This window comes from Amblyomma maculatum, chromosome 10 (assembly GCF_055883805.1).
Source record: "Amblyomma maculatum isolate TAMU_Amacu chromosome 10, ASM5588380v1, whole genome shotgun sequence".
In the NCBI taxonomy this organism is placed as follows: Eukaryota; Metazoa; Arthropoda; class Arachnida; order Ixodida; family Ixodidae; genus Amblyomma; species Amblyomma maculatum.
The window spans coordinates 5,718,215-5,943,156 of record NC_139353.1 but is presented as its reverse complement, the minus strand read 5'-3'; the positions used below and the strand labels follow the sequence as shown (position 1 = coordinate 5,943,156).

The following is a 224,942-nucleotide window of genomic DNA, read 5'->3' as shown; positions in this document are numbered from 1 at the left end:
CGCGGAAGCGAAGCGCCGCTTTTCCAATTCCATATGAGTGCCACGGAAGTATGAAATGTTATATCGCGTAAGGTGCATACGAACTATGTGCCTTGGTGATCTAATTCTTTACCACGCCATAAGACATCGTGAACACCCCGTGGTGTCTCTCTTTATTAAGGTAAAACAATATACACCACAAGGCGTGATCAAGGCGTCTGACCACAAGAAACTTTTAGTGGAGTGCTGATACGGTGCCCTGGTACGGTTCTACTGAAGCGTTGACAGCGTAGTCGTAGGCGGTTGGGTGCACGCGCATTCTATAGTATCAATTGTGACGGACGGCGGTCACAGAACCGGAACAATTAGAGCTTTAGCATAGTCTGCAGAGTTAAGTTTGTGGGCTTAAGCGAGATTCCGAAGGGGCGACCAAGGTCAAGGGGCAGCTTGACGCTGGCTGATTTATGACGGTCACGCAGGCGGCCGCTTTTCGGAAGTGATGCCAGAACACATGGCAGCGGGCGACGCTGCCGGTTCTGACCGTCCCGATTCTCGGAAAAGTCGCGCTTTGTCCGTGCCGCGAGGGAGGCAAAACAGAGCAGTTAGAAGGCACAGCGTAAGCGCAGTGTTTGTAGGTTCGGCGCTAACTGCTCTGTCTCTAGGTTTGAGTGGAGAGGGCGCGGAGGCCATAAATCCCGAAACGCGGCGGAGCACGGGCTTGGGAGAATGCGCCGCAGAGGGAGCCGCTGTTCACATGTCTTCTCGGGAAGACGCCTGGACGTCCCTTTGAATCCGCCGCCCGCGCACAACCGACCAAGGGCAGCGATCGGAATGTTTATATATGTATGTGTTTTCGGAAGTGTGACCGTCGACGCCGTTTGTCTTTGAGACTGCTTGGCGTCTCATGCGTGAACTGAGGGAAGACCTCGGGAGAGAGAGTAAATCGCAGATGTATGTGTGCGTGTGTGTGTGTGCGTGCGTGTGTGCGTGCGTGTGTGCGTGCGTGTGTGCGTGCGTGCGTGCGTGCGCGCAACCACGCGCCGCTTAGTGCGTGTTTTGTGTTTGTTTTACTTAACATGTGTAGGAGAGGGGCATATGTGGCACAGTGATTGGCCAGCCCATTTTGAAACATTGCATGTTATTGGCCACATAGTGGCTAGTCGCTGATTGGTCAACGGACGAGAATCGAATTTTGGTAACGCTAAGGAAGCGAGCGTTGAGACAGTTGGGCTCAGACGAGAGTCGAGGGCAGACGGCCGGGTTGTTCGAGGAGGGAGGCTAGGCTGACGGAGGTCTCAAGGGACTCCGGCCTAAAGTGTAGCAGTATGCCAAGTCCTGATTCTAATATCATCTGACCTCTGATCGTTCACCCATTTGCAGTTAGCCCTCCATGTTTGTTGTCGCATCTGACGACATTATTGTATATAAGTTGTAAACAATTGTGTAAATAAATGAGTCTGAGAAGGGAAGTTCTCATCTCCGCACCGCAATGTGTCGCTGAGCCACGGATGCAGCGGTAGTCACCAACACCACTATGTACGAGCGATGGCAGAAGGAGAAAGGAGCAAGAAATACCTGCTGTAAGGGGAAGCCCATATATTCTCCACGCCTTCACACGTTTTGAAAATAACTTGCAGGTACTGTGCTAAAATTCCCTAATATAGAGTTACGTGTCTATACGAACAGGTACCGCATATGTGAACAAATAAACAGTTAATGTTCTTGCTGAATCGTTACAGAACCTGCAAGGAACTGTACACATGAACTGTTAGGCGCGCAATTCACTGTAGATGAGCGATTCTAGGATAAAGCTTCCTAAAAGAGCCAAATCCGGGTTACCTTTTCGCGGGCATGTCCCCGAGGCGGCGCCGCGATGTTAACGACCCGACGGTTTTCTCTGCAGCCTATGTTCAAAGAAGACCGGAAGCACAGCCCGTGTTTCACCGGGACGCTCCGTCACCACTAGCAGCCGCGCGAAACGTATTTCGGAGAAGGCGCTTCGGAATAACGAAAAGTCGGGTTGAGCAAAACGCGCCATCGTCCTCCCATTAGCTGGCCGGAAGACCCGTTTTCGCGAGCGAAGGCCGGCCCCAGCACGCACGCCCGAGACAGACACACAGGCGACACCGAAGTCGTCAGGCGTGCGCTAGATGTGGACACCGATTTCGTTGCAATCAGTGGCACGTCTTCGGGCCTCAGCCGAGGTTGCAGGCAGGCGCAGTGACGATCGGAGGTCAGATACATAAGTATACGTACCCGTGGAAGAGGATCGCGCATCTGTAGCATACCTCTCTATGTATTTTGTTCATGTTCTTTGTTTTCCGAGCCGCCTTTTCGGTGATATTGCGGCAGGCCAGTTGCGTTATGAGGCGGGAGACCCAGGACGGGTATAGACAGCCATTTGTATACAACTCCTCTGCGTCAACAGCAGCGAATTCCACGCGCTCGGGTGGAACAAGCTATTGCATTCGTATGAACGCCATTTTGACTCGAATTACGCAGCCTTTTCTACTTCCCCTTATATTTCGTTTTACACTAAGCTCATGCCCTGTAATTAATTACATTCCGAGAGGGGAAAACTCTGTCCTTCAATACGTTCAACTAAACCCAGGGAGAAGCCGGTGTTCCGCTGAATTCAAGCGCGGTTAGGTTTGGCGCAGCTACTTTTCCTTCCAGTTCTGCACTTAGTTCGATACTCGAAGAAAGCGATGACATGGAAAGTTTACACGGTCAGGCCTGGACTGGTGGCGCATTATGTTCGCGTCCTTGCGGTATTTCGTCAAGGAGAGGTATCCGGATGCAACTGCGCGACGTGTATATGTGGGCGGCAATTGTGTGTGCGGGGGAAGGAAGGAAGGAGGAAGCGATAGAAGGGGAGGGGGCGGCAGAGACGCAAAGAACGCCCCCGGGGGCTACACCGTCATACATACGGGTATACATGGCAGCGAAGCGAGCCTTCAGTCAAGTATGTGCGTGTGCCTAGGCGTCGGTGTGCTTTCTTCGTCGGGCACGACCCTGCCCAAGTCGCCCTTAATCTCGTGAGTACTACTATACGGCGCCTGCGGGCCGAAAAGAAGAGGCCGCGAGCCGGTGTCAGCCGGATTTCTTTCTTGGTGTGTAAGCTGCGCTCAGACACGCGTTCATTCGCCCATCGCTCGCTACTTCCTGGTAAACCGAAAGTAACAGGCCGCGAAGAAAAATAAACACTGGAAACCACGCTCTGTCTCGTTAGAAGGATGCAGTGTTGGCAAGGCTACCTAGCCGTCGCACAGTCCCCAGGCTAACACCAGCCGAATAAAAAACCGAATGCTTTAAGCATGAATTTGTCAGTAAGAAAAGCGCCTCATTTATCAGGCATGGTAAACTGTGTACACACCGTGGATGTGTGAAGTCTTTTTTTTTTTTAACTGAATAGTGCAGCTAAGGAAGGTTGAAGAAAGTGGGAAGGCAATAAGCTTTTTACTAGCAACATGAATATTTCGTAATAACGATAATAAAAAAACGAACTATGTGCGTTCGCAATCAAAGTACAGTCTTTGACAAAAATATACAGCCCAAGGGGTTCGCTTTTAAGCCCTGTAACTAGGCTCCTGGAAGCAATACTGGAATGTATGGGTAAACTAGAGAAGAGCAAGGATGAAATTTGACATCTACGAAGTTTCGAACGCTGCAGATGCTCAACGAGCTCTGTTACGGTGCTTATAATCAAAACCCTTGGGCTGTGTATTTTTGACAAAGGCTGTACATGCGGTTGTATACAAGAAGGAAAATGAAGCACTTTACTGCAATGCTGTAGAGGAGCTTAACCACTATGCAGGACAACAGAAGTGTAGCTTGCCTTCTTTTTGTCTGTCTGCCTCTCGATTATCCTCTTGGTCACATGTACTCAGTTCGATTTTGTATCGCTGTCCTATTTAATTGTGCACCGTCCGCACAGCCAAAATCAGTGTCAAAAAGAGCACACCATTAACCCTTCAAGTATAGGCTAGAGCAGCGTATAGTTTCTAAGTAGCTTTGTCCTTTAATTTCCCTTCAGATGCTACGCAGAAGTAAACAAATGTTCGCTTTGCAAATATGGTTTTTACTGCTGGTATTTGTATCGAACACCAGCGAGTGACAGGCCGTCTCAAATACGCACCCCTCGCCCTTCAATTTGAAGACATTAGCTGCAGCTTATACAAGAGGGAGCAACTACCGTTAGAGACACTCCAGGGCCATTGGGATAACGGCTTTATGTCATCTTTATTCAGACATACTGACACTGTAGCTTAATGGTGTGGAAACCTTTGTGGCATGCTCCAGTGTTGGGCACTTCCACATATATATATATATATATATATATATATATATATATATATGAAGGAAAGAAGCCAACAGTCGGCGAGGCCAAGGAAAGCGTTGGGGATGGTAATTTATGTCTTTTTTTAATGTTTACTTGGATAATCACAGAAATTAGTAATGTAATCTGTTAGGAGAAAGATAATTAGAAACAAAGTAGAAGAAAAAACAACGGGCCGATGGTGGGATCCGAACCCACGACCTCTAATATATATATATATATATATATATATATATATATATATATAGAGAGAGAGAGAGAGAGGGAGAGAGAAAGAGAGAGAGAGGGGGGGGGCAGAGAGAGAAAGAAAGAGATACCAAATAGTCGAGCCGATATCGTGTAACCTTGTAGAGGTTTCACGCGTGCTCATCTGTGGCAACATCTAATACATTCCTGAACCGACACCGGTTGCATACAATATCGATCCTCAGGCACTCCGACGATAAAAAGCAATTGATGTACAGCACTGCCCTGCATCAATGCTGAGCTGAGCCGATTTAGCGATAAATTCATTATTGAGTGCCTGACGTCACAAAATAACCGCCGATGCTAGATTCGCATTGCAATTGAACTGTCGTAACGATCTTCATAATATATAAAGGAAAGCGAAAATAGGGATGAAAAATGAACACGGCAGAATGAGGCTCTAAAGATGACGGGGGCAAGGGAGAAAATGGGAGGGAGGGATATGCGATTTAAAGGCGAGAGGCGAGGAAGGAATGATGCTGTGATAAACGATAAGGTATATCCTGCCACACGAAAGACTGCGTTCGTTCTTGTAACCTCCTCCTCCTGGTAGTTATTCTCTGTGGTCCGTGTTCATCTAATGGTAGCGCACGTCAACAGTACGAGGAGGAGGCTCTCTGACCACTAGCGCCACCCCGCGGCAGTGAGTTCGGCCGTCCTCGACGAGCAAGCGGCGGCGGCGGCAGCGACGTTTCGCAACTGGGAGAGCGACGGCGACGCTCCGGCCCACAAGCACCGCGAACGACGTGCGCCGAACATGCTTTCGCCGAGGAAGGACGGCACTCGCGCCGCTACTTCGCCCAAGGCGCGCCGCCACCCGCCGCCGACTGCGCTCGGGTGAGTCGAGGACGACCTGCCTCTGTAGGTACGACTACATTCGCTCAACGCCCTGTGGCAGCTGCTGTATGTCACTGAACTTGCTTTGCGTTGGTTTATCTTAGTGCGGTGCATGATAGCTCCGGACAGACACGAGCGCACTACTCCTCAGTAATCTTTTGTTGTTAGCAGCCTGCTGCGCCGACGCGAGGAGTTGCGTACAGGAAGCTCGAAAGTTCGCTCGTCAAACCGCCAAGCGTGATTACAGCGCCGTCGGTGACCTTTGACACGAGACGGGCGACAACTGTCCAACGGTGTCCATAATGTGTCACTTGATCGTTGTCGGCCGAATGTTTCCGCTGTGGCTGTCGCTGGTGACCGCACTTCGAATGTCGGTATAAGACAAATTGATCGCATTGTCTTCAGTGTCTGTGCGTTTCGGCGAGCTTTCGATAGGGCCTGTATGATGCCCTGTTCGCAGAATCTCGTACACATGGTACGAGATTGTTTGTCGGAAGACTTAAAATGGTGCCGAGGATGAAAGAACATTTGTGCTTCTACATTTGTTTTCTATATTATTCGAAATCATGCTCACGTGCTCAACGGACACGTACAAAAATAAAAATAAAGATAATAATAAAGCTGATGGTGAAGACGCTTTGTGGCTGCTTGTATGAAGGCAAACAAAAGTCGAGTTGTTCAGCAGAGGGGAAGTCTTGATTTCAACTTTTTCAATGGACCACTTTGCAGCATTTTTTCTTAGCCGTACATGTGTCGCGCGAACAGCAGGAACAGACTTGAGAGTTTTTGGAAATTCAGCGTCACACCGTACAGCCACTCGGTTCAACATACATTCAAAAGACCGCGCATGACCAAGTCGGAAGGAGGCATTCAGCCGGTGCTGTCGACAGATCCTCAGGTCACCGCGATTATTCCGATTAATAATACCAGCAACACCTTGCGTTATGCGGCTAGCAGTTTTAACGAGGTTATTCACGCAATCGGCTGCGAGAGGGCAACAGGCGCTTTTCCCATTAGCTGTATATCCTACTCGTAGTTGCTGTCTCAGTACTCACTGTATCGTGCTGCTACGAACTGAGTTTCCTTTTTTTTTTTTTTTCTCGCATGCGTGATGAAAACTATATTTTTCGTGAGCAGGCCGACGAAGCATCTTTACTGAATTATTTCCTTTTGCAGCCGTGGTACGCGGGCATAAAGCAAATGTACGAAAAAATGCTACAGAATGTCCTTACATATATTAGTGGTACACTGCAAATCCTGGAGAGCGTATTTTCAGTGCGAACATGTTTTTTTACAGTGAGTCACAGTGCGGACGCGTTCAAAAGTTGAAATAGGCCTCTGCATACGTTACTGTAATTAGAAGCAAAGGTAATTCCAAATGCATGTTCGTAAGGGATGTAATAGCGATGGAAGAGTTCTCTTCCGCGCAAAGCACCATTGAGGTTTACATTTCTCTCAGTCGCACGTGTACCGATGAGACTTATGTGAAAAAAAGTTTTTCGTGCTGTTCTCACGCGCTTATTATATATGTACCACCACGAGCCGAAAAAGGTCGCAGTCGTACTAAAAGCAGCGGTATTTTCCCAAAACGATGCTTTACATTGCGTTAAACCAAAGGAAATACAGCGCTAAGTTTTAGACGAACCACACAGAAAGACGGACGGGACAGGCGCTATCCCGTGGATAGCGCCTGTCCCGTCCGTCTTTCTGTGTGGTTCGTCTAAAACTTAGCGCTGTATTTCCTTTGGTTTAACGCAATGTCACACCAACTAGCCCAGCAAGAGATACTGTTGACCGATGCTTTACATTCACTGCAAGGTCAGTCGCACTTCTCTACAAACGACTGTTTCGCTTCTATCTCACCATTATTCATAAGCCGCGCAACGGCGTTCTTCCGCAGTTGCGCTGGGTGTTTCCGACCCGAGTCGAAAACACCAAGTACACGAATCCATATTTTAGCGCCAAAAACACAAGACGAAGAAAAGCGGCAGACGCAGGACGAACGCTGAACTTCAAGACCAACCATAGCCCATCTTTCCAAGAGTACGCGTATCTTTGGCGCACGCTTGAAACCTCTCATATCCGGTATGTGCGACTCGTTTTTTTTCACCTTCACCGCTTACACGAAACCGATTTTCAGCTCTCATTGCGTTAGTGGTGTGAGGAAGACCGGCAACATACCCTGGTTTCGAGACTATAGGGACCCAATTACGTACCGGTCCTATGCTGTTACTTCCGTGTGCCTGCTCGCAGCAACAGTTCGTCCTCTCTTCTCCATTCAGTGGGGTTTAAGATACGCCTCAGCTGTTGCCGATGATTCGAATGACTTCCTCCAGTGAATTCCATCCATAATCCCAGAACTGGCGCTGGAGCTCTAATGAGTGAAAAGTGCAGATCCGTAGCGTCTCTAAAATCAGTACATTTTTTTTTTTTTAACCATTACAGTGAGAATGCGGCTGCTATTACCCGACTCAGCGTTCCGAACCGAGAGGCCCAAAACGGACCGAAGCGTGGCAAAGTAGAAGAAAAAAAAATCTCAAATAGTAAAAAGCGCCTGCGTTGTACTCCAGGCTCTTGTGTGCGTGTGTATACTCTCGGGCCGCCGTGACCGAGCTCTACAGACAGCCGCTTCATAGTCGCCGAAGTGAAAGCGTGGCTACCGGAAGAAGGGAATTTCACGGCTGCTGATGTTTTTATACGCCGTCTCACTCGTGCGTAGGACTGCAATTGCGCGAAACGGATGTGGTGTAAGTGTTGTTGCCACGCCTGAGAAAATAGACACGACTTCCTTAGCGAAGCTAAGAACGTAAATACTGCGCACAGTGTGCTGATAAAGAAAATGCAGTAGTGCCGAGCTTCCAACAACTGTAGCACACAGCGCGCCCGTTACTAGAAGTAAAAATGTGTGGGGCAGTCTTGTAACTATATTCATTTCATTTCACGTGGTGGTGACGTCAGCTGTGACGAAAGCAAGAAGACGTCGGGAAGCCAACGACTGATCTCAAGCACAGCCGGTCTGATCGCGATATCGCGGCCATGCAGCTATCTATACACTAATGTTTCTGCATCGAGAACATACTGCAGTTTGGTTTGGTTTGGTTTTTTGGGGTTTAATGTCCCAAAGCTACTCAGGCTATGAGAGACGCCGTAGTGGAGGACTCCGGAAATTTCGACCACTTGGGGTTCTTTAACGTGCACTGACATCGCACAGTACACGGGCGCCTAGCTTTTCGCCTCCACCGAAATGCTGCCGCCGAGACCGGGATTCGATCCCGCGTCCTTGGGGACAGTAGTCGAACGCCCTAACCAATGCGCCACCCCGGCGGGGGTACTGCAGTTTCTTTCCCGAAACTTACCGAAACTGGATCAGCGTCGATAAAGTTCATCGCGCGTGTGAAAATCCTCGTTCTGCGTAAATCGTCGCCACCGGTCCGTCACTGAGGTGTGCGCTGTGCAAAGTGAAGTCATAGGTATATGTTTCTGCCTCAGCAGCGTTACGTCAGCCCACGCGGTTTATATCAGCGGGAGCAGCGACAAGGTGGCAGTGGACCAAATGAAATGAAATCAAGATGAATAGTAACAAAATTCGGTCACCGGTGTCCTCCTGAGATGTTTTGCACGTCTGCTACAGATCGCTGGAAATATGCAGGCTCAATGCGAACTGCATGGTACGTGGCAAGTTGAGTTACTTTGTGGCGTCGTCTGATTGTGAAATGGCTGGCTGACAATGCGCAACACTACGGAATAGACATTATCAGGATGAGCAGACGAGCATGCTCTGTGGCATCGTCTGCTACGGATCATGAGCTGAACATGTGCAACAATACGGAAGGAACAGTATCACCTTGGAAAAAGTAGCGCAAATAAACGGGACGAAGTAAGAGATAAACACAGAGCAACGCACTTTGAACACTATCATGAAGGGCAGATGAGCATGCTCTGTGACATCGCCTGCTTGTGTTATGGTTCATCCGCTTATACTGCGCAACAAGACGGAAAGAACAAAGTCACGATGAGCATGCTCTGTGGCGTCGTCTGCAAGTGTCACGCATAGCTGACAATATGCAGTCTCAAGGAATAAGGAAAGGATGGTGCCACGCTCAGCTAATTTGTGGCACCACATGCGCTCGTACGTGTTACAGGTGGAGGAGGACGAAAGGGTTAGTGTCACACTTTCTTGCTGCGAGGCGTCGTGTGTTTTGCGTAGCTGACGCCGGATATGAACGCAGTATGCAAGGGTGATCCCAAGCGGCAAACCTATGGTTGGCCCGCGCTCGGCCCTTGGCAATATGGCCGACTGAAACTCACCGGGCCAACCTAGGCGACCAACCTCAGCCCGAGGTCGGGGATTGACAATGGCCTAAGAATGGCCAATCATCGGCAATCGACCTCGGGCCAACGAGTATGGCCGACTTGGCCAGCCTACCGCCGCGCTAGGGTCATGCATGGGCCATGGCTTGCAGACTTGGCCAACCTACTGCCGCACTTGGGTCATGCATGGGCCATGGCTTACCCACACATGGCCCAACCTTGTTGGTGGTACCCGCTGGCAGGTGGTTTATCCACCATCGGCAGTAGACCTCGGGCCAATGAGTATTGCCGACTTGACCAGCCTACTGCCACGCTAGGGTCATGCATGGGCGCTGGCTTACCCACATGGCCCAACTACTTCGGCACTACACGCTGCCCAGTGGCCTATCCATGTGTAATTAGTGATCTACTCATCCATGGCCTATCGTTTACCCATTAAAGCGTGCACAGTGCTATTGTTGCTGAAAATTAGCGCTGCGGCAGCATTTTGAGATGCGCATCTTCTCCTCCAAGCGGGCTCTAACTTTGTGGCATCAGCAGTGCTGTTCTCCGGGCAGGTGAAAAGCAACCCATACGTATGTAGCTTAAAAAAGCCTGTGCATCGACAAATGTAGGTTTAAACAGCACTTTTTATTGGTCTTTCTTAAATATTCGAAAGGCTCAAAGCCCTCCGAATAAAAAAATGGCGCTTACAGCTTACTAAGTTTGTGAGGCTTCACAGCAATTTATTCTGGCATTCAGCTTCTAGGCTGAGTTGAAGATGTCACGTTTCCCTGCTCATTGTGCCTGCAGTCCCATTACTTCACTGTTACGAGCCATCGCTTGACTGCTGCCGCGGTCTTCCTGGAGAGGACGTCACTCAGGTACACGCTGCCTCTCCTCAGGCATCCTAGAAAATATACGAAAGAAAATATCAGCCTTCATTCCGTATTCATGTGAATTTTCTAGCCTGTTAAAGTGATAAAAGGCTGTCACAAGCAAATATAAGGACCTTCAGTGGGACCAGTGGTGATGTAGTCATCGGATGATATATTTTTACACATATACTGCTTGTGTAAGCAAATTTGATCCAAGGGGGAAAAAAGACATTTCTGAGGCAGGGGAAGGAAACCAGATACATATCGCTGGAAGCTACCTTGAGCGCCACAGAAAAGGTTTTCTTTGGAATCCTTAATTGACATTATTTACCTAAGTTACTGATTAATGACTTACACATTAAATGGTGTTGCTACTTTGAAGAGTACCGGCACAAACCACGTTTCATTATTTGCGATAAAGAACCCTCACGTCTGTATTTTGTTCCCCAGTACAATAGGAAACCCCGAAAATACATCCCTCGTTCCCCATCGTCCTGACGCTTCCCCTCCTTTGGTTCCAAAGTTGCAGCAGGTCATCCGCGAACAGGTCACAGTACTTCCCACGCTTCCTGAAGCTCCTGCTGTCGCTCCCTTGACATACGTCGGAGCACCACTACAATATAGCCAACCTTCTGTCCCAGCCCCTTTGACCTACGCGGCCTCCGCCTGAGCCGTTACCACCCGTGCAGCCTGTCCTACGCTATACACCGCTTCATCCTGCGACTCCGCGCTATTACAACCCGTAGCACACTTCGGACAATCGCCCAAGTTACTACTGTGGTTGCCCTGGACACGTGGCCCGTCGGCGCCGTCGCCGCATGGCTGCGCGTCCCGAGCCTGCGTCTTCGAAGTACTCCCCACCGCTGCTTCATTCTGCTCCGTCTTCACCTGCATACGCCGCCGAACAGCGTTCGTACACGACCCATCGTTCTCCTTCTCCACGTCGCAGGTCACTGTCACCAATGTGCCGGCGACCACCCCCTGCTGATAAGGGAAACTAAGTTCCGCGGTTCTTGAGGCGAGAACTGCTTGCTCTGCGAAAAGCTCAAGGCCTCATATTTCGCCCCCGAACGTTATAGTCATCTCTAGCGATGGTCTGCCTGTACATGCGCTGGTCGATACAGGTGCTGCAGTGTCTGTGATTCATGAGCGACTTTGCCGACGATTACGAAAAGTTACAACGCCATTTAACGGTTTTTCGCTCCGCACTGCCAGCGAAGAGAGGATTGCACCTTTAGCAGCATGTACAGCGCGTGTCGTCATTGAAGGTCTTTTATACAGTGTCGAGTTCGCAGTTTTGTCGTCTTGTTCTCACGATGTGATCCTTAGATGGGACTTCGTCTAAAAATAACGCCGTGATCGATTGCGCCCGAGCTGAAGTGGAATTTTCTGCACTGTGCGACGTACTGCACGACGACAACCGTTCAGTGTGTCCTCAAAAGCTTACCATCGCTGAAGATGTCGACATAGCTCCAGAAGCTTGTGCCCTTGTGCCTCTTTCGTGTCCTGCCGTGTCAGCCGTTAGTGTTCTATTTACGCCGTCTGCATCCTTCATCCACCGCAAGCACCTGCCGCTGTCGTCTGCTGTTCTCAATGTTCACGGTGGCTTCACGAAGCTACTCATCTACAATCCGTCTCCGCACCTGATTACTTTGCTACGGGGGAATCTCCCAGTTCCATTGAACCAGCCCACCTTCTGTCTGACCTGGATGCCTCCAAGACCAAATGTGGTAACTACATCGATGCTCTGCAGTCTGATCGACGCCTGATTCGTTGCCAGACGACTTCTTCCGAACCGCCATCGATGACGCCCTTCCTTCCACCTACCGAACGCAGCTTGCGGCCCTTTTACAGACGGTTTGCTCCGCGTTCGACGCCGCCCACACACCTCTCGGCCGCACTTCCACAGTCGCACATCATATTTAGACTGGCTCTAACGCCTTTTCGACAGCGCCCCTATCGTGTGTCAGCGGCAGAGCGTCGCGTGATCAATGAGCAAGTTGAGGACATGCTACAACGTGGTGTGATCCGTCCATCTCAAAGCCCCTGGTCTTCACCAGTGGTGCTAGTAAAGAAGAAAGATGGCTCAGTTCGCTTTTGTGTTGACTACCGGTGCCTGAACAAAATTACCCACAAGGACAATTACCCCCTGCCGCGTATAGACGAGCTCTTGATTCCCTCCAAGGTGCCGAGTACTTTTCACCCCTTGATTTACGTTCCGGTTACTGGCAAGTACCGATGGCCGCCTGTGACAGAGATTAAGACCGCATTTGTGATGCTGGATGGCCTTTATGAATTTAATGTGATGCCCTACGGCCTGTGCAATGTGCCCGCCACATTCGAGAGAATGATGGATAACATCTTGCGGAAGTTCAAGTGGCACATCTGCCTCTGCTACTTGGACGACATTGTTGTCTTTTCCACTGACTTCGCTACGCACCTAGAGCGCTTGCGGCAAGTTTTGGTTTGTCTTACTGACGCTGGCCTACAATTGAATCTTAAGAAGTGGCACTTCGGTGCCCAGCAGTTGACAATTTCGGGTCACATCGTCTCTAAGGAAGGTGTTCGTCCTGATCCGGCCAAGCTGCGCGCAGTCGCAGAGTTTCCTAAACCGTTCTTATTCAAGCAACTTCGAAGCTTCATAGGTCTGTGCTCGTATTTTCGACGCTTCATACGGAACTTTGCTTCTATTATTGCACCCCTGACGAAGCTACTCGGGAGAAACAGTGAGTTAAGTGATTCGTCAGCCAAGTGCGACGAAGCGTTCACCGCATTGCGCCATCTTTTGACATCGCCACCAATCCTTCGCCACTACGACCCGACAGCACCCACTGAGGTCCATAGTGATGCGAGTGGCATTGGCCTCGGAGCTGTCTTGGCTCAACGAAAAAACGGCTTTCACAAATACGTCGTCGCCTACGCGAGTCGTGTTCTCTCTAAAGCTGAATGCAACTACTCAGTTACAGAAAAAGAGTGTTTGGCAATTGTGTGGGCACTAATGAAATTCAGACCCTACCTGTACGGTCGCCAGTTTGAGTCGTCACGGACCACCACGCGTTATGTTGGCTGTCCTCTCTTAAAGACCCGTCCGGCCGCCTCGCAAGATGGGCCCTCCGCCTTCAGGAATTTGACATTCGAGTTGTATATCGTTCTGGCCGTAAACACATGGACGCCGACACTCTGTCTCGTTCTCCCCTATCCAACGAACCTGCTTGCTCCACGGCGGCTGATCCCGTCCTCTCGACTCTAACCATCGCCGATATGCCTGTGGAGCAGCGCAAAGACCCGTGGCTCGCATCTCTTATCGACATCGTGTCCACTTCTCCCAATGCTGCGCCTTCTCGGACTTTACGCCGTCAAGCACCACACTTTGCCCTACGAGACGGTCTTCTCTACCGCCGCAATGATATGACTGATGGTCGACGGTGGGTTCTCGTCATTCCCCGCCATTTACGACATGAAATTTGCGCCTCTTTCCATGCCGACCCTCAGTGTGCCCATCCTGGTGTAGTCACGACGTTTCAAAGAATTTCTCAACGCTACTATTGGCGCGGAATGTACGGTTATATTCGCGAATACGTCCGCTCCTGCATCGCCTGTCAGCGCCGCAAGCCATCCACACCTCGTGCTTCTGGCCTCTTACAACCCCTTCCATGCCCGGCCCGTCCATTTGATCGCATTGGCGTTGATCTTTACGGGCCACTTCCCCGCACGGTCTCTGGGAACCGCTGGATTATGGTCGGCATCGACCACCTCACCCGATATGCGGAGACCGCTGCCCTTCCTGCCGCTACTGCCCGTGAGGTTGCCCTGTTCTTGCTTCATCATTTTATCCTTTGCCACGGCGTGCCGCGTGAGCTGCTTAGTGACAGAGGCCGAGTCTTCCTTTCCAATGTCGTTGAAGCTCTACTGGCCGAATGTCGCATCATACATCGAACCACCACAGCCTATCACCCTCAAACTAACGGGCTGACAGCGCTTCAATCGTACTCTCGGAAATATGCTCACGATGTACGTTGCTGCCGATCAGACTAACTAGGACGCTGTTCTTCCTTTAGTGACGTACGCTTACAACACCGCCACGCAGTCAACCACTGGATTTAGCCCTTTCTTCCTCCTTTATGGGCGTGAGGCTTTGTCCACGATGGACACTATATTACCATATCGACCAGACTCCTCCGAGTGGACTCCACTTTCTGACGCTGCAAAGTATGCGGGGGAATGTCGCCAGCTGGCCCGCAGTTTAACATTGGAATCTCAAGACCACCAAAAGCATCGTCACGACAAAGATCAGACGCCACATGTTTTCCCTACAGGGTCCCTCGTTTGGCTCTGGGTTCCTGGCACCCCACCGGGATTGTCATCGAAATTTCGAACTGAATACCACGGCCCCTACCGCATCGTTCACCAAACCTCCCCTGTAAATTATATCGTGGAGCCACTCACTCCCTCTTCGGACATGCGTCATTGCGGCCGCGAAACTGTGCACGTGAGTCGCCTCAAAACATACTACGACCCGCTCGTCTTGCCCTCGCCATAGGTCGCCAGGGTGGCTCCTCTTCGCTCCCGGGGAAATTGTAGTAAACGAAGAGCAGATGTCACGAAGCACGAGGAAGAGAACAACGACGTGCCGCTGCGCTGCTCGAGCTCGCTGGTTTGTGCCTAGACGGACTGTGTTCCTGTGCTATCGCCGTGCAGCTTACAGAGGACTATATTCCGTTGAACCCTCAGTAAAACCCATTTCACACTCATTTATATCCTTACCGCTTTGTAGTCATTATCCGCATTGCAAAGTTCAGCGCGCTCACTGTAACTCGCACCTTCATGTGTGCCAAAGGGCCGACGTGAAGCGACCATTGCCAGCATATCGCCCTTACTCATGCATGGGGCCAGCCATCATAGCGGCAGGTTGTTTCGTCCGCTCAAAATCATGTTGAGAGCAGCGCAATTGAGGTGCGCGAATGGGCTGGTAACGGTTTCGGTATCTACATAACCCGGAATTTTTCTGCAGACGGAAAAAAAGGTACACATGAGGTTTCTAACCGCAAATATCAAAACGGGTTTCCGAATGTGCTCACCGACTCTAAGTCCTATTTATTGTCTAAAGTGAATATTTAGTACTTGGAGCAAATAACCTCACTTTCCTATGCAGAAAATAAAAATGTACTGCGCTGTGCAAAGTGGCTGCCAGCAATGCACCCCCGGTTTCCATCGCCTGTTTCCAATGGTTTATTTCTAACCCTTGTCTCAAGCTATCGGGCACAGCAGGTGTAATGTACTGTGCATAAAACCTGCATGAGAGCATATTAATGGGTAGATTTGTAAGCTTTACAGATTTCACTTACAAATACTACGAGAATCGCGTCACTGCAGCCTATCTTAAAATTGACATGCAACAGCGCAATATACGTGGCTAAAATAAAGTACTCAACGTATTAATTCAGCTTCGCAAGTGCAGCTGTAACAGAAAGTGAGGGCTGGAGACACCGAAGGTGCGCCTAGCTTTCAAATTTTCTTAGATGGCACAACCGTTCGAAATATGTAATTTTAAAAATAAGCCCTTGATAGCGGCTTTCCCACAGCGTATATATGGGTGCCTTAGATAAGAATTATAATCGAGGTCCCATGACCATCTTTAGTTTCCAATTAAATTTTTGTATGTGATGGGCAAATATCAGAAACAAAGGAATTAACCTTAGCTTTGCAAGATATGGCGTAGTTTCCTTGAAAACAAAAAAATTGTACGGTATATCTTTAGAGGTAGAAAATAAACGCTGTTTTTGCCATTTCAAAATGTTGCAAGTTTGGATACCACGATTTTGTCATCTACTATGTTTTACTCACTAAATATATGCAGGTTTTACATTTACAAACACTATTAGAAACCAGTCTTGTTTTTGAAGTTGAGTTATTAAAAAATCGCAAACTTTGCTTCAAGAGCAATGGGCTGCAAAAATATTCATTTTGAATCTTATATACTGGAATATGATGCTTAGGTTGGTTGCACTAAATGTTTTCACTTCCTAACACATGTTCTTAATTCCAAGCAATTTTTGGAGCTCCAGACCGCTAGGTGTGTTCTCCACAACTTATCAAAATTGCCCAAAATTCGAAAACAGCAGTAAAGTGTAAATTTGCTGCAAATAAAAAAAGGATCATATTCGATTTTCATTCAAATCTCGGTCAAGAATCTTCAGTGCCTCAAAAATATCACGGACTAAAATGTGTTGCGTTATATTGTTTAAAAATATAACGTTGAATACTAAACCGAGTGCTTGTCCTGATAATGGCCAAATTCAGTCTGCATTCTTGCAAGATCCAATAATATTGTGGCACTGAAACTATCTCTAGATTATCTAGGTTCCATTCTTTATTTCTAAAAAAATTTTAAGCTCTAGATTTGTTTTTTTCTGCATATTATATTAAAATCGGGCAAAATTTTAAAAAATGGTAAAATAAGGAAAACTGATTAGAATTGAAGAAACTGCCGCAACATCGATTTGTATCAAAATCTCTGGAAACAATGCAAACTACTTTGTTAATACGAGTCAGTAAATATATTCAATTCTGCAAAATGAATTATTAGAAACATAAAAATGCCTGTTTTTATTCTATAAATGTGCTTATATGGCTCCCTCATGGAGTAGGCATCAAATCTTCAATTTAGTATTTGCTGAATTTAGTTACATTTTACCTTAAGTAAAATTTAAAGCCTTGTCAGAGCTTATAAACCCTTTTTCTGCTTGTCGGCAAAGACTTAATATAGCTTAAAATTGAATTATTCGCTATTTCTGTCAAATTCATGACAGAACGCAAGTGAAGGCTGAACTTTTTCTCTGTCCTGCACTCTTTTTTTATTGCTAGGTGCAGTAGTATTCAATCAAGTTTATTAATATTGTATTCCATTCCTCTGCTTTGACCATAACTAACAATACTATAATCTTGAAGGGGAAATGAGGGTGCTCGTTATAATACATGAAGGAAAGAAGCCAACAGTCGGCGAGGCCGAGGAAAGCGTTGGGGATGGTACTTTTATGTATTTTTTTTTTAATGTTTACTCGGATAATCACAGAAATTATTAATGTAATCTGATTAGGGGAAAGATAATTAAACACGAAGTAGAAGAAAAAACAACGTGCCGATGGTGCGAACTGAACCCAACACCTCCAAATATTGCGTCCGGTGCTCTTCCAACTGAGCTACATCGGCCGCTGTCCCCCCTGCTACTTTCTTGGGTATTTATGTTGTCTGTATACGAACCTTGAGAGTGTTCACCAGCGCCACCCTCAACCATAGCGGCGGACGTGGAACGTCCTTTGTTACCGCCAGCGTCACATAGAACGTGATCAAGAGCGAGGGCGAAAGCTGTGCTAGAACCCTCTTACGCTACCTATGGCTTCAAGACTGCCAGAACCGAGACCCCTGTACGCTACAAGCAGATCAATTAAAGGGGAATGAGGGTGCTCGTTATAATACATGAAGGAAAGAAGCCAACAGTCGGCGAGGCCGAGGAAAGCGTTGGGGATGGTACTTTTATGTCTTCTATTTTTTTAATGTTTACTTGGATAATTGCGATATTCGGAGGTCGTGGGTTCGGTTCCCACCATCGGCACATTGTTTTTTCTTCTACTTTGTGTTTAATTATCTTTCCCCTAATCAGATTACATTAATAATTTCTGTGATTATCCAAGTAAGCATTAAAAAAAAAAAAAGACATAAAAGTACCATCCCCAACGCTTTCCTCGGCCTCGCCGACTGTTGGCTTCTTTCCTTCATGTATTATAATGAGCACCCTCATTTCCCCTTAATTGATCTGCTTGTAGCGTACGGGGGTCTCGGTTCTGGCAGTCTTGAAGCCATAGGTAACGTAACAGGGTTCTAGCACAGCTTTCGCCCTTGCTCTTGATCACGTTCTATGTGACGCTGGCGGTAACAAAGGATGTTCCACGTCCACCGCTATGGTTGAGGTTGGCGCCGGTGAACACTCTCAAGGTTCGCATACAGAAAACATAAATACCCAAGAAAGTAGCAGGGGGGACAGCGGCCGATGTAGCTCAGTTGGAAGAGCACCGGACGCGATATTCGGAGGTCGTGGGTTCGGTTCCCACCATCGGCACGTTGTTTTTTCTTCTACTTTGTGTTTAATTATCTTTCCCCTAATCAGATTACATTAATAATTTCTGTGATTATCCAAGTAAACATAAAAAAAAAAAGACATAAAAGTACCAGCCCCAACGCTTTCCTCGGCCTCGCCGACTGTTGGCTTCTTTCCTTCATATAATTTTGAAGGTCATTTTTCAATGTGTAATTTTTTATAATTATAATCATAAGCAAATCTCTTTCCAGCATAATAATTTTGGAGGCGTTACAAAGAACACACATACCAGCATAGAGCTCCAGATTCTGCCTTAAATTAACAATATAACCTGCGTAATAAACACAGAATGTTTTAGTGCAAATAACGTAACGCATTACGCCAGTATGTAAGGCCGAAAATTAACATTTTTGTAGCGCGTTAGTCCTGAAGCAAAGTTTGCAATTTTTTACTAAATCAACTGAATCAATGAAACAAGCTTTTAATACTTCTTATACAAATAAAAGTTATGTTGATTTGGTGAGTAAAAAAACAATGGATGACAAAATTTTAGTGCGCAAGCAGGAGGCCTCCAAATGTGCAACTTTTTGAGATGACAAAAAACGGTGTTTTCTTTAGTGATAGGCGTTTTTTTTTTTTCTTTTTTCAGGAAAACTACGCCGCATCTTGCAAACCTAAGGGCCTTTCCTTTATGTCGAGAGATTAGCCCACGACATAGGAAAACTTAATTAAAATAAAATGGTGATGGCACCACGATTACTGTTCGTGTCCGAAGACATGCATATTTGTTTTCATTTTGTCTCTTTAAACAGGCTCGTTTAGGCAATGCGGTGAATAAAAATATCATCGCATATATTAAAGATTTCTGCGCTACACGTTATACCTAAAGCCACCTATATTGTCACAACTGTTATTTGTTATTTGTAGCTGAAACAACATCATAAAAGGAATTCGATCGCAAATTGTTCGCGAGTTAAATAGATGTACAAGATGACACACGTATACTTTGTAGAATGCAATTTAAGAAAGAGCAGTTACAAACTATAGGCAAATAATGCTATGATATGGAGCATATGTATTACTCCGGTTAACAGTAAAAAAGGCGACTTTTAATATATTAATATATTCGACAAACTATTGCATGAACACAATTATGGGGTCATCCACGTATGTAATGTCTATGGGCATTAGATGTGCGGATGACTTCGTTTTAATCCAATTTGTGCGTCACTCAAAATAATTGAACAAGGAAAAATTTAGTGTCTACACAATTTTCAGCGAGTATACCACAAAATATACTAAGGTGCTTCATATACAGTCACATCACATAGCAAGTGAAGTGGGATACCAGAAGTAATCACTCACTCTGATCAGCATTTCGCTTTTGCGTCATCTTTGTAACTTTTTAGGCAGGCTTTTTCACTGATTAACCTCTTCTTTATTCCCCTTCCAACCCCAGGACACAGATCTTTTGGGGGTGCCAAACTGTCTGTTTTCGCGCCAGTCATACAACTCAATCGATTCATTTCTATGTAGAAAACACTCCCGATGCGCATCTAAAAAAAAAAAAAGCATCTATGTATAGGCTAAATCCTTCACATGTGATAAAACAATACGATTTGAACAATGAAATCACATGATCACACCCGGAGCAACAAGAAAGTGGTGGAGATAGAAATTGAAGCAATGAAAGACGATTGCTTACTGAACAAAGCAATAGCAAGAGGTCATGTGTCCATAAGAATAGGCAATAAAATTAAGGCACGTTTAAAGGTGCATGCAGCAGTTACAGTGATGCAGTGTTACCTTTTTTTTTTTCACTGCAGTAGTTGGTATAAATATTACAGCAATCGCTAGGTATCAGAGGTAACCCCATTGAAAACCTCATCCAAGGTACCAAGCAGCAGTGGCACGTTTGTACCTTAAATGAAAGCGACTGAACAGTGGGTGTTGTAAGAGGTGCAGCGTCCCTAGGAATAGGGACCAAAATTAAGTTTGCTTGTAATAACCAAGTACAAAAAGGAGCAAATATGCTTGCAATAATATCATGATGGCCTATGTTTTCATGAACAGCTGTAAGCAACCTGTCACTACCAGTCGGTTCTTTGGATAGAGTTGTCAATGCCAGAGCTTAAAGCTAAGAGCAATATGAGTAATATTTATTGCGGTCACGGCTGTAAAGAATTCTAGCACAACACTTTATTACTGTAACTATTCAACCGTCCATTTGTATACATATTGTTCATTTAAGAACCATGCACATCTTATTAAGTTGCTCTTTTCTACTCCCAAATGGTTTCCTACAGAATTAGAATACGTAGATCGCTGCTTCGGTTTCAAAATTTTTGTACGATGGCTATGATGTGCACTTCATGCATACAGTACGTTCATTATTTCCTATTCTTCTCCCATACTCATTCTATCCTTCTCGGCCGCTCAACTCTCCGCAGCTTTCTTTTTTTTTTTTTCCCGCAACCACCCTAGCTAGGGACGTTCTAGGTTGGCCTTTGTGAAGCTGTGCCACACTTGAGAGGAAGGGTGTTCGCCACAAATGTTTTTTGTATTTATCTTCATTTTTACCATGTCTTTTACGGCTCGGCTGCCATCGTCTATCGACTTTCGCCAGAGCTAACAAAGGTTCCACACGTGGCTGCACTACAATAGACGCTATCTCCCTTGGTTCATTCGGGGACACGGTGCCCGATTCCCTGCCTTCTAAGTCCTCTCTGTCACTGACCTGAGCCACTCCACCAGAATCTGACACTACCTTGGTTTGCCACTGCCTGGCCCATCGCGAGAGAAAGCTCATTCTTCTTTCGGCTGAGTTCAGCTGCAATTTCGCGGGCTTTCAATCAAGTGAGCGCTTGGACGGCTCGGTCACCGAAGCTACGACCTTCCTCCTGCAGCATCTGCTCTGACCTGTTCGAAAAGAGGTACGGAAACTGCTCTGGCAGGTTCCGTGATACCGCTGCCTCTATTTCCAGAATGCCAAATGGGCCTATTCACGTGCGACCGGCACACATGGGCTATTCTTTACGGGAACCTGTTTAATACATGCACAATCCCCCGTTAAGTCAGCTGCCTTCACGTATGCTGGGTGGATTACGTCCATGATGGCCGCGGAATCTCTCAGAACCCGACAATGCTTCCCATTAACCTGCATCTTTTAGGTATGGCTCTAGCAGGCGCATACTTTTTTCATCTGCATCTGCCAAAGAGAACAAAACCAACTTCCTATGTGTTGGCAAAGTGAACGGGTTCGTTGCATCAGAAACAGACTGATTTTTCTCTCTGTTTCCTTCCCTTTGTCGGCTGTCACTTTAGGGTAGTTACTCGATACTGCCCTGTGGCTTTCGTCTCGCTCCAAGGTGCCGCTTGCTAGGTTTCCAGTCTGGGTTCGCGGAAACTTTTAGTTTGCTTTAGGGTTTCCCCGAGAACGCGATCACTCTGTTTCCCACCTAGCACGAAATTCTTCGGCCAGCTCTGCTGCACGTTCTAAGCTTTTATTTCCCAGCCTGTCTTGCACCCACACACACGTTTCTGCTCCTAGACAGCTATAGAATTGTTCCAGGAAGATCACTTCTATTAAGGAATTGAACGGCGGCACAACACGGAAACGGACACAGACAAGAAGGGGACACCACATGCGCACACTACCAACTATTTATTAAACGGAAAGGTGGCATATTTATACGTCCATCTCAAGCATCAGACTCATCGCCACAGTCCGCTCCAAACCCAACACGTGAATGCCGAGCACCACCAACAGGAAATCAGACAAGATATTTCTGACCTCAGTAGATAAACTATCAAAAACGGGGAAAAAAAAAAAACTTTTTTTTTTTTTTTAAACGGAAGGCAGGCCATATCTCATAGCAAATGCAGTGTGGACCGAAAACAGCATAGTAAGACATAAGAAGCGACCAGCCCGAACCCTAACAAATAAAAAATAAAACGATAAAACAATCGTAGCAAAAGCAGAGTCAAAACAGTTAAGCAAAAGCAGTCAGAACCCTAAGCCAACAACAAAAGACGATCGTAGCAAAAGCAGAGTCAAAACAAAAGAAGCAAAAGCAGTAAAAAAAAAAAAAAACTAGGCCAACAACAACAAAAGACGATCATAGCAAAAGCCGAGTCAAACAAAGGAAGCAAAAGCAGTCAAAAACCTCAACCAACACCAACATTCGTAGCTCAAGGAGAGTCAAAGAAATGAAGCAATTCTATACCAAAGGCATAGTCAAAAAAAGGGGGAGCAAGAACAGCCAGGAACCTAAAAGCAAATAAAACGATAGTAGCAAAAGCAGAGTCAAAACAAAAGAAACAACAGCGGTCAAACCTAAAACAACAGCCTAAAACAACAATTTCCTGACTGTTTTTGCTCCCCCTTTTTTTGACTTTGGTATACGATTGTGTTTGACTGCTTTTGCTTCATTTCTTTGACTCAGCTTGAGCTACGAATGTTGGTGTTGGTTGAGGATTTTGACCGCTTTTGCTTCCTTTGTTTGACTCGGCTTTTGCTATGATCGTCTTTTGTTGTTGTTGGCCTAGTTTTTTTTTTTGACTGCTTTTGCTTCTTTTGTTTTGACTCTGCTTTTGCTACGATCGTCTTTTGTTGTTGGCTTAGGGTTCTGACTGCTTTTGCTTAACTGCTTTGACTGCTTTTGCTACGATTGTTTTATTGTTTTATTTTTTATTTGTTAAGGTTCGGGCTGGTCGCTTCTCATGTCTTACTCTGCTGTTTTCGGTCCACACTGCATTTGCTATGAGATATGGCCTGCCTTCTGTTTAAAAAAAAAAAATGTTTTTTTTTTTTTTTTTTTTTCCCCGTTTTTGATAGTTTATCTACTGAGGTTAGAAATATCTTGTCTGATTTCCTGTTGGTGGTGCTCGGCGTTCACGTGTTGGGTTTGGAGCGGACTGTGGCGATGAGTCTGATGCTTGAGATGGACGTATAAATATGCCACCTTTCCGTTTAATAAATAGTTGGTAGTGTGCGCATGTGGTGTCCCCTTCTTGTCTGTGTCCGTTTCCGTGCTGCGCCGCCGTTCAATTCCATCATGCACCAACTCGCCCCCCAGGCCGTTATTCATTTCTATTACTTTGTCATGAGTTCCGAAAGCCTGTTCTCCTCTTTTACCATTCTGTCAGGTCTGCCTTTAGATTGTAAGCGAAATGCGGAAACAACTGATTACGTTGTTACCTGGTTTCCCTGAAACGGCGGCAAAACGCATCTGAGGGATAGGCGGTACTTTTTGAGAAGCGCTGCCTTTGCTTTATAATAGTCGGCTGCTCCTTCTTTTGTCAGCCGAGCAGGCACTTGGGCTGCCTCACATGGGATGGTCAGCAGTTTCTGGGGCCAAAACTCGGATGATAACTCAACATTTTCACACGCCCACTCGAACTTTCCGAGAAAAAGCCCTATGTCTTCTCCTAGTTTGTACGGTAGCAAGAGGTTTTTTGTTTTAACACTTGATGCTTCCTGACTCACAACGGAGTTTGGTGTGTATCTCCCAGTGTATTTTGCCTCTGCTAACTGCAGATCGAGCTGTTTTTTTCTCGATCCCCCTTTCATTCTACTCGTCTTCAAGATCCTTTTTGAGTTTCTCCTGTTCCTCAGCCTTCTTTAACTCTTCTTGAATAAGCTACCAACATTCTGCTATCTCCTCCGCGTCCGCACCGATGTCCTCAATTGCCCTAATCAGTTCTGGTTTTCTGCGGATGGGCCCACAGTCAATGCCCAATTCCCCAAAGATTAAAACCAGCTCCGGTTTGTGCAACTTTTTTCAGTCCATGACTACTGCAGCAATGGCAAGTCCCTGCACTATGTGGTTAGAGGAAACCAATCTGCCTCTAAAACCACCCTTCATTTGCCGAAGCTTACAAATATCTACAAGTTGTAAAACCTGGCAATGTTCCAAGAGAAGGACCGTGCACTTACTGTACCAGAGTCAGGACTGGAGGTGCAGACCATTACACCGCAGCCATCCACTTGATACGATCAGGTTCGGGGCCAAGGTTCTGGGTAGCGTGATCAGGCGGACAAGACATCGGACGGGGAGCAGCAGGTAGAGCTGGCAAAGAAGTTTTATATACATTATTTACATGTCAAAACAGGAAGAAAAACTCAGACGAGGAGAGCAGAGCCGAGCTGAACTCCTTAGCTACCGTGGATAGCTCCACACATTAATAAAGCGTCCGCAATCTCCAGTTCCCTAGCTGGGGAAATGAAGGTCAATTGGGCCAGTCAGGGGGAGTACAATTATGCTATATCCAGCTTTTAACACTAAACAGCATGACGTATGGTAAAACGGTGATGAATGTTTTTGTAACGCATCGCGTGTAAAAAAAAAAAAAAAAAAAAAAGGTCACAGCTCAGCGGTGCGCTACTACACTGCGATGGAAGCAATGACTTCCTCTTGCTCCTTTAGAAAATTAATGTGCTATTCTTTAGAACATTAATATCTACCCACACTAGCATATTTATTTTCCTTTACTACCCTACCAAGCTTTTACTGAATTGTCTCGATGCGCTCATATATGCACGGATCAGACGAAGTGAGCGTCTGCAGGTTCTTCACTCAAATCGGACTAGGAAAACCAACTTCGCTCACAAAAAAGAAAAAAGAACTAGGACGGAAATTGAGTAGCCCAAAGCCTTCTGCAATTGGCTGCCTAGCGAGCTGCTTCTGGGTGATACGCGAAATTTTCTACAAACCCAGAACCTGAGCGCGACAGCGCGGAGCGGAATGCTTTGGCGGCCCTCGGCCTGTCACGCCTGTCAACGCTCCACTGCACTAAGGGAGCTTTTGTAATAAACGGAAAAGAACTCTCAGGAAAAACTTAACTTTATGATTTTTGAAGGAAGAACTGGGTAATGCTTGCCCGCTTCGCGTTGGCATTCTGCCCGACAAAAGCGTCCTCTAGCTGCTAAACGCATCGCATAAGCCGTTGGTTGCCGCCGCTGCATTCAACTTTGTTGCGGACACCACATATACAACAAAAATCAGTCAACGCTTCGTGAATATGGCGCAACAAAACAGAACCACACAATCACTAAATTGCTCTTGCCGGTATGCACATGCGGAGGGCAGCTGAACGAACCACGCCCAATAAGACCCATCAGCCCCCGTGTGCGATCGGTGCTTACGTGACTGCTCCCAAGGTGAAAAACGGCTGCGTCTGCGGGAATTTCGTATTCGCTCTTTAAACGTGACTGCGTTCAGCACTTAATATAAGAACAAAGCACTCGCTTGGAGCCCCTATCACTTTTCGGTAATGACCTCTGTCTTCGATCTTTGCGGTCGAAATTTCGACATATTCGCATTATGCCCGAAAAATGCTTCGATATAAACTTTTTACTCACATACCTCACAGGCTCCAACTGGAGTATTATGTGAGGGGGGTTACATAAAAACCTGGGGTGCGAAAAGAAGCAAATAGAACACAGTTACTAGAAGATTATTATACAAATAGTTAAAAGCCAACCAGAAAGTTGAATGCAGTTAGAAAAGCTTCAGATCAAGAAATGAGCACCCCAAAAATCAGCCACTCAAATAACACACTAAGCAATGCATCTTTAGCAAATAGAGTCACTAGCCGCTATTTACAACACTGAAATTAAGAAGTGAAGCTCTCATTTCCTATTTCTGTTGATTTATTTGGCCGTGCAATGCAAAAGAAAATACTCTTGGTAATGATATTTTTACTTCCATGACCACAAGCTATATAAACAGGTAATAAAAGGAAGTGAAGGAAAAGCCCTATGCTTATGTGTAGCAGACTGCACAAAATATCATGCAGTGGAATGTTTACTTCATGTGCCTACACTATGTACAAAGGTACTGTCCATGTCTACCTTCTGGCTTGTTAAGTGTTACGGACAGAAGTCTGCCATCAAGGACAAAATTTACTGGACCACTCCACAGCAGCATATCATGCACACACTCATGGTAACACACCAGGTGACGAGACTGGCTCTAGGACCATGCGTGTCCTTCGTTACCAACAAGCATGCTATTTTTCTGTCACTGAGTAGCTGCTTATTGATTGCCAGGGGCATGCTGCAAGGCACTGTTGCAGCAGTGGCATTCTGCTGACTCACCAGTGCGAGCAGGTGCCTATTGTTCCCTTGCTCGGCCACTTGCACACCATTGTGATAATGCACATCTTCGGTACTGTGCATTAGCATAAATACACTGTCCCATGCAACGCATTCATTACAAAAAGTTCCAGTCTGCACGTCGCTGCTTCTTTATATTTGCACAGGCAGACAAGATGTTGCAAACTTGAGCATGCACTGGGGAGCACCTATACACAATAGCAATGAATCAGTAATATTGTAGATGAAAACAAAATATAGAAAACTAGCTGTGTGGGTATTGCTCATACTTGCTAGAGATATCAATTGCATATGTCCATGAGTTATCACTTATGCAAACACCTGGTGCCGAATTCTCTAAGGTGCTGTATGTTTGGTGACGACCCCTTAACTGATGCAATAAATATACCAACCATTTTCCTTGTTGGTAGATCATTTAATATGTAGCTCTATTGCAAAACTACATTCATGAGAACTGTGGCAGTGTCCATTCATATTGATATGCATGGAGTGTGGTGGCTCATAAAGGCACAACTGCTTTTTGCGACATTTGAATCAAATTAGCAGATAAGGAAGCTTGGGCAAGTTGGTGACAGTATTCTTGGTACCAGTGGCCTAGCCAGAAATATTTTTCGGGGGTGTTATACAACAGAATACAACAGACAAAACAGACCAACCGGAAGGGGAGAGCGGGGAAAGGAATGTGGGTGCAATGTTCAGAGAATTTCTCTATTGTTCTCCTCAACGTTACACTAACTTATGGTTTCTGCTTGTATATAGATCCCAAGTACTAAATCGAGACCACAGTTCTCACCTGGCCCTTAAAATGTAAGGAGACAGTAAATTACCATTTTAGAAATGCGCTGTTTACAGCACTGCATTTGTTGTTTTATTTCCTAATATGGCCTTTTAATAAGATGCGGTTAAAAGTGCTAAAGGCAGCATAATCATAATTGCATAAAAGCTCCCGGGTAAGTGCATGAGACGCGCCTGACCATGCCAATTAGTCAGCGGGGTGCCAGTAGTGCAACAAGAACCTAGAAGCACATTCTTGACGACCAATAAGAAGCAACCCGAAGCATGAAAATTGGCATGCTTTAAGGGAAGGATTGGGCATGCTCCCAACATTGGCCTTGTCACAAGGCGTCTCACTGTTAGAGTATGTGCAGACATCTAATTAATGAGCAGCAAGTCAAGTTTAGGAAAGTAACCAACATCTTCAATTTCTTTTCGACACTGAATATTGCTAAGGACAATGAAGATGAAGCGAGCAGTGGCACAGGCATGAGCACTTGCTCCAGGCCTGCTCCCATTATTAAAAACCATCCCATCCCATCATCGGTCATGCTCTTTCTTCACTAGCTTTCCATCCTGTAACAATGTTTTTCTAATCTTTAGAGACAGGTAAAACTCAACACTGGGGCCCCAAAAGCCCTTCAAAAGAGGTATCCCAGCTGTACAACATCATGGCTTAGCCAGCTGCCAAGCAGCTCATCTTTGGGACTGCTGCAGGTACCACTTCTTACATAACAGCAAAAGCAGAAGGCAATATTCAGATAAACACAGGGGTTTCAATCCTCAGTGCCTTTACCTCTTGCTTCTCCCTGCCCTTCCGCCATGTGCAAGGTGGGTATCCAATTCCATTTCAATATTCTCTGCGAACACATGCAAACAGAAACAAGTCAAGTAGAGTTTGCAACCTCGTTATAGGTAATTAACAAGAAGCTGATGTTTGCCAGCTTACTTCATGCACTGCACTGCATCAATGCCAAACACTTTTTACAAGTGACCAACATTTGACAACTCCTTGCATGTAAGCTACAATGAAAAACATTGTTTACAGCAAAGAGAACGCCTTAAAAGAGCTTCGAAATGCTTGTTAAGCACATTGTTCTGCCTTTTGGTTACGTAGATAGTGACACAATAACTGCTGGTTGTTTTGTGTATTATCCAGCATTTAATGCTTTAAGTTGCTCGCGAAAAATGAGTTAGGGCCACTGAGGGTGCTGGCACACAATGGCCGTTTTTGGCAGCGGATGTGTTATCACTGGGTAGGGGTTTGATGATTGGACAAACAATAAATTCACAGCTAAAAGGGCTCATAAGTAGATATATGTTCTGTCATATTTTTGTATTTTCTACAGTATCTACAAAACCAGCATGTTTGCTTTCGTCAAAGTACTCCAAAGTATTACAAAAAAGTAATTATTGCTACAGGCTCTGGCTATTGTTCTGCCTCGGGGAACTCTGCGTCTCTCTACATAAATGGCTTTGGCAAGTATAGCTACGTTCTATGCACATGCAAACTCTTGCCTAAACAGCTGGTTTCTTGTAGGTGATATCTCGTTGAATTCTGCGCTGCCATGAGAACGAAAACTAGGCAGCACCATGCTACTCGAGCAGCGAAGGCAGTGGAAAAATGTCTTTTTATATATTTCCCTCTCAGAATGAGCGAAAAAAATATGGATGGAAGCTCTTGGCATTCACGAGCCTGACGCGGCGGGTGTGCTCGGCACATTTCACTCGAGCACGCATTCGAAACTCCTGTGAAGGTTCACCAATTCGGCATTCGCTGGCTACAAGCAACGGCAGCAACGATGCGACGCGGTGCTGGCGGTGGCAGGCACTCACACAAAACAATTGAAAAAAGTAACTATCGTGCCCATTAGTTGAGCAGTGAAGGCTCGTTCCGATCGAAGCCTATCCATGTTCATACATAATAGAGTTTGCAATGTTTTCACTGCTGTTCTTTTCTCAAAAACTCACCATCACGAGTAACGTCCCTGGCAGCAGCTCACTGTGCTCTCGCCTGTCGGCTTAGTTTTCAGTCAGATTAACGCGCGTGACCACACTTATTGAGAGCTTACATCCCTTTGAATTATTTATAATATTGCGTTACCATCGGATGCATGGATTGTCAGCGCCAGGTTACAGTGGAACACAGGAAGGTCAGCGAAATTTACCGCAAGTGCACCATTCCTTTTTTTTTTTTTTTTTGCTTCATTGTCACTAGGAAAAAATGCTGACGTATTTACATCTATGGGACATGCGTTTCCTTTTTTCTTGCCAAAGCGTCTGTTGACGCAACACAGATAAAATGTATTTTCAGCCAATCTTGCTGCTGTTTTTTTTCAATGACTTGAACTAATGCATACCAAATGGAATTGATCAAAAACTAAAATGGGAATTTATCACCTGCGTGCTGGGTGCTTTTTTTTTTTTTTTTGGAATGTGAACCTTTTGATTTTCCCTCGCAGGACGCAAATTCGGAACGCATTCACAGGAGTGAACCAGGCTGTATTCTATTTGAAGCAAGAAGTCTTTTGAATGCATCTTTGCAATAGTTTGATACCTTGCTTGAATTTGAGCAACTGATTTAAGCGTCATCCTCAGCATTACTGGAAATGTCTCACTGCCCTTTGAGGTGTGCAGGCAATTTAAATATTAAGGCCATGAAAGATGAATGTACACAGACAAAGCCTCTATTCACTGAAGATGGCCGCATCAAATGCAAAGCTGGTGGCACATCTGATGATGCCGTGGGCTGTAAATTGTTGGAGACTCCATCCTCCCTCCTTCCCTCCCCCCCCCCCCCCCCCTTTACTGCTGCCTTAGCACAAACCCCGATAGGACATACAGCTGGGCGCCGTGCGCACCGCTCTGAAAAAGTCGCCACAAGCCACCAGCTGACGGCCACTTACCCCCCAGTGCTACGTAACGTACGTCTCGATACATACAACTAGGCGCCGTAAACAGCGAGCCACCAGCTGACGGCTACTTGGCTCTTCCACTAGGGTACCCCGTAACTCAGCTTCCGACAATAAAGTTTTGTTTCTCTAGTGACGCGCAACTGCCGATACTGCTACTGCTAGCCCTACTGCCATTGCAATGAGAAACAGGAATAGGGAAAAGGTACGCCCGTGTAAACATAGTTACAGCACTTACCTGCCAATTCTTCACCATTTCCATGATAAAATTTCTTCTCTTGCGGTCATCTCCTGGCATGCCAACACCAGTAAGCCTGCCTTTCGCAACATTCTTTGTAGTCTGTGGCTTGTATGCTTTCACAAGCGATACGTTCACGAAAGCTTTCCCCCGTCGTCGTATACCGCATAGGCTATTGTGGAGCTTCCATGCCACGCGACAGACTGCTTGCAGGCAGCGACTGGCAGATATGAAACAATGAATACTTGCGTACAACAAGAGCACCGCACACCGTGACCGCGCACAAACACCGCCATTAACGCAGCCTCCCAGACTCCCTTGGCTAGAGGAATGCCTAAAGCTTTGGATGGCTCTGGCTTCGTTCGTTTTGCGACGTGATATCGTCTGCTAGTAAATTATCGTCTTCAGACAGGAAAACCGGTTAGGTCAGATATTTGTCACGTAGTTTTAACAGATAGGAAGCACTTGCTGCTATTTAAAGTAAAGAAAATTACCATTTTATTACTGATGTCCACCGTGGTCATATGGCTAAAGGAAACAAATATACACTCTCATAATCAAGGAGGTTAACATGACCGCGCGTTCACATTACCCCATTTTCTATGCGCTTTGGTGGAGCAGCATAGCAGCATACATACTACCGCGGTATTGTTATATCACGTGATGCAAGTTTTGGGCTATTGGAGATTTTTTTCTTTTTTTTTTTTTTTGTGACCACCACATTACTGCGAAAGGCGCGGTCGCGATTCTACTGTACATTATACCATATATAGTGTATATATCTCTATTTTCTTATTTTTGCCTACCCTGTCCTTTCTCTCTGTCGCTCTTCTTTGATTTCCTCTACCGCTTCCTTACTATCCTTTTATTTTCGCCGCCTCAGCCAGGTGCTGCCGCGGGGATAACAAACATCTTTTCCTTCTTTTTTGAGATCTAATGATAAATAACCACATACTACTGTTTAATTTTTGTGGCACAGTACGTCGATCTAACGTCGTTACCAGCGTAATTTTGCAGTAAATCTAAGTGCCCCAGCATATGTTAAGTTCAGTATCCCTGCATTAAATATACAGTCCAATACCATCACAGCTAAAATCGAAGGGTTGGTCCCCAGCATGGTCTTCAGAATGGCGCAAACTGTAACGAGGCCCGGAGACGAAGTGTTGTCGCGTTTCATGCCTTTAATATATAGCTTTATTTGCATGCAATGCTGCTATGTTCAAGTCCGACTTGCAGACTGCCACTTGATATACGACTTGATTCATACAGCTGCACAAAAATGAAAGTTTGAAGCCATATCAAGCCCTGTATGCCCGATTATATTAGCACACATTTTTTACCATAGGTTTCCTCTGCAATTATAATGACCATCACATTAAATGCTCCTACTTCAATTTTGTCTCATTGCATTAACTCAGGAAAACAAAGTATGCAGTTACTATACGTCCTGTTACTATACTTAATCCCTCCCTCATAACATAACGAGAGAGGTGTCCCTCACAAGGATTAGGGCCCTTACCCCGTCGGTGACGTGCCGACGAGGCTCTGAAGAGGATGCAGTGCACAGCACATGCCCTAATAAGTGTACAAGGCCAACTGCCGAGGTGGATCTTCGCCAGCTTTTATGGACATGCCCAGGAATGCAGCCGTCAAGAATAAGACAACTACAAGAAGTTGGACTGTCGGCTACAAGGGAGGAACATTTACACGCGTGGCTAATGGACAATATTAAGAGCCGGAGCTTGCTCCGGTTTCTTGAAGAAAATAGACTGCATGACTTCCTTTAAAAAACAGCCTCATTCTATACCACATGGCAAGTCTTTGAATAAAAAAAAAATGAGTGCACTTCTGGGAGACCATTTTCCTACTAGTGAAATGCAGGACATGATTGGGGGGGGGGGGGGGGGGCATGGTCAAAAATTGTCAAATTTACAACAATTTCTCAACTTTTGGTGTGAAATTTTCTCTTGCAATATTTTCACATCTGTCTTAAACAAGGCAAGGGAGCAAATAATACAAGTTGAAGTTCATATACATATATGTAAACAACACTGTTTTATACAACTCTGTTATCATTATAGTATATACTCCGACACATTATTGACCTGAGATGTACATGCCACTGCCAACCGGTGGCGAGATGTGGCTCTTATTTTACACTGTGCTGTGCTATTCAGGCATCCTTCCCTAACCGAATTTAAAGCATTTCATGCTGTTTGTTGATGCAGTATTCATACTACTTTTAGGAGAGTTGAGTGAAGAACAGCTACAGCATACTGGTAAGTTGAAAAATTTTATTCAGCTATGTTGTTTCAATATTTTAATAGTTCATTCTTTTCTAACAATTATGCATGACATAACAGAGATTAATAAGAAAGATACATATGACATATTTCGAAATGTACAAGGATTGCAATCACTGGCTTCAATTAAACTAAGTGAGAGCTGTAAGTATTGCCATTTACACATTCCTCAGACAAAGCAGTTGCTGGATGTCACAACATAATATGTCAGAACATACGATGTCACAAAATAATAGTAGCTGTTCAAATACTATATAACAGTTGAGCTTGCACTCTTGGTGGATTTGCCCCTCTGCAAAGGATCAGTGGTTAGGGCACTTGATTGCTGTGCCCAAGGATGCAAGTTCAAACACAGGACATGACTGCTGCTTTTCATTGGAGATGAAAAGCAAGGCACCCGTGTACTGCATGACACCAGTGCGCTTTGAAGAACCCCAGGGGGTTGAAATGACCCGGAGCTGTTAACTGGTATATGTCTACCATTGTGGATATTGCGCATTAAATAATGCAGTGCATTTTACAAGGCGTGATTTCAGTTAACAAGGTATCACTTCATTTTAATAGGGATAAAAAATTTGTTAAGCCATGCAGCGTATCAAATTTGATATCTGTCGGACAATTGAACTAACCAGAATCCATGTGAGATTGTGCATGAAGATGCTGATGTATGCTTTATAGTCATATTTTAGCATATAGCTAAAATGAATAATATTTCCCAGGAAAATAAAATGGGCACCCAGTCAAATTCAGCAGATCCTATCACAACAGGCTGAACAAACCCAACTTTCCTGCCTTTGCAATTGTTTTGCTTATTGTACAGAATGTTTTGCCAGTGCTAATACATGCTTTATTTGTTCTTTTCTGTGGTGCAGGTCACTTCCTACAGGAGTTTGTTGGATGAAGACTCTATAACTGGCAAATGATGATATTCAATCTGCATCAATTGCTTCACCTTGTAACAGCTATTAGAAACTTTGGATATCTGTGGGGACATAGTGTTTTTGTTTTTGAGAATGGGAGTGGCAGGCTCGTTAAAATGATAACTGGTGCAAAATGGGTGCCAAATAAGGTGGTGGAGAAGCTAGTAATGCTGCAACAGCTGTAGCTCAACACTTCATTCCTTTGAGAGATAAGTGAAAGACCACATTAATGCCATGCTGGCTAATCCACTGACTGCTACAGCTACACACATATTGATGGAGCATGTCTTCTTGGTCATGCCAACTGCACACCTAGCCTGTCAGCAGAGGCCATCATTTTTATGGTACTAGTACTATATTTTTCTTTGTAAGAAACTGGTTTGCATTGATAGTACACACAGGCTGCCAGGACACATTACTGAGTACTTTTTGTCTCTTGTGACGGCTCTGTCAATATTGAAATTGAATGATTTGCAGCATCATGCCTTCTCATTGAATTTCCAGCTGATGACACAGCATATATGTATGCGATTTTCCAAACCTTATTGAGCGGGATTAAGATATAATACTTTGCTTGTACTTTCAGTTTGGCTTATAGGGTTTAACATCCCAAAGTGACTTAGTCTATGAGAGATGCTGCCATGATGGGTTATGGCAATGTTCAAACATCGTTGCTCTTAAGAAAAACTGACATAAAGAATGACACGAAACACAAGAGCGCAAACTATCAACTGAAATTTTATTGCGATGAACACACATATATAGCATTACACATACTAACATCACAAAAATCGACAAGTCAGCAAAGTAGCTATCGTCTCAAGGGTGACCGTGATATCTCCATCTCAAAAAAAAAAAAAATATGCACGCTCTCATGCGGTCGTGCATTTGTGGGGCAAACAGGAAGATGCCTTTACGAAAGGCTCAGAGAGCATAGGTACAGCGGTAACCAAATTAGTGTATCTGGAAATCTGGTGCCACACTGCGCTAGATGCAAAGATTGTGCACCATTTTTCAATGAGACGGCGGTTCTTCTGAAATCTAAAGACAAGCTAACAAGAGAACTGTGGGAGGCCCACTGTATCGAATCCGGGAATGGGACATGTGTAAGCGACCCTTCGGTCCCCCTATCGAAAGAAGAAAGGGAATTCTTGGAAAATAAAGAAAAGGAGAGAAATGTTTTTTTTTTCCTTTTTTTTTGTGAAGGAGATATCACATTCACCCTTGAGACAATAGCTACTTTGCTGACTTGTCGATTTTTGTGATGTTGTTATGTGTAATGCTATATATGTATGTTCATCGCAATAAAATTTCAGTTGATAGTTTGCACTTTTGTGTTTCATGTCGTTCTTTACGTCAGTTGTTCTTAAGCGCAACGATGTTTGAACATGTCAGTCACCAACTAGCCCAACTAGAAACCCTCTCGATGGTTATGGCAATTTCAATCGCCTGTGTTTTTTATTTAAATGTGCAGTGGAATTGTACAGTAGACAGGCACCATGCTTTTCACCTCCATTGAAATGCAACCACCGTGGCTAAGATTGAATTCGTCTTTGGGTTTATATCAAGCCCCATAAGAACTGAGCAACCATAGTGAGCATGTGCTTTGTACAGTGCACTCTGACTAGATTATGGTGAAATGTCACTCAGTATGGCCCACAATTTTTAAGACGCAGCTACTGTTAATAAACGTGGGAGTGCAGTGATGGCAAAACTTTGCTGCTAGCGGCTAACAGAATATTTTCAGTGTCTTGCTGTTTTGTATTTAGGTGCATTCAACTACTCTACCGTTCAAGCTGGTTACTGTTTTCTTGAGCATGTTGTAAATCACATTATTGTCATTATACTCTACAGGGTACAGGGTGCTTCTCACTGTGGCTAAATACCAGCTGCTGCTTTCTCTTTAGTTGTACCCAGCAATAAATATGCCATAGATATTTTGAAGTGCCTGCAAAATGAAGCTTATACACTTAGCTAAACAAAACTACACTTAAGCAACTAAATTAGGTCTACTAGAAGAAATAGGGGGCGTGAGGGATTGGCAGGATGCTGGTACACAATGCTATTGCCTTGTGGGATTAGCAAAGATTCACATTGCTTTCCTATTTATGAAGTTATTGTCTGATATCAATGCTATAACTCAAAAAGCAGATGCCTCCAGGTCAATAATAAGCTTTCAAAGGAAGTCATGCAGCACCTTAGCATCAAGTTGTGCCACAGGTAGGATGTATACGTCTGTTTGAAGAACCCCTGGAGCAGGAATATGTGGACGGCTTTCGCAGGGCTTCACAACTAAATAGCAGCCAAGCCAGCTTTGCGATCAAAATATGCTTAAAGTTGCATTTCATCTATCATTAAAGTTGCTGTTTATTCATTGCTCTGTATGTGTTCAGAACCCCCTTCACTTAAGAAAGTTACATTCCTGTTTTATGTAGCCGGACTTGTGTTTTGTGATAACATGCAGAGCCATTCTGACTGTATCAGTGTGAGACAACCTGCCTTCAAACGAGCTTTTCAGAAACTTATGAGCGAGAGATGAAACTGTGAATTGACTTGCAAAAGCTAAAGAACCTGGGGGGCATCAGAGTATTGTTTAAAACAAGATTGACTTTGTTTTTGAAGAATTTTAGCACCTCCAAAATGCAAAATGCTCATCACTCACTTAATCCAGTAAGTTCAGTTCAGTCGTGTCCGACTCTTCGTGACCCTATGGACCATGTCACGCCACGCTTTCCGGTCTCTCACTATCTTCCTAACATCACGTAACTTCATCTGCAGTGCCTCGAGGATGCCATCTAACCATCGCGTTCGCTGCCTACCCCTTCTCCGGCGACCCTCAACATTTCCCAACATCAAATCTTTATCCAGCGACTCCTCTCTTCTCATCAGATGACCAAAGTAGCTGAGCTTTGACTTTAGAATTTTACCCTCCAATGAGCAGTCAGGGTTTATGGTCGACAATATTGACTGATTTGATCTTCTGGCAGTCCAAGGAACTCTCAAGAGTCTTCGCCAGCACCACAATTCAAACGCGTCAATTCTTCGGCGGTCAGCCTTTTTCACAGTCCAACTCTCGCATCCATACATCACAACTGGAAAGACCATAGCACGAGTTATACGGATCTTGGTTGGCAGACTAATGTCTCTGCTCTTTACTAGGCGGTCAAGGCTAACCATTGCTCTCTTCCCCAGAAGCAGGTGTCTCCTAATTTCATGGCTGCAGTCTCCTTCCGAAGTAATCTTGGAGCCCAAGAAGAGAAAATCTGTCAAAGCTTCAACTTCTTGTCCATTGATGCTCCAGGACTTGATAGGGCAAGTTGCCATGATCTTTGTCTTTTTAATGTTCAGTTTAAGCCCAAACTTCTCACTCTCTTCTTGTACGTGCATCAGAAGTCTTTTGAGTTCCACTTCACTTTCTGCCATTAAAGTGGTATCATCCGCATATCTAAGGTTGTTGATACGTTTTCAGCAGTCTTCACTCCAGCTGAAGACTCGTCCAGACCGGCCTTCCTCATGATGCACACTGCATATAGGTTAAATAGGCAGGGCGACAGTATGCAGCCTTGCCTCACTCCTTTCTCAATTGGAAACCAATCAGTAAGACCATGCCCAGTTCTGACTGTGGCCTCTTGTCCTTCATACAGGTTCCTGAGGAGACAGATGAGGTGAATTGGAACTCCCATCTCTTGGAGAGCTTTCCACAATCTGCTGTGATCTACGCAGTCAAACGCTTTCGCATAATCAATAAAGCAGAAGTAGATGGGTTTCTGGAACTCTCTTGCTTTTTCCATGATCCAGCGAAGGTTGGCAATTTGGTCTCTAGTTCCTCTGCCCTTGCAAAACCCAGCTTGCACGTCCGGAAGCTCCCGATCCACGTACTGCTGCAGCCTACCTTGGAGGATTTTCAACATCACTTTGCTAGCATGCGAAATAAGCGCGGTCGTGCGGTAGTTGGAACAATCTTTGGCACTGCCTTTCTTTGGAATGGGGACGTAAACTGACCTCCTCCAATCCTGTGGCCACTGCAGGGTTGCCCAAATCTTCTGACATAATGTATGCAGAATGTTAACAGCGTCATCATGGTTGAGGTTTTGGAGCAACTCAGCTGGAATGCCATCAGTTCCGCTAGCTTTGTTCTTAGCAAGGCTGGCTAAGGCCCATTCAACTTCACTCTTCAGGATGCCCGGCTCGAGATCAGTAATCACAACCGTCTTATGTTGGGTTTGCACATTCGGGTCCTTCTTGTATACAGTTCTTCTGTTATTCCTGCCACCTCTTCTTTATCTCTGAGGCTTCAGTGAGGTCCTTACCTCCAGTAAAGTTGCTACCAAATCATAGCATTGCACGTATTAACGGTTGTACCTTATTAGCACTAAATTCTTCATTTTTCCAGACGCAATATGTGGAACGCCGTGCCAAACACCATCGTATCATGTACTGATTGTAAATCATTCAGGGTAAAACTGAACGACCAACTTTTGTGAAGGCATCGATGGTGACGTCGGCGGAATTGTGGGCGCGGGAGGGACAAGGGACAGCGCTTACATTGTCTTGCCTTTTTTCGCGTGTTTAATACTTCATGCATATAACATAGATTTGTATAACAGTTTCGGCATCATTTACTTATGGTATGTTGTTATTTTTATTTTTCATATTGTTCCGTTTAACCCGGCCATGCACTATTTCTCTAGTTTCTGTTTTCTTGTTGTTCCAATGTTTTCCCCTTCTTATTCGCATTGCATATTGAGTTTGCTCCCCCTTATGTAATGCCCTCGGGGGAAAATAAATGAAATTAAATTGCAGAAGACGAACCCTTTCAGAAGGCTCATATGCATGCCGATATTCTTGTGAATCTCCTAATAAAACACATGTAGCACTGCTTTCAAATCGCTTCGGTCACTCAGCTTTTCAGGTACAAGCACTCATCACAATTGCGCAGTGTCACCAAAAAAAACGCTTCTAAGCGAAGATCGGCAATGACACAATCACCCGCGAGCGGATTGCGGAGAAGAATGAGTATATGAACATGCTATTTTTTTCTTCCGAAGTTCGCGGTAGTTTTCGGTACATATCTGTGCGTTCAATGAACGCTGATAACATGCAAAGTGATAGCGGCCAAGGCGTGGCGATCGTTCATGTTACCCTAGTAGCACAATATGTTTCTGTAACATTGCAGCAACATTGTCAATGTTGTACAATGTTGCGATAACATTGGACTACATTTATCCAACATAATGCGAAAACTTTCAACATTCGATAACGTTGCTGCAATGTTAACAAGTAACATACTGGCAATGTTGCTCTAAAGTGGTCTTTCCACATTGCAGCAATATTGTCAAATGATGTATAAATGTTGAACCACATACGATGACATTGCTATAACATTTACTTTATTGGCTAACTGTCGTTCTTTCAGACTATTTCTGCAGCCCAAACAGAAAAGCCGGTATTAGGTCACTCCAATGACCTTGTCACTTCCCCGCATGGCAATGTTTGTTTATTTTTTAGTTTGAGTGCAACCTTGCATGTCATGTGCATGCGATGAACAGTACAAGTGTACTGAACTTTGTTACACTTAGATAGAAATATATATATATATATATATATATATATATATTTATATGCAATATATTTAGACTGCTGAAATTGCATTATCTTTTAATTAAACATGCGGACTAAAATTATAACTGCTGAAGAAATTTAGTTTTGTTTTCATTAATGCCCCGCAGTCTAATGGTCATGAAGATCGTCGCGAATCCAAGTCAAGTCGAAATCGCGGCCGCACCGAGAGCCATTCCTGCCAAACCGCGTGTAAGCGGCGATCGCGGCAAATTCTTCATGTGCATGGAGCATTTTCCTTCCTTCATGGCTCACGTGTGTTTCCCTTATTCTAGCATAGTTTTCTTGTGGTCGCCGTGTTCTTGCTGCTGTGTTGCATTGCGGCTTCATAAGAATTCAGCTGAAATGACGGAGGCCTGCACAGAGGATAACATCAGTGGTGAGTGGTTCCTAACCTACGTTGTTGAGCTGTGACACGTGTTGCCTGGCACAAAGCCAGTAGCGCATATATGCATGTGTTACCCATGCCCTTCGTGATAGTTTGGTAAAGTGCTACATTCATTGTATCATGAAGAGAGTGAAGTGTTCGCTAAGCGAAGTGTCGATCCGGCAATGACGCCGAAGAATAGCAGAGGCTGTTAACGACGACTAGAAAACTGTTCGGCAGATGTCAGTCCTGATAATGGTCGTGACAGCAGATCATGAAGAGAGTAAAGTGTTCGCTAAGCGAAGTGTCGATCCGGCAACGACGAAGAATAGCAGAGGCTGTTAACGACGAACTAGAAAACTGTTCGGCAGAAGTCAGTCCTGATAATGGTCGTGACAGCTGTCCATGTCTGTATTCATAGAGCAGCGTAAAAATTTTGTAATTAGAGATGTGCCCACCAAGATGCTTAGCTTAGCAATTCGATCTTTTTTTTTTTTTCAGGGAGGCAGCTTTACTTGTGACAACATCATGATTTGGAAGAGACCCTCATCGTGACCAGCTGGAGGCTACCAGGGCACAAGCATTTTTAGACCTGCTAAATTGTTCCGTCAAATGCTGACAATACTTGTTTGTAGTTTTCCAGTGCAATGGCGCATGTCCAAAGAAGGAAGGATTAAACTAGTCGTAATGACTCTACTGTTCATAATACGTCTGCTTGTTTCTAAATACCGAACTAGGTTGTACTCCTACTTTGTATATTTGTGTCAAGTTTCTGCACAAAATAGTGCTACACTGTGCTTGCGTAAATAGTGTTTGCGTAAATAGTTTACTGAAGTGTTTTATATTTGTAAGCGCAAGTTGGGGGTGAGGGGTGGTGGGTGCATTTTCATGCTATGCTATTGTGCCCAGTAACTGTTCAAAACATTATCTCTGGTTCTTGTTCCTGAGTAGCCTGTGTGTTGTTTTGTAGCTTTGTTGCAAGTTACTTTATAAAGTAATTAAATAAAATAAATCTTGTCTGTGAAATATAGGCCCATGTGGCACATTTTTCAATCTATGCCAATGTGCCTGTGTAAATGTTCAGTATGTTATATATCTGCTTCCTTTTTCTGAATAGGCAGTACTGCTGTTTTATATTTTGTTGCAAGTTTCTGCAATTAATAATTTACTAAAGTGTCATGTTTGTAAAACTCAAGTTGAGGGACATGCACATTTTAAAGCTATGCTGGTGTGCTTAGTAACTGTTGACATTATTTGTGCTTCCTGTCCTTGAGTAGCCAAATCGACTGTGTGCTATGTATGATTGTTGCAAGTTTCTGCATAAAACGATTGTCTTGAAGTAAATGTCTTACATTTGTGAGACTAGCTGCTGTATGTCAAGCTAATGAGTATACTGGAATCAAGCTTGCTGTTAGGTTAATTGAATAAATTCTTGACGTATAAAATACCGCTAAAAAACAAATGATGGTTATTTGTAATGCACATGCATATATATAAATCATTCTAATTGCCAGAATAACCACTTTCAGTGCCATTTTCAGGTCACAGCAGCTTATAGCATCTAAATGAGCACTGGTGCAGAGCTGATGAATATTACATTTAAGGTCTCATTCAGAGCAAGCGGCTTGAAAAGTGGGGAAAAGCTGTGTTGTCCCGTGCAGCCTTTTAGGTATTCATACTCCTCCGCACCGCACTGCCGTGCGGCAACGAGTAATGTTCAGTTGCTCAGTCTTGCGACCTTAAGCTACCATAACCATTGTGGTACGACAATACCATTGCACATGGTTTAGCCTTTCACAAGATAAATTTATTGAACAGCAAGCATCGATAGCTAGTGGCCATCAATGCGGCAGAATATTTCAGTAGCTTGGAATGCTGCCTGAAAGTTTCTGAAACATTACAGTAGCTTTGCAGCAATATTGTACTAACGTTGTCATGGGAATGTTGCATGTGTGCGAATAAAATGTTGTACCAATATTAAGAAAATGTTGCAGCCATGTTGCATTAATATTGTCTTCAGAAGTGGCTTAAACATTGACTAAAGGATGTTGTAACATTGGTGCAATGTTGCTTCAATGTTGTCTTATGTATGTTGCATCAACATGGCAAAAAGAGGACACTAGCCACGTTAAGGCAATGTTGAAAGCAAACATTGCGGCCACATTGAGGCAACAAAGTGTGCTACTAGGGATACCGCCGCGCGAGCCATTTTTTGGTGCGTCTTAATTGTCACCGCGAGCCATAGTCTTTACATGGCATATACATACGTATGATTCTCTCAATAGATATATAAAAAGTGAGCGAAACACCCTCATTAATTATTTGCAACAACTGCGTTCGGGACGTACGTGGCTCAAGCGAGTAGCTGTGGTGAAGTCCGTTTCTTCCGAATTTGCCGGCCTGTACCGCGAGGTTTCCGCTTACGCGGAACGGAGTATCCGCATTAACCGTACGCACTCCGTAGTTACCGCATCATATCAGTGAGGAATCCGAATGCTCCGCACACATCCGTCCGCAATCGCCGTACAGGCTCCGTACACTCCAAATTAGGACATCCGTATCAATCGCATGACGTCTAAATGTTCTCCGCACACGACCATCCGCATCCGCAGCATGAAATCCGTAAGTTCCGCAAGGACTTCCGGAACGAACGTATGAAATCCGCTCGTTTTCTGTAAGTGTGATGCGGAAAACGTACGGAATCCGTACATTTTCTGTACTGCTGCATACGGAGTCATTTCAATAGGGGCGCTTGTCATGCTCGCAGTCTGCGCGAAAAACTGCCATTTTTTCTTTACGACCGTGTGAAACTAAAATGGCAAACTCGACAGTCTTCCGGCTTTTCATTTTTCAGGGATTGCGTCTAGAAAGTACACACATCGTATTTGGTCCTTTCCCCAGGTAAACATACGATGCTGCGCGTAGTTCCTGCGCGCAGAAAACGGTCATTTATTCGATCAACTTGCGGCAACGTTTTCTTTCTCGGCAATGAAAAAGCTGTCTTCTAATCACTAATTTAATGTCACATGCTCGTGCTATGACCTCGCGGTTTTGTTTTGTGTGCGCGTTCTCACTGACAACTGGATTTGTACAAGAGGTTAAGTAGATCCAGGGAGGTAATCGGCGTCTACTACAGGCATATTGGGTCGTGAGTGCTAGCCGGCTTTCTGGCCAACGTGGCACGCGGCCGACCGTGAGCAGCCAAATGCCCGAGCAACCGTTGCCAAACAGGTCGGCGTTAAGTCGGGGTTACAAGCTCGGGCCATGGATGCTGGCCGACTTCTGCCCTACCTAGTACATGGCCGACCATGGGCCGCCCATTGGCCGAGCTACCGTGGCCGAATCGGTCGGCGTTCAGTCGGGTGCCCGAGCTTGGGCCTTGGTTGATGGCCGACTTCCGTCCTACCTGGTACATGGCCAACCATGGGCCGTCATTCGACCGAGCACCGAATGCCGGCAGGTCGGCTGCCGACCAGCTGCCGCTGACCGGCCATAGGTCGGCAGTCGGCCAATGCTGCCTGGGATGTTAACCTGAGCGGCCTTGTAATGTCGCGTGCGTGTGTTTCAAATATCATACGTACAGATCACTATCGTTGTGGAAATATATGCGAAGAGCAGAGCGCGTGGTGTCACCCGCAGTCAGAATAGTCCAGCTTTGGACCACTTGTCCGAGGATCCGTACCCAAACGCCGTCATGCCTCTCTAAGCGAATCGGCACTTTGAGCGCTCTCTGCATGCGGTGGTTCTGAAATCTTATCCTGCGCTACGAAGACATTCAGTTATGGCCGGCACTATCGCATCTCGCGCATGTCGCTCTCTAATTCTGGACAGCGCAAGAAAGTCATTTGGAACCTACTCAGTGCATTCAGGAACGAAAGCGTCAAGTGCGCGTTCAGTTTTATCAAGTTTGTAGATCTGCGCAATAAAAGAAAAGAATACATTCAAGAAACAATAGGAATGTTTGGAAAAGACGCTCAACGTGTGCATTCTGTTCGCCCACGGTTTAAGAAATAAGCGACCGGCTGCAGTGTTTTTTTAGTTCGTAGTGAAAATCGTGCCTCTCGCGCTCAGAACTTGCACGTGGTGCAGCTACTGCTAACCAGAACAAGATCTCGGGCCAAGGGCGATCGGAGTTGGACGCGCATCATCGAACTGTCGGCGAATGCACTGATTGTGCAGAATGCCGCGCGCTCCGTTGTTTACATCCCTTCTCATCACGATAGAGCAAAAGTGAAAGTACACCTTCCATGTATTGTCACGTGCCTAGCACCGCGCGGGCCCGGCGCTGGGCCGCAACGACGACGAAGGGGTTGTTGGCGCGTGGAGAGCGCTCGCCCGGACCTTGTTTGAAGCAAGACCGACTGAAATACAGACCTGCACAGAAAACGGGGTCCTATGGGACCTTGGGACCTCGTGTGCCAACTTTCGTTACCTTTCTCGCCGTTGAGGGCACTCGGTTGACCTGTTCGTCTGTCATTTTCATCATCATCAAATCACAAATTAATATAAACAAACTGTATCTAAATTGAAAAAAAAAAAAAGATCTTTGACCGAGTTATACTTCGAAAATTTTGCCTTTTTGTATTTTAGCGGAGAGTGTTTATTTTTATAACATTTTTCTCTCGCCAGAAGACATACCAGGACATACCGCGATTCCGCTATATTCCGCTTTGTGCGACAGCACTGCAGTTACTCGCTGCACATGCGCAGAACAGGTGTTTGTGCATTACAGCGAAGAAAAATGACAAAACTAATAGACCCTTCTTATTAACAGGTGTACAGTAGCGTTAGGCTACCCGTAGTGTTCGCTCCCTAGCGGCAAAGGCTATGAACTAGAAGGTGCGCGCTGGAGCAGTGCTATCTGTGCAGGTCTGTATTTCAGTCGGTCTTGGTTTGAAGAACGCTTCGTGAACGCTTGGAGAACGTTTCGTGGAAATGGGTCTGCCTGCATGTCGCTCTGCGTCCGCTCGTCTGAGGGTCTTTGGGTCGTGACAATATTTTTAATGATATCATGCATTACCGCAACATGTAAAATGCTTATCTAGGCGCTGCAGCAACTCAAGCATGACGTGGTAATTATTCATCATCATCATTTATTTATTTACCCTTAAGGGCCCCTGGGGCATTGCATAAGGGAGGAGGGAACAAACAGTAATCGCAGAAAAAAGAGCATGTTAGGATAGAGTACTTTCTTGACTCCGTTAGACATCTGTTCAGCAACAAAGAGCAAAATCAGGCAGAATGTAAGCAGCACATAGTTCTGATCCATCTCGGTACATGACCACATGTGAAGCAAAAGTGGACTTCACTTAGGGTTCTTTTATGACAGATGCGTCAAAAATCCTTCCTTCGCCGCTGCGCTGGTAATGTTTCCGAAGATGTACCAACTCGCTCTGAAATTGCATTACATGATGCTTTCTTGGCCTTTGTTGCAGAGATGACGCGCATTTCCAGTATTGATCATGCAAGTAGCATGTTATCGCAGGAAAGAGACCATTAAACGTAGAGAGAGAGACTAACATTCATTCGGAGCAGGCGTGAAATATTCAGCCCTAGGTGGGCAGCCTCCTCAGTCCAGGAAGCCGTGGACCCGAGCCATCTCCCGAGTCCGGTTGACTAGACTACGCCGATCATCCAGGATGGGGCTTGACAGCTGTCTCCCACTGCTCTTCGGTTAAGGCCATGGTGGTTATAGTACCAGTTGGTCCATGCATCCCCACACCATATGTTGTAGGGTGTTTGGTACGTTGCAAAATGCGCATTCATATCTGTAGGTGGTGGGCGAGATTCTGTGTAGTAAGGTGCCGTGGACGTGGCTGTTGGTTTGGAGTTTTCGGAGGGTGACTGCTTCTTCTCTGGTTAGTTTCTTGTGGGGTGGGGAATATTTTCTTCTGTCAAGTCTGTAACGCAGGAGGATGTCAGTATATTTCTTGGGTACATCATGCGTTCACCGAAATCCCTCTGGAAGTGGTGGCCGGTTAGCATATCCTCGGGCTGAGGAGTTGGCGGCCTCATTTCCTTCCAAGTGAGTATGTCCCGGAGTCCATATGATGTAGCTGTCTGGGAGGTGGTGAGCTATGGTGCGACGGAGGATTTGAAGTGCTATGCTGGAAATTCTTCCCTTTTGGTAGTTTCTGCATGCAGACTGTGAATCAGTGAGAATGACGACATGTTTTTTGCTCGTCGAGATTGCTAAGGCAATTGCGGCCTCTTCGGCTGCGTCAGTGTCATTTGGTGGAATAGTTGCAGAGGTCTATTCTGTAAATGTGGAATCCATGACGCTAATGGAGTGGGCTTGTCTTCCCGGGTATTTTGCTGCATCAGTGTATCTCGTTTCCTGATTTGTTCCGTGAACTTTGCTTCGGACCATTAAACGTAGGAACATACATTAAATTAGAGCATAAATGAGCAAGAGGTGTAAAAGGAAGGAGCATTTTACACGTTGTAGTCAGTAATGTAACGCCCGTCATTAATAAATTTTTTAAAGGTATGTACACTTTATTTAGCATGCTGGCCAACGATTTTTCTCCATCTACAATCGAGGAAGGAAACCTTATCGAAAATAAAAAGATATATAAGCCTTGCTGTTCTTGCCAGGAATTCCAACGATCAGGATCGATCCTGCGTGGCGTGGACAGAAACGCAGTCCACCCAAGCCATAGTATTCCCAATATTTCCCAGAGAAAACAAAGTACGGTTTCTCCGCATGCGGGAACGAGTATCTAGAATGTCAACCGTGCATTAATCAACTCGTGCTCTTCACGTATACGAAAAAACTCATTGCCAGAAAAAGTGAAAAAGCAAATCCCTCTTCGCCTTCAGACCTGGTGCCTGAGCCTGCAGATTCAACTTATCAGTTACTCCTTTTTCTTTTTTTTTTTTTTTTTTAGAAACATCAATGAAAAGCCTAGGTCTCTGAGTATTTCTGCGAACGTGTGATTCCTTTGATGTCTTCGCAGATTATACGAAAAATTAAATATAAATTTGCCTCTTTAGTAGTAACTATAGGGCAGTTTCGCTTCAATATTTACATTGGCCTGTTGACTCCTCTACGTAATACCCTCAAAATAAGAGCACTATGAAGGAAGAAATAGTAATAAACACATCCATATACTTGTATACCTGCCACGAAGCGGTGAAACACGCCATAGAGCGTTGGTCTGTGACGAGCTATATATAGCGCTCCCGATGAGCTGCCACGCAAAGCTTTCAGTGAGCCAGGATATGTAACGTGTATTTTCCCATGGCCTTAAAATGTCAGGCGGCCAGACCGAGAGCGAAGCTGGACACGTCGGGCCGCGTACCGGTCGTTAAACGGGAAAATTAGCGTAACTCACCGGCGCTAATGGCGTGTCCACGCTAGCGTTTCCGGCCGCAAATTGTTTTTTTGACGCGGCCACCTCGCGAATAGCTTGCCAAAGGAGACGCGCGCGTATATAATCTAGGCGAAAGTTGGACAAGTGTGAAGAAAGCGTCGGCGCAAGGTCACGTAACAATCGAGTGCTTTGAGGAAGCCGGCAGCATTCCTTCAAACTGATTTATTGTTCGCATATATCTCAAGGTTGCCGCCGCTGCCGGGACCCAGCCTGACACTTTTGGTCCAGCACCCCAACTCCGCAGACGACATTTATAGCGTATATTTCATGGTTCCCTCAAAACAGCCAGGACGAACGTGTGTTCGGTCTAATTGCTGAGATATACACGTTACGGGAAGGATGACGGAACGACAGATAACGCCTTTAATGTCCCAGTATTTCGCTGCTTGGCAACGAATTTCCCCAAATTACAAGAGCGACATTGATCTGTTATTCCCATTAGCGATGACGGGTGCAATAAATTGGAAGCCGTACAACGGACGCCTGAATTTTTAAATGTAAAAGTGATGATTTATAGCCAAAAGAGTGCACACAGTATACTTTCAGTGAAATTTGTTCGGATTTCAATAACAGTCGGATAAACTGGCCAAGAAGTTGGAAATTGATCTGTTTTGTATTCCGTTCATTTATCAGTACTTGCACAGATATCACCCCGTTTATTGTCTCCCATGTTTTTTTCCAGTTGTTTCAACTTCACTCCGAGGACTCTGGTTTTACCCTCCGAAAAGCAGGCCTAGGAATGCAGTTGTTTCGGTCATTGAACTATCGCAGAGTTCGTGGCTGAATTTATTCCAGTTATGTTTCCTTGTCGAGCCTCAGTTGGACAACGCTCGCGTTGAAATTTATTCCGATCCTACTCCCGTCCGATCGCCGTCGGCGCACCCTATTTCGGCGTCGCTTCTATCGCCAATGTATTCCGTGTCACAACAAGCAATTATGCATACCGTCGGTGGTCGCATTCATTACGATGGCGAGCATTCTTCGCACACGTGTATTAGCGCTCTAATTCGCATTTCCAGATAAACGCAGTCAGGCGTCTTTCGATATCCAAGCTGATGTGTTCTCAAAGCACGCGTACACTGCGAAGGAAGGACTTGAAACAACAAGCAAATCTTTGGAATGCGGTTAAAAGGTTTGCAAGGTTTGCAAGGTTGGATCTCTCTGACCTTGCTTTGCTAAGCTTTAAACTAAATTGCGCGGTTGTTAATTGGACGAAAAATGCGCAGGTAGGCGTAGGCCCAAGTCGAGGAGATCAACGATCCCGTCTGGCTGAGCTACGTGGTGCTGAAAAAAAAAAAAAATAATCAGCTCTTCTCCAGACACGTGCCGGGGCACCGCGGCAACTTTTCTCGACCACTGCGCTTTCTGTTTGTGGCATCCACTCCCGCAACTCGAGTCAGGCAGGCGTTCGTTCACCGCTGCAGTGCGAACAGCTTTTTACACTGCGCCGGCGATGGATCTCTTCTCCCCTGCGAGGTGTGTGCGGCCTTGACCCAAGGGAGACCGCGTCGTCGGCCCTTCGCTCGAGTTGTTTGGTATCCAAAAGGCGCTCGGCGAGCACCGGTTCCCGGTGCTGGAAAGGCGACATTGCGAGCTCTCCCCTCCTCACCCCCTTCTTTTTTCTTTTTTTAACAGATATCCTCCCCTTCTATATTATAGCTTCCTTCTGCTCATATGCAGCAGCATCCGCCGCTGGTGCACTTCGCTCCCGATACTCTTATCGATCTCATCAAAATACCGTTCGATGTCGTAGAAGCCACGAGCATATCTCAGGAAATCACTGCGCTCCGCTTTAATAAGGTTTACAAGCATATTCGCGCCAGTGACTGCGTTCGCGCACATAGCATAGTTTGCCGTCTGATCCAAGCATGGAAGGACTGGCAAGGCGTGCAGAATTGTCGTACGGAGCAATAAATGAGCGCGTTACAATCGTAGCAAAGCAATGTCAGGTTAGGTTAAGTACAAGTGAGGTTAGGTTACGTAGGTGATGCTAGATACGGTTCACGTACAGCTAGGACAAAGATGACGCAGGTTCCTTCATGCTGACGATCCTCGGAGCCAATGTGATCTGTCGACCGCAGCTTCACAGCTTCACTAAGCATGACATTTCTCTGCACCATTGTGAGTGCGAACTGCGGAACACGAGGCTAATGAATTGCAGGCCGCTCTCATACGCCTGATATCATTGCGCGTTCGGCTTTTCCTGGAACCGACCATTGCCTCTCTATCACGAAGGGACATTCTGCGCTAGCACCTTTACAACTAAGTTCAGGCTGCCGATGTCACACCGGTCTTCAAAAAGTATTTTTCAAATAGAAAGTAATTGGTTAATTCTAATCTATTATCGAAAAAACAATAATGAGATTACCGAGGACGCGTTACTCATCGAAGCAATCCATCAATACATTACGAAATTCGAGGCACCTGTAATTTGTTACAAGTAACGAATTGTTTGCACCGCGTTTCCTAAAACTCAAACTGATTTACTCATTCAGACATTCCGCATAGTGGAAGTTGCGGCGCTCAGACCCTCCAACAACGTGATTTAAGATATAAATGCCTTTGCAAAAGTAATAGACTAGTTTTATAGCTGTTGTTATTAAATATATACGACTATGAAGTCGGTTTTACGTGTACGTGTATCACCGGTAAGAAATGTTATTACTTTGATTCTCGGCCGTAAAGGTTCGGCTACCGGCACGCCTGTTACTTTGTTTTCACTAATGTCACCAAATCCCGCGAGGTTGGTTGGTTGGTTGGTTGGTTGGTCCACAGGAAGGGAAAGGCGCAGTATCTGTCACACTTGCTCTGTGGACTCCTGAACCGCACCGTAAGGGAAGAGAGAAAGGTGGGAGTGAAAGTGGAAAGAGAGAAAGGGGAGCCGTAGTGGAGGGCTACGGAGTAATTTCGACCACCTGGAGATCTTTAACGTGCACTGACATCGCACAGCACACGGACGCCACTTCATTTCGCCTCCATCGAAACGCAGCCGCCGTGGTCGGGTTCGAACCCGGGGACTCCGGCACAGAGGTCGGGCGTCTTACCACTGCGCCACCCCGGCAGGGCCAAATCCCGCGAGGTAAGAGAATATTGTGTCGACAGGCAGCGAGTTACAATTTCATTGTAAATAAGTATTAGACAATTGTAGGAGACGACTGAACTTGTAGACAATTATAACAGAGATTGAGCGACACGATTTCACGAAGAATCTGCAGCTTTTACGATACGCTTTCCTCGCCACCCGCCCTCGCTGCGCTTGGGAGGGAAGGGGGAGGGGGGGGGGGGGGGTGATAGATATACCCCGACTACTGGGTAGCCGGTCAGAAGAGGCAATGGGATAGGTACGCATAAGTACGCTGAAGAGCATTTGGGACACAGTATTGTGAGGCTTTGGAAAAGAATGAAAAAAAAAATAATAATAATAATAAAATCCAATATTACTGCACAATCTGCACTGGAGAAATGCGTAAGCTTAAGCGTTGCTGTGTTGTCCGCGAGATGGGTCAGCAAGACTCCACGAGTGATAGATACTGGGCCTTTCCTTTCCTGTAAACCACTTAACTGTCCCTAATTATTTACCTTATTAACCCTTATTAACACGAACTTATTTTGTCACTTGCACATATTTCCTTGACGCTCTGTCCTATGGTACCCTTCTTTTGTAGCGAAAGTTTCACTACGCCAGGTAACTGAGCCATTGGTTATGCACGGTTTTGACCTTCAAGTGACCTTGACAGATACAGCTGCGCCTTTCTTTTCTTATAAACTAATTTATAATGGAAGCGAAACCTTCACTACGTAGGTATAGCAGGTCTTCGCGGGACACTAACTTTGCCCTTCAAATATCCTTGACTTATTAAGTGTAGATGTCCGCGATTTCATGGCGTTCATCCCAATATATACTGCGCCTTCCTTTCCCGAAACGAAGTGGCGTTCGTGTGCTGTGCGATGTCAGTGCACGTTATCCCCAGGTGGTCGAAATTACTCCGGAGCCCTCCACTACGGCACCCCTTTCTCTCATAATTTCGCTCCCACCTTCTTCCCATCCTTTACGGCGCGGTTCATAGGTCCACAGAACAAGTGTAACAGGTACTGCGCCTTACATTTGCTGTGAACCAATTATTATTGCGATAGCAATACTGCGCCAGGTTTCGGTCCGTCGCGTCGTCCCAGGAAAGGCCACGTTTGACCTTGAACAGCCGCGAAGGAGAAGGACGCTTGCTCACTGGCAGCTAATGATTTCGCTCTATTTTCGGTTCAGCAGCGTTGAACCCTCCTCATTTATATGTGGGCTGGTAGCTTACGCTTTCGCGTCACACTCTTAAAGGATGAGCTTAAGTGTCCCCAATAATGTAGCACCATACACGAATAGGTCGTGATAGGGGAATAATGTAGCAGGCAAAAGAAGCTTCCTTCGTTGCTATCGCAATTCAACTAGGGTTAACCAGAGTTAAACCACAACTAATTATCATTTTTATTATTATTATCATTATTATTAAGACGCCCGAGACTACTGTGCTGGAGTACCCGGGTTCGATCCCGACCGCCGGCGGCTGTGTTTTCGATGGAGACGAAACGGCTCTTCTTTCTCTCTTTCCACTTTCACTCTCACCTTCCTCCCTTCCCTACGGCGCAGTTGAGGTGTCCATAGAAAACAAGTGAGACATTTAACGCTCATTTCCCTTCCTATAAATTAAAAAAAAAACGGAGTGGGCTGTGTGCTGTGCGATGTCGTGGCTGTAGGAAGAAGGAGAAGAAAATGCACGGGCCTGCTACTGGCTCTGCAGCTGAGCCACCTCCGCTGCCTCGTGCGGACAGAAGAGAGGGGAGGTGAGGAGGTGGTGAAGGGTGGCTATTCCTGGCCCTACGGGGCTGGGACGGCAGGTCAACGCCGCTTGCGGCGGTGGCTAGCCAGCCACCGAATTTTATTGGTTGTAGGCCGTCATTACACCCGCCACCGCCTAGGTGGTAGACGACAGCTGTTGCGGCGCGCTCTTTCCCTCTTCTTTTCGTTTCTTCTTTACTTTCTCTCTTCTGTCCGCACGAGGTAGCGGAGGTGGCTCAGCTGCAGAGCCAGTAGCAGGCCCGTGCATTTTCTTTTCCTTCTTCCTACAGCCACGACAACAACAACGGACAGAAGAGAAAAGGTAGAGAAGAAAGAAAAATAAAAGGGAGAGAAAGACGCGCGCCGCAACAGCCGTGTGCCCTGCAGCACCCCTGCCCGGAGCGCCAGCAATGGCTGGCTCGCCACGCTGTTACTGCAGCCACGGCCAACGGGACTGAGGGTTCTACCCGCTGACTAAATAAAGATGTTTTGTCCTCCTCCACTACCTAAGCGGTGGCGAGCGCACGTTAAAGATCCCCAGGTAGTCGAAATTACTCTGTAGCCCTCCACTACGGCTCCTCTTTCTCTATTTCTACTTTCACTCCCACCTTCCTCCCTTCGGCGCGGTTCAGGTGTCCACAGAAATAGTGACATATATATACTGCGCCTTTCCCTTCCTGTGGAGATGGTGGTAAAATTATTTTAATAAAAATGTTTAGGAGGTTGTAGCGGCGGTTGGAGTCCTCAGTCCGGAATCCCAATTGGCGTAGGCTGCTGTCCGCGCTCTTTCGATGAGTTCTTTTTCACCCCTTGCATCTGAGCTGGTCAGAGCTGCCTCCCACCCCTCCTGCGTTGGCTGGTTATTAATAGTGACTGATTTCGCTGGCATGCCCACACCATACGGTACAGGTCCGCCTTCTCCCCGCATAATTTGAATTGTGAGTCAAATGACTCTGGATCTGTTGCGTGTAGTCTTCGTGGGTTGTTAAAAGTGTTGGTCTGTAGCTTGCGGAGGTCTACCTCCTCCCCTTTGTCTAGTGTCTTTGCCGATGGAGGGTAGACTCAGCGAGATAAGAAAATCCACGGGCCTGCTATACTGACTCTGTAGCTGCGCCACCTCTGCTGCCTTTTCTATCCTGTAAATCAATTTCAAAGGCCGCTGATACCTGCTGTACTAACGCCTCGTAGACATCTGGGTCTGCTTCTGTTTGCTGTGCGGTGCGACGTTCAAGGAAGCGGCAATGAAAGGCGCCGCACGGACGCCTGGATCGGACGCCCGGCGGGGTCAGCTTCGTATATGCATGCAATGGAAATGGAATGAAAAAAACTTCATTTTCTAAAGATTCTATGTTTGTCACCGTTGCCGGTCACTTGAGCGCCGTGGTCGATTCTCGGTCCAGGATGCCGCACTTCATTGCCGCCATTGTGGCTCGAAGTACGAGATGATTATTATTATTATTATTATTATTATTATTATTATTATTATTATTATTATTATTATTATTATTATTATTATTATTATTATTATTATTATTATTATTATTATTATTATTATTATTATTAAAACTTTATTTTCTACGGATTTAGGAGGCCCCTACTCACCGCTCCTGGCACGCAGGCCTGAGGAACGGGGGCTGGAACGTCCGCGACTAAGGACTGGCGAATATGCATTAGTTATTCACGGCCTCAGCCGTCAGGCGGACGGCTCTTTGATGGTCAGCGGGGACTTCGCTTCGCAGTAGGGTCTCCCAGGCTTCTCTACTTTTAATGTCCTCCCTAGCACCCGGAGACTTACGACATTCCCAAAGTATATGGTCGAGAGTCCCCCTCGCTTTGCAGGCTTTACATTTATCATTTTCCCTCTCATCTATCTGGGTGCGAAACTAGACACAGTTTGGGAAATTTCCGGCTTTTAATCGCCGCCAGGCTATGGCCTCTTTATTATTTAAGCTAGGATCCGGTGGCGGAATCAGACGTCTTCCTAATCTATAATTTTCGAGAATTTCTTTATAGGTTTGCAAACGTTCGTCCATCTCCTGGTAGTCGGTCGGCTCCGCGTTTTCCCGGAAGTAGAGATCTCGGGCTAAATCATGGGCCGCCTCGTTGAAGGGACGGACGTGTGTGTGCTGGGACCACAATTAGGGTGATTTTGCGATCGATTTGAGCTGCAGCTGATAGAATTCGGGCGGCTTCGTGCAAGACCCTGCCTTTTCCGATATTCCAGATAGCAGTTTTACTGTGGTTAAAGATCAATCTAGCCCTCGTTCCGACTCAATCGAGCGCTATTGAGACCTCTTCAGCCGTGTCTATGTTTCTGCTCCGGATGGTGGCGGAGACGACTGGTGCGCCGCTACCATCGACTGCCGCCCCTGATTGGCCCCTTGCACCGTCTATGTAGGTGATTTCTTTTGCTCTGAAATATTTTGCTCTTTTAACCAGTGCTTCTGCTCTCTTTTCTTTTCTCTCCTTGTGGTATTCTGGGTGCATGTTGCGGGGGAGAGGAGGGACAATGATATTCTCGCGACATTGTGGCGGTATATGGCAACCTTGTCGGCTGTGCCCCTATCTGTTTTTCGACCCACCCATTCTAAGATGAATCGACCCGTTCTTGTCCTACTTAATCTATCATGTTGGGCAATTCTCACCACTTCAGCAAGTTCACCGCTTCAGCAAGAGATAAGAACTGCACCAGTTGGCTGCTTAGCAAGGTCAATGGCGCTGCGAAGTTCGCTATCAAAAAACTTCACTGATTTCGAGGACAAGTTTAGCGCGACATAACAACGACGTTGTGGGCTTCCCTCCAGCACGCAGCGGACACGAGTATTGATACGGGGCGAAATGCCTTAAAGAAGGAGATAAGACTCTTCTAACCTTGACGCGAAGTAAAATGTTGAGAACTATGTCACGCAAAGTCGAGGGTCGCTTGTAGAATCTACAAGTGCCAGCGCATTAAAACTGGCTTTCTATGAATCCAGTTGCAATTAAGTAGTCGGTACTGAGTCTCAAGCCCGTGTGGGTATTACATGGAACGGAACCAGTTTACAAGCACAGCCGGCATAGATCGAGCCAATAGCCTAATAGTTTTTGCTCGTCAGAGCTCCTGATCTTGTACGTCGCCTTATTTTGGCTCAGCGTGGAAAAATGAAGTGCGTTATAAAGCTTTTACTATGTTCATTCGTGGTCTATACTCAAGATGTTGGGCTATGAGAGAGTTGGTCCATGCACCACGTTCGGAGAAATTCGCATGCTGTGGTTTCTAGCAGCATAACTTGGCCACCGTGTTTTATAGCGCACTAAATGTCCAGCAGTCGTGATCGGTTGTGTGGCGTCCAAAATCTGGGAGTCTTAAAGTGCGGCAGTTTTGAAATGTCATGTTATATTATTGGGCCCTTATCGATAAGAATCATCTGTTTCGTACGCATGGCAAAAATATATTTAGTCTTTTTCTTTTTTCGCTCTCGCGGGGAGTATAATCAGAACGGCCCTTAAAAAACAAATGGGGTCCGTTTTTTTTTTTTTAAATCATCGTGAGGCATTTTTGAAATGATGCAAGCTATTTCTTATTGATAGATGTAGTCTAATATTTATATACGTGCAGTATCTGAGGAGGAGGAGGAGGAGAAAACATTTATTTACGATGATATTATTTGGGAAGGGAGGTGCGTTTGGTTGTGGAGCTGAGTGGCAGACCCTATTCCGGGACGCCATTGGCTGCCGCCGCTGCCCGAGCTCTCTGGACCAGGACACGCTGGGCCCCCAGGTCCGAGCTGGACAGGGCCGCCTCCCAGCTCTCCCTAGTTGGCTGTTTTATAGCTTTTATTTTTGTATTTTGCTGGCAGGTCCACACCATGGGGTATACGTCAGCATACTGCCCGAAGAAGTTGCACCTACCCGTGAATGTCAGGTTCATGTGATTTAGTATGGCGGGATTTAGAAAACACCCGGTTTGGAGCCGTCTAAGGTGGCACTCGTCAGATCTGTCGAGACCTTTGGCGGGTCCCGGGGGTGCCCTCCTGCAGAGGCGTAAATAATTTGTAATGTCTGATTGCCTCGGTAGAACCGGAGGATTGAGCGGAACCCCGGGGGAGGAACGCTCGGGTAGCCGCGTGAGAGGTTTCGTTCCCCTTCACCCCCCTGGTGACCGGGCAACCATATAACCTGTGTTTTTTAAGTCTTGCGCTCAGAACAACGAATTCAGGACATGCTATAAAACAAAACAATGGGGCGCACACATTTCAAAATTGGTATCATAAACAAACTCTGGCGAGGGAATATCAGCGGATATATTGATTGCTGTTTATTTATTTAGGAAATATTCAGGTCCTTAAGCCGGCCCAAACAGGAGGAGAAAGCCCATGTTATCAGTACATCAAGCCCACCATTAGAAAAACGTGTGCAAATGCGAAATGCAAACTATTAAGAATGCAAAATTAAAATACGGGGCCGAGACAATACAAAATATAAGCACACTAAAACATGACTGAAAATAATTGCTGTTAGGAATCCATCGTGCACAAAAAATTAGCGCTGGTTGAAACGTTTGGTGGAAACTTGTTCCACTGTTCTGTGGGAAAAAGGTTTGCTTTGTGGGTTGTAACGTTCCAAAGCAATTAAGACGCCGTAGTGGAGCACTCCGGAAAATTCGACCACCTGGGGTTCTTTAACGTGCACTGACATCGCACAGCACACGGGCGCCTTGCTTTTCGGTTCCATCGAAAAGCGGCCACCAAGGCCGGGATTCGATTCCGCATCCTTGGGAATAGTGGGGCGCCGTAACCATTGCGCCACCCCGGCGGGGTGCTTGGGAAAAAGGAGTATTTGAAAGCATTACTCCCAGTACTGAAATGAGTTGATGATTGGTCATGATGACTCATTGTTTAGTGCGCATTATTAGGTTAGGAGAGGGCGTCTGAACTCATGCAATGCTTATGTGTGTGTGTGTGTGTGTGTGTGTGTGTGTGTGTGTGTGTGTGTGTGTGTGTGTGTGTGTGTGTGTGTGTGTGTGTGTGTGTGTGTGTGTGTGTGTGTGTGTGTGTGTGTGTGTGTTTTTAAGAAAAATATTTTTAAGATCTGGATTTTACAGGTACGGTTACAGTCGTTTTCAAATAGTAAAGAAAAGAAAAAGCAGAAAGCAGAGCAAAGTTTAGAAGCCTGCTGGCCGTGTCAGGTCAGCACAACTGTGCAGCAGAGCTCAAGCGCTGAAAACACCATTGCCGCGCGGCCACTTGCGAAGTGAGCGCACTTTCTCCGCTTATAGTTGCATGGCATTTGAGCGAGCTCATATGTGTAGTTAGGAGTTGAGCGGAATTAATTTAGTTATTGTTTAAAATATGGCACTATAAATAAGTCGTAGCTGCAGGTATTGCATCTGCAAATAGTATTGATTTAAAAACTTACATCACAATAAAATGCACTTGACGAACAGCTGAAAAGCTCAAAACGTCCGACTGTGACGTGCAAACCCTCAAGCACCCTAACACCCTGTGTAGTTGCAACACTCTTGTACTCATACATTGTTAGAGGTGTTGACGTGCTTAGCACACACTTTTCCAAAGAAACTAGAAAAATTGGGGGTGTGGCGCATTTTTTTTTTTTTTTTTTTTTTTACAGTGTATCCCGCGGAGCACGTCTTTAGTCTGTATTGAGTAACCAACAATAACAGCAGGGGAGTAGGCTCGACGCTGCAATTTCCTTGAAATTTGCCAAGCGTGCTTCTTATGGCCGAGCAATACAGACAAGGTATATAATGAGAAAAAGAAGACACTGCCAGTCCTTCCTTACTGAAGGGAGACAACCGGGCATAGGTCAGCGTTAGTGTCTTTTATTCTCTGCATCCTCTTTCTGCTTTCAGACAACCGTAGAGCCCCACCGTTCCCTTGCACGTACAGAGCCGGAATTTTGCACGAAAGTGAAAACCGACCGACCGCGGTTGAGCAATCGTAATCCGCTCAGCCAGCAGCACGCTCTCATTCCTACCGTCCTGCATCCTTGCACCCGCTGCAACGGAAAAGAGAGAGACATTCCTTGAACGGCGAACGTGACCAGAATATGCGGCCTGTGAGGAGGCGCTGCTGGTCCCGGCATATGCCCGTCACGTCGTAGACACCGCGGGTTATATAAGCGCAACACTGTGTGAGCGTCTCCACCGTCTTCTTCGGGTCTTCTCGCACTTACGTAATAAAATGTCGCCACAAACCAGTTCTCGGCGTCAGCTTGCTATCCCGGGGGCGTTTTGCACCTCGGCTTGGTAAAAGCATCATGAACAGCTTTCAACTAGCCCAACTTTCCATTCTGCTAGCTGAACGGCAGCGAAAGTCTGCCCTCTGAACGGGTGACGTCATTAACGTTGCAATCGCCACGGTAAATGCGTGCTCACATTTGCGACGTCGTTTATTAGTCACGACTATTTAATAGTGGCTGTTGGCAGGGAGAGGTTTGGTTTCTGATATGTAGCTAGCTTGACTGGTACATGTCTGGCCTCCTCGGCTGGCAAAAAAGGACTTGCATCCCTGTGTACACCGACAGCTATCATGTTTTAACATCGACAATTTATCGATTTAGTTTATCACAAGAGAAACAATTCTGCCGTAGCAATGTTATCCAGCGTGATACTACGTGGGAGGAAAATACACAGTATTCATAAGCACTGTTTTCGCATGGCCAGACCTTTGCAGACACACTGAATAGCGTTGCTGTTGTCGATACCTCTGTCCGAGAGAGCAGGCAAGCACTTTTCTACTCAAAACGTTTGCCATAAGGAACAGTGGGAGAAGGGCAGGGTATGTGGAAGAAAGCTAGAAAAACAACTGCCTTGTTTAGAGTTGATGAAGAGATTATCCATTGTCCACTTTCAATAACAGCATTCAACATCCCAAACCGCAGGCCCACCTTGCTGAGGATCATCGTTACATATAAGTTATAACAACAGGGTACGTCAACAACAAGTGTCGCCACTGTGAGTGCAATTATTTGTAATTAGCAAGAGAGAGAGAGAGACCCTATAATGAAAAATAGAAATTTAGCCGGCGTTTAGAGTTCGCAGGCATGTATACTCTGCATGAGAAGGGGAATTGGGGAGGGAAAGATTGGAAAAGAATGGGAAGAAAATAAAAGAAATAAAAGGGGAGATAAAATGCGGCCATTAAATGCATTAGGTGCATCGTGGAGTAATGGTATGAAATGAAATGATGAAATTCATAATTCCACAAATGTGCTTAAAATTCACAGCGTGTACAATGCTTGAGGGTAACATGCAAGAGGAATTTAGAGTTTGTCAAGAAGTCCCATATCTTTCAAATACGTAAATAAAAAGTTCATTGCGAGTCTCTGTTTCCTAGGGCAGGCTAAGGGGCCTAAAGCCACCGGGGAGAGCTTCTCCATGCTGTGTTCACCGTACGCACTCTCGTCAGCGTACGCAGGGCACTCAAGTAGGATATGTTCCTCAGTTTCAATCGAGCCTTAGTTGTCACAATGTTTTTCCGAAACGTATATCGCAAGCTATTTGTATATGCACAGCTCAGACGAAGTCGGTGGTAAAGAGTTTCTAGTTGGCGAGGAAATTTTGGAGAAAGTCTTGACCTTAGATGTGGGTCAATTGAAAAAAGAAGTTGGTAGTGATGGGTCGGCAAGCTCCAAAGTCGATACTTTGTTTCGGAAGTAAATATTCTAGCCAACTGGAATGCATGAGATTTCGCGATGAAGGTCCGAATGTATCTTTCGTGTTGGTGGCCTATACGAACCGCTTCATCTGCTTTTTCATTGGCTTTAACGCCACACTGAGCTGGTATCCATTGAAATGTTATGCAGTGGTCTGTGGCAATAGTCAAATGATGTAGATACCCGATATCAAGGGAAACAGGCTGATGATTGGTTTTCTTTGGCAGGTTATTCAGGATTTTGAGAGATGCTCTGGAATAAGTGAAGATAACCCATCGTCCGAGAGTTTAGCGCAGGATATGGGAAACAGCTTTTTTGATACCATACAGCTCAGCTGTTGTAGATGATGTCTTCGGCTGCAGCCAGTAAGACACGACATGGTTTGTTGAGGGCACAAAAAGGCCACAGGAAGAAGTGTCTTGAGCAGTTTAACCGTCGGTGATTATATGGGTGTACTGCGTATATTCCTTAGCTTGGTAGGCGAGAGCGGCTTGCACAAGTGCTGCCCGTGGCATGCGGCTCTTCGCATCCACTCCAGGAACAGATATATTCACCTTTACAGACGATAGTGTCCATGGGGGAATGGTAAGAGGTAGTAGGTTTCATGGCTGAATAATAGTAGGGAGGGGCAGAAACTGTACAGCTTGACCAAAGCCAGAGTAGCAGTGAGTTAGGTGGACACAGTGTAAGAAGTGCTTCTTCCCTTAGAGGACTTGTCGGAGATGGGTACGCATAGTTTCTTGGACGGCAATCACATCTAGCGGGAGACTTCCTACTTCTGCGAGTGTTCCTGATGCAGAGGATCCCTTCGGGAGTCCAATGCATGTCCGCAAAAAGTTGTTCCGCACCGCTTCAAGAATCTTTTTGCTTGTTGGAGATAATCTTTGAAACATCGGTAAATAGTAGCGTAACGCTCCTTCGACGTAGGCTTTTTCAAGCAGAACCATCGACAAGCAGTTGCTGTCCCATCGTGTTCCCGCCATGAATCTGAAAACCTGCGATGCTGCAGTGATAATCTTGCGGAGTTTTTATTGCGAAAGCAATATTACGCCAGGTCTAACTGCTCGTCGCTATGTGCCGTGTCCGTGTCCGTGTGCGTGGTGTCATGCCCGAGCAATCAGCCATAAATAGTCCCAGAGAGTCCGCGCATTCGGAGAGCGCCGCTGGAGAGCCGGATGTGGTTTTTCGAGAATGCGGCAGCGGACCAAGGCGTGTTGACCGGGGACATCAGGACAAAAGGAACAGGGATCCTTATCTTCCCGACATGGAGAGGCGCGTCTTGTACAAGTTAATGAAAGTCAAGCGCTTTTATGTGCAACCGAAACGGGCGTCCTTTGATCTCCGGCACCCCTCTTCTGAACAATGGACCACGCCGTCGTGTTGTGACCCAGCAGCGACTGTTGACTCAAAGATGCCGCTTGTGTCAACACGTGTTCATTAAGACATACTGGCTTGGACCAGGGTGTAGTTCTCTCAGGCTCCAGTTTGGCGGCGGGGAGATGGGTGCCCTATCGCCTGGCTGGCGCCGTTGCAGCAAGACTACGTTTTGGTGGCTGGAACCTTCTCAACAATGAACCGGGTCGGCGGGGCGAAACGGAGCAACTGCACTCATCGTATTGTGACTTCACTGCGGAAGATTGCTTCCTTAATCGATTAATTAAGGAGGCGGCGGTGAAAGCCATAGCAACACTCTTTTCTGATGAGAGGCGAAGACCCTGGGGAGCCAGGTACATTGAGATGTGGAGTAACGCTCTCTTCATACGTTTCTGCGTAATATAACGCGAACGTGATGCACTCCAGATGCAGATCTGCAAAAATTTTTACTACTCGTGGAAAGTTTCTTGTTATAGTATGTATAAGAGCGATATTGAACAAGAGAGGGCTGGGCACAGCTCCCTGATGTACGCCCCTCTTCACTGCATGAAAGAGAGTTGGACCATGTGGAGTGATCATAAAAATTTGCCGCTCTTGAAAATAGTGTCCAATCCAGTTGTAAAGTTTTCCTCCGAGGCCAAGGCTGCGAGAATTGCATGTTCAAACACAGAGTCAAAAGCGGCCTTAAGGAAAATGGCTGTCGGGATGTACCCAGCGTGAAGGTACTCTTCCAGTGATGAAGCAAGGGTAATTACATTATCAGTCGCAGACTTATTTTGGCGAAATACGTTCATTTCTTGAGGATACTCATTGAGGCTCTCGGGGAACCAGGTGATGCATTTGGAGATCATTCGCTCCGTAAGCTTACCTACGCAGCTCAGTAGGGCGATTGGTCGGAAGGACGCATAACTTGTTGACTGTTTAGAAGGTTTCAAAAACGAGCACAATTTTCGCCCAATTCCATTCCGTGAGGACCTCACCAGACATTCAGGAATAATTGTAATATTCCAGGAGTCGAAGACGAGAATTGTCAGGTAGCTTTGCGATTGCGTCATAGATCACTTCATCATGACCCGGAGGCGTCCGTCTGTTTCATTCCGCGATAGCTGTGGATAGCTCTTCAATTGTGAAAGGTAGGTCCATCGCTGAGGCTGCTGCCTGGGCGGTGCCTTACAGACTATCTGTTGAGGTGCGGAAGGCCCTGGCCCCACTGACAGTAGTCTGCAGTATTCTTCTGAGACTTCTTTAATGGTTTTTTGTTCATGCAGAGATAGTGCTGTAAAAGGGTGAAGCTGTTGGAGAGGCGTGCGCATACCGCGAACTATCCGCCAAATTTTGGCTACTGGTTGGGCGCACATCCAGCATAGAACAAAAGTCACGCCATCTTTGCCGACTAAGCTTGCCCGTCGGTAGGCACGAAGGTTTTCAATGTTTTTTTTTTTTTTTTTTTTTTTTTTTTGCGCAAAGCTTTTCTTTCAGCTCGCCTGCGAATAGCGCACAGCCTTTGAAGTGTCTCATCATTTGAGGGTGAGCTATCGCTTTTAGCTGTGATTCTTCTGCTTCCTCTCAAGCAATAAACCATTGTCGATATTAGTTCCTCATTTCGGGTTGCGGCAGTGATTCCTCTGCCTGCAGCGTCTTTTTATGCATACCAGTCTGTAGATTTTATAAGAAATTTCTTTGGCGCAATCTGCGCAAGGACAGCTGATATGAGGACTGGTTAATGGTCACTTCCCCGCATTTCCAGATCGGTGCACCAGCCAAAATTGTGGGCTGCTGAACTTGTCACAAAGGTCACGCCAATACTGCTGGCAGTCGTCAGGCTTTGGCGATATGTTACGCTGCCGTCATTTAGCAGTTCAACTGAATGTTTTGGGAGAAGTTCTGCAAGCTTGGCACCTCGGGTACATGTGTGCGAGCTTTCCCTAATTTCATTGTGAGCGTTGAAGCCTCCGCAAGTAATATGTGGAGTGGGCGTCCTTATTATCAAGTTTTCAAGCCTCGAAGCATCGAATGGCTTGCCTAGCTCAAGATATACTCCAATAAGACTTGTCTCCCGATTACTGTTACGGCGCACACATATTCGTTGTCATTGTGAGGCGGGACTTCATCAACCAAGGAGGTCGGGATATCCTTGTAAAAGCCTATAAGCAATCTGCTGACGTCATTTGTTCGTTGTGAGTGATGAAAATAGTATCCTTCTAGTCTGAAAGTTTCCTCCACGCGCAATTCAGAGATGACTATTAAAGAGAAGTGGTATGCTCGCACAAGCTGCCGAAAATCCCGAACGTTCCACTGGAAAATGGTGCATGTGCGAAAGATGTTGTGGATGGCCAGCTGTGGTGAAGCTCTTCCTGTCGAAGCCATGATTACAGATGTGTGATATTACGCCCCTGCGAAGCGTAAGATACCGACAGCAAAGGTTCCATTGCTAGGACAGCTTCTACTTCTGAGAGTCCTCGTGACGAGGGGTTCGCGCGGACAAGAGCCTTGATGGCGGCAAACAGCATCGGAATCAGCAGGCATGTGATTTCTTGTTCGGTGCTTCCACTTTGCTGCATTTCGCTGATCTTCCTGTTACGTTGCATTGCCTTAGGCTGAGAGCTAGAGAGGTTGTTTGTCGGGTCTTGTGCGGAGTGTCGCTGCTGCTTTGATAGAGGAGAAAAGCCAACGGCCTTCACATGCTTCTTTTTCGCTTCACCCGCGTATGCGTCATCAGCTGTTTTTTCACGTTGTGGTGACTGGTTTTCGGATAGATTTAACGTATTTGTAACTCACGTCAGGGCTAGGTAGTGCTTGGGCGGTTTCCCTTGTGCGTGCTCCACTGAGCGTCCAAGTGTAGCAGCTTTCTTTTTAACACACCCTCCATATGAAGCAGGGTATGGATCATTGAAGTGCGCGCATTTAGGTTGCGCTCTCGAGGTGCACTCTTTGTGCGAATGGGGGTCAGCACACACTTTGCATCGCACGGGGCCGGTACAGTGCCTCGATGTGTGGCCATGCCTCTGGCATTTGTAGCATTGTGTCGCTGCTCCGACTTACTCAGTTACAGGGTAACTATATATTGAACCAAAGCGTGACTCTTTTAGACAGTGGTGCATATTTTGAGAATTCTAAAGGCGTACCTCTTTGAACTTGCCACCGTCCTCAGGAATGTAAGTTGTTAGCCTCCTCGCTAATTTTTGTCACGCCATTGATGGCGCCGCACAGCATTCAGTGCCGCGCCTGCCCAATCCGTCGTGCGGGTACCACCTCCTTCAAAATAAGCCTACGCGAAAGAGGGTACGAACATGGATGCATTATAGCTTCCGTTCGTGTTTCGGAAATATGGGACAGAAAAAAAATCTGGGGAAGGTGGGGGGAGGGGTGGTTTGGCTGATGTGTTGTGTCAACGTGAATATTATGTCGATCGCAACCATGACCGCGAATCCAGTGTATGTGCGAACAGGCAAGGATATTTTGAGCAGAATTGCAAAATGGAGGCTGCGAAGGAGTCAGCGTAGGCATGAAATATACAGAACGTGAGTAGGAGCAAACGGTAAGCAATTTCACCGTAAATGTCTTGAAGCTTCGCAGGAGGCGCTCTGAATTAGTGGTCTGAAGCTGCACTGATCTTGCACATTGACTGAACAGCTTAGCTCGGTCTTGCTTATTGCCATTGCGCAAGAACCGCAGGCAGTGATCTTACGTATTGGTCGTATGGCTGTCCAGCTCTGCTTAATTGTTTTAACACAGTCATATCCTTGTAAGGACTGTAGTAATGAGCAATTCCATTCATCCGTTTACCAGAGAGACTAGGGGCAGGACAGCTCTTGCAACTGTGGAGATGTCCAGGCACGGCCAAGCGCACTCTCTCTCAAGACCGGACGTGGTCCAGGGCTTTCCTTGTTAATGGACCGAAAGCAGAAATAATAGCTGTCCAGATCTGTTTTAACTCAGCCATGTTAGTTGAGGGAAGAGCGTCAGCGATCAGCTGACCAAAGTGATCAGGGCCTTGCAAATGGTGAGCTGCCTGAGCTCGCTGGGCTTGTAGTCTAGAAGCTGAAACTGTTCTCACGTATTTCGAGTACTGACCGTAAGGCTTTTTAGATCTAAACTGTTCTAACTCACTTTTTCCATCGTGCCGACTGCATTAAAGAGATCGCTGGTCTATTTTTTCAAGGAACGGGCTAGCACTTTCAGATGGGACTTAAGGTTAGTGGGTCAGTGGCCTAGACCGGAAACATTCTTTTGCGCCGGCCACGCAGGTATACCATGCTCTGATGTAAAGTGTTTTAGCCCATATCTTAGCAGGGCAACAATGCGCATGCTCAGGGTGATTTCCGCACCCTCTGTCCTTTTATTGCAGCACTCCGCGAGTGCACATTGTCGTCCTGTACTTATCTCATGACCCTATAGGTTTTTCGGATATTTAGAACATTAATGTTCTAAATATCCCTGTTCTTTCAAGTTGGTCCTATGTTCATCTAATCGTGCTGTATGTTCGCTTTAGCGTAGCCGAAGCACCCTCTTCACTGTACTCAGAAGCGTTGCATGTCGTTGCATTTATTGATACGAGGGGCATCGAGGATTATCTTCAAGGGGTCACAGAGCGGCGGCAACCCACAAATACAGGATCACATCTTTTGTACAGTTAAACTTTGATAAAACCGGAAGTACAAATACTCGACAGCATTGAGGACCGCATGACAATATTCTCGGACTTCAGAAGGTATTTGGGCGGACCGCCGCTTCAATGATTCGTTATTTCGACAAATGCTGCAAGCGCGCACACTTCCCGGCCAGGAAAGAAGTCCTCTTGCGCAAGTTACGCGGCCCATGATTTATACACGATCCCAAAAGGCGCGGCCTCGACACTGAGCTGACCGGCAGCGCCACGGCACGGACGAAGAAGCGGACGGCGGCAATTAATGAATGAGCAGGCAGGGGCAGCAGGGGGCCGATTCTCATTGGCCGTTTTCTGGCTTTGTTGTTTCTTTCTTTTCGGGCAGTGCGGTCGCCGCACAGGCCGAGGACTGGTTTTGTATTTTCACTTCGCCCGCGCACCTTCCCCGGTTCTCTAATGTCGATAAGCGGCCAGCAACAAGTCGGTCAAGGTTAGAGGAAGCGCGCGTGGTGTTGCCGTGTTCTTCGCCAAGCCAGCCCGAGCGGGAGATTCCGGCCAAGAATATAAGAATGAAGAAGAATAAGAAGAAAACAGAGTACCCTCTTCTCGAGTCGGCTCCAGCGCCTGCTAAGCCGTGCAGCGTTTTGAAAGCCAGAGCCGCGGGCGGCATCAGCCAATCAGATGTAGCGTACACTATACTGATGCGCATACGTATCGTTCATACGTGCGTCGCATCGTCTGCTCTCCGAGAAAGAAACAGGTCGACGACGCACGAGCACAGCGTGCGAACTATTCATACCCCCCCCCCCCCCCCCCCCTCTCTTTATTTGTTTCGAGAAGACGATACTACACACCAACAATACACCAACATACGTAATGCAAAGCTCTTTTAAGATCTCACATGCCGTTTTGGTTAGTCTGCGGACCTGACGGGAAATGCGTTCTACGATACGATAGTAAACGCGTTTTTGAGGAACAAAACTGCGTGAACAGAGAGTAGGGAGGTGTAAATAAAGTCCTTTAAAGATGGAATGTGACTAATTTAAGCATTGTCGAAGTAAAATAGCCGTAGATTATAACGGCCGTCGAAATCTGACCTCAGTGTATGCGGGCCAAATATGGTTACATCGGTGCAATTTGTGACTCAGTACTGCACGCTTTTAGTTAAGCAGATCATATAGCTGCTCGGAGGCTACACTGTTGCTACAGCGCCGTCATTCGGTCGATGAAGCGAAAGCGAGATGTTTGTTCTATGGTTCCATGCGTCCGTATGCCGAGAAACCGATGACGTCAACCAGGGTTTTTAAATAGAGTCATTTGTACAGATACCCGTACTACTGTCACCGTCCTCTTGTTGAAAAAAAAAAAAAAAGAAAAGAAAGAAAAAGTAATCCGGGACGAGGCTATCAGTGATTCACAAAGACGCTGCCAAGGTGCGCTTGCTTAAAGACACAGGTCCCTTATATACCAGTTGATTAATTTACCACCTTATAGCAACAAGAGAGATACTTTCAGTGTATAAAGGATATTTATAAAAACGCAAATAAAAAAGTGAGAGAAGGGTATAGACGACAAGGGAAATGCCATTCTCACAAAGTGCAATCAATCAAATTTTATATGGAAGGTACACGGGACTAAAAGTTGAAACAGCTTGACGAGGTCCTGACCTCTCACGAATTGGCAGGACAGCGATGTACAAGCAAACAAAATGGTAGTAGAAAAAAATAGACTAACTTGAAACAAAGCCTTATTGCAAAAGCTGGCAAAAAATTTTCAAAGAGGCAGTTGGCGCTACAAGAGGGATCAAAATGTTCTGTGCTGAACAAGTTCAGCAGCGAAGGCGTGCAAGACCGAGATTATTCGCTATAGGAAGTTCTAGAAGTGGGTACTAATCACATTTCTTTGCGCCTGGCCTGACGGTCGCTTGTAGATACTTGTAGTTTTGACAGGTGAATTCATCGCCATGCAACACCAAATTTAACGAGATTTCGAGTGACTGATCTCTGCTGCTCGACCATACCGCCGGTCACTGAATTCCCTACAGGGAACTTGCACGAAGCATGGATAGTCCGCCATGTTGTCGTCGCTGGCAAGAGACAATGCAGCGCAGCAAGGTTGCAATGAATTGATCACGAGTCGCTTGTCGTTTTCGACGTTCACAAAGCGAGCACGCGGTTACTCGTGCGCTATCCGTTCTTGCGTATAAGGTGTCGCCAGGTTCCATGTCGATTCTGTGCCCGGAAGATCGGGCACGCAATGAACAAAAGACAATGCAGTGCGCTGCGTCAACCCGCTCACGCTACGCGCAGACGACTGCACTATGGGTATCGACTTGTGGCCGCGCGTCGACATTCATGATTTACTGAATTCATGAATATCTTGGTATATTTGCCCGGATTGACGTCGATCTCGCGTCTGTTGGTTCGTGCACAAGCCATTAGCGTCGGGTTCGCTCAGAGAACTTGCCTTCTCGCACTCGATCAGGTGTATTCTTGGAATTCTAAACAACGTGCAGTAGGCCTGTGCGATCGCGCCGGCATCGTCTGCACTCACTTTACTAAACGCGGCTGTGCTGCAGTGTGGTGCTGCATTGTCTGCTGACAACGACGGCAACATGGCGGGTTACTCAGCATGCAACGCTCCATGCAAGCTACCCATAGGCAGCACAATCCGCCGACGCAATACTGGAGAGTGTTGTTAATGCAATGATAACCGGACATTGCCAGAAAACTCCCAATATAGCCGATGATTTGTGCTGCTTGGCTCCATTCGATGCCGATCATGGAGTCTTCGACGTGTTTGACGTCATCGTTAAAGTCACGCTTGCACCGAGTGGCGGGAAAAATATGTTTGAATGTCGCTCGATATTTCTGAGAAACGATTTTGCTCGATGCCTTAGCTAGAGAATACCAAAGCGGTGAAGTTTAGCCACATGTCATCGGATAGTTATCGTACATATACTCCTTGTTAAAACCCAAAATAAACCGGTAGCATCTAACACGGATACCATTCGTCGAGCACAAAAAAAAAAAAAAAGAAAGCATAAAGCAGGTGGCCCTGTCACAAGAAATACTACAAACAGTACTTTTATGGCTGTCTGTATAGACTGTTTACATATCACAGACCGAGCAAAGAAAACTCTGTAGCCATGTCACGCACAAAAGCCTCCGAAAATTATTAGTTATTCTGCAGACAGCTTCAATCGGTAATCAGTAAAATCGAGCAACGAGGGCGATGCTTGAGCATTGCAAAACAGCACACTGCCTGTGAACACTGCGAATAGCATTACAGATCCGAGCATAGCAAAACAGCACAAAATATGTAATTCATACATTCAATCAGTAAGGGGTCGGTAAGGACCGAGCAACGAGGCACTGCAAAAAAGCGCAACAGATTTGAGCACTGCTAAACAGCATGGTGAATTTGAGCACTGCAAAATAATAATATCATTCGTACATTCACCTCCTAGCGAATGCCGCATCTTCAGGCTTATATCTACCCGCCAGCGAAAAGTGTCCCATGTGTGATTGCGGTGAATGGGTAATATGCTAAGTTGCTAAGTTTTCTATGAAGTTTAAGAGATGTGCTTGCACTACATGGCAGGCACCACCTGACATCCCAAAAGTTTGTCCTGTGTGCAAACATCATTTCGTATGAACAGTGAAAAAGTTCTAAATCTCAGTGCTTGACATATATGAGTCATGTCATTTTGTAGATTAGGTTTGGACACTAAGGTAACATTTAATGCATAACATTACCTTAACGTAGAAAGACGACCTAGTTGATCTTGATAAGTAGAATGCATATTTTCTCAGCGTAAAATATACAGACAGGACGAAAGAAGGAGACAGACAAAGGTCCTGTCTGTATTTTTTGCGCTGAGAAAATATGCATTCTAAGTATACCTTAACATTCAGATTGAACGTTACACTAAAGTTAAAATGCAATATAAATGTATTATTTTTTTTTAATTTATCACGTTATAGTATAAAGCTCCAGTGTAGCATGTAACGTTGCTGCATTCAACTTGCACAATAATTTTGTAGCATCGTTACCTGTATAACGATCATCCTGAACTCTCGAAGGTGGCGACATCTAGCTTACGAAATGACAGGTACACACACACGCCGGGGAAATATCGCGACACTTTGCCACTGCCACGTTAATAAAGAATACACGCTGTACTATGTGAAAAAAGGGAAGTTTTGTTTCTTGGTCCTCTTGTACTGGTCGCGGCTTCCCGTTGACCTAGCTGTGGTGGACCAAAAGAAAGAAAAGCGAAACTAAACGTTACAATAGGCATCTTATACCTAAGTGGTGCCACTAAGCAAGTTTTACTGAATGTAATTATGTAATTCAAACGGGTGCTCCCCATGCAAGTGCCGATGCGTCTTTGATCTGCACGGTGTCTCGAAAAATGCCACTCAGGAGCGTCTACCGGTTGCCTCGCGTGTAAGACTGCATGAGTCGAAGCATAGCAGGCCAGTTTGCAGGCACTGCCTAACGTACTATAGTCGGATACAGGTCAAGAAAAAAGCGGCAAACAGCCCTCAAAGGACCCCCCTTCAGCCAGTTGCATCGCTCCAAATGTGTGACGTCGCAGCACACACGAAAAAAAAAAAAAAAAAGAACGCGTTCTTCCGCGCTCACAGTTTCGCGGACATTTACCAAAATGGCTGCCTCCTGTTGTCGCGTCCGTCCGTCGGTGTCGCCAGCGGTGTCACCTCGTAGGGATCCATTGCGGAAAAGAGATGCTGTGAAGCGCACAACAACGAAGCAGTTTCGTGAAAACTCGACAGTGCGGAAATTCACCATCAGAATTCGTTTAACTTGTTGTACTCTGATGAGCAAACGATTATCGATCGAACTGAGTAAAGTTTTGCAAGAACTCTCGAAGCATTTAGGAAATATTTGCCAGCACGGGCTCACTCGAAGAAACCACGTTCTAAGCGCTACTCGTAGATGCAATGCGGTCGGCCGTGACGTCATGGTATAGATCGGCAGCTATTTGTTGGAAGGAGGTCCTTTGATAGCTGGATGGCACTTTTTTCTTGACCAGTAATCCGACTATAATAAGGACTAAGAATAGTTTTGACGGCATTGGAAAAGAGGCTTGTTTTGATAGCTTTGAAAAATACGCCAAATACCTGGACCCTGAAGATGCTAACACGAGGTGCACAGTTTTTTGGAAAGAAGGAAAGCTCGTTGGCGAGCTTGTTTGCACATATCCATTTCAAGAATGGCGTTTACGCGGCAAGAACGAAGCAAATCAGATAGACAGAAAAAAGAGACATGGGAACCTTCATCTGTACTTGACCGAACTACTTGCCTTGATCAATTACACTCCTGTCATCAACACCCAACTGAAATTGGCTGACGGCAGACCGTCAGTGAAAAAATTAAGCAGGGCTCGGTAGCCAGTATTCTCGGCAAGTCAGTGCAGGCCAAAAGTGGGCCGTATAGTTGGCTGCCAATTACGCTGGCAAATAGTTGGTCAAATACTTTCAACCAACTATCGACAAATTATGGGGAACTAATCGGCACCCAATGTACAGGCAACTATACACGGCCCAAAGTAGAGCCGTGGTTGGCTACCCACGAGGTTGTACAAGTAATTTGGACCGGCCACAATACGCGCCCATTTGGCTGACTGAATTCTGGAACAGAGTTGACGAGGCTAATAAATTTCACTGTTAATGTACATACATAGTCAACTGAATCCTGCTGCTTTCTGTGAGCCCGGTGTATGGAGTATAATATTAGGGTACTAAACCAACATATTAAATGGCCTCAGAAAGGCGCCTTCTTGAGAGATAGCATGTATGGTTTATATGATTTTAGCAAATGTATTGAATAATGTTCGCAAAATGACGGCTGAGCGGACTTTTTGAATGAAAACACGAGCAATAATGCCAGTTTTTATTTTTCATTTTCCAGTAGCAAGCTTAAAAATAATTGAAAAACCTTCTTTCGACTTGCGGTTGGCGCTGGCTCTAAAATGAGAGCCTCATGCGAGGTGCTCGCCGAAAGCTGCTGTTATGTGTGTGTTTGAGCAACGGGATGCTGTTTTCTCTCTCGTAGTGCTTTTTTCATGCAGTGTTTCTTGTACGATTAATATGTTGGACTTCTCGCCTAAATCCTGTTCACTTGCAGACATCTGCTCCTTGCAGTCTGTTTCCTAAAAAGTCACTAATGCTTCATTTTTGCAGATTATTCTGGACGTGCGAGTGTTTTGCACAAAGCTGACACAAATTAAGCGGCACCGTTATTTCATTCATTTCCAGACTGTTCAACTTCAAGGTAATGTCGTGTTACCCAACTAATTTTAGTGTGTAACGATGGTAAGAAAGGGACATCTAGGCAAAGTTTCGGACTGACATTTGAAACTTCAGGCAACGTTTTGTGTCGCTTAGATGGACACTGTCTACGAGATTGTGTTCCGGCCTTCGACCTATTTTGGCAGCCAATGGTTTGCCGGTGCACGGCCAATAACCAATTCCAACACCGGCCCAACCTTATTGACCTAGCTTGGACCAAAGTCGGCCAAGTTCTCTGTCGACGTTGGACTAGCATAGGGCCAAGGTCGTTTTTTCAGTCGTGCATTCTTTCATGATTCACAAGAGGAACCACGGAACGCAGCAATATTCTGGGGCAGTTGCACAGACAATATCATTGTTTCTCAAAAATCGTATCGCCTTAAGTTGCCGGAGTCTCGTCCCTATATGGCCCGTCTGTCTTAATTTTCTGCACTTTCGGCCAATAAACAACAAGGTCTACACTTTCATCCTGGAAATCTGCCATACCCTAACACCCTTATCAGCAACGCTAAGTGATCGCGGACGGTGCCTGCGCGTTCCTACTTGCTAGACGCCCCTTCCCTTTCTCCTTCAAGAAAACTAGATTGAACCGGTCCAGTGCTTTCACTCCTGCGTGACGGAGTCCATGCAGTGCTGCATCCTCCTCTGTTTCTGCTGCTCCGTGTGGCGGCGGCAGCGCGGGCCGGCCGCGACCTTGTAGTGCACTCGAGCAGCGAGGCTGCTCCTGTCGGACTCGCAGACGCATCGATAAGAGTGCGGGCGAGAGGAGGACGCCGGACAGAGGGAGGGTGGACAGCTCCTTGCCCGACGGCTTGCCGCAGATGACGTCAAACGGCACGGCTAAGGCATTTTCCCGGAATTGTTCTGCGCTTTACCATTTCCTTCATCATCATCACCATCAGCCTGACTATACCCACTGCAGGGCGAAGGCCTCTTCCATATTTCTCCAATTAACCCGGTTCTGTGCTAGCTACATCCACTTGACCCCTGCGAACTTCTTAACCTCCTCCGCCCACCTAACTTTCTGCCGCCCCCTGCTACGCTTTCCTTCTCTTGGAATCCAGTTTGTTACCCTAAGCGACCATCGGTTATCCTCTCATCGCACTACATGTCCTGCCCATGCCCATTTCTTCTTAATTTCCACTAGAATGTCAGTAACTTGAGTTATTTCTCTGACCCCCTCTACGAGCTTCCTATCTCTTAATGTTACCCCCTATACCATTTTTCGTTCCATAGCCCCCTGGGTTGTCCTCAACCTGAGTAGAACTCTCTTGGTTAGCCATATGTTTCAGCCCCATAGGTGAGTACACTATTGATACACTATTCACTATATTGTTATGAGTGGAAATTACGCACCGATGGGTCACACCACTCTGGGCACCGCTTAGCCGCACAACTCAACACTGAGCGTCGTCTTCGTTCACACACCCAGACAATTCTTTCTTCACTTGCTGAATGCCAGCATGGTATACACCACATATCATTTCCCCCGCCGCAGAAGAACAGTCCCGGTGCGTTCTAGGTAAACGAAGCAGGGCATGAATAATACGGCTTGAGTCGTGTCACATGCACAATGTCGGAACCTTGTGATGCAGAAGACTTCAGGTTCAAAGGTTCGATTTCATATGTGACGTCGGTGACTCGGCGCAAGATACGGTATAGGGGCCTGTGTAGCGTGGTAGAAGTTTTTCGCAGATGCCCACCCGGCGTGATGGGAGCCAGAGCAGAACGAGAGAGCCTGGGGCGTAGTACACATCGCGATTGCGACTGTTATAACGGGATTGCTGGGAGCTTCGGGAGGCTAAGAGCCTGTCGGGAGCGATGTGGCGAGCATCTTTAGCGCGGGAGATGACATCACGAGCGTAAGTACTAGTGGCGGCATCAGCAGTGGATAGCGAAGTATCAAAGGGGAGTAATGGGTGTCGGCCAAAGAGCAGATAAAAGGGAGTAGCCAGCGGTATCATGACGAGAAGAGTTGTAGGCAAATGTTACAAAGGGTAGATTAATGTCCCAATCTCGATGGTCGCCGGAGACATGCATTGATAACATATCTGTGAGTGTACGGTTGAGGCGTTGTCAGGCCGTTGGTCTGAGGATGATAGGCGGTGGTAAATTTGTGGCGCACGGTGCACACACGAAGTAGCTCGTCAACAACTCTAGAGAGGAAGCAGCGACCACGATCCGTGAGTAGTTCACAAGAGGCACCGTGTTGTAGTATCACGTCGTGGAGGAGGAAATCAGCGACGTCTGTAGCGCAGCTGGTTGGGATCGCGCCGGTAATGGCGTAACGCGTAGCAATATTTTCGTACTCATCCTTGTCATATACTCATACGTTCTCACGGCACTAATGAAATCATTTTTTGCAAGTGATCGTTGTCATATAATTGGTGGCGTCATCAGTTACTATTTACGACCTGCTATTATATACACCTCTTCATGCTTTTCCACAATCAAAGCCCCCATTTGAAACCTTGGCTCAAGTTATGTAGGACAAGCTATATAGCTCACACCCTTACACTAATAAAAAAAAAAAAAACACTTGTTGGCAACCAGAACACGAGACCCTGATGCACTCTGAGGACCCGGTTCGGCAAAAGATCACCACAGACTGGGCTGCCGACGTCATGAACCATGGGAACTTGAACTTTTGACAGGCTCTTCATATGCAGTTATACACCACATATCGAATGCCGGCAGAGACCGCTGCATTTCGATGGAGACGAAATGCAGAAAAAAAAAATACAGGATTGCACTTGGCTACTCTTAGGAGCGTAATGGCGAAAGCCTTTCTTCCTTCTTCTCTTCTACCTCTTCCATCTACCTATTCTCTTTTTCTTCTAGCTTGCTTGTTTGCGTATTGTTATCTCATTTCTTTCGCTTCGTTGTCGGCGACATCGGTATCTCGGGACTTTATGTTCTCCTCGACATGCATGAATGACGTGGCCCTGTTTTTTTTTTTTTTTTAATATAGAGACTAGGCCTAACTGCCCGAAAGGAGAAATCATGACGTCGTGAGAACTTATTGCGACGTCCAGACCGGGGAATTTATATCGACGTCAGAACCTATTGCGACATCTAGCGGACACATATCGCGGAATTTTCACCATGAGCCTACAAAGGCTTTCGCCTTAAAAAGTGCACATAAACTCAAAACTGCTTACGAACCCATATGGGCCGAACTGGAGGTACGAGTGCATGCGGACAAAAAGTAAAATGAGCACATTTTTTTCTTTCAAACGTTTTGCACGTGTTGCCTTTTGAACATCAAAAGGGTTTCAAATTTGGCTAGTTGGTGTTTGACATGTTCAAACATCGTTTTTATATCTCTTATTTTAAGTTAGTTATTGGGGCGAAGAAGGCTGTTTATATCTCACTTTCGGTGGATACGTGTGTTTAATGAGGTCAAGGTCACTGCGACAAACCGAGGCGAAATCCGACGGTGCTCACCGAGCATATATGCCTGCCTGTAGAGCACCGGAATACGCCATGTTCATCATATATGTGAACATCCGCCGAGCATAAAGACAGCATATAGAACCTCGTATTTGAAGATATATCACGCTAATGTGTATACTTTGCAACAAGCCTTTGACGACGCAAGCAATAAATAAAGCTGTGCACCGAGCTGCGCACACCAGAATAAATAATCGTCGCCAGATTGTGTGCCGCTGTGTACGAAGGTTTCCTGAAAAAGGCCGCAAGGCTGCTTGCATCTCAGCAGTATCCAGGGCCATACTGGCACTATAGACAAGCGTCATGTTTGTAAACAAAGGTGGCGCTGCGATCGGCAGCGACAAGGGGTGTAGGCAAAAGCGCGGCGTGCCTACACTGCGCAAAGCGACGCTGCCTTCGAAACCAGTTCGCGCGTGCGAATATATTAATACGTAAGCTTCGCTTATACGTAGAAACAGCTTGGTTTATGTCTGGAGAGTATTTCCGCACATTATCAGTCGATTACAGCTAGAATTACTTGGCGAAGAGCGCTGCATTGGCTTCCTTCTCTGTGGCCTCAACAGCGCGGCTACGGTACGTAGGCGACGGCCGTGAGTGATTAAGTTAAATAAAATCGAGAAAACGCAATGTATAAGAAAGACTAATAGTCAACCCTGTTCAACTCCCAGGCCTATTCCTAGCGCATGCAAGGAGGACGACGATGTGAATGACTCGAAGTGTGTTTTCAAATGCCGACTCTTTTGACTGCGCGCCTTTCTAGCTGCTTCAAGCACTTTCACTTAAGGAACAATATTATCGGCAACTATATATAGTAAACTAGAAATCACATTTCTAGCTCACTTTACCGGCAACTTAAGTCATAGAATTTCGTATCTAAAAAGGAGAACTCAATCTTTTAGATCTTTTTAACATGTTGGCAAAGTACACTGCCAACTTGCTTTCGCCTGCCCGATAAAAAAGACGTTAACGTCTATCTCATCTTAGATGTAGCAAGGTCATTCACAGGTTAATATGTACATGAATGCCAGTACGAAAGCTCTCATTTTGTTCTCTTTGCTGTATAGGAGAGACGCATGAGTGCAGATGAAACGTTCTCCACGATCGCAGCGAAATTTGCGTGATCTGCTGAGCTTTAATATACATGGAAATTTTTTATTCAAATGCGCATCATCTTATTCTGCTTATTTTGCACCCCTCATAGTCGATTCCTCTTTGGGACATTGAACTCCATGTACCATATATGCTTAAATATCCTGCTCGATCAGAGCTAGATTGTACGTGGATATTTAATTCGTTCGTCAGGATCTTATCATAACAATGTTTACTATAGAACCGGTGATGAAGAGACTGGTTGAAACTCGTGAAAGTACAAACAGAGAAAAGCTATACTTTGCAGGTCCGGGCCTGTTATAGCCAGCAATATCGTACTGGAGTGACCGCGCTCAAAGTAATTGCAATTACCTTCACAGCAGCGTTTGTGTCCTTTCTGTGTGAACATATGCACGGGCAGCACTGCAAGTGAATAGAACTCACAGTGCAGCTTCCCTGCGGGATCATACGCACACGGAATATATCGCGTCTGAACTTCTTACAACTTAATAGCATATCAAAATGGGCACGAGCTGCAGGCGTTTGTTCTTACGCTATTCGTCGTGCCGCCGAAAAGCAATCATCATAATTAAGGGTTGCAAACGAACTGATCTAGTTTCGGTGAAGAACTGCAACGCATATATATGTTAGCCGCGAAGGCAATCCGTCACCGAAGAGTCTACTTGTCGCGCTCAATGCCGCTGCCCTTCGCTCTCATCTTTATTCTACCGCAAGAAACATGTTAAAACAAGTGCCATTTTGCTTTTTGTGCCTCGTGGCGCAATCAACCGCACCACAGCTCGTAGAAATATTGCGAATTATGCCCAAAAACACAGCAATAGCCGCGCATCCAATGCAGACGGCCCGCGCTTTTGCCTACACCACGAAAGTCACAGCTGTCGCCAGCGCCACCGCATCTCCGCTGACGTCACGGGCTGACGCTTGTCTATAGATCAACTCATTCAGCACTCCCCACCTCCCGACCTCCCCACCTAAAATTTGGGATCAGAGTGAATTATAGTGTTGAACCACCGTTCTCACTAAAATTACTGTTGTTGCAGGGGTGAAGCAGCGAAGCAGCTGTTTGGCCGAGTTGTTAGACTAAAAAAAGAAAGCATCACCAGGGCTATGCTTTCAACTCGTTTTAATTAAGAAAGCTAACAAACAAATAAAGCAGCCACCTTCACACGTCATACCTACGGAGAAGCAAGTTAACAAGCATTGCATCGATTACTAATCAGAAGCGCAGTGTGATCCAAGTAGTGGAATTCTCTATTTTCCTTTCGGTGCTCTGTTTTGTGTCCAACTGTGCGCTGTTTTTCGCCTTTAAAGGTGTAGACCGGTTTACACTATACATGTGTTCGCAAAGACAGCTCTCATACTCAGGCGCTGATAAAGAAAATCCCCACGTATTTTTTTATTGCGTAGCGCTGGACTGCCTTGCCAGATGGATGCAGCGGATGACATGCTGACAAGCTGAGAGCCGTCCGATGCCGCTGAGCCGCCGACTGTGGCCGAGGCTTGGCGCCGCCAAGATCTGCGCCAGTGCACTTGGCTCCCTGGTGCTGTTCCTGCTGCTGGTGTCCAGACCCGCTCCTGCGTCCATCAGTCAACACCACAAAGGTGGCAACAACGCCCTGTGGACTGGTCCGCCGCGCTGGGTCGTGATGCCGGACAACGTGACGGTCCACAAGGGTGTCGCCGTCAACCCGCATAACTTCTCCTATCTACTGGACAACTCACAGATCTGCGCCGATGGCGAGAGGCCGCCGCTGCTGGTCGTGCTCGTTGCCTCCAATTCCAGGAACGGAGCTGAGCGACGCCAAGCCATAAGAGACACGTGGGGCCAGAAGTCTTTGCAGAGGGCGCTCAACTTCCGCGTCGTGTTCTTGCTGGCTGACCCGGCGGACCCCGCCACGTCCCAGGACCTGCTGGCCGAGAGCTACGCCTATGGCGACATTGTGCAGGAGGATTTCGCGGAGGTATTCGGTAACCTGGCGCTCAAGTCCGTCATGGGTCTCAAGTGGTTCGTCACCAAATGCGCTGGCGCCGCGTTCGCGCTCAAAACGGACGACGACATTTTCATCCACGTGCCCAACCTCCTGAGTGGTTAGTAGTACCTGGAGAAGCTTCCAGATCAATTATAGACATCCATGTGACTTGCTCAAGAAATTACCGACTATTTGGCTTAGCCGTTTTCACACTTTCACGGCCTTCAAGGATTTCAGTGCATGACGCCTGTACACAAAGCGTGCAAGGTACTTAAGCGCTGGCATTTAGAGTGGCGATGCAATAATTGATTAAAGCAACGATGTTTAAGCTTCTCCTCAAAGTGAGAACCAATGTGGCGAAACTTAATGGATAGTGCGATTTCAGAAAATGCCCTGCGTCCTCGAAGGCGGCCAAACAACGCTTCAAAAGTGATCGGAGTACTAAATTTGACCTTGGGTGCGGTGCGAAGAGCCGGCGCCGCGTATTGCCATTCCCCATGGAGGAAGCAAACTTGCTCCCTCCATGCCATTCCCCGAAGACTGCAGCAACGAATGTGCCGGGCGCGTCACTAAGAAAATGAAACACAACAAAAAAGGAAGCCAATAAAGCTATATGTTTTGTTGAGTATATAATGCAGTACAAAAACTAATATGCATACACAATAAAATATTTTGCTAGATTAAAATTGCTTGCAGCAATCCTCTGATCAATCCAGTTGCATCCGTCGCGCCATCGTTGAGCGGAATTACGCCGTTCATTCATTCATAAACCTTTATTCATGAGGATGACCTGAAGGGAAGGGGGTGGGTTAGGTGAGGTTGAGGGCGCCAGACTCCGGAGTGAAGTCTAGCAGGGCACTACAAGCTTGCGCTTGGCGTTGGTATTGGGGGCTGTCCAGTCTTCCTAAGTCTGAATGTGGTGAACAGATGTGTAGCGGGCGCGGAGGCAGCCATGCCAGGACAGGTCCAGATCAAGTGCTGCAGGTCAGTGGAATTACGCCGCTCCGATGTTAAAGTTTACTTATTCAACGTTACAAAGATGGCGCGACGGACGCCACCAATGTATTAACCTTTTTACAGTATGTAATCTTAATACAGACGACTACTTTATTAATACTGAATTTCAGTTTCTGCACTGCGCTTTATGCTCGAACAAGACGTAAAGTTGTGTTTCATTTTTGAGTCGCGCATCCGGCAGTACCGTTGCTGCAGTTTTCAGGGAACGGCAATACGCGTCGGCGCCGCCCGCTTCTGCTGATGCCCGCAGAACATTAATCGTACCGACATATATATATCCAGAAATACAAAACAATGTCTGACACAATGCCTCACAGCCTTCCAGTCCCCTGCCGACCCTTTCTCTCCCGCCGTAGTGGTGTAAGTTGATAGAGCGCTCGATTTCTGTCCAAGGATGCGGGATCGAATCCTGGCAGCGGCGGCCGCTTTTCGACAGAGGCGAAATGCAAGGCGCCGGTGTGTTGAAGAACCCCAGGTGGTCGAAATTTGCTGAGTCCTCCACTAAGTCGTCTCGTAGCCTGAATAGCTTTGAGACGCTGTCCTTGAAGTTCGCAATCATCGAGGAGTTAAACCATGTATGACCATGCTTAATCGAGCTTCCGCTCTGTAAACTAGGCTAAGGCCTACATAAGCAGCGATTCACAGCATATATCATAACAAAGCTTTCACTTGCATAACCGGGCTTACCCAAGTCGCAACTATTTTTAAGCGAAAGCCGGAACCGCTATTACGCATGCGCCGAGCAACAGGTGCGCCGCGCGTGACGTCAGAGTTGCGCAGCCGCAGCCTCCACAGCCTCGCTGCGCCATATTCTGCACGCTGGAAAGCTAACGTGAACAGACACGAACGCTGACTTGATTTCGCTCGTATAACAAGGTTTCAGCAATTCTCCTGCACCTTCTGGACCGAATGGAGACGAAACACAAAGGCGTCTGTGTGCTGTGAGATGTCAGAGTACGTTAGATCACCAGGTGTAACTCAGTAAGCCTCCACTATATAGCACATCTTTCCCACACGATATGTTTTGTGGCTGTGTTCGGAACTGTGTCGGGTCTAAACCTATATTATCATTTCGATCCTGGTATTTGTTCAAGTACTTCTACATAATATTTTAAAAAGCATAGTTTTTTTCTTCTTTTTAACCGGATCCCGATGTTGCCCTTAACGTTGCGGTCTACGCTTGCGCGGCCGCTCTCAGCATTTAGTGTGAAAGGGCTACTAGGCTCGCAGGAGGAATTCAGCCGATGTCCTATTGAAACATGTATCGAAGACGCGTTCACGAGGATAAATACACAAGACGCCGTTTCCTGTGTACTTCTTGTGAACGCGTCTTTTTCCGCTGGTTTTGGTGTTATCATTAGAAGCCTTTGCCGAGCTCGGGTGAAGCTAAACTATAACCAATGCGTAAGCAATGCCATGGGCGACTACCATTTGATCACCTGACTGCCACCGGCCCTTTACCATCCAGGCCGTCTTTTCACCTTGCAGCGCACCTTGACCTCGACAAATCGCGATTAGGAGACTGACCGCCGTTAATTTTTTTCAGTGTTTTGCGCGATTGCTGCGGGCCTTCTGCTAAAATAGGAAAACAAGGTTTAGCTCATTAGAAAGGCAATGCATTTGCTTTTCAAATAGTAACTATTGTTGGCGCCAGCGACTTACTGCATCGATCCCCCGTAACTGACCGAGTAGCTCTAAGCATGAAATGGTTACAGGCATAGCACGTTGCAGGCAGGGGCGAGCAAGTAGTCCTCAGCTGCGACGTACAATTTGCAAAGCGATCGCTTTCCGCAACACGCTTAATTCCTGCCACAGCCCCTTTACCCCGCCCACGTAAAGGCCTTTTCAAAGGCGGATGAGCGGCCCTTACTCCACCTCTATATCAATACACTGCTGCGCCCGGCAGCTCAAACATTTTGATGCTGCCCGCACCAACGTTGACCCGAACTGTGGTTTGGTGTCTTCGGACCTCTACCACATATGTGCGGCCTGCCCCTCCAATCCTGCTTTCCCTCTTACCCCGACCCAACCCGGTAGGACTGGGAGGCGACCCTGCTCGGCTGCTCTCACCTGCAGGCCCAACATGGCTTTGGTCAGGGAGAGCTCGGTCGGCGGCCGACCACACTGCAGGGGTTCCCTACCCAGTACTTGTAAAGCTGATGCTAACCTCCTACACGTATGCGTGTCCATAAATGTTTGCCACAACTACCCCTCCTTTTATCAGGCTGCATTGCTCGGCTTAAGCAGCTGTGACGGTGTTGAATGCAGAACGATGCAGAAGCGTACGCGGTCACAAAGAGACGCTGGTCTATATAATGCAGATGCTCTCCGAGTGTCGTCTAAAAAGGGAAATGCCATGAGCTGCAGCACCGCAGTGACAGACTCGATTCCGAATTAGCGAAAGCGCTTCGAACCGACGATCGGTGTCGCAATTCTTCGGGAGGAGGCGAGGCGAAGCTTCAAAAACTCGTCTCGTTAAAAATCTCGTTCGGTACGCGAATGCTCGCTCTCGATGGTGGCTCAGTCATCTCAAGGCCGCCGACAACGGGAGCTAAAAGCATTGCATGATTAAAAGAACGGCGCACAAAACAGACCATTGTTCGGCTTGCCTAGTCGCGTCAAACTGTTAATGCGTTAGCTTTAGAGGGGTTGTCACGAAGAGCCAGCGTGGTGTCACACTGCCTACTAAACCTCCCACTCGTAGGGAAGATCTCGAAAGGTCGCTGCCATGGAGAAACATCAAATGAAAATGACAAGCAGAATTGGAAAGCAATCAAAATCAATTAAGAAGCCGAACGCACTTTCGCCGCATGAAATGTTTATTGAAAAATGCTACAGAACTGCTGCTTCTGCAACATTAAATTTAATAATCTCAAGGAATGCCGAGCAGTTTTTAGCTCCACTGGATAGTTTAGCTAGGGCAGCTGCTCTAGAAAGTTCAAAATTTACAATAACGCATATGAGAGGCTCAACAGCATCAGGTCTAATGTACAAAAGGGAAGTACATTTGACATATTATCTTGTGTATTATGTGCGACATCGAATCCTGGCCGAAGCGGCCTCTATTTTTAGTACTGGAAAACAAGGCGCCCGTGTACTGTGCGATATCAGTGCACGTCAAAGAACCCCAGGTGGTCGAAAGTTCGAGTCCTCCACTACAGCGTTACATAGTCCCAGTCGCTTTGGGACGTTAAACCCTGCAAACCAAACCAATTATCGGTCCGTTGTTACAGAACACTGTAGTGTTGTGAATCGGGCAGACGGCAGTGACGAAAGAGGTGCCGAAGATACGATCAAATGGGAACCGAAACGTTACATTCATCTTATTTTTGGCACCCAGGCGCTGTGCTTTAAGAAATGTTATTCAGGCTAATTTATCACGTGTCCCCACCCCATGCAATCTTTCACGCTGGTGCCCTTGGGGCATTGTAGAATAAAAATTTGTCTCGTCATCAGTGAGAACAAGGCCGGCAAGGCTCCTATGTGAACTGAAACGTCATTTGAACCGTCGCTGTTTTTATTATTTTGTCATGCATCATGATGACATGACGGGCGTCCTTCAAAGAAACTAAGGTGCACGAAAAACATTTAGCAGGCGTGAATGAAGAGTCCTTACCTTATGGTGCGTGATCGAGTCAGTAAGCTGTCACTGGTTCCAAAACGACCTGCCTTATCCTCGCAGCACTGGACGGGCCGGCCATGGAGGATGCCATTCTGTGCCACTCAAACCCTGTCCGCCGCATCCTGAGGCACGGTGAAGGCCCGCTACCCAGCCGCTACCTCAAGTACTGCGTGCCCCGCGACCAGCTGCCTGGAGAGCTGTTTCCCCGCTACTGTGGCGGGTTCGCCTACGCCTTCTCTCAGTCCACGGCGCGACGGCTGTACGAGGCATCCCAGGCGACGCCGACCTTCTTCATCGAGGACGCCTACGTGACCGGCTTCTGTCGGCTAAAGGCCGGCCTGCGCATCCTCGAGCACCCGGGCATCACGCTGAAGCCGCGAGTGACTCTGGCCAGAGCCAGCTGTGCGTTCACACGCGAAGGCCGTGTCACCTCGCATGAACTGGGACCGCGGGACATGCGTCTCTTGTGGCGCGAAGTGAACACCCAAGCCTTCTTCTGCCCCCGCCTTGTAGGCGTCATCAAGACGAACGGCTAGGTTCTTCCCTGTGCCGTTGCGTTGCAGCTACATGGCCGTATTAGTGGACGCGAACGATGCTGGCTGCGGCTTAGTGACCTGCATCAACTTGCAGCATGTGGAAACAGCCAGTGCCCTTCATTATGGTGCGGGCCCATGCTTCGCGAGCGCTCTATGCCATGACCGACGTGAATTGTCACCTGGTGTCTTCGCTAGTCACAGAATGCAGCTCGTGGGAACCTAAGGTGTAGTCGGTCGTAATGCGCAATTGGCCTGTATTAATAGCTGGCCTTTGTACATGCAGTAGCCTGCAGGAAAGACCTTTCATGGGACCACTAAGTGGTCAATTCGCAGTACCAAAAGCCATCAGTTACTCCAAGACCTCAAGAATACCACACACAGACTAATCATCAGTGTTGATAGTGCTAACTTAACTGCCACTAGTTTAAAAGCTCTTCATTGCAAAGAGAACTCATCCATTCAAAAGGTATCACAATCAGAAAGGTGCTCACCACTGTTGCACTTGATCACATCGTCAACTGCCTTGCGAGAGTTCTAGATGTATGCTAGCAATGAAACACACACTCATTTCGCCCAGCACTGCGAAGAAACCAGGGCTGCAGAAGCAAGTCACGAATTCCAAGGCATGTTTTGTGTCAGGCTAGCACACACATCCTCCGCGAATTCTACAATGAACAAACATGGCACCTTGTCAAGTACTTGGAAAGGTTGCTGCAAGTGCTGCTTTCACGAAGTGACACCTTCATACACTGCTATGGATCTCATGCCCATGTTTTTCAAGAATATGCACCCTTCACTTGAAATCTCGCACAAACAATGCGTTCCATTTTTATTTCACTATTCGGAACGGTGGCGGCAAGTGTACACGGCGGGAGCTAGTCGTCACTGCCTCCGGATCTGCACACATACCAAGCAAGAGCACACCGGAAATCTGAAGGCTGGCTTGCACAGAATTCATGCACATAACAGCATTAAATAAGGGGCATATAAAAGCCAGTGGCTTCCAAGTGATGACACCCAGTTAATGAAAGTGTGCAAAAGATGACCATTCAACAGATTCCCAGAATACTGCATCATATGAACATCAAGTGCTAATTTGGTGGTTTGGAAAACCTTGTATAGCATCTGAAGTGCCACGTTCACGGAAGCCTGTGCAAGCTACCTCGAATGGTCAGTACAAGAGCACTGCAGGCAAGAGCTCACAAGACTATATACAGCAAGCAATACAAGACTTTCTGAATCTATCAGTGCCTTCAGTGTCATTTTAAATGTGTGCTGTACACTTGCATCATTAAAGGGCATTACCACCTACCCACAATATTGACGCAGATGTGCCTCGACACATTGTTACAAGGAAGTCTAGTTCCATTAAATGAAACAGTGCAAGCATTCTATTTCTATAACACTTCCAACTTGCAATTACATTATTTCCTCAGAGAGCAAGAACTCCAGTGCTCCACCTCAAGTAACTGCAGAGCTCTGATTTGATAGAACACTTCTTCCTGTATGAAGCAAGCCTTCATACCCAGAAAAAAAAAAATAAATAAAGCCTTCATCAGCACATAAGAAAAGCCATTCGTTTTTAAATATTGTTAGTTTTTATTGTTGCATGTCCAGAGTCCTTTACGACAGGAAGGGCACTACAAATAGCTAGGTATGCAACATTTGCTAATTCAGTTCACCTCTTTTCAACGTGCACAAGCACACAGTTTGCAAGAAAACACTGGTATGCCTGCTGAAGTGCCATCCGCTACCTCCTAGTTTCCATGCGGTATAGAAAGCCTTCAGTCCTAATACTTACATTGCTAACAATATACGAGCTTCCCCAAATACCAAGAGCACTGCAACTTGCAAACGAACTTACCATTCCCAGTGCTCTCAATACCTTGCCTCTTAGAACATAAAACAGAGACATCCAGCAGCAGGCAATCACGTGGGGTTATGTGCTCGCACATCCGTGCCATGAGCCCAACACAAAAATGTGCGGAGCAATTGTAAACCTTTCAGTGATGCTGAAGCAGCATCAGTCTTGCCCCTAAGCATTACTCATCCAGAGCTAGTGCATGAAGCATTGGTACAGCAATAATGGCAGTCACCAATACCAGAAGCAGAAGTGATTACCCACAGAAATTGAAAGTTTCAACAAGACATACATTCTGCAGCCTGAACAGAAAGACAGCAGGAAGTGAAAGAAAAAAAATAAGTGTTTATATAACTGCAAATCCTACATGCGATATGACGGGCATTTAGAAAGGATGGCGCATACATTCAAAATAACTGGGATGAGCATAACAATGCAAAGACTCGTTGAAACTGCATTACAAGGTGGCACAAAGCAAGCATGGGAACTGCAGGAGCACGAGGCCAAGAAAGACAGGCAATGCAAGGTTAAAAAACCAGTTCCAAATAATGTCTTGTTGCTCTTTCACTCCTCATGGTAAACATTAATTCGACTCGGCAAGAGACAGAGTCGCGCTTTGAATAAACACAGTGCAAAAACAAAGTTTGTGGAGCATTTCACAAAAAAATGTCAAGATATACTGGTGATCACCGGAAACAAGGGACAGCAACAGTTCAGCACTACTTAGCATCTGGCCCACTGCCCATGCCTTCTGCGCCCACATCTGTCGGTTTTAAGTATTCTCAACATTTTGCTTCAAACGAAATGCAGATGTCTGCATGAAAAAAAAATGAGAGCTCCTAAAGGCCTTTCTGCTAGCAATTAAAGCCAACATACTTTTTGAAACCTGCCAACAATTCACATTCAATCATGTTTAATCAAGCATGCGTAATCAAATCAATGGAGTTCAATTTCATCAATAACAAAAGACAAAACAAAGAGAGGTTTCACTGTACAAGATGATTGTGTGCGAGTGAGGTGGGGAAAGAGGAAGGGACAGCATGCAGCAATTTCGAAGAAACCGACAAAAGCATGGGCAGATGAATCAGCGTGTACGACGTTTACTGTTACCACCACTGCTGCTGTTCCTAGCTGATGTCGACGATGTCGAGGCAGCGTTTTTGGTTGGACTGTTTGTTGCTCCCCGCCTTTCACCAGCACTATGACCTTCCTCACTGTCGCTGTCACAACAGAGCCTCTTGACCGCGCGCTTCGACGTCCTCTTGCTGCCAGGCGCATCCTCCTCGAAGCACGGTGGGTGGGGAAACTTTCCCAGCCCGTGGTGGGAGAGGAGGCGTTCGAATGTGGCCAGCAGGGACATGCCAGACGTGTACTCTAGTGAGCCCGGCCTGTTGTAGACGCCGCAGTTCTGGAAGATGAGGTAGATGTCGGCGACGAATTCCCTCGTGGCGCGGTACTCCATGCCGCTCAGCTTGCCCCGGATCTTGCCAAGATCCATCGGCTTCCGGATCACATCATAGTAGTCAGGAACATCCTGCCATGCAAAGAGAAAAAGGTGGTTGCTGCAAACTGAGGTGTACACTAAAAATATGCAGTTATTTAATGACTGCCAAGACTGCACACAATTAGTCACCAAACTAAATACCCAGGAACAAGTGCAAGCATGTTTAGAACGAGCAACGTATAGCAACATCCACCGCATTCATTTCAGTCAGTGCTGTCTACAAAAGACTTCATTGTTTATGGACATCCCAAAGCGAATGATATGCCTGTCGCATGGGCACTTTTGATAGTGATCAAATCTATCAATATCGAGCTCGATGCAAATCTGAATCACGATCGGCCACGCTTCTGCTCTACTGCCTCTACAGCAGTCGAGCTGTCATTGCCACCCTCGATCGCAGCCATTAATCAAATATACCAACTGAAAGTACAGGGTTCTCAAATGATTTATTATGAAACACATACAATTTTAAAGTAATTAACTTTGTATATAAATCTATAATTTTACTGCAAAGCTATTTTCATACTCTCATTACCACATGTGAGTTTTGGCAGCGGCAACCAAATGGGTGGGTTTGAATAGGCTTCCCAGTTTCCACATGTGCTAGTTGCCTGGTACCTTGCCTACTGGCGAAATGTTACTCATCGCTGGCAGAACGGCATGATAGGAAAACGTGCATATGTAGCACAGACTCACACACATTCCACAGCTTGAGCACAAGTAGAGTACAGGAATAAAGGGAACAAACACAGAAACGAGACACATGATCAAACACAGATCTCTCTACTGCCAGCCAACGTTTCTGCCATCACAGAATGTCAGACCATCAATGGAATGTGCAACCAAGGTGCAATATGCTGCCAAAGTCATTGGCCTGCATTTCTCTCTCTATATATAAATATATATATATTATCAAACTGATTAACATGATTACTATGTTACATCGTCATCTCTCGTGCAGTGATCTAACTTGTCAATTGGAATCGAGTGGGTGCGTGTAGCACGGTCCATCTCGACCGCACTTGAAACTTCAATCACAACCGTTGCCGATCGCGATCCGAAGTGCCCGTATAGCAGCGGTATAAGGCTATGACAGACGCAACGGCGTGATTATAGTAAGTACACAAGGGTCATACAGCCCAGGAGAAAATATAAAGGCTACTAAAAATGGAGGGCAGGAAGAAAAAGAATAGCTCCTCCAGAACAGATTAACTAGGTACCCTGCATGTATTAAGATGGATCTTATGTAATGTGTAAAGAAGACGAAGAACAGTGATAGGCAATTTGCGTTCATAATTTAAGCCGCAAGGTATATTATGCTGAGAGCTAGCACAAGGTAACTTCCCGAGACACTCTGTACTGGCAATGAAAGTGTCACACTGTGCCTGGAACTGCACGCACAGAGCGCTGCGGCACTGCACCATGCTCCTCTGCCTTGTCCAGTCACACCAGAAAGGAGGAAACATTATGCTGTGCTAAAGAGGTGCTGCGACCTGAATCATGTTTTCTTGCAGTGACACAACCGCATGACCGACTCAGTCCCAGGCAAAATATGTGCATTAGTATTGCCGGTAAAATGCCATCTGGCCGTTATCACTAGGCCAATGTGCTTCGCATGAAGCCACGGCTGAGGTGCCTTTATCTAATCACAGTTAACCCTAAAATGCCTAACCCTATTACCAGCTTATCATCACACAAAAACTTCACATTAAATGAATGCACAAATAATTTCTGAAAGGCTTCATGGAAAGGTACTGATGGGCTAGTTGTTTATCAGCCATTTTAATATTATCATGTAGTGCAAAACATGCACCAGACAAAAGAAACATGAGTGCCAGTGTTTCATCCTGTATATTTCTTTCCTTTGTCTGGTGTATGTTTTGTGCTAAATCATTACTAGTACATTGGCTTCATGGAAATCGTGTGGAAAAGCAGCTCAGGGGAACAGCACCCATGCCAACGTCCACAAATCACACTTCCTCGGTCAAAAGATGATCTTAACAACTTAACATCATGCGAAAATTGCCGAGCAACTGCTAGCAACCTGTTTTACTCCAGGAAGTTAACCTGTGCCATTGCAGAGCCCACACACACAAAAAAAAGGGTAAGGGTGCGCATGTTTGGCTTAATGTTTCGAAGCACCTTCTATGTTCGACATGTTTGACGAGTTTGACAAGGCATCTGTTGTGTAGGAGACTTAAGCTGGATATCAAGGAAATGAACCAAATGCTAAGCGTCAGAATTGTTTCTCAACATAGCCACGAACTAAACAAGTGAGTCGGTACTTTGCAGAACCAAAGCATGCATGCAGTTTTTTTAGTAGCATACACCCACAACCAAAGAATAGGGTCTTTGGCAATATCAATTCTTTTCCGCGCTGGCTGCCTGTCGACAGCGTTGAGTGCGTCCAGCTTTTCCTGGAGGGAAAGTGCCTTCCACTTGCGCGACACCATCGAAGAACGTCAGATCACGATCATCGGATACAAAGGACAAGGGTTAGTTCGATTGGTTCACGACCGGCTTTGTCGTGGACTGGTTCGACAGATGGATGGATAAAGCTGAACCCTTTGAATCGGGTGGTGGCGGTGCACGCCACCTAGCCGACGTTCATGAGGCAGATGGCCATCTAGTGGCGGCCTCTCCAACTCGCATGCGGCTTCTTGAAGTTAGTTCCATAGCCAAGCCTAGCCAAGACTCTTCAAAAGTCAAAATGGGTGGTCGGTGCGTGTTGCCTCAGGCAGGTTCGCGGTGACCAGTTGCGACGTATCATGCGGGAACATTTTCACAGCTACAACATAACAACGAGGATCTCAATACATTCGATCCTACGGGAGCAATGCCGGGACCGGATGAAAGCGACGTAACAGCCGGGAAAACGCAGCAGTAAGGAACGTAACAACAGGGTTCTACTGTACTCGGTTACCCCATTTCTAGGACACCACCCTTCGATTTCTCGGCAATATCGAGTCTCGCAAGTCCCAGCACCTTAACGGGCAAGAGAAAAGTGTTGGCTTTTAAGACAAAGCGTGGCATCGCCGAAACGTGAAGAGTGCTATTGTACAGAAGTATGAAGTCACACAGTCCGCACTCTCAATGATAATCAAGAATGACAGCAAGATCGATGACGATGTTGGCAGCGGGGACCGAAAGAGGATCTGGTGCCCTACGTATGCCTATGCAGAAGCCACACTTTACAGGTAGTTCTTGGATGCCCGATCAAAAAACATCCCACTCAGTGGGCCCATCATGCTGGTGAAGCTCTCGGTCACAATGACTTCCAGCTGTGAAATAGGTGGCTGCAGAAATTCAAGGAGCGGCACAACATTACACGTAAGAAATCACCGGGAAGGCAGCGTCCGTTGATGAGGAATCGCTTCAGCAGAGGACGGCCAAGCATCGTGATTGGACTCTTGCGTATTCCGACAAAAATATTACAACGCAGACAAAACTAGTTTGTTCTTTCAACTGCTACCATCAAAGATTCTCGCGGCCAATACAGACAAATGCCAGTGACTTACGTAAGCAATAAGAAAGCATAGATGACGAGAAACATTGTTGGCAAGTGGCTCGCCGACTTCGACAAACAACTGCACTGCGCATCACGTCAATGCACACTTAACCACTGTAAAGATTTTGTTCCTGCCCCCAACAACTACTGCCGAGTTGCCACCTATGGACCAGGGAGTTATTGCTAACTTCAAGATCCACTATCGGCGCAGAGTCATTGAGCGAGTGCCTTCTGATCGATGCTCGCTCCCCCGTGGCCGAGATGGTCCCTTTGGTGAAGGCCATTTATTTTGCAAGAGGAGCCTGGAGGGATATGAAGCCCTTGACTATCGCTCACTGCTTTAAGAAACCTGGCTTCCCCCGAAGCAGCAGCGCAGACACGGCTTTGCCGAGGACGAAGCTGCCCTGGTTGACATCGCTGCAACAGCTGATGGTGACGCCGCGGCAGCCTGCTTAAAACAGCTATGGGAGTCCGCTAGCGAGATGGACTTTGTGCCTCTAGGTCTATACCACACGGACTTCATTTTCGCTGCTGCCGAACTTGTTGCCACGGAGGACTTTATGATTGACGAAGTTGCAGGGAGCATCATGAAAGGGGCGGATAGCACCTCCAAAAGTCACTGTGACGACAGTGATTCTGCCCCTAAGCCAATGACCTCCGCAGCGGCCATCACAGCTGTTGACACAATACGGATGCATCTTGGGAGTTCAGAGCAGAACGAAATAGAGAATAAAGCGAAGCGATTTCCAATTCCAGCCGACTTCGTTATAACTGGGTTAGAATGTAATTTGCACATACCCGACTTGGGGCATAGCTTGCATACGAATGGTCTCATAAACCTAAACTCATTATCTGATGGCGCTTTTCAGTGAATAAATACACACTTATTGAAGGCGGTTCTTAATTTTTTCCCCAAAATTCCCAATTTCTCATGAAGAAAATGTGAAACAAACTGTTTTGCACCTGTGCCTCTTTGCTTTAACATACGGCTATGTTAATTTCTCATGAAGAAAATGTGAGACAAACTGTTTTGCACCTGTGCCTCTTTGCTTTAACATACGGCTATGTTAGACAGAGAGCGACCATTCGCTTGCATGTTCACCTTAAAAGGGGACGACACTGTACAGTAAAACCTTGTGGCTAAAGGGCCAGAACACTGACCAAAAGATGTCATGAGATTATGGCAGAAATATGCCTTACATAGTGATATCCAAATATTCTAACTAATTTTGCACTGAAAATTCATAAAACCAACTGAAGTGACCTCTTGCAGCAAAAGGCTGTCAGTATCACTGTAGTGCTCCAAGTGACCACATCTGGGGAAAATGCCACTGGTTTTCTTATGTAAACTGTATTCTTTTTTCCTTTCAGGAATGATAATCATCTTTTATTACATTCTGCACTCTCTCCAGTGCAATGGCAAAAAAAAAAAAGAGGACATTTTACAATTTTGTTTTATGTCGAATTTTTGTATAACACAAATAAGGCAAATTATCAGGTAAATACCAACCAAATCAAAATTTTGTTAATCTGTTTTTATTTCTAAGAATGTTCTATCTGCAAAACAAGAAAAAATCTAAGTACCGTATGAACACATGTAAGGGCCACACACTTGTATGGGCCACAGTCTCTATTTCCTTTTAAAAGGAAATCCGTGCAAGGGCCATACCAAAACTTTCCAAGACCCACGTGGAAATAGCCTTCAAGATGCACACACACAGGAGCTTCCAGATGCCGCCCACAGATGGCACCTGAAGTTGCAAGCCCCATCATCATCATCATTTTCCCCTCTGCCGTGAGCTTATGCAATCCATATCGGCATCGGTATCACTAGCCCTAGCCACCCTGGCTTTGTTTTGCGACTGTCAAAGGGACGTGAATAGTGGTAGCGTGGTTGGCGTGGTTGCACGCCATAGTTGCGGCTCTTGTGTACCCTCTACTTTATTTTTCGTGGATTACCGTCTAGTGTTGCCATTCTAGCACGATGGGCAAGCAGTGGAACTTGCCCTCGAACACGGCAAGCATGCGGTGGACAGAGTGCAGAAAAAGTGTGCCCGAAGATGGTGCAACCAGAAGGATGCGTTGAAGAACACCAGCAACAAAAGGCATGCTTTTCAAGGCAAGCCGTGCAAACAGTTTAGACGGGACTGAAGATGACTTGTGGGGTGAACGTGCACCAGAGCACAGCATCAGCTCGGAGCTTGAAGTCTCCGCGAGTAACGACTGAATGGGAAATAAACGCCGCACATTCACTGATTGGTCGCAGAAAGCTGCAGCTGTTCTAGCCAGCATAAACGAAAAGACAAACAGGACTGCATGGTGAACGCCTGAAACATGAGAAATGTCTAACACACAGGGCACTCCTATCAGAAACGCAAAAGGCAGTGCAGCCATTGGACTCACCCGTCGACTGACAGCGCAGTGGAAAGGCCAAGAGTTTTGGTCATGCACAAGAGCCTGGAGGATCTCATCACAGGCCTTGAAGTCAAGTGGGAGGTCTTGGCTGGAGCGCCGCGACGACGCCCTTGATGTAAGACCTGAAACACATAACCAAAAGTGGTTCGCATTTAATTCAGGGCCCAACCATGTTCCCTCTCGCAGTACATGCACTTAGAATGCTCTGCTAAAGCTAAACCGGAGTAAAGACGAAGTCCGAGAAAGGTCTGCAATTTTTCTTTACACAGAGGCTCAAAACAATGCTTAACAGAAAAAAAAAAGAAGAAAAAGGGCAGGCGAAATCACCTAGTGTATATATTCAGAGTAACCTTCCCCAATCATGTTAGTAATTTGACTGCAGCAGCAGTTGCCTCCACATCTGCCAAGGCATGCACAACGCTGATACTAGTGGGGTAGGGAATGTGCCCAACGCTGATACCTGTGTGGTAGGGAATGTGAACGAGGCTGGAAGCAGATGCCATGACACAGAAAATATCATGCTAGGTTGAGTGACTGGGCTGAAACTACAGTAAAAGCTCGTTCATTCAACCTTTAAGGGACCAGAAAAATTATTAAAACTATTCGAGGTATGAATTGTTGAATCGCCCCAAGAACCAGTTACATCACACTATATGTATTTGGTGAAAGATTGGGAAATGGTCGCTGGCTTTTGGTGTGAGAACAAGGCAATGACAACTGTTTCGCATTTCTGTTCCCCGCATCCTCTACGGTGCAATGTGGTGGTGACTTCTCACAAGCGGCTGCGTCGCATGTGAGTACGCTTCACCACACAACGCACAAACAGCACATGAATAGCGTAGTTTTGGCACAGATTTAGTGCAATGGAAGAACCATGCGAGTGGAAGCAAGGAAAATGCACAGCTGGACGATGCTGGCTAGCTGATGCACAGTCAATAGCTACCCCCACTGTCTTGGAGCTGAGACATTAAATAAATGGATCATCATCACACCTGCAGTTCAGGTTTGAGATGCGCTATTTTTTCGATTGCTTACAATGCCAATTGTACCTGGATGCCTTCAGCAGCAACTGACTGGCACGCTACTCCTAACGTCCATCTGAACCACAGCCTTGAGAGATTGTTTGCCATGGGAATGTGTCAAGAGCTTGAATTATCCAGATATCCAAATACAGTCGCCGGCTGATATTTCGGACGCCCCCTGCCTGAAAATTCGGACCTTGCCATGGCACTGCCACGCACTCCATAGAGTCAATGTATAACAACGATTAAAATTTCGGACGTTTGAAATCCTTCTCGTTCGATTTTCCGGACTTTTTCTTTCGATTCGAGACTCAAGAGCTACCGATAACGTGAACAACGCTGCTGCCATTTTGGTTTTCTGCAACCTCAAACCCATGTGTCATATTGTCCGATCGAAACCTTGCATATCTGATATAGCCTTGATAACAGGCACCGCATGCTGCACCGTCCTGCCAGTGCCAGCTCTGTCTTGCTGCCAAGGTGCTGCCGCCGTGCAGTCTTCAGTCGCGCGGTCGCCATTCACGTGTTGTCTGTTGTGCTGTTTACATCGCCGTGTCAACTACCGGACACTCATGCACCTTTATCGGTGACGCGTGCTTAGTCGCATGGTGTTATGCGTGGACAGCGGCAAAAACTGCAGTGTCGACTTGTCTGCACTCGCCATGATTTCCGATGCATGGAAGGCGATGACCAAGGAGACACTGCAGAATTGCTTCCGCCACGCTGGTTTCGCGATCAGAGATGAAGTGCCGTTGTCATCCGATGATAGCGCCAGTGAATCCCATCAGCCGTCTTCGTCTGCTGACCTCATCGAGCACTTGCACGCTGCAGGAGCCGTTCCCGTGAAAGTGGTGCTGGAGCAGTTTGCTAACGCTGACAGCGAGATCGAACTGTGCTGAACTCACCGACGACGAAATTGTTCGTCATGTGCTTGAAAGTGATGACTCGGGCTCAGACAGTGAGGAGGCAGAGGCTGTGCTGCCAACTAGCATTGAACTAACCCGAACTCTGATGGTGCTTTCGGCTGTGTACAGCAAGAAAGTCACCCTTGCTGATGTGCAAGCAGACTTACTTGTACGGCAACATAGCGGCCCGCAGAGGCCTATTGAGTCACTTTTTCAAGGCGCTCGCTAAATAAAGTGACGTTTCTTTCCCGTGAATTCGTTTTTTCAGAATGCTCAATTTTCCAGACGCAATCTCGGCCTCTTGAGGGCCCGAAAAATCGGTCGGCGACTGTAAACAGGGTCAAATCACTCAGCTTCTACTGTAGTTGCAAATTCTGGCGGTCCCGTGGGACAGAGAGGAGGTAGCTGCCACCACAGCCGCAGTGTCTATTATGGCACCGCTTTTGTTTTATGTGGTTGTACCTCCCTTTCCTGTTCTGGGAGTGCTTTAGCCCCATGACTTGGCCGCCCTATTGCAGGGATATTTCTTTAAAGGGACAGAACACTGGCCAAAATATGTCACGAGATTATGGTAAAAATGGAAAGATCTAGCCTCATATAGTGCAGATCGAGCACTATAATGGCTTTACCATTTTAATTTGCCATTGAAAATCGCATAAAAATAACTAAGGCGCTTTCTTGAGGAGAAACGCTATTATTTTCACTGTAGTACCTCACATGACATCTCAACAAAATATCGCTGATTTTCCTAAGTGCGCATTATTTTTTCCTCTAGGAGTGCTTTTCATGATATATTACGTCTTGCACTCTCTCCAGTGCATCCTTAAAATAATCCTCCCTCCTTTCGCATCGCGAGGGGCATGCTTTCAGCCTTTGTCACTAGATGGCGCCGCTGTGTTTTGAATTCTGTGGATGATGCGATGACAGTGCACACTAAAACTTTTGTCAGCGATACATAAGTTATGTCATAACAGCCTAAAGTGTGGAAAATGAAAAGGACGCTACCCTACGCAAAAAATTTCTACTAATTACAGTCCCGCAAGTGAAATTTATATTTGTTTTCGGTACGTCTTTTCTGTCGACCACCAGTCGTCATCGTAGTCACTGCTCGTGGTTTCCAACATCGGGCTAGGTAAAAACTGGCGCATGCACTGATAAAAAAATTCTCAGTAAAAATTTTCTACAGTGTTTCTACCAAAACATTTTAGACAACAATCTTGCTAATCGCAGAAAAAATTTGATGGCTGAATTTCAGTGTTCTGTACCTTAAACCCTGTGCTGGGCACCAGACGACCAAGGCGTGGTGTGCAGTTCGAATTATCCTTGGCAGAACCAACAGGGATTCGAATTGATGGGCTTTTTTTTAAACATGTACACTTCTATAGAGCTTGGCTAGACCAAGTCACATGATTTGAATTATCCGAAAATTCGAGAGTTCAAAACAAATAGCTTCCATCATGCGTGCAGTCTAGTTTGACACGTAGCAAGCAAACTACATAAAGCCCAGTACAACTGCATATGGCAAGATTCACCCCGTTAACGTACCTTCCTCACTGATGCTAGACGTTTCGTCCCAGCTGACCCTGGCTCGCTTGAAGCTTATCCGCGGTGGACGGTACGGGTCAGCAGGCGGCTGAGGCTGGCTTTTGCCTGAATGTGAGGGAGCAAATTTTGCAGGACACCTCAATGCAAGTCACAACAGCAGCGCAACAAAAGGTGCTTACTGTGAGCCTTTTGCTGCCGTCTCTCAATGTAGCGCTTGGACTCTGCAGCGGCGCTCTGTGACCGTGTCCTGGTGCCCTTTTCTGAAGAAAGAAGAGGGAAGAGTAGCTTAAGGGTTTAAACTAATTTTGGCGATTTTTATTGTACATGGATGAAAACAGCGCATCTGATGTGCTTTTGTCTGCTGAACACAAATATGCAATATTTTTACCCATCATGTGTCAATATAGAAATATTCATTAATATATGACCAATCACTGTGCCCAAGTTTTTAATAACTCAGTTATCAAAAATTGTTAAAATCTGAAGTCTACGTGTTCTACAAGAGCCATTGAGCGCAACCATACTATTCTTTTAATTTTTGCTTCCCTCGCATAGATGCTATAGACTCGTCAAATACAGCTATTAAAGTGTGAAATATTTTTATGTGGAATTGTTAAAATTTAGTTAAATTTGTAAGAGGAAACGTTCTAGGTCAAAATGCAACAATAATTGCTCACATACGAGAGCTAGACCTGGAGATGTCGTGAGCAACAGTATGTGCAGTAGTTAAAAAAAAAAAAAGCTCAGTTTGTTTATTGTTATAGAAGCTTAAATTTCAACAGAGCTTATGTTTAGAAGCCTCCAGGCGTATAACCACAATCAATCTCTTTTCCATTGCTAGCTCAAAGTTTTCAGCAACTACAGCACACGTTCGAGCAGGTCGTTCACGGCAAAGATCAGGTCGAGAGCTACCGAGAAGAATACCGTGGCGAGGAGAACCCGGCCATGGACCGACCCATCACGAGAGAGGAGGTCGTCGAGGCGATAAGATCGGCCACGAAGAACACGGCGGCGGGGGCGGACAAGATCCGGAACTCGCTAATAAGGAACCTCAGTGACGAGGCGATAGATCAGCTTACGACCTACCTCAACAAGCTCTGGCAAGAGGGAAGAGTGCCGGCGGAGTGGAAACACGCCGTCGTCGTGATGATTCCGGAGCCAGGCAAAAAGCTGCAGATCGAGAACCTCAGGACGATATCGCTAACGTCGTGCCTGGGCAAGCTGTACGAGAAAGTGATCACGAAAAGAATCCAGTCGCACCTGGAAAACGAACAATGGTACCCGGACAGCATGTACGGGTTCAGAGCCAACCTCTCTACGCAAGACGTGCTGCTCCAACTCAAGGAAGAAGTGCTCGAGGTGATGCCGAAGGCGGGCGAAAACGTCGTCATGGCCCTCGACATAAAGGGGGCTTTCGACAACGTAAGCCACGCGGCCATCATGGAAGGCATCAACAACACCAACTGCGGGAGGAGAACGCACGATTACGTCAGAGCTTTCCTGAGCGACAGAACGGCGACCGTGGGGCTGGGCGAGCTGAGAAGCGACGTCTTCCCCACGCCGTGCAAAGGCACACCCCAAGGATCCGTCATGTCGCCCGTCCTCTTCAACGTGGCAATGATTGGACTTGCAAGACGGCTCAAGAAGATCCAGGGCATCCAACACGCGATGTACGCCGATGACATCACGATATGGGTCACCCAAGGATCACTCGGGGAGAAGCAAGAAAAACTACAGGAAGCGGCAACTTGCGTAGAAACTTACACCAGAGAGAGGAGCCTAAGATGCTCGACGGAGAAGTCGGAACTCCTCAGGGTCGGCAAGCATCCCACCCAAGCGACACTGGAGGTCGTTCTCGAGGGACAGAACATCCCGGAAAAGAACATGATAAAGATCCTGGGCATGTGGTTGCAAGGAAGCCGGAAATGCAGCCACACCATCAGCCTGCTGAGTAAGGCGGCAGAGCAGGTGGGCCGTATGATCGATAGAGTCTCCCAAAAGAGATATGGAATGAGAAAAGAAGACACTCTCAAGCTAGTTAACAGCCTAATTGTCAGCCGAGTCACGTACTCCCTGCCGTACCCCGCGACGACCAAGGCGGAAAGAGAGCAAGCCGACATCATTCTCAGGAAGGCGTACAGGACTGCTCTGCACCTACCCAAGCACACGTCGAACGAAAAGTTGCTCCAGCTAGGCATCAGCAACACCTTCAGCGAGCTCGCCGAAGCTCTGCTGGGAACGCAAATCATGAGACTCAGAGGCACCCCCACGGGACGAGCGCTCCTAAGAAGGTTGGGTCGGGACACGAGCGGACTGGTAGACAGATATGCGGACGTACCAGACCACCTTAGGAAAACCATTAACGTGGGACCATTGCCGAAAAACATGGACCCCAATCTTCACGAAAACAGACGAAAAGCGAGGGCCGAGTACGTTGAGAGAACGCTAGCCCAGTTAGACAACACCGTATACACGGACGCTGCCGTATATCCGCGCGAGAGAGAACGCGTAGCCGGTAGTGGTAAACAAGGAAAGAAACATGATCACGTGTGCCACGGCAAAGGTCGCCGGCACAGCGGAGGCCGAAGAAATTGCCGTCGCGCTGGCGGCAGCAGAAGGCTACAGAACGGGCCGATCTCTCAACATACTGACGGACTCGAAGGAGACGTGCAGGAACTACATGAGCGGCAGGATCAGCAGAACAGCCCTTAAAATACTCAGCGGGGCAACCTCCGCCGAGAAGAAACCCAGGCATAACCTAATCTGGATCCCGGGCCACACGGGCATAGGGGGGAACGAAAGAGCAGACAGCCTAGCTCGAGGTTACGCATTCCGAGCAGGGCAGTCAAATGCTCCGGAGCTCCGCCTACAGGCTTGCGAGGGGGGATACGCAGAGATCTTGCACTTGCATAGGGGAGCTAGAATTAGATATCCACCACCACACAAAGCCCTAACAAAGGAGGAAGCGACCGGCTGGCGCAGATTACAGACCAACTCCTTTCCTAACCTACACATACTTAATAAAATGTTCCCGACACAATACAGAGCCACCTGCCCTTGGTGCGATGCCACACCTACACTTTATCATATCACGTGGGAATGCGAACGCAACAAAGCGTTCCACCAACACGAAGACCCGAGTGCGGAGCAATGGGAGAGTTGGCTCACCAGCGGCGAGCTCGCGACCCAAAGGGCCTTAGTGCAGCACGCGACTGATGCAGCACGGCTCAGTGGAGCCTTGGAATAGGGGCCCATCCTTGCTGACGAGAAGTCTCAAGTCGCCAGCGCCAGAGAAGACGACGGAGACTTCACAACCGCGAAACCCTTGAAATATTCAATAAAGTTTTCACTCACTCACTCACGACTAGGAGGCTTAGAGCAGTGAATGGTCCCCGGTGCTTCTTTGAAGTCCCCCCAAAAGAATTGCTTGCGGTGGGTAGCAGGCATCGAAGAAAGCCTTCACTGATCTTGCACGTAGAGAAGTACCATTTTTCGGCTTTGGGAAGTGGCGTGTCGACGCCACATTTTCTTTGGCACCAAGAGGGGCACTGCCGCAGCACAAGCCACCAATCCTTCTGTACGTGCACTGCACTGGGGCCAATCATTGCCAGTGCTGGTTGGTCCAATGGCTCCTTGCGAGGCTACTGTTTTCATCTTTTACGGAAGGCATGAGCCGTTCGAAACTTGTGTTTTCAAACCAGACATTGCAGCGGAGAAACGCAATAGCAGGGGCAAAATGCCGAACGAGGCTCTTTTGTGCAGCAATCTATGGTTCCCGGCGTATCGGGAGGCAAGATTTGCCCCACGGAGTGCGAAAACATCAATGGTGCGAGAAATTTTAGGCTTTTTTTTTTTTTTTTTTGCAGTGGTACAGCTTCACTGTTGCCAGACTGAGAACCATTTCCTGCCAGAAGCAGAAAGCAGAAGCATGCAGCTTTTGAATGATACCAAAATAACTGCTCCGCTGCGCGGTTATTTTGGTATCCATTTTGGTAAATTTTGGTATTTTGGTAAATCCAAAACTGTCTTTGGATTTTGAATATGTCAACTAAAACTGAAACTATCACCATTACCCATAGCCAAGGTAGTGTATTCCATTAGGAAATCAGCAAAATTTTTTGACATGCAATATTATTTTAATGACAATTTGAAAAAAATCTCGATAGAGTGATGTAAGTGTTGGATCACCCCCTGATCTTTTCAACATGACTGCAGTGATGCTAAATTTGTCATTGTCGCTCGGTGACAATGTAGAGAAAAAGCACAGTAAGGCTGAGTGCAGTGTCCAGAAACAGCACTGAGAAAAACGTATTTGCATTTTGAGACAACCTTTAACTTTTGCTACACTGCAGCTATGGTAATATAAATGGAATCGTTGTGAGGCTTTGTTCTTTATGAGGAAGGCTATATACTAAACATATAACAGTACCCTCCCCAAATACTGGTAAAAGCTTGCCACAAAGTCTAAATATACCGCCACTAGAACCAGCGGGAGAAGCTTTATTTACAACTTCATATGCCTGTGGCAGTGCCCTTCAAGGCAAACAGATACTCAAAATTACGATAAAACGGTCTTGCAATATTAATAAACCTGCACAAAGTTTAAGGCTAAAACACAGCGGCATACTGGAATGACCTAATAAATTGGCTAATGTTGCAGAATGAAACTTTGCTACTTTGCTGTACAGCGCATGCAGGGCCGCACGCGGAGTCCCTTGCTGGAGCTAAAGCTCGAACTTTCACACCCCTTGAGCGCAGCGACGCGATTACTTAGACAATCTGCAAAAGAAAAAAGAAACAAAAAACGAAACCGTTTGCGGTAAATCGGTAAATGAACGCGGGCAACGGCGTGATGTCAGGCTCGCCTGTCGTCTGAAGCGACGCGATAAAAAAGCAACGAAGTGGTAGCGTCGGTGAGGACCATGAGTATCAGCTGAACAGTTAAATCTATCGATGCTATCTTTGATGCCTCTGATCCGGCTCGCAAACGATTATATGCCGCCGGACGTGCTGCAGCTAGGTCGAGAACACGCCGCGCGACCCTGGCAGCGCGCCGCCGCACTCGTTCTTCAACGCGCACTCGCTAGGCGCTTCCGTTTTAGCGCGCCGCCGCACTCGTTCTTCAACGCGCACTCGCTAGGCGCTTCCGTTTTAGCGCGCCGCCGCACTCGTTCTTCAACGCGCACTCGCTAGGCGCTTCCGTTTTCAATACACTCCTGATAAGGCTACGTCTACCGAGCTACGTCTAAAGACCAGCACCGGCTGCGGGAACGACTGATAACGATCGCGAAAGCGCATCATAAACGAGCGAAGCAGCAGCCGCGACGAAGAACGTTAAAAACAAACAAACAAACAAAAAATGGCAAGTCAGTCGCGCTGGCCAATGGGAAGCGCGAGACGAGGGGCTCGCTTCGCGAGCGCGCGCTCCAGCCAATCAGCGGACCGGAAACGGCTTTCGGAAAACCCGCGACGGTAGTCGTTCTGTTCGAGCGACGTCATTTGGAGATGCCGCAAAATGCGCACAAAGAAACAAGCTTCAAAACAAGTCCAAGATGGCGGCGGCCAGCCGGCTGCTTCACCCGCGGCGCGCGCGGGAAGTTCGAACAATTTTCACCCCTTTTTTTGGCCATTTCGAGGCTCCCGTGGCGTTTTAAAAGTCGATTTTACCGTATTTCCCGATCGAATTCAGTGTTGATATTTTGAAGGCTAGTGCTCAAAGGTACAGACATTCCGAAAATGCATTTTTCTCAAAATCAATTTTTCGCCCATATTTGACCAGTTTAAGACCCGCGTCCTCCCTTAAATATACAACTGGGCATGGCAGCCCTAGAGTAGCAAGCAAACGGCAAAAGTACCCAAACTTCGCGCGCGCGCCATTTCTTTGCCGCTGAACCAAGCGCTGCCATCTTGGTTTTGTTTTGTTTGTGAATGTTCGCCCTTCTCCATGTTGCGTTCGCTGGCGGCGTCCGCGCCGTAGCAGAAGCATGGCTGGCTTGTGATTGGGGGCCTCACAGGTATTGTTGAGCTTCCCACGTCTCGAATTCGAGCTGTGATTGGACGAATCGCGCGCTCCTTGAGAACGTGGGGGATCGCGCGACTGCTATTGGCTGCTGCGCGTGCTGACGCGGTGGTCCCACCCCGGCGTATCGTCTGCTCCGGCTGCCTACTGAGCTGGCGTTCTTTGTGCGCTTGCTGAATCGCTTCACGTTTCACCATTTTTGAGATGGCCGTCATCATCGTTCGTTACGGATTCTGGTGCAGTGTTTTGATTGGTTTTGTGCACCTTGTGGATTGTCGCACGGTCGGTCACGATGCGCGCAAAACACTGCATACGTCGTCGTTCTGTGGATGCCGTCCGAATCGCGAAGTTAGCGAACCGCATTGCCAACGGTCGCAGAGACGCTTCTAGCAGTGCTGCCTCTGCTACATCACTACTAGACCGACTGCGCTGCCAGTTCCAACTGTGCATCTTTCGCATAACGTAAGCAGACGGCGTTTGAAGCGTGCCTGCTGTACCGACCATATCAACCTCGGCGATCTCAGCCTCCCGTATCGCCTCTATCATCACAAGCGATAACGTGTCGTCAGCGTCATCCGCTGTTCGCATGGAAATGCACTTTCTGAGGGAATCGAGGAGGTGGAGGCACAACCTGCTGCTGTGAAAAACAAACTTTAAACTTGAAAATGTTTTTACACTTCAAGGGCCATTTCCTCAGAATGAATTTTTCCTGGTATGGTTGCTTATTCCCGCAGTATCTCTGGAACCGCTAATCGGATTCCTACCTGGTTTTCTTTTTATTGTGTGCCTGAATAAATTTCTGAGGGTAAGACCAGCTCATTTTTTCAAATTATTGAGTCTGGAATTTATAATAATCAAAATTATGCTAATGCAAGTCCAATTAGTGGCACTAACCTCAATGCTGTGCTAAACATTTTCAGCAAGGAAATTCAAAAAAAGGGCTCTGTCTTGCCCTGTGGTACCTATTCAAGAACCTTCATAATGAATTTCATAGTGCCAACACATTTTGCAAGTTCTCCAGGCATGGTACAAGGAACCCATATGAACCATTCTGATATACTTCTGTAACTTGGGTACCAATGTGCGCAGCTCCATGAAACTTTGCAATTATTAAATTGGCTGTGCCATGTGTCTACCCTGAAACTTTCATTCGATTATCTCAAGAAATAGGAAAGTTGGTACAGTCGAACTCGAATATATCGAACTCGAAGGGGATCGCGACATAGTTCGATATATCGATAATTCGATATATAGAAATCGCCTTGATACGGCACTTACGATGCGAAAAAATGATACCGTGTTTGTCGCGTAATCGACCCCCTCGCATAATGAACTCACCCTCCACTTTTGCACCCGAGAATTTAAAAAAAAAAAAAAAAAAAAAAAAAACAGAGAGAGAGAGAGAGAGAGAGAGAGCTGCCGCTTTTTAACGTGCGCAGGCACCATAGCCACCTCAGCCGCCACGAGCAGAGGGTTCGCAACACACGCTGGAGAAAGCGTCGACGTCTGTCTGAAAACGGGCTGAGCTGGCTTGGCGCATGCGTAGCGCGTGCTGAAGGGGAGAGATAGCTAGGCAAAAGAATGGGCACACCCACGCACATGGCTTGCAAACGTCATGTGTTGGCGCGCGGGAAACGATATCTGCAGATGCGTGCGCCTTTGGGGAATGGGCGCAAGCTGCCTAGACCAGCCGTCGCCGAACTGTCCCCTTTCATTCCTTCCGCGCGTGGCTTGAAAACGTCACGCGGCAAACGGCCAAGGGTGATGCGATCGTCTTTGGAGAAGGCACACTTTCCAGTGCGTGGTGCGGAGTTCGATATATCGAACGACCAGTGAAATTGAGTTCGATATACGACGCGGCTTTCCTATACTTTTACATGGGATTTTCAAGGGGATATTCCGTGAGTTCGATATAACCAAAATTCGATATATCCGGGTTCGACTGCCTCCCTTAAAGGTCCACTGAAAGGAGTCACAAAGAAGGGTACACAACGCCATAACACTGATAGTTATTGAACCACCCATCATTCTCCCGCAAAAATTTTCGATCTAGCTTCTGCAACACCAGAGATATCGGCGATTAAAAATGACCCTTCCAATTTTCCCTCTCAACTCGTACGCCGAAGGGAGCCATAAAAAAACAAAGAATACAAGCAAGTTCAAAGCTCCGCCCAGACATACGTCACTTCGACGAACTTCCGGTAGCCGCGCGCTCGCTCGCTGGCGTACTCGCGCCAACCCCTCCTCGCTCGCACACGCCTGAGGAGTTCGCCAGTTCGCGCAGCGACGGTTGTGTAACCGCGAACCCGTGGTTATCCTATGTTACACGGCGGACCAAACCATGGTTGCACCACTAACCGCGGTTACCGCAAACCGAGCTTGACGACCTCGGTTTGCGTCGTTAACCGAGGTTATGACGGCGTCTGTTGACGGAAGCTACTCGTCGGCGCCCGAAAGCGCGAAACGTACGAGCGGGTCTGCTTCACAAAGTTATTCATTTGCCCACTGTATCACGTTTAAAGATCGATTTATAGATTATGGTGCCGCCCGACGTCTTCGATTACGGCCGACAGCGCAGCGACTGCGTACTGAAGCCTTGTCGTGCCTACAGTATCGTTTGAACGGCTTATTGCTGAGCAGAACGCCAAAAAATACGCGGCCTCAGCTATGAAAGTACACGAGTTTGCAACGCTTGCAGCACGGGATGCCGCGAGCAGGCTGAGGTACGTTACACAATTACCGCGGGGGTGGAACGTGCGAGCGCGGCGAACGCCGGCGCCGTGCGTGACCGTCCCTAGTCGTCGCTAGGCCTTTTGTTTCGCTTCGAAGCCGCAGCGGTCGACGCTTTGGAACATGATCAACGCTGTCGTAAATCGTCTACTTATGAAACTGCCTTATAGTGATTCCTATCCTGCCATAGTAAAATAATTATAGGATTAACTCTGCCGACGCATTAATCGCAGAGCTAGTACGAGCAGATCGGATCAGCCGAAATGCACCAGCGGCAGCTGGCTTGAGTAGAAACTAGCTTGTATCACGTACGGCTATCACTCTTACCAGCAAATTGCTGCTGGTCAGCGATCCTCACGAGGGCTTCATACTTGATATTCGGCTCAATATTCCAGACGCCAACAAATTTTAGCACGCTTTATTTCGGACATCGGTGCTAACGATCCGCCGTGTCGTTCGCGAACGGTATGCGGGAGGAGGGGCCACAGCGGCGGTGTTTACGGCGGTCAAGGAGGTGCTGCCATCGTGCGGTGCTTGACCGTGCTGTTGACGCCTCGTCGGACGACACTCCAATACTCCTGAAACCACGTTATATAAATAAGATATTTGTAAATGCAGCTTCGTTCTGCCGATCCCTGCGTCGCTTCGGTTGTTGCACTTAATGGGCAATGGCCACCTAACCGATAAGGGTGGCGAGCTGTAACAGCCCGCACAGAGTTCGAGCAGCGCACGAGCAGACGACTTTCGCAGCTACCGGAAGTGTGTTCATGACGTCATGGTTGCAGTGACCGCAGCGAATGGCAGCTTCTAGCAAGCCTTGCCAGTCAACCTACCCGTGACGTCACGGGATTAGGAAATAGTTCCATGCGACACCGCCAAACGACATTCCCTCTGCCCGCGAATTTCAAAAAACGCTGTTTTTAAAAATTAATAATAAATCGCTGGCTTTGTTCCAAGGAGTTATACTTTGCGTTAATGCTCAAAAGGATGTGTTCTACACTCTGAACACGTTTATCAGTGGTTTCTTGGGGGCCGTTTCCGTGGACCTTTAAGCACACCTGTGTCAATGTATTTCCCATGCTTACCCATATGAGATATCCATACATCCACATAGATTGTTCTGATGATAAAGAAGTTTTTTGCGACCTCAAGAGATTCGTATCACTGAAATTCTACCACAGTTTCTTGGCACCCCGAGCACGACATTGCGCAAAGTGGAAGGTGTTCTTACTCGGTCGTGTGTGTGGCACGCATCAAAAGAACTAAATTGAATTCTTCAAGTAAGTCAGCCCTAAAGCGAGTGTAACATTTTCATTTAGGATTTTGCTTGTGTACTGCCAAGGTATGCCATCTTCATGCCTAGGCCTGACCACTGGTTTATAACTGCAAGTTTTTCCTTACAACAATATTTCAACATAACGAACGATACTTGGTGGTCCTGTGTCATTTGCTATGGTCGACATTTGATCATAGTTTTTGCTTCCCCCTGCACAGTTGATGCAGATGTAATGAAACAGAAGGGCACACACCTCTGACTGTGGGAGCTCCAGACGAGCGCTGCTTGGCAGCGGTGCACTTGTGACAGTTCCACGTTCCTCGTGGTAGCCTGCGCAATGGCGGCCGAGTGCACTCCATGTGGTAGGCCAGCGGGCAGGAATCGCAGCAGATGAGGGTGCCCCCCTTGCCACAGGCGTCGCACGAATCCTCATTGCCATCAGACGAGGAACTCTCGGCTCTGCACAAGAATTTGTGAGAATGTGAAGCTAAAGCGTTTAAGGAGAAAAGAAAGAGAAGCATAAAACCAAGGGGGCTTCGGACCAGAAAGGTGGCATCAGTGTCCAACTCTCCAATCTAGCAAGCAACCAGAATCACACTACCAACAAAACTGGGTATAAGATAATAGTACTGATGGAATCTTGTCACATTTAAGATGCATTTTTGGAGCGATCATGCGTAAGAGATTAAAGCCGTTTCACTTTAAGGGGAGATGCGCTTCGAAAAAGCGAGTTTTCCGAGTAATTTTTCAGTTTTGAGTTTTTGCCTGTAAAATTATCTTTGAACATTTAGCTACAACTTTCTAAAAGATCAAGGCAAAATTCAATCGTGAAGTTAGTAAAAAGTCCATTTTATACAACCACGGTGGCTTGAGAAAGTGCTATTTTCCGCGCAAGTCGTCAATTTTCGTGCACCTATACATCAAGAACGCCGCGTCGCCCGCCATTGCCGTTTGCTGCGAGAGGTTGAGTAAGCCTTTCTCTTGTAGATAGCATCTCTCGCGGTTTCGTATCTCGGCTGCAAATAATAAAAAAAAACGTTTTCCGCGCACGCTTCGAGCGTCCCTACTGGACCTTTTAAATCACGTGGTGCTCTAGAGAGGCCGCCATTGGCCTGGACTGATACGACGCTGTGGCGAAGCCTACCTCCTGCTTTCGTTTTGTGCAGCGTCTGGATCGCGCTACATCGTGCTCTGCTAGTTCTTTTTAGCGGCCTTTTAGCATTTGTTGAGTTCGCGATGAACGACACGCAGAAGCGCAACTTTTGAGCTCGAAAGTCTCGGTCGAAGAACCCGTACCGAGGACGCCGTCGCGAACCTCACCGGAAAACTGCAGCGGGAGACGCAAGCTAGTCCTAACCAGGCCAACGTGCACTCGGACGAGATCGATGCCGCGGTGAACTTTGTGAGCGCCTCGGAGGTGAAGATTGGACTCTTCAAGGAAGATAGGGCAGCATGCGGTCATCGATATTCTACAAGTGCTGCAATATGCGAGATTAGCACGCTTACGGTGCTGGTAAGCGGTGCTGCTTGCCCTACGTGCCGCACCTGTACCCTTGCGGTACGCGAACCGGTGGAAAAGCGAAAGGGGCTTTCGGCTTTTTTTTGAGCTGCACTGTGAAACTAGTGAGTGCCCAGCATCAGTGCTTTCTGCTGTGCACATCTCGAGCCGTGTTGTGCCCGGTGGACTTGCAGATAGCGCCAGTGGAAATCGGGACTATCGGAGTGGAAGCTCTCACGACAGCTTCGCCGTCAACGTGAAGGTGGTGGTGGCTGCGCGCGTGATTGGCATCGGACACGAACAGCTGTCGCGATTTTGTGCAATTTTTGACCTGCCGAACCCATTACACCACAAGAACTTTGCTGCGATCGGCAAGAAAGTTCATGGTGCGGCCATGAAAGCAGTGGCAAGAAGTTTCAAATGCTTTTGTTGTGTTTATGAAAAAATACAGATGTTTGAAACATTCAAATGCAATTTTCTCCATTCGTAGTTTTCACCATTTTTTACGTTTTGTGCAACAAGTTTTGAGTACTTTCAGTAGTCAGATTTGGATGAAATTTTGCACACAGCCTCTTCAAAGTGTGTAGAATGTTGTTATCTACCTGGTTATAAAAAATCTCTTCAACTTTTTTTGAAAAAAATTCAGAATGTTGACACATGGTGCCCAAAATATACGCATTGGTGTTCCTGAATTTTTTTTACAATTATAGGATAAAATGAATAAATTTGAAGTGGCTTTCGACATACTATATTACCAAAGCAACAGAATGAGCTATTGCAAGCTGGTCTAAACATGCATTTCATTATCAAAAAAGTGTGCACAAAAGGCCCTATATTGTGCTTTTGCAGACACTTCTACACAAAAACTAATAAAGATATGTAGAAAGTAAGAACATATTTGGAATCAGCATTAAAATCTCTATAAATGGCCAACGTTTCATAACCTTAGGTTCAATATTAAAGAAAAAGTGTTTTCGAGGAGCATCTCCCCTTAAAGGTGCCAGCGATTAAAATCACCCTATATAACAAAACAGCACGACAGCTTCTTACTCGCTTTCGTTTTCAGCGGCATTGGACTCCTGGTCATCATCATCGTCCTCTTCCCCATCGCCGGACTCTTCATCCCTCTCCTCCTCCGCATCATCCTCGTCCTCCTCAATGTACTTGCGCTTGGCAGGCGAGGGGATCTTCTCCTTGGGACGACAGGCAAGGCAGTACCAATCCCCTTTGGGAATTTCCTGCAAAAGGGAGCACAGATATTCGCACTCCCCTCTGACAGCAGGCTAGTACTATATTCCAAAGCACAGGCTCAAGGATACTGCCTTTCCTGGGCGCACACGCCATGCGCCTGCGTAGTCCTAGACGCGAATATGCACGAGCACGGCACATGTCTGGCAGCTTATGCACTGCCATCCCGCGTCCCACCTCAAGCGGCCTACTGGTTTTAGAACAGCCAGATGACCACGCGGCTTCAGTGTTTCAAATGCAAGCTGATTTTGTCATGGTGCATGAAATTTTCTGATCAAGCATGTTGGTGAGAGAAGGGGAGCAAACCAACAGCTGCATATGAATGTTCGCCTGGTGCGGGATTGCGTTGGATGCGAAAGCGCGGAGCCCTAACGATTCGTGAAGTGTGAAATGTAGTGCAAATAAATACTCGTTAATCTTCCTTTGCTCGCATTGTACACAGATGAAAACCTTTTCCCTTTTTTGCTATTCCGAAATTACACCTCATATTGCAAGCAGGTTGTTACAGTAAGCCATTCATCGTACCCTATACTTCACAGGTTTGTTCAAACACATGTCGAATGGTCAAACCTGTGAGATCATGCCCTCAGGTATAAAAATGAGGTCTGTTTTGCATGCACGAGCACTGGTCAAGGTAACCCTTGAATACACCGAGGACGAGCATAGCACGAAGCCCCAGGTTAGCTCAGGATCTCTTGCGCCACACGCAATTGATTCAGTTCAAGAACATGTCAGTGTCCATCCAGCCTGTCTCATTTGCTCATATGACGACTCCAGGTGGAAAATTCACCACCTTCGGAAGCATCTCCCGTTTGAATATGAGAAACAGCGCAACCACTTAACTACTCTGATCTACTACTGCTGATCTGATGCTTACAGTTCATTCTGATTACTCATTGCAGCCTCCCCACCATTGTTCTGCTTACTGCCTGCCAGCACTTCCTTACGAAGGCAGAAACTGCATATGCTAGTGGAGGGCTCACCTCAAGTGGAGGCTTGAGGCAGTACAGGTGGTGCCCCCGGTCACAGCCATCGCAGAGAAGCATACGCTCGGGATCCCTGCGCCGGCGACAGATGCGGCAATAGGCCTTCAGCACCGACCGGTCCCAGGCTACGCTGCGCTCCAGTGAAGACAGGTGCAGGAACAGCTGTGCCACCGACGTGCAGCTCCCAACGGACTCGCGCCAGTTCTCCAGCACAGACGACTTGCCAGGCGGCTCATCTGGCACATCTGCTCACAAGCAGGGACACATACATGTTCAAACAAGTACCAAGAATCCTGGAAGTGCACTGCAGTAAAAAGTGAAGTCATCAATGCAATTGTCAGGGACGCATACATGCAAGAATGCAAGACTCATGACCCCAATTAAGTGCTTCTTAGTACAGACGCAGCCCAAAGCTTTAAGTAAGAATATCCAGCACATTTTCACCCATAAAAGCTGCCCCTAAAAAAAAACCTGCATCACTAACATGAAACCCCACAAAATAAAAAAACATATTCTTGCTTATAACTCACTTGTTTGCCTGAAAGATGTACAGCAAAATCTCGTTAATTCAATCTCATTAATTTGGAAATTTGGAATCAAACCAGGAGCGCTGACCCGGTGAATGCCCCCATGTAAGCCTACAGTGTAAAATGTAGATCAATTCACATATGGGCAGGAATGTACCGGTTAATTGGGACATAGGGTTATGCCAAGGTGTGACCCGAGAAGCCAGTGACTGTCCAGACCACCTCAAAACCAAACAAAACTCAATTACAAGAAACTGTGATGCATGCATGCTATTGCAGGGGCCATAACGATCAGCAGTCCCCCACTGCTGAAATGTAGCCAAGCAGCGGAGTTTGTTTAAATTCAAGTTATCCCGCTGCTGCTATTGGGCGCACGCTGTTTCGGGTACTGGTTTGCTTGTCACTGGTCATTTTGCTTTACAATGGATTGGCGTCATGCTGTTCTCACACCTATGTACATTTCCCTTGCTCGCATCCCCAATACCTATGCTTCCTCCGCTATTCAAGTCCGCTGTATTTGGAGTATTCATTAACAAGGCACCACTGCAGTTACTATGTAGCACTGCAAAGAGGACCGCAAATTCTTTCGCATTCCCAACAGTGCGAGCAAAGCACTTGACGAAGCAGCAAAATATTGTCACTTAGTTTTTATTTCAAATATATAAATGGCCATATTCCAGGCATTAATAAGGTAAAATTACCGTGACGCACAAAGCTTCTGGCAGTTTTGTAGGGCCACTGGATAGTTCTAACTTTCGGATAATTCAAGAATTCTTCCCGGTTCCTTGAAAGCCGAATAAATGAGATTTTACTGCATAGCCTTCAGGCATAGGACCAGCATTCGCTATACCGTTATGCATGTTTCTAGTAATTTTTACTCAATAAACATGATACAATTTGAAACACAAACACATGCACCCTTGTACACGACTTTCACATTATCATTCAAAAAATGGATAAAGAACAAGCAAAAGCATGTTCAGTTAAGAAATTTTAACACACATTATAAACGAAAACGCTTCTTTGCTGCAGTAGCTCTGGTACACAGTTTCAGAGTCAGATTCTCGGAGGAAATTGAAAGATGTCACTTGCAGTGCCTTATTTATGAAAAGGAGATATGGGACACATCGGATGACTAGAAGGGCAACAGTGAAACAGGATGGCAAAAGTACTGCTGCAAATGAATGCTCAAGTTCTGAAATGGGCTTCAAAATTTTCGTGAGTATTTCAGTCAAGAAACGTTCATCTTTGTGCGGTACAATACATTAAACTTGCCTTCACCATCATCCTTCCTCAGCTTTCGGGCCAGCTCTGCAGCTTTCCGCTTTTTTCTCTGTTCTTCCGTCTCACCTGGGGGTAGAAACCAAACAAATGCAGAAGACAAATATGCAACAGTGACAAGCACATACACACGCACACAAAAACAAACAACTTTCCCAGCGGCACCTGTAGGCAACCAGAGCAGCACTCACTGCATGGGCTAGCGAGAGGGGCATTGGATGCACGTGCAGAAAAGCCCCCACATTTATGATGAAATAGGCAAGGGTACATAAAATATGATCTCGAGGAAGCTACCAGACAACTGACCTTCAACTTTCGTCGTATCTGCCATACACACAGAAGTGCCTGTGCACCACTGTTGCTGGTGCCAATGCGCCGGCTCTCAATGCTTTCAAAGCATCGCTTTCTTACCTAACTAGCATTACTGCACATGCCAATTCCAGGAATTATCAGCCAGTAACCAATGAAGCCATCTGGAATCTGCGATGACTGGCCACAAGCTAGACTCACACACACACAAAAAAAGTGTAACTTTCTAATATTTATGATCGAACAAATACAACAAACGTGATGCAAATAGATAGCCATCACTTTCACGCATTACTTCGAATGCTCTGCATCTCCCTCCCACCCCCCATGTGACATGTGTGACAAAAAAAAAAAAAAAAAAAAAAAAAAAAGTGATTTCACCCTTGCCTGGCCTTTATGGTGCAAGCTAGCGCGATTTCGTTAAATTTAATGCTTTTGGCACAGCAAGACAGCAAGTTGTATTTGTACCAAAACGGCAAAATTGGCACAGCTGACCCACCCCGTGTGCACTATGCGCCAGGAGCCAACACTGCAAAGTTTTATGAACATGGCTAGCAGTTGACAAAAAGGCTCTGACCTAAAATTACATTCAAGCAAAAACCAGGAAAGCTTCGTGCTGATTTTATGCTGCACACCACAATGGTACAAAGGAAGAAAAACCAGTATTAGGCACTGAAAAAACAATGCCTACATAACAACTGCACGCACCCAAGGGGGCCTGGAGAAACTTCGGCTCAATCCCCAAGGACACATCAAGCAGTGCCTGCGACAGGCAACGCACTTCAGACTCATAGTCCAGGGTCTGTTCAATCTTGATGCTGCAGAGAGGAAGGATGCAGTGTTGGAGGTCTTCTAGGGCAAATGTAGAATTCAAGGAACACTGTAACATACATAGTTGGACGTATCATTACTTCATTAGTACCTGAAACACAGAAATAAATACGATTACGTGCAAACTACAAGTAAGGGTGCAGGGCGCGAACACTAGAGATGCAAGTTATGCAACAACCTTTTTTCACCCACTGGCGCAATGACAGCAGGCTGCTCGGTGGGTGTCACTAGGCCTAGCCTGCTTCCCAACGAAGCCACTGCAGACGGTGCTTTGTGGTTAACCACTCTTTTTTCGAATTATGTTTGTGCTATAGGCAAAACAATCATTATGCATAGGTACATTTGGCCTTTGGAGCGCCTCTGGCAGAAATACAAGAGAAGCAAGCCTTACACCAGCTGCCGGTAGCCTTGGGTCAGCTTGGCTAAGGTTACCATATGGAAACCATTAAGCCCAATGGTGTCTTCCCTGCAAGACAGCAATGGCACGTGGGAAGCGGTGACAAACTGAAGGCTACTACTAATCTTATACTACATTCCTCGAGTCATGCAGTTCTATGGTGTCTTCTCATGACGAGCGGCCCATGGCCATGTCCTATACTCAACCGCGAAGCGTGGGACCGTCGTTAGGAAAAGTGCTACTTGCAGGTTATCAGTGCGTGATTCAATACATTGAGCCTTTTGTTTACCATAATTCAATAAACTCGTTCAAAAATGCAAAAAGTTAAGCATCTGGTTGGGGCAGAAGAGATTTTGCTGTAGTCCAGATTTACATAAAAAAAGGTGGATACCCAAACGGGCTGCGCACTTTCCATACTTCTAATTGCTTTTATTTTTTAGGGGGGAGGGGCTTTATGCCCCAATGCAACTCTAGCTATGAGGGATGCATTAGTGCAGGACACTGCAATTTTCAACCACCTGTGGTTCTTTGCTGGGCACTGACAACACACAGTACACAGGTACCTTGCGAATCAGCGCCCCTCGGATCAACAGCTGAGCACCTTAACTGCTGAGCTGCCATAGCGGAACCAGTTTCAGACATTTAAAAAGCATGGCCTGCACGAAATTGTCTATAATAATGGGAGCAGCACTAATGACGTACAACTGTACACCCACAGTAGCTTGTTGTGCAAGCTGGGCAATTTTTGTTTTCTTTCCTACCTGCACTGATTTATGCACTTACAGTTCCACAGGGTCCTTGCCTGTTGCCTCGACTGCTGCCAAAAGTGAGTCCAACTTTTCTCTCCACGGAATTCTGTCAACCTGTGCAAAGATGCAATCATGAGAATGACTTCAGCCATAAATTGCGATCTAATACTAGCAAAATTTCTTGTTGTGTGCAAATATTAAAATTTCGAATATGAATCAAATATGACTACAGGAAAGAAAAAACCCTACAAATAATGCATTGAATATCTGATCAGTGGAAAAAGAATGGAAAATTAGAAAATAGAAAACACTTTCTTGTTTATTTCATAATTTGGATGGCATTTGAAAACAAAATTAAACTAGAATTGCAGGGAAGTGTTCTGTGCCCGTCACATACCCTGCTGAAATATCCACTATAAATTATATACAGTCAAACCCACTTTCTAATAATATTGAAGTGCCATGTAAATATTGTTACAGTAAAAGCTCATTAATTAGAACTGATGCACGGGTCCCTGCAAACACTATATATACCAATGGGCCAAAACTCCCGATAATTCGAACATGCCGGCATCCACGTCGGTTAATTCACACTAGGAGCCGGTGGCTGATATCGCTTCTCATAAATAGAAGTCGCCTCATAACGAATACAATGCATTGAAATTTTTTTTTAATATGCACAACGATGAGAAAGAATAAGGCAGCGCATATTTTGGCATGCACGAGGCGAGACATGGATTTTGCTGCTGGAGCCTCCGGCGCATGCCATAGCAGGCTTTTGCTGACGCGTGGGCGCCGCTGATGGGCCGATGCTCCGGCGACCGCAATCGGTGGAAGCAGCTTCACGGACCACGGGTAGTCTTTTGCGCTTGTTGCCGCGTGTTGCATGAGCTTGCTCGTTGGTTTGGTATCACGCCGGTGACGTCTTACCAACTGTGCGTGTCATGACGAGCCATGGAAAGTACTTGGCAAAGTATTTAAAGACAAAAGTGGAAATACTGCAGGCTGTCGAACGTGTTCTCTTAACAAAGACAGCGATTGCGGAGAAGAATGCCATCAAAAAAAGCACGTATACCTACATCAAGAACAAGGACTCTATCATCGACACCTACCAAAAGGAGATTGAGCCCTCGCAGAAAAGACTACGGACGTCGACTTACCCCGAGATGGAGACTGCTGTCATTACGCGATAAAGGATGTTCGCAGCAGGAATATTCCATTAAGTGGTCCCATCATTTCTGCGAAGGCATCGGACTTCGCCGGCCAAATGGGCATCAGCGACTTCAGCGCATCGGAAGGCTGGTTATCTTGTTTCAAGGCCTGCCACGAGCTGACGTTTAAAAACGTCTGTGGAGAGGCAGCTACAGTCGACAAAGAAACCTATGAAAATTGGGACTCAGGTGAACTAAAGGAGTATTTTGCTGATTACTCGCTCAATGATGTCTTCAATGCTAATGAAACCACACTTTATTTTAAGTTGCTCCCAAACAAGACTGAGTTATAAAGGCGATACGTGCTCAGGCGGGAAGCGAAGCAAAGAAAGGGTTACCTTGCTAGTGCGCGCGAATGTGACGGGCACAGAACGGTGCCGCTTGCTAGTGATAGGCAAAGCAGTGAAGTCTCGTTGCTTTAAAGGCCTGAAGACTCTCCCTATTGAGTACACTTCGAACAAAAAGTTGTGAACGACGTGAGCAATCTTCACGGACTGGTTGCGCACACTAGACAAAGTTCGCGGCACAGATTAGGAATATTCCTTTGTTCTAAGACAACTGTTCGGCACATTGCGACGTCAACGGACTGAAGGCGATCCGGCTGGCATTTTTGCCAAAAAATACTACTGCTGTTCTGCAGCCTATGGACCTCGGGAATATTAAAAATCTCGATACTGTATAGAGCGTATTTTTGTGTGTATGAAAAGATGACTTCAAGAGCTTTGTGGACGTAGACAATGGCATGGAGACAACAGGACCTTTAAGTGACGCCGAGGTTATCGAGGCTGCGTGCAGTCAGCAGCAAGCACGACTCGCGTGCAGCGAGCACGCCTGACAGCGACGGTGAGTCCGACAAAGAGAATGATTCGTTACCACCCCCGAGCGCATGTGAAGTAGCATCGGCACTCATCTGGCTACGTGCTATTTCTCCACTGATGAGAATTTGGATGCTGCGCTGGATATGTTGGGCAAGTTTCAGACAATGCTTCTCGAGTCGCGGCAAAGAAAGTGCAAACAAATGCAAATCACCGATTATTCTTCATTTTGATATGCTTCGATCGACAGTCTATTGTTAATAAACATGTTTTTGAAGCATAAATATTGTCATATTTGTTGTGCAGCAATCACACCTGCATCCATAGGCTGCAGGCCTGCAGTGGTGTTTGGTGGGAGGAAAAAAAAACTTCCACATGCGTGAGCTTTTGAACTGTCTGGTGCGCAGTCCAATTGTTGAGCACCAATACCACCTTCCTTCCTTTGCACTGCATACACTGATCAAACACGACCAGCCACTTGCGGAAAAATTTGCGCGCCATCCATGCTTTCCCATTATGACCGTAGCAAACCGAGATCCTTGCAGCACCACGAAAACAGCGGGAATTCTTGGATTTCCCCACGACGAAAACAAGGCACTTGTTGCTGCCGTCCCTGTTGGCACACAAGAAAACTGTCGCATAATTTGCTTGCTTGCCCCTTTACAGGGATCGCCTTTGACAGCCTCAGTCTTTGACCAAAAGTCGCAGTCAGTGTATGCTTCTTGAATGCAGGACAGTGTTTTCTCAAGCCACTTCTGCCTAGTCGACATTGAGCGATCCTGCCTCGCCCACGACTGCCTTGTAGACGATTCCATGTCTCTCCTTGAACTGCTGAATCCAACCCCCATCAGGGTGAAAATCGGTGTTGCACAGGAGGTATGCAAAGTGCTTCGCCTTCTCCGCTAAAATCGAGCAAATAATCGGCACGTTCACTGCACCGGCATTTAAGAACCACTGGTACACCGCCTGTTCTACGTCTCCGTAGGCCCCGTTTCCGGCAGTCATCTATTGTATGGGCATTACTGGCATCGCTATTGTTCTCAACCTTGAGTGCGTTGCGGATGACTGTCGATACTGTCGGTTGTGTCAGGCCGTAAATGTCCATCAAGCTGCACACTACTACACCGTCCTTGTGCTCATGTGCAATGTTCCGCTCAACTTCTAGCGGTATTGCCGTTCGCTTCCTCTTTTGCGTCGGTTGAGTCGCGCTTCCTGAAGGAGGGTCCTCCATTGCTGTTCACGGAAAATCCAGGGCCAGCAAGATCGTGGAAACAATGACGGCCCACTAGGAGAACCACGCTAGAAAGACACGTGCACGAACGTTGCTGCACGCCTGCCACAAAACGTGAAACTGCGAGCGGGGACATGGACAAAGCAAATAGGGAAGGATAGTGCAGCGCACCACGGGCAGTGCACCCTCAGAATGGACTGCTCCACCGTGCAAGAGCAGAGAATGCGAGTTCCCTAGGCCACACGGACGGTCTCCAGGGGGAGCGCTCAAAGCTCTCCCTCACAACAGCCGTACCTGGCAGCACCTTACAACTTCTCTCCTCCTCCACGTGAGGAAGTGTTCCGTCCTTCCCGGTGTCTCTGCGGCATGCAAGCTTCCCCAGCACAGCCGACCAACGCATTGGCTCGACGCGCTCTGTCCCAGATTATTTTCTATTTTTATTATCGCTGCATTGGTACTGCCGACATCTCCGAGTACACACGCTATTGTGGTCGCCAGGTTTCTGCGTTCTTGGTGACTTTCAGTGACCATATTTGATTGTTATAACTGATAATATAATGACACCATTGTAATAAGCGGTTTATTTGACCATAGAACACATGGTAAACCAGACGGCGCAGCGGCTGCTCATTGTTATATCCGATATATTGTTAAAACCGGTATTGTTATCAGTGGGTTTGACTGTACAGCATCCGCATAACAGGCTTGTGTGTGTGTGTGTGTGTGTGCGCGTGCGTGCGTACAAGAAGAGCCTGCATGCAATCGGGTGGGGCTGTCATATCGCTGCTGAATACAGCACTCTCGTTAATTCAGCCTACAAGAAACCAGAAAAAATGTCAATTATCTGAACATCTGTACAATGAATGTCGACATTTGTGATGAAGCCCAAGTAAGAATTAAGTATTTTTCCATGTTTTATCAAGTGTTTCTCTTTGAGCAAACTGTCAGAAAGGCCCTCTCCGCAAAAAGGTCCAGTAGCGTTTTGAGAAAGCTTCACAGCAGAGCCCACACAGTCAAGCACTGCAGTGAAGCATGCAGTGCAGGGGATCTGGGGTGAATTCGAAAATTTTCAGCGCATTCGTTACCTTTCGAATATTCCCACACACCTTAAGTTTTCCCAATATTAAAACAATGCTGCTGCCCCTTCAACCACAAATAAGAAGAGGTAGGGCTTTAAAGCACTTAAACCGAGTACATATGCAAAAGCACGTGTTGCTGCTAAACCCCATGACTGCCAACGTTAATCAGATGCTCATCTAAGGGTGACATCAAGAAATATGCATTGATAACCAGAGGTAAAATTTCAACCCGAGGGTGACCCTGGGTGGGCGGATATGTATGCTACACAAGGCGAGACTGGGCTACCACTATGCTGGATGGGCGAATGCAAACCTTGAGGTTATGCAAGCTACAAAATTTCTGGTTAGGTCAGACCATGTGAAGTGGTACTTTTGCACTGTGAATGTGCTACAAAGCAATTGTTGGAGTTGTACAGTACTAGCAGCACATTTCCACCTTTTACCTTGCAGAGGGAAAGGAAACAAGTTAAGGTCAAGAGAGCCCTAATCTTATTTGCAATAACTTTGTTCTCTGCAGTGCAGTATGCAAAGTCAAGGACTACCAATAAACAAAACACTCATTAAATGCCTGAGATTTGGGAAAAGGAAACTACAGAAGATCAAGCAAAACTGAGCGCCGCTACAGCAGCACTGACAAATCTATGGAAGGTGATGGAAAGACAGGCATTTGCACATAAAATGAACGTAATCGTTTAAAACCCGCTCGTTCTACCACTGTCTGGACTTTATACACTAAATTGCCTTCTACTGCTCCCACATGAAGCCTTCCTCATGCGAAAAACACTACCACGCAGACATTGCCAGGAAACACATGCCTTGATAATGCCTAGACTGCCACTGAACAGCTTCTCTTCCAGGTCGAGTAGGGCTTCCCGGAATCCGTACACTTGTGCCAGCCGAGACGGGTAGCCAGCCATGGCCGAGGGTTTTGGCCCTGCCTGCAGCCGTGAGGACTTTCGCACCTCCGCTTCCCCTTCCTCTTCAGCGGGCCACGTTGCCTCTGGGTTAAGCTTGCGGCCAGGACACCTGGCAACAAGAAACCAGTTGTAGACCGAAAGAATGTGATATTTGATCGAAGAACGGCACGAGTTTCCTGAGCTTTGAAAGTGACACAAAATGGGTTTTGGAGACATACAGAGAATGACGCAACAGACGATATATGTTGGCAGGACCCAACTGTACATGACTGTAGGCAAAATTTTGCATGCATACTCGGTACATTTGCATATTTTTCTGGATGGCATGACCTGGATGACATGAGACTGCTAGACGTCCCATAAGAACTTCTTGTTCGGCAGTGAGTGCAGTGGAAAGGCAGCTTCTGTCCTGAGATGGCTAATAAAGGCATGCCAGCAGCATGATCACTGAAGTGCACTAGCATTCCGTGGAGGAGCCGTATAAGGTATCACATTCGAGCGCTGTCACGTCTCAATCAAAAAGCGACTTTGCTGAAATCATTCAAGGGCACGTTTGAAGATTAGTGAGCTCTACGTAAATATTGCTCAATGTTGCATTATTATACCATTATTTTACATGCAGCTGGTACTACTAATGCGCATTGCATTCATAACGGTTGGTATGCATTTACGGGAGGCATGTTCTCTAAAATAAGCTTATTGCAGCACTACCTTGCGACCCCTCACATGGTGTTATTATCAATGGATACAGAACGCACGCCCCTTCATACATAACACGTTTTAGGTGACTAAAATACAAAAGGCCACAATATATTTTTTCTTCAAGTACTCGCCTTCTGTAAACTATTGGGTAGGAGATTACTTCTAGCAATAACAGCTTGTCTTTGCCAGGGCAAACTCAATATAAATGACACAAACTAAAAATGTCTCTATTTTCTCCGGACAAGTGTACACTGGCCATATTTTGTGGTGCTAGGGAGTCGCTTTCGAGAAGAATGATGCCGATAAAAATCCACAATAACCATGCACACAGCTTATATGTTTCTAACATCTGGTAGGATTTAAGGCTCCCCTATTGTGAACTATGCTTGACCAAAGTGCATGCCTGCCAAAAACTTGCCATCATTTTGCAGGTGCAAATCACTAATAAGTAGGGCAGGAAAGGCGCTTTTGCCCACCCCACCAAGCCAATTTTCTTTGGAAGCGCCTACCAACCCACATGCTTTCCTGGCGTCACGCCACCTTGTTTGCAAACAGGGAAAAAGGTCTATTCATGAGCAGAGCAGATATCCAGCAGCTTCTTTGCACTATCTTAGAGACAAAAGGAGTGAACTATTAGAGCTAAAACGATGTGCTAACATACAAGTGGGAACGCAACATAAAGAGCAAAAACGCGATGGCTGTGAACCACCGCAATGACTTCTGCACAGCCCACACATTAAGGGACGAAAAATCCAGAATCAACCAAGGAAGAGACCACCTCGGCACTGCCGTCAATGGACAGGATTTGTTACATCTTTTCTGCACTTAAAGCAACGCAAATGCGGATCGATTTCTGCGAGAACTAGAAAAGGAGCTGTTCATGTCAAGAAATACCAATCTATGCTTTTGCAGTGAAAGTGCAAATGCTAAATGCCTTGCATCTCATTCCACAGTTAATATCTTAAAAATACACATCTTTCCAGATAATAATTTTTTCCCGCACTTAAAGTAAAAATGTATCGAGGTTATACTGCGTTATACTATTTGACGTAACAAAGACATGATGAACTTTCTGAGCCCTCTAAACTACAGCACTTGTCATGGCAAGAGGACTCGAAAAAGCCCCTATAGTAGGAAGAGCAGTCCTCTGATGAGTTAATAAAAGTGACAAAGCAATTTTCGAGACTAAAAGGCTCATAGCAGTGCAAAAACCAGCGTAATTTCTAATACAGCAGCACCAACTGGTAATGCTCAATAGCCAAACAAGTATACACCAAGCCACTGTGGACAGTGAACAAGGCAACATGTCAAAGAAGTTACCTTGGTGCATAAATCACTCCCAAAACAATAAAATTTCCAAATCACTCCCACAACACTCACCTGGCTATGATAGACTCCAGGTTCTCTTGGTCCCTCTTGAGCACTGCCCTGAGCTTGCTCTCCCGGAAACCTCGCAGGTTGAGCGCCCCGATCAGGGAACCCAGCTCATCCTTGTTCCGACAAAACCACCAGCGAGGCATTGCGTTCATGGCCACCAGACCATGTACTGTACAAGTTGCTGAGTTCCCGGAGCACGTGCCATACGGGTATGCACCACTGTTCACCGCCGGCGCTGACGCGACATCACTAACTGCACTGTCCACTTTATCCAATAGTACACGGATATCCCTCTTGGGATCGACCACACCATTCATGATCACAGATGGCGTCTCGACCGAGGCCCGCCTCCCAGCTCCCGCCACCCTTGGGTTAGAATCACATAGCAGCTTCTGGGCCTTGCCTTCAGCGTGCAGCAGGGCTTTCCGTTCGGCCGCGGCTTCCTTGTTCTCTTTGTCACTGAGCGCTGTGCTGTCTCCACTGTCGCCACGCTTGCGGTTGTTGTGCAGGAGGAATGCCTCCATGAAAGTTACTGACGGATGCTTGGGGAGTTCACACCGAACAAGCGGAGTCCCCCCGGGTATGCACCCTCCGCGATGCATGTCATTGTCTTCAACAAACAGCCCGGGCAGGGTGTTGAATTGCCAGTAGCGGCGGTGGCAGCGGTCTTCTCCCAGGGGCTGCAGGGAGCAGACCGACTGGAGCTGCTCCACTTGCTTCCGCAGAGCTTGTTCCTTGCGCTCCAGTTCCTCCCGGCGCCGCAGCTCCTCCTTGCGTTGCTGCGGAGTCTTGAGGGCCTCAGGGATCACGCCGTTGGGCTTGCCCTCTTCGGTTTTCTCGGCCGACGACTTGTCCAACTTGCCTGCGGATGCCTTGTCATCCTCATTCCTGCACAACACAAATTCCAAAGAAGCAAATTTGTTACCTTCAACAGAGCACAACCCCATGACCTTTTCACATTTCTGTAGATACAGAAAACGCTGCCTCAAGCCAAGCTGCAAAGTAAGAGCAGTTGCGCTACTAAACGTACTAGCCAAGAAGGCCAATGCACGGTAGGTCAAAGCCAAGGTGATGGGAGACGGAGCGGGGATGACGCTGGATAAAACAGATTAAAGTGCAAAACTGTGTTACAGGTGGATGTCAACTAACCCATGCCCCTACAAGGAGTTCCGCAAACCCTATTCAAAAACTTCACATTCCAATATGCCACGTCACAAATCTTTTCAAGGCAAAACTTGCAAAAGCTGCAGGACAGAGGCAGAACTCCTCACAGAAGCCTCTGAATCCTGCACTGTGCAGCACAAAAGAGCAGACCAGACTCCAGAGTGACCATGCAATTATCCCCCTTACCCCACACATCCTGCCGAGAACTGCAAACAAACTCACTCTTCCGCATCCTCTACACCTTCCTTCTTTGCTTCAGTCGTGCCCTCTTTCTGGTTCTTCCTTTTCCTGCAACATCAAGGAACAGCTTAGCGACAACTCATCCCAGCTGTATGAGGGACCATCAGAAAGTATCCCAATGCCTTACTTACTAAAAAGGAACAAAACATTTCCCATTTACTCAAGCTGGCTTGTATAACTGACCCAAAAGCAGATACATCTGCACTGTATCCACTGGAGTTTCCTATTCGAATGAAAAGGATGAAAACTCTGCATCCAGCTAACCATGCTTATACCGCATTCACCGATGGCCCCTCGGAATGTAGACATGCAGACATAAGTCACCGTACTTGGGCTCATCCTGCTGCTTTAGAGAGAGCCGGATTTGCCGCAGGTCCTGCTTGAGCTGCTTCAGCTTCATCAAGTTCTCCTCAATGATGCCCCGGAAGGACTCCATGGACAGCAGCTGGTCAATCAGCACACGCAGCAGCTTCACCTTGTCACCTGGTGAGAGAGAGAAAAGAACTTGTGGTGCCATCTCACCACTGGTACACTAAAGAGCTTGGGGAAAAAAAAACAAAAAAAAAAAAAAACAGTGCACCTTTGACCATGTGTCAGGAGTGGCTTTTTTTCTCTCCCAAAGATGAACTACCAACTTGCCCGTTCTTCCACCCTCACATTAAAGAGTACACCAGAGCCACAGAAGAAAAAAATAATTCAAAGCTGCCTCTCCTGCACTCGTGCCAGCCAGGCAACATTGTCAATGTGAAAGGTGTAGTGTTACTCCAGACTACTGCACTGGTACTCTGAGGAAATGAACTCATGAACCCTTTAGTGTTCAGATGCAAAACCTTGAGCAGCACTTGGCTCGTATGTCACCATGGCACATAATGATACCGAATCTTAACCAGCCTCACACCATGCAACCCTTCGTAGCACCAAGAATAAGAAAAGCTAAGAAGCCTCCTCATTCTGTAGCTAGCTTTCCAGGAGTAGGTGTCCTAAGTTATGCACTGACATTCTTTTTAGCCAACGAGAGCCCAGGGCTAGGGTGTCCAGCTCCAAGGACAGTATTTTGAGCCCTGAAAACGGTTTCTCTGGGGAACTAGCGGTCCGGAGGCAAGGAGGCCCGAGCGCCACCATAGTTGGGTGGCCCTGAAAGTCCATTGTGACGCTCGAACGGTTGACCGCTAACGTCTTCGCGAAGGTTCCGCGCTTCGTGTGCGCGATAACATTGTTTCACCCTTTAATGTCCACAATCACGAACTCTGTACCGACATCGCATTCCGTGCTGACGCCGGGATGAAACTCGCGTTGGGTCGCCGACTTTCCCGACAAAACGGACTTTGCGCCGACCTCTCGACACACAGCGTCGGCTCTGCTGTGGAGTAGTATGTGGTGCAGCATCAACACGAAGTGTACCGTGATGCAATTTGAGCCATGATGTTTTGAAAGCAGATTTTATAGCATTTCCTGACCGAATTCAGCATTAATAATTTACATGCAGATGCTCGAAAGGATGAAATTTCCGAAAATGAGTTTTTCTCAAAATCTATTTTTTGACCATTTCTGACAGTCTTAAGACCCGCGTCTCCCCTTAAGCACTATGCTACAAAGCCAGAGTATCAGAGTTTGAACCCAGCCACAGCTCTTGCGTTTCAAGTGAGGTGAAAAGGAAAAGGTATTCAAGGACTCTGCAATGTCAGGGCATATTAAACATTTCCAGGTGGTCTAAATTAGTCTGGAACCCTCCACTACAGTGTCTCTCCTTATAACCAGTCACTCCAGTATGTTAAACTCAACATACCAACAAATTCAAGAAAAAATAAACTCGTAAAGTCATTATCGGAGTACCGTATTTAGAAGATTGTAAGTTGACTTGAACATTAGTCGACCCTCCAAATCGCGTGTCCCGAAAAAAAAAAAAAAAAAAAAAAAAAACATACAGGTGGATGCTTTCGACAACGAAAATTTATTGCCTGGCTCTACTACTCGTCTCCACTTCAAATCACGTATTTCGGTGATATACTCTGCAAGCTTGGCCTCCAGCTCTGGATAGCATATCAATTTTATCCCTTGGAAGCCTCTTCAGTTGGCATCACAGTTGAAATTTTGTCTCACTGCCACCGCCACTCCCCCACAACCCGCTTAGAAGCTTCCAACTTGCGGCCCACAGTGCAGTTGTTTCTTTAGCATTATATGATAGCCGCCTCCTTGAATGCTGTGCGGAACAAGCGCTGAATGCTTTTTGAACTGGAGAGCACATGACGAAGCATGTGGCCGGAAGCAAAGCCAAAAGTGCGAACTCACAAACTTAACGAATGATCAATGCCGATTCTTCATCAATTATTGACACTCCTTGGAACTGCCGCCGTGTCATGTGACCCGATGTAACTGACGTGCAAAAAGCGAGCGTTGCTGTGATTCAAATAGCGGCTCTTCCGTAAACTATCGACACTCCCACAGGTGCAGTTTGTGCTGCGCAGTAAAAGCTAAAAAAAAATGGGGGAAAAAAAAAGAAAAGGAAATTTCTTCCCGAGAAGCACGCACAGTAACTAAATGTTACACTTAATGCTGTAGAGCAAACAAATTTGCCGTAGCCTCCCTGATATGGTTTCTATCTTGCTCTTATTAACAGTGCCATGCTTGGGTTTCGATTGTAAGCCGACCTCCCACTTTGGATTTCCAAATTTAAAAAAAAGGGGTAGACTTACAATAGAGTTAAATATGGTATACACACACACATACACACATAACTACATAGACCAATGCTCATCTAAGATATTGGTTGATGCTTTGCTTCCAAATAATATGCAAGAAAAAAGGCAGGCAGTCGGGGGCAAAGTGCCAGATATTACAGCCTATCCCTTCAGCAAGATGTTGAGCTGTGCATTTAAAGAGTAGAAATGCAGTCTGTGAGAACAGTGAGAATGTCAAACCGCGCTAGTGTCACGGTTAAGAACAAACCCGTACCTAGTTCTAGGTCATATATGCTTCCTTTACTGAGCTGGGCCATGATTTCTGGTGCCTCCGTGGCAAACCAAAGCCCTGGGTCTTCCTCTTGAGAGTACCAGCCACTGAAAACCTTTCGGCCGACATCCAAGGACCCACTTGAGGCCAGATGTAGACGGAGGACCTCAGTCAGCGACAGCGCGTCCACGGTCACTTTGCTCAGCTTCAGGCCTGCAACACAACAGAAGGTTCACGACTGAGGGCACCAGTGATGTTTCATAAAACAGTAGTTCCCCAAATAGGGCCTTTGACATCCCTTCTAGTCTGCCGACCCAGTAATGAAGTCTCTTAAAACCAGAGATGCGTAAATATTGAACTTTTGATTGCAAAGCCATTACCCTAATAAAAATCTGTTCCTGAACTGAACTGAACGCTTTTGAATATGCATGTTGGCCTATCCGATCAAGTGCATCTGTAGCCACAACTATAAAACATGTTATCCCATGTAGCCCAAAACATGAGAACATGCAACCGCTGTGACAGCAGAATAGCTTAGAATCAAATCCCAAGCCTAAGTGGGGAAAAAGGATCAAATCTTAAAAATGTCATGAGAAATCAAATTTTAGAAAATATCAAATTAGGAATCTATATGATCTCTTCAAATCCCAAATCATAAAATTGCTTAGAAAACAGCCCCAAATTGAGCCTAAAAATTGTTTCTGTAACCGCTGGTAGCAAAAAAGTTGGTCAAAATGTCCGCGAAAATGGTCGCGCTCTGCTTGCAGAACAAGTAGCATGGCAATGGCTTGACGGATTCTGATGAGGTTTGTTGCATTATATACTCCTTGGTAATATCTTTATGCACTGATATTCCTGTATTTTTAAAATATGGTCTTATTTTCTAAATTTTTACCTGTTTTGACATGGTGAAAATGAGTGTAACGGGTCAGTGGTGATGCGCGGCGCCATTAAGACCATCTGCTCTTTTTGGGTCACCTGTTCAACACCCAGCTGCGACCGTCTCCTATTTGCCCTCAGGCAGGATTTGCCCTTGCACAGAGAGGCAGCAGGGTCCAGCTTAACGGAAACATAGGGAGAGAGTGAATGCAGTCCCCTCTTCCGAGAAATTGGCAGTCGCGCTCGAAGACGCGGGGACACGCAGTTTGTTTTCACCACTGCTTCGTACAGGAGGCTATTTTTTTTAAAGAGCGTTGCAAGCTATATACACTGACGACGGCATAGTATGCCAACCGCACCCATTGCTCGGGCAGCGCATCCTAGAAACAAATGCCTTTTTTGAAAGGGTGGCATATCATTTAAAGAACAAATGCGGCCAGGCTAAATGATGTAAGGCCCTTGTACCTGAAGGGGAGCTGCGATGTCAGTGCACGTTAAAGAACCCCAGGTGGTCGAAATTTCCTGAGTCCTCCACTACAGCGTCTCTCATAGCCTTAGTCGCTTTGGGACGTTAAACCCCACAAACCAACCAACCAACCAAAAGTGACAATTAGGCAGCACCGCCACGCTGAGTGTGTCTCGGTGATGGTTCCAAACCTAGATTCCAACAATGGAAGGAGGTAGCGGCGCTGACCGGTTGTCGGGGCACGTGTGTAACAGCGACAGATAAGATGCGGAGCGTGAGGAAGTGGTTTGGCTTTTTTAATGTGGTCCGCAATGGTGGCGACTCGGACACCGATAATTGCCCTCTAAAAGGGAGCCGCCAAGGGTGCAAGTTTGGGGTGATGGTTGAGCACATGGGACTGCATTTTAATGTGCTTTACTGTGCTTTCGTTTTCTTTCATAGGGGAAACAGTCCTAGTGGGCCAATCATTTCGAGGTCCATTCTCTAAATTCAGTTTGTTATGAAACAAATTTGTTGCCCCTTTTACACTTTGTTTTACACGTGCCACAATGTTTGTGAACCAATCAAGTGCGAGATCGTTGTGATTGGGTGATGAAAAATGTGGGCCGGGCCCCGAAGTTGTTCTGGGCTAGATGCCGAAGAGTTTAGTGAGTTCCATCGTGCCTGTAGTTAATATATGCATTCCTGTATAAAGCCTGTTTATTTCCCCTCAAGCACAGTTGTTGCCCGTTATTGTCTACTTTGTACTGTCTCAGACGGTGTGGCACCCACGGCAAGGTGGTGATGCTGAAGAACGCAACTCACAGTCGAGAAAGAACCACCATTCAGTGAGTGCTTTATGCAAGAATGGATGTAATCTTCTCTGTAAAATGTCAGGCTGGGGAAAAAAAAAAAAAATATTTGGAGAAGTTCACTGCATGAACTGTTTTTTAACTGAACTGCAGGCTCCTACCTTGTTTTGTTGTCATGACAGGCTTTCTGCAAGTTTGGTATAACAATGATGCATATAATATTGCTATTGTCAAACCTACTTGAGTTGTGTTAGTGAAACTTTTTATTTATTCATTCAATACACTTGCTTGTACCTTAGAGCACTACTTTTCAAAATATCAACACTGAATTTGGTCGGGAAATACGATAAAATCGACGTTTAAAACACCACGGGAGTCTCAAAATGGCCTAAAAGGGGTGAAATTTGTTCGAACTTCCCCCGCACACCGCAGGTGAAGTAGCCGGCTGCTCTCCGCCCTCTTGGGCTTGTTTTGAAGCTTATTTCTTTGTGCGCATTTTGCGATATCTCCGAATGACGTCACTCAAGCAGAACGACTACTGTCGCGAGTTTTTCAAAAGCTGTTTTAAGGCCACTGATTGGCTGGAGTGAGCGCTCGCAAAGCGAGCCCCTCGTTTCGCACTTCCCATTGGTCAGTGCGACTGACTTGCGATTTTGTTTGCTTTTTATTTAATGCTCGCCGTCGTGGCCGTCCCTTTGCACATTTTTGATGCGCTTTTGTGATCATATCAACCATTCACGCAGCCTACGCTGATCTTTAGACGCAGCAGTATCAAGTGTGCATTAAAAAATGAAAGCGGCTAGCAAGCGCACCGTCTAAGACAGAGGACGACGGCACGCTGCCAGGGTCGCATGTCGAGCGGCGCGTTCTTGCGTCTAGCTGCAGTACGTCCAGCAGCATATAATCGTTTGCGAGCGGTTCAGAGGCATCGACAGATCACACTGTTCAGCTGATGCTCACGATCCCCACCGACGCGGCCACATCGCTGCTTTTTTATCGCGTCGCTTCAGACGACAGGTGTGCCTAACATCGCGCCGTCGTCCGCGTTCAATTTTTCTGCTCTTTTCTTGACTTATTATGCATCTTCTCTTTATGTTTAGAAGGTATCATGCTCTAAGTACTGTGTAATAAAAAATGGTGAGCCTAAATGGCAAATCTGAGACTGTCTTGATGTAAAGCACATTTCAGTAATTACAACAGAACAAACGAAATAGAAATCCATGTACCCATTGCGATACTAAGCTTTCCACAAGCAAGGTGATAAGCTCAAAATGAAGTTTCTAGAACACAAGCTGGAAAGTTCCAAACTGGCATGCACTGCCTGGAATGCTCCTGCACTGTAATATTAGGTGTGTCTGGCAGCAGGCGATTTCTTAGCCCTTTGTCTTTTCAAGAGATGGGCTTTGTGCACCTCCTTAATTCATTCACTGGGAGTCTACTCTTCTGAAGGCGCGGAAATGATATCTTCCTGCGAGTTAGTCAGCGCAAACTTGCGCTCTGTTGCTGAAACCGAGCGAAGCGATTCGCAAACACTAGATGGTTGCACTTTTGCTGTTTTTGCGGACACAAATCGTGTTAGGAGGTGAACTTTAATAGTGCGACGTTTGCTGGGTGAATATTCGGCACAGCGATGATCAGCTGCGGGAGAGTCTAAGGAAGCGAGCATGCACCGGCGAGCGCCGTTACTCGTCGATGATTCAGCTGCCGGCGCGTCCACGGAAGTGAGTGTGCGCCCGTGAGCGCCGTAACTAGTAGATGGCATAGGATTGCCTTCAATAGCGGTTGTCGGCTGTGGGCACATCTCGGAGCTGAAAAAAACACTTTGGAAACGTGTCTCCGCTGCTCGGCAGTTGCAAGACCACTTCTTCGTTGGACGAACTTGCGACGGGACGCTCGTGTACGACAACCACTCACTGGCGCGTCGACCCTCAGTGACAAAGTAACATTACACCCGCGGCTCGATGGCAATAGATCGTGGCCTGTCTCACATTCGCTGGCTGGTGTGCAACTACACGAACTTGCAGTGGCACGTCCGCGTGCGGCGAGACGCTCACTGGCACATTGATCGTCATCAGTGAAGTAACGCTGCACCCGTGCCTCGACAGCGAAAGATCTTGGTGCTTCCCACAATCACTGGCTGAGGGCCGACTCGGCACGAGATCGCACAGAACATTGGGAGCGAGATCGCACGACACGCTGGGCGCGTACTCCGCCGATTCTGAACGAACGCTCGGCTTGGCAGAACCACCTGCTGATAATCGCCGCTTCTTCCTTGCTGTGACAGGCTTGAATTTTCCCTTCCCGTAGTCATACATTGTCCAGAACTTTTTTTTAAAACGTGCGATGATCCATTGCGTGTGGTAGAAGCCTCGAAACACAAGAAAAGGATTTGCTTTCCAGCGGCGGACAAAATAGACGCTTCCTGCGCTGGCTGCCATTATGCCGCGGCATCAGCCAATGAGGAGGCGTCTTGCAACGTGCCGCGACGCAGAGCCAATCGGGGCGCGGGATTCATTGGCTGCTTCGTGCTGCTGTCCTGCGGATTTTCTTTTTTTGTGCGCTGGCCAGCAGGTGGAGAAGGAAAGGAAGAGCTAGGACAAAGAGTCGAAGAGTCGGGCTTTCCAATGATACCAAAATGGCGGCGCTCTGTAGTGGGAAAGACGAGCAGTCGCGTCGTGAACTTGGCAGCATTTTCGTTTTTCGGGGTGGATATCTCGACGCCGGCACTGACAAAATTATCTTTAAGAGTACTTAAAGTTTGTTCTTTGGTGAAATATTTCAGGACAACATAAAAATGTTGTAGATTCCGAAAAACGTTCTTTTCAAAAATCGATTTTTTTTTTCCCGCGATTTTCGCGATCTGATTTCCGCTTCCCCCCTTATAATGTCATCTGAACTCATAGAAGCACTGCAACCTGCAAGAAAACTAGCCACCGCTTCCTCAGCAACTATGAAAACAAGGAAATTTGTTTATGCATGGACCCGCTTCCAGGCTGCCCCTTTTTTTATACAGTAGAATCTCGATGATATGATTACGGCTGATATGAATTTCGGGATGATACGAATTTTAAGAATACTTTGAACGGACTACATTGTATAGAATAAGTTAAGATTCAAGGTGACACGAAGAGTTTCTGAACCCGCCGCGGTTGATACGAACATGCAAACCAGTGGCGCATGTGAGCGGGCCGGCGCGGCTGGCCTCAAGAGGAGAACATACCCGATGCGGCTGCCGCTAACTCCTCTCCACCCCCGCTGCGAATGATACGAACGAACATTGTACAAACGCACAAAGCCACCAAGCGGCTCAGCGCAAAAGCTCACAGGGGGAGAGGGTACCCACCGCGGCCGCTGCCTCTCCTCTCCAACCCCCTTCCCCCACCCCGCTAGGCATCCTACCCCCCCCTCCCTTTTGTAGCAAACCAACGAGCAGTAGACAAGGACGGCCAAGGCGAGGCACGTGCCCAGTCATGTGATGTCACTCATTTGCTGGCAGCTCATTGGCCTATCGAAAAGTTGTCTCGCCGGCTGTTCCCAGGAGGCCTGTGACGCTGGCTGCCGCTGCAGCAGTTCTCCGTTTGCCACTTCTTTCTGTCCTTCGCTGTGACGTGAACTACCCAAACGTTACAGACGCAAGCGCTCGCTGCTGTCTAAATGTCGCGGAAGTGTAAAGCCCTTTCTTTTAAGGAAAAGCTTGATGTGCTGAAGAGGGTTGACGAAAACCCTAAGAAGAAGCACGTCGACATAGCAAAAGAGCTAGGGTTGGCACCGTCGACGCTCTGCACCATTGTTGGGCAGCGAGATGTCATCTTGAAGAATGTGCAGCACTTCAGTGCGAACGTGAAGCAGCTTAAACAGCAACCCATGTCAAGCTGGAAGAGGTTCTGCTGACTTGGTTCCGCGAAGTGACAGCGACCGGCGTCAATGTGGACGGCAAGGTGCTGCGTGAAAAAGCCGACACCGTCAAGGTTTCGCTTGGAATTGAAAATTTCCAAGCGTCTGGGGGATGGCTGCACCGGTTTAAAGAGCGGCATGGACTTGTCTACCGGGTCGTCTCAGGTGAAGGCAAGAAAGTGGACCAGTCAGCTGTAGATGAGTGGCTGAACACGCTGCTGGCACTGATTTCGGAGTACGCGCCACGCGACATATTTAATGCCGATAAGGCGGGCCTCTTTTTCAACCTTCAACCGGAAAAAAGTTTGTGCGTAAAAGGCCAGGCATGCCGGGGCGGCCAGAAAAGCAAGGAGAGAGTAACAGTACTCTTTTGCTGCAACTCGGATGAATCCGAGAAACTCCAGCTTACCGTCATCGGTAACTCGAAGAAACTGAGGTGTTTCCGATCAGCGGAGCGTTTGCCCGTCTTTTACAAAGGTAACCAAACGGCGTGGATGACTGCAGATTTTTTCTGCGCGTTCTTGACAAGCCTTGATCGGAAAATGGCGTCAAAAAACCGGAAAATTTTGTTGCTTTTTGTGGACCAGTGCTCTGCCCACCCAAAGGAAATGATATTCAATAACGTAAAAGTCAGGTTCCTGCCGGCGAACACTACCAGCCATCTTCAGCCACTGGATGCTGGGATAATTAGAAATGTAAAACATCATTTCAAAGGACTTCTAGTGAGGTGTCTGCTGCCGAAAATTGACCGTAAAGAAGCAAACTTGTGGATCAGTCTCTTAGATGCTTTGCACTTTCTAGCCATGTCGTGGGATAGTGTAACTTCTGACACAATCTCGAACTGTTTTAGAAAATGCGGATTTGCCATCGGACTTGATGCGGCTTCGGCAGGAGATTGTCAAGAGCTACATGAAGACTTCACGATTGATGGCTGGGACAATTTGGAAACTGAAGCTTCGGCTCGAGACTTCGTTACCGCGGACGACAACGTCGCGACCTGTGGGCTGAGGTCTATTGAAGACTTGGTCAACGAAGCGGATGATTGCGAAAATGAGCCTGACAGCGATGGTGACGCTGACGACGAGTGTGATCAGCCGCCGTCAACGGCAGATACTCTTCACGCTTTGGACGTTCTGCGCTGCACCTTAACTGCCGGCAGCGTGAGCGACGAAACCGCTGCACGGTTTTATGCCTTTCAGGCGGAGCTTGTCCGTGACACCAACGGCAAAAAAGTGCAGACAAGCATTACGAACTTTTTCGTCCGCAAGTAGTTCGCCATAATAAAGTTTGGTTCATATGAATTCAGGATGATACGAATATTTTGAGTGCTCCCTTGGAATTTGTATCATCGAGATTCTACTCCGCTACCTTCATGCCAAAAAATGAGAAGAGTTAAACGCTGCTGAACCGAATATTGAGCGAAAGCAATAGTTGCGGGTGACCGAGCATTCTAATTCTTCTCCTTCCCCAGTCCGCACATAAAGCCCCGCTTTAACCAAGCCGTATGAATGTGCCTTAGTCGCCTAGAGGGGTAACGAAATGACAAGGTCCTGACAGGCTGATTTTAATATAAGCGTCCCATGTGAAACGAGAGACCCAAGTTGGCAGCTCCTGCCAGCCCACATATAAAGCCCCTCTTTAACCAAGCCGTATGAATGTGCCTTATTGGGCTCTAGGAGTAACGTGAATGCCAGGGTCCTGGCAGGCTGATTCTGACATAACCGTCCCATGTAAAACGAGAGACCCAAGTTGGCAGCTCCTGCCAACTTGGTGGTCACCGCCGGGCCAAGCTGACGGCTCAAACTGTGAACAGTATTGCTTTTGCAATAAAAGAAATGTTGGTAACACTACCCCCCTTGCCCCCTTCCCTGCTCCCATCTCCAATATTCTGCATTGAGTTGTGGGTGCATCAGCCTCCAATGACATGACAACGGATGCTGAAGGAGGAGACTTGCCCAGTATCTGCTGTTGCTTTTTGGAGACAGCTGTGGCAGCCCGCTGTGCCTTGCGAATGGCCTGCAGGGCACCACGGCCACTTCCCCGGTCTGCCTCCTCGTCCTCACCCTCCTCTTCAGAGCTCTCGTCCCCTGCAAGTGAAGGTCAAGCATCAGCATCACAACGCCACCAGCCCCTCGAAGCCCATTTTCAAGGGAAGCCTCCATCAGTAAACAAGCAGCAAGACAATGTCACTCAAACCTGGGGAAGCAAACAGGACTGACGGCAACTCTAGTTCCTTCAGTCCCTCAACACTACATGAACAGGTCCAGTGTGCACAACCCCCATGTAGACATCACTAACCTGACATTTCCCATAGCTATTCCCCCTACTACAGCACGCACCTGCTTTGCTGCTCGTTACACACATAAATACACAACTTTCAGCAAGCTACTATGCACGCCAGTGAGTGAACATCCAAATCAGGACTGGAAGAAAAAAGAAAAGGAATACTGACCAAGAACTGAACCCAAGTGAATCTCTACTGCACCATCTACAGTGCAGTCATAAACCTCAGCTGTCGCCAACATGCAGACACGAGACACACGCCCACAATCCCGTTCAAGAGCAGCTCGCTACTAAAAACAATGTGGCATTTGTGAAAAATTATGGGTGACACTTAAGCTCGCCCAGGCTACCAGCCCATATTTAAAGCCCTGCTCTAACCAAGTTGTTGAATGCGCATGCGTAGACAATAGGGGTAACGTGAATTAAATGATCCTGGCAGGCTGATTCTAATATAGCCCTCCCCTGTAAAAGGAGATGCCAAGTTGGCAGCATCCTGCCAAACATGACCTCAGGCAACTCTACGTCCGTGTCATTGCTGCCTGCCAGCGCCATGCTCATGAATTTTACTCACAGCACCGATGCCGGATTTTCTGGTTATCGCGTTAAAAACGGAACTAAAAAGAAAGAAGGTGCATACCCTGTGGATGCTTGCCCTTGGCCTCCATCTCCTCCTCCTGTGTGCGGAAGATGGCTGTGAGGAGCATCTGGAACAGGTCACCCAGTGCGCCCAGAATGTCCGTCTCCGTCAGGGCCCTCTCCAACAGGTCTGAAATGTTGCCAACAGAAAAAACACACCGTCTATCTGTGTTACAAAGTAGGAAAACAGCTGTGCAAGTCCATGTGCACACATCCTCCAGTATCCCATAGCTACTTCTTTGACCTTTTGGAAAAGTAGACGTAGGATCTGGCAGACTAATGCACAGCTTTTATAGCTAGTGCACTTGTACACCTACATTTTAAGTCCAAGGTACAAGTAACAAAAATGGGCACCTTAAGAGATCCTAGAGTTCCAGTTCCATAACATGGTGATGCTGTGAACTAGCGATAGTTCTCACAATTCGTAGCTAACCCTTAGTGTCTCCATTCTGCCCTGCTGTCCATGATTAGTTGAGCACTGACCGAAGCTCATGCCAGCCGGAAAGAAGTCCTTGAGGTCCAGCTGCTGTGCAAACAGGCCCAGGAACTCAAGCACCGCCATGCAGTCGCCAAAATGCTCAGCGGGAATGGCACACCGCAGGGGTACCAGAGGCGGCAGCTCTCGAAGATCATCACACTCCAGGTCATCGCGAGGACGGTTCCATTCAGTCAAGAACTGCGCGTGCAGCTTGCGCTCCTCCATCTTCTTCTGCACAGGGAGATCCAAATCGGGCAACTAAGTAGGCGTCAATCCCCGCACCATTTCTAGCTCCACTTCTTAGGGTTTGACGCGATGACATTTACTGGCTCCTGCCTGCCGCTCCACTCGCAGTGCCTCATTTGCATACAAGGTCGCTTTATTGAAACGAGCTTTTAGGCAAGTTGGTTATTTTGCTTCCACATAACTGTAGCACAAAAAAAAGACAAGCACAAAGGAAGGAATTCCTTTGTGCTCGCCTTTTTTTCGCGCTGCAGTTATATTAAAGCTCGCTCAAATACCTGTCCCTTAATATGTGCCTCTAATAACCTTGCACATTATTAGCCTACAGTCCTAAGCTATCGCACCATCCAGGTACCAGTCGTAAGCACCCACTCGACATATAAATTCCCACTTTAACCAGGACATCTGAAATGGCATACGAGAGCCTTGGAAGGATTACTCGTATTCCACCCTCCCACCTAAATGAGAAACCAGAGTTGACGGCTCCTTTCAACTTTGTGACATCCTGTAGCTTTGTCATTTTACACAACCCGTCAACAAATCAGTGCTCAAACATGCCACTTGTCAATTACCACCAGGCTTGTGATTTTTCACTCACAATGCCAATAATGCTAGGTGTTTTTTCAGAACGGATCGAACTAAAGTTCCTCAATAAACTAAATGTAGCAACATCTCTCTCCTCCTCCGGCACCGCCACTCCTTTTCTCGCGTTTCGACCGTGGCTCCACCGACACGGTGCACGACTAGCGCGTGCTCTCCGGAGCAGGCGCTGGGTCTCACCAGAGCATTTCAGCTTGCATTTTGTCGCAATATTACTCGCTGCTGAAACATCACTACAGAATGTTGACAGGGATTTTCCGCCAAAATAGTTTCAGCTGTCAGTGTCTTACACCACACATACGCGATTTCGGCGGCGGTTCAACTCGCCTTCACCTCCGTGCACCCGTCGTTCGTCATCTGTTGGCCAAACTGAGCGGCATGCTTAAAAAAAATTGTAACTATACTTCGCCTCACAAGATGTTTGCAGCACTGCGAAAGGTACAGCTCTCTCGTCCAATCAGGGCTGCGGAAACAAAAAATTGTCCCTCAAATGTTCGAGCAGTGTGGGGCTATTATAAACAAGTACAGCAATTCAAAACAACGCTTGAGCTGGTAGATTTAAGTAGTAGAGTGTTCCAATCCCTGGATAAATTACCAGAGAAAGCCCGTACGGACACAGCTCTGCGGAGGCCTGGTGCGACGTGTTTACGTTTCCATTTTCTAACACAGCGTCGGCCGAGTAGGTTGTGTCTCCTGTGTGCCGCACACCGACAATGCGCCGTTTTCTCAAGCACACGAAGCAGCTGGCTTTAAATGTTTTTGAAGCGCTTCATATCGAGATGGCGGCAGCTCAAGTACGAATGCGCTCATCAAGAGAACGGCAAAACTCGCACAGGTGAGCAAGCATATTGTTTACCAGTGGACAACGAAGGCGTTGAAGGCGGGCCAAGTGCTATCACCAAAGAAGCATGCTGGCGGAAGAGGTCGCGAGCGGACAAAGAAGCTGGACGATTTTGATCTGAGTGTGGTGCGGAGGGTGGTGCACAGCTTTTTCCAGAGAGGCGAAATTGCAACTATTGCAAAGGTGGTAGCACATTTCGCAAATGACGACTCGCTACCGACCGTGTCCACAGCGACAATGCAGAGGAGGCTGAAGAAACTCAGCTTCAAATACAAGAAGCGCTCTCGCAATGCAATGCTAATCGAAGCGACGCATGTTGTGCAGCGTCACCGCTAGTACCTGCGTCAGATAGCAGAGCTGCGACACCAGGGTAGACCAAACTTTTTAACCGACGAAACATGCGTCAACGCCAGCCATGCGCGAAGCAGAGTGTGGACTGCCCCATCCAATCTGCGCACAAAGCACGTTGATCCGGACTGTCGACTGGTCTAAAAAACACCAGTGGCAAAGGTGGCAGGCTAATTGTTATGCACTGTGACAGTGAGCAAGGTTTTGCCGAAGGCGCAGCCGAAGTTTTCCAAGCTAAGAAAAACTTGGGCGACTACCACGAGGAAATGAACGGGGAACACTACGAGAAGTGGTTCTCCCAGGACTTCTTTCACTACTACCACCCGATAGCGTTATAGTGATGGACAACGCGGCATATCATACTGTGAAGCAGGAGAAGCTGCCGCGGATGAGTAACCTCAAAAAGGAGATGCAGGCTTCGCTGTCCGGAAAAGGTGTAGCGTGGAGCAGAGACATGGTGAAGGCCGAGCTCATGCAGTCATGCAACTTGTCAACAATGAGAACACAGGTGGGAACCGATACCGTGTAGACTGCATCGCTGAAGCTGCTGGCCATCTCGTTGTGTGCTTGCCACCCTAACACTGCCACCCGAATCAGATACAGCTTGTTTGGAGTGACGTCAAGGGTTTCGTGGCCAATCGAAACAAGACGTTTAAGCTCCAAGACGTGGAGCCTCTGGTTTGGCAAGGCATCAGGCAAGTGACAGCTGAAAAATGGAAGAATTATGTGCAGCACGTTATCAGTGGGGAAGACGTGATGCAAAAACTGGACCACATCATCGACGATGTTGACCAAGGACCGGCTATTGTAGTCAACCTGGAGGACGACACAACCAGCAGCGCTGAATGGAGTTGTGATGAGGACGATGAGATGAGCCCCTTGAATGTACAAACGTGATTCCTGAAATGTGCACGCATAAGTCGGGACCATTCACTACTGTCGCAGCGAGAGTAACGAAAATGAGAACAATGTCGTCTCTCATGAGGTATGGCAGGCACCATAGTGGAGGGCTCTGGATTAATTTTGAACGCTTGGGCGCTGATTCTGCCACCATCAGAATTTCGTTGCCCCGGCCTGCACTCGACCACGCTGAAGCAAATAAATTCATATGCACATGACAGAAACACTGAAAATAACTGTGACATGACAACTGAAGATTTGATATGAACAGGTGGTGACAAAAGAAAGTGGGGCCAGTCCCTTTGTAACGAGCGTTCCTCTGTCCACATTCCTCTGTCAAAAAAAAAGAAAAAGAACAAAAAGACATCAAGCGCCATCTGCTAAAGACAAAATGAAACTAACTACTAGTATGCCTCCTTTCACATGGATGGAGCCATTTGTCAGGGCGACTGGCGCATAAGAACACAGCCATATAGTGCGCGCAGTCCTGATTAGACAAGAGAGTCGTACCTTTCGCAGTGCTTCAAATACAGTTGAACCTCGCTACAACGAAACTGACGGGGCGCGCGAAAAATTTCGTTAAAGCGAAATTTCGTTGAGGCGAAAACAGCCCAAAAACACTGTGAGGTTGGACCACATAGTGCCAAAACATCATTTATTTCCAAAGAAGTCGGTCAGCTTCTTCTGCTTCTTTTTTTTTGCCACGAGTGCAGTGGCGCGACTTTCGCACTCGGTGAACAGTTGCATCGCGACGTCGTCATCGTGAGCACCGAAAAACCTGCGGATCACATCAAAAGCATCCATCACTTTTATTGCAGGTGGTGGCGCTAAATCCTCAAGGTCCTCGTGAGCCGCTTGCGTCAGCTTTTTCCGCTTCGCGGATGTCCCCGAAGAAAGAGCTTGCGCTATCGCGTCTTTCGACTTCAAGATCGTTGACAGCGTGCTCTGCGAGATGCCGAAGTCCGCTGCAACATCTCCCTTTTTCCTGCCGCTGGATGCCGCGCTGATAATCCGTGCCTTCTCTTCAAGCGAGAGGAACTTCCGCTTTCTAGATGAAGTCGCCATGCTCGCATTCATTACAGCGCACTAGCAGCACAAGCACGAGTGAAAAAAACTAGGGCAAACGCGCTGCTGTTGCCAGGCTGCTGCGTCCTTTGGCAACGGATTGGTTGCGGCTCTGGATTGGAAGAAAACGGGAGCTTGCCCCCGCGCCTTGTCGCAAGGCAGCCAGCCCGATTGTCATCAACACCAAGCTATGGCGGTGATCATGTGCGTTTCAGTGAGGGGATTAGTTGGGTCCAGCGAATGTTTAGCGAAACAAAGCAGCGTGGGCCTATGGAAGTACATAGATGGGCAGCGATTTGCTTGTTTTATTGTAAGATATATTTTTAAATCGAGCTTCGCATAGCAAAAATTTCGTTGAAGCGGAAACGCGCCCCAAAAATGATTCGTTGTGATGAGAAATTTGTTCCATTACTTTGTATAGCAAGCTGACGGGGAATTGGAAATATTTCGTTGAAGCGAAAATTTCATTGAAGCGACGTTCGTTGTAGCGGGGTTCGACTGTATCTTGTGAGATGAAGTATAGGCGGCAAACGGGAACAATTTAGCAACAGTCTGTGTGCTAAATCCTGATCCCATCCTCATCGCCAAAATATGTTGTATCGCGAAGAAGACAGTACGCAGCAATCGACTCCTCTACAGCCGTTCTGTTTTTTTTTTTCTTCCTCGCTCGCTCTGCGTGAGCGAGCGAGGAAGAACACTGTGTATGGTTTCTTTGCAGCTTTGACTGGCTTGCGAGCTGCCGGTACACTTGGGAAGCGTGGCAGCAGTTGTCTTCCATGTGTTTTCGACTTCAGTTGCAGATCTATCAGCGCTTGAATGCGTGGCGTGCGAAATCGAGAACTAACACACTAAACGAAAGCAGAACACGAATGATGTGGCTTTATCCAGTCACCTAAGAGCCGTCACTATTTGCTAAATGCGGCGACAGACTCAAAACATGCAGTTAGCTTACATTCATGATAAAGGCAACGCCTCAGAAAGCATGACTGAATAGCTAAAAGCCAAGGACTCTATTCTTACTTAGAAGTCTAACACGAAAAGTGTAAAAAAATATGATGCACGGACATGTGGCACTTGGCAAGGTGAAAAAATGAATGAATCCGTACAGAGTGTGTGGCGGCATATTAGTTTAAAGAGCAATTGCTCACTTATCTCACAGAGCCGCAATCATAGTGTTGAGTTCGAGTCCGCCCGGCCGATTGGACGCCGCGAAACCTTCCACTGCGCTGCATCTCGATTAGCGGACAGCATTATAAACAACAGTTTGTCATCATGCCCACGTGTGCTGCACCAGAAAGCGCAGCAACATTGCATTTCGAACGAAGCAACTAAATAAAAAACTTTAAAAAAAAAGCGCGAAAGAGGCGCGAGCCGTGGCAAAACACATGACGACATGCGCCACGCGCATCGTTTTGCACAGAGGGAAAGGAGGCAGCCAACAAAACAAGAAAGAAAAAAGTTCACTATAACATGTGACGGCACTCGGTCAATGGGAGGGTCAAACGCCAAAGGAGAGCGCCAGAGAGGAGGCGGGTGGCAATCTTCACATGTTGGCGCTACTTTTAGTTTACTGAGGGGCTTTAGGCCCAACGCTAGAGCGTTAAAAAATATGGTGCCGCAGATTCCAAGCTACCACAAAAACTTCATAAGCATGAACAACAAACACGCTCGAGATCTCTGTTATAATACGGATTTGCATATAATAACGAGGTGTAGTTCATGGACAGTACTAGTATATTTTTATCACAGAAACACGCTTGGTTTGAAGAAGTAATAACAATGCTAACGAAAACAAAGCCCTAGAAATGTTGTTTGGCCACATCAGAAAAGGCACCGCAGGAAGTGGGTGAAGGCAAGGAAAGTAATACCGCATTTACTCGAATGTAACGAGTTTTTTTTTTCATAATTTTTGGCTCTCAAAGTCTATCCTCGCATTATAATCGAATCTTGCGATTCGGTTGGCCTAAAGCAGCATCGGAGTGCAGCCATATTGAATCCGCTACCACTCATTTTCGGTTTCTGCGGTTTTACAATGTTATGTTGGCAACACGGGTACCAGACAAGCCAAATCAGCCAAATCCCAATCCATCCAAAGTCAAAATGTTCAGTTTTTTGTTCGTGGGCTCAGAATCACGTCCCCTTGATTACGCGCCCGTCGCATCTTTCGCAGTGGATTAGCGCGTTTACTTCTGCTGTTATCGCATTTCGCATAATGGCAACGCGCCATGCACGGTACGGCACTCGCCTAAAAAAGCTATTGTGATAGCAGAAAAAATAAGAAATTCTGCGGCAGCTCGACATTACTGTTCTACCTCATGTGGGTGGCAGATGCAGAGGGAGGCGATTTTTAAATGTGAGCCTGACTGCAAAGGCTTCCGAATCGTCTGGGAGGACAAGAGTGAAAAGGTAGACTCTGTTTCCGAGAGCTCGGCCTCTGGCGGCGACGACGACAAATGAGCGTTCTTGATTAGACTGCAATGATCATAATGTCTATTAAAGGTACTTTTTCAACTGATTATCTCACATTACATTCGCAGTTTTATTTTTCCCTTCGGGCAATATGGAAAGCCCCCCCCCCCCCCCCCCTACCGTTACATTCGAGTAAATAGGTAAATGTTACCGTCCGTGACATCATGACGGAGCTTATATGCAGACCTTCAGTGCCGTGAGGAGAAGCTCGTGTTTTAAAGGGACAGAACACTGGAATTTAGGTCTCGATTTTTTTTTCGCCGCAGTGGAAAGATTGATGTCTAAAATGTTCGATTCTAAACGGTTTTGTTAGAAACGCTGTAGAAAATTTTTACCAGGAATTTTTCGATCAATGCGTGCACCCGTCTTTATGTAGTCCGATGCTGGAAACCTATGAACAGCGACCACGATGACGACTGGTGGCCGACAAAAAAGATGTACCGAAAACATAACTTTCACTCGCCAGACAGCAATCGGACATTTTTTGCGTAGAGTAACGTCCTTTTCAGTTTCACACTCAATGCTGTTACGGCACAATAACGCACGCCCTCGTCGACGAAAGTTTCAGTGGGCACTGTCATTGCTTCATTCACAAAATTGTAAACACTGTGACGCCATCTAGTGGCAAAACTTGAAAGCATACCTCTCGCGGTGCGAAAGCAGGGGTGGTTTTTATTTAAAGAGTCATTGGATAGAGCGCAAAATATAATAAATTATGACAAGCACACCTAGAAGAAAAAAGAAGAATGTGCAGTTACGAAAATCAGCTATATTTTGCTGACAAGTCAGGTGGGGGGCTACACTGAAAGTACTAGGGTTTCTCCGCTAGATAGCGCCTCCATTGTTTTTATGCGATTTTCAATGCCAAATTAAAGTTGTAAAGCCTCTTTTCTTTGATATTGTAGTGCTCGATCTGTACTATATGAGGCAAGATCTTTTCATCTCCACCATAATCTCAAGACATACTTTGGCCAGTGTTCTGTCCCTTTAATCATAGATTAAGTCATCAGTTTGAATGCTAGCACAAAAACACTTTGCCCGCATTACCTACAGCCTCTATAGCTTTGAGTCCTTCAATACCGTGGAATTCTCGAAAAGTGATGCAGGTGTCCTTCAACTCATGACTCTTTATATGTCGAAGTGCACAACTCAGCTCCACAGTATTCAACCCAAGAGGTCTTAGATAGGGTGCTCAAAAATGGCAGCACCTGTACATGCACACACACAACTCGTGACAATTGGGCATCCGTTACCTTCTGCCGGGCCTCCTTCTGTGCCATTTTGAGTTTAAGCAGATCTTCGAACTCCCGATCCTTGGCTGCTTTGGCCTCAGCCTCAGCCTTTGCCTTCTGCTCACTGGTGAGTTGTTCTTTGGTGCCAGCATCAGCCACACCATTGACTTTCTCGCTGGACTCCTTCTTTGCACTGGCCGTTGATGCTGTAACACATACGTGTGGGTACACACATATACTATACTTCTTGGACATCACGTGAACACCACTGCATAGTGAGGCTTCTCTCATCATGACCCTCCCCCTCTTGTTCCCAGCATGAAGCAGCAAGCCAGAGAGAAATTCCCTCAGCCATCCTCTTCACTCCTCCTGACATTGTAGCTTTTCATCACTTCATAAAGGCCTGCAATTTTTTTTTGCAATTACGACAAGAATACAAAGCCTACTGCATATATAAGAGAAACCAGATTTTTTTTTTTTTTTCTATTCTTGCACTTACGGATGTAACTGTCACATTTAGAGCTCAGGTATGCACAAGTCTCGAGTCATATGCAGCACAGCCCACTTATGTAAAATATTCCACCAGTGCGGCACCTCCCTACACAGGTGCATGGGCCCACAGGAGTTCCCTCGTCTAACTCTCACATGTTATCATTCGTCAAATGGCCAACTTGAGCTTACAGCTTAACGTTTTGGGAACTTCGAAAGCACATGCCTAATGGAACTTGATGCTAATGCATGCCTTTTACTCAACTGCCCAAGGACTGTGCAGGCCATCAGTGCACGTGATGGCTCCCGTGATTCTGGAGGAAACCAACATTTTTCTCGCATCAAAAAGGGCAGCATTAAAGCTAGTTTAGTCAATTACAATTAAAACTTGGCAAAAAAATTTTAGACTGGGCTTCAAGATAATGTTTTCTATGTGAGCTTTCTTGTGCACTGTTAACCTGCATTTATCAATATATTTCACGGTAATTTCCCTTCCTCCGTAGGAAGTAAAAATATAGTGCTACACTACACAGTCTTCTGAAAAGTGCTCAACTGGACCTCTTTCATAAATACCTGGGCCCAGAATAAACACTTTCCACTTCAAGCAGGCACCGAAACTGCGTGTGAAAAACATCAAACAGCAACCACAGCAAGAGCATGACATCCCGCCCCCGACAAGGATGCGCTACAGTGCTCGCCGACCACAAAGTCAGGCGCACTCACCACCCTCTTTTTTGGGGCTGCCAGGCAGCTTGGGCTTCTTGGCCTTGGCTTTGGCATCTGGTGAACTGGGTGTGCCCGCCACGGGTCCAGGCTTAACCTTGGGGGACACCACAAAAGTGGGAGGAGCACCAGTGAAGATGTCCGAGAATGTCAGCTGGTGCAAGCCATACTTCTTCTGGGTCTTTTCCTGCACAGCATGTTGCGCCAACATTTGCATCACCCAATGGATTCATTTCCAACGTGCTGTTTTCGTCTTAATTAAAGTTTGCGCGCAAAAATAGTTGCCATATTGCAACGCCAATACGCTCATGTTAAGCAACCAGAATAGGCAAGGTACCCAAAAAATGCACATACAAACTAAAAAAAAGAGGGGAAATGGGTGCTATCTAGACTGCAGCAGCAGAATTCGTTGCCCCTACCCCATAGAATAAACTTGTCTGAAAACATCACTATGGCATAGCACGCAACATTTTAGAATAAGATCGTGTAATAATGCAACAAATTGCAAGTACCCTTCTGGAAGAAATACGAAAAGTAATGTAAATGTAACCAAATGTCCCATAACTATTTCACATAAAGCTAACTTTTCTTTACACTGAACGAACTGAGAAAGTGGAATCCAGCTTTGCCACGCCATTTTCACACACTATCAAACTTTCAGCTTACACAAAATAGGCCATCTTTTTCCCCAATAAAACAGCACCGACTGCAGAGGGAAGCAAGTGCTAAAACATGCACACACAGAACAGCAAATATGAAGGGACCACACTGGCATACCTTGACTCGCAAGATTCCATCCTGAAGCTCCACAGCTTGGCGAAAAAAGGTGCGATTCTTCTCTCGTGTGTAAGAGTTCTTCTTTCGACTGCAACAAATTAAAAGAAAAACATTACTGTCAAACAATAGCAGAACACATGCAAAGCTCTTCAAAATTTATTTATTTACTGGTACCTCAAATGCCCACTAGGGGTGTTACATGAGGGGTGATCAATATATAGCCCCACATCAAAGCCCGTGAGTGATTTGATACCACATCCAGCACAAATGTTTCATAACACCCAAAACACTAAGTTCGAAGTTGGGCACAGGATATTCTCCCCAAATGCGCAAATCAAAGAGTCTGCTATATGATTGTGTTAAATACATAAATCTATTCTTCAAGCCACTTACAGCTGCAAAGCCGGCCCTAATGACATGAATAAAGCAGCGCGAATGAAGTTGCCCGAAAACGAATTCACACTGCTCATGTTAGAATGAACCAACTAGCCCAATAAATAGTTTTACTTCCAGCCCTAGTATTGTTACTTCATTCTAGCGACAAAAAATACAAATATTCTAGTGTTTAGGACGCAAGGCTATGGGGCAAGGGATGACATGGCAGCTTAAGAATAAAAAAAAAGAAAGCATCAAAACAGCCATGGCAGGTGCATATGCCAGCGTGCATTTGAAAGGCTCATCAAAAAGGATGATTAACTTTTTTCACGGGTTTCAATTGACACTTGCAGCAGGAAAAGGAAACCTTCAATTTTCATTATTCCACAAGATACTCAGGCACTGATGTCACGCCAACCAGCCCTTATCCAACCCCAGCAATGTTAACAAAGGGCTGCTGATATTAACAACACTACATGACCGCATTCAGCAGGCAGGACCAAAAACTTGTTAAAACACCAGGCATAAACTGCAGTGAACTGTGCTGCTAAACATGAGACCATAACGAAAGGGGGAACATACCAGACATCAGTGGGCAACACAGTGTGCATCTTGCCCTCAGGGTCAACAACCTGGTACTTGACCTTGTCTGGGGAAGCGAGCTGGCCTCCACTGCTAGTCTTCTTCTGTGGTGAGGAAGGGGCGGGGCTGGGCGTAGGCGATGCGCCAGGTATGTTCTTTGCTGGCGACTTGGCCTTGGCAGGTGGTGGTACCACACCAGCCACCGTGCATGTTCTCCTGTGGGACAGAGGCACCAATCTGGGTTACCTGGATTCCCAGTGCAGAATGAGGCTTCTATACAGGCACCTCTGCGAAGGCTGGCTGATTTCACAGCACTATGTTGTGGTAGGTAGCTCAGTACAGCAAGAGCCACAGGAATATTTATTGGTCTCACCCCACGTAATCTGTGTCATTTAATTGGGGACATAGGTCTCAAACTAACTTAGTTATTTACTGCCCTAATTTGATGAAACCTCACAGAATTGTTCATTTTTTTCTGCTGATTTCAAATATGCAAAAATTTCTCTTCTAGGGCAATTTCAAGGCATTAGAAAATTATTGCTATTGTCTGCTCAAACAATAGGGGAAAAAATGCTCATTAGAAATTAATTTTTAACATACAGGTAGATACTATAAAGTGTAAGGAATGCAATGTTGGAAGCACATTTTTTTATTTTCACTTGTAAAACGTTTTATCTTGAAATCCTTACACAGTTTCCATACCTGTGAGTGCGAAGTTCAGTGGGCTGCTAATTCTATCATTAGCTCAATTTTAAAACTGCTTGCAACGTTGCATTCCTTACACTTTATAGCATCTATCTGCATATTAAAAATTTATTTCTGATGGGCATTTTCTCCCTATTGTTTGAGCAGACAATAGCAATAATTCTATACCTTTAGAACTAATTCCTCTAGAAGAGAAATTTTTGCATTTTGAAATCAATAGAAAAAACTGAACAATTCTGTGAGATTTCATAAAATTTGGGTAATAAGTAACAAAACCAAGACCCATGTCCCCCCTTAACTAAAAAGTTAGCATGCCAACTAGGATTGTTTTATTTTCTTGCACAAGGTCAGTGTAGGTCAGGCAGCAGCCGTGACACAGGGCAATTTTTTATCTTTGCTCATGCAAAGACCAGCGTTCCCCAGATAACCTAAGTATGAGGTCAGAGGAAAAAGGAAAAAAAAAAAACCTGTACCCACTGTGTCGCCAAGATAACTGGAGACACAGGGGATCGAGCCCCACACCTCCCACATGTGAAGCAGATGCTTAAACTACCAGGAAACTGCAGCAGTTGGCACACCAAGCAGCCCTAAAGTTTGTACCGTATCTATCACATAACACACGAAAAAACATGTAATAGCAAACAGAATGATCCTGAACGCCTGCTATACTGAATGGCCCACGAAATGAAATATGGCAGTAGAATACAACAGTAAAAAGAAGCCTACTTGGATGCCACTATGCAAGTGATGATCATTGCAAACCACAGGCAATCATTTATTTGCCATGGTGCACTACTGCCTATACCTTGCCATGTTCCCTTTCAATCCTTTATACTGATCACACTCCACTGTACCTGCAGTCAACACGGTTAGCCAAAGCCTACTGAAGCAACAGTGAGTTCCCAGTTCATTCGAGTTAACTAGTGAGCAGTCACCAGCCTCTGAATCAGTGACCTTTTCACTCCAAACACACGCATGCATCAGTCCTACAGGACAGCACCAAAGGGGTTTCATCCCGATGTTTTTTAACCCCGAACTGCGAGATGGAAAAGGGGCGATCACCAGTACCTGGAAAAAATGCCTTACATTCGAAGCACACAGTTCCACCTAGCTCTTACTTTACCCAAGCTATACTTGCATACAAAGATGAAGGCATACACACTATCAGTGCCAAATGTGCACACACAATTCTATTCTCCCGAAACCTTCACCGAGTGAAGAACCTCGTCAAATTGGTCGTGAAGTATGCGTTACGACTAGTAAAGGTTGCGAGCACTCGAGCCGTGACACTCGCAAACGGGGCAATAAAAAGGTTACGACGTGAGACGGCACGAAGATGCAGCGGTTGCTTTGTAAAGCGCGCTGCACAAGCTACAACGGAGCGCGACAAGCGTGTCGGGAAAAGTACAGGCGACACGATTTACCTGGCAAGGCGCACACACAAAGTACCACTGCAAGTTTCGGTTATAAAAGCGCGTTAAAGTGTCAGTGCAATGAAGTGGGAATGCAACACTATGTAAACACTATGTACTAAAATTTAATATGCCACTGCAAAAGGGCTCCGCACTCATTTTTGAAACATCAGGAGCAGCTTGCATCGTCTGCATTCCTCATCCATGAAATGCGCCACCGCAGTATGGGATTCCAAACAAGTGCACACAATAACTCCACGCAAACGGTTTAAAATCCGAGTTAAAAACCGCAAATTCAACGGGAGTGTGGTTCACCGACAACAAATAAGCAATGGAGGATCTGGACGGCGGGCCTCCCTAGCCGCCATTCGAGCCGAAGTTGTCGCACCTGTCCGAAAACTGGCCGCCGCGACAGGCGGACGGATCGCCGCATACGGAGGTTGGGGAACAAATACCGCTCACTGCATTAACACAGCACGGACACAGCGGTCCCACAGTACGCGCGGAAAAACGAGGTAGGCACGACATTGCGCAAATGGCTCTCACCAGAATTTCGTGAGCTTGTTACAAGTCTTCGCCGCCTGCTTCAGGTTCTGCTTGCGCCGTTCCATCACCATCGCTACTGAAGACGTGACAATCCTCCACTACTTCGGTAGAAAAGCTCCGCCTAAAAATCTTTCCTAAACTCAGAGCAGTTGCTTTCAAGCGGGACACTGCTTCATGTATGTTTCCCGCCGTCCGACGCGCAAAAACCACCGCGCGAACGCGCGAAAATACCGGAAGTACCACGTGATGGCGGGAACCCTCACAAAGCAAGCGGCAAGCTTTTCTTCGTGTTTGCTTCAAGTACTTCAAGCTTGGCACGCCGGCTCGCGCGGCCCATCCGCAAGATGGCGCGCAAGTCTGGATAATTTGTTTCCATCTTATTTTCGTTTCGGCTTCTAGGATGCCTGCAAGGTCGATTGCTTCTTATCGTCGGCGGTGACGTCGCACTGCAGCAGCATTGCAGCCGCTACGAGAGAACCGACTAAATAAAAAGGAAACAGCTCGACAGTCGCTACACAACACGCAGCCGGCAGAGAGGCAAATTCGTGCGATTCGTACCAACGTTATTAAAAATCGTTCTATTAACGTTTATTCGTACAACCACGACGACTTTCCAGGCCATGCAATTTGAAACTCAATATCAAAATCTGCCGCTTCGCGAAAAAAAAAAAAAAAAGAGAGAGGGAGAGAGAAGTCTGCCACAACCCACGCAAGAAACGCAGCAAAGCCAGAACAAGAAAGCGAGTGGCAGTGGGCACCACTTCACCGACCTCAAATGACTAATGACAATTGGGATATCATAATAGTAGTAGTAGTAGTAGTAGTAGTAGTAGTAGTAGTAGTAGTAGTAGTAGTAGTAGTAGTAGTAGTAAGTGGTTCTTGATTACAATAGAATAAAATAAAAATAATAAAGGAAACACTTCTTCAGTTCTACACTAGATTATATTACATGCTAAAAACTTGCCTTAATTCTTTTTTCGTGTTCCGTACTGATAATGTTGACTCTTCGTTTTCTGGTTGCATATTCATTTAGGTTGGGGATAAAATTATGGCGATATTTCCTGAATCAAAAATAGAGCAAACGCCGGGAGGGCTTCCATAGGCCACCTAAGAATCAGTATTGACTGATTACATTTATAAAAGAAAAGATAGAGGGTCTATAAATTGGTCTGATACAAAATAAATGATAGTAATTTTATATCACTTGCCAATCTCGAAAAGTGACATTAAGCTCCTAATGCCTTAAGCTGCTTAATGTCATTATTTTGGTGACCGGTACGACGTAGTTAACATAGAAAGACGGGCTAGTTGGTCTTGATAAGTAGAGTGCATATTTTACGCTGACAAAATAGGCACGACGTACCTAATGTCATTTACCTTTTTTATGACGATGATATAGTATTTTCATAAATATGTTGCAAAGGATATACCACTTTTATTCGTTGAAATTGCTTTAGTGTTAGTGAAATATAAAAGTAAGTATTTTTGGCCAATGGTGTTAACTCAGTGAACAGACAACTAGGTACATACAAGCAAAGCACTAGCCAACACAGGCCGCTTGTGGTCACATTCATTTATAGCAGTGAAAAGTTCCAACAAAGCTGAAAGCAATTACTTGCATAGATGCAGATTTAAACTAGGTATTACAAATATGTTCTTGTTAATAAGGGACTTTTTATATGCAAAATGTTTGCTAGCTGGCATAAGCTCTGGGCACAAGAATACCCATTCCATCGTGGAAATCAGGTTGAATGAGTTGTGGTGAACTGATTATGTTGAAAATAGCATTAGTAGGAATGCCATTAGTTTTCGCGAGTGAAACACCAAGTGAGCGGCGTTAACACTTAAAGCATTGGGTACTTAGTCATTTTAATGCCTGTGTCTATTCCAAATCTGCTTCCAGTGCCTTTCCTTCCTTGATGTACAGCAGCCCTGATTTTTAACAATATAGCGCGAGCGTCGACCAAATTGCTGCCAGCGCCTTGTAACGGCGATAAGCGTGCAACACGGCGAGAGTTCGTGCACGCGCACGAAGAGAGAGCATCTTCTGTTACGCTGTTCGGATCACAAAGACACACGCCCTGTCACAATATCTGATTGCGACGTTCCACATTCTTGCGCATGCACGAACTCTCGCCGTGTTGCACGCTTATCGCCGTTATAAGGCGCTAACCAGCAGTTTGGTCGATGCTCGCGCTATATTGTTAAAAATCAGGGCGGCTGTACACATTCTACCTCTACTCTTATTCTATTTTGAATTAATTATTTTATTCTTTTACTGAGTCATTCTTCATCCACCACCTGGCATGCCTCGGTTGGAAGCTTCACACAGATGCAGAGGCCACCACCTGGCATGCCTCAGTTGGAAGCTTCACACAGATGCAGAGGCCACCACTTTCAAACACTTTTCACCTTCATGACACACCTAATGCTACCACACTGAGCAGGCAACCATCCTTACTCAATTTGTTGCGGGGCATAAAGTGCACTGTTTTCACAGACACACTAAGAGATATACCATGGTATCCCTACATGGTTCAAGCATTTCCATTTTCTTCTCACTATTCTTTCTTCCCTACATCACTGTCAACACTCAGAGCATTAGGTGGTTGTGTGTGTTCAGGCTGAAAAACATTCAGCCAATGTCATAGTTCTATTTTTTCAAAAGAAATAAGCGTTACAGTAGGGTGGCTACAGCGTGTGTCGTTATCGCGAGTGATACAATGGTGCCAATTAACTACCTTGTGCCATCACAGCTTTCCTCCATTTCATTAATTCAAGCTCCCCATGGAGTGAAGCCATACCTATGGGAGATGAAGTCAAGCTTAATGTCATTACAAAAAATTTGCAGGCCTTTCTTTCTAATGGGTTTGGAATAATGCCTTTCTGCTGCTTTCTGCGGGTACCATCACCTGTTCACACAGGCTAACTGCGTTCTGAAAACATTGTTTTTGCTTTTGGGGCACACTTCATAATTGCCACATGCCTCTCAGCAACTGGCGATGACGAGGACGAAGTGCGGTTATTGTGCAGCCATCCTGAAAGAGTGCAGTGTCTATTGGCGTGTGCATTTGCGAGTACTTATTACCACCGCCTTGTACTTGTTAGATTTTGTGCCTCAGGTGCAATATGTGATCAGGAGCAAAAATTTCTCATTTTTAATTTACATTAACCGCAAATGGAGCATGTACTAAGAAGCTGCCCACTGCACTTCCCGTCCTGTAGCCATGTTTACTTATTAATGTGTATCAGGGTCAGCAGTTTTAATTTACATTAACCGCAAATGGAGCATGTACTAAGAAGCTGCCCACTGCACTTCCCGTCCTGTAGCCATGTTTACTTATTAATGTGTATCAGGGTCAGCAGTTTTAAAATAAAATTTTCAATTGCTTCCTGACACAGAAATTTTAAGGATTTAGCAATATTTTGTTTAGCTGCATGAACGGAGAATGATGAAATTCAACTAAATCATCCATTTTTATGAAGAAAGAAGAAAGTGGACAAGGCATACTTCACCTTGAAATTTACTAGTAATTCACACAATGAACATTTTTTCAGGCCTTGTTCAGTATCTCAACACAGGCAATTATGCTTGTTGCTAGTACTAAATTGGATACTAAACTATAGGCTCTTACAGAAGTAGATCAAGAAATCTTTCAAGTTTTTCCGCTACGGCACAGTCAGTGGCTTCAAACTCCTGTATCTCCTTCTTTTTACAGTCTTCTTAAGGCTGTTTGATTTCATAATATTTGCAATAATATTTGCTGCCTTGTCACTTTCAGAGCTGAAAGTAAATTCCATCAAGTCAGCAACTGTTCTTTAAAGTTTTCTCTTCTATCTGTTGCAGACCATCTCATCTCCAAGAAGGTGTTTCTTTGATTTTGCTGATAGCAGAGCTTCATGCTGTTCTTTTTGCTCATCCAGGTATACGTGCTGACAATACCATATGGCTAGAAGTTGCCTACAGCTCCTTCGCAATTGCAAGGACAATGCCAGCCTTGATTACATCATCACTCAAAATTCATTGTGACATAGGGAAAATTATACTCATGCTTCTGATAGAGATTTGCAGATTAACACTGAATCCACTTTTCATAAGTATCCAACACAAGGTTTAAAATACAAGCTTATCTACTTATCTAATCTCCAAGGGTATGAGTATGAAGTCGCCAATATTACAACAGAGGAACCTAGGCAAAATGTAAACCTCCCCGTTTGCAGGAGAAACAGCGACAATGCACAGGCGTAATCTGCTGATGAGTATCAAACACCCTGCCGTCTGCACTGTCATGAGAAGAACTAGCGACCGTTCAGAGAGGCAGGAGAGAACAGAAAAACGCAGGGCAGGCCTTTTGTGGCTCACGTTCCCAGCACATAGTTAAAGAAGCGTTAGCCACAAGCACAGCTGGAACCTATCAGATGAGATTGTCAGTGTTGCAATGCAGGCAGGCACTCGGGCAGATCCACTAAGCCTAGCAAAACCAAGTGTAAAGTTCAAGGAATTCCCAGCAATTCCTTACGTTCAAAGGGTTTCAAGGCCTTGACTATGGAGTTTCAGAAATTGGGGATTTTTTTAGGGTTTCAAGAATCACCACAAACCCAGAGTATGGATTAAAAGTAAATATGTAATAGAAGTATAATGTTTTGTTTCCGTTCCCATAGGATCAACATAAACACAAGCTATCTGTCACATCTACACACGACCTTATACACTATATGCCCCATAAACAGCAAACTATTAGTTAATTTAAATAAGTCAATTTGAGGAACTGAAGCTGGAATCTAGATGAACACATTAAAAGAACTAATAAAAACAAATAACACTTTTTTGGCAGCCGCATTATCAAATTTTGGACAGCGACAAAAATTGATGGAATATACACATCAAATTTTCGGTCGTCTTTTTCTTTTTAGAACAATGTGCAAGACACGACACGAGACTAAGTTCAACACAACATGGCACTCACGTATGCCCGCTAAATAATTTATAATTTAATATCCTCTCTAATCATCCCAGTTCTGTTTCTGGCAGCAAAACAGTAGCTATGACATGAAAGAATTATACATTATTTACTCTGCTTAGGCTATTCTACATTACAATTTATATGTTCAGATGCCTTGGGCATCAATCTCAAGCAAGGCCATACAATTCCAATTTAGTGCCCTCTACCCCATAAGGTTGTCCATGAGCTTGCCAGAAATCACATTGTTGCAAAATACCACATATTAGCGATCCCAACTCAATAATGGTTCAACAACTTACAGATACAAATTGCACAAGCAAGCACAGATACAAATTTATCAACAAGCAAATTTCCACATACACACATTAACACGCAACCTTCCACTTTACTCTTTATAAATGTGCACTATGGAACTACAAAAGAGAACATATAACGAAAACAAATTCATCTAAATTGCCTGTGTCAATGTTTTCCACTGCTTCGAATTCATAAATCCATTCAAGGACAGCTTGCTATCAGATTCAAAACTGGGGTGCTTCAACAACACATCTGTTTTTTTAAGCCCCTATTCCTTTTTCTTAGAGTATAATTAAGAGCACTCGTGCCATTGTATAAACATAAACACTTGCACATCCTAAACTAGTCACAAATAAAGATGGCAAAGGGTAGATGGCCACAAGCATTAGCTCCAGCTAGGGTGCGAAACAACCTTCTGAATACTTTGTGCACTATAAGCCCTTCTGACCAGCCAGGCTTCTAAATGAATGAACTGTTTTAAAGCATGAAGTATGATGTACAAATTTATATATCTTGAGGTGATTCCATACATCAACTGACCACTACCGTATGAGCCAGATACCTACAAAAGCACAAAAGATGCTGTGAATTTAAAGGATAAAAAGGACTTTCAAGCCTTGGCTCTTTAGAATAAAGCAAGTCTTAGCATGACACATGCAGGACAGCTACCTGCCCTAGGGAGGTAGCTGCCCTGCAGATGTGCCACACGTTTCCCTCTGATGTTGTACCAGCAACCTGTCAGGTCCAAAAGTGATTCCTTTCATAGGGTTTCCAGTCATGTATGCAGTATGTGCCAGTGACGATAATCAGTGCAATAAAATCATCAATTATTTAGTTCAGTGGATTCACATAGCTGCAATCCACAAGGCTATGCCTGTGGTTTACAAAATGTGCATTCACAATTCGCTGCCCAAACTGGCACCCTACCCTAGAATGAGTGAGAAGCACAGTTGGTAATAGATGCGCAAGGTTGCGTGAAAAGGGAAGGTAGCAAACAGCTGGCACTCACTTCTGGCTCTTGATGGTGACTTCGACTGACTCGCCCACAAAGTAGCGGTCCCGGGCAAAAGAGAACACATCATCACAGAGATCAGCTAAGCGGCCCCTATTTGTCAGGGTGGCAATGTAGAGAAGCGGCTTCCTTAGCCTCACAGGGAATGATGCAAGGATTTTGAGGGCTTGTTCTTCGGAAGTGAGGGCATCCTGATAGGTGAGGCCGGACTTTCCCGTCAGGCTACACGTCCACACAAGGCTGTTGCACAGGATCACACGGGCAAAGTACTCGCTGAAACAAGAAAAAAGAGCACAGCAGAAAAATATATATACGTACAATTCATCTTCTTTATTCCACAACTATACTGTTTATAATATGACATGCTGACTGCGTACGCATTTAACCAAGAAGGGTTCTAGAATGGCCCATCAGTTTTTCTCACACTGCCCCTGACAAAGTGCAGCCTCTGTGGCAAGCAATCAAAACCGTAATCTCACAGCTCAAGAACACTATGTCGCAGTCAGTCACTTGGCGACCACACCAGGCACAGACAACAAATCAGGCACTTGGCATCATCAGTGCATGAAAAGGTGCCGGCTCATTTATATACTGCGGAGCTAAGGAAGAAACCTGTGCCAAGTGACAAGGCTTTCGACAGCAATGATGAATAACCTAAGAACAAAGAAAGCTCCAAGGGACTCGAAAAAGGCTTCTGGAAAACTTAAGCAACAGTTATTTGAAGCACAAGGTGAAAGATTTTGTCCCCCACTGCATAATCTCAGTGGCTGTCAGCATGCAACAGTAAGAAATCATGAATCAAGAAAGTGACATAAAATTTCATTTTTTTTTTTTTTTCCCAAGCTTACAGGCATGCAACCTACAGCTGAATGGCACAGTGTGTTGCAAATACAGCTACGAAAAGTGCACCTAAAATCCTGATTGTATGTCATGGCAAAAATCTTAATTTATTCGCAATCAATAGTACATGAGTAACACATTTTGGAAAATTGAGCACTGTGCGCAACAGTCTAAGTACAAAAAGCAGAGAAGTTATATCAAGAATTTATTCCAGAAAAATTAAAACTTAATTCCGTATGTTTTTGAATAATGCATAAATAGAAAACAGAAAGGGTTTCTTTCACATGTTAAAAAAAATACCTAGATGCAGTATTTCAGATAATTTTGCAATGTAAGCTGCCAGTTCGTCCCTGTTTTTAGCTTCTTGGAAATGACACGTTTCTTTTATACTTTGCTTCCTTTTATCCAGGCCCATTGTGCTATGCCTCACTGTAGAATAGACTGCTCTTGATAATTATTACATAGCTTCTTCAATGAGCCGTTAAACAAGCATGTCCTCAATGCATTCTGGCTGGGTCTTATCAAGCTGCAACTGGTTGATCAGTTTATAGAGTTTAACGTCCTAAAGCGACTCAGGACACCTTGAAAGCTCCAGAAATTTTTAACGACTGGGGTTCTTTAACTTGCACTGACATTGCACAGTATGTGGGTGCCTTGCTTTCGCCTCCACTGAAAAGCGGCTACCAAGGCCAGGATTTGATACCCCATCTGTGGGTTCTGCATTCGGGCACCCTAACCACTGAGATACCGTGGCATTGCAAGCTGCAACTGGTAATAAAAATTTCACACAAGGCTGATTACTGTGCACACAGAGCATGTCCAAAGCTCCAGTGCAAAATTTTCTCGAGGCACATACTTTAGAATGCCTAACACTTAGCCAAACCGTAGTGTATGCTCAGCACAATAGTAAACTCTTTGATGCAGCCCTGGGGGCCCTTATTGGCCTTTGTGACTTTCTGAACAATGAACGGCAGGCTTTCAGCCAAACATCAAGTGGACAAGTGGATACCCAGTCCGAAGTTGAAAAAATAAAGATTATGCCTTTACATTCTTCTAGCAGTTTTTTCACTCCTCTGGTAACACAACTAAAGTGCTTGCCTGGCAATGTCCTCAACAGGTAAATGGCAAGTTGGCTCTTTTATTTGGGACCCTTGTCCTGGAATGCTGACCAACCACCCCGAGTCGCTATAGAATTAAGTAGCCAGTTATCTTATACAATTACAAACGACCATAGAGTCTACGACATTAGGCAGACCTAATCTCTTCCGTTCTAGTTGACAGCTGTAATATTCAGTGTAATATACTCTTTACAAAAATATTTTACATTACATCTCCCCAAAAGCACCTGTTTTGTTTGGCGCCTGTCCATATTTGCACAAGAATCAATAACTCTTGCAAAGTTTTTCTTCTATTTGTGCATGCAGCTTCCGTTTTATCCCTCGTCACCTGTACCTATCCAATCATGGAACACAATCATGAATCAAACTGCCTGAACCTTTCTGTGGTGGTGCAGTGACTAAAGTGCTCGAATACTGCACGCGCGAGATCGAATCCTGGCCTCGACAGCTACTTTTCAATGGAAGCGAAAAGCCGGATGTCCGTGTGCTGTGTGATGTCAGTGCACATAAAAGAACCTTGGGTGGTGGAAATTTCCGGAGACCTCCACTACGTCTCTCATAGCCTGAGTCGCTTTGGAACGTTAAACTCCACAAACCAAACCAAACTACCTGACTACACTGTTACCATAACTAATACAGAAGAATTTCATGCTGACCATTACTGACCATTTTAAGTGTTTTTTAACTACCATGTTTGCAATTTATCCCTCTGTCATAACTGCTATATTATCTCCAGTAGAAAACATTGAACTTCTCGAGACTTCTCCTTTCTTAAATTTGGAGAAAATGGATTAAAGCATACTTAACAAATTGTAACCACATAGTCAAAATGGATGGTCATGTTTCCGGCTCAATAGCAGTGCCCTGAGGAGTTCCGCAGTGTTCTGTTCTGGGACTGCTGTTATTTTCGGTGTATACTAATGATATCTCTGGTATCATGGAACCAAATGTACAGCTAAAGCTATTTGCAGGCGACTGTTTAACTTATTAACTTATTATGCTTATTAACGTTACAGTTAGAAACATGGATGACCAGCTCAGAATTAACAACTCTTTACAGGCGTTAAGCGAATTGTAGAAAAATGTAACATAGGAAAAAAATTATTCGAAATCAACATACATTCACATTACAACAATGTTCTTTCATTTCCATATTTTATTGGTAACAAGTGTTTGGTAAACGTAACTCAGTTTAAGTATCTAGGAATGACAATAACACAAAATTGAGATTGGGGTGCACCTACAGAAGAGGTATGTTCTAAAGCATATCTGAGGTTATGTTTCTTGAGAAAAAAATTGGAACATGCTACACGGGATGCAAGACTAATTGCATATAAATCTTTTGTGAAGCCAGTCCTTGAGTATGTATCAGTAGTATGGAGCCCTTAATAAGAATTATTTAAAGAAACAAATAGAAAAAGTTCGGAGGTATGCTTTTAGCTTTATTTTCTGCTGATATCAAAGAGAGACTCAGTTACGGATATGCTCTCTTCCTGTAATCTGGATTTATTAGAAACACGTACACAAAAAATTGGCTGAAGCTATTATTCCAGATGCTCCAAGGACAAATAAATATTCAGGAAGAAGCATACATACAAGCATCTGGCAAACAGAGCTCTCGAACAAACCATAGTTATGCCCTTAGTGAAACCTTCAGGCATTCCTTCTTCCCCATGTAATTGAAATGTGAAATGATTTGCCAGTGCGTGTTGTGGAACAAAGTGATCTGCATGAATTCGTACAATCTCTGGATAACCATTTGCTTGAATGTGTCATTAGAACCTGATGTATTCAGCCTAACAGAAAGTTAGGCTCCTGTTTTGGCTTATAAAATGCTTGAAGCTAACTTAAAATTAGTAGCTTACAACCATATTTTATGTGATAAAGCCAGTAATGAATAAATATGCTACACTGCTGTTCAGTTCTGTTTTATTTCTGTTGATATGAAAGTAACATGAAAAATGCATTATGTGGCCTCTGAATTTCTAAGCCATAGCATCAGTACCTGTCATTGTCAGAGACTTCTTCATTGGTCTAACTAGCGAAACGACCACAGTTTGTGTAGATAATGATGTTTAGCATCCATGCTAGCAAACGATACGAAATCAAGTTATACTCAACCATGAACCACTCCAAAGTGTAATTTAAAATGAGGTAAGGGCGTCTTGAGAGGTAGTGGTAGGACAGGTCGTCGCTATTAACTAACACCACATGTCAGGCACACTGCAGTAAAACCATGCTCTATGCGTATGTTAAACACAGTTCACACCCTATTGCGTTATGCAAAGATTACAACATGTGATGCTTTGCTTACTTTGCGTACAGTAGACGCAACTAAATTTATATGCGCATTGAAAACTGTACCTAGGGGAGTTATAAAATAGGCTTCCTTACGGCCATCAAAATCAATGTAACATTTTTAGCATGCTATAAGACCACCACAAGCAGCAGTAGAAACACATCACTAAAGATGATGACACTTCAAATTAATCTTTTTGACAGAGACAGCATGTACAGTGAAGACAAAAACAATGTAAACATATAAGCACATGTAAATTGACAACCTACTATAAAGAACTGAGACACCTGCGCACGAAATCGCCACCCCTAAGACCCTACGTAGCACGGGCCCGAAATGACCCAAGCATAAAGTTTTCAAAACATGCGGATCGCAAGATAATAGTTCAATGAGTAACCATGCTTCAACCAACCGGTCACTCAGGTACGGTAGCAATTAAATGGACGCGAGTGCCATGCTTAAGCAGAACGCACAGCGAGCAGTTATACGATAGCGAAGCGAGCGTCGATGACAAACTGCGTTGTGCGACACATAAGGGCACGAAACAGCCCGGAACGTGGCAGCGCAGAGAATAAAAGATGCTTACAACGCTAATATCCGCAAGGCACCTAAGTGGTAGCCCACGTTTACACTGTTGCGAAGTCGGCAATCATCGGAAACTGGTCCGAAGGCATTCAGGTCGAAAGTTTAGGTTCTCGAGGGGCTCCCGCAACCCCGCCGCATAAATTCCAAGCGCAAATTTTGCGACGAAATTAGATGTAGGCCTAACAAGGGCTAAGCAACGCGACATCGTGAAGGTGTCAGAATGTCAAAAAGAACCGATTCATGCGCGGCTTCGGTTTACCGGCCAGAGTGAATTCGTCATTAAAGCACGTCTAAATTGGACTCACTCGTAGTCTCTGAAGCCTTCATTGGTGACCTTGAAGTAGAAAACTTCGTCATTTGGCTTGAGATCGCCCGGTGGTTTCTGCCGAATGAATGGATGCCTGCCGTAGAGTGGCATGATAGAATCGGTGAATTTCAACTTGGTCCGGTGTGCTCCTCACTATGGAAACCAAGTCCTTTCCATCGGCAATTTCTTTCCAAGATGCAGAGGACACTCGCAAGCTGAGCCCCAGGGGTATTTCTCGGGGCCCAATGTCAAAAGTTCCGGGCCGGCAACGCGGACATCTCACGGGAACAAGACGGTCTCACAACCCTCCGACGGATGCGACAACTTTCTCGAGGTGCTAACGGTGCCCGCGTTTCACAGCTAGTGCGGCGCTAGCGTTTTTCCAGACTCTGTGCGCTGCGGGCAATTATATCATCGTGGGTTCAAGGTGCCGTTGGGCAAGAAATTTGAATGAGACTCGCGTGGGAATTCTGAACAACGCGCATTACAAGACGATCGCGGCACGCTGCAGAAAAACACAACTCCGTCAGGCGGGACTAAAACCGGAACCGAACGATGCCGATTGGCTCAAACTGGCAGAACGAGCTTTTCGGCGCAATTTCTTGTGGCGGCAGCACCTTCGAGTTGTCAGTTGGTTGTGTCATACCCTGGGTAAATGATTTCGCTAAAGTTCAGCTTAATTTGTGTGAACAATATTCGACGTTTGTTTTATACCAGTCTGCTAATTCTCAGCATTTCCACCACTCATTAAATAACACCATCACGGTGCTCTGGATACCGTCAACCACGATCGCTCAGACGGTTTTGTCAAGGTAGGTTTTGCGGCAAAACTTCCTTCAGCAAAGTTATGATTGTGGTTCAGACGCTCCTTAGACCGAAAGAATAGTATGCGATGGAGCGCATTTAAACGTATGTTAGCTATAGGCGATAATTGAATCATTCTACACTGTTGTACGAGTTCTACGCAGAGAGTGAGAGAACCCTCCGCGTAAAATAGGTTCAAAGGTGAACCAAAATTGTTGAAAGCCAAGCGACATAAGTATCAAAATATTTTTGTGCGCTAGCATTATTTGGCATGCAAACGCACTGAGGGCGGATAAGAAAAATTGATGACAAAGGCAAAAAATGACCGAATGGAGACACCGAGAATGAGCGCCATGTTTCAAAATTATGCTAGCCTGATCTCCGGTTTTCAATCTCCCGGTTGCTTAAGCCGGAGCCTTAAGTTATCTTTTGTCGTACCTTCTATCCGCTAAACATTTTCGCAGTCTAACTGCCAACTGTTGTTCACTGATGGGCCCTGAACAATGCACACGAAGTGTCCATGGTTGGTCAGCACTCAAAGGGTTTATTTCGACATATGGTTTTTCAGTAGCTGCACAGCAGCCAGATCTGTGCCATCACACATGTCACCGCAGTCCCAAAGCGTCCCCGTCTGGGCCTTCGAAGTTTCTTCCGTGACGAACGTGCCAAATCTCCTCCCGCCTTGGACGGCCGCAGCAACAGATTCTCTGCACAAACAATATGGCGAACACATGTTCTTTTCACAGCTGCGGAAACGAGACATACATATTCATAAACGAAACACTTTGCTTAACTATGCGTCTGATCGCTAACGTTTAAGTAAACTAGGCGTCAGTGAAAACGAAAGTTTAGCCTAATATAGCCTAATCCTGCATGAGAGAACTTCAAGGCGACTTCATGAGCAACGACGTTTGCGTCATTTCACTTTCCACGCCCTTGATCATGCGCTTATTTGCACCATCTCTACAGATATTGTCACTGATTCTACGCCGTCCAAGAGGTACCACTCAGCAACGTGCCGAGCTTTTCACGAACAAAGAACGAAGACGTACGAAGACGAAAAGAGCGAAGTGCGAGTGAAGGAAAGCATTGATGTGTTCAGGGCGAGAAGACGTGGTGAGGCGCAGATGCATGGAAAGGAATAAAGCGCAAGGCCGATCGAAGGAAACGCATAACTGCTATGTATATCTTGTGTACGTCGGAAGCAACGTCGACGTCTGGAGGCTGAGGGAAGAAACGAGTGGCGCGCGCGGAGGCAGCAATCTGCTCGCCCCCTAAATAGATGCCGCTCAGTATAAGAGGTATTTCGCTTCCCGCATAATAAGCGGCGTGACTTTACAGTGAGTAATACGAAACGCAGACTGATGGCCGAAGAAAATTGCATATTACATCCAACCCTACTCTGCATGCGGTTATGTTCTAAATGTGGTCTCCGCTATTGCAGTGTGATAAATTAATGCATGAGAGAACAGGGAAAGTCTCTAATAATGCAGGCGTCAAAAAAGCTCCGCCTTTGAGGGTATGACGCGGCAGCTTAGGCTACCAGCCCATATATAAAAGACTAAAAGACCCGCTTTGAAGTGTTGGGAAATTTTTTATAAACATTTATGAATATACTTGCCGAAATAATTTTTATTTCCTTCACCGACAACGCGGACTTCCTTCCGAACTTGCTGAAAAAAAAGTCAAGCTTGCTGAACAATTAAGTCGGCAGCTAAATGTAACTCGCAGTGAAAGCCGCATGAGACATGTGCCACTAGAGTTGAGAGAGAGGGAGAGAGAGAAACTTAAGGGACACCTAGTTACATTACGGGTTGAGAATGCGACAGCACAAAGTCTGAATTCAGGTTGGCCTGTTTCGCCTTTGTCGGTACTGCACGCCGCATTCTCTGAGCCTGAGCAGACCGTCGATACTGTAGCGATCTTTACACATCTCCTGTTAATTCTTTCTGGCCTAAAAGCAGAACCAGTAGGCATTGGATGTATCGTCAGTCACCATACAGTGAGTCCCTGGCCATGCAAAGACCACAGGACATGAGCTGGCTCATTGACCAGCCGCGATATTCTCAAGCTCTCCGACGTGGGACTGGACGCTGACCTACAAATGTATACGACGAACTTAGAACTTAAGATACCGACACGTACCTGGCCCCCATCCACATCTCACATCTCAACGTTGCCCTTCACGACTAATCCGTTTCCGTTCTGAACCCTCCAATTCCAACTTTCCTGCTATGTATGCTACTCTAGAACACTGCCCGAGTCTGCCCTACTCCTGTCCTTTCGGCTATCATACATCCCCTTTCCTTCAACCCTATCTTGAAGTACCTGGCTATCGTTGGCACAGTTCGTCAGACTAGGTTGTCTTGGTCAACCAGGCCGCAGGATACGCTGAACTCCTAATCCGCGTTCTTAGTGAATCCCTCTCTGCAGGCATTGCAAAATAAAGGTAGGAAGATGGGAGTGAAAGTGGATAGAGAGAAAGAGGAGCCGTAGTGGAGGGCTACGGAGTAATTTCGACCACCTGGGGATCTATAACGTGCGCTGACATCGCACAGCACACGGACGCCTCTTCGTTTCGTTTCGATAAATAAATAAACAATAAACACCTCCACCAAGTGTAAGGTGTTTATTGGAGCCCCAAGACCGTAGGCAACGTCCGCAAACCAAAGCGACGGGGGTAGCATTCGAACCAACAGTGCAGTGCCAACAAGGCCCCGGCTCCACTTCGTCTACCTCTTCGGGTTGGCGCGCGAGCTGATGGCGATCGGGATTACTACACTGTAATAATTGGGCTCTAATTGCTACCCGACGCTGCAGGTGAAACTCCGGGTGCATGTTTTTAAGTAGTGGAGGGACTTCCAGTATTTTATATATTGAACGGGGAACCGATGTTACCTAGGAGTATCTACCCACGTAGTGTATGTCGGTCTTTTGTAGTGCCTGTCTTCTGGTCTTTGCAGTGTGCCCCTGTCTCCTAGTGGAAATTTGGCAGAATGATTAGATCCTATTTGAATTTCTGCTGTCTTGCTTGTTAAGAAGGCCTTTATGTAATTATAGATCCTGACGCCCACCTGCAGCTCGGATAGGGCAGCCAAGATAGCTTTGTGCTTTACGTTGTCGAAAGCTTTTGTAAGGTCAAGAGCTAATATGGCTCTTAACCTATTATCCATCTCAGGTGCCAAGATTTCATGTTTAATCCTTAACATTGTGTCCTGTGTGAACAAAAGGGGTCTGAATTCCAACATAGTGTGAGGGTACAGATCCCACTCGTCCATGTATGATTGAAGCCTTGCCAAGGTTGCGTGCTTGAATAATTTACCTAGGCACGAGGTGAGGGAGATCGGTCTTAGGTTGTCTATTGAAAGTTTTTTCCTTGGTTTAGGAATAAATGTTACTTTGGCGTGCTTCCATGTTTCTGGTAATGATCCTGTACTCCAACATTCGTTGGCGAAATTTGTAAGTTGGGAGATGGAGTCTTGGTCAAGGTTTCTCAGCATACTATTTGTGATGCCATCCGCACCGAGTGCCGAGGGCGTGCGGATTTTATGAATTGCTGCTCAGACTTCCGCCTCCGTTATGTAGGAGTCGATGAGAGGGTTTGGATTGCCTTTATATTCCGGCACGTGTTCTTTGTCACAAGAGATGTTGAAATAACGAGCCTTAATGATTTCCTCGTTCGTGAGGTCATTCACTTTGGACAAGCCGATATCTTACCACAATCTTCCGTAAATCATTATCCACCAGCACTGTTCCCCGCTCCTGGAAGCTTGCCAAGGTCATTCCATCGTACAAATCCGGTAGTACTCAACTACTGCAGAACTACAGACCTATCTCCTTAACAGCCCATTCATGCAAGTTACTCGAACATGTTATTTTCAAACATATCATTGAATTTCTTGAAACCCACAACATCCTAAACATTTACCAGCATGGTTTCCGTCAAGGCCTGAGCACCACTACCCAACTAATTGAATTTGCGCACGACATTTCTCAGTCATTATATCTAGGTAGACAGGTCGACAGCATTTTTGTTGATTTATCCAAAGCTTTCGACACTGTCCCACACCCTAAACTCCTACACAAACTTAACTCTGTTTTAAAAAACCCTTCCCTGGTTGGTTGGATATCCAGTTTCTTAAATCAGCGTTCGCAGTCTGTACACTTTAATTCATCTATTTCCACTCCTGTTAGTGTTTCATCCCGCGTTCCGCAAGGTTCCGTTTTAGGCCCGCTTCTTTTCTTATTATATATTAACGACCTTCCATATTGTGTATCTGTAAAAATTCGTCTTTACGCTGATGACAGCGTCTTATATCACGACATTCAATATACCACTTGACCATAAAATACTTAACGACTCATTTGCAAATTTTTGTAGATGGTGCAAGGAATGGCAAATGAATATTAATTTCTCTAAAACCGTTTCCATGTCATTTTCTAGACGCCCATCTCCTTCACATTTCACGTACAGTTTTCACGGTCAGGATTTAGAACGAGTCACGGAATATAAATACCTTGGCCTTCATTTCTCTCATGACAACTCATGGTCCAAACACATTGATATCACATGTAACAAAGCTTTTAAACGTCTCGGATACCTGCATCGTACACTGCGTAAAGCCCCAAAGGATACCAAACTGCTCACATATAAAACACTTATCCACCCCATTCTTGATTACCGCTGTATTGTATGGAACCCTTATACGAAATCCGATATCAAAAAATTAGAATCAGTTCAAAAGAAATCAGTACGCTTCATCTTTCACAACTACGGCCGAGATTTTTCCCCTTCTTCCCATTATATAGATTTAGGTCTCACAGCCCTATCATCTCGCCGTCAAATAGAATGTTTGAAGTTTTTGCACATACTGGTTCACTTTCAGCGCCTTCCATCACTAAATAATTATTTCAACATTAGCAAGCCTTCCATAACTAGAAGTTCCCGTAGCCTGAATCTCATCCCTTTCTTTTCTCACACTGGGACATTCAAACACAGCTTCTTTCCTCTCACCATTGAACTCTAAAATTCGCTGCCTGGAAACGTCCGCTCGCTACCAATTCAAAAATTTTTGACAGCCATTGCTTCCTAGTGCCATTTTTTTTTTATTTTACTTTATTTTTTCTTTGATTTTATATGTTTGTATTTTCTTGATACGCGCTATTGCTTCCTAGCGCTATTTTTATTTTATTTTTTCTTTGCTTTGTATTTTCTTGATACACTTTTCTTTGCCCACTCCTGCCATAGCCTCATCGAGGCTGCAGTATGTACAAATAAATAAATAAATAAATTAACGTGAAGGATTCTTTAGATTTCCTGCTTATTAACTCCTTTGCTGGATTTGGGATCGAGAAGATGTCTCAGTAAATTCCACGCATCTCGCGTACCCATGGCGCCATAAAGTTAGAATAGCAGCTTGGGCATGTTGGTTATGCATCTTGAGGTAACAGCGCGGAACGTGGACGGGAGCACAAGATTAGAAGACGACACAACGAGCGCTGCCTCTCACCATCGCTCGTTGTGTCGTCTTCTAATCTTGTGCTCCCGTCCACGCTCCGCGCTGTTACCTCAAGGTGCCATAAAGTTGTCGCATATTTGATACCACTGTTGTTGAGCCAATTGGAAGGCGTGACTTTGAATTGTCTTATTTAGGTTGGCTACATTTTTACCCTGTCTTTTGTTGCGTTTTTGCGTAGCCCACCTCTTTTCCATACTGTGCCTCGCTTCCCACATGTGGAGTAAGCGATTGCCAATGTTCCTGACTTCGAGCTCATTTTCTATTTCTCCTTTAGAAGATTGTATGTCCATTCTTGGATGTCACTTTAGTTATTCCTGCGTTCTCTGAATATGTTCTTATGTGATCTTATGAATATGTGATCTTATGATTTCTAGGTCAACCTTTGAAATTTCCAATTTCAATTTCTGATTTGATTATGTAGTGATCACTTCCTAAAATTTGCCTAGTATTGGACCACCTAACATTCGGTAGGTTTTTTTCCCGCCGTAATGTCTGGGCACGTGTCTCTGCTGACGCTATTTCCAATTCTAGTAGGCTGTAGGGGATCCGTATATTGTGTGAAACCTCGTTGCTGGAGGAGGTTCATTAAGGATCTCCCTTTAGCTGTGGTCTTGGCGTGCCCCTATTCTACGTGGGGAGCATTAACGTCTCCCACAACGATTAAGGGGTTGTGTTTGGCTCTGTTAAAAGCTTGAACGATGGCTCTCTGAATAGGCGGATAGCTAGTTTTTGGGTTACTGTATAGATTACGCACGAATAAAGGCGCCTTGTTCCTTTTCGAAGGGATAATTTCTAATAGTATGCAATCCAGATCCACGTTTTCGAGCTCATGGTTTACGACCGTTAAATTTCTGTTTACTAGCGTGGCGGTATACGAGTCCTTCTGGACGTGGAGCGGTTTGAAGACCCTTTAACCCGGCAGCTTCGGCCGATCACATTCACCTGCATTCGTGTATAGTGCGATAATATCTGGAATTTCCGCACGTGAAGAACTAACTCGGCTTTCTTTTTGAGAAACGATCGACAGTTCCACTGCCATTATACTCTTATGATATTAGGCGGGGCCATGATGCTGCTGCAGCTCTGGTGTTTGCCCCTGAACTTTTTTGGGAACTCTTAGGAGAATATCCTGCAGGAGTTGTCTATAATAGAGAATTTTTGGTTGAACTCTTTTTGCATGGTTATTATTGACTCAAGTGTTACTTCTAGCTTTTCAAAACGTTGGTTATTTATTGCCTCCAGTTTCTCAAAGCGCTGATTACTCTGAAGTGTGGGTTGCTCAACAATTTCATCGAGAGTGAGCTGCTAACTAGCTACTGCTCGTTTCTTTCCATGGTTTGGACCCTCCTGTTCAGTAGTGGGAACTGGGATGATCGTTCCCTCGGACGCGTTTGTGTATGTTGTGAGTGGCGTAGTGACAGTATATTTGAGACGCATTTGCTTTCTGTTGCATAGCGTTCCTAAGATCGTCATTTTCTTTTTTGTTTTCTTTCTCAATTATGCTCATTTTATTTGAGAGCTCATTAAATTAACAATGAAGCTAGGTTTTGGTTTGACTGATAGTGAGAGGCCGTATTTGCCCAGATCACCTTGACGATGCTTGCCCCCGGGTTAGGCGTCCTTTTGCGGTGGCTGCTGCGGCCTCTGTTGCTAGATGATCCCTTCCGGTCCCTCGGTGACTTGGTGTTGCTCTTAGCAGTGGATCTCGATTGCCTTTCTGTTTTGTTCCAGTGGTATCTCGGATTCCTTTCGAATCTCTTCTTACACTTGATGTTTTCCCCCGCAGATTATGCAGACCGGTATGCATTTTGTTTCCATCGAGTGCGGTTCTCCGCAGTAGGGGCAGATTTTCTTCCAGGGTCTCTACGGTGTCCGACCCTCCTACAGTTGGTACACGCTTCGACTTTTGGTATGAACGGAATCACTGGGAACAGTGTTCCGAAGTAAATTATGCTTTCTGCTAATTCTTATGAGTCGAAATGTATCAAGATTTGATGTTTTCCCCATGCTTCTGGCTTGAACGATGGGTACGGTTGGGTTTCCGTTTCCGCGATCATCTCTCGTGCCGATTCGTTCTCGTAGGCTTTGTAAATTATGCCTTGCGATGTACGAGGACATGTTGATTTCTTTGGCATCGATCTTGATTTTCTTGACTTGCACGTACCTCAGTGCGTTGTCCTGACTCGGGGTGGAGATCTTCAAGATGATACGCTCTTTGTATCTTGCGTCGATATGCCTGCAGCTGTGATGATAGCGTGCTTGACTGTCCTTTCAGAAAATTTGCCTATGTGACGCCTCCCGTTGGTCTACAGATTTTACAATCGTCCTCCGGCAGTCGAGGGAAAAGAAGGTTTGGGTAAAGAGAAAGGAGACGTTGCGTCTTCGTGACTGGCGTCTCCTGTTGTCCTGGATATATGTGTTTGGCACGGGACGCCAGCGTTTTTCGACTTGTTGCGGTAATGAATGACTTCTTTCCAGTCCGGTTCTTCGAAAATATCATTGTTAACAGCTTCTTGCACACGGTATGCCATGATGGTGGCTATATTGTTTGGACCACGCCGAGGTAGGCCTGATGGTAGAGCTAGCGCGGCCTTTGTGAGACCTCTTCTGCTCGGATGGAGGTTAATTATGGCTCAAAGTGAAGCGGAAACACTCACGGTGCTTGCCTGGTAGCAGGAGTTGTGCAGATCGGCGGAGAAATTGCACAAAAAGGGGCAGAAAGCGGAGCCCCATATGAGTCGTGACCGTCTAGGTTGGCCCCCTAGCGGAAAAACCAATCCTGTTGACAAATGTAATAATATGTGTGTTTAATTGGTTTAATTTCGCCGCGTGCAAGCAGACGATGAACAGCGCCGTAACGATGGCAGCTGACTGTGAACAGAAACTTGCTTGTATATAGCAGTTATCACTCCTACCAATAAAAACGTACGGTTCAACATCCTCAAGGCAGAAATGTTTTTGGCAGTCGCCTTAAAGAAAAGCAAAGCTTAGCATACTCATCTTACGCTGGCGCACGGCCGGCTCGGCGTGCCAAGTTTACGGCGGTGCAGACCGTCGTTGGCACGAAGTGTGTCTGATTAACACAAAACATTCATAGGCGATGTAAAAAAAGGATCGACTGGAAAATGATGAAGCAAGAACATATAAGCCATACTTGATCTGTCGTTGCATGCTTTCCGCATACCTAGGACAGGAATATGCATGGTAGTTACAGCCAGGGCCTTTCTACGGCTATTCGAGGCGCGATAGCAGCGCCACAGCGGCGCGAGGTGAAATTGCCGGGAGACGGCCAGCAGCCGAGTCGCGGAGTAGCAGTAGTAAAAACATTTATTTAAACAGAAGATTTCGGGGCACGCAGGTCCCCGCACGGCCCCACTACACTCAAACGTTCATGTTTCTACGGTTCATGACGTCGGCAGCTCGGTCTGTGGCGGTCTTCTGCCGGACTCCCATTCCTATCAGGTGGTGAGGAGCTCCAGTCCACCGCGGGGTTTGTCATCTACCGAGATTAAGAGTCTCGTGATCTACCGACTCAGCTAGCCGGGCACACCTGCCTGACTACTGTGCCTGAGTACCCGGGTTCGAACCCATAAGGATCATGAGTGCTGTTTTTGACCCGCATGATTTCTTGGGGATCGTTAAGAATTGTGAGGCCCAGCTGTTCTGGATAGACTGCTACAGCTTCGCACCCTTGGGGTTTACGTGGAGTCCGTCGTTGGTACGATGTGTGCCTGATTTACACGAAGCAAAAACAAAAGCCACACTCGAACTGTCGTTGCATGCTTCCCGCATCCCAGTCAAAAAAAGTCAATGGGTCCAATTGGGAATTTCCCAATTGAAATGAATTGGTCAAAAACCAATTGTGTTTTCGCCACCCATTGGGCCTGACCATTTGATATGAATTGGTGCTCCCCATTGGAAATAATTGGTCGCCCATGAAGACCAAATGGTTCACCAATTGAACTCAAATGGCATACCCATTGAGACCAAATGGTTTGAACTCACATAGCTGAAAAAAAAATGGAGATGCAATTTTAATGTTTTGTGTCCAAAAGTTATAGGGGAGCCGACTTCTATACAAGTGGAATTAAATTACAATTTTTTACAGAAATCATATATGAGGCATGCAAGCATTACACACACAGAACACAGATTCAATGTATATATCCACAGGCTGCAGACTTTTATACTCCATTCTTTGAACAGTGCTGCTGGGACCAGTGACACATCTTTGTTATTCGGAGTTAACTTATTTAATTATGCCTGAACTTAGAGTGAACAAGATATAATCAATTAATAAGACTAAGTGGCATATACTTTTTATAAGAACTTAAATTTTTCACTGTTGTCTCTTTATACAGGTATGTAAATCTGTGCACATCTCAGTCAAGGATATCACTGACTTGACTTTCCCAATTGGGAATGTTTGCTTAGGACCAATTAGAACCAATGGGAAGCCCAGTTGGATGCCCAATTCGTTTCAAATGGGCGTCCCAATTGGGAGCGAATGAATCCCAATTGGGATTGAAGTAACCCATTGGGCTTCCCATTAGCCCAATGGGTTTACTCAATCCCAATTGGGATGACCCGTTGGTTTCTCCAGTTCCAATTGGCACCCCCAAATGGTTTCTTCATTCCCAAATGGGAGTGGAGAAACCATTTGGGTTGGACAGTACCCATTGGACAAACCATTTGGGATTGGCAGAACCAATTCAATCTGACTGGTCTTCCCAATTGGACCCATTGATTTTTTTTGACTGGGATGCGCACTCGGCAATCAGCTTTCGATTTATTTGGTTATTTGTGCAGTCAACTTGCTGTCCCACAGTGACGATGCCACCACGAATGACAATAATGAAATGATTTAAGTCTTTTAAACGGCAAAATACTGAGGAGCAAGGATCTGCCATGCATAAAGCGTGCGAATTCACCGGCCACTCGGGACTAGAAACAGTGGGCTAGTGCGATGAACGTGGTTATAGAGAACTTTCTTCCTCTCCGGCTCGCTTTCGGTAAGATGGTCTATTCGCGGAGCTGTCTAGACACTTCACCTCACAACCAAACGCATCTGCCAACTGCAGGGTCACCGCTTAATTGGTTTACAGGAAGGGAAAGGCGCAGTATCTGTCACACTTGTAGCTGTGGACACCTGACCGCGCCGTAAGGGGAAGGGAGGAAGGTGGGAGTGAAGGTGGATAGAGAGAAAGAGGAGCCGTAGTGGAGGGCTACGGAGTAATTTGGACCACTTGGGGTCTTTAACGTGCGTTGACACAACACCACCTAGTCTAGGTGGTGTTGGTTGACATCGCACAGCACACGGACGCCTCTTCGTTTCGCCTCCATCGAAGCGCAGCCGCCGAGGTCGGGTTCGAACCCGGGTACTCCGGCACAGTGGTCAGGCGTCTTACCACTGCACCACCCCAGCGGGGCAGGGTCACCGCTTAATTTGACGTCGCACACTCCGTTGACCAATCAACGAATTTTATGGCAAACAACGCCACCTAGCGCCGTCCGTTGACCAATCAACGAATTTTATGGCAAACAACGGCGCTAGGTGGCGTTGTTTGCCATAAAATTCGTTGATTGGTCAACGGAGTGTGCGACGTCAAATTAAGCGGTGACCCTGCCCCGCTGGGGTGGTGCAGTAAAAACGGCGCTAGGTGGCGTTGTTTGCCATAAAATTCGTTGATTGGTCAACGGAGTGTGCGACGTCAAATTAAGCGGTGACCCTGCCCCGCTGGGGTGGTGCAGTGGTAAGACGCCCGACCACTTTACCGGAGTACCCGGGTTCGAACCCGACCTCGGCGGCTGCGTTTCGATGGAGGCGAAACGAAGAGGCGTCCGTGTGCTGTGCGATGTCAACGCACGTTAAAGATCCCCAAGTGGTCCAAATTACTCCGTAGCCCTCCACTACGGCTCCTCTTTCTCTCTATCCACTTTCTAGCGCCGTTTTTTTTTTTTTTTTTTTTTTCTAAGATGGAGGTGAGTTCTCCGCCCGAGTAGTTGGCTTGAGTATAGCGAGGCTGCACCTTGGCTTTGTGCTTGGCTTCGTGCGGTGCTTATGCGGGAAGCTAAACACACACAGCCAGCATCAAAACAAAATGATTTCCGCACAATATAAGTGGAGAGAGTCAGCGGACGTCAGCGCACATTTTACGTGATAGCGTAAGGGCCCCGTGTCACAGAAAAGCCGGTGTCGGCATTGTTGTCGTTGACCGTTGTAAAGCGAAAATCCACAATGAACATTCGCCTCCATCGAAACGAAGTGGCGTCCGTGTGCTGTGCGATGTCAGTGCACGTTAAAGATTCCCAGATGCTCGAAGTTGCTCAGGAGGCCTCCACCCCCATCTTCCTGCCTTCCCTTACGGCGCGGTCAGGTGTCCGCGGAACAAGTGTGACAGATACTGCGTCTTTCCTTTCCCGAGAACCAATTATTATCATTATTAATAACAAAAGAAAGAAGCACCCGAGTACTGAGCAAGGGAGGCGGACGCCATGCACAGAAGCGGGTCGAATTACGTGTCACAATAAACTCGAACCGTTCTGTGTCATGAATCCACCTGAGAACCGCGAGAGGTGGACGCATGCTCCAGAAGAGGGCCGAATTGCGTGTCGCAACAAACTCGCACCATGGGCAAATAATAATGACTCATGAGTATAGTAGGCCGCTGTGCGGCTTAAGCGCAAGAGAAACAAATGAGAACGCAATGCGAGCGGGGTCCGGTAACGTATCGCGCATCGCTATAACGAAAAAAAAACATAATGAAGAATCCAGGATCCTTTTTCACACTAGGTAATAAAGAAGCTCAACTGCTCACATTTGCACTTTCTTCGTGCAGGAAAGCTATAAGGATCTATTCGAAGCATGATTACAACACCTTTGCTCAACAACACAACCGTCATCTCGGATGCGCGTTTTCGATCCCTTGGCATCACCCGCGCGGCGAAGGAGAAATCGTGCAAATGAGGAGGAAAGGAAGCCGCTCTTTGGCCGCAAGACAATCGCAGCCGGCTGTCACCATGAAGCAGGCAGCCGCCCAACCCTCGCGACCGAAGGAAATAGAAGTCAAATAGGAGCGCTCTGGGCAGATACGGGCTGTGTTTCGGGCTTCGTGTCAAGCAATCGAAAACACGTCCCAGGGAGCGAATTGTGAGTGAGGGAATGTCTGTCTGTTTCGAGGAGGTGACGGCACTCACGAGCTGTGTTCACCAATTCAAGAAACCGTTCCAGCGGCTTCGGTTCCCGTGTCTGCAGAGTTTCAGCTGTTCTAATTCACAGTGATGCACTTTTAGTTCTGGGCATCTTATTCCGCCCGTGAATAATGTGACTACGCTGGTGCTGGTCGCAACTGAGCTGGGTTGTTATAAGCGCGTCGACAAATGAGATGCTAAATACTTTCCCGTGGTTCTTAACGGCTACTCGAATGAGTTGCCCACCAGCTGCAACAGTAGAGCGACGATAATACTTTGTGGACTTTAATTCTGCCAGAACTCCACTGTAAGTTTGCCTCAAGTATTATGCAGATAGAACTGCGGTCCGAACCTGATTCGCACCAATAGCGAAACTGAGCCTCGAAACGGTGCCATATCTCGACGCAAGATCTGAAAACTGTAGTGGTTATGGCTCGCGCGGGCTCTGATTACCTCAGAGTTCTTTGTTCTGATGTCAGTTGTCTCAATTACGTGGAGCGCACAGAACCTGGCCTTTATTGTGATTGCGAAGACTAATTTGTCGAGAACTCACCCTTCGCCGACAGGCCATAATGGCGCAGGCAATGGCAGGAATCATTAACACGACACCCCACGTCACCGACGTCAAGTCTGAAAGAAAAAAAAGTCGAAACAGCGCATGGTTGAGGTCACTTCACAACTGAAATTCTGTGATGCGCCAATTAAGGTTACAAGACCTGTCGCTAGGGGCGCTGCCCAGCTCCGTCGAAATGCGACCGCCGCGGCCAGGAGTCGAACCCGCGAGCTGGGTTAGCGATACAGTGTACATCATTCAACAAAATTCGAGAGTTCGCTTCAGAACCGCGCTGTACGTGAGGCCCTTGTGGCATTGAATAATTATAAGGAGGGTGGGGGATACTTCCGAAAAATGCTGCACCTGACACGGGTACCCCTTAACGCGTGGCAATTACATCTTCAGTGAAAGTCAAAGTATAATAGATTCTGAGACTAAGACAAGAGGGCCTGCCTTCATCTGAGCTCAAAGAGATGTCTCATTGCCGAAACGTCGCCCGGCTGGCGAACTGAGCTTCCCTGTACTCTTTTTCAGTGCTTTCATACGGTGTAGTCATCTTCTTTCTCTCGTTCTACCCTTGATTGCCGATCGAGCAAATTTAAGAACTGAGCTCACCTTTCAAGCCGATGGCTTTTACTTTCGCTACATAACACTGCCCCTCAAAATAAAAAGTAACGAATTTGATTAGCTAATTGTGCCTAATTAAGCGTCTATACACGGTCGCAGGCGGATGTCGGCACCTGCACAGACTTCGGTGTATCTCTCCAAAGTTTTAAAATAAAGATCTGCAATAATTAAAAAGTCGCCTTTGTGGAGGTCGCACGCACCGCCCCGGGTTATGACCTCGACGTGGCTGGGTGCACCCATGGCGATGCCGGTCTGGTTGACTGTACGGAAGGCGGTCACGGTGAAGCGGTACAGGCTCCATTGCACCAGGCCGTTGATGTAGACGTGGCGCAGACTGGGCTGCGGGTACACTTTAGTGTGGCACAGTCGGAACCAGCAGTGGGTAACCACGAAGCCGTCCGCATTACCCTCTTCCTCCAGCACCCAGCTCACGCGCACGCTCGACGGCCCCAGCGCAGAGGCACGCAACCGGCACGGCCGATCCGGAGCTGCGGGCCACGTGACACGTAGTTGGAACGCTTGCAGGCCGGTGAAATATCGCAACCGTTTAGTCCCACTACAGCTACAAAATCTGCGCATTTACTATAAAATGGCTAAACCGCGTGACATTTATTGGTCCACAACAAGAGTTTGTCACGTCACTTTCCGGTCATGCCACGTCCTACCAGCCGTCGCGCCATTGAAGTGGCGTGAATAATTCTCGAATTCACGTCATCTTCGCCACTGCTAAAAGAACGTGTTCATTGTGCAGGGAAAAAAAAAAAGAAACTGCTTGTACGGAACTGCCAGGCAGTATGCTCCAGTCACTTGAGTGACTCTAGTGTGCTCTAAAATCCCCGGGACGCCTGCTGACCTTCGGAAGCTATAGCCGTTGGTCATGTCGACGCTCTGGTTCAACGTTCGTAACTGGTGCCAGTAAAGAGCCTCGAGCTCATAACCTGACAAGTTCGCCGGAAGAAAGTACATGTACATATCCTCGAGGAGGAAAGGGTAGAGGGGTTACTGGCTTCATAGTACGCATTCATATATGTACCATTACATTAGAAACAGTTTTGCATAGATAAGACGTATTAGCTCAGATACACCGTATTGCGTGCAGCGCATGGCCCAATGGAAGGTGCGCCCCACTTTTTTCCACACCATGAAGCTGCGCATGCGCAGAAGGCATAATTTAATCCTGCACACGCCTGCGATATCAGGTCTCCGATATGTTAAAGCCCTCCAATGTAAGCCACGTGCAAAGGCAATAGGTTTGTGGTTCGTGCTTCACAACTGTCATTATCGACGTCACAGAGCCCTCTTGTTTACGACACGATGTAGTATACGCACGTTTATTAAAGGGAAAACCTTTACAGCTGATGAGTGGCGTCCACAGAAAGTATGCGCGAGATATCGGTGGGGTTACGGCGGGACGGACGGATGGATGCATGGATGGATGGAATATAGGAGTGTCCCCTTTGAAACGGGGTAGTAGCAGTTGCTATCATGCTCGTTTTCCTCCTTTATATCCTAATTATTGTTTTAGATCAGTTAACTATATCATCATTCCATGTATTGAATCTTTATTTCTACATTACAAACATTATGTCACTTTTCTGCTTTTAAACCACCAATCTTCCAATCGCTTTTTGCTACATTCCACCGCAGATTCATTCACCCGACCACTGGTATCTCTAAACCCGAGGGCCTCAGGCAGAGTGACTGCGCCTGTATCGACATCCGGATGGATACCATCACATTCGAGTATAAGATGTTCAATTGTTTCTATGGATTTACCACATACTGTACACGTGCCATCTTATTGGCTAACTTTCTTTTTGTAGTTGCGTGTTCTAAGGCACCCTGATCTAGCTTCAAAAAGTAGGGCACTGCCTCTTGAGTTATCAAAAAAAGCTTCCTTCCTGATCTGCATTTTCCACTTTCGGTATAGTTCTAAACTTTGTTTCTTTTCAATAGAATTTATCCAATTTTTACCTTCTGTGTTTTTCACATGTTGCTTAACGCTCTCTATTTCTTCGTCCTTGTGACCAGCATATTTACTGGTTATCTTTCCTAGTTCTTTTCCTTCATTGTGAGTCAACGCTTTTTAGGTATAGGTACTTAAATAGTTTAGTTGCCCACCTGTTACTGTCCAATTTCACCAGGTGTTCCTCATATAATATTTTATTCTGAGCTTCCGGTACTTCGAAAGTTGCCTAGCCTATATCTCCCTGTGCCCCCTGATTTGTGGTTTTGCCGTGGGCTCCCAGTGCTAATCGTCCGACGGCTCTCTGATTTATCTGTAAAGTCAACTGTATCTCTGCTTTTAGGCATAAAACCGCATTTTCGAAATTAAGCCCGGGCACCATAATTCCTTTCCAAATACCCCTCAACACCTGATACCTGTTGTATCCCTACAATGCCCTACGCTTCATTATCCCGGCATTTCTTCGCCCTTTTGCCCTAAGTGATTGTTCATGCTTTGCTTTTCAATGTATGCCAATCCTTCGTTTACCCATACCCCGAAATATTTATATTCTGCCACTCTGGGAATTTCATGGCCTTGTATTTTAAGACCCTGATCAGCTGAGCCGTTGAAAATGATCAGACCCGAGTGAACTATGCTAAAACTGAAGCCTAGAGCGTCCCCTGTGTCACCGCAATACTTAACTAGAGTTTGCAAGTCTTCCTGGCTATCTGCTAACAGCACAATAACGTCTGCATACATTAAGCCGAGGAGGCGCTGAACTCTAGTACCTTTCCGCCCAATCTATATGACAGTTTAAAACCTGGATTACTTTCTTGCATCCTCCGTTCCATATTTATCATATAAAGCATAAACAGCAGCGGTGATAGAGGACAACTTTGTCTTAATCCTTTGCATACCTTGACAGCTACCGTACTTCTTATCCCTTCCCATGTAATTTCTACTTTGCTCTCCCGGTATATTTCCTGTGGGAAATCTGTTATCTCATGACCGATACCTTATTTTATGTGTTCCACAGGAGTTACCTGTTTAAGTTGTCGTACACCCCGTTTTTTTTTTTTTTTTTTTTTTTTTTTTCAGGAAGGCCGAATACGAAGGTCTATATTCCACTCTAGATATTTAGATGCATTGGTTAAGCACGAACAGGCTATCATCTAAGCGCCTACCATTAAAGCCGTTCTGAAGTTCCCCGAGTATCTTCTTACTTTCTACCCGTGCTTGCATCTTTAATCTCACCGTCTGCGTGGCCAACCTGTATATAACAGATATTATGGTAATCGGCCGGTAGGATTTTATATGCATCCTATCTCCATTCTCTTTATAAATCAAGTTCAGTTTACTCTGCCGCCAGCTGTCCGGAATTTGCTTATTCGGTATGACTGTTTCCAATTATGATTTTAACAACGTTTCTCGAGATCGAGCAGAGTCGCCACCTTGCAGCGGAGCGGCGAACCCTACGCAGTGGATGAGTGTTCGAGTAGTGTGCCAGCAAGTTGTGATTTACGTGCGTGCGAGCAGCGTGTAAAGGTTGTCTTTTTTTGTTGTTGTTGTTGTTCTTGTTGTTGTTACCCGGTTCCGAAGGGCTTTTGCTTACCTATCTGTCTCTTGTAAAAGAAATGTGAACATGTTATCATCCCACGCACCATTAAAAATGCTTGTCCATATCCACTGTCATACTGTATAAGAACATCATCAGTCGGTCTTCGGCGCTTTTACGCGCGGACTCTCAAACGAGGCGATGCTGTCGTTAGGTGCCGTGTCAAAGCAAAATAGGTCGCTGCCGTCAATACAATTTTATGCAAACGTTCAGAAATCGTATATTCCCATTTCCGTTTGGAATACCACAGTTACTGAAACACGCAACTGCAGACTGCTGCACAGCAGAATGCAGCTTGAACAGGCCACTCTGTGTCTTCTGTATGCAGGATCGAGTTGTTCGAATACTTTCCTCATGGTGTCTCAGTGGTAGGGCGCTCAACTGCTGAGTTCGAGAACGGGGGCCCCAATCGCGGCCATTTCGCTAGGCGCTACTCTGCTATGGGATTAGACTGCATGTTAACCAACTCCAGGTGGCCAACGACACCAAAGCCCGCCCTACATCATCCGTCATATCCGATGTCGTTTTGGCAGGTTAACCCCACATGTATCTTTTTTTTTTTTTTTCTGATGAAGGCTTCTGAGCATCCATAACAGGGGAGTGAACAAATTTTGCTTTACGAAAATGCTCGAACAATTCAGAAACGTACATTTCCAGCACCTGATTGTTATACTAATTACATAATACACCTAGATCAAGGTACTTCACTGGTAGCCCATTAAAATTCATTTTCGTCTAAGTGTTACTCTTGTCTACTGAGCGAAGTCGATGCGCCAGACAAGGAGAGTAAAATAGCTTTTTATGGGCCTAACTAGCCGTGCTTAATTGGTAAATAGATACATTTTTATAGTCACATGACAAGCTGAACTCTATTTCTTTCGGGACAGCTTTATATTCGGCACCTGTTTTGCAAGCAACCCTAATATTTTGCTTCGCATAAGATTAAGTCACTGCTCAATAATTATAGTAACAAAGAAATCTTCGGCCTCTCAAAATTCCTTGCCAATAACATCACAGCACCATGCGCAATTTTTTAAAGTGTCTTCGCAGCGACTGATTCGTAGCTTTCACTTTACCTTGTTGAAAATTAATCGCTGATAGTCCTAAGTTTAGTCAAGTGCATAAAACTTCTCTCACACAGTGAAATTTATTGGCATTAAAAAAAGTCCTTATATACTACTAATTTACCAACATCAAAACATCAGAAATCCCTTACTTCCTCGGTTTCAGGAAATCTTTTAGCCATTGGCGCACTGCTACACTATCAGATTCTCTGACATTGGTCGCAAGAAGTATTAGCTTTGTCGCAAACTCAACCCACTCAGCGCTGTACACGTGGCAGTAAGCTTTCCTGAGCGGCAAGATTTTCTGTAGAGGGTCGGCGTAAACTCATTTTTGGCGAACAGTTGTGCCTGGTTGTCTAGCCGGAGTTAATGTGTACCAGTATACGGCAATCCGCAGGGCAGTACACTGTCAGTGCTACATTTAACTATCTTAATCCTCGAGTCAAGTAAATAAAGATATAATGAACCAAGCTGTGTCGCAATTCATTCGAAAGTACTGGAGGTCAAAGCACGAACCTTTAAATCTGCGTGGGCTTGACACTAAATTTGCCTGTCTGACACTCGTATAAAATACACGCACACTGTTGAAAAAGAGATAAGAAAAACAAGGCTGTCATTAGGCAAGTGGTATACACAATAAAAATATCAGGCTCATGAGCGCGGTGCGTGCAAAACGACGCCAGTAAATCTGAAGGACTGGTGGTTGTGTGAATTGTTTTCCTAAAATCCGCGCTTCTTTTCCGCAGCATGGCACAAATCTATTTCTTGTGCCATATTGGAACGCTCTAAACAGTAAATCGCTACTTCATTGCAGAAGGAACGTCGCCAACAAACTCGCCGTAAACTTGGAAGCAGACGCCACGCGCGTTTCTGCGAGCGCCGCTAGCCGCCGATCCACACTATCGGAGCGACGGTGGCGCCACCTCTAGGTCGATCTCGCAGCGATATATAGCGATAGATAATAACAGCCAGTGATGTGATAGTTTCTCTCTCAGAGAGAAAGAGAGAGAGAGAGGAGGAAAGGATCTCTCTAGAGAAAGAAAAAGAGAGAGATTCGCTCCTCTCTCTTCTTTTTTCTGTTTTCCTCCCCTTCCTTCTTCTTCTTCTCCTCTCCCCACTTCATTCCTCTCTAGAGAGAGAGACTAATTTTTTCTCCCCCTCTCTCTCTATCTCTCTCTCTTGAGGAATCAGGGGCGTTCCAAGGATCGAAAAAAAAGCAATGAACTTCCCCCAAAAAGTAGAGGAAGAGAGGTATGACGACATGACAGAGCGCATATCTATTTCTTCCTTTACTTTTTGCGCGAGTTTCTACTTTTTGCTAATATTGACCAAATCGCTCAGACGAAAGTGCTTATTAAAGGATCGCAGCAGGGCAGCCAACATTCCAACTCCGCTGAAATTTTTATAGCTCATTGATCACCGCCATTTCCGGTGTGAACCGCAGACGCTATATACTTTGTGCTCCGTCATGGCGTCGTGACATCACGTAAGGATGCTAAACTTGGCGAGTCGGTGCATTTGTATTTTGGGAACATAACGCATAAAAACGATGGCAGGGCGGGAGAGTATTTGTCCCTCCCTTCTTTTGGCCTAGTTTTTTCGCGCTACGTTCCTAGAATAGGATATCACATCTAAAGTCAATCGAAGCTCCAGAGTGCATAGCGTGAAATACATTTGCGCGAAGCCTGGAAGTCTGCATCTATTAGGTATGGTTTGGCTATAGGGTTTAACGTCTCAAATCGGCTCAGGTTATGAGGGACGCCGTAGTGGAGGGCTCCGATTATTTTCAACCACTGTTCTTGAACGCAGATTGACATTGCACGGCACACAGGTGCCCTGCGTTTTCGTGTAATGCGTAATTTTAGTGCGCGTTAAAGTACTTCAGTTGGTTAAATTACCTCGAAGCTAAATGCGTGGTAATTTCATCACCAATTAAGTTTCGCATTACTTCGTTAAACGTTACGAGCGTTGATACCGGCACACTTGGCAGGCATTTGGAACGAGCCAATGTACGGGTGCCATTGTGGTGTGTAAATAGGAAAAAATATAAAACTTTAACGTCCTCTGTTACGCGCTGCAAGCCCGGGCCAGGCACGGTCTCACTGCGCTAGAGGCCTGACAGTTCGTGTCGTTGCAGCACATCCGGGGCCCGAGTGTATATACGCGGCATTCATTTTTCAATAGGAGATATCTGCCAACCGACAAAGTTGAATGACGCCAAATTTTCATTTGGTAATTCTGAAGAGACTAATTCCAACCGAGTTGTGGCCAGAAGCACCGAGACTGGTAGAAACTGGCAATTTTACGAGCGATATTATCTCGTTCGCATACACGGTCGTTAGACAAGAATGCCGGGGTATATATACGAGCGTCTTCGTTGGCTGTTTACTAAAGTCGCGATCGGCCGAGCATCATGCATCTGTATAAGTGGCAAAGGCGTGCACCTTAGGCTATGGGACATCAAACAACGGTACAAAAAGGACCACAGTCGTGTCCTGGAGCTCTTGTCGCGTTCGCAGCAACCTTTCTCCGCATAAAAGAATCATCAGTGTACACCAGAGTCACTGAGCGCAGTGCCGTCTAGCTTTCTTCCGTCCGCCACTTTTGATGGTCGCGGGAGTACACGTAGCCTCCGAGATCGCATCGTCGCAACGCTTATTTCGTAAGCCACGCTTCGAGGCCGGTATACGTGCACGTGTACGCACTCTGCTTGAGGGAGTTGAAAGCCGTCTCGTAGAGCAGCACGCCGTCGGTGCGGCGCACCTGAAGGCGCAGCCTCTGCTGAGTCAGGTCCGTCCAGGCGACAAACTTCTCGCGGCGCAGGTCGAGCAAGTTGTCCTTGCACTCTTGGCTGCAGCCATCGGCCGAGCTGCAGAGGCGTACGTTCAGCAGCTGCTCGGTCTCGTTGCCCAGCCGCCACTCGAGGCCCACCATGAACGAGGAGTAGACGGACGCGCGGAACCGAAGCTCTGCTCGTCATTATCACAGCGATAATGAAACTGCATCACTTTGTGCACGAAGGCAAGACTATCCAAAAGAATTATATTTTGTACATTTAATGAAAGCGAGCGCAATTCCCAAGTGTGGTTTGCCTGATGCAGAGCGGCGTTGTAAACGTTACACAATGAATGAATGAATGAATGAATGAATGAATGAATGAATGAATGAATGAATGAATGAATGAATGACCATCACAGAAGTGCATTACTCTATAACAAAAAGGGGTAGGTAACAGGAACGTTCCATTAACGTTGTCAGGTACTGAAACCGCACATGTTCTCCTATGTATTTTCAATGTGCGTTTTCTGCCAGCTATACGCTTTGGTGGCATTACACGCAAGTAGCACTGAGGCTGCAACAGGAGCCTTGAGCAAGATCGAGTCCGCGATGATGGCAACGTCCGCAACGACTCTTTCAAAATTCCGCTTACACCAATTTAAAGCGTCCATTCAAAAATATATTTCACTGCAGAAACATCCGATTTCTCTGATGCAGCAACGTTTAGCCCGAAGTATAGGACCACGGATGAAGGCTCCCTTTTCCTTTCTCCTAACTATTTCAACGCACTACCGGTCGTATTTAAATGAGGCAAAACAAAGACACCCGACAGACGCATTACAGTGCGCACAAGTGCGTGGTTACCGGAGTCCAGCGTCCACGTGCGGGTGCATAGCGCGAAGCTGTCGTAGCCCGTGGCCGAGAGCGGGTTCTCGTCGACAGCGCAGAAGGCGTACGTGACGCCTGGCCGCAGTCCCGACACAAGCGAGGGCTGCGTCACCACTTGGCGGCTACAGCTGAGACCCGTGCTGTTCGCGACCGTGCAGTTGTCGAAGTCAGACATGTCGCAGCGGGACTCGCGCTGGTATGGGATGCAGTCGAAGAAGCTGAGCCCCTTTAGGAAGTGTTCGGCCGTCGCGTGGCACAGACAGAAGCGATTGCCGCTCTCTGGTTGCCAGTCGATCTGCAGTCAGTCATGTGCTTACACATACTTTAGCGACAAGAACGGTCCCACATTCCTCAAACTTTGCACCATGCAGTGATGTAATAACGCACCAGAGCGCCCACAACTTATGCAACTTCAATGGTCAAGCATTCGGGGTCAGTAAGTCTTGCCAATGAGAACTGTCCACAGCAATGTCATTAACTGCGAAGGCAGGTCGTTGACGCCGTACCAGGTGTTTCAAGCAAGCCGATCATTAATCATTAAAAATAGGCGTTTTGAAATATGAAAACGGCTTTTGTGGCGATTATACCAGTTTAGGTAGACATCAGAAAACAGAAGAATAAAATAATTATTTAGCTGTGTAACTAATTTCTGACGATTCACTTTTTAACTATTAGAGTTGTACGCGTAGTTTTAAGGAGGAATTTGCCGCCTACCATTAGTAGTAGCCACATAAAACCTTTAGAATTTCGAAAGGTCATTACCGCTGTGGTTGAACAGTTTAGGTTATTTCGCGTCAAAAGACGCGCGCATAGGGCCAAAAAGCTTGACCACCGCAGGAGTATGATTAGGAGCGCTTTCAGTGAAGTCTTCCGGAGGTGTTGAACGGATGATGATGGGCTAATGAGTTATGTGAGACTCTGGGGCACGACACTTTCGGGTGTCAGTCCCCCTCCCTATTGGGCAACGATAACGCCGACCACAAGACAACTTGTGATAGTATACGTTTTTTGATAATGTATTTAATGCCCGAGCTTCCTGCATTCTCTGGAATCGGCGAAAAACTGCAGTCATCTGCAGCGGACCTTTTCGTTGTTATGAGCAGATCAGCCAATTTTACAGGTTGCGCCATCTGGCGAACAACTAGGAAACCAATACCCTGCATAGAGCGCGGCGAGCCTCGCAGTTCGCCAGATGGCGCAGCTAGTCGAATTGGCCGGCTGATCTGTTCGCCACTTATACCCCCCTTTACGTTTTCATATCTGCCACTCTGAAAATAGTGAGGCAAATATTCACCACTTGTGGGTTTTCCCGGCACTTAAGTCAACAAGAATTCCACGCCTGGCAGCAGCAGGTCAAGGACTAGCGCTCGTCCTGTCTTTTTCTATGTATGTGTACGTGTTAAATACTCTAGGCTTTTATTAATAAAGCAGCAGGTCCCCCGCCAACAACCGGGCCTCATCACCGCTCCCTCCTCATCTTCATTCGATCGGCTAACCATTTCTAATTTGTTTAACAACGCCGTTTTCTTGCTGTTTTTTAACTGCCTTTATGCCCTCAGGCAATAAATAGCGTTATTAATAAATTGTCTGCCGCAGACGACTACAATTTATAGCGTATTACTAAAAATGCAGGCAAGTTCAGACGTTCAATTTATATTATAAAAAACGTAGGCCATCACAAGTTACCTTCTGGTCTACGTTTGAGCCCGAATAGTCCAATAGTGTGCGCAAGAGAATTTCTCATAACTCGGATAGATAAATATGGGGCACCATGTATCTTAATCAATACGGTGGCGCGCAATATGGGGGTTTAGCTTGGTGGTCGCGGGTGGCAACTGGTCACATGATCTGCCACCATCTGAACCCTTCAGATGGACAAACAAGAATTGTAGAAACTTGAGTCAATCAGTGGCGCAAGTGCCACCTGATCTGCGATGCTCGTCTCTGTTCGCTACTCGAGTCTACGCAGGACAGAGAAGGCCACACTTGCATCATTGATTGACGGAACTGTGCACGATGGGACGCAGGATTTTTCCAGAGCACGTCCTTTGGCGTGAGATAAGCCACAGCGCAGAGTCTTATCTTCGTTTTCGAAATTCTTAGCACTGATGTGGCTATTACTAATGGTAGGCGGCAAATCTCTAAAACTAAACACCGAACCATAATTGCGAGAAATTATAGTTACTCTTTAGTTTTCTGATGTCCGCCAACACAGGAGTAATTCTGCCACAGAAGCCGTCGTCTCAAAAGACCTGTATTTAAATGTTAGTGGCTTGCTTCCTTGAAACATCTCCTGTGGACTCCGAACTCCTTACTGGGGACTTACAAGAGGGAAGAAACGAGAGCAGACGACTTTGCAGGCACTCTTGGCCAACCAAGCGTGAAGCCGTGAAACAACGTATTTTTCTCAATCGAGCTGAATATAATCCCACACAGTTCAATGGGACCCTGTAAAGGATTGAGAACGCAGTAGGAGAAAATAACTCTTGAATGACTGGAGAGAAGCTTGGTGAAATGCTTTGCACACATTTAGACTAGATAGCTTTCACATGGCACGTCGCGGGCACGTACCACAACGGTGCTCCATGTATATAGAAGGTTGGATTTCTTAAGTTTTCTCTATGTGATACAAAGGTCTATAAAAGCTGCTGCGGATCTTGCGGTTTGCTATTAGTGCGGCTAGAATGTCTGGCCATTCCACTTAACCAAAGGACATTATGCCTGCATATAGAGCCCGCTATAACTACAGTCATTCTACGAGGGCGACGCTGATAGTCTTTGCCCCTACGCCCTAAATTCACGGGAGTTTCATGACGGCGCACACAGTACCTTGAAGGAAGTTGTATTCGCCCAGATCTGGGATACGCGGACGGCACAGGAGAAACGGCCATGAAGAGCCACCTGCGTACAAGCGCAAACAATGATAATCTTCAGATGATGATGATGAATACTTTATTTATTTACTTTGAAAGCTTCTGGCATTCTGTGCTCCTTCCGAGTGAGCGTCTCTTGGTTTGTTCTGTACACTGATCCTAACGTTATCTCCGTTTTCCTGTCCGTGTTAGCGAGGCTGGTTTTAGTCCCTAGACCTTCAATGGTAGTAATTTGGTTTACGAGGTCTCTAGAGAAGTCAAGACGAATTAACTACTAGATGGTAGACAAAGACGAGAAGTGTGGCTGCCCAGCTGGCTAGGAGTTGCCAAACCAGTAAATCACTGCTTCGTTTCTGGCACGTATACCAGTGCCGAATCCCGGCTTGGTAGAGGTGCTGGGCAGTGTCGCGGGCTGTTATAAATTTGGCCGCGGAAAATTTTCAGTTTGACTTTCGCGAGCAGCGCTATTGTCAGAGAGCGAGCCAAGAAAAATGTCATAGAAACCACGAAAATATCTGTGAGGAGTGGCAATTATATAGGCGGTATGAGAATAAGGGATGCCCATTTTTGTGTGCATAGGCAGCATTCCTGTTGGAAAATGAATCTTAAGGTAAAATGTAGTTCTTTCTGGTTCACCAGTTTAGAAATTAACTCTGAAACACCCAGAGCCAGAAATATCTCGGAGGCGTTTCACTGGCGATATTTCATGTGATAGAGGGGATAGCAGAGGTGCTTAGGAAGACTGCGTCTGCCGTAGTCTCTTATTGGTTCAAGCAAAGCCCAAGAGTCGAGTTATACAGGCATGAACGGCAGGCTGCTAAGCCAATGCGCTCGCTCACCAGGCACGCGTAAAGCAGAATGCGTGAGCCCCACGATCTCATCTCGTGTGAGTCAGCTTTCCCTGCCGGCTGTGCGGAGTAGGTGACCTATTGGGATAAAATACGGGGACATGAGCCACTTTTTTTTCTTTTTTACATGCTCGTCATCTTGTCGTACATGCTCGATTCTTTCAGCGCAGCGGTGAATACAAATTCTCAACACATGCATACAAGATGACCAAATGACGCTACGCCTTCAGTTTATGTCTTAGGGATTGTTGCATGGTTGAGTTCTTGCAAGACCGACTGATTGCCTAACCTGAAAACAAAGCCATGATATCCTGACTTATGGCGCCTGGGGGACTAGGTGCAACACAGTAATCAAGTGTTCAGTTTACCATCTATTAGTGCTGCTACCGCGGAGGCTTCACACGGACCTATGTAATGCCTTTAAAGATGCCAAAGAAGCAGCCAGTTTTTTCAGTCAGGACGAACAAGCTTGTACGATTTACCAGTGTAAAGACGTGGAGACGTACCTCCAGCTGGCAGCTCGTCCGTCGCTCGTCCGCCGCGACGTGCAGCGATCTCGGCTAGCTGCGCCTTCTTCCAGGGCTGGCCTAACTGGACGGTCCAGGAGCGCTACGTCTCGCCATGGACATATCACGACCTCGTCTGGAGGAGGTACGATGACGCTTTGGTGCGCGGCAAAGACGTCGACTCTGTACATAAGCACTCGCGGTCGTGTGGCGCGGAGACGTAAGCATCGAGTAACAGAGGTCTTACCAGTCGAACCCCGAGACCTCGTCTGCCGTCTTCGTCGGCCTGTGCCTCCTGGGCCTTTTGTTTGTATCGGCCGTCACTTCGTCTTTCTCTTCTCCTCCCTCAAACTTGGTCCTCAGCGCTCTACCTAGATCTTGTTGCTGTTGACCTCGTAACAGATATGGCACATGCCCATACAGGGGGATCGGTCAAGAAATGGGGTGAATGGGGGTTTTAGAAATGAATATTTTCAAGATTGCTGGAGAAGAAAGATGTCCTTTAGAAGCACCGAAGATATAGTCTTGTGGCCAAAAACAGCGCTAACACGAGACGAATGAAAGGCGGGGACACGACACTCCTCTCCTTCGTCACGAGTTAACGCTGTTTTTAGCTGCAAGAGCACGCGTCAACCAGCCCAACTTCCCACCCTGTTGAAATATAGTGTTCCACTTCCTCCTTGATCATTTCCATCTTGACACCAGCAGCTATACGAGTAGGAGGAGGAGGCGGAAGTTTTGATGCGTGGATAGGTAGAGACGTCAGCTAGGGGAACTCGGCGCTGGTTGGTCTGCCTGTGGAAAGGGAAGGGATATAATGGTGTAGTTTTTCCTATTATGCTTTCAGTGTCATCATGATGACGCCACTGCGCCAATCATCGGTTTAGCACTTTTAACTGATCATTATGTGCGATGGTTGCTTAAAACCAAATATTTGAATTTTAACGCGAAATCATTGAAGTCCCGTTACTCAGAAAATGCGGTGGTGGTGGCGTCGGGGTCGCCTGTGCTATCGTGTTATATGCCCTGAAAGGTTTAGCATCACTGTCCCCTCTCCCCCCATATTTTGTATAACAACTAAACTGACCTGAACTGAAATTACTCCTACCTTAGGCAAATCAGGAGTGCTCCTTCAGGCTCATTAACAAAAGTTTGCTCAACCTATAGACTCACTCGCCTCAGACGCACACACGTCCGGGCTTATCAAACTCCTGAATTGAAACTTTATACTCGCAACACACTCGTACTCACTCCGACCTACGACCCATCCGAAATCAGTCCCTCCTTGCGATACATGAATCACTTCGCTCACGATTCGCGTGGGCCCACTCACTCATTTCAAATCATGACTCATATAGATTCACTCACTCCTTTCAACTATCGACATACCTCACTGAGCTGAGCGATTTCTTTAACCCAAAAGGCACCGACAAAGGCAATTATATTTGGGGGGGATTTCAACCGGTTTGGTTGATCGTTTTTCATAGCGAATTGCTTTATATGATTTTTTTTTTTGCCTCGGTATCAAACACAATCAGTTTCATATCATAGGTTTTCAGCAGGCATTAAGAAAACACCAGCAAAATCTGGACAACACTTCTCCCCAATTTATGTTTCATAACAATTGCAGCATTCGTCGCGTACAAAATGCGAAACTATGCAAGGCGGCGTTCAAAAAGATCGCCATGGCACTGAACAAGCTAGCCTTGAGTCAAGGCAATAAAGCTTTCCTCCCTTCTGCTATCATAAAATGAGGAAAAAGGCGTACATCATCATAACAAAAGCATTCGAAACACTTAAGAAGAGTTGACGCGATAACGAAATCTTTATCCAACGTTTTGTTTTTATGTTTACTGTTTATTTTCCTTCTTTTTTTTCGTTGTACATATTGTTACGCCGCCGAAGAAGAGTGAGACGCGCGTTGACTGACCTGGGCTCTGAGCCGCTTGCGACCAGCTTTCATTCGTCAAGCCTTCATATATATTACTGCCATTTCATCCGCTATATTTGGTGCTAGGCGATGAGTAAAACATCCTGGATTTGTCAGTACCCCGTCGCAGTCGCCGGACAGCAGGTTTGACATCTTTATCGCCTCAAAAAGTTCCTTCCAATGGATACCACCCAAGAGACGCAGACTCAAGAACAGCGATCTGAAGACGAGACATCATTGCCCCATCAGCTACAGCCACGTACGCTTCATTCTGAGCTCGAAGATGACGTTGAAAAATGGCTTCGACATTACAAAAGGTGCAGCAAGTACAACCGCTGGAACTCTACCGCCTGCCTACGCAACGTTTTTTTCCTTGCTGACCCGGCTCTGACTTGGTTTGACAACCACGAGGAGATGCTCACGACCTGGAACCTTTTTGTTGAAGAGATCACAAAGTACTTTGGAGATATTCTTGTGAAGAAGGAACGTACGTGCTGAGCATCAACTTTCCCAGAGAGCCCAGCTGCCCGGTGAGACATGCACACGATACGTTGAGGAAGTGCTGAAACTTTGTCGCATTATCAACCGGCAGATGTTAGAAGAAGACGAGGTAGAGCACCTTCTCAAGGGTATTGCTGAGGACGTGTATAATTTCCTTATTTCGCGAGATACCCTTGCTATGGTTGCAGATGTCATCAAGCAGTGCCGTACAATTGAGGCGCTCGAAGCACACCGGGTAGGACCCTAATTCTACCGCCTTTCCAATGTGACAACCGTTGCCAGCATCGATATCCCGGAGGCTGAAGACATCGCTTCTATGATCAGGAGGTGTTTAAGCGAGGAGTTGGATACTCAGCGAAAACTTCCAAATTTCGATGTAGCTTACTACCAGACGTCGAGGTACATGCCATCATGGGAGCAGCGTACGCCATTGACTGCACCAAAAAACAACGAACCATTTTACAACTACGGTATTGAGCGGACACAGCAGTTGACGTCGCACCCTTATTTCCTGCAGCTTCTACCCCATCCGAATGAAGTTCCTCGTGGTGCGTCTCGTCGCGCGTTTGTCGCCTCGTCTCGACCTCCAAGGGATCGTGCTGTAAGGTACCAGAGCCCCCAGCCACCGATATGTTACGGCTGTGGGGGCAGCGGACACATGTCCCGCTTTTGCCCGCGTCGCCAAATTTCTCAACCCCCCTGTACAATTAGCACCGCGCTTCAAAAATGACGCCCAGTGGGAACAGCCACCCGCTGTCTTCTATCGGCTTTCTTGCCCCCCCCCCCCCAACGCGGTGCAAGGAATGACTCTGCGTCCAATCGCAGCATCACTCCCCCGCCGCAGCGACAAGGCCGTTCATCATCTCCACATCGCTGCTTCATTTCTCCACCAGTGGGAAACTAGGTGGAGTGGCCGATGGAGGCAAGATCACCAGACGGTCAATTTTGCGAATACATCTGCCTATCGTCATGCTAAAAAACAAAGTGTCAGTGTGTATGGACAGTGTTGAAACGAGTGCTTTGGTTGACACTGGTGCCGCTGTTTCAGTTATGAGCCTTTCATTTAAGAACCGACTTCGACAGAAAATTATGTTTGTGTGTGACAAAAGCAGTACGTTTTGTGGAGTAGTGGGTGAAACTTTAGTTCCGGTTGGCCTCTGCTCGGCTTTATTTGGGCTTGGCGATGAGTGCTACAGAACAGAATTCGTTGTATTAAGGTGCCACGCGTGCCGTGTTCTTGGGTATTCACATTTTGCGCGAGTGTGGTGCAACCCTAGACTTCAGTGCCGGTGAAATTTCTTTGGAGCCGAACATTATCCCCGCATTAATGGAGAACGTGTCCCAGTGTCATGGAGTGTTCTCCCTGACATAGCATGTGCTGCTGCCTGCGATTACGGCAACATATGTGCCTGTGAAATTACCTGAACATTTTGTGGGCAAACACTCAATAGTCATCGAGCCAGATGTCCCGAGCGAAAAAAAAATTTTTTTGTTGCCACGCGCCGTCGTGGACGCAGTGATGGTCGCGCAGACCTCTAGACTGTGAACGTGTCAGCAGAGCCTGTTCGGCTTCCTTATGTTTTAGCACTGACGAGATTTGAGAACGATGCGGCCCAAATCGTTGGAACTATATTTCTGATTGCAGAGGAGCCGCGAAAGGGAAGTAGGGATATTATGCTGAGCTTGAGCGCATGGTCAACAAATCGCTCCCGCCTAGTGACCGCCGTACGCTGCAAGACATTTTGACGATTCATACCGCATATGTGTTCTACTTTGCCTCCAACGGATCGAGTAGCCACTTTCCAACCTCTCGACTGCAGCATAAAATTAACACAGAAAACGCACCCCCTATACGCTAAAAACCTAGAGTCTCCCCGGCGGAGCGAAAGATAATTCAAGAACAGGTTGCTGCAGAAAGAAATCGTCCGAGAATCTTCCAGTCCATGGGCTGCACCTGTGACCCTAGTACCAAATAAAAAAAGACAATTCTTGGCAATTCTGCGTAGACTACCGTCGTTTAAATGCGATAACAAAGACGTATACTCGTTACCTCGTATTGATGACGCAGTCGATTATTTGCTGGCTATTGGCAAATTCCTCTGCATCCATCCGGCAGTGAGAAGACTGTCTTCGTAACATCAGATAGTTTGTACGAATTTAACGTAATGGCGTTCAGATTATGCAACGCTCACGCGACGTCCAAGCGACTCATGGACACTATCCTCCGAGGCCTAAAATGGGAAATATACATGTGCTACTTGGATGATATCATTTTCGGCAAGACCTTCCAAGAGCAAAATGAGAGGCTCCATATTGTTCTTGAGAGCATGGATAAAGCGGGACTCATTTTTGAACTCGAAGTGCTATTTTGGAGACCGACACACTCTAGTTCTTGGCTTCTTCGCAACGAGGATGGTATCAGGCCGGATCAGCAGAAGATCGCTGCAGTACGAGACTTCGAAATCCACGCACCATGAAAAGTCTTCGAAGCATCCTCGGACTCTCTTCTTATTTTCGTCGCTTCATCATTGGCTTTAATTGCGCAAATCGGCTCACTTCTCTCCTGCATAAGAATTCGCAGTTTGTGTGGACTCCCGAGTGTAAATCCTCTTAGCCTTCTCTAACTTAAGCACCACTCCTGCGCCGCTTCGATCCTTCAGCTGTGACGGAGATTCACACTGACGCCAGTAGCGTCGGTCTGGGGCGGTGCTTGTCCAGCTGCATAGTGTTGCCTACGCCAGCCGAACGTTAACAAAATGTGAGCGTAATTGGAGTGCCTTGCAGTTGTGTTCGCTGTGCACAAGTTCCGATCGTACTTGTATGGACGCCACTCGTTACTGACCATCATTCACTATGCTGGCTCATCAGACTTCGCGATCTGTCTGGTCGTGTGCCGCGCTGGGCATTACGCCTACAAGAATGCAACTTTGGTGCCGCGCACACAAGTGGGCGACATCACAGTGACGCAAACTGCTTGTCACGCCGCCTATTGCCGACGTCAACGATGAAGATGGTTTTGAAGGGATAGCAAGCTTGTTCGCGCCGACGTTTCCTAATACGGATACATTTAGGTGAGAGCAACTCAGCGACCTCTCACTGCAGCCTCTTATAGAAGAAGCAGGAGGCAGAGCAGATTCAACGCCATTTACTATCAAAGATGGTATTTTGTTCAAGAAGAACTACGCAGTAGACGGTTTTGCCCTGCTTTCGGTCGTCCCGAAAAATCTCCGCGCACAAGTTTTGCACACTATGCACTATGTCCGGATGTGACTACATCACATCCGGACATCTTAGGCTTCTCTGCATCGAATTCGCCAGCGTTCTTATTGGCCGCAAGTATATAAGACGACCAAGCAGCACGTTGTGAACAATGCCAACACCACGCCGGCCGGTCCATTGCAGCCCGTGAAACTTCACCTTTTGAAAAGGTTGGAATTGACCTGCTTAGTCTTTTCCCAAAGACTTTAGAGTTCCGCCGCTAGGTTATTGTCTGCGTAAAATATCTCACCAGATACGCGGAGACAGCTGCTCTCGTTGCTTCGTCGTTCCTTCTACACTGTTATTCTTCGCCATGGCGCACCCAGTGTTATAATAAGTGATCGTGGACGGCAATTGACTGCTGGTATCGTGGAAGAGATGCTCTGGCTTTGTGGATCAGAATACCGACACTCCATGCCGTATCACCCGCAGACCAACGGTCTCACCGAGCGCACCAACCGCACCCTGACAACCATGTTGTCTGTGTATACGTCTCGTCGGACCATCGCAATTGAGACGCAGTGCTACCGTATGTTACGTACGCTTATAACACGGCAAATCATGAGGCTACCGGGTATCCTCCTTCTATTTCTATATGCGAGAACACCCCGCGTTTTCCTCGATACCATCTTCCCGTTTTCCCCCAACGAGAACGCGTCCGTTTCCCAGATACATGCCGAAGAGGCCAGTCGTACAGCCCGCTTACGCACACTGGCCTCCCAAATCCGCGCAAAACAATACTACGACCTGCGTCATCGTGCAGTGACTCACTCTCCTGGAGGCTCCGCCTTACTTTGGACGCCGCAAGCGAGGATTGTATGAGCAGTTTTTGAACAAGTAAGATGGCCCCTTCGTCGTGTTGGACCTACTGAATGGAGTGAATTACATCATCGCCAAAGTTACGACAGATAACCGCCGTCCCCACAAAACACAATTCGTTCATGTGGCTCGCCTGAAACGCTGCCATCGTCGATCTGCCTAATTTTCTCCAGGACGAGAATCGCCTGCCCCCGGAGAAATTGTTACGCGGCTTACTGAGGAGTTGGTGGAGAAGAGTGAGACGCGCGCAGACTCTGAGCCGCTTGCGACCAGCTTTCATTCGTCAAGCCTTCATCTGTATTAAAGCCATTGCATCTGCTACAATATTAAAAGCGTTCATTAGGTGTCCCTTTAACAAGTCTGATAAAAAACGACTCTTCGTGGCCTTTACTTTCGTTGCCCGCCTGGCCCGGGTTCGCGACCCAATAGCGACAATTTTATTTTATTATTAGAGGAACCTCTTCGCCAATTTTAGCCTCATTTTGACCCTGCCCAAACAGCCCCAAACATGGGCATAACCATAAGATATATCTACTTCCTCGCTGATAATTGCACATATTCATACCCGAAATGAGTCCGAATTGATCTACCACCAGCGCTGTAGCAGAGTCCGTAAAGGCGCGAAAGTCGGCTCTTCGTTCAAATCTCGTTCGGTGAAGGGGTTGTCGTGAAGCGAGTCGCATGCCGATGTGAACACTCGTTGTCGATCGGCGCTTGTCGCGGGTCGCCCCCTCCGTGACGAATCGAGCCGCGCGACCTCCGCGAGTCGCCAGTGTGTTTACTCTCACGGGTGTGAAATTCGATATGTTTCCGACAGTTTTGCCTAACGATTTACAAAACTCCACATGACGATACCGTTTGCCTTCCTTCTGGTGCGCTTAATTCCGTCCTCTTTGAGCAGTGAGGTAGGTGAAAGGGTTATTTTGCAGAAGGGCTGAAGAGCATTATCAATATTTATCATCAAAGCTTGGTTTGACCAAAACTGCACTGAATTTGAACAATTTTGTTTGTGCCTCGCAATAAAACCTTTCGAGCTCCGAACTCCGAAAAGCATTCAGTATTATCTTCGTACCCATTTTAACGCCAATATTTAATAACTGTTTGAAAAATTCGGCCTTTCCTCGCCTGTGAAAATTGATTCTTGTTTTCCCTGTCTTCAAATCAGGAAACAAAAATGGTGTTTCCATCGTCTCATTTCTCTTCTGTGTGCAACTTTTAAGCTTTTTGAATTAGGCTTGCACAAAGTACATTCCTTTCATCTCAAACATGTTATCATACTCAATTAGCATGGCTTCATATCGGGGCATTCTACAACAACCAACCTAGTGACGTTTATGACGCATACCTGTGTTGCTGTTCTTCAGAGACGACAGTTTGACGCTATGTACTGTGATTTGAGCAAAGCTTTCGAAGTTGTCACTCACTCATTACTTCTCAAAACGCTTCAGCATTCTGGAATCGAAGTTTCATTCGTAACCCTCCTGCGTAGCTACCTCCTTGATCGCTCCTGCTTTCTCAGCATCAATGGACAGACCTCCTTCCTTTACCCTGCAAGTTTCAGTATAAGCACGCTTCTATTCTCTGTTTTTATTAATGACCTCACGTCTGTGGTCAAGAATCCCTATTTCCTTCTTTATGCTGACAATATAAAAATATTAAAGGTAATACATTCTTTTCAAGATTGCTTGTCTTTGCAATCGGACACATCTGCTTTGTCGGTAACTCAGGTTACCGACAGTCTAGTGGAAATTAAAAGAAGAAATGGGCATGGGCAGGACATGCAGTGCGAAGAGAGGATAGCCGATGGTCGCTTAGGGTAACAAACTGGATTCCAAGGGAAGGAAAGCGTAGCAGAAAGTTAGGTGGGCGGATGAGATTAAGACGTTCGCAGGGGTCAAGTGGATGCAGCTAGCACAGAACCGGGTTAAGTGAAGAAATAAGGGAGAGGCCTTCGCCCTGCAGTGGGTATAGTCAGGCTGCTGCTGCTGATGCTGATGATGATGATATCTGCTTTTTCTAATTGATGCACGAAGAATGGGCTTACTTTGAATTCTTCCACAGTTAAGGTTGTCTCATTTACTTGTAAAACACCTTCTTTACCCTCATTCTCTGAATTCTATGATGTTGTCCGGGGTGGATGAAATTAATGACTTCGAAGTACTTTTCAACCGTAAACCCTCAGCTTCTCTTCTCATACTATAAGCGCATTGCTCTGCGAGCTATGCGCACGTTTGAATCAGAAAAACAGCGCGAATGAAGCAGGGACAAAAAGGCACATAGACGAACAGGACTGGAGCCAGCTATCAACTGACAGTTCATATTTGGCGCCAATCCTGTTAGTTTATGTGGCTTTTTGTCCCTGTTTCATTCGCGCCGTTTTTCTGATTCAAACATGTCGAACCAACTAGCCCATAACAAATTACTCTTAGAGCTGTGCTCACACTCGGACTCATCTGCAGGCTTTCGCGAGAGTTATGCGAAGAATATGCGTCTGTTGTTTGGAACGGCACTTGCCAATCAAACTGTGACAAAATCGACAGAGCACAGCAAAAGTTTTTACGCATATTTCAACATCGTTTTTCCTGCACAACTTCTTGCTCTCGCTCCACACGGAGTAACTCGCCGCATATCCCCTCTATTAACCGCTATCGGGTCCGATCAGATATCATTTTCTTGCACAAACTCCTCGAGGACCACTTTACGTGCTCTGATATTCTAGAGTGCATCCTTCTACGAATTCGGCAAAAAGAGCATGAGGGAATTCAGAACACTTCAAGTTCCTCCGCTTCTGAATTCTCATTCCCCTCTGGACAGAATGCAGAAGCTGTTTAATTTTCTTTGTCCTCATGTTGATATCTTTGGCAACTCGCTTTTTTTTCCTTTTTATTGACAGTTCTTAGTGTCATATTCTGAACGTAGCTTTTATCACATATTACTACCTGGTTCAAATCATTTGTATTACTTCACTTGTGCTTTTCCTCCTGCTTACATTTGTCCGTATTGTTCAAATTGTTTTAACCTGGTCTTTTCGTGCGTGACAATATTTTCACTTTAGCACTGTATATTCGTATCTGATCCTTTTATCGCTTTCAATGATTTATGTATTGTATTTGACTGTATTTTGTTCTAACCTCTTTTGGATGCTATATTGTGTTATGTTTTTCAAGACATCTACCAGCTTGTTTTCATTCGCTACAGTACGTGTTATTTGTTCCTTCTTTTGTCTTCTCTATGTATGTGTAAATCTTGCGTGTGCATTTTTTATTCTTATTTGTGCTGCAGCACCAAGACCATATAATTGTTCCTGTGCACATAAGAAATAAAAAGTGATTGATTGATTGATTGATTGATTGATTGATTGATTGATTGATTGATTGATTGATTGATTGATTGATTGATTGATTGAAGAAACATTGACAAGCTGCTGGTAGCTGTTAGTAGGCAGGTGAAGTGCGTGGGAAATACTTAACGGGCAGGTTGCGTGACATTACAAGACCGCATGACGTGGCCCAGTTGGCAGGACTTGGCAGGCGGCGAAAACCGAACCCGAGACCTTTGGATCCCGAGTCGCCCGTGCTGACCTGCCGGGCACACAGGCACGTTCTTACGACTTGGGAGCTTGTGGGGCTTTACGGTAGGTGGTCTTCCACACTATGACTAGAGCCTACAACCGTACGCTATAATTATGTATGTGTGCGATAATATAGAGACAAAAATTGAAAGATTACTGCGATGTCAACTGAGTAGCAAAGTGTATGGACGCGAAGGACGGTGCGCAAGGGCAGCACCGGAAGTCGCTTCATACCGCTATCCCCCCCCCCCCGCCCACTTCTCCAGGTATAGTGAAACCTCGTTGATACGTTGTTAAAAATTTCCAGGGAAAAACCTATATCCAGGAAAACGTATGATTCGAACTGACTGATTTAAAAGACAGAAAAAAAAAAAAAACACTGCTGAGTGAGGTACAAAGGCATTTAGAATTGAGACTTTCACTGCATAAAAGTGTAGATTAGAATTTATAGACATCAAGTATACACAGCTCCTTTATTACCTCTCGCAGAATTCAATCCGTATTTGTGTTGTCCTAAGCGCGAGAGAGATTTAGTAACTAGTCCGGTTCATAGAACGAATGACGAGCTGGAATCGCTTACTTGGTTGCCTCCGGATGCTTCGCCCCTTTACACCAATAACATGTGAAGAAGCCATCGCGGTGGATAACAGTCGCTCATGCTGCTTCCCCCAGACCCGGCTCGATTGTATGCAAGCGTACAGTTTTAGTTATCAAATAGCCCATCCTTATGGCCCTAAGCCACCTCAAAAGAAGCCACCACGTTTCTCCTCATGAAGTAGTGTTTCCGCTAGAACGGGCGCCTCGTATGTTGGCTCGTTGGCTCATTTTTTGGTGCTATGTCACAAGCAACTATGTCACACAATTGGCGACATCCCTCAATTTATTTTTGAATGTATACATTAAACTGCGTCATTATTCTAGTTTTCGTAAACATGTCCACGGAGCCTGTATATGTGTTGAACGGCCAAAGCGCGTACGTGCACGTTACCTCCGTTACAGCAACTCTCCCTTCACAAAATCCGTAATGAACGTGCTGCTTCTTTTGTCTATTTGTTGCTTTTTCTCCCCTCAAAGTTACTACGGCCTAAGTTACTCTTCTTCCTGGAAAGGTGACCTCCAGCAGAACCGAAGTTATGGCGTACGTGCGGGTTGTTTTGGTTGTGTGTTACTTTTTCATACCCAACATATGCAGTGTGACCCTGCCCTCGTGAGTGAAGAGAATTTGTGCGCGTCCTGTGTGCGCAATTACCGAAAGCTTAAAAAGGAGTTGACCCCAATGCGAGTTCGCCCCTCGGAGGGAAAGCCGAGCTTCCGCCGGGTTCCCGAGCTGCCTCAACGCTTCCCCAAAGCGGCCTCGGAAAGTCCAACGCTTTCGAGGGTCGTTCGGTCTGCCGCCGCGCTCCCCGGTATGCGCACCACTTACTGTTGAATATATTGAAACGCCTGTTTAATTAACGTAAATTATAGTGTTTCTTCGCTCGTTGTTGCCCTTTATTATGTTAATGTTGCTTTCCGCTACGGCGTATCCCTCTTTTTGAACATTATTTGTTGTTGTTATAAGCCAACAGGCCTTCGTTTCATTTGCTTACCAGCTATGCCGGGCATCGAACTACCACCACCCTTTCGTCATGTCTCGGTGATGCCCTCGGGTAATTACCGTGACAGACTGTAACAGGTTCTCGAGTTCTCGTTAACGTATGTCCGCTTAATCGCAAAACGTACTACTATACGACCACAGGATGTCGAAATTTCGAAAGTAGTAACCGGGAAGCCAGCCACTCAGCCACAGCCAGCCAGCCACAGCCAGTGAGTGAGTCAGTCAGTCAGTCCGGGAACGCATTCACCAGGAGAAAGTGTAACTCTATTGGAGATGTTTTACTGTCCGCGATTTAAACGTATGAAATATGAAATCGCATGAACCGGGAGCGTATCAACGAGGTACTGTTGTATTATTTTTATCATCAACAATGTTCTGCACACACACTTACTCCAGTTCATTTATTCAACATAAAGCCAGACAGAAGGCTTCGCAGAGGTCAATCGACGCACCCCACTATACGACTTGCCAGCAATGTCATATCGTACGTAAATAATACATATATCTCGTCCATACTGTACATAAATAATAGTGTCATTTGCATACGTGTACTTAGTTTCAGTATAGTATGTACGGATTACAAGGGTTGTATGCGTTAGCATTATAACGCCCAGTTATCGTCAAACGTGTCCAGCGCTAGCGGATGTGAACCATCGGTGGAAGCGCAACGAAGTGGAGACCGACAAATATTTGCTAACAAGGCAGATAATGGAGAGGGATAGGTCGAAAATAAACTTTATTGGGTTTCCGGAATTGCGAAGGTGATTGTCTTTAGTCTGGGGTCCAAATGACTGTAGAAAGAAAGAGTGGGAGAACACAAGAGGTGGTATAGGAAACCGCGGTTACCAATCAGTCAAGGAAGAGGGGGCAGATTAGAGAAGGTGGCGCGGAGAGTCCCACTGTGATTGACAGACTGAATCACGCCACCCGCTCGCATGGTAGGAATCCGGCAGCGGCTACTACAGCTGCGGAGAATGCTGATGCTAACGCATACGCTGCCTCGTCTGTCACACTGACAATCCGTAAATTCTTAACGCGATAGAGCTAAAGGCTCCGCTTTCCAGAAAAAAAATTCTAGGGGGCACTTTTTACCACTACAGTGCGATGAGGTCAAAGCCTCTATCGCGCGGTGGTCCACTACGACGCCTGCCACCTTCGCGATGACGCGACAGCGTAAGCCGTATGAACGTGCCTAGGGATAACGCGAGGGTCTTGGCTGATTCTGATATCACAGGCAGCTCCTGCCAAATGTGATGTCAGCAAGACGTCCAGTTAGTGCTCAGCCATGTCAGCTGGCCGCCTCCCACGACTTCTTTTTCCTTCTTCTAGCCTTTGGATGTAACGGACGTCTGGTCACCGCGAGTATGAGCGCTTAAAGCCTTTCGCCTTAAAATCCGGCCTCAGCGTTTTGATCGAAATACCACGGACATGGCTTTGCTAACGTGGCAGGTGACATATGACCATGCAACTGACTGCTAGCCGGGTTGTTCATGTCCCGAGACCCCATGATATATGGCTGGTTTTTTGTTTTGTTTTTTAATTGGTTCACAGGAAGGGAAAGGCGCAGTATCTGTCACACTTGCTATGTGGACACCTGAACCGCGCCGTAAGGGAAGGGAGAGAGGTGGGAGTCAAAGTGGAAAGAGAGAAAGGGGAGTCGTAGTGGAGGGCTACGGGGTAATTTCGACCGCCTGGGGATCTTTAACGTGCGCTGACATCACACAGCACACGGACGCCTCTTCGTTTCGCCTCCATCGAAACGCAGCCGCCGTGGTCGGGTTCGAACCCGATTGCCAATTCGGGTTTTGTTTTTTTAGGAGGCTAAGATAGGAATACAGCCCTCCAGGACCCTTGGATCATGAGCTACACCATGTGTGTGTGTGTGTGTGTGTGTGTGTGTGTGTGTGTGTGTGTGTGTGTGTGTGTGTGTGTGTGTGTGTGTGTGTGTGTGTGTGTGTGTGTGTGTGTGTGTGTGTGTGTGTGTGTGTGTGTGTGTGTGTGTGTGTGTGTGTGTGTGTGTGTGTGTGTGTGTGTGTGTGTGTTTCACGCGATGTTGTATATTGCTAATGAGGATGCGTGGAATAATCAAGGCGCACAAAAAGACCACAATTAATTAAACTAGTGCATAACGAGGATTCGCAAGGGGAAGCGCCAAGCAGGAGTTAATGTTTTCCTGTCATACCCTTAACCCCCCCTATAGATCTCTCACAAAGAAGGAAGAAGTAATCTGGCGAAAACTGCAGACGGGCACCTTCCCAAACTCGTATGTCCTAAACAAATGGCATCATGAGGTGCAAAACTGTGAACTGTGAAGGCATATCGACCCTAAATCACATGCGACTTACCCAGCGCTAAACGAGATACATGGAAATAAAGAGTCATGGGAATCCTCCCTTCACAGCCATGGAAGAACAAGCCCAAAAACAAGTCATCCGTCAAGCCCAGGCCGCCGCCGGAAGCCAACTGATTCCGGTTGACGTCTAGGGGGGAGGTGGACTGGGAAAGGGGGAGCTGCGTTTCACCCGATCATCCATACTCTCTGACGAGTACAAATAAAGTGTTTTCTCTCTCTCTCTCCCTCTTAAAGGCGGAGCTTGAATGCCCCCCCCCCCCTTTTTTTTCTTTTTTTTTTTTTTTTTTTTTTTTCTCAACCCTCGTCCTGACTGTCCACTGTGGATCTCACGCGGAGTTCTAGAGCTTATGACACTACGGGAAACATGAAAGATAGAAGATGGTGTAAGACCGCGATAAACTGCAGGTTTTTTTTTTTTTCTTTTAAGGGGAAACTGACCCCGTGAGAACTCGCGAAGATGTTCGAAATTACTCCGCAGCCCTCCACTCAGTTCAGTTCAGTCGTTCAGTCGCGTCCGACTCTTCGTGACCCTATGGACCATATCACGCCACGCTTTCCGGTCTCTCACTATCTTCCTAACATTACATAATTTCATCTGCATTGCCTCGAGGATGCCATCTAACCGCCGCGTTCGCTGCCTATCCCTTCTCCGGTGACCCTCAACCTTTCCCAACATCAAATCTTTCTCCAGCGACTCCTCTCTTCTCATCGGATGACCAAAGTAGCTGAGCTTTAACTTTAGAATTTGACCCTCCAATGAGCAGTCAGGCTTTATGGTCGACAATATCGACTGATTTGATCTTCTGGCAGTCCAAGGGACTCTCAAGAGTCTCCGCCAGCACCGCAGTTCCTCCACTACGGCTCCCCTTTCTTTCCTTCCACTTTCACTCCTACCTTCCTCCCTTCCCTTATGGCGCGGTTGAGGTGTCCACTGAGCAAGTGTGACAGATACTGCGCCTTTCGCTTCCTATGGACCAATTATTATTATTATGTTCGCTCCCACGCATCTTCGCTACTAACCAGCCGCCAACGACGCCTGTCTCCTTTGCTGACCGATTCAAGCTCCCGCCACGGTGGGGGATTTAGGGCCGGTTCCTGTCGCTTCGCGACTTTCTTCGAACGCAACTCGGAAGGGCGCCCATTTCCCATTCAGGGACTTCAAGGAAGATTTGGTTTGGTTTGGTTTGTGGGGTTTAACGTCCCAAAGCAACTCAAGCTATGAGAGACGCCGTAGTGGAGGACTCCGGAAATTTAGACCGCCTGGGGTTCTTTAACGTGCAATGACATCGCACAGCATACGGGCGCCTTGCTTTTCGCCTCCATCGAAAAACGGCCGCCGAGGTCGGGATTCGATCCCGCGTCCTTGGGAACAGTATAGTCGAGCGCCGTAACCATTGCGCCCTCCCGGCGGGGTTTCAATGAAGATTTACCAAACAATACCCCTCTGTCTGGACGCTAGGCGCCGGCTTTCCCCTCAGCCGTGTCGACTTCTGTCGTCAATAGACGCCCCCGCTGGCGTCTTGTCGAGGGAGATTGACCAAACAATGCCCATCTATCTGGACGCTATGCGCCGGCTTGCCCCTCGGCAGCGTCGGCTTCTCTTGTAGGGGCAATGGACGCCCCCGCGCGCGTCTTGACGATCCCTTTCAGGCTCCCGGTGGCTAGCAAAATAGCGCCCTCTAAAGCCGTGAGTAAAGCCAACAGAAAGAATTAAAGGAACAAGAGACGCGAAAGAGGTTGAAAATGAAGAAACGCCCTAATGGAAAGCGAAGTGCGCTGAAAATGGAAATTCTTCCGATCACATTATTCTACTTCCTTAAACCATAATACTTTTATACCATACGATACGAGTCGGGGCGAATTTTTCATCTGCTTGCGTCTGCACCTAACTCATGCTTAACCATCACAGTGGGTATGTGTCATTCCTTCAGAGGCAATAATAAATAGACATGACGACTGTATACAGCCAAATGTTTAAACCGAAATGGGTAGTTTAGACAGAAAGATCAGTTTCAAACCGGTTCTGGAACACTAATGTATGGACTCTGAAAGTCCATGAACCTGTTACGTTGGTGTGATGTGGTACACGAGCCTAAATGCAACTACTCTAACGGGGCAGAATTTAGCTCAGATTATCGAGACCTCATCCTTTCAAGAACCTAAAATATCGCACATTGAAATATCTGCACCAGCAGACGAAACGACACATTTAGTCTTTTTCAAACTCATTGGTTTGGTTTGGCATATAGGGTATAATATCCCCAAGGCGACTAAGAACGTCGTAGTGGAGGGCTCCGGAAATTTAGACCACCTGGATTTTCAAGTTCACTGACATGAAAAAGTACATTGGCGCCTTGCTTTTAACCTCCATCGAAAAGCAGACGGAATTCGATTCCGCGTTTTTGGATTCAGCCCCGCCGAGGTGGTGCAGTGGTAAGACGCCAGACTACTGTGCCGGAGTACCCGGGTTCGAACCCGACCTCGGCGGCTGCGTTTCGATGAAGGCGAAACGAAGAGGTGGCCGTGTGCTGTGCGATGTCAGCGCACGTTAAAGATCCCCAGGTGGTCGAAATTACTCCGTAATCCTCCACACGGCTCCTCTTTCTCTCTTTTAACTCCCACCTTCCTCCCTTCCCCTGCGGCGCGGTTCAGGTGCCGACAGAAACAAGTGTGACAGATACTGCGCCTTTCCCTTTCTATGAACCAATTATTATTATTATTATTTGGATTCGGCAGTCGAGCTCCCTAGCCACTGAGCTACCGCGGCGGGGTCCACACTACTGGTGTATCATGACAGGGCAATGAGGCAAAGCCACTTTTTGGAGGTCGTCCGATGATGACACCGGTTAAAAAATCGAATCTGCTTATGCCTCGAGCTAGCTACCAGCTAGCAGCAGCCCGGGCCTGTGCAGTTAACCTAAATGCCGGATGTAGTGGGACAATCAGTTACCTGACGTAAAAATCATGTCTAGCATAATTGTTGATGTCATAGCATTAGAGTCCCCATTCTGAGGACAGTAGGATGGCGTCCTACGCCTGCCACAAATCCTGCGGCTTGGTCTAGAGCGTCTTGCACCTGTCGAAAGACCCCTGATTAGTTGAGGGAACTCACGTGGCTTCGTAATCTCGATAGTTCGTGATGGCCGTCTAGTAGGAGAGGGCGTCGATTGGTCGCGGCGTGATCAGGAGCGGTGAGCCCTCGTTCGCTGCCATTCCTGATATTAAGCGATTTATAATGAATGATCGCCGGCCACAGCCACAAGGAGCCGCCTGAAATAATGTCCCACAACCCAGCGACCACTCAGCGCTCTGTCAGGTCACCTGATTTTGTGACGTGACATCGTCAACCTCTGAACCAGCAACTATCCCGAGTCGACAGGGGCTCTGACAGGTGACAGTTGACAGCTGGGTAACGTATAGGGCCGAACTACGATTGGTGGGCGGGATGTGTGATGTCACAGGATCACGTGACATAGTTAGGTCGGCAAGTGCTCTGGCTGAAGGTTCTGAGGGGCTAATTGGTTGTGACGTCATCCATAGGGAGTAATTTTAATCGAACAGCATTAGAAAGTGCCTCTGAAGAAATACAGGTGGTCAGACGGAATCGAACCGCTGCCTTTTGGGCCTGTAGCCAGGCACGTTGCTTCTATGCCCTGCATATGAAAGTGTTCGCCCAGTGGAATAGTTTTTACACATAAACTTCTAACCATCCCTTAAGATTATGGTCCAAAAAAAAAGTTCCAGGACATTGCAGAATCTGCACTGGAGAAGCGCGTAAGTGAGCGTTGCTGTGGTGTTCGCGAAATGTGTCAGCATGATACCGCGAGTGACAGATACTGTGTCTTTCCTTTCTTGTAAACCATTTACCTATATAACACAGGTGAACTTTGATGCGGTCAACGGAACGCTAGTTGTGTTCGACAAGGGGCGCGCGATGTGCCGTATGCAGCAGCAATGTTCAGGCTTTCACATTTCTGCACTGCAGATTCTGCAGTGCTGTCCGAATTTTTCAGAGAGCAGTTGGTTGACTACCTCTCCTGGCACACTTACTAGCAATTTCCACCCATTTGTACACGCAAATCACGCCCTTTCCCGATCGTTAACGTTCGAACATTTCAAAATTCCCGCTACAGGAAGTTAAGCCTAGGTCACCGGACGTCGAGTACAGCGTGACCTCATTTGGAAGTTGCTATTACACCTCCCCGCTAGTTCGACGTCTGATCGACTTAGTTGGCTATAATTAATTACCTAATTAACCCACATGCACAAATGTTTTTCCGATCAAGGTTTTTTCGTCATTTATATTAATGCAACCATTCTTTTTATAACTCGTTTCGTTCGAACGTAATGGTGCGGACCAACTCGTGATGACACGAAACATACACTTAATGCTTACGCATTAATAAAAAGTTTGTCTCGTCCAGGAGAGGGCTTCTCAGTCCAGAGCTCCTGAAGCCACCAGAACAGTCATGCTGAGATCGAATGCATGGACGCTATAGCCACTCAATTCCCAGTTTTGCTTTCAATCTGCACAGTTCCCAAGCTTCAAAAGGTTATGTTCGAGAACATGTCGGCTAGCTTAGTGAATATTTCTACTTTCCACCATTCGCTTCGGGAAACTCGACCCCCCTGACGTGCTTTTTCATGTCTCCAGTTTCCCCATCGAGGCACCATAACCTAACCAGATACCAGGTACAGTCAACATATTCATTATCACAAGCCGAATTACTTCCGATGTAGGACTGTAAAGCAGGATAAGCATCTCCCACTGGCATCCTGTTCACCCTGTCCTCAGTTAACTGTGGGAATATATACTCCCATTCGCTCACAGGGCTCTCTGAGAGCTGTAAGGAATCATTGGCTATCCAATGTTCACATCACTTGATCTAGTCTCAATTTTCTTTTGTTCAGCTAATCTATCACTCACACCCGTTTGCTCTCTTCCTGTACACTTGTCATTTCCATTTCCGTTGACCGTTGACGCTCGAAATATGTTATGACTAGTAGTAGTAACAGCAGTAGTACAGTAGTCATAGTAAACATTTATTGACATAAAATGCAAGTACGCGTTGCCGTTTGACGTTTTCGTCAGATGCTTCATTTACATGGAGACGTTTTTTATATATTACAACTTTATATTTTATTCACATATTTGAATACACGTAACGTGCGTATATATATATATATACACACACACCATAGGAAAGCTTATCTGTAGTAGGGCGTCTAGACTAAAATGTCTTACACGTGTACGTTAGTGTGCAGAGCGATGCATGGCGCACATAGGCAGGGAGGTAGGGCTTCTTGCTCAACCATTTTGAGCCGACTTGTTGAGCAGGTCGCCTGGTGAGGAGCCAAATACCCGAGAAGATAGGCCGTTTCAAGCGTGCAAGCAAGAAAAGCAGAATCACGTGAAGAAATGAGCTAATCAATGAGCGAGTGAGTGAGTGAACCACTCAATAAAATTGAGTTTGTAGACAAGAAAAAACAACAACAAAGAAACGTGTTCAGGACATAGCCGCCCGATAATATTTAAGCCGCTGATTTATTTGCTGTAAGAGAAATATCGTCAGTAGCCCTCCAATATGATTGAATCAATTGGCTGTACAACAGCGTCCGCAAGGATACGAAAAGTTATTTTAGAAACTTAGCGTAACTAATGACGGAAGGTGCGCCTACAGCGGACCAGGGCTGCAGACATGACACTTCAATTTTCGTTAATATATCGTCCCTTTTGTCAACACACATGACAGCGTGCTGTAGAAGCTGCAGCTCAGTGCCTCCGCCTTTCCGTGAAACGTTTCCAACGAAAAACGAAGCCAACATCACCCAAAATGTCTCCCAGTGAAAGCGCTCCTCTCTCAATGAACAGGAATTCGTGGACACAATCGCAGAGTTGCTCACCGAAGGGCCACTCGTAGGCGCTGGTGTCGGCGGCCTCGCGCAGCTCCGCGGGGTCTGGGGCTGCGCATACACAACTCATCTGAACTCAGACTCATCTGGGCTCACTAGTTACAACTCACGACCCATTTGAGCTCACTCATTTCGACTCATCGGCACTCACTCATCATGGACTCACTGATTTCCACTCTCGACTTAGCTCACTCACTTCGATTCATCACACATCTCGACTCAGTCATTTCCACTCGCAACTCATGCGAACCATCATTTATACTCACCTGTACTTTCTCATCCATTTCTTCTCAATCGGATTAATTTGCCCATTTTAAATTCACGGTGACTGCAACGTTGGCTGATTCTTACACGCAACGGACAGCTGAATCGCGTTTTCATCCAACGATCCAAGTTCTAGCTGTGATTAAAGGAACAATTGAGAGGAGACTATTACGACACCTCTGTTAGAGGTACTAACAATTTGGAGCCACCTTATAATAAATATCATAGATCAGCATTGATATGTGTCGTTATACGTGTACCGTCTTTGCCAAAAGTAACCAGGCTGCTCCGAAGGCTGCCGGAGCAAGCGCGCGGCCGTGTGGCGGCGTTGCGCTCGCTGTGGCTTATCGGTGCTCGTCAGCTCCGAGGGTACAACAGCTGACGTAACTTCGCACCCTCACTCTCGCCCGTTGGATGATAAAAACTAGGCGCGTATGATGTGCGGGCTGCGGTTTCAGTGGGAAGCCTGGTTGCGCCCAGCGAGGGCGCTCAGTATTGCGACGGAGCTATCGCTCTTCTCGGCAACTGCGGCAAAGCAGGTGATAGTAGACACTATGAGCTCTAGATGTTCGTTTCTAAGACGAATATGTGCTATGTTTGCCAGACAGCGTTGCCCTGAAATAAGGGTTCCACGAACGAGAATGTAATCATGTGCATTTAATAGCTAAGCGTGAGGAGGGTTTCATTATAATTCGTTACTTAAACGAAAACTTACCCACAAGCAAATGCGAGAATTTGTTAGAATCAATCATTGAACTTACCACAGTCTCCTCAAAGGGCTAACACAATTTTTCATGCCTGCAAGAGATATAAGACGGCTTGAGAAGTTTCACAAGCTTTTCCATATCTTTGTACTAGAGTCACGGCCCGTAAAGTGGCAGTACGCAAGGCACCTCGGAGAAAGGATATTGAAATTTCGAGGTGCGTTATCATTCTTTAATGTGCAGGCGCATCAAACACGCAGCAAAGCGCAATCGTGGTGGTGCGTTTCAACTGCGGATTACAGAAAACAAGCACGCATAACTATATAGCGAGAAACGCGACTTATATCTGCTTCAGTGCAGGAAGAGCAAATAGCCCCGTCGCTGTACTGAGCGCCCTCGCTGGGCACAACCAGGCTTCCCACGCGTGAAACCGCAGCCCGCACATCATACGCGCTTAGTTTTTTATCATCCAACGGGCGAAAGTGAGGGTGCGAAGTTACGTCAGCTGTTGTACCCTCGCAGCTGACGAGCACCGACAAGCCACAGCGAGCGCAACGCCGCCACACGGCCGCGCGCTTGCTCCGGCAGCCATCGGAGCAGCCTGGTTACTTTTGGCAAAGACGGTACGTACATTACCTTCAAGGTCTGTTTCATTTCGAACGCACTAAAGATCAGCACTTCGTAGTAGCCAAGAATTTTGCCTATCTCTGTGTGTGCGTGAGTGTGTGTGTGTGAGTGTGCGCGTGTGCGTGTGTGTGTGTGTGTGTGTGTGTGTGTGTGTGTGTGTGTGTGTGTGTGTGTGTGTGTGTGTGTGTGTGTGTGTGTGTGTGCGCATGCCGTTGTTCTGATAGGCAAAACTGATTCGTCAGGTCACAACATCTGCATGTGAGTCCGGACTCACTCAAACCGAGATCATAATTTGAGTGTGAGTCCGGACTCACGACTCAGAGCCTGATCTGAGTGTGAGTCCGAACTCACGGCTGAGATCACGATCTGAGTGTGAGTCCGGGCTCACTCACGACTCCGATCATGATCTGAGTGTGAGTCGGAACTCACTCACGACTCAGATGATGATCTGAATGTGAGTCCGGACTCCGGACTCACTCACAACCTAGATCATGGTCTGAATGTGAGTACGGACCCACTCACGACTCAGATCATGATCTGAGTGTTAGCCTGAGTGAGCCCGAGTGAGACGACTCATGAGTGAGTCCGCCGACCTATGGTCATAGCCAAGCGCAAGTTATGCGTGCCAAATGCTAAAAGTGTTTTCGCCTTTAGAAGGCTTCTTATGCTATTAAGCTTAATCAGGCTTACGAAGGTGGAATTATATGGCAGTGTTTGTTCAGAGAGCAGCTTATTGTTTGTGACACTAGACACCTTTAGGGTTATAATTAAGGCTAACATTAAGGCTAACATGCTGTCACCCGTTAATAATTAAGGGGGTATTATTAACGATGCGCCCTTAACGGTGCGCACACTCCCAGACACCCTTAGAGTGAGTGGGGGTAGCTGTTCCGGTCGTAAAGGAGATGCCCTCGACCTGCGTGGCAAGCTCAGCCGGAATCCAACTACCTTGTAGTGACAGAAGGGGGTGGTCGTTTGGTGCCCAGCGGTCGCCGGTTCAAACCAGAGAAAGGATCGGAGTCAGAAGTAACAAACAAAACACAATTTATGCACAGCAAGAGACGATACAAAGGAACACACAAGATCACTTGAAATGCACAGACGAGAGGTTCACAGAATAACAAACACTAAGCATGCAACTACAGTATTATTCAATAACGTAGAGGCTTTACAACAAATGAAACACGAGAGAGTACATAAACAAACACCAAATTGTTCACCGGGCACTGTTGCAGTCCGACGCCTCAAGAGTCACGATGTGGCCGCCATACGAGACGAGCGCCGCTCCCTTGAAAGTCCGTGGGCTTGCCAGCAGCGGGTGATCCCCGGGAGTCCAGTCGAAGCACAGGCGAATACGTCGCAAAACACGGACGAACTGACTGACTGGCTGACTGACTCAACAAGCGGCGCGGTCGCTTTAAATAGGGCGCGCCGCGTCTGTTTGTTAACATGCGCCAAGCTAGCGCGCACACACACATAGCTTCGCTGGTTATAGCTCCCTCTTCTCCTCCCGTCGAGCCGCGCGTCGTCATTGGCCAAGTCCCATAGAACCTTCTCGAAAGGCCTGGCACATTCCAGGCCGATGAACAATCGTCTTCCCCGGGCAAGGGGAAAGAGGGTGACAACAACGCGTACAAAGCTACGCGCTCTCCCGCGCGGGGAAGGGGGCTTGATCTCCATGCCTTCCACGCGACGCCGTGCGGGCCTCGCGCCGTACCGGCTTGATGAAAATGGGCGCCGATTTCGTGACACATGCTCAGTTAGGCTTCGGAAAGGTCATATTTCGCCACTATGTGTTCGGGCACGTTCAGGCTTCGCTTTCGAACCTGTGCTTCACATTTGTTTAGTTAATGTTAATTACGCATATTAAGCCTTAACCTTGACCTTGGCCATGGTTATGGTACTCATGATAGTCGAGGTCGCTCATAGTAAGCCACAGTATAACCAGGTATAGCAAAGCAAGGCTAACAACACTATCAGGCGAACGGAAACCGAAAATCGGAAAGCATTTGACACTTAATCACACAATCTTAATTAATACAAAAGCTCGAGCACTAAGGTTTCAGGAATTCCACTCTTGATTTTTTTTCAAGTTACCTCAGCAACAGAAGACAATTTGTTCAGCTCATACATTTACAATCAGCTCACAAATCTGTTAGTGCTGGAGTTCCCCAGGGTTTAGTTTTAGGCCCTGTGCTATTTTCTCTTAACGTTAACGACTTCCCCCAGTGTTTGACGAACTGCAGCGCGGTGATGTAAGCTGATGATAATGCAATAGTTTTTACAGGCAGCACTCTAAATGAAATTCAATCTAAAATAAATGAATTATGTCACATTTCTACATGGTTCAAAGATTTTCAATAAATGCTTCGAAAATAAAGTACATGCTGTTTAGATCAAGACACAAACGCCTCATAGACACTGAAGAACATATTTGCATTGTTAATGCTGGAATTGAGCAAGTTGAAACCTTTGAATACCTCGGTGTAACCGTGGACCTCACTTGGCATGTGTTTATAAGCTTGCTTCAACTTGTTACATCCTATTTAAAACACTGCTGGACATATCTGTGCTGAAAATTGATTACTTTTCTCTTTTGCCATTTAACATACCCCTACGAATCATGGGCTACGACACACAAGTCCTACATTGATCAAAATTTTTGTTTGCGGAAAAGAACACTGCATATAACAATATACTCCAACAGATATCAGTCCAGTGCTCACTTGTTCAATAGGTTTCAGATTTTACAGTTTCCTTTGTTATATGAAATGCAAATCGCGATGGTTGTAAATAGCATTGTAAGAAACCATCTTTCAAATAGCTTTTTGTTGCCTAGCAGTAATACTAGGTATGCGAGCAATATTAATTTTAATTACCCTGTAACCCGAAACACCTATGGACCGCGGCTAACTGAGTATAATGGGCAAAAGTATGGAATACTGTACGACTCCAAATTAAAATGGCTAGGAATTTCGTATTTTCCATTAAATTTTCTACTTGCAGAAGACAGAAGGGAGCGTTTGGTGATATTTTATGTTTGCGCTTGAGTGTTGATCACCCATGCTGACCATGTATAACCGAACTTTGCGTATATCTTGTTGCTTGAAAAGCAACGTGTAATTTGGGCCTCTGCTAGCTTCGGCCCAGCAGAATTTTGCAAATGTTTTGTATTCATTTGAAAAGTAAATAAATAAATATTCAGTGGACATCTAATTAAGCTCCGCCTATAAGGGTATGACGCCATCGCTCTAATTATCTACGGCTCTTCTATCGAGTCCTCTTTCATGTACCGTCTTTGCCAAAAGTAACCAAGCTGCATGTTTTGCTTCTCGCTTGAATTCCAAAGTCACCATGGAATCCCACAGTATCAAAACTTGTTAAAAATTGAGGACAAGAGCTCGCCTTTACTTCGTATATGTTTAGTGCTTCAGAAGTTGTACGAATTCTCTACTACCAGACTGTCTGCTGTTAGCAGCTGCGCCCAATAGGTTTGACAAGGGTTAACTAGGAACAGGAGAAATAGAGATTATGGTTTGGCATTGCCATACCACGTGGACCTAGTTGTGAGCATTCTCAGGGGGACCGAGAGAACGGGAAGGTACGAGTAAAAGAGAGTAGGGAAAAGTGTCAGCTTGTAACTGCCTAAACAAAGCTACTTCACGCTAAGACAGGAATGAATGGGGAGGGAGTACTGCCATGCAAGTCGCCTATCCACAAGGGTGAAATTAGAGGACGTGGAGGAGTGTTGTCTGTGTCATCTCCGGAGACCCTGTCGGAGAGTTCTCCGGTAAGCGCGAAGCGCTCATTAGCGGGCGATGCTTTCAACTATGCACCCAATTACGTTTGTAGCTATTCCTAGCTAGTAATGCGGAAGGCAGGGTCAAGTAGTTTACAATATGAAAATTTAAGGTGTTGAGAACTCAGCTGCGACAAGCCGACTGTGAGACTGTGAGGACATGAATTGGATAAGGTTGGTCGAGGTGCTGCACGGCCGAAATCGCACGGGCTATCACCCGTTCTCCTAAACGGATGGTACGGTAAAGTTCTATAGTGCAATGGAATAATGAGCGGAAGTCCGGGTCAGGGCGTATTGCATGCAATAACCACGCCATCCCGGTTGAGACTGAAGTGAGCGCTTGTGTCAGGGTGCAATGCCTTGGCACGCAAGGCAACCAACTAGATGCCAGGTATGCCACGCCAATGCACAGGCAAACTGCAGCTGATAACTATTCCACAAAATTTCTCAACTCACGGATACAGCTGGCTTGGTTATTCAGCAAATAACGTTTCTAGCTCATATACAGCCGTAAAGTAAAGCGTCAATGTACGTTACAGGGTTTCAGGAACGAATTTTGCATGCATATTGTGTTTAAGTCCAGAACGCAACAAACAAGTGCACTTCTCCTTTCCTGTGTTTAGAACGCGAATCAGATCGCAAAAGTAACGAGAATTACGTGCCGGTCTGTTGAACAAGCACAAGCTGAACGTCAAGCGTTACTGCGGAATGCGGGTTTTTAAAAGTAAGAATGAGCGCAATTTTCTTCATAAATGCAAAGTGCGCGGTGAGAATACAGATGCTAAAAAAACACTGATTCAAGGAAATCCAAAACGCTACGAAATTCAACTACTTACTAGAACTCAGAAAAATGCTGTGCTTGTCTACGTGTGTGGCCGCCTCTGTTCGCAATGCAAAAAAATAAAGAAAACGGAGGAAAAGAATAACAACAAAAAAAAAAGACAGTGACCCAGGAACACGCTTCCAAGGCGATGAAAGTTATAGCGCTTACCTGAGGTGTTGAATACCCTGGCCGTTGCAGCTGGACGGAAAGAAGCGCAAAATTAAGAACGTCAACAGTGTTGAAGGTCAGATGCGTGGCCAGTGCACCTTCACCCCGTGACTGCCAGATTCAGATGCGCGAGCCACAAGTGTGTGTGTGTGTGTGTGTGTGTGTGTGTGTGTGTGTGTGTGTGTGTGTGTGTGTGTGTGTGTGTGTGTGTGTGTGTGTGTGTGTGTGTGTGTGTGTGTGTGTGTGTGTGTGTGTGTGTGTGTGTGTGTGTGTGTGTGTGTGTGTGTGTGTGTGTGTGTGTGTGTGTGTGTTTTCTCCAAACTGCTTTCATCTTTGAGGTTCCAAAGCTCATGGTGCGAATACAGCATACACTGTTCCCACATTCCTATAAGGAGACAAGTGCGAATGTGCACAGACTTGGCGGTGAACCTTTGATGCATCTATATGTTGGCAATAAAATTTGGTACCAATTACACCTGCCTATTCGGCAGCTGATGACTGATCGTGCTATTTGCCGGCTGTATTTTGTTTTGCACTTTGTTCCCATACAGACAAGTGGCGGGCACAGGTGTTCCCTGCATCGCCATATATGAATGATGTTATACAAGACTAAGACTGGATGTTCCCCGCGATCCGTGGCAAATGTCCTAGGTAAAAAACGCGCGCTTCTGTATGGTTCCACAAATACATCCGCACACCTCTCACGCAAGAGGCCCGAGATGCCCGCGCCGAAAAGGTTACCGCGTGTTCACAGTTTCCGGGCGCGGTATACGGTCATTTGTGCGTTTTCCGACCCTCAAGTAATGCGAATAGATCCTTTGATAGCCTTTGTGTGTGTATGTGTAGACATGAAACTTTCCCCGGAGTTTTGTGCAGGGAGAGCACCGGTCACTAAAAACAGGGTCTATCTTTGAGAGCAGGTGCCTCCTGCGCAGATGAGTTGCTCTCGCGGCAAACTATTTGCTAATTTGTGCCCCATAAAGGAAATCTGTATAGCCTAATAAGATTTTGGAAGCGTTGAATTATAATTACGCCGTTCAGCATATTCGCTTAAATTTTATAATTAGAAAAAAAAAAGACAAAATAAAAAGTGCTAATTTAGACACAGGCTCATTCTTTTCATAGTACTTCTTCACGTCCCCTAAAAGACGACACAGTATTCAGTATTCGATCACTGAGACCTGCCCAGCAGTGCCACGTGCGTGCGGATTACGTCACTCTGCCTTCTATCAGGAGGCTGGGGCGTCTAACCAACGGTGCGGCGCAACGCGGTCGTTCGGCAGGCGACGTACCGGTTGTCCTCTAACGCAACGCTCCGTGACTTGCACAACATGAAATTAAAAGACTGCAGGAAGTGCGAGTCTCTGTCGTACGGCGCTGGCACCCCCAGAAGTTTTCCTCTCAACTTATGGTGTTCCCTTGAATATTCCTTTAAACGCCATTGCAAAAGTTAGCGAAACCTAACTATACTTTGTCAGGATTCTCATAATTTCGTTTCATAATTTGTTTCCCGGAGAGCGTAGAAACAAAGAGTGCGTTACAGTCAGTTAGTCGTATCATACCAAATGTGCTGACCCATACGTATAGCTGCCTGCTCACTCTTAAAAATCAGGAGTCCTATTCCGACAAGGAAGGCCACGATCAGGCCGGCCAGACATGTGCAGCCGAACGCCAGGTGCAGGGCCGGGTGGTGCATCCGGGAGGACTCTCGAGATCTACGCACGCACGTACACCCATTCACTACGATACCTGTCAAAGTTATACGATTGTACGAAATGTCCAACTGTGTATGAACATTCGAACATGATACTCTCCAGTTTTGATCTAAAATATCGTTGTGCCGCTTTTAAGATGGGCAGTGAGTTGTTAGAACCACAACTACCCCCCCCCCCCCCCCCACCCCGAGATCTCGGGTTCGTCTACATGAAATGACGTCAACATATAACAAGGCAACATGACCGGGAGGTCACAGGGTGTTATCATGAGACCTTTCAAGCCCTTTATACATGAACAGGACTGCCTTGATAACTACTTAGGTTCTCAAGGTTATTTTCTTCCGGCTGTGGTTCTGTCACAACCCTCGAAATGCTTTGCATTATTATCTTTATCGACATTTGTAGTAATCTATGAGCCAAGCAATGCATGCGCATGGCCTACATTAAAAAGAGAATTGCCGGTCTTACACAATCTCCTCGAGGACCGTCTCCGAGTTTCTGCAACAGAAGCAGAGCCAGATATAAAATTATCATCCACAATGCAATTTATTTTAATTATGTGGGAATACTACATCATAGCAGTACCTGCTTGGTGGTTCAAGCTGGCAGTCAGCCCCAGCCAAAATTGATTGAGGTTGATTACAGTCAACGTGGTCTGACAAGCAGATGTCGCAAAATAAGTACCTGTTTACTAGATACCTCTGTATAATAAGCGAGTAATAATTACTCATTGAAATCCACCCAAGCGCAGCCATACGGCTACAAAGGAAAGCTTTCTCAGAAACTTAGTAGTTAAAGAAAAATTCGTCCTGGTCCGGGGATCGAGCCCGGGATCACCGCCTTTCCGGTGCAGTCGCTCTATACCAAACTCAGCTAACCAAGACGGTCAGTATAGAAAAGATGGTAGGGCGAGAGCGAATTGATCTACAACTCGAGGTGGGTGTGGGTTGGGCAAATATTTAGAGGAATCGCTCAAAGTGGAGTTGATTTGTAATAAGGGAGTAATTACTCATTGACATCCACCCAAGCACAGCCATGTCGGGTGGATGTCAGTGAGTAATTACTCCCTTATTACAAATCTACTTCACCTTGAGGGATTCCCCTAAATGATTGACCAACACCTCTGTATATTGTTAGGAAAAAATATGGTTGGCCAGTCCAAACGAGTTTTGAGATCGTATCCTGTGGTAATTCTCCTATCTCTCGATCTCTATTCATTCTTTTTTCGTTATTATTACGGAATTTATTTCGGCGAAGCAATATGTACCGTACAGTATGCCAATAGGTTGTTCAATTAAAGTAGCCTTCAGTGTGCAGGCCGGAGTAGACGGCGATAAGTCGATTAGACTATGTGCTGCCTTTCGCAGTTCTCCACGTATGCACAAGCTTGGAGCCCAGTGAGGCTTGAGCTACCATCCCAATATTATTGCCTAGAGTGAAAAGTGCCGCCTCCGTCCATACGATTTTCTTAAAGAGCACGTCATAGCACGTCCATCGCGAAAGGTGATTGATTGACTTGGCTAGTGTTGGCCGGGAAACATGGATTCGGCCTCGTAATCTGTATATAACTGCGCGGCGATGCTCTGCTTTGTGCAATATTATTTCAATGACGTGTTTTTCACTACTTCCAATAGACCTTTTTAGTTTCGATGCCTGGGTGCAGCCATCTTAGTTTGATGGTGGCGCCCCGTATGAGCCAAACTGGGAAAGTCCGCTCCGGATCCTCCTGACGCCATCTTGGGCTGTGCTGTTCGTGTTGATGCTGCGGTGCGGTAGTGTAAAAGTACTGTTTCGCGGTGCTCGTGAAAGCTATCCGACACCTTGGCGCTATTTGTGCTTTGTTCGAGCGCGCGAGCAAACCGTATACCATCCGTTTGGCATGGCGGCAGCTGTTGGAAACAGCACTAGCGGCCGGAGTGACTGCGAAGGATTGCGCTTCACTTCCGCTGTGAGGGTTGTGGAAAACCAGTTTCCTCCCCCTTCGCCGCGACCGACCACCACCACCCCAACGAGCTTCATGGCAGCGCCGGCTGGGAGAGGAGGTAAATACCTCCCCTTGGGGGAAGGACGGAAGACCAGCGATGGGTGCGCCACCAAGACGTCTACGCGGGTTCCCGCGAGAAGACGAGAGGGAGATTCTGGATCCAGCCGGCAGCGAGAGCGGTCGTCTCCCGCCGCCTCTCCCGGCAAATGCCGGGGGATAGCGGGCACGGAGTACGCTGCGCACACGGGTGGACCCCCCGTCGTGCACGACCGCCCATCTTCTGGTTCCCAACGGCAAAGCGATCGGTAAATACCGCACGCTCTCGCCGCCTCCCGCGGCAAACGCCGTGGTATGGCTTCGTCCGAAGAATGCGGCGCGCACGGGAGATCCCGGCCGCCATATTCACGGCGCGTTCAAATGTCCGCCGCCGAAATCGCACCCCCATTCCCCAGCCGGTGAGTCAAAAGCCCTTCTTACGTATCCTTGCCCTTCCAAGGAAAACCTTGTTGATGTTTAGCTAGCCGGCATGCTCTGTATTATTTGCAAGTGCAATAAATAGCATTGGAGTATTAACTATGTGTCTTCCCCGTCCTTTGTCCCCTCCGCAAGTCGCTAGCGAGAACGCTGCACCTGCGGAGTGTGAGCGAGGTGGAATACCCGTCCCCTTTAAACCCCACAATGGCACCTCAACGTGGTTCTCTCGTGCAGAAGCACTTGAGCTAGTTACCCCTCCCTAGGGACAAAGGACGATAGTCAGTTCGCGGCGTGGAGTGCCTGCCCGGACCTTTAACATTAGGCCTGACCCCAAGGCTAATATGCTTTTTTGACGGCGAGGTGGGAGGAGTTTGCAGCGAGAACAAATGGTCGTGTGTGTGTGTGTGGAGCATTTTTATTTGTGTGTGTGTGTGTTTATGTGTGTGCCGACTCCCGAGACCTTTGAGAGGTACAGCCACGAGGTCCGTACATGGAACACGAGATCGAGCCGTCCACGGAGAACAGCACGCCGGAAGCGAGTGAGTGCCTCAGCCGGGACGGTGGCCCTACTTTTCTTGTATATAGTTGTAAATATTTCCTCTTCTGTCTCTTTGGCTCTGGTAGCCAGGTGCCGCAATCGGCTGACTGGAATTGCAGCCGTGATTGCCGGAAAGCACCGGGGCGCTCCGACACCGCTGGACGCGGTGGGCGCTGTTCGCTCAGAAGTTGCCTTTGGATGGCAGCGAGGGAGTAGGGTCACCCTGGGTTCCTTGGCGGACATGCACATCCTCGCGGCGCTGCGTTCTAGCTATTGTCCTTAGCGCTAGAGCGAATAGGCTTAAGGCTCTTTTTGGGAGCTGCCTGGCGCACGTCGGAGGACAGTCTAACCGTGGCATACAGCATGCGCAAATGCGTTTTGCTTGTTTTATATTGACCTCGCTGCAGCCGAACATCTCGCTTAGTTAGAGAAAGCTAACTTCGTTCAAATGAACTTGGTATTTTTGGGCTGAGAAGGCGAATCGGAAATTTCGTGGAACCAGATTATTATGCCGGCAAACGAACCGCGGATGCCCGTGCTTCGTTCGGATTAACGGAACGCAGTGCGGTGCCGGATAAAATTGTTTGGCACTCGCATTGGCCCGCATTTTACCAAATAGTCATTTTGATCAATTTATTCAACCTTTTTGGAGATCCGGAGGGTTGTGCAGATATCAAGTGAAGCCGCCTGGACCTGCTGCAATTGTTTACGTTCCTGCCTGCTGCCCTGCGGCCGTAAATCACCGAAGCTCGGAGTCTCACAGAACCAGTCCGGCTTAACGGGAGGGGAGGCCAACCCCCTGCCTGCCAACAAAGGTGCGTCAGCGGGAACAACACCCTCCCGTTACGCTGGCTTCTGGGACCTGCCGATGGACAGCAGGGGCCCCTTCACCTTGCTGCTCGTCGGATGACACCAACGTTTGGGTTGCACTAGTGTCTTGCCTGTGCGAGCTGCCCTGCGGTCGTCATTGCAAGCCTGGTGTGGACCCCGCGGATGGCATCCAGGGAGCAGCTTAGGTGAACATTTAAGGAGGGAGGGATGTGGAAAACCAGTTTCCTCCCCCTTCGCCGCGACCGACCACCACCACCCCGACGAGCTTCATGGCAGCGCCGGCTGGGAGAGGAGGTAAATACCTCCCCTTGGGGGAAGGACGGAAGACCAGCGATGGGAGCGCCACCAAGACGTCTATGCGGGTTCCCGCGAGAAGACGAGAGGGAGATTCTGGATCCAGCCGGCAGCGAGAGCGGTCGTCTCCTGCCGCCTCTCCAGGCGAATGCCGGGGGATAGCGGGCACGGAGTACTCAGCGCACACGGGAGGACCCGTCGTGCACGACCACCCGTCTTCTGGTTCCCAACAGCGAAGCGACCGGTAAATACCGCACGCTCTCGCCGCCTCCCGCGGCAAACGCCGTCGTATGGCTTTGTCCGAAGAATGCGGCGCGCACGGGAGATCCCGGCCGCCATATTCACGGCGCGTGCAAATGTCCGCCGCCGAAATCGCACCCCCATTTCCCAGCCGGTGAGTCAAAAGTCCTTCTTACGTAGCCTTGCCCTTCCAAGGAAAACCTTGCTGATGTATAGCTAGCCGACATGCTCTGTATTATTTGCAAGTGCAATAAATAGCATTGGAGTATTAACTATGTGTCTTCCCCGTCCTTTGTCCCCTTTGTTCCCTCCGCGGGTCGCCAGCGAGGACGTTGCACCTGCGGAGTAGGAGTGGTGCGGAAGACCGTCTCCCCCTCTGAACCCCACAGGGTGTATCCGTTGTATCTTTCGCGATACATGTATTTTCAGTTATATTTTATAATCGCAATGATAACTGTACATACAAACACGCATCGAATGAACCGTACGAGCAGCTACCGAACGTGGAATGCAGATATTACGAAAGACGCTTTCCAGTTATTGCTGCATTGATTTAACGTGAAGTGCTACCCATTTCGATATACGATCGAGCTGTCGTGCTTCAACAATGTATACTTTCAAGTTAAACCACAGTTCAAGAGCAGCACATAAAAGAAGTAGTGTCGTACCATCCGTCGACGTTTTTATGCAGTCTTGGTGTTCGTCCTGCAGCGCAAGAACATCGTATACCCCCGTCCCGTACGTCGTAGCAGCATCGTTTGCACGACGTATTGTTGAGCAAAACGTTGAAAACGTTGCACTGTCAGCTGCACTATGAACGAAGACGACAAATTCGCAGCACATACATCGCCGCTTACGAAAGCGGCGCCGCCCGCTGTCGCGGCGGACTACGGCACTGTCGTCAAGCGCTACTCCCTAGTCGTCGCTAGGCCTAAATTGTTTCGCATCGAAGGCACGTCCGACGGCGCTTTGTAATTGCTCAGCGCTAGAGTAAATGGTCTCTCAAGGAACTGCCTTACTGCCGATTCCATAGTATCAGTAAAAGAAAGATGTAATTTTCGGTGACGCCTTAGCAGCGGAGCCAGTGTGCAGACGATGACCCGCGCGCTGCACCAGCGGCAATGTGTTGCGTAATTTATTTGTATTGCGTTTATCAATAACGCGGTATGGGTCAGAAATCCGCAAGAAAGGTTTTTTTTTTTTTTGCTGTTGGCTTATTGTTTAAGTGAAGAACAAATTTTAGCACGCTCTTCTTACGCTGGCGAAAGAGATCCACAGCATCGTTGGCGCGGAGGGCTTGAGGGAGGCACGACCTGCCCGGCGTGCGGGGTTACTACGGTGTAGGAAGTGAAATAGGCATCATATTCGCGAGTCCGTCATTGGTACTAAGTCTATCTGGCTTACACAAAACGTTCATAGGCGAAATTAATCAGGATAGACTGGAAAGCGGTGAAGCAGAAACATATCACAGCCGAACTCGGACTGTCGATGCATGCTTCCCGCATACGCTCTCGGAAATCATCTTGCGATTTTTTTCATTGTTTGTGCATTCCAGGATCACGCATTGCTGTCCAGATGACATTACCACTAAATTGGGCGCTAATAAAGGTATTTAAGTCTCTCAAACGACAATATACCGAGGTGCAAGGCCGCTCTGCTATGCATGAAGCGTGCGAATGCGCAGCCCACTCGGTACTGGCAACAATGGGCCGGCGTAAGGAATCTGGTTAGAGAGTATTTTCCTCCTCTCCTGTTTGCTCTCGGTAAAACGGTCTATAAACTTAAAGCAAGCAAACGTTCGACATTAGGTTGGTATGAAAACTTTCACAGCATCTTTCACAGCACATCGCCACCGCTGTAGGACGGAGAAGAGTCGTATTGTTACGGCTGAATCCACGTATTAAGCCGAACAGTAGCGAACCATATACGAAACCTTTTTGCCGACCTTCATGTGCCTTTCTATAGCGGATAAACTGCCGCAGTTAGCACCACATTTTCCTCTCGGCAGTACTGAGAAACTTTGTGCAATGCCAAGACATGTCACCGCATACGCGCATATCGCCAACTGCGCCGTCAAGGTTTAGTGGAATCCGTGCGTGGTACTCCATCGTGGCGATTATGACGTCACACGAAAGTCATGATGAGTGTGCACGTTGTTACGTTTCACACAATTCGAAAAAAAAATTAGCTGTGGTTTAGCTTCAGTTAAACCCGGTAGGTTGCGTAAGCAAAGCCGACGTAGCTTCTCTTTCAGTTCTTCTGGGCGCGGCGTGGCTACCGACCGGGTTTACCCGACGGCTTGAAGAAGGACCCCCATCTGCGGTCGCTCTAAAGGTCAAACGTGGCTACCGGCCGGGTTTACGCGACGGGCTCAAACCTGGCGCAGTATTGTGAACGCAATAAAAACGTCCATCCGTGTACATATAGTGCAGCCTTTCTACAGAGCCTCGACAAGAAACAGTGTGAGGTGACGCAGCAGGAGCCTCGGCAAGAAACAGTGCACGCAGCAGGAGACCCTGGGGCCAGAAGACGCGGCCATAAGTGGCCCTTCGACCCTTCCCCACTTCGTACCACAAATGTGCGTGCATCGGTCACATATTCGAAAGCAATCGGTTCCGAAATGTAGGCCTGTCCTACGTAGTCTGGCTGTTGTAACACATCGTACAGTGCAAGTTGCAGGATTTCTCCTGCTTCCATTTTCATCCTCTCCATTAAATGTAAATCGCAATGAGTAGTAGTATGTGGTTATTTATTATTAGATATCAAAAAGAAAAGATGCTTGCCAGCCCCGGTGTCTGCTCTCTGATATCTAAAGCGCCTGGACTGAGGCGGTGTAAATAAAGGGATAGTGAGGAAGCGGTGGAGGAATTCATAAAGGTGAGTGACAGGGAGAAAGGACAGAGTAAGTAAAAATAAAAATAATTAGAGATATATAAACATCGAGAACCAAACCCGATACTTACTGTATATCCTGCTCTGTAAGCGCTAAGAAGAGAAAAGATAAAAATATTTAAACGATCTTCAAGTACACACAGGAAAGGCTATATCTATACCTGCAACACTCGCGGACTTATATTCCCGTGTGTGCGTGTGTGAGTGCAAATGAGGAGGAGGAGGAGGAAGAGGAGGAAAAACTTTATTCTGCGAAGCATTCGAGGCACGCAGGCCTCCTGAGTCTCCGCACGACCCAACTCCCGATCTAAACGTTCAGGTGATGTTGATCCATGACGTATGCGGCCCGGCTGACGACGATCTTCTGCCTAACCGGGTCCGCTGACCGAAGTGAGGTCTCCCAGTCCTCCCAGGTTCGGAGAGGCACCGGCCCGGCGGGGGGAGGAGACATCGGGCAGGATAAAAGAATGTGAGTAAGGGTGGCCTTGGGGTGGGAACACAAAGTGCATATGGGGGATACCGGTTTAAATTTGGAAAGTAGAGCTGGTGTCGGCAGCGTTCGTGTCTGCAGGCGACGCCAGATTGACTGTTCTCTGGTATTGAGAGATGGGTGGGGTAATGGATAGATGAGGCGCTCAGCGCGAGAGTTTGCAGTGAACTCAGCAAACGAGTGCATACGTTCCTCCGAGAAATCCCCCACGAGGTCCGCCTGTACCCGGTTTCTATACCCTCGGGCTAAGGAGTCGGCGGCCTCGTTGCCGGGATTTCCCGAGCGCGCAGGCACCCAGATGAGCTCAACACGTCGGGAGAGGTGGTGGGTGTTCATGTGCAGCAGGCGTTGCGCCGGAGGATGAACCCGGCCCCTGGCATAATTTAGAATGGCAGTTTTTGACTCACTAAGTACATAACTGGCATCTGTGCCAGAGCAATAGCTATAGCGGTCTCCTCAGGGGTGGTGCCTGAAGGAAGCTCGAAAGTTAGGGGGGAAATGTCGGGGTTATGTACAACCGCAGTGGCTCCGTTCTCATAGCAGGCGGCATCCACCCAAACTGCATAGGGCTCATTCCCGTACCATTTGTGGAGCGTTGCCGCGCGCGCCTTCCTGCGACCTTGGTCATGGTGGGAGTGCATGTTCCGTGGTAATGGTTTGGCATAGACTGAGGTGCAAATGTGGGTAGGAAGTGTTCTTAGGGATGCATTGTTTGCGGGAATAGTGATGCCTAGCTTACTGAGTATGTGTCGTCCGGTAGTTGTAGCGGCCAATCTGAGGCATTGTGCTTGTAAGTGGGCCTCTCAGAAGCTCATGCAGATTGGTTTACAGGAAAGGAAAGGCGCAGTATCTGCCACACTTCCGTGCACACCTAAACCGCGCCGTGAGGGTAGGGAGGGAGGAGGGAGTGAAAGTGGATAGAGGTAGCGTGATGGACTCAAGAGTGCAAGGGTACTCACCCTCCAATCAGGACAGACCCGAGTTGGTAGCTCCTACCAAATCAGCCATGTCACGGGCGGTCAAGTGACGTGAGGCGCCCTACCCGATCAGTGCACGGCCGTGCCAGATGCCAATCCACCAGAGCCATGACCTTGAGTTTTCGCTCGCAACGCCATGCGGATATTCTGGCGAAAGGGGACGCTATCGCGCTAAAACAGCTGGTGCAAGCTATAAGATAATTTTTGCACTGAAAGTGACTTCTAAGCCCTCCGGTTTCCTGTTTGTGATAGAAATTCGCCCCGCCATGACGCGGGAGCTCATATATGTTGATGTGTACCACTCCTGAGTTGCTTTTATGTGTGTGTGTGGGGGGGGGGGGGGGGAAGGGGAGATGGGGAATTACCTAAAGGCCCAAATCACCTGCTTTTGTAGAGGGAACAACATTGGCCACAGACTCGTCATTTCGCCGCGCCTGTCCGAAGAAAGAGGAGGAGGAGGAGGAGAGGGAGGAGGAGGAGGAAGCAAAAGAAGGTAGAAGAAGAGGAAGAAGAAGAAGTCGTGGGTGCTATGGTCAGCACTTGGAGCGGATCGAAGAAAGTAACAAAATTCCCATAAAGAAAGGTGTTAGGCAAGGAGACACAATATCCCCAGTACTATTCACAGCTTGTTTAGAGGAAGTATTCAGAGACTTGGAATGGGAGCAGTTAGGGATAAGGGTAGATGAATACCTCAGTAATCTGCGATTTGCTGATGACATTGCCTTGCTCAGCAACT

At 46.6% G+C, this 224,942-nt stretch overlaps 4 protein-coding genes and 1 long non-coding RNA gene across 6 annotated transcripts in view; 2 read left to right on the top strand and 3 right to left on the bottom strand.

Annotated features, from left to right (window-relative positions):
- The first annotated feature begins 5,264 nt into the window (after positions 1–5,264).
- On the top strand, positions 5,265–85,337 carry LOC146175443 (beta-1,3-galactosyltransferase 1-like). The gene is made up of 3 exons (XM_084581808.1): positions 5,265–5,401; positions 78,041–78,721; positions 83,303–85,337. Exons 2-3 carry the CDS (start codon positions 78,103–78,105, stop codon positions 83,776–83,778), a joined length of 1,095 nt encoding a protein of 364 aa, XP_084437934.1. The 5' UTR covers positions 5,265–5,401; positions 78,041–78,102; the 3' UTR covers positions 83,779–85,337.
- LOC146175444 (uncharacterized) lies at positions 39,587–41,902 on the top strand. Its single transcript, XR_014701403.1, has 2 exons — positions 39,587–39,928; positions 40,418–41,902. It is a non-coding gene; the product is annotated as an uncharacterized LOC146175444 (long non-coding RNA).
- On the bottom strand, positions 84,571–160,800 carry Acf (ATP-dependent chromatin assembly factor large subunit). Of its 2 annotated transcripts, XM_084581806.1 has the most exons (24): positions 160,229–160,800; positions 155,079–155,354; positions 146,146–146,361; positions 145,189–145,276; positions 144,412–144,598; positions 143,221–143,405; positions 135,507–135,732; positions 135,025–135,153; positions 134,060–134,191; positions 126,078–126,287; positions 123,455–123,608; positions 123,108–123,173; positions 121,725–122,609; positions 119,541–119,751; positions 114,424–114,503; positions 113,121–113,230; positions 112,098–112,172; positions 110,293–110,540; positions 109,112–109,299; positions 106,817–107,022; positions 96,718–96,798; positions 96,539–96,643; positions 93,055–93,188; positions 84,571–87,173 (listed from the first exon to the last, which is right to left on the bottom strand). In XM_084581806.1, exons 1-24 carry the CDS (start codon positions 160,339–160,341, stop codon positions 86,724–86,726), a joined length of 4,755 nt encoding a protein of 1,584 aa, XP_084437932.1. In that variant the 5' UTR covers positions 160,342–160,800; the 3' UTR covers positions 84,571–86,723. The 2 variants fall into 2 exon arrangements, with proteins under 2 accessions (XP_084437932.1, XP_084437933.1); XM_084581807.1 differs by lacking the exons at positions 155,079–155,354; positions 160,229–160,800 and adding an exon at positions 148,809–149,039.
- A 735-nt stretch (positions 160,801–161,535) lies between these two features.
- LOC146175441 (uncharacterized) lies at positions 161,536–193,609 on the bottom strand. The gene is made up of 7 exons (XM_084580810.1): positions 193,580–193,609; positions 186,047–186,118; positions 183,194–183,512; positions 182,257–182,520; positions 175,125–175,412; positions 174,298–174,374; positions 161,536–161,741 (listed from the first exon to the last, which is right to left on the bottom strand). The coding sequence occupies exons 1-7, from the start codon at positions 193,607–193,609 to the stop codon at positions 161,640–161,642; spliced, it is 1,152 nt and encodes a 383-aa protein (XP_084436936.1). The 3' UTR covers positions 161,536–161,639.
- A 12,940-nt stretch (positions 193,610–206,549) lies between these two features.
- Positions 206,550–224,942, bottom strand: part of LOC146175439 (uncharacterized) — a 30,045-nt gene continuing 11,652 nt past the window's right edge. The window contains exons 5-9 of the mRNA XM_084581805.1: positions 215,955–215,984; positions 213,772–213,801; positions 213,617–213,661; positions 207,378–207,437; positions 206,550–206,816 (exon numbers count right to left, since the gene is read on the bottom strand). Of these exons, the coding sequence (XP_084437931.1) occupies positions 206,705–206,816; positions 207,378–207,437; positions 213,617–213,661; positions 213,772–213,801; positions 215,955–215,984 (277 nt within the window). The 3' untranslated portion in view covers positions 206,550–206,704. The remainder of the gene's footprint in view (positions 206,817–207,377; positions 207,438–213,616; positions 213,662–213,771; positions 213,802–215,954; positions 215,985–224,942) is intronic.

Excerpts from the sequence above, each read along its gene's own strand:
- LOC146175443 (XM_084581808.1), top strand. The coding sequence starts at position 78,103 with ATGCCGCTGAGCCGCCGACTGTGGCCGAGGCTTGGCGCCGCCAAGATC. Across the intron at positions 78,722-83,302 it reads CGTGCCCAACCTCCTGAGTG|CACTGGACGGGCCGGCCATG; the intron begins GTTAGTAGTACC and ends TTATCCTCGCAG.
- Acf (XM_084581806.1), bottom strand. The coding sequence starts at position 160,341 with ATGCCACTCTACGGCAGGCATCCATTCATTCGGCAGAAACCACCGGGC. Across the intron at positions 126,288-134,059 it reads AAAGCAACAGCAGATACTGG|GCCTGAAGCTGAGCAAAGTG; the intron begins GCAAGTCTCCTC and ends GTTGTGTTGCAG. Across the intron at positions 107,023-109,111 it reads GCCGCTGAAAACGAAAGCGA|AGCCGAGAGTTCCTCGTCTG; the intron begins GTAAGAAGCTGT and ends ATTCTTGTGCAG.
- LOC146175441 (XM_084580810.1), bottom strand. The coding sequence starts at position 193,609 with ATGGTTGTCAGGGTGCGGTTGGTGCGCTCG. Across the intron at positions 174,375-175,124 it reads CGAGGTCATAACCCGGGGCG|ACTTGACGTCGGTGACGTGG; the intron begins GTGCGTGCGACC and ends TTTTTCTTTCAG. Across the intron at positions 161,742-174,297 it reads TTATGGCCTGTCGGCGAAGG|AGAATCTGTTGCTGCGGCCG; the intron begins GTGAGTTCTCGA and ends TTGTTTGTGCAG.